A 286704-nucleotide genomic window follows, 5' to 3' on the forward strand; every position below is an offset into this window, starting at 1 on the left:
CCCCAGTTCCTCAGCCGTGCACATCACCTCTGGCGCCTGCTTTTTGATAGATTCACATAAACCTCTCCTCAAATGCAAAATACTTCCAACAACAGGGTTTAAATGACCAGGGCACCCCAGTTGCCACGGCTTAGTAATGTCCGTTTGAATGTATATATGGCTGCCAGTGCGGACTTGTACACACAGGTGTGTGTGCAACCCCTAAATTTACCCTGAACATTGCAGATGCTCATAAAAGGCTCATGGATGTGACCCTGGCAAGTAATCAATATGCTCTTTGAAAAATGTTTTTTTCAGCTGTAGATGCTCCCAAAGGTAAAAATCTCTAGTGCTTGGATGCCACGTGGGACTCAGGCTGCATTCCTCATTCCTTTGACTCCCCAAACCACAAGTACTTAAAGTCATGTCCTAAAGCCCACAGAATTTCCTCCCTGTCCCCTCCTAATTCCTGGTCCCCAACAACTGAGTGTAAAATGATACTTAGCTTGGTTGTGGCCAGGGCTCTCCGTGGGTGTCTCACACTGCAGCTCTTCCGTCAGGCTTGAGTTGCTCTTTTCTTCACAGAACTGACTGCTTCCATATACCTCACCATGATGCTGCCCCAACACATGATCTCAAACATTTTAACGAACTGTAGTGCCCCCCCCCCCCAGTCTCCCGCTGACCAGGGATTAGCAGGGGTGGGTCAGTGGAGGGAGCCTGCCAACCCGTGTGACTTTTTGGCTGGGGCACCCACGCTCTCGTAAACAGTTCCTCCCCACCGCTTAGCTTGATCCCTTTCCTCTCTCTGGGGCTTCTTGACCTCTCGTCAGCATTTCAGTGAAACGTGCAGCTCAGCTCCGTCCTGCAGCTCGAGCAGCCGCCCGTGCCGCTGCTGCCCCCAGCCTGTCCCCAGGAGGCCCTGGGTGAAGGCACGTGGGTGATTACACTACCACACTGACGGACTAGAAAGTCTTAGTGGATGCGTTCTGAGGAGGTGGTGGTGGGGGGAATCCAGATGCCAGTTGGCAGAGGAATCCTTTCTAATCTCCTTTTAGCAGCAGCCGCCGGGGAGGTTTTGGTTTACAAGCTGGAGCCTGGTCTCTGGTCAGTGTTCCTCATGAGCCCTGTGCTGGCTCCGCTGCCCATCCAATTGGAAGGCTTCCTTGCTGTTAAGGGGGGAAAAGGGGATGGGAGGATGGGGAGCTGCAGAGGGTTGAGCTAGAACACTAGCTTCATAATCATACGTGGCACTTGGAGCACGTCAGAACCGTCCACAGATTAACCCCGGCAAGCCCCTGAGACTGGTCTGCTTCGCTAGCCCTTCTTCACTGCTGCTCCTCGGTGGCGGCAGAGGGACCAAGCCGGGTGTCTGAAGGGTGCCTGGAGAGGAGCCAATACGAGAACGGGGCCGATTCCCAAGGTATCCAGTCAGTAAGAATGACCCAGGTAACCTGATGGCTACAATAATCCTTGAAGTCAAACAGACTTCAGTTCATTTCTTTTTCTCTCCAGACCTCAGTTTCCCTAGCCATATTTGAGAATTAGATTCATTTTCTTAATGCTAAAATTGCTTTTCTAGGGCTGCTTAACTGTAATTCAACAAGAAGATAAACTGCCTATATGGGGTTAATAATAGATTGAATATACTCCTGAGGCCAGGCTTACCAACACGCTTCGGGACACTCAGGCTGCCGGAAGGACCAGAAGCAGAGGGTAGTTCGCTACATGCTCTGTTACTAGCTGGCAAATTGAGGAAGACAATAGCAAAGAAAAAGTGGGGTCTTCACTGCCAACACTGAATACAATTCCCAACAGTTCCTTGTTGTTCCCGGGAACAAACAAAAGCTAATGCAAACAATCGCAGCACACTTTCTCTCTCTTTAACAAACATACACGGTCAGAAAGAGCAAAATTAAAAAAAAAAAAAAAAAGAGAGAGGAAAGAAAAAAAAGGAAAGTTCTTCCCTTCCATAGGGGAGAGACAATGCATGGCCATCTGTATAGTCCCCATTTCTCTCTGGCACGCGCTGTTATGCATGCAAGAGACCTAGATCTGAACTTGAGCACCTTGTTTTTCAGGCTATAGTGCACGGCCCAGCCCTGGGGAGAACACTGCTTCAGTAACTTTGGGGATGCACATTGATACTTTAGTAAGGAGTACAATCTTTGCAGACTAAATGAGTCTTTGTCCCGTGTTCTTTGGTTTGGATGGCCTCTAGCTATCTTACTGCACTTGCAAAAAACCAGTAGCACATTCCCATTACTGGTGTGTGAATTGGGATATGCTGCTTTGTGCTTCATCTTTCCATAATCAACAGACATGCAAGAAACAAGATGAACCACATCCAAAAGCAACAAAAGATACAAAAGTCAAACACACCTCTCCAGTTCTCTGGCAACATCTTACTATGTTTTTCTCTGTCTTATGATGTCTCATGTCTCTTTCTGTTGCTGTTACCAAATTTCCATTCTCCCCGGTCACAGATCCTTTTCTACTATGAAGCTTTCCTTACCTAAGGTGACTAAGGTGTTCTCATCACGGCAGACATACAAGAGATCTCCAGGCTCAGATCACTCTGTAAACAGAATCACTAAGGCCATCCTATTGCAGAAAAGGACCCAGTGCCAAAAACAACTTACGAAGTAGATGTCTTCAAGATGGTCCAGGGTCCAATGAAGGGAAGATTCAGTACCGCAGGATAAGCAGCATGCAGCTCTAAGGCCAGTTCCATTATGCGTAAAAGGCTCCTTACTCACTAAAGCACTTCTAGTGTCACTTTAGTGGGTTCCTTACCCACTAGAAGTCTTTTCTTAGCAAGTGAAACACAAAATCCATAATGGGTTGGCTTTGCTTAATATGTCATTGGAAGGCAACAAAATCAATCAAGAAAATAGAGTTTTCAGTACATGTGTAGCCAACAGTGTGATATCCACACCCTTGCGGAACTACAGTGATCTGCAGCTGTGCAGAATAATAGCTGCTTGTATGGACTGCCCATAACCTACATTAATTATGGTTTAGAACAGCAGCAGTGATTTGGAGATACTTTCAAATGGAAAATATGCCTTCTAATTCTTTTAAAATAACATTTTTTTTACATACACTAGACTAGATTGGTCAAAAGCTGTATGAAATTAATGGCCAACATGCACATTATAATGTTAATAATAAGAGCACTTCAGCTTTTAGATTAGCTTTACAAATATTTTCTTTCATATCCATCCTATTTTCCAGGGAAGTCATCTAAGCTCTGGTTCATTTTTCATAGGGCTCCAGAAGTGTCAGAAAGAAGCAACTAAGCTCAGAGTCTTTTGTCCTTTCTTGATGAGAGGCTCCAGGTGCCCTGTACAAATGCTAGATCCTTTATCATGCAACAAGTCAACACAGAAGAGATGAGACAGTTTTACCCTGAGGGAGAACTAAGAACATAGAAATGAACCTAGATACAGCATCAAGGAGAGAGACACTAAATCAAAATTGCCATATAATGGTTGTCATTTTCTTACTTCCTAAAATGTCAGTACTAGTTTTGAAATGCCATTTATGCCCATAGTTTCAAGAAAAAAATATGATACTGTATTTTTGATGTTACAGCATGTTTCCAGGAAGACCAAATTCAAAGATTATGGACCTCGGTTACTCAGCTGCTTTTAGAAAATTCTTACCTAGGGCTAAGTCGCACAGGGAAGATGGTATAGATGGTCTGAAATCATTCAACCGAGCAGCTGGGCCTTTTCCAGGACTGGGCTATGATTTCATGGAAAATTTGGAAAATACACTTAGGAATATGGACCTTTATATCTTGTAGAAAATAGAGGCTCTTTATAGCTGTGGTTTGTGGCAAAAAAAAAATTCCCATGTATTGCTGGTTTCCCACATCCTGCAGACTTCTTGAACAGCGTTCAGGCAGAAGCTCTGTCCCCCGCAGTACATGCTGGCACTGTTGAGTTGCACTGAGGAATACCAATCTTTCAAGCAGTACCTTCTGAAGACAAAGATAAATTTCTCCCTCTTTCAGGAGGGATAGTGGTCTTTATGTAGGATAATACTCTTCATCTCATTCTACTTAGCTGGCCAGGCAAGGTGATACTTCATTGCTGTGCACAAAGTCTGATGCAAGAAAGAGCTACATGCGGAGGTTACGCACGCTGCAGAAAGTGAAGGTGAATTACTTCCTTTTCTGATTCGTCAGCCCACAGACACTTCTCACTAGCTATGCAGATATTCTTTAATTACATACCAAAATGAGCATGAGGTATTACACTAATGTATCAGGCTCAGTGTATGTACATCATTTGATGCAAAAAAACCCCCTGGGTCTCACCAAACCAGAGACATTCCTTCCTGACATTTCTCAAGAAGGATTTTTCTTTTCCCCACCTGGAGGTATCATCCCCTTGGGAAAGCAGACAAAGTAAAGATATGCTGTGCAGCCAGGGGCAAATTTTACAGGACTTGTGCAATGCATATAGTGTAATGACTAGGGAATGTCTTGGTAACCATGTTGTGGGCCTTACTTGAGACAAGAATCTGTGGTCCTTCAAAGCACTTAAACTACTTGCAGGTGGACTAGATGCTCTGGAGAACTCCACTGTTCCCAAAGATTTTTTAAGAAACTCCACTTGTGTGGGAAAGCAGTAGCAGACATTCTGACTCACAAGTGACTTCAGAAGAGGTCTGGCTCACAGCAAGCTGCCTTACGTGACACAATTTGACATCCTCCCCATCAAAGGACACTTGCTACAGAAATCTCTAACTATACTTTAGGATCTGAAGGTCTCATTTGGTACTACTATGCTGAGTGCTATGTTATGCTAATCTGAAGAGTTGGAAACAATTGAATAGAACAAACAACAGAGGAACAAAAACAATAAAGGAGATGGCAATAAAGTCTCAGGGAAGCATGGTTTTGTGGCACTTACAATGTCTTCACAACACATTTTAAGCTATCTTTTATTTTACCTGCCCTCAGCCAAGCCACTTTGGCTACACTCAGAAGACCTAAGAAAACTTGCAGATCCACAATTTGACAGGAAAAGCCACCAATCCAGCATCATTTTTCCCCTCAATCTGAGCAAAAGATCATTCTTTCTATAGTGGAATGAGGAAGTGGTGACAGTCAAACATTTGGATTTGGTAGTAAATGCATTTTCCAAAGATCTCTTCATGACTTTTGACACGGTAGTACTGAAGACATGTGGATTAGATCAATAACATCAACATACTTTTTCTGAGGAGATCTTACGACTTTTGAACATAACTACACTGTAAGCTGTCTCCTCTTTCCTTGAGGAAAGGCGAATATGCTTTACCATTGCTGTAAGTATAGCAAAATGAGAGTTTCTACAATACTCTTGCAGGAACACCAGATTAAACAAACGTTCTGGGTTGTCTTAGCATTCTGGGTGAGTCTGTAGCATAGCCTGGAAAGCCAGTAGGCAAAAGGCCAAATACAATGCTGAAATTCCTTTCAGAGATGACATGCCACCTGTCCCAAACAAATGATGAAAATTTTAGTAATAAAAGGCACATTTTGAACTGCCCCTGAATTCTTAGCAATTGCATGAACATTTTTTTTTTTTTTTGGTAAGGCCAATTCAATTATTTGTCAGATAAAGAAGCCACCTCTTTTCAAAGAATATGAAAATTTTCAAGCTCATTGTCTGCACTGTAGACATGGACTTTTAGAGAAGAGGCCCAGCTAAGTATACTTTTTCCCCTAGGGAACCACTATGATTCACTGAATACCACTGGCTAAAAAATCACACCAAGGTCTCCACAGTCATCCGTGATTCTTTCCTTTAAATTGGAAACAGCAGTGAAAAATCTCTTTCAGTGAGGGCCAGTAAAATCCTTTTTTGGTAAGGTAGCAGGCAGGGCAGACTCCTCAGGCAGGCTTGGTGCTTCGTCACCTTTAGTTCAGCGGAGTTTGTCGTCTATGTTAGAACGGCACAGGGGCTATTTCAAAAAACCAGAATCCACCCATTTTGGAGAAGATGAGCTTGCATTTCCTCACTACTCATCTCTAAGGCAGTAGGGAAACCTGATCACATTCTTTGGAAAGGGACAGCAGGGTTCTAAAGTGGGAAGAAAACGTTTACCAGATACTGCAGTTCTTTGAGACGTACTGCGGACGTGCACATTCGCTCTGCTCGAGACTTGTGAAGACAGAGACAGCAGGAAGTAAATATATGTAGGAACAGGATAACTTGAGAGCTTCTTTCACATTTAAGTGATTAACCATCTACACACATTCACACTGTGGATGACTTTCAAACAGTAACCCATTTCCCCCCAAATCACAGCTGTCTGGATATAGATCTTTGTGTTGTTTATGCTCATAAAAGCTTCATTATTCTGAATGCCTCTGCTACGTAAGTACCAGTCCAGTTGAAGATGCACACAAGCTGCACGTAACAACGTGTCAGAAGTCAGCAACAGAGACTTTTCTAGAGAGTCTAACAACACAGACTGTATGGATTTCTCATTTTGACAGTTGCAGTACAGCCTATTGGAACAGCCAAAGCAAAACTGCTTTCCGTGACATGGCATGTTCCACCAGAACTCAAACTCAGACAACAGGACCATCTAGCCCACTCTTGTATCTGTCAGGGGTCAACAGCACATGCCTGACAGTCTAAGAATAGGAAAATATATGATGATACTTCTCCAGAATAGTCATCTGGCAATCTGAGTCTTAGAAATGTCCTGTGTGGTTTTGGTTTTAATATTTAATATCTTTTATTAGATTTCTTTTTTCATGAATTTGTCTACTTGACTTTTGAAACCACAAATTTTTTGTATCCACAACATCTTGTGACAAGGAGTTCTCCAGGTCAATCACATATTGTGAAAGAAATCACCCCTTTTTCTTGCTTTGAATCTGCTATCTGCTCATTTCATTTGATGCTCCTCCTCCTTTTAGTGGACAAAACAGTGTACAATAACTCTTTTCAGCTTCTCCCTTCCACTCTTCCTCATCTACCTCTTTCCAAATTTTATAGTTTCCACATGAAGAAAATTACGGATGTTGATCTTTCTGCTTTTGAAATAACCGATCTTAAGGACTATCTGACAGACCAGATTCTACAGAGATAAAGTAAGATCACCCTGATGCTTAGCATAGGCAAGGATGTCTCAGCCCCAGAAATGTAACGTTATAGAAAGAAGACAAGGAGGTCAGTCCCAGGTTTAAGTAAAACTCAGGAGCTGCTTTTGGGAGAAACTCAGGATAGATCTGTAGGAATAACGTGTCCAGAAAGAAAGTGTTTTGGATATAGCAAATAACCTGTCAAAGGTTCAGGCACTGGGCTCAGAACACTCATGAGCAGCTCATGAGGAAAAAGACCTTGACAGTTTGATCAACCTTAACAAAAGTAAGTCAGAGACCAGTTTGCTTTATTTTCCAGCAAATAGCCCAAGATGACTGGAACTGCTGTCTTAATAAAAGGGACAGGCTTGAAAGAATCCAGTCTGCTCTGTAAGCTCATTTGCAAGCTGATAATCCTGATCACAGATAAGGAAGAGAAATGGTCCAGTACTGCCAGCCATTCAGGACCATGCAGGAGGAGTCTATCCTTATTTTGGTATGAGGGAGAGGCACAGCACTGAGATTCCTACTAACACAGGTCTTAATACCAAAACTTCCTGTTACGCTGTGAACACTATAGATTAGACCACGAGCCAGCAATGTGCCCCTGTGGCCAAGAAGGCCAATGGTCTCCTGGGGTGCGTTAGGAAGGCTGTTGCCAGCAGGTCAACGGAGGCGATCCTGCCCCTCTACTCAGCCCTGGTGAGGCCTCATCTCGAGTACTGCGTCCAGTTCTGGGCTCCCCAGTACAAGAGAGACATGGAGCTACTGGAGAGAGTCTAGTGTAGGGCTACAAAGATGATCAGAGGGCTGGAGCACCTGCCCTGTGAGGAACGGCTGCGAGAGCTGGGCCTCTTCAGCCTGGGGAAGAGAAGACTGAGGGGGGAGCCTGTCAATGTGTACAAGTACCTGAAGGAAGGGTGTCAAGGGAACGGGGACAAACTCTTTTCAGTTGTCCTGTGTGACAGGATAAGAGGCAATGGGCAGAAATTGAAGCACAAGAAGTTCCGCCTGACCGTGAGGGGGAATTTCTTCTCTGAGAGAGTGACGGAGCCCTGGAACAGGTTGCCCCGAGAGGTTGTGCAGTCTCCTTCTCTGGAGATCTTCAAGGCCCGCCTGGATGCAACCCTGTCTAATATGCTCTAGGTGACCCTGCTGAGCAGGGAGGTTGGACTAGATGATCTCCAGAGGTCCCTTCCAACCTTACTGATTCTATGATTCTAGAGATATATACAGCAGCCTTCCAGACCTCAGAATGATGTCATATCCAATAGGCCATGCTTGTCCAAGAGAACAACTAGTCTTGAGGACAGAAATTTCATTATATCCCACTGGCATCCAAGACTAAGTAGTCTGTATGGTGTCACAGCAAGATCTCCCATTGATAGTCCACTGGGGAGAAGCACTCACACCAGCCATGAAGCTGTTTTAAAGTCCAAGGAGATGAACCACATAAAAGCAAAACTTGATGCGCCAAGTCAACTGTTTCCAGAGGGAAAGCAATCTCATACCCCTCCCTTAACTTGTATGTTGTGGTATGCTCATCAGCTGAGCATAATACCTTGGAATATGATACAAAACACTTGTATTCCTTACCTTAACATCCAGGACTCTGGTGTGCCTCTTACTCTTTTCAAGACTAAAAACCCTGATTCTCTGTCCCCTTAAACAGACTCTGTAACTTACAGGTGATGCAAACATCATGGAGCAGGACAGAAGAAGAGAACCCCTTGGTTATATTATCCAGTCTTAACACTGAAGTAGATGCTGAAAGACTGCAGGGGGGTTGTACCGGTAATTTCTTCTGATACAGTAAACAAAGGCACTTTTGACGAAACTCATTGATGAATACAGGGAAGTAAATGTCATAAAAACAATGAGAAACAAACTAATCCCCACTTGACAAGCAGGTATAAAATTGTATTACCCCGATATGCAACTATTTTAAGTCGAAAATGGTTTACTATTCTCCTTTCACCGCTGGTACTGTGGAAAGCCTTCTCTCTGAAACATGAGGGAAACGGTTCTATACTCCCTACTGAATCTCTTTACAGAAGCAAACTCTCTGAGACACATCACTGAGAAGGGACAGATATGAGAGTAGCAGAGCTGCAAAGAGACAAAATATGTATGTCATCTTCAGTTCAAAGTACATCCAGGAGGTACAAAGACACAGATGGACTCCAGGCTAAGTGAAGGGAGAAAGAAAAAACAGGAGATCAAGCTTGTAAGATTTGTTCCTGATTCTCTATTGCAGGTGCTCCCAAGATAATGGCAGTTGTGCTGAGAGGTGGGATCAGCAGATACTCAAGGCAACGGAATACCTGCCATTTACTTTGATGGTCTGGCTGCCCTAACATATTCAGGGCTGAAAAGAGCTCAAGATTGGGGTATTTGGCTTGAGGTAAAGGACAGTCTTAAAATCTTTGGGTTTTTTTTTTATTGGAAGCAAAAGAAATATTTTCCAGAACTAGAGAATGCAAGACTTTGCTGTTCTTGAAGCTGAAAAATACATTTCTTCAAAAGGAGGGTCTTAAACTGCAGTGTATACTTCTCTGAATGTTTCCAAACCTTAGAGGCAAGATGTCTGATACACTGCTACTTAGTCATCAAAGTTACAAATGTAGTGTTAGCTATATCTAACGCACAATCAAAGAAATTGAGAAAACATGCTGGATGTAACTGAGTAAAACACATTATCCCAGAATCAGTGGGTGGGAGACTGGCAAAGATAACAAAACAATTAATCTGTGTTCATACTAAGCCAGCAGTAGTTGGTAATTTGCCAAAGATGCAAAGAACACTGTTACTGCAAACAATCCTCTGAAGACCATCACCTTTCTTGAGCTAACTGTGCACTTAAATCCCTATCTTCCAAACCTCTATACAGTTTTCAGAGGTGGCTGTGACAACCTGAGTGAAAAAGCTAGAGAGCAAAAGTAGGGATGAGAGTTCTACAAGGAAGTACTTAATATCAAGGTAAGGCTGCATCAAGTGACAGTACAGGCCATATCCATAGCACAAATCTCAGAAGAATTAAGAGGCAGTGCCAAAGGGGTCAGAAGACATGAGACCTACCTGTCAGCGCTGAAGAAGATGACAAAGATGTTTTTTACGGACCATCTAATAGGTCTTCCCATGACAAAGAAAAGTCACTGCTATATGGAAGAAGCTGGTTCTATAGCTCCTTGATCCTGCACATGAAGCTCAGCAGAGTAAGGAGATCTTGGATCATCTGGGAGGAAGTAAGGAGGAGACTGATTACTTACTGAAGGTAAATCTTGTAAGGAAATAGCCCCTAAAATAGTTGTGGAATAAGAAGTTGGATGCTATAGACAATACCAAAGGTGGCAGAGTAGGCTATGGGAAAACATACCTGAGATCTTAATGGCCATAGCTGCTAAGGACCTGAATTTTGAAGAAGAATTTTAAAGTAATTAAAGAATTTTGAAGTAAGAACTTCTGCAGCTGAACTTTCACTAATGATGAGTCAATAACTTAATGGACCAGTAGAAATAGTAGAAGCATCTATCTCAGAGATCAATAGGTGAAATTTGATAATTATAAAAGACACAGGATTTGAAAATAAATTCACAAGCTGTCCTCCTACAAAAATCTTGGTCACTGATGATGAGGCACAGGCAGCAACCAAATGCTGTGGTGATTCTTGAAGGGAACAGCTGAAAATGTAAAGAAAGTGAACAAGATCATGACTGTCTAGGAACTGAAAGAGAAGCTGTTAAAATGTGAGAATGGAAACAGCTACATCAGAGAACTGGTTTTTGAACAATTGAAGTATTTGATTTCTGTCACATGTGTGAGTGGAACAGAAATAGCAACATGCACATTCTGTCCTATGAATTCATGCCTGGAGCATGAGGGAGAGTGAAGCTAATGGGGTATGAACATGATTTTTTCATCTTCTCACAATTTATCTGGTCTTGAATGACAGGAAGCATGCACACTCAAAGTGTGAACATGAACACAAACAATCATTGCAAGAGAAAACACTTTTCCCATCTGACATTGTTTCTTCTCATCAGCCATTGGGTTGATCATTATCTATTTGTCAACACATGAAAATCATCTCTTAGCACTGATTACATGGGGTAGAAATGACAGGAGAGCTGCAGAATAGGGAAACGGATCAAATAGACTGAATACAACCTCTGAGGGCTCTGATATAAACAATAGGAGTTTTTGTGCTCTTGAAAACACGATCTCTTATAATCATACTACTTGCTGTTCAACAAAGGAGAAGTTGGAAAATACTGTGAAAATCATGATTTTTTTTCCCCTTAACATGGCACCAAAAATGAGCCAAAGCTGAAGCTGCTTCCTGTACATTTTAAGGATGGGCGGATCTCTCCAAAACAATTTCCAGCTGCTGATGTTGTCTAACACAACAAATTAAGTTTCATAGCATTAGGCAAATTTTAACTGGAGTGCTTCTCCAAGCCACTATTACAACTGATAGGAGCCACCTGGGCTTTAGGGTTCAAGCCTGGGTCTGAAAACATCAGCCAATTTGAAAAAGTTCATAAAGCATAAACAAACAGAAATCAAAATACAAAAATAAGCCACACACAATATAAGCATCCAATTGTGAAACATAATGACAGATTTAACATCCTGTCCAATATAAAAGCAAATATTTTGGGGGTGTGAATTAATAACTGAAATTATAACCAAAACAAACAAATGAAATGACTTTATTCAAACCAAGCACTTCCACGGTTCTGTGCCAAAATTCAAGATGGCAACCAACAAGAATGTTTCTAGTCATACAGTCTAATATTTTTCTCTGCTGTTGGTTGCCACGTAATGAGAGCAGAGAATCTTTGCTGTTACAAGACTAATACAGACTGAAATGGCTGAGCAGATGAGGAGATTTATGTTCAAACTTGGACCTTGGGAAGAATAATACAGACAGCTTGAGGATCTCTGTCTTACAAAAAGATGTTACGGGCACTGTTCAGGAAGAGATGGAAAGAAGGAATCCCAAGGCTCAGCAGCAGAAGCTCTCAGAGGCAACCATTCACCTCAACTTGCAGCTCTATCACCTGCTTTCACAGATGTTCAGGTACTCTTCTCTTTTCACATCAGGTCCTCCTCATTACCTGGTTGTTTTGGGGAATATGGTGGTATGAGCAGTCACTGCTGCTTTCTCCTTTGCTCCACACTTGGAAGCAATGCCCTGGGTTCCTCACCTGGTGTTCAGTGTTAGTCCTTCACTGTGAGTAGAGGCTGGAAAAAAACACAAAGCAAAGCTTTTGAGTAATCACAAGGGAGCATACTGTGCAAAACACTGCTGCACTGGCCTGCATATCTCAGAACTAGCCACCAGCAGAAATCTGGTCTCCCTTTCACAGAACATCTCTCTATAGTAAGAAATGAGAGCACAGATCAGTATGACAGAGCTAATTTCATGAGCTACTGCCTGAAAAAGTAATCTTGGTATTCTTCTCAAGCCTAGAATACCACTTTCACTGTTTCCCAAACTCACTCATCATTCACATGCTCCTCTGGTAGCTCTGCATCTCTTTATCTTGTTTCAGTAGGCTTTTGTCTCTTTCCTTCTATGTCCATTACTCATTTGCTTACATAGGAACCCTTACCCCCTGACTCCACAAGATGCTGAGGACATCAGTACAGAAGAAATGAGGGTGTGAAAAGGATAAGGTATGTCAAAAGGTTGATCTTTGAAAGGCATGAACTGTGAATACAAAAAAGCTTTTTCCTCCCAGTATTAAACAGAGAGATTTTAATTCTACATATCACAGCATTTTCCTACTTAGGCACATTACAGAAAAAAGTTAATGTCGTCTTCACTTCTTTTACTGAGCAGTCCTTAGACATTCCTTTAAAAAGAAAAATCCAAAACACTTAGAAACGAACAAGTTTATTTTGGATAGTTTGCATTTTACGGCTAATCTACTAGGTAAAGCTTGTCCTGTATATTTAGCACATCAGCTTGCTCTTGCATGTGAGCGACAGTTGTTGAGAGCTCTGTTTATTAAAAATATTGCTAGGTTTTAAAAAATATGCTCTCCTTGAAAGCCCAGAGTAGAGCCAAACATCACAGAGCACAAAGGATCTGGAAAGATGTTTAGAAAGCAGGATTGCCAGCTGTGTCACTGCACAGAAAGCTTGGAACATGAATTAGGAACCAAACTGTCAACTATGTGCATTAAGATAGGATACCAGTCCAGAAACCTATCCCTTGGCAATCTGCTGATATTAAGGAAACAAAGGCACATGAGAAAGGCAGCCAACTTCAACCTCATCTTCCTGTTTTGAAGAGACTTTTGAGCCTTTCTTTTCCTACAGAAATGCACAGAACAGTTTGCCTTTTCTCACAGACTGAACTGAAATCACTTTGATGAGTTCCTCTTGTGTGGTTACTTGCAGACTCAACCAGAGAGGGTCATTCCTATGTCTGTATGTAAATATGTGGATTCTTACCATGAGTGCAGCTTGAGGCCATTGCTGCAATTCAACCTATTTCATAAATATTAATATATACAATTATGTGAAGTTTTATCATTTCAAAGCTAGAGGTGAATTGTCCATCTCTCCTTTCAAGAATCTCTGGTTGACTAAAGGGGACATAAAACCTAAGATTGTTTCTGATACCAGGCAACAAGTGTTTATTCTCTCTGGCAAAGACAGTCATAGCAGTGAATAATCACATACAACAGAATGAATCTCCTTTAATTTCTGCCTGCCAGGAGGTGTTAAAACATAAAATATCTGCTCGTATGTCTTTCCATATATTTACATACTATCATGTCATCCAAAACTGCACCTCAAAAAAATTAATATTTCTGTCCTTAGAACACGGGGAGGGGGAATAATTTTATTCTGATTCTGGTATGATTCTGAGTCAGAGCAATATCACAGGAACTGTGTAAAGAAATGTATGGGATATCAGCACAATAAAATTCAGTGCCATGTAGACTTTCCCAGCATAGATTTACACAGTTTAGGCTGGACACCAGCACCTAATCTACCCTGCTTCCAAATAGCAGGAATGAGACAGAGCAGAGCACCAGGCTGACTGACAGTACTGGGTCAGGGACCTGTGCTAATACTTTTTAGAGCCAGTATGGGCTGTTTCATCATACCCAGTGAATCTGTGGCTGAACTGAAAAACATGTTCAAATCTACTGAATCCAGTGTTAAAATCACAAATCTCCTTTCTCCATGAAAAGCTCTGATAATCTTAGATACTCAGATTTCTTATCCTAAATGAAATATCCTTAAAGAAATTCCCACTCCTAGATTGATGCCCAGCCTTCTCTTGATAATATACAGCACAACTAAGAAAGGTGATAAACGGATAGAGTTTATTTATATCCTTGGGTGAGGGACACTAGCAAGCCAAGACAGCTGACAACTAAGGGCCAGCCTTCCCTCTCCCATCTTCTGGGCACAATTTCAAGTTGGCTTGCTGGACTGCGCAGGCAAGGGAAAGCAGCAGTTCCAATTCATGAAATTCTACTTGGGAGGTGACAAAAACAGGACACATACAACTGCATTCATTTGGGTGAAGTCTCCTTGCATGAAAGGAGTGGTTAGCAGCCTCATTAGCAAATGGAGACATAGCTGAGCATAAGCCTCTCTGCTGTCCACATCACAGAGAAGGCATCAGGTGGGCTCCTCACCCCAACTGCTAATGTCCCTGTGTACTTAACAGTCTTCATTCTGATTTCTCCTATGCAGCTCCCTACTCCCTGGTTTGATGTAGCTGTGTCTTCTCTGGCTCTTCCCCACACACTGCATAACTCCAGACACTCTTTTTACCTTATTCACACACATTTTGGCTTCTATTTTTAGTTCCAATAAAACAATGCCAGATGAAAACAAAATTCATTTGGGTAGACAAAATCATCCTCTCTACAGGTAGCTTAATGCCAAGGGCCAGATGTGAGACAGAAAAACCCAAGGAACCTCTCCCAGTCTTTGCATACCTGATCTTGAATGACATTTCCAACAGAGCAAACAAATACAGGCAGTTCACCATCACCTAACTGCTGAGAACATGCAGAGCTCAGCTCCCAGTTAGGCAGAAACGCTAACTGCCTGAAGTCATTATTTATACCACTTAGGAGTTTTCTTTGAGTCTGTCACAAGTGAAGGCTCCTAAAATTCACGCTGGGGTCTAGTTCTTAAACAAGGAAGCCAATTTCTAGAGATTATCCTTTTCTTTCTCTCCTACTTTCCCAGTGTTCCTGAGACTTGGAATGTACTTTCAAGAGAATGAGACCAGTAACAATAGGAAAATGCTCCTTCCTTTCACATAAAAAAGGCAAAAGGCTGATTAAAAGCATGAGAAGCAGGCTGTTCTCACAAGTTACGGAATAAATATAATTTCTGATCATCAGAAGTGAACATGACCCTCAGTTCTAGCTGAGAGGGGATAGCTGAGTTTGACTTTATCTTGTTACTCCTGTCTGAGAAGGGGTCAGAACTCTGCTTTTGGAAAAGAGATTTATACTCTGCTGAGATTTAATGAGACTTCCCACAGTTTTCTGATAAGTGGATAAACTCAGACAAACATAAGCATGTCCTGCTGTTAAATTTAGAGATCCACCTTGATGGTGTCTGTATTCTAAGGTACTTGATAGAGATATCAATATCTGCTCACTGCTAGTCACACAGTCATGGTTCCCTCCTCCTCCAGAGTCCTGAGAAATGTGTTAAGGAGAAGGTGTTCCTTTCCCTCTCTTTTCTCTTCTGGTCCATCTGGTGCCACAGGTTTATCTGTCATTATCTGACCTGGGATAATTATCCATCAACAACTATACCAGGGACTTTTTTCCTCCTGTTTGGCCTCTTTATGGAACTGTAGATGATAGCAGGGGAGAGAGAGAGAAGTTCCTGGATGCTTCTGTGATACTTGAAAGAACAATGGTTTAGAAAGATAATTTTAAGAACAAACGTGAAACCAAATACCCTCCATCATAACCGATTCTTTGCCCTCCCTAAAAGGGATACACAACAGCAGGATTCACCCCATCTTTACCACATCAAGTACTCCTTTCCAAAGTATGATGAAATGGACTGATTGTATTTCTCAAAAACCCTTTCTCTGCAGGGAGACAGCACTACAAAGAGGGTAGAGAGATGCTGACAGACTGTTATTAGCACTGTGGCCAAAGGTTGTATGCAGGCTGAAAGGCTGCACTGGAAAGGTTTGATCCAGTGCTGCAGTTCAGACCACTGTTCCCTTTCAGCAACCCACAGATTGCTTCTCAGCCGGACAGGTGGTTCTGAAAGATTTATGGGGAAGAATCATTATTCTATTCCTGGATTAGGATAAACAATGAGGTGACATCAAAAGTTGCTCTTTCGTGTCATAAGATACTTTGCACTTGAGTAGCCGAAGTAGGCTGAGGTGGAGGTTACTCGAGGTGCTCATTTGAAGGTCACCTTTCAAAGCCAAGGCCACTTGTGCAGTCAATCACAGCAACGAGAGAAGATCAGGAGGGTGGCAAATGAAGGAGTCAAATTAACAGGATTCGTTAGGGAGGAGGCATACCAGCAGTGCACAGTGCGGTAACCCAAGAGATTTCTGCTTCCAGCTGCTCCTGAGGAAGGATTTGGACAGATACTGTCAGTGTGGGCAGATCAGCTGAAACTGTAGCCAAGGTTCCTCTAGGGAATGTGGTATCAACATAAAAATAAATACCCTGGTGCTCAACAACCTACTGCCTTCCCAGGCTGCAGAGGAGCCTGCAGAAGCTGAGGAAGCCTGGACAGGGTTGGGCAGCTGGGAATTCAACTGTACTGCAGCAAATGGCTGGGCGCCTGACACAGACCACGCATAGTGGCAGTGCTATGCATCCCACTGCTCCAAGAAAACCAAAAGACAATGGCTGATAAAAGAATCTCCAAACTCAGGGCATTTTCTGTGTTTAGATCTGACAAATAATATGAAGTGAGTGTAGGCATCATGTTTAAATATGTTTAAATGCCTGTTGGGTTTACATGGCTTCCCCCCCCACACCCCCGTTGTTGGTGCAGGGCAACTTTGACACTTGCACACTTGTATATCTGCAGAAAGAACTCTTAAAATTTCTTTCCTTGACTGTATATAAAAGAGGCTGTAATTCAAGAATAACACTCATGTAAGCAGAGGGTAGACAACAGTCAATCACAGCTTAACACCTCCAGCATTAACTATAATTTCAGGTTTCCAACAACAAGAGCTACATGGCCTTCTTACGAAGCACCATAAAATAATCCTGGATATAAAGAACTCTAGAAATACACAATCTACCTGTAGATTTCCTGTTACCTGAAAGTAAAGTGCACCTTTCTATCACTGATGTGCAGGAAGGCTCCATTCATTGCTCTATACCTGACAGCAGCTGCTTGCACATTCATCTTATCTGGACAGGGCATTCAGGCATGTCTCTTCACCTTATCCTAAAGAAGGAAATCACTAGAAAAACAGAAAACAGCAGCCTGCCTCCTATGTGCACGAGGTCAAAACAGTTTAGGCAGTTCAGGGTCCATTTCTAAGCTCTCACAGATGATGATACATTTCAGTTTCAGAGTCTCATACCTTCAGGATTTGCATTCAGGAAGATACGGGGGTCAAGTGAATGTCTAAAGTAAACAAACAACTGTGCATCATCCTATAACTAAGCTCAGATAAAGACCTGGGAATCACAGGGAATAAAATCAACTCCATACCTAGCTCAAGAAGTTTCCTTACTAGCTTCAGACTGAGTTTTGACCCTCGTCTTCCTTAAAAGTGCTGCCAAGAGAACAGCAATACATGGAATTAGTTTTGAGTTCATGCTTTAAGCCAGACCAGGCAGAGAACTAAGAATTTACATGAATTAGGAGCCTTCACTGCTCTCAGACACTGATAGCATATTACTAACTTTTACCTTCCCAGATGAATAACTCCAATGTTCTTTTCTGCCATCACACTTATTGGAAAAGCCATGTGGGCATTAGCAATATAAACAGCAGCACAACAAAACTGCATCACTGAGGATGAAAGGGTGAAAGTCCTGTTGAGTCTGGAGCCAGGCATCAGTCATGCACAGTTTTAATCATGATTCACAGTTGTCTGTAATTATGTAGGTTATTAGCACATTAGTTATATTTTTGCCATGGGAAAACAGAACCCTGGAGGCAGTCTTTGTTCTGGAGCCTTTAAAATAAAAAAAAGAAATAAAAATCTCCAAGACACTCAAGAAGTTGGCAGCAGAGGAAAGAGAGAAACACAACATAGATTTCATTCACAGTCGCTGTTACCCTTACAAATCAAATCAGCTGAGGTCATTACCTTGTGTATCCACTCCACAATTGCACGGAGGAGTTAACTACACTTTCAGACTTTTCCTGTGTCCAGGCTCTTGCTGCAGGCAAGAGTCCAGCTCAGAAACAGAAAAGCTACCTGGAACTACGCTGTTCTGTTTTCACAGAAGTGCCCTTTGTTCCTTCTTCTCCCTGAAACTTGCTTTTTGTTGGCATTTTCAGAAAAAGATGATGAATAATAAATATAATAAATATCTAAGTATGTGGTCTTCCAACTAGCTACAGAACTTCCTTAGTGTTTCTTGTCAGTTGTTCAAAAGCTAAATTCTGATGAAAAAAACAGACCTAGAACCTGACTTTCTTGGTTCAAGTTCTAGAACCTGGAACTTGACTTTCTTGAGAAAAGGAATACATGCATTATTCACACAATGCCACTACAAAGGAAAAACAAATAAAATAGCAAGATGCACCAAGTGTTTCCATATGCCTAGAACTCTTAACACAGAAAGTAAAAAAACTGACCAGCCCTTAGCTTCCTTCCTGAATCATCTGAGCTAGCCATATCAAACACAGAGCCTCATAAAGCCAGCCCAGAACTGAACAACCCACTGCAATACTTAGCTTAGCTGTTACTCAGCAAGCTGTAGTGAAGGAGACTTGGAAGAGAGAGAGGATTTCTCAATTCTCATCACCCATTTCACTAATACTAATTGAATTGTTACGTTCCATGAAGCAGAAAACAATCAGGGTAATACTCAGCGATCCTCGAAGTAGCTCAGGATAAAAAAGCAATGTGATAATGACTGTCCTATAGCTTATCTTTCAGAATGACAGACACTCAAGTACACCAGTGACTGTGAGTGCTCAATGTCAGTGAAAAATCAAATCAGAAGCATTTTGAATGCTCCCTACAGGTAGTAATTCTTAGTATTTTTTTCATACTTACAAGAGCTGAGAGGAAGCTGTCTGTTCAAACACGACACATAAACCCCAAGTGATAGCTTACAGGTTTAAATCTTTATATCTTCCTGTCTGTAGGTACTCCTGAGAATATCTGCCTTCCCACTTGCCTCTATATCCTAAGCTGCTTTGCAGAAATGCTTTTATTCTATGTCTTATTTCATCTCAAGAGATCTGTCCTCAAGAGCCTGAGCCCACTGCTCAACAGTATCTACAGCCTGTATTCTCTACAGTTGCAGGACCAGCCACCAGTGAACTGCCCTCTGAACAATCTGGTTAAACGTTTCCATACTGCCCAGCTCCCTTTTCCTTTGGGTATCACCCTCACTTTTGGTTATGTCATTTGTGACACCTTTATGCTTCCTGTCTGCAAAGCCCTAATATCTACTATTCCTCAGAGAGGCTGTTGGAGGAGATGAGAAGAAGAGTGCGCTAACAGCATGAGAAGTTACTATCCCCTTAAGCTGGCCCAGCCTATACTGTCTTTCTCTTTCTCTGCCCTGTGACTGTGTTAGCGGATCTGAAATAGCTGGATAAAGGTTTGGATCTGGCAAATATAATTTGACAGCCAACTTCCAAAGAAGCTGCAAAACAGAAAATATGGCTGTTTTTTATGGCATTATGCCCACCAGCCCAGACCAAACCCTAGGCACTACAGTATCCCACCGTTAAATGTTGGAAGCAGATAGATTTGCAAGACACTGCAAGCTGCTGAGTGAAATCTTGGTGCAACATCAGATTTTTTGCTATTAAACCTGTTTTGTTTAACAGGTATCACTTTTTTACCCAGCTGAAGGACTACAACGGCCAGCACTCATCCAAGAGCAGATTCTAGAGCACAAAATGATGAGAGATGAGGTGCAGCTCAAAAGACTCTATTGATACAGCTCCACACTGCCAGACATACAAACAGAACTTCCCAGTGGTTACTTTACTGGGCTCTCCCATTTCCAAAGTCACACAAAGGCCCAGTCCAACAGAGAGCAAAAGTAGACCTATAGTAGTCAAATGACTTCCTCATTCTCCCAAGATATTTTCTTCACAAAACCTGCCCGATACAATGGTATGAAATGGCAGTGCCAACTCTCATATTAATTGTCCCACAGGCTTCTATTAAATGAAGGGCTATTCAAGCTTCTCAGACATTTTTGAACATTTATTTGTGTTTTTATACAGAGGTTCTGCCTGGTTCCTCTTTTACCTCCATAGCTTTTCATGGCCTGCTACCTTCAAATTCTTGTAGTTTATTCTGTAATCTGCTTTATGAGTTGTGTCTCCAGTCTCTCTAGCTGGTATGTAGGACACTAAATACATGTGAAACAGTAACACCAAATAAGCTGTTGATGAGGGAAATCAGGGCCAATTATAAGCAATCAACAGAGAGAGTGAAGAAGAAAAACAGCTGTTCCTGCAGGAAGGACCAGAGTAGTCTCTGAGACACACAGACTGGGCACAGCATTCTCAGATGCATACCAGTGGCTTGGTGCAAAGCTGAAGAAAATGTCATTCCCCCCCCCCCCCCCATTTTCCAAGAACAAACATTGTTTTGCTCTACTTAGTCCAATCACTGCAATATTTAGTGCTATTCCTGGAGCTATATACATCTCCTAAGGACAAGGAAGCTCTGAGTGACCTACTCACCAGACCCTGCTTCTGTTAGCCTAGGCCTAGTCAAAGTAGGGCTCTATTTAAGCCCTACCACTCTCAGTAAAACATCAGGTTCAATGCCTTTTTTTCGAAGTCAGAGAGGGTATGTTTAGCCTGGTGCAGCTAGCACAATCCTACAGAAAAAAAACATGAGGCAAAATTCTCAGTCCTCACAGGATGCTAAGTACTCCTGGAGAGGGTGATTATCCTCATCTTTGTAGTTGTTATCAAGCCTGTATTTTTCTTGCAACTCTGGTTGTTGCTCTCTGTCATCAGTATTATCAACAGTCCTCACACATGCACAGAAACAGGGAAGGACAGAAAACTGCCTGCAGTTACCACAAACACATGTATGAACAACAGCACTCAGAGCAGAGACAGAGAAACCCCCATAGAGGTTAGGAGTTACAGGGTGGCAACTTGAGAGAGCTCTGAAAACTGTGAGAAAGAAGGCACACAAACATCTTCATGTAAGTCCACTCAGTAAACCAGGTGGTCATAGCTTGAGAACTACATTTTTACATTTACTGATAAACCTATGTGTAACCTGGCTTTACATACTGTACTAAAAACTCAGCTTAAGCTATACAGCAGACCAGAACTTTTGCCTCAACTGTACATATACTACAGTGTTGACATTATTTTGTTTATTTTGGTAGTCCCATTATACTCCACTTCTCCACTGTCACGTTCCAATGCGCTGTAGGGTCTTTTTTATTGGCTATGGCTATTCACCCTATAAAATCTCTGGTAGGATAGCTAGAGTTTTTGGCAGGTGGTAAAGTGTGGGAGGCAGTTTGGAATTGTACAATATGTGCATTAGCTGAATGTTTGTGCTAGAGGATCAGCAATAAAATCACTGACATTAATGCTGGAAATGTCATCTTTAAGTTTCAGAGCTAAATATCCAAGAGATGAATGGGGCAGTTTACCACTGTGCAAACTTTTGTTTCAGCCTGTGAAACCACAAGCAGAAATCACTGTATTAGTGATACTCAAGCCATATTTTCAGAGTTTTCACAACAAAATCAAAGATCAGAAACATAATTCTCTCAAAGTATTCTAGAGTGTAATTTGGCAATATATATTCCATTACAGCCTCACCACAAATTACCCTGGGCAATATACCACCCACGATTTGGGTTCATCAGCACTAGAATCTACTGCAAATAGTTCTGCATCAACGAAAAATGGATTGAGTCCTCATTTCCTGAGACCCTATCAGCAGAGAACCCTCTCTGCATAAAGTAATCACCAGGGAAGAACAATTTGATTCTATAGGTCTCAGTAATTTTCCTTTGAGAGCTTTTAGCTCTACTGATTGATTTCACTATGCAGCTGATTCACAAGTCTCAATTAAGTCTTTCTGAATTAAGGGGCTTTTCTGCAAGACCAAAGAAAAATGTAAAGAATGTCCTGGCCCTTTATTAAAGGCTAAACTCAAACTACAGAGCTTCTTTGAGCCAAAGCCCAGAGCAAAGTGGGGCCATTTTAGCCAAGTTTCTTCCCAGCCACAGTTTTAGGGATCTTTCTCTTCCAACTCTACAAAAGTCAGACATTGCTCCCTTGATTTTAGTCTTTTTACTCTCAGGAGGAATAAATTCCCTGCACAGCTGATCCCAGGCTGTTACCTAGAAACTACTACACGCAGGGTAGGCTGCTGTGTTTCTTCTTCTTGCTGAGAAGTTAGGTTTTTTTCCCTGTCAGTTCTCAAGAAAGATGAAAGCATCCCAGCATGCCCCCCATTCCCAGGCTTCAGGACTGGCACTCACCTGTGGATTTTGTGCCTGGCTCACAGGATGCAACACTGTTAAGGCTGTTCTGGAATCCATTTAGCTGCCTTTCAGTGGAGGTCACCCTGACAGGTAAAAGCAACAGATTAGACAGAGATGAGAGGGGAAATACCAAGGAAGAATAAAGGTCTTGAACAAAAAAAATGAGAGTTCAAGTTCACATAATCTCACTAGGACTGTAGCTATGAAGCTGTGTGATCATAGCTTGAAATGGGCACTGACAGCAAACAGCTCCAAGAACGCAGAGGGAGACGGAGGAGCACACAGCCACCAGCAAGACTCCAGTGCACCTAAAGCACTTAGTTGTTCCACATTGCTAGGAAGCTGATTTTGAAAGATAAAGGAGATGGGAAATTACAGTGGAGTGCCAAGGCACAACACAACTAGTAATGCTGTTAACACCTTATTCCAGTGGTGCAAAGCAAAATGATTAAGCAACCTAAAGAACAGAATTGCATGCGAGAGGGCTGGAAAAACATGCTATGTTCAAATGCAAACTTTGTACTTGCACTTTGTACCTTGTCTCAGAAGACAAAACTCATTGAGGAAAGATTTCTTACTTAGACACTGAGATCCACAGGAAGCCTTTAATCTCCAATAACCCTGTGCCAATCCTCAAGCAGATACTTCATGCAAATTCTCCTGCATTTAGCTCAACATTTGAAATACAGTAAAACTATACCCTGTGGAGTACAACTTCCTGTGTTATAGAGATTTATTACTAAAATGAGACTGTCTCTTCCTACGTAATAATGGGTTTATTCACAAGAGGAGTCAAAATGGGATATATTCTGTCCTTAAAATCTACAGAATTTATCCATTTATTTTGATTTGTCCTCTCCTTCTTTATCCCTCTTACTGCTCTTCCCTCCAGCCTAGCACTGTTCTGATCAGTCCAGACTTCTGCACTTAGCATTCCTGCCTCTCTGCCACAATCCTTATTCTTCCACTCATTCAACTCTGCTATGTTATACAGAGTTACTCACCACTCTTCCTCAGGAGACCACTGTAATCTTCAATCCCCAGATGAGGCCCTGATGACTAACAGACCCAGGCACACATGTGCAGTTTCTATAATATTGTCTGAAACCTTTTGCCTTCAAATTTCAAAGTCAGCAAGTTGCCAGTAGGCCAGGTGCTCCTGGCAGCTAAAAGGCCAGTGAGGGACTCTTGTATTTTCTCGCATTTGGATCTGAATGAAATCAGTTGGAGTCCAGATGGGAAGGGAGGGGAGGGGTTCTGAGATGACATTTGCAAAACATAGCCCCTTACTTCAGTGCAACCATAATTTGAAATGCTTTTGTCAAATGATGTGCTTTTTTCTATATGTATTGCCTCTTGGAGAGAATTTTGGATTTGCACTTATAGTTTCTTTTGCTGCTGATACTGCATGGTCCATCTGGGATTTCAGAATCCAGATGTACTCTTTATGCTTCTTACATAAAGATTACATGCTCATAATCAGTTTGCCTATGTTGTTAATGCTGTATGACTTAGGGTCAAATCCAGCTCATCTTTCTGTAGGTAAAATGCAAGATTAATGGTTCAAAATGTCTTCAGGAATACCATCAAGTACAACAAAAAGTTAACAAGGTACAGTGACACTTCTACCTGTAAGTTTGCTTTACCTTTAGAGAATCCCTTTCTTTCTACAGGCTTGTCTCCCTCTTTTTTGCCCACCCATACTTAATCTCGACTCTTGTAGTTTCAACTGTCACCTTCATACCGCTTATTCTTAGATCTTCCTCTGTGTCCTAGCTCTCTCACCACTCTAAGCTCACCCCTCACGTTCTCTCCGCTGTCCTAATGGAAGTTCCAGTGCCAGAACATATATGCTGCTTAAACTGAGTTAATCCCTTTCCACTTTCACCCTCCTTGGGTTGGCTGAAACCCCTTCGCTTTTCTCATTTCCCCGATTTTAATGTGACGTTTTTGCTTCCACTTCTCTAATGCAAACCATTGCTATGTTCTCCACTTCTTCCTCTTTTTACTCACAGAAGCAGCCTTTCCCCACTGTCCTCTCCACTTCAATATCTGCCATTGGCCTTTTTCTCTCTTAAACACAACCTCTCCTTGAAATTGGCAGACTTTCTTCACTTAGGCACTAAACCACCCCTAAGCTGCTCAACCTCAAACTGCAAATTTGGAGGATGCTCTTGTTTCACAGGTGACAGAGAAATCGTATTTTCCCGGCTAAATCTTGAGTACCTTTATTGTAACAACCTAGTTGTTTAGGATGTTACAATTAGGATGTTACAATGAGAGAATTATGTTTAGGATGCTATGAATTAATCTAGTGGGCCAGGAGGAACAGAACTGATGCTAACAAATTCAGATCACACAAAGCCTAGGTTTGACAAGAGGACAGCAACGGATGTGAAGAGCAGAGCCAGGGAGGCTGGTTCCTTTTTGTTGCTCTTGGACAGGCTGTCTCCGCATGTGTATGACTGAGGCTAGCCAGGAGCTAAGAGCTGCAAGCCTCATAAGCCCAACTGTGTCAGGGTGTTGAATCAAGCCACCTCTCAGATGCATTGCTATTGCTGCCAAAAACATCCAAGGGTCAGGCAGCCTGATTAACCCAGATGCTCAGGAGCTAAAAAAACAAGCCTGCGTCAGTACAGCAGTAGCAGAATGTGAAAGCGGTCCCATTAATAGTTGCGTGCTTTCTCTTCTGCTGTTCGTTCTCCTTACAGTGGGCCGTCAGCTTGTACATGTGATATGCTCAGCTCACTTAAGACACTTCATATGTGCCAGTGAATAACCATACATGGGGAAGACAGGATAAAAACCAGAGCCACAGCATTTTACAGAGCCCTCTCTGTGGTCATTCCTCTACTTTTGTCACATTTGCCAGGCTTGGCCAGCCTGTCCAAAACCAGCTGGATATTTCCATTTCTGTTTGCAGTCAGGACCTCACCCAACTAGGAGATGGACTTTCTGAACCTTGGAGAAACACATCACCTCTACCCTATTCCTGTAATAGTTACAATAGAGCAGAAATTTGGATCTTCTACTGCTGGTGTCATGCAAAGCAAATATACAAATGAAGAACAAGGTGGAAAGATTGTGTCATGGTATTGTGACTTCAAGGGAGTACTGAAAAGGCTTCCTGAATAGAGATGCTGGGAGTGACATTTACACCAAAGTTCAATACGTGAAATTATGCCATGCTGTACAATATTCCTGATAGTTCAAATGTACCAGTCTATTGCTGGAAAACTGAGTGTTCTTACTGGGCTCTCTTGCTTATAAAGGTAAGAATGACCTAAGTGCCTGTTTTTTCTGCTAGGTATTTTCTCTCTCTGTATATAGCAGTCTAGCATTGATGACTGATTTTTTTTTCTAAAATGTCTTCTTTGACTGACAGTTCTGTTCACAACCTGTCCAAGACCTTCCTCTGCTTGATGCTCTCAAAGTTCTTGACTTAGAGTAGTTCTCTAAAAAGTTACCATAGGAATGGTAGTGCAGAAATTTTTACTTATTGTGACTCAGTCATTCCTAAAAGAAGAAAGATTTTCTTTCTACCAGCTATACAAATGCACTCTGGGTTCTGACAGTAGAGCTAATATACATTTCTGCTTTTCATGCTGTCATCTGTAACATGAAAGTCCTGTACACCAAATGCTGCTTCTGGGGACATCTGCTTCATCCTTTGTCTTACAAATGCTATTTCTGTGACTTCTGTCTCAAAACTGTGCTTTTAGTTATCAACAGGTCTCTTCAGGAATAGAATGACGTGGTTCAGAAACCTGCCAATACTAGTGGCAACACACACAGTGGAAAGGACCCAATCTGACTCTTGAAAAGAAAGAAGAGTTTGTGGTGGTAGCTTTTCAAAAACTATCTTTTTATTTGTAATCTGAGCACATTTAATCAAAAATATGGAGCCCCACAAGACCATTTTATGGGGTCACATTTCTGAATACAGCTACATATTAAACCATTTCTCCCAGCTGCCATAGTCTTTTTCCAGATCTTAATGCAGGCCCCAGTTTTCCACACTGTTAGCTTAAGCAAGGAGTCTGCTTTGGACACAATCCATTATAAAGTCAACCTACCACCTTTTACAAGTTGAGAGTCTGAGAAAACGAGAGAGAACGGGAATAGAAAAGAAAAGACTGAATTGTCTAGCTGTTCCATTACTTTTTTTCCTTTATGTTCTAACCAGGGAAGTGTCCAAGTTACAAGATAGTTTTTGAATTAGTCAGTAATGTTCATCCTTAGCATCTCATTCTGTTTGTACTTCATTTTTCTCTTATTCTTTCCCTCTTCTGGAGGCCACGTGTGCTGGCTGGGAAAGAAATGATAATGCATGCAAGGAAGAGATAGGTCAAAAAGACAAAGTTGATTCTAGTTTGTCTTCAAAGTCCAGTCTCTGGAGGAATTCTACAAACAAGTTTGAAACGAAGATTTTTATTAAGATGTTCAACAACAGCCAGGAGGTGCAAAGAGCAGACAGAGAAATAAGTTCTGGCTTACAGGAATTTAAGGGAAAAAATAAGACAAAAGAGCTTTAACATCAGAATGAACAAAATGGGATTACTTTCAGTGAGTATAAGTCTTGTGGAAATAATATATAGCACTGAGACCTTCTTTGAGGAAAGAGGTCGGGAAAACAGCCAAAAAGAATTAGGGGTGAGTGTGGGTAGCAAATCAAAGATGACCTTACGGAGAAATGAAGCAGCCAAAAAGCCAAAATTATGTTAGATTTTATGCAGATGGATAGTTGCCATGTCATAACCTAAGGATACAGTAGTCCCACACTGGAAAATTACTATTCTGGGTGCCACAATGGAAACACTCTGACAAGCTGAAGAAAATATCGTAAATTCAGGAGACAATTAAAGACTTGGCAGGTGGAACTACTATCTGAGGTTAAAAAAACCTCAATAAGTCTAAGCAACACTAGGAATCTCCAAGAAGTAGAAGAATATTCAAAAGATGGAAACTATTTGCAAGCAAACTCTTTAGGGTGGTTCAGAAAGGAGGAACAAAGTACAACAGTATGAAACAAAGGATAAAATCAAATTGTACATCCGGAAAAACTTTCTAATAAGTTTGTTTAGACTCTCATGGTGGGATTTCTTCTACTGAAGTTTTTTAAAAGCAGACTATACACAGTAACAGAGAATACTCTGTATAGAATAACCAGGAAAGGTAAAGAACAAGCTGCAGCATGCAAGGCATCTTTTTTATCTCCATACTTCTTTGAGATGGAGGGTTCTCTCCATTCACTCTCCTCTGTTGATGCACCTCTGTTTTTTTCCTGACAACAACAGAAGGCTTAAATTAGACTGAGACACAGTAATGCACAACCATAGAGCAACGATCAGCTCTCAGTATGCTGGAAGAATAGCTGGGCACTGCCGTTTTCCATGTAAGTGAAAAAATGTTACTGCAAGATCCCATGAATGGCAAGAATGGGTTTGGAGCCTTGTGCTGGAGACTAAAAGGCAACTTGGAAAGTATTTCCGGAGTGGCTCCTTGCAGCCTTCAATACTTGGATTAGGTTTCTGAAATTCTGAAGGAATCTTTTGCTTTTTTTCCCCCTTCTGTGCATTTTTGGTGCTGAACTTTTTCCGGTTTTCCCACACTCCTGCCTGTCACAGAGCAGAAACCACAAAAATGCAGCAAAGTAAAGTCTGTCCAAGGAGCTGCAATTCCATCTCGCAAGGATAAACACTTCTTCTGCCAAGAAGTGAGCACAGCACACCGGCATCTTCAAATACACATCCCTACTGCCCAGAAGAGAAACCCACTGATATAGCTTGTCACCTGTACTAACATGAGCCACCCAGCATAAAAGAAATCAGATAGCAAATCCACCAGCATATACCTGTCAGACCTGATGCTCAAATCTGCGCTTGCTGAGTTGATGAAGTCTACTAACATCATTTGCTTTTTAAATAGTTTTGAGGGATGAATTTAATGTGCTATCTATTAAGATAATAAAAGTACAGGCAGGAAATATATGAGCTTCTCCAACACAGTTCTGCCCAACTCCTTAACTATGCCTTGCAGTTCCAGATTTGATCTTCACACACTGACTATGCCCATCTTCACAAGGTCTTTCCTCACTAATCTTTTATTAAGTCTCCTCTCTTTTAATCAAGGCGGGGGGGAATGCAGAGAACCTCACAGGAACCTGTTTTGAAAGCTTTACAACTCTTTTGGTCATAGAATATAAGGGAAGTAGCTATGAATGCCATTATTCCCCTTCAGTATTCAGAGATTAAACAAGGTTGATATATAAGGAAAAACCTGATAAAGGATTTAAATGATGGAATTGCTTTAGACTAAGAGGAGATAAACAGAGACATGAGGCAGCTACTACTGAAAGGTAAAAATAAGGAAAAAAAAATTGAACTCCTGTTCATATTCTCTTATAATGCACTGAAGAGAAGATACTCCAAGAAATGGAAAGAAAGCAAACTTAAAGTAAACAACATTTCATGAAGCACACTTGAGTGTTTTATTTTGTTTTTAAACAAAGCACACACCAAACCCATCTACCTTAGAATAGCAAAAACCATAACCAAAAGGTCAGTAACAGGTAATGAGGAAACCTATCGTTAAATTAGGCAGAATGTAAACACTTTAACTGAAATAAACACTTGTGCTGAAAGCATAAGCTGATCATTACATGTTGGGTTTATGGGGAAACTTGGCTTAAGTTTTTTTTTTTTTTTTCAGCTTCTTCTGACCTTCCAGATTCTAGTCCCCATCAAAGATTAAACATGGGGGGAGTGACTCAAGTGCCTAAACACACATGTCAAGGACCATACTGTATGCTGTCAGTTATTTAAGATATCTGCATGGGACGGGCAGATAAACACAGGACCTACAGGAGATTCGTGCTCATCTGAAGCAGCAGCTGGAGGCCAGGTGGAACAGCCCCAGGCATCTAAAATGGCACTAGCAACTTGTATTTAGGCAACTGAACCCCACTCTGGATCAAATACTCCTCTGATTCAACCTAGCAGTTCCTATGCCCTTACAAACATATGATGTTAAAGTCCTGCTTACCTTTGTGTTGCAAAACACGAAGCTTCACAATAGTGAACACCTACTGTAGTTTACCTCAGACAGGGTGTTCTGAGATTTCATCTTGGATAGCATACCCAGAAAGATCTACACCTCAGTCACAGGTAGACAGGTTCTTTTCCCAGATTCCTTTTGTGGGAGTTGAGTGTCAACTCTCTGTGGTGCACAGGGAGAGACAAGACTTACTTGGAAATCCTCTGTGTTGCAGCCTTTCTGGCCACTGCCTGCCTGTGGTTTGCTGGAGGCTTTGGAACTAGCTGAGAAGGCGTACTCTGGGATGGCATCACTTTGTGCAAACTGGCTGTCTTCTGGATACTGGAAGTGGCACTTGATGTCTTGCGGGCAGCAGAGCCAGCTGACATAGATACATGGCTGGTGCTGGATTGTGGGTGGTTGGCAAACAGAACCTGGCAAAAAAAGAAAACAAAAATACCATAGTGTTTCTCTGAATATTGTTGAGAGATCTGATGGAGTGGGTGACATTTTTGTAAGGGAGACTATCTGCCTGCTGAAGGAGACCCTCACATTCCCAAGCACAAATAAGAAGAGTTCAGTGGTCAAGTCAGTGAAGTAGTTTTAAAGTTGAGTTTTACACCCTTGCTCACTGGGAGTAGCTTCTAGGAAGGCAAACAAGCTCACTGCTGCCACAGACTGACACTGTTCCAGAGGAAAAAAGCAAGAGATCACCATGCCCAACCAGGTCATACAGTGGGTCCCATCTTCAGAGACACACAGCTTTTACTGCTTTTAGCCATTTTCTACATCTACTCTGCCAAGATATTCTTTGTGTGGGAGTTGGGATTGAGACCGAGTCAGGAAAGAAAAAGGTCACAGGCAGTGTCTTACAATGCCAGTTCCTCAGTCCAGCCGGCTAGGTGCTCAGAACATCGGGAGGCTCTAGGGTGCCCTCCCCGAACAAGGAATTTTAGGTTGGCAATGACAGAAAGGAAATCCCAGTAACATCACAGAACAAAAAACGTTTCTCTTCCTAAAGCAGAGGGGGGTAAGTATGCTGCAGATTTGATAAAGGAAATAAAACAAACTGCATGTTATGAGACACTAGGGAACGCAGCGATGGAGCTGGCAAGGGGGGCAGCGAGGAGTGCCTCCGTGTGAGCTCTGCAAAGCACTCAACTCTTTCCAGAGCGGACCGGCTCGGTCGGAGCTCTGCCTCGTCTTTCCTCAGAGTTAGTCGGATTCCCGGGGCAAAGAGGCAGCGCCATAGCCACGCGGTTTCAGGGCTGGAGAGCAGCGATGGCAGACGAGGGGAATAGCTGAGCACCCAGCAGTCACCTCAGACTGACCTCGGGAGCAGCGCGCTTCGCTGCGTTTGTCCCAGTCTCTCCTCTGGTGAAAAACACACAAAGCCACAGCGAGTGGGCTCCAGGCTCCACGGAAAACCGCAGTCGGAGGGCTGGCTGGGTGTCCGCACGAAGACAGGAAAGCCCCTCTCCCCCGCAATTCTCTGGCAGATGGCAGGGCCTGCGCGTGGGAAGCGCTGCTGGCAGGCAGAGCTCCAGGGAGAGCAGGAAGCGCCGGAGCCAACGCAGGCCTGCTCCTCAGCGCGCGCTCCCGCGCCCGGGCAAGAGCGCCGGCGCTCTCCAGCCCCATTAACCGCTCCCTCCCCTGACGCTCTACCTTGATCCCAGCTTTCAGATTTCGAATAACTACTGATATAAATGCCGTCTGGAATAAAGCAGGGAAAAAGACCCAAAACAGCCAAACTAAACTAAACAAAACTTGGTTTAGTCTGCTGCGCCTTAGAGCTTGACACGTCATGGGGTTATGATAAGCCTCCCAAGTCACTGCCCCCTTCTTATTCACAGGTCACACTTCACTGGGCCTTGTCTCACATTATGTATATTATTTCTTTTAAATTCTTTTTCTTGTTAATAAAATCACTATGATCTTGGAGTCTGCAAAGCATACAGTCTTGGTCCCTTCCCTCGACACACGTGGGCAAGAGGTCTGTCACCCCGAAAAATGGCAAACAGGGACTCCTGTAACAAAGTCCAATCAGCAAAAGCTGGGCTGAGACCTTCCTAAAGAAAGGTCATAGATGTTTTTCTTGGGGATAATGGACTTCCAAAAAGGCCTTTGTCTCCAGGCTGTGCTGAGATCCTGGCTGCCTTCCAGGCAAGGATGGGGAGACTGGAAGCTGACACGGACCATGGCTTCTGGATTCAGCTACAAAGCATACTGCCCTGCTGTGAACTCCAGGGGGACAGGACAGGAAACCAGGAGAAGCTACTGTGCAAATAAAAAGGGCAGCTGGGGAGAACAGAGCCTGACCACACAAAGGAAGGGTTGGGAAGAGATTTCAGGACGTCCAAGAAAGCCCTCATCACTCAGGACCCTGAAGGTCCAGGATCTAGGGAGAGCAGAAGCCTAAAGAAACCCTGACAGAGGCAGTTTTGGAGCAGTTAGCGCCCTACAACTACTAGTACTGCAAGCAAATAACTCGGAAATAATCTTGCCTGGCAGACTGAACTCAATGCTGCAGAGATGCGCTTCCCTGACAAGTTCTTAGAGGTACAAATCTGAAAAATACTTAGAACACTATAGGATTTTTTAAGCTAAAAATCATGTAAAATATCAGTGAGTTAGTTCTCTTGCATAATTCTCCTTGGAGGTAGGAACTTTTGGAGAAGGACAACATTAACCCTGTTTTGCAGGTAGAGAATCTTAGGCACTGACAGAGAAAGTGATCTTCCCCAAGCCAGAGACTGAGGCAATATAAAAACATAGGTTAAGAACTTAAAGAAGATCTTGACTCCCCATGTTCACCCTTAGCTCACACTTCTATTGCATCCACATCTACACGTGAACACCACGAAGTGCTTTCTGTACAAAACCAGTCATTATCAATTGGAAGCTCTCAACACATACAGCTTGTCATTAATGACAGTGCACATCTAAAAGTATTTGGACTGCTCATGATTAAAAGCAGGAAGGTACTACAAGTTTGAAGAAAAGCAGATATATTAGTGATCCTCAAAAACAGAAAGAATGTTCCTGGCACTTATGATCCCTGTATCTAACACCCATCCCTAGTACAGTAACAGAACAAATGTTGCAAGCAAAAATATGCTCACTCTGTGACCAGAGGAGCTAATGAAGCTCATTTCCTGTAAATCTGTCTTGGGGCTGAATCTTATAGTATCTAATATAAAGCATGTCCCAAATTATGCTTCCTTCATGGGTTTGGGGCATTCTTGTGTGGATTTTCTGCTGTCTAACTAGGGGTGGCCTCATACTGCAGCCTTTGCCTTAGTGGGAACAGTAGCTGAGTCCCCTTCCCATATCCATAGCTCTTTATTTTCATGATTTTGGTTTTTTTAAAAAAAAGCTTTGAGATTTCTATCCCATAGTTATCCAGTTTAAATCGGGTAACCAAGTTTGAAGATGATGAGACACACAGCAGCATATGGGAACTAACAGGCAGACACAGACAACGCGCAAACGTGTGCAGCCTGACCGCGCAGGTCCGTGCAGCTAGGCAGCCAGTTCCAAAGCACTAACACAGGAGACTGAGATGTTCATAAGCAATAAATAGTGTTGAGAATTTATTTTTTTTAAAAAAAGTTAGTAGAACAATAGCATTTTGGGTGACATTACAAAAATACAGATAATCAAAAGGTTTGGAAAACCTTTGGAGTCATATCAATTGTTTGGTGCAGATTCCTTCAAATACTCATCAATAAATTCAGTTAAATCAGTGTGGATGCAACAATCATTTGCATTAACTGCCACAGTGTTAGACTGTAGGAAGAAGATCATCTTGAGGTCACCAACACATTAAAAAAGGGAGAGTAAATTCCAGACTGTCCTGAAGCAGGTCGTCTTTAGTAAATTCTTCAAAACAGGGACTAAAATATACTAAAATAAATTGACTCAGTGCTCGTTCCTTTGTCTCGCTTTTGGTATGTGGTTTATCTTTTTAAACCGGGAGCTCTCGGAGGCAAGGATTGGGTCATGTCATTATACTGGAAGGATACTTACCACATCTGGGCGTTACCATAAGTCTAATAATAGTGACGGAATCAGAAACATGGGGACAAAGCTTCAGCTGGTATAAATCAGCACAGACTACTGCTTTCAGAACAGTTGTTCTACTTTACTTAGACTGAGACTTTGACTCATCAGGATCACAAGATTAAAATAGGAAAAATGGCAGTTAGCACATCTAGAGGGAAAACAATCTGAGGGAGAAGGCTGAAAAACAAGGATGAGAGACTGAAGGGTAAGAGAAGCTGCAAATCTGACAGCAGTCCAATATACAACAGCCCAGAAAACAGTTAATGATGTTTAAGACTACATTCAAAGAGGCCCTGTGTCCACAGGCAGGAATAACACAGTTCTAGGAATATTAGGCAGGAACTACTAGGAACCCAGTGTTCCTAGTCAGATCTGAATAAACTGCAGGGAATTCAGGAAAGATCCATACAAGTGAAAAGGAAAAAAAAAGTTTGCTGAATTTCACAAAATGAAATATTTAGTTCAGAGAACATACCATTTTCAAATGACTAAGAGAGAAGAATTATTTAGAATGAATTTAACCCAGTGTTTTGTAGCATAAAATCTATATAAACTTCTGATTGCAAATATGATCACAAGTGACCACACAACTCATTAACCAGATTTAGGTCTTGCTTAACATGATCTTTTTGATATAAGTAGGACTGACGGGGATCATTCCACTATACGACTGAACTGTTCTTGTTTGAATTTAGTTTATTCCCCATGTGAAATGTTTGGCATAAAACTCAAAACCCAGCAGGTGCTGGGCTAAGCAGACTGAACATGGCCACACAGAGTAGGAAGAACCTCCCTAACAGCTAATGGCATCTTTCCAGTACAGGAAACAATTAAAGAACAAACAACGATGGTATATTAACTGCCTTGCCAACTGCAGCAGTGATACTAACATCTAGGTCATAAAGGAAGTCTCCTTTAAACATTAAAAATACTGCTACAAACCTATTTTTCATGTCTTTTGGTTTGATTTTGTAATCCTTGTTCCTTGATTCTGTTGATAACAGATTTAAGCCTCTTGATTCCACTTTCAAACTCTACCCTTCTCTATTTTATCTCTTTTCTCAGGCCTTGTGCTATATTTGTTCCTTGGTCCTATCACTGTACAAAGCAGATCCAGGGAATGAAATACCTGTTCTGATACCGAAGATCCATTTCCACCAGACTACACCGCATGAACTGACATCCACAAAAAGTAAAGTGTTGGTTATTATTCTCCTTCCTCCACCTACATAGTATCTTTTGCTCTGTAAATTGTGAAATGCTTGGAGGAGGAATCATCATTCGTAAGTGTCTGCAAAGTGCTCAACCAAGAGTGGGCACTACCACAAATGAATATACAGTAAGCCCTCATGGTCACATACCTCCTCTGCATAGTAGGGGGAGTATTCCTATTACACAAATACTTGGCTAGGAACTTCTACCTATGTTTTCCAACACATCCAGCTCATCTCCAGCCTATCTAATTGGCTAACATACAGGCAGAAGTATTTGTCTTTGCTATTAATAATGGTACTTCTGTTATTTGTTCACATGCTATCCATATACAGACAACCAGTCCAGCTGTCACAAAGAAAAGGAAAGACAGCCATCTAATCCCATTGTATGGTCACACCATGATATCTTGATAAATGCATCTCAGCTACTGACAACTGACTAGTCTGCCTTCCAAGCCATAACAAGAACTTGGACAAACATGAAATATATGGCTTGGAGATATGCTGCACGCATTCCCAAAAGCAGAGATATTCTGACACTCTTTCAAGTGATAGATATTCCCCTTTGGGGGATACATTTCTTTGGTTTATGGAAGTAAGCTTTCACAATTACAAAGCATTTCATACAGTGGGTCAGTGTTAATCAGACAAACTGACCACACAGCGGGGAGGTAATTTTCTGACATTCATCCAATAACTTTGACAGGAGCCAAGACCAAAACTGCGGCTTCCCAAGCTCCAGAGCGCTGCTCTGGCCAAACAGCCCTTTAATTCTGGTTAAGGTCATTTGGGAAAAATCCAGGATCCACTAAAAACAGTGAATCCAAGTCCACGGAGCCCACACTGAAGTCAAACCCTTGTTCTCCTCTTATCATTCCTTCTCCTCAAAGCCAGGCCTTAATGACAGTATAGAATCTCCAAACTGTCCTCCTAGACTGTCTTCCCTTTGCAGGGCTTTAAGTGTTACAAGAAAGAGAGGTAATTTCCAGACAGATGCAGAAATTTTTGGGGCCTTGTGCAATACACTTTCTTAGAACAGAGTAACAACTGTTGACTGTGTCCTGATCAGCCTGTTAGTGCTACGATGTGCAAAATGTAATCCTTTTCACTGTGATGAGGGCTTCATATATAAGACCCAATTGAAGCTAAACTCTGAGTGCTCCCAGTTACATGCATCTTACTTCCAGGATATTAGAATGCTTTCCCCCATTTCTGGCATCCATGCCAAGCTGCTGGTGAAAAGACAGCAGGAAAAAAACATGATGCTGTATTAGAAAAGATCATGACAGTTAGCAATCTACAGAAGACAAGAAAGGGAAGGGAAGGTATGAGAAAAGGAAGATAGCAAAGGAGATGCACGGAGAAGGACTAAATTTGAGATTCTCAAGTTCTGCAGAGCATAGAATAAGAAACTCGCCTTCTCTTAGCTTCTCCTTTATTTCCAGCTGATAATCTGATGAAAGAAACTAGAAATACTTTCAATACTTTTCTGAGAAAATTTTATAAAATGAGTGGTCAGTGCCACTGGCACAAGGATGCTCTGTAACAGAAATGGAGATGAGCTAGGAAAACAGAAGGTGGGATGGGGACTTGAAGGTAACAGACAAGACAACAAAGTGGGAGCAGATCTCAATACAAGGAACAAAAGGGAGAGGCAATGGGAGATAGGTGGCTTAGGTGACACTGCACAGGAAATGTGGTAACGCCCTGCAGGTAGGAGAAATTAAACTGATAGTGGGGGAGAAAGGAGAAGGAAAAGAGGACGGATGGTGGCCAGCAGGAAAAGTTGTCATGGAAGCCACAAAACAGATAGTATGCAAGCAGCAGCAAGGAGAAGGCAGCTCCTGTGAAGGTTAGTCAAGGGGCTGAAGTGTGAAAGGCTCGCTAGCCGAAGGAAGCAATCAGTGAGCAAACTAGAGAGGGAACTGGGGATTGATGAGCGAAGATGAGCGTAATGCATGACAAGGAGGGGCAACAGAGGATCAATGCAATTGTGAATGGAAAGGGAGGTCCAGTCAGGTCCAAAGTCTGGTGGGAGAGGAAATGTCCAAGAGACGGTCATTTTATTAAGATGTGGTTTTCATTACAAAGTTCGACAGCGTCCATGTTCAGCAAAACTTCTTTAAACTTTTCTTCATTAGCGGCAACTTCAGAGACGCCTGAGCCCTACAGCATGGCAATGGCCTCAATACTGTAACTCTGACCTGCTTGGCTCAGAGGGAGAAGGGGAGGGAGAGTGGGAAGGGGGATGTTGAGGGGGTGAGTGGAGTTTTAACAAAGAATCACTTTAACAGAAACTCCTGAGTAATGGCTCTGCCCTAGGCCAAGAATAACATCAGCTCAATGTCAGCAATTAGAAGAGGACTCAGTCAGACTCCATGGCAGCTCCAGCCTCCTCACAGGCACAGTGTAGCTCATAGCCCTCTCCTGAGCTCATAAGCAGCCTCTACTGCCCACCCAGACCCGCTAGGATAGAGATGAAAGGAAGACCTCCTGCTCCTGCTCAGAGGGGCAGCAAACACACTGGAGGTGGGGGAACTTGGGGAAGGAAACCACATGGCTGAGTGAGGGCTTTGAGAAAGGCAGTGTGAGGAGGAAAGGTGGAAGTGCCTCTCCCTCAACACTCTTTTAAAAAAAGAATGGGGGCAATTTGACTATAAGTTGTTCTCACGGACCTTGACTAGTGACTCATCTGCTTCATAGGAGGGAAAGTGGGTGTTCAGACCTCTACGAGTTAGTTTTGCTTTTAATTTTATTGGAGTCTAGCCCTGCCAAACTGCCAAGCAATTAGGTCCTTGCTAGTGGAGATCAGTCTCTTCTGAGCAGAGATTTATTCATCTGAAGACCTCCCTTTAACAGGGAAGGCATTACCTGTTTAGCATTACTTGTTTGTCTCAGGTAATGCCTCAAGTTGGGTCACACTCAAACTCAAGTAAAAGCAGGATCATGCCACCCAGTGACAGGATTAGCTGATACAGAACAGGGAAGAACAGGAAGACAGTCATAAGGATGTCTGAGGCACTATAAAGGGACGCACCAGTATCAGCCCCAAATTAGTGCAGTAAAGCAAGCAGCAGCACGCCAGTAGGCAAATAGAAGAGGATGCTGACACAGTGAAAGAGGCCAATGGGAACCACAGAATCAAAACATTACCAAAATCACTTCATGTAATATTAGTTCTGTTGTCATAACCCACTGGAAGAGCTCCTTCCTCCACAAAAGCTGTGCCACGTACGCTGGCTCTGAGTTGGTCCTGTACATCTAAGACTCAGCACTGTTACTTCCCAGACAGCATTTTTCTTAGTTACCTGGTGCCGAATTTGACTTTGCTCCAACAGCTGTTGAGACTGAAGTTTCTGCTGCTGGAGTTGCCGCACAGCAAAATGGAGCTGATAGTTGGGATGTGCCAGCTGACTCCCTGTCATCTTGTTGTAAACACTGTTCTCCAACTCCCCTTCCCAGGAAAAATGATCACTCTCCGGAGCCCTGAGAAAAGAAGAGCCATCACATCTCCATCATTCTGCATACACAGACTCTTGCTTACAGGGCACCACTGCTTCCCAAATACATCCTACTACCTACCCAGGTTAAGAATTTGTATTAAGTGGTCTCTGCCAAACACAACACCTGCCATAGGTGCCATGTGCCACCTACGGCCTTGCTAAAGAACCTCTTGAATTCCAGACTGGGACTGTATTACCAGCCATAACCTCATACTTGAGGGAGAACAAAGGAAGAGAAAGGACAAGGAAAACTCAAGACTGAAGCATGTCAACAGCCGATTAACTCTGAAGAGAGGCAAAATTGCAATAGAAGAAGAGCTAAAAATTCCCATCTGTAGGGAGACAGGTATTTGTTTGGGTTCACAGAAATTTTATTAATACACTAACACAAGCTTTATACCAAGCATATACATGCTGCAGTGAGGGTGGAATAAAAGACAGACATGTAGTGTAACACTCACAGGGGGGACAAAGGGCTGGTAGGGTAAGGTTTGCAATTAGGGCAAATATTGGCTCCATACAGATACAGTTCAAAAGATCTGAGGGGACTGAACGCGGATTCATTTCTTTCATCATCTGAGTAATCTAATCCCATTTCAGACTAGCAAAAGCCTCCCACAAAGAGGCAGGAGTTCTTACAACACAGGCTTATATGGTGGTAGTTCAGCTGTGGCCTGCAACGTGATAAGTAGTACCAACAGGAGCTCACTGGCTTGCTTTGAAGTTTGTAAGCCTAGGCCAGAAGGCAGCGACAGCACACATCTACACAGGGCCTAGGGGCTTTGCAGAGAGCAGGTGGCAGACTGACAGGGCCACGAGGTGGCCTGAAGAGGCTACAATGGCCCAGCAACCCACACATCCTATACTCACAAAACAGGATGCCATATAGCCCACTGAATCCTGACACTCTGGCTAATAAAAACTTCAAGCCTCAGCACGTGGGCTTCCCAAGTCCTTTCTGAGATCTGTCATGATTCTCTCAGCTGCTCTTTCCAAGTATTTCCTTTGGGTTCCTCCTGCAGACTTTCCTTGTATTTCCTGTGCATGTTATAACTGCCTAGCATGTAAAAGACACATTGTGCTTCTGTTTTATGCCACGATGCAGAGTGTAGGTCATGTTTTTAGCAAGGGACTTACTCTAGTCTCCTCATTTCATGATCCTATCACAACTTACATCCTGGATACTTTGAAGGTGTCATGGCTTCCCCTGTGTGTTACTGCCTCCCCTGTAATCTTCACTATCACAGCAACTCCTTAAAACGTTCTAAAGGATGTTTGAAACAAGACCGGAAAACTCTCCCCCAGTGATGGCTGAATGCATCCCTTTCAAAGAAAACTGAGGACAAGGACTCTGAACACCAAAGGGTCCCTTTCCTCCTCAGGTTCTCAGTAACAGAGGAATAAAACAGCCCATCAGAAAAGGAGTTCAACGACCAACACCTCCACCTCCCTTCCTTGGGGACTCCTGCTTGGAGCACCACTACCACTTTATTGCCTATGAGGCAATAGTCATTTCTAGACTTCTCTGTGCAAGCGATGCCATTCATACTTCCACCGTACCCCTGTGCAAAGCTGGATAAATGACTTGCTCTCTGCTCCCTTACCAAGATTTTTATTGTTTCAATTCTTTCCCTTTCACCACTTCTTGGAAAACTGTGTAACATTGCAGGCAGTACTCAGGCCTGAAACCCAAGTTATATAGGTCTGAATCTGGCTACATTTTAACATCTCCTCTGTTTTCCAGGGTTCCTCAGTTCCCCCTCTCAAAACGCCTACAGTTTCTCTCCTCCTTTCTAAAACTCCCGTAGGTGCTCTTTTTCCTCTTGATTCTATCTAAAGATTCTATCTCAGGTATTTTCCCCTTTCTCTTTCCCTCTCCATCCTCAAACAAAATGAACATGGGAACCTCTACAGTGGTTACATTCATGATGTGCGTATTCTTTTAAGTTTCCCCACAGTAGTGGGGTCAAGGCAATCTACTGTTGTGGCTTTACTTGCAATTGCTGAGCTCTGCAATGGTATCACAAGGATGTGTGTGTGTTGCTGGCCTTCCAGCACTGTCCCTTACTGGGCACAGAATGCCACAAAAGGCATAACTTAGAAGAAGGACACAACAAGGCACAAGGAATCTTCAAAATGATCCCCAGCTGTCTCCTCTCCAGTCCCACCAGCTCACCACATGGGCTATGATCAAGTTGCTGTCATTCTGACCCTACCTCCATCCCAAGGGTAGTAACTGCCCCTTCCATTGCACAGATACTGATTCCATCATCCATCCAGATGTTAAAGCTCCCTAGACTTCTTTGCCAATGTGTGAAGCAGCTGCAGTCTCTGTAATCCTCCCAGTAAAGTCAGGTCGTGCTGACAGCTGAAAAGCGTACCGGACTGTGCTGGACTGCGATGCACCCTTTGGGAGACAGCTGGGGGGTCACGGCAGACCAGTATTTGAAACAAACATTATTTGAAAGTGTTTGACAGTATTTGAAACAAACAAACATCAACTGCAGCAGATATGAAGCTGAAGAGGAGCATTCAGGAGCTCTGTTAGCGTCACCTTAGCGCTGAGTAAATAGCCTGATTAATTCCTCATCAATACCACTAATGGATCATTATCTTCAATACTTCCATCTTGGACTAAACAACATTTTACTTGCTCATTTTCCATGAAATAACGTTTTCACACCAGCAATTTCTCAACTGAGAAAGATTTGATAAGGTCGTTCAAAATGTCCTTTAAGAAACTACGCCAACATAAGCCAAAGGGAATACTTTCTCATGGACTTAAAAACTAGTTAAAAGATGAGGAATAGAATAAATGCACAGTTTTCACAATGGAAGGAGATGACCAGTGGGGTCTCACATAGATCTGTGCTATGGTCTCTGCTGTTTAAACTATTTAAAAATGATTTGGAAAAAGAGAATGAACTTATTCAAGTTTTTGCTGATACCCAACTATGGAGAAGAGTAAAAACGAAAGTCACTATGAAGAAATGCAAAAAAACCTCACAGTACTGAATGATTAGACATTAAATTGGCACATTACATTCTATTTTAACAACTACAAAGTCATGTACGCAGAGAAACTCAATCCCTGGTCTTACACAGCAATGAGTTTTGAACTAGTTATTTCCCTTCAGGAAAGAGAGCTTATAGCTATAGCTGTAATAGATTTTTCTATGATGTTTCAGTAAACATCAGTAAAACAATCAAAAAACAAAGCAAGTGTTAGGAATTATTAGGAAAGGAATATGGAAAAAAATGAGAATGCTATTATGCTACCATATAAATTCAAATCACATCCATCTCATAGTTCTACTCCATGTGCCCCCTTGCATCTCAAAAAGCGTACAGTAAGACTAGAAAAAGTACAAAGAAATGCTGCACTGATGATCAAAGGTATGGAATAGCTTATATACTGAGGAATGATCAAATAAGTAAGGACTCTTCAGCTTGGAAAAGAGACAACTGAAAGAGAGGATGAAAAGTATCTATAAAATCATGAACTTCAGGGAAAGGGAGAATAGGGAACTGTCACTCAAGATACAAGAAGTAGACAAAACCAGATGAAATCACCAGGTGGGCAGGTTAAAGCAAACGAAATGAGGTACTTTTTCTCCTAACACACAATTAAACTGTGGATACCTTATTACCATGGAGAGCTAAGGATGCCAAAAATTTACAGGGGTTCAAAACTGATTAGACAAACTCATGGAAACAACAGCCACTAACACTATTCCCGTACAAAGAGATATCACCTCTCAGCCAGAACATCACTGAGCTACAGATTGCTGAGTATTAGGGAAATATCATCATCCCACAACATTATCTAATACTCTTCTCTCAGCATCTTCTATTGGCTACTGTCTGAGCAGGACATTGAACCAAACAGACCTCGGGCTGACCTAATGCAACCAGTACTGTTTATGCATCAGGGACCTGGAACTAAACTTGTCTCAGATCTGAGACAGAAGCTAGAGAAGAGTCAAGCAGTCTTTAGGGCATTCAGTGAAGTTACAAGATTAATTCTAGAAACTAACACTTGTTCTAACTCCAATGCACAAACTCTATCCTTTGATCCAAAAGAATGCTTGGGAAGCTCAAGATTGAGCGATCCGTTCTAAAACTTGAAAATCAAAGTGAAATGGAGGAGATGAAACTGATGCAAATGAAAACTCCACCAAAGTTGGTCCTGCTTATAGCCAAACTGGCTGTGTGTCATGGAGATGACACAGTGACTATAGTCTATAGAAGGGTGAGAGCCACTAACTGAATGGCAAAACTTTAGGATCATTTCCTTGATTCTCATTTCTTTTGCTTTGAGATAGTCAGCAAAGGATTTACTATTAGAGAAATACAAAAATTGGAGACTGATGACCCAAGTTTTTTAAGAATACATTGAAAGTGCTACCTTGATTCAGCGTTTGTTTACTTCAATGGGCTCTCAAATGCTTGCCTTTGATTTCTAACCTGCTTTAACTTACTTTTTCTGATTTAACTAATGTATGATCTCTAGCACAAAATAAGATATTTAGGACAAAATATCACCCAGTTAAATTTGGTTTAAACTATCTAGGAAAACACTCTGGAAACAATGTTATTAAATCTTCAGAAAAGACTATTTTTTTAAAAAAATTGGCTAATATTTTCTCCCAGTGTAGACAGTCTTGTATGCAATTTCCTGCAGTTCTAGCACTTATGCTCCTTCTCTGCATGTGAGGCAGCAGCACAACAGCCCTTTTTTTTCTAGTTAACGTATTTAAAACACTGTGGCTTGCCTGAGTATATTTTATTCTTAGGACCTGCAAAATCCTTCAGGTTTGAATACGCTTCTGTTAGCTTTCATAGGTTTTGCTTCCACATAGATGGAAAGCAATATAATTTCATTACACATGGATTTAACTTCTTACACTATAAGCATTAAATCCTTGACAACAGAAAACTTACATATTTGCAAGCCATAGAATCACTTTCCTAGGGAGATGTTTCATCCACAGTTTTGCCGTCACCATGTAGCATGCTGCCAAGCAGCTGATGTTACATCTAAGGCAAAGCTTGCCCAGGTACAAAAGAACTGGGCTTAGGGTCTGACACTTGATACATTGCTGCCAGCTACATGCTCCAGCTATCAGTATAATTACTATGCTCAGAAGGATATTTCATGGTGCAACTCCTATTCTCAGCCTCTAACTGTTAACTGATTTATCAAAGCATGACAGCACGTTTGGGGTCTTCCTGAAGCTAGCTCTTCTGCTGAAGGAATTTTACAATAAACTCAGCACTGTAAAGAAGGCTGGAAAAAGGTTGTAAAGGGATAATAGTTGCTTAATAGATGCTAGAACTTACATGGTAGAAAGACTATATAAACTGTGGAAAAAGCTTTGTCACCTTTTTAGACAAAGTCAAAAATCACCCGAAATGCCCCATGCCCCCAGTGGAAATGAGTGCTCATCAGAATAAGTACTCACAGACCTGCTTCTTTTCAATGAAGTATCATTGCTTGAATGCTACTGATTGCTTGTACATTTATTTGCTCACATGGACAGACCACAGATACAGGCACGGATGCATACATACACATGCACACACAAAACAAATTCCTGCCAGTGCCACCAGAAGAGACAGGGTTTCATTCTGTCAGCCAGGCTAGTTGTGAGCAATCTTCTCACAGCTCAGGGTTGTTCAGGATTATTTATGGGTTGCTTAGTTTAGAGACCTGGCCAGGATTCAGGTCTTTAGTATGTGCAGGAAATCTCAGCCTTGGCATTAAGGCCCATCCTTTGTAAGCAAGATTCCATCCTTCCAGCAGCTCTTAGGGCTACTCAGTACTTCTGGCAGGAAACCCACTGTGTTCCTTTCTTTGAACTGTAATTTTCATAAAGCCTGGGCCAGAATTCCCCCTTCCTCTTCACTGACAGCCTAAGAGTTCTCTGCTGCAAGTTTTTTTTTTGCATCACAGAAGGTACAGGTTTGCCTCCAAGAGCAATTCCAGCAGATCTCCATGCTTTTATTATCCCAACCCAGCCTAAAAGTGCTACAACACCACACACCAATCTTCATGTTCTCTGCTTCTGAATTCCCTTTCATGCTTTGGCTCTCTAAGAGGACCTCCTATCCAATTCATTAGCTCTCTTCTGATGTAAGCAGCCCTTATGCAGTCAACTCTCTACACGTGTGCTAGGAGCTAATATTAGTGGTCTGTTCACTGACTACAGAATAAAAGGCTGTAGGCAATCCAGCCTCTGTATGTAAAAGATGTGGTAATGAGCTCCTATGAAAAAGGAGAGAGCTGGTCTTCTGTGCCCACTTCAGAGGGATTCGAAGGGACTACTCAAGACTGCAGCTGTAGAGAATGGCTGAATGCCATCCTCTGAGAAACCTGTAGTTACTTAGAACCTTCTGATGCACAGTAAGTCCCTGCTGAAACTGGTAAGCCTGCACTTCTCCTAGCACCCACCATTCCAAAGCAGCTCATTCAAAGCATCTGACAAAGCAGATGTTTTGAAGCTACAACACAGTCATCTCTGGGATGAGGTATAGAGGACAACAAAGACAACAGGAGAGGACAGGGCAAATAAAAATCTTTACCCAACTGAAAATACATAGAAATAATCAGGGAGGAGCATAATGCAGGAATAAAAGGGATTCAGAATATAATTTTTCAATCCACATTTTGGATTTAAATTGGGTCTAAAATGGCCAATGTTCTCAAAAACAATTAACGATTTTTAAATACCACAAATACTACGTATAGGGCTTTCATTTATTCTTTGACTGAAGCCTTCTTCCAATGGCACAAGTGGGCACTTGTTTGACACTGACTCCCGTGGGCCAGGCAACAACAGCAATTCATGAAGCCTGCTGCTGTTCCCCATGTATCACCTACCAAGCGTGAACTTATGAAACATTTTGAAAAGTGCCTACATCCCACTGAACAGCAATGCAAACTAGGATCAAATTACTTAAGAAAATGGAGCTTAGGCATTCTTGAAAAATATTCTTCTATGTTTAACCCTGCTTAGTTTGTGAGAACTGATAGGATCACAGTGGGAGAAAGTATGGCTGGAGGTCTAGCAAACTGAAAAAAAAAATTATCCTTTCAGATGCAGAAACAAACTGACAATGAAAGCATTTTATAACCTTTCCCGTAAAGACTGGAGTTAAAGAGGAACAAGGGCCATTGCTGGCAACAAGGGAGCCAAAAGCATTTAGAAACCAGCGATCCCACCTTGCTGTGGAATGCAAGACAGTCTCAGGCCCACAGGGCATTCAGGTGATATGACAAGTCCAGGAAGCTTTCAGAATAAAGCTTTCGTGGGCACCGGATGCTAGAAAGTAGTTGGCATTAGAACTAATGATTCTGTCGAGTGTGGCAGCTCCCAGCATCCTGCTGACTTGTGTTCAGGCACTCAGAAAAACACAGAACATTTTCTTTGGCACACTTCATGCTGCTTCCATCCCTAACAATAGGCCCTAGATTCGGGCTGGCTATAGCGAAATGATAAACATAGTGGGATGCAACCCAGGACGCTGGGGGCCTGGCTAGAGTGCAGGACTGTCAGGCCTCTCACAGTGCCGCTTGCCTCAAGGCCTTTCTTTGTCTTTTCTCCCTCTTTTTCTCTCCTCAGCTTCAAAAGCAGTAAATTAAAGCTTGAAAAATAGAGCAACAGATCCTTGAGAATGGTTTCCTCCTGGCCTCTGCTGTTATCAGGAATGTCTAAGAAAGAGTGACTTTGGTGCAGTTTAGTCAGCAAGAGCCTGTATTTTAGCATGGTCTGCAGATCTTACTGCCGCAATATGCAAGTACCTAAAGCACTCAACAGCAGCTACGCTACAAAGGTAAGGAAAGTTAGCTTTCCAAAAACCAGGGAAGAACAAAGCACTTTTAATATTCCTAAATGAGGTGTGCCTGGGACTTTGGAGATCTTCCGAAGCTCAGGGAGCTGTCCAGAACTCTCAACAGCGCAGGTACGTAAAGACAGTAAAGAGGCAGGAAGCAGCTGGCCTACATAAAACTAGGATGCCATCACCTGGCTTGCAATCTGCTTTCAAGCTCTGCAAGAGAAGCCAAGGAAAAGCTTTTAAAGTTAATGAGCAGTTTGTCAAGGCTGCGTTGGCACAGCAAACGTGTGGAACTGCATTTTGGGTTCAAATCCAGTTCAAAGCGACAAATACAATCTCCCATGGTGAAGGTGTTGCAGAGGTGTAGGAGAGTTTCTGTTGCAGATCATCAATCAAACTTTCCCCTCTTAGTGATGACGCACAGCTGCAGGCCACTTGCAACAGTTTGAGTCTCAGTTCTTCAGCTTCCCACTATGCCAGTGGTTCAAGCTACTTTTACCTATACAACAGGTAAGAGAACAGTCAGCATCTTTGTGCCATTAGACAGCAGGAGATGTACAAGGCCCACGTGAAAAGCCTTGGGATTGAGTTGCATGTTGGTTTAGGGAAAGAACATGAAAGGATCTGCAGCTTTAACTACAACTGCCAGACACAGATCCATTCACAGGTTAACTGAAATAGCTACCAGAGGCACCATTCAAGCATCCCAGGACATTTTAATGTGCTTAATTAGTAGCAAATGTCAGGAGTCCCTCTCTGCTATTCTCACAATTCCCCCTTTCAACTGAAAGACTTGATGTTGTTACAAGAATTTTATTCAAAAATAAAGATGTGAGCAAAAGCATCCAAATCATCTCCTCATGGTGCAGGATAAGCACATGTTCTAGTGGTCAGAGCAGTCCATGCATTGCCAGCTGCACAACTCCAGAGGCAGGTACATGTTCAGTACCCAGAATTTTCCCTGAAACTCCCAACTAAACCTATTTTTTTCCTTCATTTTAACTGCCTGACCTTCCCTCTATTTTGAATCCAAACCTCCAGAGATCCTGAAGGGATCTCTGTCCCTTCAGAGCCTGGCCAACCTCAGTACACTTAACTACCCTCATTTTTTTTCCTTAACTCAGTCCCTTTAGACCTTTGACTACATATTCCTTTTCTCTGAATTTTCTCCAATTTATGAATATGGAGGGCTAGGAGTATGCCCAAAACTGAACACGTTATTCCAGATGTGGATGTACAACAGCTATATAGGGAGAGCCTATTGCCACCTTGCTTATCTACTTTATTCTACAAGTGCTTCTTTCTTTTTATTTTTTTTTTCTGGTATATGCTGTTATCTAATTTATTTCTTTCTCCCTGGCTTCTGTAAGCTATTCCTGCTTCTTTACCTGCCATCAAATACCTGGGTTTTGGAGCAAAAAGTGATTTTCTTACAACAACAGCAATATAGTCCCTATTCACCGCTATAGATCAGGAATTAAGTGCATTTCAGGTCCTGGGTCTCCATATCGAGGCAGAGCCATGAGTACAGCAGATTAGAAATGAGGCATCTCAAGATAGTGCAGCAGAGGACCAGTAGGCTGAGATTAGGTTTCCCCTACAGTGCTCCATAATCTACCTAAACTATTCCTGGACTTAGCTGGCATTATCAATCCCTTACTTTTAGGAGCATTAAGCCTGGCAGCCTTTGTAAATGAAATGAAATATTTACTCTTTAGTGGAGCCAATTTTTGTTGGGCCCCTAGTAGCATCCTTGGCTCCATGCCACTTACAAAATACTGTCAGCCTCTCTGATCTGGGAAATACTTGGCAGGTAAACTACATTGGTTTATTCTTCTTACACAGGGCAGCTTTGAAATTCACTTGTACAAAGACCAAATCAAGAAGAAAGCTAACAGCCAGCTGGCTAGAAAGTTCAATGCCTCCATCCTATTGCTGCTCATCAAGTCACTGGAGAAGCAGTGAAGGCAGCTGAACTTATCTCCTCCATGTGAACCACATTAACAAGATCACACAGCCTTTCCACCCCCAATTAGTGCAAACACAGGGGTGAGCTATACTGAATGGGACGTGGTTCAGGGCTCTGCAGAAACATTTTAATGGTTAGACATACATATGATAAGATTAATACAGATGAGAAAGAAGCCTGTTATCATTCCTTTTCTCTTAATGAAGCTTTGGGGAAGATTACCTACTTAAATCTGTCACGTATTTGCCTGAACTGCCCCCTCCCACCCCCACCACCTTGCCAATTTTAACGCATTAAATAGATGTGAAACTCAGACAGAACAGACTTGCTCTGCATGAAGCCACCTCACTGTACTGCCTAGTTTTGCTTTGATTAGGGTAAGTCATGTCAGGCTTAGATAACGTGCTAGCTAAGCCTCACCTTAAATTTGATCACTTCTTCTAGTCCACGTAGAGTCTCTCAGGTGAATGTACACACTCCACAGAATTTGAAGTACCAGGAACCTAGGCGCAACGTTGCACCCTTATGGAGATGGGAAAGCTCTTCTTTACTATATATGATCCACTGTAAAATCTTGTGATGGATCAAGCGGATCAACACAAAATGTGCCTTGTATTCAGTTTCTTCTAATTTTGCCCCTATCAGTGTAGATACGTCTATTGAAAATTGAACTGGAAAAGGCTGGTGAGCTCTATCTATTCACTGCCATACATTTATTAGTACTTTATCTAAGTAGAGTTCGTATTTTAGAGGTGGAGAGGAGCAGTATCACATGAAGATGAAAGTATAGGTGAGGCCTCATCTTGAGCACTGTGTCCAGGTCTGGGCTCCCCAGTACAAGAGAGACATGGAGCTACCAGAGAGAGTCCAGTGTAGGGCTACAAAGATGATCAGAGGGCTGGAGCACCTGCCCTCTGAGGAACGGCTGCGAGAGCTGGGCCTCTTCAGCCTGGGGAAGAGAAGACTGAGGGGGGGATCTTATCAATGTGTACAAGTACCTGAAGGGAGGGTGTCAAGGGGACGAGGACAAACTCTTTTCAGTTGCCCCGTGTGACAGGACAAGAGGCAAAGGGCAGAAATTGAAGCACAGGAAGTTCTGCCTGACCGTGAGGGGGAATTTCTCCCCTGTGAGAGTGACGGAGCACTGGAACAGGTTGCCCCGAGAGGTTGTGGAGTGTCTTTCGCTGGAGATATTCAAAGCCTGCCTGGATGCAACCCTGTCTGACATGCTCTAGGTGACCCTGCTGAGCAGGGAGGTTGGACTAGATGGTCTCCAGAGGCCCCTTCCAACCTTACTGATTCTATGATTCTATAACAAATAGACATCACTATCTGTTTAGAATATACTTTTGATTGGGCTTGTAATAAAAGTCACTGATCTGCCACCTTCCTGGAAATTCACACTCCTTACCGTTCTCCAGAGAGGTAGGGGTTAAGCCAGGACCAATAAGTTAGCCCTGCACCCTGTAATGCTGCCTTTGAAAAGCCGCTCACACAGTTTACAGGGAGAGAGTGAGAGTGCAGCTGCTGTCCCAGCCAACATTTGGTTCCTATTACAGTGAACAAATCTCCCCCTCCCCCTTTTCTTTTCTTTTTTCCCTTTTAATATAAAAAGTCCACCAAACACATTTTTTTCTCCTTAATATTTTCCATTAAGTTTCCTCCTGTGCAGGCCTTCCCAGAACGCTGTGCTCCTAACTATATGTGCTAAAGCAGCAATGGCAAGATCCCACTGAATAAAAGAATGGGGAATTAAGGGAGCAGCTCAGGGCCCTTTTTCAAATCTCAAGAGGCTAGTGAAAAGTTACATTTGGGCTAAATTGGTGAAATCTACAGCACTTGAAAAGAATAAAAAAGCAAACAAAAATCAGGCTGTTGACTTTGGTAGGGTTAGGATTCATGAGATCAGGGGAGTACTCAAAGCCTTCTGCTCCTCCTAAAAGCAGAAATACCCTGCAGAGCCAAATGCCTTTGCCACTATCAAGCCTCCCAAAAGACTCAGGACAAGACAGCATTACACCACAGGGTTTTAAGAGGCTTTAAGGACTCCTCCCTGCTTGTGCTGCCCAGGATTCCACCTGAGGTCCAAATGACTTTTTGGTTGTGCCATACGACAGTGAACTAGAGATGCTACATGCTTCTAATTTGGGGTGTTTTGTTGTCTAAATATTAAATATTAAGTACTCAGACAAATCTCTAAAGAACATGACAAGTCTCTAAACCGCAGTGAAGTTCATGAAAGCAATCAACTTTGCTTGACATCTTGCACACCTATCATCTTGTTACACAGTACATGGAGACTCTGCATGTCTAAAAGACACTCTGCTGAGTGTCTTTTGGAGAAGACTTGACAAATTTGACAGCGTAGATGGTCTGTTTATGAGGACAAAGCATGCTAAAGTGTACAGTTCCCTGACATCATGCCTATAAAGTCTGAGGCCAAGAATCATAGCCAGATAATAGAACTTCACAAAAGAAGCAACACGTCTACATTTATAATCTGAAAACCTAAAGGGAAGGCCCAGAAGCTGTTCTGTGCTTCAAGAGCAAAGATGTGCAAAATCATCTAATCAAGGCTTGTGGAATATCTCATCTGAGAGCTAGTTTAAGTTGGGCAACAGTGATATTAGAAAAGCACTCTGGTGAAAGAGTTGAAATAGTAGTATGTCACTAACAAGATGCAACTCTGGTACCATTCAGTAACACAGCTAAAGCTGTATAATATCTAGCTGCTGATCGGAGTGAAATAAGAGAAAAATATAAAACAAGAAGTCAAGGTCATTGTCCTTGCTGTAAAGTTGTGTGCTATTTCTCCCTCCATCACTGGCCACTCCTTTCCTTAGGGCTAATGGAAGATATTTTGCTTGAAGTGGTCATTTCAACCAAGGCAGCACAAACTCTAAGCAATGCTCTTTTCCAGCTAAATCTGACAGAACTTTTCCTAGTCTGTAGCGTTTCTTCTAAGAATTCCTCAGAGACATCCTATTTGCAGAAAGCTATTTTTCAGGAAAAAAAAAAAATCTGCCCTATGAAAACACAGGATTATTAAAAAAAAAATTGTAGTTCAGTACTAGTTAAGATTCGGCCCAAAAAATACCTTCAGAACTGAATAGTAGGCTCAATTTTGAGTAGCATATTTTCAATTTTTAATACTAAAAGAAAAAATGTTTTAGAAAAACCCATAGCCAAGACTGGAATAAAGGACCCACCTCCTTCCTGAAACTTTCCATGCACCTGTCTCCCTCTGTTGCCAGCGGCACCAGGAACTGATGATGACATACCAGGATTGGACTATAATGGACTGAAGGAAAGAATGGAAAGATTTTTATTTTTACAAAGCCTCACCTGAAAAAAGCAAGTTCTTCAAATACTGCCTGGTAAGAATCTCCCTATTTTCTGGTACTTTGTCGTCCAAGTCTTAATACCACAGAATTGCGCTCCCTTGCCAGAAGAGTACTCCAGTTTATGACAATTTTGGCTTTCTTGCTGCTCCTTTGTTTTAAGCTATGCAGAGAACAGTCCCCACTCCACTCCTCATGTTCCACAAATTCCAGTGTCCTACTGGCACCCATCTACCTTTTCATCTGCAGAAGAGGATAGAGCTCAACCTATAGCATTTTCAATAAGCCAACGTTTCAATAAGAAAAGCCATGGAGGGAGCATATGGAAGCTAATATTAATGGAAGTAAACTGCATTACCACATCTCCTTTGTGGCAAAGAATTGTTAAGAGAGTAAAGAAGTACCCAGCTGCCAACCTCCAGCTGCTACAGCAGTGAATCGCTGCTGATCCCACTTTCACAGAGACTTTATATGAGGCCTTGGACTAGCCTTGCATTTCTCCACGCCTCATGCCTCTGTGTCCTATGGGAAACATGATCTGGCCCCTCTAGTTCCAGCAAGGAGTTCTGGGGTTTCACGGCCATAAATCTCTGCCTACTGTCTGTGCTGTTACAGCCACATAAGATTAAAATTTTAATTATTTTGGGAGGGGCTGTAATGCAGAAGAGAGGAGGGCAAGCAGTACTTAGCAAGGCAAGGGAAACCAGAATGAACTAAGCTAATTGCTTTAATAGGCCAAAGCATGTGTAAGGTGCTTCACTGACATGTGGCATGAGGCACTATGACCCAAAAAGTGCAATGTAATAGGGCTGCTGCTAATGCCCACACTCTTGGTTTAATTACTTTCCTCTTATTTCCTTCTCTCCATCCTGGCATCCATAAAGAAGAATGCAACACATGAAGGCCGGGGGCAGAAGTGCTGCATAGGGCTGAGGCAACATACCTGGCAGCTGCTAAAACAAAACTTCAAAGTCTCGGCTCCCTTTGAAAACCCATCAGGCAAAAACCCCTCCTCCCCTTCAGCTTCTTTAGGAGCTGGTACACTTAACCACTTCAGTATGTTTGGCAATTCTACAGCCACTTCCAAAGCAGGAGGCAGAGCAGAAAATTGTGGGAGAACCCCTAGTCACTCAGTTATCTCGCTCTTTCCTCAACAAGCAGCAATGTGCACACTGACCAAGCAGGCCAGCTGATCAGACACAGTCAACACAGGATTTGTCATTACTTCTTTGAAACTACAGAAAAGGCCCAGGCTTACCTCAGTAAACTGGGTCAACAATACCATCCCTCAGGAAACTGCTAAATCTGATGACAAAGTCTTGTCATTGGAGGAAGGTGCATAAAATTTATCTTCAGGTAAGTACTTTATATAGTACAAAGTGCTGGCACACTCTAAAAGACAGTTCCCAGGCTTGTCTAGGATTCGTTGAAAGATGCCCCTCTGTCAGATCCCGTCTGCAAAAGATGCTCAAGTTGCACAACGTGTACTTGTATCACCTAGAGCTCGAAGTCTCTTATGCGAGATTTTTGCCTCAACATACAGCTGCAGGCCAGGAGGTGGAGACTGTTAAGCACTGGCACTTAGAAAAAAGGTTTTAGTTTGGCTCCCTTTGAATAAGCAAACACATTTGTGATGTTTCCTCCTCTAATGCAGGCAGAAGGATCTGTGACACAGTTGTGTCAGCTCAGTTGGTCAACCCAGGCCCATACTATTATACCTATTTTTTTCCCTCAGGGTTTGAGAATGACAGGGATCTAAAGACTGTGCTGTTCTCTTGGGGATGCAACTTCTTGCTTCCATAATGACTGGTTTCTGATAGGCATTCCATTTGCTTGTTTTTCTGGACTGTATTTGAGTGAATATTTCTAATGACTGTGGAAACCAAATGCCAAGAGCAGGTATCTTCAGAGGAAGTACAATAGCTTTCATAGGAATTTGTGATTAAATATGAAAAAAAATTATGCAATCCCATATTCCAATCCAACCCAATCCCTTTTTCTACAGCCAGAAGTGAATTATTTCCTACAGCATACAGGGAAAATTGTCTAATTAGTCAGAAGCTCCCAGACTCAGAAACACAGATGGGAATCATGGAATCAGTACCTCAGGAATTTCATCAAGTGATTGCATATAATGCTAAGCATGAGCACATCAAAGTTGCAGCTGCAGACGCTAAGCCCTTATAAGGGCAGATTAAAATATCCCAGCTGTTTAGTGAACAGCATCCTTTCAAGAGATCCTGCCTAGCACAGATAAGGCACAGCAGAAGAGGACAGTAACAACGGTGTCGAGTGACTGAACAAGATCTCTCCTCCGTTATACACCACTTCTTTGCACTGATGCCTTTCATGATGTTTAAGCAAATGTGCTAAACACAGCAGACTTTTCTCACAAAGGCCATAACCGGTGCTTTACTGCAGGCTCATTTTCTATGAAAAGACAAATAAGAGTACAAACACATCAGGTCCAGATGGCTCGACCTGAACACCGTAACATTTGCTAAGGGGCTAATGTAGGTGTTATATATCATGCTTATGGCTCTCTAGAGACTATTCAGAGTTGAAGACAGAAAGCAAACTCTCACTTGCATAAAGGTGAATAATGGACATTAGAAAAAGACAAAGTAATTCATAAGGGAAGGTGTTACCTAGTTTTGCTACCTAGCAATATACACCATAAAACTGGTTCCTTAACACCAGATTAAGATTTGGATGAACAAAATGCAAACAACGATTAATTTTGATTTTGTAGCTACAAGTGGAAAAATTCACAGTTTATGAAGTTACATGACATCAGGAATTCAGATAGCTTCAGAGACATGCAAACAACAACAACAAAAAGCAATATAGTTCTCCAACAGAAATACTCCTCAATAACACAGGCCTAAGGAAACCTATTCTCACATATTCAGGTTCTGCAATTCCCTAAAGGTCATTATATGTATAGAAAGAATTTGTTCTGTTCAAAAAGTATCAGTAAAGAAACTTCTGTAATACTTGAATCATATTCTGTCCAACATGCTTCCTAACAATCTAGAAATCTTTGCATAACTTTACTTTTCTTTACACAGCTTGTAGAGGATACTTTTCACATCTAAATCATTCAGGTTAGCATCAGTGGCAGAAAAATGGAATTTCACAAGCAAGTGAGCAGATTGATTTTGGTATTGTTTTTGAAAGTTAGTAGTTATGCAAAAACAGAATCCTGAACAGAAGGACAAATATTTAAAGTGACTCAAAACTGCTAAGACTACTGGACTGAAATTTCTTGAACTACACCAAAACAATACAATTATTAAAACTAGACTTTCAAAATTATTTTACTTATTAAAATTTTTAAATTTAAGTGTATATTTATGAAAAATAACGATTTGTGAACATTAATAGACAGCAGAGAAAAAAAGTTGTTGTTACTAGGGAGTACTAATGCAACTCATTCCACTTTAAATCACAGTTCCTTCTTGATGGCTTTCCATTTTGAAGAAAAATTAGTAAGTTTTCAATATTCAAAAACAAACTTTATGAAAGCCAGATGTTCCAAAGAATCTTAATGGGCAGCCTTTCATCGAAATTGTTCATAATGCATAAGCTCTAACTTTCTTGATTTTTGTAAGAAATTTTGAAAATGGAAGCCTACAGATCATAAGGAATCAAAATCTGACCCGCTTATAGAATACCTTGAAAGATACTATACACTGTTCTTTATTACAAAGAGATTCGTTTATCAGTGTACCTCACCTTAGAAGCAGCAAAATCTCCACAGAGAGAACACTTCTAGTGCTGTCTCTGAGAATTCAAGAGGTCATGTTTACCATATATATATACATATCATTTTTTCTGATAATTTTTTCACAATGAATGAGACTGTGTTCTTTTTGCTATATTGATTGCTTGTTGGAAAAGCCTTTAACTGCCAATCAAATTATCATCTGTCAAAAGGTATTTATGGAGAAGCCAAAATCTTCAGCCATGGAACAGTATGAACGAAATAACATTCCTAATAATATTCAGAAGGTCAGGTTAGGTAGCCACGTTGTTTTTTTATGGCATTGGGCATTGATGAATAAGTATCTTTCTAGGGTTTTTGACTTCTAATACTTTCATAACTAATTCTCAATTTCAAGTGAGAATTTCACTGAAGACTGCTTACAGTATAGTGACTTCTACTTCCCTGGACTATTTCCAAAAAGATCTGAAACTGTGGTGTTAGAAGTTGGAAGTAACTTGTTAGAAAGCGTTCTGTTCAACGTATTCCTGATCTCAATTCCACTAGCAAACACTTTGGATATAAGATTAAGATGATTCCTTGACAGGAAGGGCAGTAGAAGACCCCTACTGAGCCAGATACAATCTGAAATTCAAGCAAAGAAGCCATGCAACATCATGGATACCAGCAGCTGAAACATAAACCGTGTCTTTAGTAAGGCTCTCTCACTTCGAAATTCCTTCTACTGAGGGTTACTGTCTCAGGGTCAGTGTTCAGCAGACCTGGAGCAGCCAGGTTGCCTTGGCCTCTCCATGTCTGGTTTGCCGAGGACAGTGACTGGATGAGAAGTGTTAACAGAAGTTCAGTGAACGCAACCAGACAGTGTCTGGAAACTGTGGTACCTTTGACACACCATCCAGCTTCTTTTTAAAGGATATCCAGCTTTCAACTATTGTTAGAGTATGAACCCCTAGAAAAATCTGCTCCTGATACAGGACTTTGCATACACCAATATTCTATATAACCCTTACTTTATCCTGGTGTTACAGAGCCTACCTTTCACAATTCACTTAGGATCTTTGTAATTAGCACTGGTACTGGCCAATCCTCTAACCAGCTTTCCTGAGCTGCCGAAATGCTTTTGTGCTGTTACCCAAATCCTCTTACCCAGAGCGCTTGGTCAAACTCACTGACTGACAGTATCCAGTGTTGGACAAAGACTAAGAAAGTACTACTAATTACCAATGTTACTCATTATTATAATTCATACTACTCCCTTACAAAAAAAATAAAAAATAAAAAAGCTACTTTCTGGAGTGGAGTACTCTTTGCCCCATCTTCTTCAGATTACACAATATAGGTACGTTTCAAAAACCTATGAGCTAGTAAACAGGGTCTCCAAGCAAAGTTGTCACCGCATGCAAAGGGAAACTGAAATACTTCCTGACTTTTTAATGCTTTTCTTCTCTCCCCTTTTTTCAAAGGAGTTTTTTGTTAAATGCTGGAGCCCCGTGTGCCTCTCAAACAGCTGCTGATTGATACCTGCAGCCCAGGGGAGCCCTGGAGAATAACAGCCTGTCACGGAGCCAACAACACACAATTCTCAAACTCCTGTGTCAGCTGCAAACTCCCCAGTCTGAAAAGTGGGGAAATTAGGTGACAAAGCAGGATCCTCATAGAAAAGGCAGACTAACACTGCTAAGGATAGGAAAGGAGTTTCTACATGTTTTTTTTGAGAGGATTCCTGTTTATATCACAGGATTAAACACCAAACAGAGCAACACAAGCCAACCATGACCTTGGGCTGGAAGGAAAATGTGAATGAGCACTGGAGGTGGAAACGTCACTGTACAAGAGAAGGTTGCCCAAAACCAGAGCCTAACAAGAAAAAGGAAGCCCCCTTGGCTAACAGATCTCAAGATCCCTTTTGCTACCTCCTGCTCTGGCACACTTGGTCACTAAAATCCTTCACTCACCCGAGCTTGACTCCAGGTCCTTTGGCTGCTGACTGCAGAGAACTGTCCAGGCACTGCCCCGTATGTGGGCTGCCTTCTAGAAGGCCTTTCCACACGGACCTCAGGCTGCACCCTGCTCCTGACATCTGACAGGCTTACCTGTATAGCAAGCTAATCCTCACTCAACTGCCCTTCCGCAACTGTAAAACACCAATATTTCCAACACAGCTGTACACAACCTTTGTTTTCACCAGTAACCAAACTTCCTTTCTAACACTAAGACATCTATTCCTTCCCTCCAGGCAACTCCATCTGAAGGGAAAAGACACAGGGCAGACTTGGAAAGCTCCAAAATATTTACGACGAGTTCAGGTTCAGGACAGCCCTGGAGAGCCTGATGCAAATGAAGGAAAGGTTGCTAACCTGCCTTGTCCCTCACAAGCCTGGCTTACGGAGGAGCTTTCCGTTTTCACAAAAGCAGCTTTCTGTTGTGTGTCCGGTAGGGAGGATACAGAACATGCAACTCTGAGATCTGAAGTGCTTCACTGTGGCCCACAGGAATAGCACAGTTCAAAGATGGGCCCGTTCAATCCCTCTGTTCTTAGGCCAGATGGACCTGCCCTAAGCTCAAAGCCAGAAAGGACGCTCTTCTGGGAAGCTTCCCAGTGCCCTTCTCAGTTGCACAACAGTGAACTAATTCCAACAACTATGGCATGGTAGTATGGCTTTCACTCCTATTGCACTACCTGCAACGCTAAGCAATGGACAAAACTTGAGGTCCCTGTGTAAGGAAGAGCCAGAGATGGATAAAAATATTGCTAAAAAAATAAAAATAAAAAGGAAAAGGGAGAAACCAGACATTCGTGGGATTCCCTGACAGCTCCGTGCAGAAGGAAGGGCTGGGCTGGAAAAAACAGGGCCCCAGGTTCCTGCCAAGCTGTCTGAGGCCCGTCCTTTCCAAATAGCTCAAAGAAACAGCCAAGGCTCCCGTGTAACCCTTTCAGAGCTCCTCTAGAGAGAAAGGCTGCTCTGCATATTAACCCACAGAGCACTAGCCTGCTGGGCTCCCCTCATTGCTAGAGATCAGGGAGTAGCAGAGCTGACATCCCCCAGGAGTGCTACTGCAGAGCTGATGTCCCCCAGGAGTGCTACTGAAGTGAGAGCTATGGAGACATTAACCCTTCAAACACCACTGCAGAAAGCAAGTACTTTAATGCTGATTGGGAGGTTTAAATAAATGTAGAGAAAAAGGAGATCTGCTGGTCACTTTGCAATATGAAATATTCAGAACCTACACAGGATATTTCAGAGATCAAAGACCAGAGATGGCTGGGTGGGAGGTTATGAGTCAACTAGTGCAAGACACTAGAAGATTGCAACTTGCTCTATATTGAATTAGATTCTTATTAGAACAGAAAACAGCATGTGACTTCAGTCACAGCCAGCAAAATCCAGTGCTGGCGGCTGAAAGCCAGAAAAGAGAGTTCACTGGCGAGAAAGAAGTGAAAGAGGAATTATATCGGCATGGACTGCCCATACATTTTGCTGAGTTTTACATTAACTGTAATAACCAATAGAAAATATCTGCTTATCAAAGAAAACCTTGGTATTTAGCATGGCCAGAAACCAGCAAGGTATCAGGATACGAAAGTTGTGAGTTAAAAAATAAAGAATGATAGTGTCATATATATAAAATCAATGCCTTACTCCTACTTGGACTACTGTTTTCATTTCTTGTCATCTCTATAAAGACAGCCAGAGAATTTTTATAAGACTGGGAAGATTTCCGTATAGAACTTGAAAAGAATGGGACTCTTTAGCTTAGGAGAGGCAAATAAGAAAGGAGATGATAGATCCACACAGAATAAATAGTGCAGAAAGCAATAAATTGAGTTTTTCTATTTGACTTCATATAATAATAGAGCAGAGATTTTTGGTGAATTTGAAAAACAAACTATTAATAACAGAAAACTATAGCACAATACATATTTACTTGTGGAACTCACTGCCGCAGCTCGCAAATGAAGACTACAATCTTTCCAGAAAATAAAAATATTTATATGAGCAATGACAGCAGCCACAGCTACGTTATGAAGAACAAAGTAGGGTGAGAACAAGTCAGATGTTAACAGCTGGAGGGTGAAAGCAAGCTTCTCCTACAGACAGGGAATGTCACTGCTGTCCATCAAAAAGTTCTCTGCAAGTTCTCTGCGCTTTCATGGAAGATCTTGGCAGCAGTCACTCCAAAGCACAGGATAAGAGAACTAAACTGATCAGCAGTGCAATCCAGGATGGCAAATCCTACGTTTAGATTAGGGGAAGGTGAGTTTGTGGAAGCAGCTGAAATGAGGCAGCCCAAACCCATTGTCAGCATCGGCCTGGGGGCACGCACGAGCCCCGTCACCTCCCTGTCCCTGCCACTGCAGGCTGCGTGCTGGAACACGGGGGACGAGCGGCACATCTTCCCCGAAAGGAAGTCGCGCAGGCAGAGCCAGGTGCCGAGAGGGAAACCGGCCCCCCTCTCATTCCAGCGCTGTTCGCAACAGCCCCAGCCGCCCGAGCCCAGCAGACAAGCGCAAGGCAGGCAGCAGCTGCGGCCCCTTCGCCCCGGCAGGGCCAGCCGGGGGGCCCAGGCGGCAGCTCCCGAGCGGCTCGGCCGCGCTCGCGCACGTCGGCTCGTGCCCCGCTCTGCCCTGCTGCGAGGCCCCAGCTCTCGCCTCCGGCTCAGAGCCCTGCACTGGCTCCTCCGCTCTCCCCGCGCCCGGCCCAAACCCCCTTCGCCTCTGGAAAGGGTCCTGCGATTAATCTCACTTATTACCTCGGAAAAGTAACAGCGCAGCGGCTGCCAGCCAAGTCCGACTCAACAGCGTCTGGGGAGCCGGGGCTGCGGGGCCAGGCCTCAGACTGTCTGGGCAAGTCACGAGCTTTCCGCCTTTCCTCTCCCGGAGGCTCCAGGCGCAGCGAGCCAAGGCCTAGCTGTGGGAAGCAGGGATCCTTCAGGGCTGTGCCAACCCACGGTGCCGAGCCTCAGGGCGATTTCCGAGCAGCATGCGGAGTAATTGGACCTGCCATCACAAGTTTCTTCAATGCAACCAAAAAAAAAGCGTGTGTGTGTGTGTATAATACACACACACACACACACACACACACACACAGAGACACACATACAAGTCACATATTTAAGTTTAAGGGAGTAATTTTGCTTCCACAGTTAACAATTGTCATCACTGACCCTGGGAAACAGGTTAGAGAAAAAAGTACGAGGTTGGCAGGGAAAGGGGGGAGGCTGTTACACGCACAAATATGCATGAGGAGGGGAACAACATGCACAAACTAGAGACAGGATGAGCTGCAAGCACACACAGCTACCCAGGTAGCACTTCCATTCCTTACCCTCCCTCCTGAAATCTCCTCAGGACTGAAGTAATAGATCAAGCCCCAAAATTCAGGGCTCTCAGAAACACTGCTGCTCTCGGGCCACAGACCAGAATTCAAGTGCGACAGAGCTGCCGAGGAGAAGCTGGCAAGGGATCAGTGACAGAGAATCTCGGTACCCACCCTGAATTACGCCCCCAGTACAAATAAAGAAATTGAATTAACGTAGGTCCTAATATGACAGAGGCCTACAACTGGAACAAAATCCAAGGCGGCAGGAATTCTAATCTCACGTCTCTGTCCTAACATAAATAGCTACTCTGGCTGAAAGGGACTTTTCTTCACAAGTCTTCCAACGCAGCACGGGTCACTGCAGGCAGCAGACTAGGAAGGGGACAGTGAGCTGGGGTCTCTCCCCGCTGTTTCACAACTGAGAAGAATCAAAGGCAGCAGCACCAGAATGACCGATGCAAGATCTGCCTCAGGATCAAGACTCTTCTTTCTCACACCAAAGCGAGGATAGCACAGTCTGCTCCTGCGAGATATTAGGAGAAACACACCGAGACCAGGGAGAATAGACCTCAGGAAGGAGAAAGGGGACTGTGTGGTAATTATGAAGCCTGCAGAAAACACAGTATAACGCACACAGACTGAGCTGAAAATCCAACCTGCCCTCTAAGAGGGAAGGGGAAAAGGGAAAGGGGCAAGCAGCGCGAGGAGGAAGGAGCACGCGTGGCTATGCTAACTCGGGCTGGACTCCGCGCTGCTGGTCTGCGGCTCCTCTGGCACTTCTGCGCTGCCTAGCCAGGGAGGTGTTAAGGTCGACGCAGAGTTTGCTCAAACCAAACCAAAGGCCTGTTGTGCGGCCTCTGGGCTTGCTGCTCTCACCCTTCATTTCCTCCAAAGGCACCAGTGCAGCGTGGTCTCCTCAGTCTCCAAGACAGCCTGTGTCCAGCTGCTGTGCAAACACACAGGCTCTGGGCGCTCGGCAGGCAGGGCACAGGACAGCACAGGGGCAGCCTCTACATCATCAGGGACTGCAAGGAGCTTGAAACAAATAATTGTTTCCAAATTGTAGTTATTATTAACCCTTAAGATGCAGAACTGCAAGGCAGTACACATCACAAAGAAATATATTTATTCTTTTTAAAATTTGTGTTTAGCTGCCAAGATGACTAGGAATCCTCTCCTCCTTACTTGTAGCTGCAAAACAATCTGTAATTAGCTCTTTCCCATAGTCCCTACTGCAACCTCCATGCTAAGACCACCTTGATTTCAACATCCTCAGATGCAAAAAGCAAGACAGTCCCATCAACTGCTCCCTCTTTTATCATTGTGAGAATCACCCTGCACATAGCAGCTCTTGGCTATTATAGCATTATTCTTCTCATAACTCTTCAGAGCTTGTCTAGTTTTGGTCTAAGCACTTTGTTGGTATCCTATTTTAAATTCCACACCCCCAAAATTTGGGGGAAAAAAAAGATAAAGGAGGGGGGAAGACACTGGGGCCAGTTCCACCTTTCTTTATGTCATAAGTAACAAGCTGCTCATTTGACACAAAGAATCAAGGCTGGGGGGCCAAAATTAGCCTGTGATAGCTGTTTGGGAAAACTTTTTGCAAGACTCAAAGTTTCAGTGGAAATAGTGGAGAAACCACTTATACCAGCAGAGAACAAACACCCCAAGTCGCTCAATCTTCCACACTGCACAGGCCCAAAGGACATAAGCAGTATGATTAGAGTAGAGGTTCGCAAACTGCAGTACATGTACTCCCAGCAATAAATGAAATATTTCAAACTAGTATGTAGCAACAGCAGCTCCAAAATCTGTTTTTCGGAGTAAGGGAAAGTAAAGTCCTCTCTATAGCAAGTATTTGGCCAGAATCTTTGATTGCTGAATAAAGCAGCAGCTTCCATCTTCAGCTGTGGCAAGGGATCCACAGAAACCAGCCCTGCTCAGAAAGCAGGAACAATGTAAGGTCAAGTGTGAAAGAGAATGAAACAGGGATCCCAGCTTGCAGATGGAGAGAAGGTATAAGGTGTGCAGGAGTCAGCCTGGTAAATCCTAGTTTGCAGACACAAGGGAGGCATGAAGCAGTGGTAGGCACTAGGAAGAGGGGGCTTAGAAGAGGGTAAGGAAGGCCAGTGATCAACAAGGGGCTCCTGGTATGGGAGACTGCTAAAGCAGCATGAGACTGTCAGGGCTTAGTTTGAGAGGTGGGGTGTGCATGTGAGTGTAGTGTAACCGTTACTCTGTCTACAATTTTTAGGATACAAATAAATTTGTATTTGCTATTAGAACAGGCACAGGAAGCTAATGTTTGGGGAAGCACTGGATTTACTGCACACATATTGTTCGATTGACTTGTACGTGAGCAGTAAACACATGTAATGCACCCCAGAAGCACCCACTGTGTAAATGCTGTAACTATGCAGTGAAAGGGCACGAAGTCTGAAAACTTCAGAAAGCAACAGGCTTACCACGCACACACATTTCCAGACTTGAGGCATACAGTTTGTGGTTTCTGAAAGCCTGAGGTAACAAATACTTCAGTAGAATCTGCTACTTACCCACCTCACTCAAGTTTTTCAGGAAAGAAAAAGAAAAATCAAAATACAGTAATGAGAACCTGTTTAGAAACCTAGGCATATGGTACCTATGTGCATACAAGCCCAAGAACCCAGGAGCAGCTGCTGCTGTTACCACCACCAAGAGTGATATTGGATCAAATTAAACTTAGAAACCCCGAGATCAGAAAACTGTAAAAGTCTGTTTTTATACAACTCAACCAAGATTAGATAGACTGCCAACACAACATAATTTCTTGACGAACCTGAGCACCTTGGCTCAAATTCTGAGCTAAGAAATATTTCGTGCATGTCAATTAGTGAGAAAAGGAGAATCCCTTGTTTCTGACTGCAGTAGCCCTCCCAAGTTGACCGGTGTAACTTGGACTGTCATTCTACCTTCTGACTGATGACAGGGAAGCTTGCATGCCTGCCTGCCTCCCCCACCAACTTAAATAAATCTGTCAGAACAGCTAAGGAAAAACTATGCCAAGTACTCTGGAAGAGCTGTGTTGATCTTTATGTTAGAGAAAGATGTCACGAACAAAACAAGAAGCTAATAAAACAGAGGTCTCAAAAAACATAGATGATTTCCTTGTTGAATTTTTGCCAACACGCTGCCTATATGAGTTCCAAAAGATGAACCTGAGCAAGGACAGCTGTTGTTGAATCCCAGGTGCCCTCTGTAAACACAGAAATCTGTATTGATTAGAAAGACTTCTTTTTCATAGCTTTGGTCCAAACCTCGGAGATAAGTGACCTGCAGAGCCCTGAGAGTTCTGCTTTCCTTTTCAAACAACAAATGACACAGCAGCTGCAGACCCCAGAGCCAGAAGCTTCCTGGAAAGTCTACCATCCTCCCCATCACCGATTATGCAACTATTTGTCAACCAGCACTCAGAAGTTAGTTTAGGTTCTGAATCAACAAGTTATATCTAGGAGTCCTAAATACTTTGTTAGAAATCATGAAACCATGTTTAATACCTTCAAAGTAGAGTGTGAAAGGTTGACATCATGCCTGACAGTTAGAGCGATAAGCTGAGAGAGAATGGAAATAAGGCCCTGAAGCAGGACTGGAGATAAAGAAGGACGGAGCAGATTTGGTGTAGTAGCAATGAGTTAAGAAAGCCAATGAAGGAAGGGCTGGAGCAAATACAGCAACTGTGCTGCTGTAGTCAAAAGTGAGCCTATGTACAACTTGGAACATTTTGCCTCCTGTACAGCCCTGCAGGCTTCTCGTTCGGAGCACAGTGAAAGCCCAAACGACCACATGGGTGGGAACAAGAACAAAGATTATGGAAAGTTTCTAAAATAAAAGAAATGACAACAACAAAATCTCAACAGTGACAGCACCACAGACTTATAAAATATCGTTTTAACATACCCAGAACTGTTCTCTGTCTCTCAATTACAAACTCAAGATCTCCTTTGCCCTTCAGCCAACAGACTATTGATTTGGCACCTCTCCTCATACAGCCAAAGAAATCCAATAAAAGAAGGGAGAATTAACTTTTGTTCAGAAAGATTTACATAAATCAGTACTGGAAGAGTGGGAATTTAAGAGGTATAAGATTTGTCAGTAAGAATAACCTGAATCCTAAAGCTCAGAAGCATCAAAATGAGATCTTTTCAGACAAACCTCAGCAGCACTAAAATGGCTTACATTTACTACAGAGACACACAAAAGCTGTAAGGACTGAGTGTCAGAGGCAGATATTTGAACTGGATCAAAGAGTTAAAAAAAAAAAAAAAAAAAAAGTGAAAGCCAGATAAGAGACTCATTGACAAAACATTCCCATTCTTGCTGATTTCTACAACTGCTGGACCAGAACCTCAATGGAACAAAACAGGAAGTTTTTCTTCAAAGTCATTCAGCACTGAGCACAGGCTGAAGAGGGTTGACACCCATTAGATGACCCTCTATGAACTGCAGACCTCCAATGTAATAAACCAAGCAGTAAAGAGGGCATTTTCAATACAAGACAGACAGCTATCTCCACATACTACAACTCTGATATACCTAAAGAGATAATTCCAAAAGGAAAGTTTCAAGTCTTTCTTCAGAGAAATCCGTGAGAATGCTTCACAGACCAAGTTATCAAGCACTCTCTCAATCATTCCAAATGAAAAAAAAGGAATTAACTCTCAGTATTCTGGCTATCTGATATAAGCAGCCATGAAGACAAGAGAGACAATGTCCGAAGACAACTATTGCTGTCTCTTACTCGGAGACTAACAACAGAGCAACCCAAACACTGCCAACCACTGCAAGCTTTTGGCCCTCTAATCTGCAGAGTACATATTTTCAGTGCTGAAAGACCAAATGTGTCATGAAAGGTTTGAAGACTGAAACCTACACTAGCTGTGCCTAGATGCTTCCTATGTACTTTTGGATTCCTACACAAAATAAGAATTTCTACAGTCATTAATTATGTATACAATGCTAGATGAAACACAGCCCTGGAAGTGGTTCAGAGTGGAGCTCCAGGTATTAAAGGGTGGGTTGCAGATCTACAGGTAACACAGAACAGAAACAAATTCAAAGCAACATAACTACAGTGCCTTCTGTAGAGATCAGGAATAGAAAATTTTGAATGTGAATAGCCTCTTTCCTGCTAAGTCTGTGAATCCACCCAGGGGTGCAGGCAGAGTTGAGAAAGGAACAGCAGCTCTAGGACAGCCTGCACTCTGCTGCTCGCTCAGGCTGCGTAGGAGGGGAAGGCAGCTTACACCTGTTGGATAGGTTCTTTATTTGGATTAAGTAATAGCTCCCCTGGCTGGGCTCCAAGAGCAGAATCACCACCTCTCTCAATAACTCAAAATCCCAGAGGCAAACATTGTGCTGGAACAGAAACAGGCCAGGAATTCATTTCTCACATTCCTCTTCTTCAGGCAATAGGAAAAACAGTGACTGATGAAATAAGAACAATTTTACTTGAGCTTTCCAAATCCATCTCCAATCCTCCTATTGAAGGACCCCTTTGGGAAAGGATGACCACCCAGATCACATGGCTTCTGCACTGTGTGTCTACCTCTCTCACCTTCTTCCATTCAGACATGAACGACAAGAATCAGTATTTTCATTTATACAGTCCTGTCTAGCCCAAACTAGTGTATTGGAGAAACTCTGCTTCATTGTTTCCATTTTCAAAGGCAAAAATGAAGGCTCAGGCAAAGGAAGAAGTATTTTTTTACTGAAGCAACATAGGAAGTATTCGGATATTGAGCAGTTTCGGGCTAGTGTTCAGTCTAGTTTCTTGCAGCAGTCTCACCTGGTTCCTAGCTTCCAGGATCCAGAATCCTTCGGGCAAATATTGCTTCTATTTCAGTCCCAGGAAGAACAGTTCTACTGCATAATCACAGTCCCCTACTCAGAGTCCCACAAGTATATCACTCACGAATATACATTCCTATGTCCTAGTTGCTTTCAAAATTAATAAAGAGCATAAGGAAACCATTCAAAAGAGAAACTTTTAGAAAACTCTGCACAGTGTTGCTATATATTTGAACAATATAAACTTAATATTCAAAGAAAAAACATGAAAACTGGGCCTCAGCAGAGATTTTTGCAATATCAGGTATAGGTTTGCACTCTGTATATATGTCTTGGCACCAGAAAGAACTCAAACCAGATACAGGGATAAGAAGTGATCAGAAAAGTGAAACAGACATCTCCCTTTCATTCAACATGTCCATCCATTTCCTTACTGCATCCAGATCCTGGGAACATAGCTCTATTACACAGGACTAGTTTCTAGGGTAGTTCTGGGAAGAACTGGTACCAGGCACTTGGACACTATCTTCTGATCAAGAAGCTAAGTGCAGATTATGAATGAGCTCCTGAGCGCAATGAATTGCTTTCTTCACCTTCAAAAAGCTGTAGCAGCAATTTTAACTTACCTGACTGCTGAAGACACAGACCTTCTGTCACCTATGTGAGTGTCCGACTGAACAGCCCACAGTGGCCCTCTTCTGTTGAGCGTTGACCGATAGCTCGGGGGGGAGGCTGCGCTTCCCTTGCTTATAGCTCCACTTGCCAAGTTCAGGTTTGTTAACTACAGTGAGAAAGAAAAAAAAATAAAAGCTAAGAAAAGAGTAAAAAGTACACTGGATAGAGTACCTAATATCAGTCTAACAGTCTAGAGAAGGGAAATCTCAAGATGCAGAAAAATGTGCTAGTGCAACCAACAGTGCAGTAAGTTGTCACCTCTTCTGTGGGTTAGAACTAGAAGGCATCTAAGCATTAGGTGAAGTTCAGAAATCTTGACTTCAAATTTCAGGATTAACCTATAGTGATTACACACTGTTTCTCTTCCCACTTTCGCAGAAGTAACCCCTTCCGAATCACCCCTTCCCAATGCTATCCTTTCCCATTCCTGCTCCTTGTCTGTTTGCTGTTGTTCTCATCTAGTCAGTCCTAGATCCACTTTTCAGATCTCTTTCCCCTTATTTTGCATGTTCCAGTTTCATTCCTACAAATTTCCAGCACTGACTTCCTCACTGCCTCAAGCCCCTATCTCAGCCCCCCCCTGCTTCCATGTGAGTAGGTTACTTTTTTTCTTCAGTTCCTCCTCCGGTCGCTCACATACCCAATCCAAGTGGTTCCAGTTTGGTCCTCCTCCCTCCTGCTCCTTTTGCCAGCCTCTTTGTTCACCCAGTCCCAGAATCTGGGCTACTCATCAAGCCACATTGACCACTAGACTATTCCCTCTATTTCCGTCCTTTAGCTCTAATGTGCCCCTCCCAAATTACATCCATGTCCCAATTTTTGCCCCAGCGGTTCTTCACAGCTTGGCAGAATTCAATTCAAGCTAACCAGGCTCCCAAGACAGCACCGACCAGGTCCCTGAGAACACAGGACAGCACGTACTCAGTACTCTAGCCGTGCCAGTACAGGGAAATTCAGCTTTGTACCCTCCATGTGGAGGCAACTTTCAGGAAGCTGAGAAGCACTAACAGGTGCTACAAGATATATTTTACCCAGAGCTTTTCAAGTATTACTGTGCAGTCAAATTCGAATAAAATTTTAAATTTCAATTTGCTACTCCATAGTATGAGAGACCTGGAGCTTCAAAAGTTCTCTAGACATTTAACGTGCACAGAATATGTTTTAGTCAGCCTTGTAACGGCTCCAACAACTGTTTTGGCTGCAGCATTCTGAAAACTGTACGTTAAGCACAGAAAATATCAAAATGGATGAAGTTTCTGAACATTATCAGCAATTTAAAGAAAGGTCTTACAGTGCCACCTTAGCAACAGAGAGTGCTACCCACCTTAAATGGAACAAACATTAAGTATCATTTTGATGCCTCCGCCTCACCCTAAAATGCTACTGTCTTCTGTAGATTACATTATTTTAAAGTATATCTATTAGAGTAACAGAAAACCTTAAGTTTGGATCTAACTGTGGTAGGCACTATACAAATACCCGACAATGACAGTGTTTCCGGCTACAAAGAATTTATAGCCTGAAAGAAAGCAAAACAAGCACAGAGGCCAATACGGTAAATGCAGTGGGATGTATATAATTCTTAGCTTATCAGCAACAGTAATCACAATTTTGCTAAAGCAGTCACGTGCAAAAAGGAGTCTTGATCCAATTCACTCTCCTCTTCACGCTGATACCAAGGAGCATTTAGTCCCCTGGATTACCACCTCACCCCCAGTCTATTACCGCAGTACATTTTCCTCTCTAATACTGTAACCCTGTTTATTTGAAAGCTGTCTTTCTAAGAGAAGCAGGTGAGCAAATAGCTCAGCATGGGTAGTAGGGATATTTCACACATTCCACATAGACAGGTGTTTAAATTACAGCAGGATTAAATACAGGCAGTGGAGTCAAAGAGGGGAGAGAGCACCAGCAAGAGCGCAGGGTTGAGCAGCAGCCAGCCCACCCAGCCGGGCGTTACCGCTTGTGCTGCGCCGTGCTCCGAGACGGCTCAGCTGCTGCCACCAGCTCGCCGGGATGCTGCCTCGGAGGACTCCGCGGGCCCCCCAACGCATCTGCGCTCAGCAGAGTCGCTTCATTGCCCAGTCACTAGGCCTCCTGCGCACTTGATGAAACTCCATTCACCTCTTCATTCAGAGGTAAACGTTCAGCAAGAAATCAACGGTTACTTTGGCTTGAAAGAAGATAATGAAGAGCACCTAGTCCACAGCAGATACCAAAAGCTCTATAAAGGGTAACTTCCAGCTTCAGAAATGGGAATAAGAGAAAACAAATAAAGAGAACAAAAAAGATAGGCCAGTGGGGCCCAAAAAGGAAGGTGGTGATTACTGCAGAACTAAAAGTTTGTTTTCACACTGAATCAAATTTACATGGGTTCGAACCCTTCTGCCTGGTAAGATCCCTGTGGTTTTCATCAGCCTTTCTTCATGGAAGATCTTGCAATTATTTTTCTGGCATTGGCAGCGGTGGGAAACCTGCGCGTGTTGCACACGCGAGCGTCCCTATTCTCAGACCTCTTTCCTCAAGTCCTTATGTGCTCTGGGGAGCCTGTGTAAAAGCTAAGGGAAAGCAGCCGTCAGGACTGTACACGCAGCTGATCTCCCTCATGATAGAGTGATTCACGAAGTTGTCATAGTTTTGAAACTGTTGGGGACAGGAAAAATATCACTTAAGCTAAAAGTGATTTACATGTCAAGTAAAGAACACAGTAAGACTGTAAATCCCCAAACACTCTCACAGAACAGCCTGCTTGTTATATTTTTATTTTGTAAACTAACTGCAAGGCGGGGGGGGGGGGGGGGGAAGGACATTCAACAGCCATACTTGATAAAAATAGCCCTGTCTTATAAAACTTAACAGCACATACACATATTACTACGCTGAGGACAACTTACTGCACAACGCCCACTCTACTGGCTTTGGGGGTTTTAAGCATTATAAAGTAAGCTGACGTCTACAATCCACTTGTCTTCTTGACCGTAGAGATACATGAGCTTAGAAGAATTAAGTCTCTACGTTCTTGCTTTATTCAGAGGAATTTATTCCCAAATAAATTTAAGGCAACACAGAATGGTCCACAAAAGTGCAAGGTACAAAGACTGAGGCATTTTTGAGAGTTTCTTTTTGTTTGGTTGTTTTTATTCCCTTAAATCTGCCTCATAACTTAACAGGAAATATGAAATCTCCAAACATAAATAGGAAGAAAGAAAATTCCAGGACAAAGGCTGTTTCAGAATAATAGCATTCTATGAACAAAGAACCATTATACAGTACCTTTAAGAAATCACAAACAAGACTCAGAACAGGTGATTAATATCTTTCACGTTCCAGATCTACATTATGCTATCCTTTCAACACTGATTCCCACCTGTCATATTCATGAACTGAACTCTTTTTCTAGAATAACATCTTTTATTTTGCATTTTGATCTTTTCTAGTGGCTAAAACATCAGACATTTTGCTTTTTTCAAGGCAGTGTACATAAAAAAAAAAAAAAAAAAAAACAATAGTGCAGATCAGCCTTCAAGGATTCAGGAAAAGGTTCCCCCAAACTGGTCTGTTTCTCTTGCTAGTTTGCAGGAGTCGACCAGGGAAAATAGGGGCACATCACTTGAAGTTGTCTCACCGCCCCTCTTGGCATAGTGTGGGAAAATAACTTAAATTTTCATTAACAACAGATCCCAAGTTTCACTAGTCCACATGTTACAACACTGAACAAGCAATGCACTACAAAAATACCTACTTTACACTTATATGGCAATTTTAATATTTTTCTGCCAGAAGCCAGTCATGTCCTGTTGCCTATAGGCTATGTGTAGGGGGCCAGAGATCTAGAATCTAAAGACCCTTTCTCATACTTGGAGCCACACTTGCATCCTCTCCAGTTCACATGCCTCAGATTTCCATTTGGATCATTTTGATTGGTGAGGAGGAAGAGGGATCCAAGGGTCCAGACGTATTTCAGAAATCAAGCAGGACTAAGAGATGGGCGAAAAGAATGCAGTCATCATAGACCTACTTTATTGGCCAAAAACCCTTTTCTTCCAAAAAAAATTTCAATAACTTACAATGAAAAGTTTATAGTTTTAAACAATAGGAGAACTAATGCCACAAAATCTTTGGCATAAGGTACCCTACCACCAAGATTCTAAGGTACATATGAACATCAAGAGTTCATCAAGAAGCCTTTCCTTTAAAGAGAGATTTGGGCAAAGATAACTGTAAGGTATACAAAAAGCCATTGCTTCTCATCTTCATGACCAGACCAGAATATTTAATTTCTAGTGTCTCAGACAGGATAAAATGACACTACATCACAAGGAAACATCAAAGAAGGAAACATTCCACCAAAAAGAAGAACGTTCAAACATCTCATCATTTTTGAGACCTTCTCTTCTTTAGATTTACTTTTTCTGTGTGCTTCCAGGTTTACTCCTTCAAGACCCTTCAGTTAATCCCTAATTTTCCATTTTAATACTTACAGTTCACCCAGTAACACTATCTTTATCCAACAGCTCCTCAACCAAAATTTCTTCCACTTATTCCAAGATCTGGCTTGTGTGCAAACTGTACTTCCACCTGCCAAACCTTCCTCAGACAAATACACCCCTGAGGCTTCTGAGATTAGTGAAATATTTATATCCCCAGGAACAAAGGGGAGCAGCTAATGACTTGTATTTTGCTATATTCTTTAATTATGTTTCTCTTTCAGCATTCACAGATGACTATGTCTAGATGCTACAACAATATAAATATTCTTTTTTAATCTGTGCACTTCCCAGTCTTTGTGCTGTATTTTCTTGGCTTCACCACAGAGCTCCTATGTACATCTGTGATTTAGCCCAGGCCTGAATGACTTGATCTAACAGTGTCTCCACGGTCTTCCAGTACAACTGGAGCCAGTCAGTCTGCCTTGTATTGAGATGCTGGAATCCAGCAGGCCATCCCATTATGAGAAACATCATGGGATCTTAACTTGCCTCTTTCCTGAAGGGCAAACGAAACCCCAAACCACCAATCTCTAAGTAAATCCACAGTCCTTACGGTCTGAACAGTGGCACAAAATACATCTATTAAAGGCTCTTTGGAGAAACCACACAATACAAACATTTTTCCAGGGCCACCTTGTGCCCTAGCAAGCTGACCACATCTTATACTGAAACAGTTTCATTTTATGCACAGACTTGAGTTTGCAGAAATAATCAGCCAGAAGAAGGGAAGAACTGGGGCTACAGGCAGGGAAGTGTGAAATCTGTGTGTGTACCAAGGCTGATCTGGCCAAAGGCCTGTGACATTCCTTCTTTCCTCACTGAGCTTACCAGCTTACAGGATATACATATGCATACAGAGCACAAGTGTTCCCGTCTCCAGAAAACGTTCCAGACAAAGACCTGCCAGAGACATTCCTGGGAAACCTGACAAACTTGCAAATTCCTTTGTAGTGTCTCCAGCATATGCATCCATTTAACAATGAAAAAAGCCCCAAGTTAGTGCTGCTGTTCCCTTTTCCTTCTGAAAAAGTCAGGCTTTCATTTCAGCACTGTACCTCAAAACTTCCCAGGGGGAGTGATTTTGATAAGGCACAGTCCTGCCAAATGTTTGATGATCAGGGTGTAGTCTTTCCCATGAGCTAGCTGCTCAGCCTAGCCCATTTGGTGACTCTTTGCAGATTCGCAGAGGTTGCTGCACCACAACGAAAGCCTCTACTCCTTTCTCTTCAGAGCCTCAGAGCTGCAGGAGTGGCTCTATTCCTGCACTGCAGAAACCACATTGACATTTTCTCCTCCTACAGCCTCTGCTGAGACCAGTCATGCTATTGCTGATGCTTCAAATCAGCAGTATTAGAAGTAAATCCAACCCCAATATGAACAGCCTGGGGGCAAGGAGGAGAGGGGGCCCTGCAAAGAATAATGTAAAAGGAGGGGGGGGAAAGAAAAGAAAAAGAAAACCCTGCAGACTTCATCTCCTCACTTCTGCTCTCCTTTCTGGTTACAGAAAGAGATGCCTCCTTCCTCTACAGTTCTCTTCCTCTCTATCAATGGAAGGGTAAAGCCGAACAAACCACTACATAAGGGAAACAAATCAGATTAAGACGCAGATAAAGCAGGTTGAGTTAAAAAAGGGACTAATACTGAAGGGGAAAAAACACACACACATCACTCACCTCCATCAAACATCTACAAATATTGCTGCACTTTGTGTTTTGTGGTCTCTATGCAGCCACCATGCAGCTGCTCAGGTGTAGAACCAAAGAAGCTGATGACCACTGGGACCTGCACAGTGTGTTTTGGTACACTGACAGTTTTGTGGCACTTTTCCTTTACCGAGAGCAATGCAGGCAAAGATGTCAAGCTGTGCAGTTGAGACAGATGGGTAACTGAGGAGGAACAGTGCAGGTTCGAATTATTGCTATATCTTATGTCAAGCTGAAGCCCTTTATTTTGGGATTCCTGTGGCATACTACTCCCACAAGGTCACTCTGGGGCAGTGCAAACTGCTCATCCCCATTCTTCCTTGCTCCCTTCTCACTATCTTGAGGTTTAGAAAACTCATCTGCTTTCTGCTAATTTCCACTTTCTGTCCGAATGAAATACGTTGAATGAGAAAAGTGCCCCATCCTCCTAGGGATCTGTCAGCACGTTTGTAGGAATTCTGGCTGCTGGATCTTGGGCACTGGCTGGCTGCATAGTAGAGATGGAGACAGCTCGGTCTAGCCCTTGCCTGGGTGGTCTGATGTTATCCCTGTGATTAAACTCCCTGGCTAGAAGAATTGGAACTATTCCTAATGATAGCTGGGTCCTGAAATCTCACACACTCCCTCACAGAGAGGGGCAGAGCTTCCACCAAGCTTCCCCTCCTCCTCCTCCTCACAAAGCTAGCCAACTCAACACATTCTTCTGTTCACTAGCATTAATAACCACAAAGCACTACTAGCCTGGTAGATATCAACAGCAGCCCCCCCACATCAGTCAGTGATAGGGACCTCACACAGATCCAGCACTGCAGGAGAAAATCCTCTTTTTTACCTTACAGCATATTTCAAAGAAGCTATTTCAGAGAAATAGCATGCTATTCCCAAAGGAAAATTTACATGTATCCAGGATCTAGTCACCTAAATCTTGATCTGCACACATACTGTGCATTTTAATGTCCTCCCAGGAGGAAGTCTTGCAATACAAGCACATCTTTATGCTAAACACATGTTAAATAAAGACTTCAGAACTAATGCCTGGTAAGAAACACAGCAGGAGAAAACAAGTCTGAATTATTTTGGTCACAGTTTTCATCCATCCATCCACAAAGGCCAAACACAAACAGTAGCTACAGATGAAAAAAGAATCTTAATTCAGCTACTAGCACAGGATCTAATACAGATCCCCAACTACAGATCAAGGCAACAAAGTCCCTTTACAATGCGAGCACCTCACTGAACTGTATCTTCAGGCTGCATCTCCAAAATCACCTTTGAGGTATCTGCCTTGATTCTCAGGTAGTACCACTAGTGTCTCAGCCTCATGTTAGACAAGAAGTAACAATCTAAACAGAATGATCTAAAAACCAGAGTTTAGTAACATACTGACAATACTACAGGTGAAACCACTATACTCCACATCCTGACAAAGCAAGGAGCACCCTGCCTGTAAAAATAACTAGCCATCACCTGCATGCCATAACCAGGGAAATCACTGATTTTAGAAACTCACTGCCTTACAAATGTCTTAATAACCCTTTTATGCATATAGGAAATACTTACATTGTTTTATTACAGTCAGGCTAATAAAGAAATGGTCATATACGTGGGCACAGCAGCACAGCACACAGATTCCTCACTGTTAAATATGAAAGGTCAGTTCGGAGCAACGGCCCAGCAAACTCACGATCCGACCTGATGCACACTTTTCAGAAGAAAATGAAAGAAATCTTAGTTTCCAAGCAGTCAGCTGTGAAACATGTTATTTACAAAGAAAATTCATCTGTTACTTCTGTGAGTTAAAATCTATTACTTGCAAAATGCTTACTCTTTTATCTGAGGTAACTATGGTTGGTCTTACTGTCTACATAAATATCCAGGATATTTTTGAATCCTCTTAAGCTTTTGACCATAATGATATCTCACTGCGGGATGTTTCAGAAGATAAGTATATTCTGTGACAATAAACATTCACTTTTATCAGTTTTTAATCTGATGCCTTCCCACTAGATCCTCCCCTTCTGCTTATACCAAAAAGAAACAGAATCTACATTATTACCCTGTCATCCTGCATACTTCCTTCATGTCTCTATCCTCCCTAAACGATCTTAATATTTTCACTTCCTTGCTATAAATGCATCATGTCTTTAGTCACTGCAGTCACTCATCTGTGAATGTCATTTCTCCTGAACCCATTTCAGGAATGGCATCCAGAGCTTTTTCAAGAGAGGGCATTTAACCAATGCTTATATAAGTACATGCCATCTCCTATTCTGTTCCTTAAATATACTAATATTCTGTTTGTTCCCTTTACTACTTGAGTTAGAACAGGTGTTTCCACTGAGCTTTCCAAAACAAAACTCATTTTTTTCTTCTCTGAATGACTGCAATGAAAGTTTATTATTATAAGTAGTTAAAATTATTGCTTGTCACATAATCAGTTATTCGTAAACACTGAATTTCATCTGCCTTTGTGTTTCCTGTTGATAAAGTTGTTAAAAATTTTCTTAGTTTTTCCTCATAACAATCAACAAAAGAATATGGACATACTAGCAAGCTACCACGAAGCAGGCTAGAGTTCAGGTTTACAGCACTATGTCACTTCACAGCAGTTGAACATCTGGACACTTCTGGCACATATTAAACAGAAGGTAACAAGTTACCTCATGTTTACTACTGCACAAGCATGTGGTCACATGGATGAACACTAAAGAGTAGTATAAATTCACACCCTATATTACCTTGCATTTACTAGTTTTTTCATTTATACTTTTGATGATAACGTGCCACTCATTACTAACCTCCTCCTTTCAAATCTTTGGTTTCGCACTTCGAGTCATCTCTGTTCTGCATGTTCAGTTACCTGCTTGCTGCATTGAAAACTGGCCAGTTATTCCTTTTGCTTGCTCTCTGTCTGCTTTTTAAACTTATGACCAAACTTTACTTCTCACCCTAAAAATACCTGGCCTGCTTAACAGCCCTTGCTGAAAGTCTGTCAAAAGATTTTCTGAGAGTCTGAACAACAAGAACTAGTTCCACTAGATGCTATTTTGCTCAGTTCAAAGAACTCTAACAGATCAAGACAGGGATTTTTTTGGTCTTTAATACATTTATGTTGCTGAACAGGAATTTGATTTTGCTTTGTTTTCACAGATATGTATCTGACATCAGAGCAAGGCTTGTTGCTTTGCTTTAGAGAGAGCTTTTAAGGCCTTTACTACAGACAGGCACATTTGTTGCCTCTCTGTACTCTGTTATCCAGACCAACTTTACCATGACCCACCCCTTTTGCTAGAAGCTTTGTCACTTGACTGTTGCATTTCTTCTGAACTCTTAAATGAGTCCTCTCCAGCCACATAAGTCTCACTGAACATTTCTGCCTACCCTCTCTCTTCTTCGCATGGTAGCTCACCTTTACTACCTGAAAACAAATGCATCTGCTCTAAATCCACTACAATGAAAAACAACGCAAAACAAATTAAACGCCCTTAATACCTTTATTCTCAAAAACTTGTTTCCACAAGACCTAGACTATATACTCCAATATACTAATAAATTAATCTATCAATAGCAGAATTAAGTAGACCTGCGTCACTCACAAGCCTGTGCCCTACAGAAACCTCTCCTCCTCCACGTCCCCTAACTTACAAGCAGGAAGCAGCACTGTCGCACTGCACATGTTGCAGCAAGTCCTAAATTAAAAACCTCTTCACTGCTGATGAATATACATATCCCAACTGGCTAGGAAGCAGCCAGATTCTGTTGACCACTTGATTTTACCCTTCAACAGATGCACTTTTATGGACCTTATACTTTTATCCACTCAGTTTTCATGAAACTGATAAGAACATAATATCTTTAAAAACAAATTTACCCAAAGCTTGGGAGATTTGGACAGGGCTTCCTCCCCCTGCCACAACCTTCTGAGCTCAGATACCTCCTTATTACCCTACTCTGCCAGGAACATACCTGGCTAACGTTGGACCCTGGAAGGCACATCTTCCACGCAGATCTCTGGCATTGCTTGCTCACAAACTTATTGAGCAGTTAATTGCACAAACGCCCTGTTATTTATGGAAACCGAAGAGCACTGTAGTTGGATAGTGAGTACTGCAAAAATCAGGCAGTGGTTTAAAGATTTCTGATACGTACAGGTATAGAATTTGCATTCTTTATCATACCTTCAAAATCAGTTTATTATCAGACTTCATGTAAACACACAAAAAATGGTAATCCTGTGTTTTTAAGTAAATACAATGGACTAAAATTCCTCAAAAATAAAAAATAAAACTCATTATTAATTATTATACTTAACAATAAGGATTCTCCCTAGAAGCTTCAGTGTCTGTATTCGTTTGTAATGCTGAATATTCAGACTTAATAACCTAACTTGGGATCATCGTTCTTCAGCAAGTCTTCAAGGTTATAACTGTTATAACTATCCTGCATTTATTAATAAAGATAGTTACAAAGTTACCGCACAGCTGCTCCTTTTCTAGTCTAAGACGGAATACTCCTCTTCCTCCTTTCTACTCATCTCTCAGTCCTGCAGCTGGACAAGCAGGGCATCACATACAGAGGCAGGGGAGTAAGTAATGATTCTCAAGGGCTCTAGATTGATATTTATTGTATACCATTGTGAGGGCAGTCTTGGCTTCTCCTGTAACAAGCATGAAGATGCACTGTTGAAACTTTATATAATGTATCATGAAAAATATTTTTCAAAAATACAAAAATAATTAAAGGCAAAATGTTCTCACATACTTGTGCACACATTCATCTTCCATTAGGACTGTCTGAAGACCAAGTGTGGTACAAGACAATAATGAAAACACAAACCAGTAAGGCTTTACCTTTCTACTCCCCCCCCACACACACTTCTCAATTTATAAATGCTGTTTATTTTGAATATCACTCTGAAGATCCTGTCTTGAGGTTCAGAAGTTAACAGAGAGGACAAGACAGAAAGATGATGTGTCAGCAGCCAATGGGCTTAATTTATTAAACTGATTTAATATAGAAGGTAGAATATAAGAGTGTAAGAGAGAAAATGTGAAGCAGGTGCTTTGGGCATGAGTAGGAAACAGAGGAACAGCAGGGATTAGAGAGGAGAGGAGGTGGACTCTCAACCAGATTGGTAACACCATTCCAAGCACAGCTGTGGAGGAACATTCTTGGGAACCCCGGAGACCTAGGCTAACACACAGATAGCAAGAGAAATTCTCACAGGAACTGGAATGGAAAACAAGTTTCCCAGCTGCTCTTGGAAAGAGGTAATGTATTCAGAGTACCCAGGCCCCAAGACACAGCTGGGCACAACACAGAGAACCAAGACGAAGACAAAGGCATTCCGTTTATATGTAAGAAAGAAGTTGTTGCCCTTGGGAAAGAAACTACTTTTCTGGGATCTCTCCTGCTTTTGCACACATATCCAAACCAATAGTGCTGATCTTGCCATTAACAATAAATAAATCCAAATATCAAGTCCCTTTCATACCAGCCAGGTGATTTCAAACAAGGTATACTAGTACAAAGTTTCTGGAGAGACTTTAAACAATTCTACTGTTTGCATTGTTTAGGTAAGAGATAATCTCTTCCAGACATCATCTTTGTGCCAATTTATTTTAGAATGCTTTAAGAGAGCTACCACATTTCAGTGGCTAAACAGAGGAGTGAAAAGGGGTAAGCAACAATTCACTGATTAGAAGTGAATGGGAAAGTAATGCCCAATTTACCTAAACTATCTTACACCAAGGCCTATCTCCAACCCTCACTCACCTCCCAAACCCTCACAACTCCTACGCCAAAGCCACCAGTGTTTCTTAACACAGTCCTGGGACTCTCTCATCCTAAGAGTCCCTCTTCCTTTCAATCTAACCCAGTGCTCTAACTTCTCACTTCTCCAACTCTTTCCTAAATCCTCTCCCCTGTGCTCTTCTCTCTCTCTTCTGTTGCTATCTTCCCCAGTCCTATTTAGGACCAAATCCCTGTCTACCCACATCCATCACCATGCAGTGTTCACAAATAGCCCCACCAATACCTACTCTTCTGTAAACCCCCCTCCCCAAACTGCCAGCTTATTCTGTATCTTCCTCCTTTCCTTCTCTCCTTTTCATTCTATTCCCCCGCTTCAAATCCACATCCATACCAACCACGCAATCCCAGGCATCCTGTTCCAGATTGCTCAAATCCAAGATTTGCTCTGACTTGGCTCCTCTTGTTTTCTTTTAGAGTGACTGGCTGCCATATCATTATGGTTTTATTGGATATTGGTACTTCTTGTCCCCTTTATTGACATTATGCCCCTGCCTTCCAGATCTATAATCCCTGGTCCTTGCTGCAAGCCAGAATTTAAGAGATCTGGGCCAAAAAAAAAGTTGAGAATGAGATTTAGATGACAGAAAAGTAGAACACATCCAGGAAAAAAAAAAAAATGGTAGCCATGTGCTTTAGTTATGTTCCTTTGGGCCTTGCAGTTCTGTCTGACCCTTCCAAAATTTCCCTATTCCAGGTATGATTAAGATAATAGTATCAGCCTAGAAATTGCTGTGCACCACATCAGTACTGAAGAATCAGAATGTCTTGAAAGAACAGAAGCAAACTGTCCTTAACTAAACTAAATTTTAATACTGAGCAGGCTTCAGATTTCATCTCTCCAAAGGGATTATTGCTAAAACACGGCCTGGAGAATCATAGTAGAGAGCAGATGTCTAGAACTGAATAGATGCAGGCTCAGAAGAAAAAATCATTGTCAGATAGAGCCCAGGCTCTGAACTTTTCATTGCCTCATGAACCCCTTTATATATGGGTGTTTGTCATGATGCTGGAAGACCACTGACACAGAACCCAACCCATGTTTCTATACTTCCGTACAGATGCACAGACTGTTCTGTGTAGCCTTACGTCAAGGCCACTCAGGTAACATAACTACATTGCCTGCTAAGAACTGAGGTCTTCACTGTTTGCTTGTCGTGAAGAAGGGAATTAGCCAGCACCCTCATCTCCTTCTATACACTTCTCACCTTCTCTGTGAGCAGGTATCTTGGGAGAATCCAGAAGCAAAAAAAAAAAGTGCAAACTTACTTAGCATAACCAACACATTTCCAGAGCTACTGCTGCACTTCATAGCCACCTTCAGCCTTGAACACGTCGATACTGATTGACTGACTGGTGACTAAACAGACTTCAGCTTCTACTATTTAGAATTGCCAGAGTACACTCCTTTGTCACTCTGGGTACCTGTGCTCAGAACACAGCCCTCCCCAGGCAGGTCTTTGTGCAATCCTCTCTGCATCCCCTTTCTTTACTTTGTAATTTATCCAGCACCAACTAGCTGTGCTAGGAATAGGAAACTAAAAATCATCTAATAATTATAAATGGCAGCAAAAGGGCAAAATGAGAAATGAGTTGTTTTGGGCAGAAAGTTTATGAATTATTTTTATATATAAAAAATTCTGTTCTGAACAGACCAAAACGGAATACACACATTTTAATTTTTTTCCAAATACTTGTTTAGACACTAATTTTTTTATCCAAGGAGGCACTTTCTATGATATATTTAGCTTTCAAAAAAAAAAAAAAAAAAATCAGCATTTCCTGAGTGAAAATGTTTCACTACAAAATTTTGGAAATTTTGGACCAGTTATATTGACAAAGTTTACCTTAAAAAAAAAAAAAGAAAGAAAAAAGAAAGAGAGTGAGAGAGAGAATTTTGACTGTATTTAGAAAACCAGAATGACAATTCTGAATATTAGTGGTCAAGCAAACAAGCTTCTTCTGTTGTTCCCAAAACCACTTCAGATTTAGAAAGACCAAATTCTGTAGACATAAGCCTAGTCGGAAGGCTGTACTAGGGATGCTGGTCAGGCCTCAGCATCCCTAGTACATTCAGCACTCGTTCTCTGCTCAGTCTATCAACAAGAAGGTGCTTTGTTTTTGTGATATATTCTTTAGAGTTCAAGACCTGTCTGCAAAGACCAGAGTACCTGCACTAGAGTTAACTGGAGTTGTCAAGACTGGATTAAAATCTTAACCCAGATGTGGAAGGGTCTAGTAATCTATTCCATTTTTCATAGTCATAAAAGCACCCCATCTTTTGAAAAAGTCATTCCTTATAATACTGCCAATCATTTAACTAGATATTCAAAACCAAAATCCATGAAAATAAAATTGAAAGAAGCAAACAGGAGCAGATAAAACCCATTGTAACTATTAAACAAACTTCAGAAAACACAACAAAACATCACTGTTAAAGCAGAACTTCCCAAATGAAAGATTCGGAGCAAAGAAATGTGTTTGTCCCTAGTGAGTAAGGAGGGGGAAACTTAACTATCAAGGCAAAATGCTTATCCTGGAAAACCTCCAGCTGGCAGCTTAATTAACTGAGCAGTATCCAACTTGAACACCTTTGATGATCACAACTGTAGCATATTGTATAGAAATACATAACTACTTGTGAAGTCAGAACATAACTCGAGAAGAAATTTGACACTAACTGGTAATCCACCAGAAGCCAATGTAGAGCCAAGCCAACGTATACTGCCCCATTTAGCAAAAGGATTATCATATCCCTTGCTAGTAAAAACTTCATTATGTTTTTAAAATTTTATTGGAATATAGAATTTACATAAGAACTCATTCTGCAGACTCATTCCTAACACTGTGATAGCATATTGTAGGAATGAGGAAGTAAATCTCATGGAAACATAAATTCTGAGACTTCTTTTATTGTTTAATAAGACCAACACAGAATCATTTTCTACAATGTATTTTCTATTCTAATTCACTATAGTCAGTCTCACTGCCTCGTATAAAAATTTTACGGTGTTCCTATCTCACAGAAAATCAAAGTTCTGGTCAGTATAAAAACTTCAAATTAACAGTATAATAACAAATAACAAAATAACAAATCCATTTTCATGAGATTTTCCCTTTCCAGCACGTCTCGCACAAGCCCAATGCTGATACAGAAGCCTGTGCCAGACTGTTCTATTGTCACAAGGACTCAGGCTTTACTGTTTACATACCTGCTGCGTAAGGAGACTGATGTGGCTCGGTGGAGAATATTGACGAGTTGCCTGCTTTTCTGTCAGCTGCTGTAGTTCTGCTGCTACCATACTAGGGCTATAATGTTTGCCATGGCAAGAAGCATCTTCTGCATCTTTGTGCGTCCTGGCTGAGCCCACACGCTGTCCACTTGGACTGCGATGGCACAAACCTACCAAACAAACATTTGGATATGCTTGGTTAGCAGTGTATCGGACTCTGCAGTCAGTTTGCCAGTTCCAAATCCACATTCACCTTATCACAATGCATGTAATAGCACCCAATTCCAGGAGATTATTGGCTGGTTGTCACCTATGTTAAATCTACAGTGATTTTCCTTGAAAATAAGTGTATCCCTTTAAATAAGTTACTCAGTTGGGAAGTCAGATTTATTTTAATGCTAGCAAGTTTGTTGCTACGCATACAACAACCTTAGCGAACATCCAGTGACCCTGATACACAACCCAAAGAAAATGTATAGCACCATTTCAAAGAAAAACATTGCTTTATCAGGACTACAGCTGACAGTCAATGTCTACTTTTCAAAATTTTTCTAAAAGGTTTCAGTCTGCCTCCATAAACTTCTAATGACTACAGTTTCTCCTACTCTTTGGATACCTCATATTTTAAAAGTAGCATTGCTCAACTATGTTCTGTCTGAAAATAATAAATGAGAGATTTATAGGTCTTGTTTGTAAGATGTTCTGGTTCTGAAAGATCCTAGAGAAAGTTGTGCAATACCAATCCTTTAAATACAGCCCATTCAAATCTTTTCTTTTTTGGAGGTCCTGACAAACCTTGAAATAACATATAAGTACAGGGTTTTTTTTGTTTGTTGGTTGGTTTTTAAAAGAGGATTTATCTGGGTAAGAAACGATGAACAACAAACTGTACAAAGCTTAAGATGGGACTTGTGCTGACCAAAGCTACCTTAAAATCACTAACAACAAACAAGAGACCAATACAATCAAGCAAAGATATACAGTATCACTTCCCAGCTTTCAGAACAAGTTAAATTCCCTGTTCATCTGCTCAGTAAAATCCTGTTCATTTGCTCAATAAAGGGATACTTTGGCAAATCCAAGAGTTGCTTCCTATACTCCTCCTTTCTGTAAGAAAATTCAACATGAGTGGAACAGGACTCAATTCTGGAAATGTAAGATTTCCACCTATGCTGGAACAAATAGAGACTACACAAATCTCTGTATGGAACTAGCAGGTATCCTACTATGCACCCCAGAACACTCACCTGCTTTTGCAGAAGATGATCGGGACAATCTTTGGCTGTAGATCTGAGCAGCTCTCTGAAAAGATGAGAACGGGCTAACAGTGTAGTTACCAGAATGGCAATGATGTAACCCTGCAAGGCTAGAAGTCTCACTGGACACTGGGTTTGTGAAGACAGCAGAACTGTCAGGGACTGTGCTTTGGGTCTGAGAAGAAGGTGAGGAGGATGTGGACTGAATCAGTCTAGGACCAACCGGAGGAGCCAGCAATGAATGGCGACCAGGCATGTGTGGACTTTTAGAGGCTGCAGGCTGAGATGGTAACTGGGAGCTGGTATTTCTCTGGGTAGCAGCTTCAGGAACAGAGGAAGCACCAGCAGGGCCACAACGAGGTAATTTCACTTCAGCATCTAAGAAGGTGGATCCTTCTGGAGCTATACAAAGATAATGAGCACATTACACGAGAAAAGCCGCTTTTCAGGTCCTTTGCATAATAACAATACACCAAATACATTGCTATTCATACACTCACTGAAGCCCAAATGACCTCATCTACCAGCAAAGATAAGAGGTTCTACATGAGTAACACTCTTTCAAACCTTGACATATCTAGATCTTTCCCCACAAAGACAGGCTAACTTATACTCTTCACCCTACACTCTCTCTCTTTTAGATTTAAAAGAAAAAGCTGAGGAATCTTCCCCAAACTTGGGCCCCCTCAAATCTCTCAGTCTGTTTTTGTCCATAGGTTCCAATCTCACTATTTGTTTAAAACACCGTTAAAAACAGTATGTGCATTCATCTCTTTCTTGATAATGACTGAAGCTCTTTTACTTACAATTTGATTTAACTTCTTTGGCTTTGTAGCCTCTTACTGCTCCTTCTGCAGGCAAATCTGCAACTGAACTTCGGGCCTGATCACCTTTTATTTCTTTCGTCACTTCAGGACGCTCTGTAACAAAATCTGAGTTAGAAAGTACAACAATTCGAATCGTGATACCACTAGAATAGGACTCAACAGCCAATTTCTTACATATGCTAGCCCAAATTCATTCCACTTCACCCTAGGCAAAGCAACTACATACGCAGACACTTTTGTCTACATGTATGGAATCAGCAAAGAAAGAAGTGCAACCTCCAAAAATCTGAATCACATTCTTCAGGTGATGTTGTCTTTCCACAGATTAAAGTGAAAACTGGATTAGTCTGGGCAATATCATCTCAGAACTACCTGCAACACTTACCTCCTTGAGGCTGAATTTCTGAATGGTTACTGCTGTTGCTGGCTTTCGTGCCTCTAGAGTTTGTTCCGAGAAAGACACTTGCTGACTTATTTTTGTGGGTGTAAAATGTCAGCACTTCTTCCAGGTCACTCTCACTATAATAATGAAAGAAGAAAGGATTCTAAGCCATCATGTAATGATCAAAAAGGACAGAAGACAAGGAGGCTAAAGAGGGGAGCGGAGAAAAAGGCAAGGCCAGACAAGCTATTGTTTTGCTCAGTTCTGCAGGGTTAGAGTGGAAGGATTGTAGCACGCCTTAGTTAAACCTGAAATTCCCACCAAAACACCGTTCTCTTACGAAGTGTAAAATTCAAGGCATTCAGGAACTTTCCTAGGATTAAAAAAAAAAAGGAAGTGAAATCTCCAAATATATTTTGAGGAGCTTTGCTCAATAGGAGAAATTCAGTTCTCAGATAAACTAATAAGTCTTCCCAGGTGCTCTCCAGAACAAGCAACTGTCATGTTGATAAGAGATGTCAGCTCAGCTGCTACTTCACATTCATCATTAGTAGTTTCAATCCAATAGTAAGGGAGGAGTGGAAGGATGAAGGAAGAGCGTGTTTATTAGCAAACCACAGGACAAATAAGCACAGTCAATAAGTTTGAGGATCTCACAAAACTCGCATATGTTTCTCTTTACTATTTTCTTGACACGAAAAGGGGAATTTAACTGCCTCAATGTCCTCTACCTCTGTTGTTCCCCAAATCAGTATTAGTTAGCTGGCCATTCAGATCAGAGCTTGTGCAAGCTGTAATTCTTTTTTTGGGGATATGTATCTTCCTTTCCTTTTGTTCTATAGTATTGCATCAGCATTAGTGAGGATATGGCACAGTGTACACCAAAAGCAAGAAGGATAGTGCCAGTGACACCAAAACAGAACGTAACACAGGAATACAAATTTGCCCAGCAGGAGTTACAATCCTTCAAAATGTTCTCTGCATATCACACTTGTATTAGTCTTAGCCAACCTGAACTTTGTTGAAAGCAACATCCAAAGCTGATCCCACTAGTGTTTGGACCTTCAGAGCATGCTGCAAAGTTTACTTTCTCTCACAAGCACTGAGATCAGAGGTGAAGAGAACTGTAAGAGTGAAAAGCTGTTGGATGGAAAGGTGCTGTAAGCTTTTGTTTATCTTATTGGTCATGGATTACAGTGAATTTACTAGCCTAAATATATACTTTTACGTTGCACTGATGATGTTCAGAGACAATGGTTGTAGCACACAGCATGCATGTAAACACAATACATCTATGTTAAAACATTCTCTCATAATGTCAAAGTTAGAGAGTTCAACTGGACAACATTTATTCTCCATTCTCCAGCGCTGTGTTCACTGTGCTACAGAATAAGCACTCAAATTCGAAATATTTTCCCAGGCTCCCAATGACCAGCTCACTGATTTAAGCTTAAAGCACCAGAGTAAGGTAGTGTCAGATATCAGAGTTTCCAAACATACCTGATACTTCATAAAAAGCAGAGAGATCATCACGGGAAACTGTGTGATCATTGGCAGACTGCCTTTTGTTGCACTTTTTTCTCAGGCAAATGGCACAGTAAAAGTCTCCAGTCTGGCCTAAATTTCGCATTAGGCTACGATGGCCTGGTAGACAGTAGTATGGAAATAGTATGGAGTTCTGCCCCCAACAACCACTTAACCACTTTTTTTTTTTTTAAGGCATTTCTGGCAAACAGGCAAACAACCTGTCCTAGGAGGTAATGGTCATTTCAGTGTCCAGAGATGCCAGAGAATCAAGAACATATTGTGGGCCCAATGTAATCTGCAATTCTGTTGACAGAAGAAGTAGATGCTACAGTCTGCCAGGTATCTTGAGTCTTGTTTCTTTTCAGAGCCCTATTTATTCTAAATATCAAGTTTTTACTTAGAGTCTGTAAATCTCTTGCTGTAATGCCTTCATCAGTGTATTAGCAAAACCTATAATTCATTGTGTTCATGAGAACGTAGCATCAGAAGATTATGAAGCCTCCTTAATTTAGTTAAGGTTTACCAGCTATCACCCATTTCTCATCCATTTCTGATCAAACACTAAGGATGCTACGCAACCAGAGGAAAAGAAAGAGAAGTTTCATAACTAACTGAAAGAGAAGGAAGTATTGATTGTCTCAACTTTCCTAGAGAAGATGGAAGTGCATTAAAAAGGCAGGCAAAGTACCTGTTCAGAAATCAGCAGAGGTTCTTGCCAATATAGGTATGTCATACATGGGTTAAATTATGGAGTGTCATACAGAGTCAGCTTTCTACTCAAGAATCAGAGGCTTTGAGTTAAAAGGAGTAAGCTTTGTGCTCAAAAATTAGAGGTTTGAGGAAGTAATTCTGGTTCACTGAATAATTTCAAACCTCTTTACAGTCAGATGACTATAATACTGATGTTCATAAAATACACTATAGAACATGAAGGGGATTCACCTCATTTTCAGAATACATTTCATACCAGATTCTTGTAAGCTTTAGTCCAGACGGTATGCAATTGGAAAATGTTGCTTTTTCAATGTGAAATTAACAGTTTGCACTGAGCTTCCTTAACAAGCAGGATAAGAGGCTAGGATGAAGACTGAGTATACTTCACTTCCTTCCTCATCTCAGGAAGTATAATCTCAGAGCATCCATGAAGAGATACAGCAAGGACAGGATTTGTTTCTGAGAGCAGAAACTTTTTGTGGCAGAGCCATGCCACAAGGGCGCAAAGACATCTGAGCAGCAGTCCTGGTTTCATTCTCCTTCCAAAGTACTGCTGCACCAGCATCACAGGAAAGGAGACCATTAGTTCATGAGCATCAGCTTGGAATTTATAGAGATCAAAGAAACCACTGCTGTCTTCTGGATCTACTTAATGGTCAAAACATCTATTGTATGTCTTCCTCAAAGCACGAGATGCTAATACTAGAAGTGTTTGATTGCTGGAAGGGAAAAAAAAGAAAAGACAAGTTCTTTGCCCTCCAGCAACAGCAGAAGCAGATCTGAAGGTCAGACAGGTATCTAGTGGCACAATGCCATCCTTTTTAGCACTAGTTCTTTTATCAAAAGGAATAAAATCCATTCTTACCTTGCCCTCATAATAAAGTTCTGAAAACCTTCAGCATTCACTCCCTCTTCCACCTCCTCTTCCTGTTTCTTCTTTGATCGTTTCTGAACCATCTGCTCTGTTTCCTGTGAATAAGCAGTATTAGTAAGTGTGTCTATGCAGTTACTCTATGTTCTGTGGCACATTGACAGCTCAAGAGAACACAAAAAGCTACTCCATGGGATCTAGGAAAAAGAACATCTACTACAAAGAGCCAAATTGTAAGTGCAATTCAACTACGTGCAACAGAATAGGTAAAGACAGACAGCCCCAGAGATAACATGCCAAGTTTATACTAGATTCCTGACTACCCAACCTGACATAATTTATTAGAACTGACTTGCTGAAAAGCTTTCAAGGCTTGACAAATATGTGCTCCTTCAAATATACCCTTTTCTGAGACAGGAGAGAATGTGGAGGAGAAAAAAAGTACCATTCTTTATAGCCTTTACATCTCCTTTCCACTTTTGATGTTTTTGTCCCAAGTGCAGACTTCCCCCTAATAGTTTATATTTGAACCTCTCTGCCCAAAAGGGGATATTTGGGAGAAGAGAAGGACAAAAATAAAATTATTTTGGAGAAGCTCAATCAAGAAGGTCTGTAGAGGGCATTCTTATTTCCTGCTGTGAGCTAGGACTTCTCCCCTTGAATTAACTTCTCTTGTCATGCAGCAAATGCTGAGGGCTGGTCTACACACAAATAATACATTGCTTCAGTAACAGCAAAGAAAGTAAAAACGTACAACTTATAGCAAATATACATTTACACACTGGAATATATTAGAATAAACTGTGATAAACCTTTGCTGGTGTGAATGGGAGCAAGCTACGAGATAATATCTTTACATTTTTCCTAGCAGAACTTGTTGACCCTAGAAGTTGTATTCATACAACCATTTTTGTTAATTAAAAAACCCCATAGCCTCATCTGAAATACCAATAGAAAAGCCTGTTTGACCAGACTTAACCTCCATTTTATTGCTTCATACTACTAACTCCCAGCTTTGCCAAGGCTAGAGGGTCAGATACTTCTTGCAAAAGAGAACTTGGGGAGGGGGGGAGCCACGCTGGGACATGTCTCTACTCTTCACTATTTAAGCAGAACTTTTGGCAATGTGATCTGTTCTACTCAGTTTGTTGGAGATGGTGTTTCTTCCTCCGCACCATACAGAAGATATATAACAGCTAGTAGGAGTCCTCTACTAAATCTGTAGTCACAAGTCAGTGAAAGAAGTCTATATGTTGGAATCAAACATGAAAAAAACTTGAGCCTAACAGTCTCTCAATAGCTTAAAAGTGTATGTTCTAAACCTCAAGTGATCTGTTCTCACTTGTTCTAGCTAAGAAAATATGTTTATGTGCTGATTTATTACCAGTTATACAGCTTTATTTAGTGAATTTACTCGAGAGTTAGCAGAAAATCCTAATGTTTGAATACAATTTGAGAAGAAATTATATCCAAAGCAGCTGCGTTCTTCACTTACCACAGAGCTGTTCAAGTGTTTTGTGGTTACTCCTAACAGAGCAAGTCAGTGAGCATTAGGCATACAAAGCACTCCCTGGAACAGATTTGGTTCAATTCTGGCCTTGCTTTGACAGATCAAGTTACCACATGTCAATTCTGTCCACTGTAAATGGACATCCTCTCCTAACGCTAATGACCGGGAGCTTAGAGGCCTGCACGCACATGGATCCCTCTGAGAGCAGGATTCAAACTAGCCTTATCCTAACACTAAAGGAAGGACAGGGGGCAATGGAAAGGGTGAGCTGGTCTTGTAAAACAAGGATCAGCATGAAACCACTGCATTAAGAACATTATCTTCTATACCTAAAGAAGTAAAAATTATTAAACTAGGACTTAAACCTCCTTGTCACCAAGCATGCAGAATTCCATACCAGGGATGACCTGTATTTCCTCAGTATACCAAACAAATGGTAAAATACATATCTCCTATACTATATGTATGAAAACGATCATCTTTATAAAAGCATCATAAAAATAGGGAGAAATGGGAAAAGGCAATACAAAGCACTAGACCAAAGACAAGCCAAAGAAAAAACAAAGTTAAATCTCCCTTCCCTGAACGTTTCTTTTTATTGACATCCACAGCAACAATCAGATTTTTCATTTTCATTTTGACGCATATCAATAAAATGCATCTCTAAGTCTGCATTTGTTGATCAACACTTTGAGAAAGTTAAAGAAATTCGTATGCACAATTACTGGACTGCACAAATAATGTAGTAATACTGTTGTCTGTCTAATGATTTGAACAGACAGCTACCATGACCGGATGTGCAACTGCAAAGAAACTGTATAAATTACAGAGCAGATCCCGTAAATATAGGGATCTGCTGTTTCGACTATGACAACAGCCAGCAGCAGATACTCCAGAGGAAGATACCAGAAATCAAATCACCAGCAGCATTAGGGTAAGCTGCCTTGTGATAGTTTCTTACACAAGTTAGATGGAAAAATTTGAATTTAAACCAAATAGGTTTCCAAGGGGTCCTGAGTTTTAGGCAGCCTTGGTAATTTGATAGTTATCTATGTCTACGTGTCTTATGTCCAGCTCCTGACCCTTCATATGCAATAATGATGGTGGCTGCTGCTGCTAGAATCAAAGGAGTTGATCAGCACAGGTCATTGCTTTTTTGCAGAGTATAATATTGTATATAGAATACATACATATAACATATATATAATATTCTACTGTACACCAAAGTGCACTGTGGTGGCACTAAAAGCAGTGAAATCTGAAGGCACAGAAATGAACTAAGCAACTTAGTCCTCTGCCAAGAAGAATCCAGAAAGAAATCACTCACCTTGTTATAGCAGACTATGAACTCGCCCAGCTGGTGAGCCAGGATACGTCGACGATCATTTAGGCTTAGACGCCGGCTGGGAAGCAGCATCCTCAAGGACTGCTGAAGGTTGCTGGCTGCTCGCTTCAGAAAGCGTACCACAAGCTCCTGCGAGCAAGGGCGATGGAGTTTACAATGGACTAACAGCAAGATGTGGGGAGAACAGGGGTACAGCACCAGCTCATGACTAGCAAGAACTAAAAATACTATTCAGAGAAAATGAGCTGACAAATGGCAGGCAAAAACATTCTGTATGTGCATTTTTAACCCAGGCATACAAATCCAAGACAGAGGAGGAGGAGGATGACCTATCTTCTCTGAGAGGAGAAAATAGGGACAGAATTAGGACTACTTGAGGAACATACATCCAAAAAGCATGTGGCAAATGAAAGAAACAAAAAGACCAAGGAGCAATAACACAAAGTAATCTGTAAAACCATACCTTAGACAACATTTCCAAAAAACAATTCTGTGATGTGCTAGAAGAGGCCTGTGGTGAAGCATACTGACATAAAACCTCTCAGACCCATCACAGGGAAGGCAATCCTTGTCAGACAGCTCCACTGCAGTGACGAGGCCCCTTATCACTGTTCATGCACATTATAGCCACATTTCTCCACAGCAACAGATGACTACATCGATAGCCATATAATTCCAACCCCCGACCCAGCAGGCCCCATTTCTGTATGGCCTCTGCTAGGGGAAACGCATGGCGAGACACATCCTAAGGCAAAATGCATCCTGTGGGTGTTTCGAACCCCTTCTGTCTCCCCTCTGGATTTGCTTTTGGTTAGGAGCTCTGCTAATGCATAAATGAGCTGCCTCACAGCCAAACTATTAGATTTCACAGCTCGCCTCTCACTGCCATTACAGCAGGCTGGTTTGATCTGTTATTTTAAACATTATTTTTCACAGTGCAGCAGACAAAGTGACTCTCAAAAAGCCCATTTTAATTTTCCACTTGGAAAGAGTAGGGGTAACATTTTCCACTGAGTCGACTGATTATTCTTGACAAACAGTTTTATCTCTGAACTGCACTGGCTGTTTCCCTGCAACATGCATTCAGCAAGAATCCATCTGGGTCTGCAGAAAGCTCAAGAGCCTACAGACATTTTTCTCTCTCTCCTCACCCTCCCGCCCCCTTCCCCCGCCTGCCTCCAGCTCCTTCAGAAGGTTTGTAAGTGGATCTGGGTTTGCTGCACTCTGTAAAAGTTAGATACATCAAACACGAAAAGTTTAAAATATTGCCTAGAAAAGTCTGTAACACCCTTCAAGGAAAGAAAGAGGGGAAAAAAAAAAGCTAGCAAGTAACTTTCCCTCTTCGGTGCCTCTTACTTTTTTTCATCCATCTTGAAAGCAAGGAAGACACCTAAGCACAGATGTCTGCAAAGAGCAAAGCTGCACATTGGAGAAAAAGCTTAGCTGGGCACCTGCTCCCTGCTCCAGTTGAGTGGATGAATGCTTTGTTTAGTGTAATCACAGAAGAAACCAGATACTGGCAAATAATCTTAGAGAATCTTAGAGTAATTCAAAAGTAGGCAGGCTCAGAGCTGGGAGGCATAGGGAAGGAGAACCAGTGAAAGATATGAGTACTCAAGTGTCAAGCACACTCTAGTTTTTAAGAGCTGTCTATTCTACTTCTGCTCAGACATCAGTCAGTATTTCTACGCGGTCCATGTGTTAAAAATCCAGCACTGGCAACTGGACAAATATACAGTAGACAAGTATAATCTCAGAGACTTCACCTCTTTGAAGGATGGGAACTGACCTCAAAACTCTCTGGGCAGATTTCAGCTAGGCTTCTCAGGGCTAACACAAAGCTTCTTACCATTTGCTCATCCTCTTTGGCAGCCCAGGTAGCATTCTGGATCTCGTCACCAGCCTCCTTCATCAGTCGCAACTGAACATGCTGTAGGTAGGCAGAGAAAGCCCTGCGAGCCTGCACTTTGCTGTGGACCAAGAGAAGAACAGTCAGATATCCTCAGTGTAGCAATGGAAAGAGTTAAAGCAGTCAGGAGCTTACAGAATGAAGTACAGTCAGCAAGGACCACCTAGGTGCAAAAATGTTGAAGTTCAAGGGAAGCAGAATCCCTTCACCCAACCCGTATTTTCAAGGGGACCTTCATTTCACCAGGACAGGGCAGGAATTCCACTAGATACTGGATACCGCAGATGCTCTCTGAGTTCTAAGACCATCTCTAAAAACGGAGTACTCGCTCTCCTTGCCTTTTCACAGTCTTAACAACTCTCATCCAAAAGCCAATTGCCTGAACATCAGCGAAACTGTGTATTTTTAAACCCAGTCACAGGCTCTCTTGGGGCTCTGTCTTCACAAGCATTTTGAACACCACAACAACAGACCATAAAATAAATAAAGGGCTTGGTACCAGTGCCAGAGCTGCAACAAAGGCCCTGCGGTTCCCATTGGAAATGAAAGAATTAAATCTGTGAAAGTGAGCTCTTCCCCTGCTGGTCCAAGGACACAGGCCAGACTTCATTGAGCAAGGCACCACTGAAGAATGAAAGAACATCAACAAAATCTGCTGTACAGCTGGCTGAACACATTGGGAAGCCGAAAGCATAAACTGAGGAGAGGACTGGGAGGGACATGCTGATTCTCATCCCCTCACAATGGCCGTCACTTTAGCGTACACATCTGTTACAAGAGAAGTTCCTGAAAACTGCCTAATTCTGTCCATTGTCATCTTGGTCTAAATCCTTCTCTCCAGGTTCTGCTTTGCCCCTCTCCAGTCTTCCTCACACTCCCCCTCGGCTGGGCCCAGCCTTGCCCATCACGATTTTTTCCCCTCCTTTTTCCAAGGACATAGAAGCAGATGAGCTTCAGTATTGGTGACTGATTCCCTTTCTATCATAGGCAGTATCACAATCTCTTCTTTAAAATTATAAAGTTTCTTCTTAAAACAAACTAGATTTTTCAACCCATTACTTCTTTGAAATGCTATTCCAGAATTCATTGTCCTGACAGTTAAGAACCTTCTTTCACTACCCAGCCTAGCTTCACTCACGCCCAGTTTATATCAGCTTGCTCTTTCCCCAACATTTTCTTATATCTTAAATAATTTCAACCCTGATGCATCTCTCACCCTGAATGTATTATTAACAGCAATAGTATTCCTTCTTAGTTTTCATTTTGAGAGTGTGAACTATCCAGATCTTTTAGTCTCCTCTTAAAAAAAACACTGATCACCTGATGTGACTAGCAGCTTGTCTCCATTTCAGTTACAGTTCACCTTCTTTGAACATGGGTAATAGGAACTGTACATAATATCCCACATGAAATCTCATCAGAGATTTGTACAATGACAATAAAATTTCCACTGAAGTTAGGGAAGTATCTTAAATGATACACCCTAGATCACATTCATTACTTCCATTTATGCATGAGCTGGAGCTTCATAAACCTCTTGTGACTACCAAGTATACAAGCTGTTCCTTCTTTCAAGTCATCATCAGCCGGTGAACTTCCATGTGATATAATTTCTGATATAAGTTATTAGTTATTCAGTAGTACAAAGTGCAAGAGTGTGCTCTTAGTATCAGCCTAGTCATATTATTCCTACACTCAAGGTTATCCAATTCTTTCTATATGTATTACAATACTTTTCTCTAGTGACAACAACTCCCAAATCTTTTCCATCAGAAAATTTCCTTAGCACATTTGCACATTTTGTGTCACTCTAAGCTGACTATTAAAATCAGCCTCAGGCTGATTCCTGAGAAACTCCACCATATTTTCTTTATTTGTTCTGTTTCTAGATACTTATGTGGTCTCCATGACTGTAACAGCTCTCCACCTCCATGTAAAAGATTTCCTGAAATTTCATCAAAAAGTCAGTTCAGAAATTTAGACTTCCTGTTTTATATGCCAGCAAATTTCAGTAATACTTCTTTACTGTGTTATAAAAATCATACCAAATAGTGGCAATCATAAAGATCACTGCATCAACTTAGGACATATGCAGGAAGATCAGAATTTAAGTTAAAATAAAATGCATTATTTGTATTTATGCATCAGCTTGAATATTAGCTTCTGATGCTTCCAGAGGACCACACCAGGGCTAAAGAGAGGCTAGGCAAATGATGAGTTCACAAAAGACTCAGACTGACATCCACTCTACTTAGACAATCTTAGTGGTTCTGCTTTAAAGAGAAGAAATACAAGATAAAAATATCTGGCTTCATTCAATGTCTTCTAGTGAACTCTGGAACACAAAACAGTCCTTTTGATACCTGCAGGCTCCCTATCCTGACTGCTCGTCATCAAACTCACCCTCTCTTCCAATATGAGAGTAACGTCATAAGGAGAACATTCTGAATCCCAGCTAAGAACCAATACTCCATACACCAGGCTGCCATGTATCAGGGAAGTCTCTCTCCTGAGGGCTCTCTAGAACTGCCAGGTTTGTTCTAGGAGTAACTCAAACATCCTATAACCAAGAGTTTAAGATTGGTGCTGGTAGGACTTCAAGACCCTCATTATCAACATCAGCACATTAATACAATTCTTTGTCTGCATCTGACACTTCTTTGATTCCAAAATGGAAAACTGGAAAAGGTCTTTGAGGTAAATCGTAACACTGCCTCTCCTCTGGTGTGTGGAATTTGGAGCCCAGAGGCCATTAATGAGCGACCACATAACTTCTTTACTTTTAATTTTCCTGAGGATGGCATGGGGGGAACACTGTCCATCCCACTGTCACCTCTCCACCAATAGCACCCAATGTACAGAAGGCAGAGAAATTGCCTCATCGGGCCAGCTAGAGGTGGGAGAGAAGTCCTGCCATTTATAAGGGCTGACTGGGACAGGCCTGGTTTCTTTCAGATGAAAATTTCATTACTTCAGCTCCTCAGCCTGTTGACCCTGCAAGCAAAGGTTTCAACAGTGACAGATCAGATCGGGCTAAGCCCAGCACAATCCTGTTAAATGAGGTCACCACAAGCCTGACACACTTCTGGGGGGAATCCCAACAACACTGGGTGCTGAGCATGATTTTGCCAGGAACACCAGACAGATCTTGCGTTCTTGGCAGGAGTTAGTTCTATATATAGGTAGGTGAGCTCAGCATTGCTGTGTCTGTCCTGGAAACAGGTTTCAGAATCTTCCCATGTCACAACAGCAAATGCCTTAGCCAAAACAAGGCAGCAGAACAATCCCAAAATCCATTTGATACTTCATAAATCCTCCCAGAAACCAAACTAGGAAAGCAGCAGCAAGCGACTAGAATTATTTTCTCTACTTTTGGACATTTTTTGCACAAAATACAATAATCCAGAAGACAAAATCCTCCTAAACGGATATATATGCTCACCGTTTCTTTGCCCTTCCCCTCCATACACAGTCTTATTCCTCTTCTTTAAGGAAGGAATCACTCTTCCAAACACCTACTAGATCTCTGGTTGGTGACCTAGTGGGTCATACAATTTCCTCCAGTACCATTTCTTTTTTTTACAAGCAACCAAGCCATGCATCAAATCATATCCTGCTCCACCTTGTTGTTCGCAACAGAGGGCAACGAGATGTCTCAACAACTTATCACTCTCAAATGACTTTCTATCTCGCTTTTAGGAGGTGGTGACATCCTGCACACCAGACACTGTTGTTAAAGGTAAAAATTCCATCAGCAAAAATAAAAGCACAAAAATGAAAAAATACATTTTTATGATGAGGCAGCTCTCAGTTATCCCTTCTCAACTTTTCTTGGATGGTTTAGCATATGTTGATACACACTTCTGTGGAAACGCAGAGAATGAAATGACCAGTTTTAGCAGTCAGTAGCAGACACTTGCATTAAGACAGAGGGGTATTTTAGAAGCCTGAGTTGACCAAAGAACAGCTTAACGCATCAGATTAAATTGGTGTTCTTTAAACTACAGCTTATACTTTATACTGATCCAATAGGTCAGGTATTTGGGTAAACTCTAGGTCTTTGCTGCTATCTTCCTTTTGTGCCGACTAGATGCTAAGGCATCCCAAAAAAATCTGAGCCCATATCTCTAAGCTTTTACCATCTCCTCGTGCTCATATTCATAATGTGTCACTAAGTGTATATCCTCAGCATCCATATTTTAACCGACACTAGCTGCTAGACAAAACCCAAGGCAATATGCATAAATCTCTCACCTTAAGTTTCCATTCTCTTGAAGAATCTGCAACAAGTTAAACTGAGATTCTGGTTCTGTTTTTTCAAGAAACAGCTCTCCTCCATCTCCATTTTTCTCATCAAGTTTTTTTGGCATATTCTCTTGACAAGCAGCTTTTACCAGTTCAGAGAGCTCTGTCTTGCTTTTCACCTGTGTGTCCAAAAGAGAGCTAGCAGTTCCATCTAGTTCTTCATCTTCATCTACCTCCTCTTCCTCCTCGCCCTCTGTGTCTGACTTGAGGGACAGTTTTGTGGGTTTTGATGTCCCTAAAATAAAAGGGAAATTATTTGCGTTGGGTTAAAAAAAAACAAAAAAACCAACAAAACAACAAAAGGAGAGGAGGCGGGGAGGAGACTGTCCTGATATCCACACCTTTTGGTTTACTGTTACACTCTTTTCTGCTAGAAGGAGACAATATCATTATAGAATATCACCTTAAGTATCACTGCCTTTTATTATTCTTTCTGGCTTTCTGCTTATGTATCAAACAATTGAGAAGTTCATCCCCTCGATATCAGAAGACAGACAAAGGCTCTTATCTTCACTTTACAGAGGAAGAAACAAAGGAATTTTCCTATGCTGTACAAAAATATCTTCTGCAGACCTTTCGTTCATACATACATATACATATATATGTGTGTGTGTGTGTGTGTGTGCGCACACTCATCTTTCGTTTCTTGTGTCAGAAAAATCAAAGCTACGAAATCTAAACTTTCATATGCACTAATGCAATTCACACATTATTTTTTAACATACCGCCAAAAATCATATATCACACCATCTCTCCCAGAGTAGGCTGTATCAGGTAGCTGCTGGAAATAGATGAGTTAAGGCTTCAGGAACAGCCATTTGCAAGGAACATTCACCTCTGTATCCTTTTAAGTTTTTCCCACATCAGCAGAAAAAGAGTTCTCTCATTTCCGTGTCTTACAGTGACTGCTGTGTAGGAACTCCAGCATGGAAGCTCCCATGTATTTTGCTTTCTCTAAAAAGTTGGAGAGCTACAGGCACATACATACTGTTGACTTCTTCCACTCAAAAATGCAACTACAAGCTCATCTTCAAGAAAACACTGACTACGTTCAGTCATACATCTGAGAACACAGAAATGGTGGCAATGGAATTCCAAGCACATAAAAAGGCAAGAAGCCCAGAAGAGAAATGAAATTAATACTATTAACCCTTAACATGAAAGCTACTAATTTTCACCACTGAATCCCTTTAGGGATTACAACAGCCAGAGCTAACAACCCCATTCCCATAGACTTCAAATGAAAAAGTCCTTGCTTGCTTAACCAACTGATTGTCTGGAACTTCAGCCATGCACACCTGATGATCTTGTCCGTGCTGCTCGTGCCTTGCCATGACGTCGCCTGCGCTTCCGTAACTCCAGTGAAACGAGCTTCCTCTCATAAAAGAGAGCATTGGAGTCCACAGCTTCAAGCTTCATACCCAGCCTTCCATTAAGAACTGCTCTGGGAAGCATAATACAGAGACAATCTCAATCCCACATTTTACTTCTCTCTTTGATGATTTAAGAGGCCTACTAGATTTAATTTCTTCAAGAAACAGTTTTCCTGACATAGTGAAAAAATATTTACGATCAGTCTAACTTTCTTGCACATAAAGTCCACAAACGTTTGCAGGGAGACCCATTCAGAGACTTGCAAATACTTTAGAGAAGATCATCTCTCCAAGTCTCAAAACTCGTGTATCTGGCACCACGCTTTCATGCCTAAGTAGCTTCTATTCAATATGCAGTAGCTCCAGCTAAAATTAGCAAGCAAGCTTGAACTAGGCTCTAGGATTATATAAGAATGGAGAGAAGGGGGAAGGGTGTACGTGGACCTGAATCCAATCTTGACAACCATTAGCTTGATCTTACTGTTAGGTTAGAGGCAAGAATTTTATTGTAACTCAAGTGAAAAGTTACAACCTTCCTACAATTTCTGTCTAATGCAAAGGAGAAAGAAGTCCTGCCAGATTCCTTAAGGGAGACAAACGTAACTTTCTATCACTGCAGAAAGATCTAGTAAATGGCTCCTTACAGTGTAAGTAGGAATATCTACAAAAACTTTCTGTTGCTCCACTCACCTTTTGGATTTAGCACAGTGAATATGTGGGTATATGAAGCCCTAAAACCTGATGCATTATAGAATCTTTTAAGAGAGCTCACATATGAGGGTCACCAATATGATGGGAGTGTCAGAGTAGCAAGAGTAAGAGTAGCAGCTTTAAGAGAGCTTAAACTCTCCAAATGCTGGAATATTCTTCGTCCATAGCATTTACTTTATAGAAATGGTTATGAGGAGTAGGAGCAACACAATCCCTTTTAATTTCGATGGGTTTCCTGATAGAATAGGTGTTGACCCAGGATTTGTGATGTGTAAATCTAAATTCGGAGGAAATCCTACAAATACAAATTATTTATTTAAAAACCCATTTACTGGGGTCTCCCAGTGACCAAGTCTGTTTTCATCGTGCCCCTACAAAGGAAGAAAGGACAACAGCTTGCTTTCCATTGTGGATCACCAATAAGATTAAAAAGCCTCCATGTCTTTCACGTGTAAAATGAAAAGGCCAAATTCACAGTATCTCTTGTGAAGTCTATCTCAAAGGAGAACAAAATGGCTCCAAAAGAGGAACTCTGAGCAACAGTCCTATAATAGACGCTTGCATCCATCTGGCTTAAATTGGAGAATGTATCACTTGGAGCTAGCCGCTAGAAACATTCCTGAAATTATATGCTGAAAAATCTTACAGTGCTGTTGCAGGAAGAGCTTCCTTAAATAGTATGTCCTCCTCAGTCAGCAATTTTACCCTTACTGTACAGTTACTTTATCACAGAACTCTAATTTGGAGAAGAAAAACTGAGGTAGGGAGGTCTAAATACACAGCAAAAAATGCTACATACATCACAGTGAAAGTTCAATTACCAGTATGAACCATGATTTCCACCAAAGCACCATCTGGAGGTAAAGGCAGTGATAAACCTTTGGAGTAAATTTCAGTGCTTACTTAACAGGAGGAAAAGCTCTGATGTGACTATAAACTTGAAACCGAAGGTATGCAAGGACCTCGAACTCCAGACACACCTAGGTGCTTGGCAGCTTTTCATATCTATAGTCTCCTCTTCCCTACCAATGACTCCCATGCCTTTTGCCCTTTTTGCTCTTGGATTCAGAATTATAGCATACAAAAATGGGAGAAACATCCATAGTCACTGGCATACTAGAAAAGAGACATTCAACTATTTCTATCCTTGTAAACCATAAACAGGCGTTTATAACATTGGGTAAGTGAGGAATAAATCTTTTCCATTCTGTTTGTGTGCCTTGCCTCCCTCCCAAACCCAACAGCTTTCTACCTGTCCTGAAACAGACGTGTAGCCAGCATGTAGTTCATTGTTGTCTTGTGCTCTAAGAAAGATCTAGAAAAACAAAATACAAGATATATCAAGGTACAACTCAACACAGTGGAAGGCAGCATAATACAGAAGGAAGTCACCTATAAAAACTACATCCCAGAAGCAGTAGATTGAAACAACATGCTGTATCACAAAAGAAAAGAGGAAAGGAGAGCTATCACTTCTCAGCTAAAGTTCACATTGAAGCAAAAGACTAGGAGAAATATTATGGACCCAATGCAAATAAAAACAGCATAATACAGTATCATTCACAGGATGAGTCCTATATTGTGTTTATGGCCTAATGAGAGGCTACAAAGCATGTGCAGCTGCGGGAGGTCAAAGCAGATAGCAGAAATGGATAGTGTAAGGTGAATGCATTTTTATTCTGACAGAAAAGAAGCATCACGATCAGTGAAACAACATTTAATAGCCTTCTCTAAGGTGCAGTTAGGCAAGCTGTAGTTAAAAAGGATCAGGAAAAAGCATCCTCAACACTAAGAATAAACTGTAACCTTTAACAAACGTCTTGATACGCTCCTCTTTGATTGCTAATCTGGTAAATCTACATGGATCTACTACAGAATATCCTTCAACAGTGCAACACTGAGTCATCTTATTGGAGACTTATTATTACCCATAAAGATCCCATGTTAATGGAGTAGGGAATATTCGGATGAAACCTCCTCTCCGCTCATTCTCCTCCCTCACGCGACGAAGAACTTTTATCTAGGAACATAAAGAAGAGGAAAAAAAGCTAGCAAAATAGATACAATGGAAAATAAACCCTGGAACAACACCCGAGTTCCAGAGACTAAGGCATCTCCTGTGGCAGTCCTGGGAGTAAGCTGTGCACATACAATGTCCATAGGCAATTTCACCTTACACTTAAATTCTGAAAGTCTACCACTGCTTAGAGTGCATATGTATGCTTGGCACGACTGAGGGCAAGGATAGTACTAGCAATAAAATTTGCAAATTTTTGGAACAAAACTGGTAGTTTTCTAAACTGATTCTTTTGTCATGTTTTTTGTACACATAGACTTGTTCTTTGCTGAGCAAATATCGCCACATACTGCATGAAAACCAAGGTAAACACAAGACGTTTAACAGCCTACTTACCTCCTCCATGGAGAGACCTAGCACAGAGCTGCCTTGCCTTCCTGTTGCTTTTTCCTTGCCTGAGGGCATCAGGTTTTTCATTTCAGCATCATTGGCAGACAGAGGACGGGCGCGCTGTAGAGAGAGTGTGAATCCAGACTTTTCCCTTTTCCTCTCAACTTACCAAAAAAGAAAAAAGTAGTTACATTCAAATTCCAGCCCCTCTGCCCAGCAGAATCTACTCTCTAGGGTGCTGCAGCCAGAACACACACAACCCCCCTCCAACCATTGAAGAATCCACACTCCAGCGGGCACTAAGCACGAGGATGCACATTCTGAATTTTTAGCTCAGCAGGACTCACAACTTGGGCATCAACGCCAGTATTCATACCCCTAACCCCTTCAGGAAAAGCATAAAAAGATCCAAAGGGTTCTAGAGCCAGGATTTACACTCATAAGCCCCAAGTACAGTAGCATCCACACCTCAAGGGCACCAGAACCATTATTCTCTGTCCCAGTTGTATTGGCATACTAGAAAAACAGAACTGATGAGATAAAGTTGCAGGAAAAAAGTGAAAAATTCAATTCAACACCCATTATACTTATTTTTTTGTTACTCTGTTGCCAGATCACAATTGGCTACTTCTTGCACGGAACAGACAGATCTTGTATATGAAGATACATACCGCAAATCTGCACAAATGTGCAATTTTTAAAAAAAAAGAGAAAAGAAATAATTCGCAGAAAATCTCTCAAGATCATTCTTAATCTAATGCACTGTCCTGATCAACTGTAACAAATCACAGGAATTTAAAGCATCTCCAAATTAAAAGGATTATAAAATCTCAAGATCCCAACAAAACTAAAAACCTTGAACACACTCTCAAGAGCATTTTAACTGGGCATAGGCCCAAGTTCACATAAACTGCCTTTGTAGAAAGAGCATTAAAAGGGTTTGGCTGAGGTCTCCTGCCTTTATACAACATTCAAACATCCTGCTAGCACCACACTGAGCAAAGAATGTAATAGAGAACCTTCTCAATCTAGAAAGGAGATAAAAAACACAGTAGAAACCTTAAGTTGTGAAAACCTGGGGGTACATCCCATAGTGCTCAGATTCATAGGAAACTTAGGGCGAGTTCAGATTGTATCTTTATTTCTAAGGACTATTTGAATGGGAATTGAATTCCAGTCCAGAAATTGCAAGAAGCTATACAGAACCCACAGGTGAAACAACTGCAAGAGCAGCAGGGATTTTACTAGACTGGGCTACATAGCAGTGACTGACACAGGAAAATCCAAAGAGAAGACTGACATAGGAGGTGTCAGCTGAAACATTTTGTTAAGCCTAATGAAAACTGAGTCAGTAAAACAAAAGAAAACACGACAGTCTGGACAAGAGAGCAGGAGACACTAGCATTTTTAGAAAAATTATAAATGTTAGTAGTCAAGCAGGTTTGCTTGATGTTCTAAGATGCCCTTAAGTTGAAAGGCTTTTAGTTTTTCTTCATAAACTTCCCCCTATGTCAGAAGCACAATCCAACAACTTTGCTTTAACAACTTCCTCTAAAATCTCTTACTAGGTAACTTCTACTTAAAAACCATTTCCTGACACTACCATTAGCAGTCATGTGAGAACTGCTGCTCAAAGAGAATGTTATAGGAAATTTTTCATCTTACCAGGTAATCTCATTTTCTAATGAAAAACTTCAAAGAAATGATCTTTACTGTTTCAATACAAACAGAAAATACATGCCTATGTATTGGCAAACTGAGATCATGACCAGAGCAGCGCTGGCTCCCACTCAGGAACAAACCACTCTACTGTCAAAATGCTAGAGAAAAACTCCTATTTTACTGAACTTCCTGCACAAAAGAAACTTTCTTTAGTGTTTCCCTGCAGGATTCTCTCTTGTTGTAGCACAGAAATGTCTCCAGCTTCATGAAGTTCTGCTTCCTCTTTGACCCAGCTTATCTTTTAAAAGTATAGATAAATCCAATTACTTTGAGTCATCTCCAAATTCTGCGAACCGTTCTGGTTCCCACATCGTGATTCTCATTGCACTAATCATTGACAGCAGCCGACAGAAAGATTCCTCCTATTTTCCATGAAATCTCATTATTCAGTCAGGCTCTTTTCCAGACTTATCTTTTCTCTTAACCTCAGTTAAACTTATACAAAATGACATAAATGGCAGTCCATAAAATGAATTAAGCTCTCTAGATGATTCCATCTGTCCTACCTTCCTTCCTGCTGAGAAACTTCAAAAAATGGTAATCGCTATTATGCTAGCACATGAAGCCCAGAAGCAAAATGCTGTCTACTGTGTCCCCGCACAGCCAGGTGCTTATAATTGTAAGCTAACACCGATTTGTCCATCTAGCTTGCAAGGAAGGTAGCAGATCTGACATCTAGAGAAGCTGGATCAGTCTGGCTTATGTTAAAGGTATGCAGTTCTTTTTTTCCTTTAAGTCCTTTTCTCATCTTCTCCAATTACTGATCCAATTCACTCCTGAATTTTTCAAGCTTCCTTCAGATAACCGTTTTGCAGGCAGTAATTACTTCTCTTATTAGGTCACATGAATTGTGTCAACAGATTCACCTGTGCATACCCTGTAGTACACAGAAAAAATTTTCTCCTTCCTCCTTTTGATAAGTGACATTCCTCTCTACTTCTGCTTTCATCAATTCTTCCTTTACTTCTGCAACTTTCCTTTTCAATGACCTACCAGATCCTGAACACACACATTGTGCTGCCATTGTCTTCATCAGCTGATGAGTGTGTCAATTTTATCTTTAAAAATCTAAATCAAATTTCTTTAAAACGCAGTTCAAAAATACTGGCAGTCTTAAGAACCTCTGAGAGGTTCCACCCAGCTGATCTAGCCTCTCAGCACAATTTCTTTTTAAGCTACTTAAACTGATGCAAATGCTTTTCTATTCTTTTTTGCTACCACATGGAACATGTGGCATAGTTTTATATATTATATAGCATTATACATAATAACACCTGAAAATGGCATCCCTTACATTGGCAAAAGGAGCTGAATAAAGCCCAGTACTTACCAGTCTGGTGTTTGTTGGTCGGGGCTGCGCAGACACAGGACGCTACAAGAGACACAAATGGAATAAAAATCTTGTGTTCTTCAAGATACTATCATCCCTGCCTGAGCTCCAGAAAAGTGATAAGTGCCCTAAAGCAAAAGGGTATAACTAAAGTCCAGAGAACTAGGCAATAGCTTCTGTAGTCTCATTTCAGATCTTGCTCCATAGATTCTCCACAGGATTCTCCACATTCCAGCCACAGGACTAAACTTAAACTCTGATGTGCTCAGCAGCTCAGAATGCACCTGAACAATCACAATTTTTAAAATCATACAGAAAAAAAAAGCTCTGCAGCAAGATGAATGAACTCAACTATCAAGACCAAAATTCTTATTTTATATGACAAATATTTTCCTCTAAGTAACTCTTTATTAGCTATGTATTAAAGGGAACAGATGCTGCCAATCTGAATTATTCATAGAACGGAGGGGAACAATAGTAAAAATCCTGAAACTCCAAAAGCCATTTCATTTAAATATCTCAACAATAATCCAATTCTAGTGGAGAAATAAGATGTTATTATAACATTCAAATACAAATGTAGAAACAAACAGCAGAATGTCAAAAAGCAGCCTGTATTACTTCATAAGGATTCACTTGACATCAGGCCTATAAGCAAGACCAATTTAATGCCAAGGGTAGATTCAAAAGAAAACTATTGTCCTAAGAGCTTAGCTTCTTCTTGCCTTTGGTGGTAGTCAAGCTGCCTTCCTCCTCTCCAATGCCCAAGAGGAGCAAAGGGCATAAGAAAGGATCCTCAAGAGACCTACCTATCATTTCTAGCTGTACTACAGCCAAGTTCTTCTCTGCAGTTAGTATTTACAAAACAGTCTAAGGTCCATTTATTGCTTATGATTAGTTGAAAGCGCTCCAGCCCAAATCAACAGTAAGTTACAAACGAAGCAGCTAAACTGTTCATACCTCTAGAGGGTACTAATGATCTGAGAGTCAAACTGAAGAAAAGGCACAAGGAATTGGCAGTCCACTGGTGAAACTCAGCAACAGAGGTCACCATAACTATCTCATGACCAAGAGTGCTACTGTCAGGATGTCTTTCTCAGGAAGAGACTTTTCCACAGATTAAAGACGGCCTATGTGAACAATTAAAACTTAAGAGACCATGAAGGAGTTAAAAGAGGTTCAGAAGTACCCTTTGCAACTGAAAGTAGAAATAATTATCAAAGACTTGATACAACCTGAGATAAAATGCATTTAGCAAAGAGCAGGCCAAAAAAATATTGAACCATGGAAAAAGCTATATGCCTGTTTAATGTTTAACCACAGCTTTTTCATTTAGCTACTTAAAAAACAAACAAACAAAAAAAAACTTATCACATAGGTGATGGGGAGAAATGTCCCAAAAGGGTATCCTATCTCATATCACTGCTTTCTGATATGAAATTTTGCTTTTAAGCAAAATTAACCTACAGGTTAGAATGCTCCTTTAAATTCAGTGCTTCCCAACTGCTTGATTTTCTAAACTGTCTTCTACAAATGTTTTCAAAAAAAAAAAAGCATCAGGGTCTGATCTAACTGCTCTAAGACAGAAGATTATTCATTTTTTTTTCTAGAGTGGTGCCTGATTTATCCCATGTACCTTTTGCCTGTCACAGAGAGCACCCTAACAGTCACAGAGATCTGTATGAAATCCCAGCTATTAAACTGGGCTCAGGAGCTGTAGACTCAGACAGTGTATGAAATCCCAGCTATTAAACTGGGCTCAGGAGCTGTAGACTCAGACAGGTGTCTTAGGCACTCAAATGTCATCTTACCACCTATTCATATCTCTCACAGTGATTCCTGATTCCGAGTTTTACAAGCAGCGAAGTGTTAAAATTTGTATGAGTTTTCCATGTGCTAAAATGGACACTGTATTGGTGTTCTGTCACTGAACAAAAATTTCATTTCATTTCCTACTTGAGTTGAGCTACACACCATTGCCACATGTCACTCACAGGAGCATATGCATCACCTGTAGAGAGTTGGGATATATTCACTGGCAGTAAAAGGCTTGATTCAGGATACACTTCTTGCCTATTTTCCCTGTGAGAAATGTATTTGAAAATCCAAATGAAACAGGGGATCTCCCTGCCACTTGTGGATGCTCCACCATCACAAATATTTACGGGATTCGTCTGGTAGTCAGAAGGAGATAGAGGAACAACTGTCTTTAAACGTTACAGTGCTAAGAAAGTACTTTCTCAGCAGAAAAGGTAATGGACAGTCACAGTGAGCCACGTGAGGCCTCAGTCCAAGGAACCAAGAGAAAGGGAGAGATTCCAGGAGTAAAGCAGAAAGAAGGCTTAAATTTCAAATGCAAAAGCACTTTCTGCTTGGAAAGAGATCTCAAGCATATTCATAAAGCCATAGGGCTCTGGAAGCTTGTTGCCCACAACAAAATGAAATTGGCTGAAATGCCCACAACTCAGCTGCATCTACTGAGTCTCTTCTTTTGTAGTTACATCTAGAAGTCCAGAGAACCTCATTCATTCACTGGCTCTCTCACATTTGAGCCAAACTGGAAGAGAATGGCTTTCTTGCTTTCTTCTCAGTTCTGGCTTGTTGAAGACACTTACCTGATGCTTCTGGTATGGATTTCTCCTGACAGATTCAGATGAGTGATAAACTGCCCGGCTTGATCTCTGGCCTGGATCCTGGCATACAAAGCCTATGAGGATCAAGAGTCACATGAGAACTTTTAAAGACAGGCAAGCCCTGAAATATAAACCTAGAACTTCTGTTAATGATTTCAGCTTACATATGACCCTCCTGTCTCTGCCCAAGCCCCTAAAAGGGTGCCTTTCCTTTCTTTGTCTGACTTTTTTTAATCTCAAAGTTTGCACATTGCATTACATTTTTGGAATAAAATTAAAAATTGCTTCAAATACTAAATACTTAAATCAATAAGATCGGTTGATGAATAGCAATACATAAGTATATTCCCTTCCTTAAACAACTGAGCAGCGACTTGATGACAATTCTCTCTCTTTTAGGAAAAAAGGTAAGTTGCCCAAGTAACTGAACCAAGACATACTAGGAATGCCTAAAAGGTACAGTGTACTAGAAAGTCATGAAGCTTTCACCATCCTGACTCCACTTCTACAGAGCCTAGCTACAATCCACACAGTCTTACCAACCATTCACCCTAAAAAAAATGCAGAAATATCAATTCTGAGGACTAAGTGCTTGGAAGCTGCCTGTTTAAGAGAGTCATCTCTTTACAAGAAAAAAAGAGTAGTATCTTCAAATACCAAACTAGAGACCCTTCATATTACCTAAGCATCACAGAGAGGGATTATTTACAGGCTGAATTTAAAATGACCACATAAAACTTCTCCATGCTAAGTGCATCTACTCTCTTTAATCTGAATTCTCCTTTATTACACTAGAAATTACAATCTCATAACTTTGTATAGCTATCCAAGCACTGTCTAACATGCAGTTCAAACATACCTTTTGTTGGCTTTAAATGAGGTAAATATTCAAATATTCATGCAGCTCTCTGTTACACTCACCTACAAGGGTGAACATATCTGAGAGCATGCTGGCTTTGATCTTCAGATCCAAAGGAGCATCACTATCCCCACATGGAAAAAAGGACAAGAGGAATTACTTATCTAGTATAAAATGAGAGGATTGCATCAATATCCAGGATGCTTTCCAATGTATTTTCTTTGCATTAGTCGTTAACACAGGCATCACAGAACACCCAAGCACGTAAGGGACTTTCACACACACATGGTAAAAAACAGCAACAGATTAACCTATTTCTGTTTATAAACATGGTATCTACTGATTTTACCCATTTTCACAGCTTTACGCTTCTAATTCAACATGTGCAGCCTTGTTTTAATTCTGCTTGGCCAGAAACATTTTCGCTGAATACATCTATACTGCATTTCATGGAACGGAGGTTTCTGTCATATAATTATTAAAAACTACCGTTACCTATGTCTCTGCCACATAAAACCGTAAGTATTTGGGTTAGCTCTGATGGATGAGAACAAACGATAGGGGAAAGTGATAGATACAGAGAGATTAGATAGTGGGGACAGACAGGAAGCATACTTAATTCTATCCAGTGGGAACAACAACGAATAGAGTTAAGACCAGACAAGTAAAGTTTGTTTTCCTGACAGCTGAGAAACAAGTCATTTTCTACAGCAAAGTAAAAGATGCCAACAACTTGGGCAAAGAGACTGGCAATTATTAAAAAAAAAAAAATGGAGCAAAGGATACAAATGTGAGTTAGTTTTAAAGGTAAAGAATGCAAATAATTCACTATTTATGCATATGAGTGCAAACCAACAAACAAGGAAATTAAATGTCATGGAAATATTCTCATTGTACCTAAAAGCAAAACAGGTATTGTGGAAGCTTAGAGTGTGCATAGGAAGAATTTGTATGCAGAATAAAGAAAGAAAGACCAACAGAAGTGTCTGATACGATTATTCCATGAATATATGTATAATTTAAAACTGATTAATATTGCAATACCTTGGAGATATTACTCAGACACATTATTACAAATTGTATTATGCATCTACACTCTTGTAAAGTTAAACTGTAGTTCACAAAACACATGTCTGAACCCCTACAAAAAGAAATCCTGAAGTTTCATTAGAGTTCAAGGTCAGCATAAGGGCCAAGAGAACACTCACACCATGAGTTTTAGCTAGAGAAAGTACTAGACCAAGAATCTGAGCCCAAGCATGCATCTACGTACTCCAGTCAAGCATAATGCCTGAACAGTGTTTTGACTCTAAAATCTTACAGCATCTACTGGGCCAAGCAGACTGAAACCCAACACAATGGTCTGGAGAGTTTCAGAATTTGTCTATGATGGGAGATTATGAAGTGTAAACAACAATGACGGACTGTGGAGGCGAAATAATTAAAAAGAAAATGGAATCCCAACTGGGTCCTTCCAAAACATATTTCTGCAATGAGTCTGTTTATGGGAAAGGGAAAGGAAAGGACTATCCTCTCTGTCAGCTCTTAACAGTGGAACAGATACTCTGCAGGCCTCATGGACCTCATATCCTCCCAGGACCACAAGTTTCAAAAGACAATCATATCCAGCAACTGCTGCACTGAAGTCCCAGCCCTTCGCTCTTTTGAAACTGGGAATCACTTACCAGGCCAACGATGGGGATAGGTTCACTTCCAGCAGCCAGGGCTTGAGAGTGGCATCAATAAGGACATCAAAACCATACAGTTCTGAAAACACAGCAAACAGCACATTCAACTACAATACCTTTAAATGTCCAGGTAGCGTCCAACACAGGTCTCTATCGGGCCATTTCTATCTTATTTATGCAAAATCCAGTGAACTCTCTAGGAGTGAATAAATAACAACATTGCACAAGTGGGAAGTTCCACTCCCTCAGAAGCAAGGTTAAAAGGACTCTGTTTGCAGGGAAAAGAGGGAAGCAGAAAATGAGTCTTAGGAAAATATCATAAAGAAAAATAAATTCTGAAGGAGAAAGAAGGATCAAAGAAAAATAGAAAAACCAGATATTTCATCATGCACAAACTTCAGTTATGTCAGAATTCAGCTACCTCTGTTTCCTCATAGAAGTGACACAAGCACACTAGGTCCTCCTAATCTTTTCAGTGGATCCTAGAAACAACAGAATTTTATTCTCCTTTTGCTTTTTAATCCCTATTATTCATTGTTCCAGGTACATATCAACAGTATTCTGTCTTTCAACCATCAGCTTTATCCTTTTTATTCCTGATTTTTTTCTGCAAAATCTCCATAGAAGAGTCTTCTCCTCTGCAGCTCCCTCTACACAGACAACCTCCCATAACTCTTTATCTTATTGACAGTTTGCCACTTTGCAAGACATCACTTGACAAATATTTTTTCCTTAGCTTCTAAAATGTCTCTCACTCATAATATATTATGTCTGCTAGATGTATTGTGCTCTACACAGGTCAGATTGAAGCCAGCTTCCCATTCCAGGACCGATTTTATTGTTTCAATCCATATAACACTATTCTCTATTTTGGGATAGAGTTGCAAGAAGATGATGCTACACAAAGATTGTAAATAAGAAGTTGGCATTAATACAATTCCCTCTCTCAGCATTAAGAAACAAAGTTTGTGTTCATGAGCGCAACTTGTGCACATTTTTCAAAACTGGGTATTGGCAGAGAAGAAGGACTTCCATAGAATTAACCAGTTCCCTAGTGCCTGGAGTGAAGGCAGAAGAATTTCTTTGCCATGTTGCTTTCTTTAAATTCTGGCCACAGCATTTTGTCGCCTGCTTGACATTCATGCTGGCTCCAGAGACCTGGACTGCTTGACAAGATCTTCCTATGGAGACAGCTGTGTGAGAGCTCATGTAGCTGTTAATGAGCTGTGGGGGGGACTTGGAAGGGGAGGAAATGGCAGCAGAATTTGTAAGCGTTGCCTGCTCACTATTCTGAAGCCTGTAGCCAGACAGTGAGTGGGAAGGAAAACAGCAGAGTTAAGCAGTTGGTTCACTCCAAAGAAATGAGGCTGAATCTACATTTGGCTGTCTCGCTCCCCTGACTAAGAAGGCTGCAGTGGAAGAAAAAGGAGGAGGTGGAGATCTTGAGTGTAAACATTAGCAAAGCATTTTGAACAAGAGAAATCTCTGGTAACTTTAATAATAAACATGAGATTGTCTTTTGAAACGGTAAGTGAAGAGCTGTGACTCTCACTGCTTAGCAAACTCTGGTGGGCAGGCTGCTCATCCCCCAGGCAGAGAAGCAATGAGTGGGCCTGTGACCTCCCATCCCCAGGCAGGAAGCAGAGCATTTTGTTTTGACTAGCTGCTGTTTCTGCTGCTGGCCATTCCCTCCCTCTGCCCCTCGTAAGACCTTTGCTAATAATTTTGCTGCTCAGTCTCTCATCCCCTCCCTCCCACACTCTCCTCCCTTTCAATTCACTTGTTCTTTAAACCTCCCTCTTGCCCACCCCAGTAGTCCTAATTATTCACCAACTGTCCTCATTTACAAACACATATGGGAAACTTCTTGACACTGGATAGCCCTGTCCCCTGACCATGCTGCTGCTGCTAGACATTCCTTTCCTTTGCGTTTGTCTTGTTTATTAGGGCAGTAAGCTCTTTGGGATATCGCTTTTGACTCAATTCAGTTGCGAAACTCAGGCATCTAGTGCCATCTGCAATGCTCTAGGATCTCCTAGCTGGCCTCCACTGACATACCACCAGGACCCAGGTCTTCCATACATCCCAAGTCATATCCACTAGCCTGAGATAGATGTCTTTGCTACCCCAGGACATCTCAAGTGGTGTAAGATCCAAGTTCTGGCAACTGCATCAAGCCCTGCAGGTACCTATACAGGGCTTGGCCCAAAGGGGTTCTCAAGTCTGACTCGGGTACTGTAACACAAGTAGAAGCTTAATTGCTTATAGTTGAAACTATCCTAGAAATGTCTCCCTGACCCTTTCCACATTTGGAAAATGAACCATCTAGATTTACAAATGAAAGTGGAGCTTTGCAGGGGGAACACTTCAGTTTTTAAAATAAATAAATAAAAGTTCAAGTTTTTATGGAGGCAACACAAAGATGCACAATTACATGAGCATGGCAAAGATCAGAAGTGTATCTTCTACAATTACCACCTTCAGTAAGAATACCATTTCCCTCTGTATGGAGAGTAAAGAAACCTGAATGACTGGAACAGAAATGTGTTTTAGACTCTCTTCTCAAATGGTGCCAATGGTAGGTTTATGACAGCCCATCTCGCAACACTTACTATTAAGGAAAGAATGGAAGAAACTAAGACACCACGTTTTTGCAGTGCCTTTCCTTGCTCCCCTCTCCTTGCTACTACAATTCAAAGACGTGCTTCGTTCTTGCAGTTTGCCGAAGAGATTGAAATTATATCAGAAAGTACTGGCTGTTGCCAAGACTCAGCAAGAACAGCCACTTCCCTCTCACTCTTGTAGAAAAGTCATTGCTGACAGAGCTTCCCAGTCCTCCCAAGAGAAGTGCTAGCTTTAGGCTGAAGTCTAACAGCAATAGTTCAGCCATAGATTTTTTTTTTTCCAGTCATTATTTAAGCAATAAGACGAAGGCTTCAGACATGCTCTGAAGCTTTTTGTTTCTGGTAAACTACCACATATTACAAGTTTGAGTTACAGTCCCATCAAAGATGGCACTGACAATCCCTTTTGGTAAATTCTCTGTAAAACTAGCAGCTGAGTCACAAGCAATGGTCTGTATCACAAACAATGTTTTATGATTTCCTCATAGAATAAATAAGCTCAGAAAAACCAAAATGAAAGCTATAAGTCTCCACAGATATGTAGGTACATGAGGTGAGGGAGAAAGATAGCATGTTTCCTGACTTCATTACCCAAGGTTCTTTTGATTTCAAATTCCTGTATTAACAAGTTTCACTCCAAAACTCCAACAGCCTTAGCCCCAGCAAGTACAAGACATAACCATACACCAGTACTGTCCACTTCCATATTATTAGGTCCTTAATGTCACTGTGAGACCCAATAGCAGCACAAGATGTATTGGTAAGAAACCAATTTTGATACAGACTTTGGTAACACAAGTCCACTGATGCTGAGAAGTTAGCAGTGCCGGTTGTTTCTTTACTGCTGTTTATGGAATGGTTCATTTTTCCTAGATCTGCCCCAGTGCCCTGAGAAAACTTGTTAAAGAAACTGGTGCTATCAAGCTGAGAATAATTTTCTAAAGTAACTAAACCGCTTGAGGAGCGGCAGGGATGCTGACTCCTTTAGCTGAGCTCTGGGCACTAAATCAACACTCAATTAGGTACCATCCAGAGCTATGAAGTGATGGGTAGAGAAAACTGGGCAGGAATAAATATCTGCTTCTACAGAGGTTGTCACCGGAAGAGCTATCCCTCAAACTCTTCTCATGCCTAAGACTCAGCTGACATTTTCGTTCCATTTCGAAGATACATGTATATTATAAAACCTACACTGGCACATTATGATTATCTAGAGGACTGTCCAGAAATATACAGGGCTCCTGAATCTGAGGGTGGCCAGAGGACAGTAAGAACAACATTTTTCAGACTCGAAACAGCAACTTCATATGCTGTTTTTAAAGCAAAGCCTAGTAGTAAGGAAGAGGGAAAAAAAAAAAAAAAAAAAAAAAGAAGAAAGAAAATGGATTATCCTTTTCAAAAAGAGTAAATATATGGAATACCTATTCTGCTCTTCATGTGATCTATGAAACCAGGAAAAGAGATAGAATATGTGTATGCTATATGTATGGCTGACCCAAGAGTCTCCAGGCAGGTACTCATCTACATTCATGTGGAGTGAACCTGCAGATAAATTCTTGAAGAATCTTAATTTTTCATATTCTGTAAAATGCATTATAGAGCAGGACAGCACTGTTCAATGTTACGGAACGCTACCTTTCTTCCAGGCAGGACCACTGCTACTACTAGGAAAATGAAATGCTCACAAACAGTAGTAATGCAGATAGTTGAGGACTGGTGATTAGATACAAATTAAGACTTCTTTATAAGCATTTAGCCCCAGGTCAGCACCACACAAGATGTGCAATAGTTTATTGCTTGCTCTACATCATCTTGATGTAGATGTGATTAGAAGCATAAGCCTGACCAGTTCAGTCTTAGAACACATGAGCAGCTGAGTAAAACTTATTTCATAGACTCACAGAATTGGTAAGGCTGGAAGGGACCTCTGGAGATCATCTAGTCCAACCTCCCTGCTCAAGCAGGGTCACCTAGAGCATGGGAGACAGGGTTGCATCCAGGCGGGCCTTGAAGATCTCCAGAGAAGGAGACTCCACCACCTCTCTGGGCAACCTGTTCCAGGGCTCCGTCACTCTCACAGGGAAGAAATTCCCCCTCACGGTCAGGCGGAACTTCCTATGGTTCAATTTCTGCCCATTGCCTTTGGTCCTTTCACAAGGGACAACTGAAGAGAGTTTAGCCCCATCCCCTTGACACTCTCCATTCAGGTACTTACAGACAATTGATAAGATCTCATTTCCTTGGTGGGATCTAGAGGCGTGCAAATTATTCTGTCTTGCCCTCTTGAAGGCAAAAGGGCTTAACAGTTCTACTGCTGTGTTAACTTGTGCTGGGAATGAAACAGGGGACTTGCTCTACTGCTTCTTCAGGGTCATGTTTCAGTAAGTAGAGAAAACGGTGCCACACAGGGTCCTGGCACAAATGCTGCACCCGGTTGCCTTCATTCCATCCCCCACTAAACTACCCCAGGGAGATGGGGACTGTCTGCGAGCAGACCTCACTGCCTTTTCTAACCCACCCAGAAGTGCATACTCCAGCAAAGAGAACAATGCAGTCTTTAATAAGCTTGGGCATACATATCCCCATCCCACCTCCTGCTCACACTTAGTCACTTCTGCAAAGCCATGCACAGAGTGCACAAAATCCCCAGTAACCTTCAAAGTTAACCAGTGCTGCCAGAATCCTGCATCTTTTTAACTTCATAGAGACTCTGAAGAAGGCAGTATTCTCCTTCAGAGTCAAAAAAAACTAACAAGTTGATCACTATCCTCTGAGCACTTTTGTTCCCACACTAGTGTACCTTTGCTTCCTTGGGAATAACACTCATCGTAGTTCTTTTGCCCCTCAGAACAGATAACTGCATTTTTTCCTGTATTGCTCTGACCTCAGAAGATCAGCATTTTCCACATTGACTGGGGAAAGGGGTCCATACAGGAGCATCACCCCCACCTTTTAAATACAACCAGACTTTCCTCCTCTCTCCTTTACCCAGAGTGACCACATCCTACCTGTCTAGAAACATGACTGAATCATGGGCTGTGTTAGGCAGACTCAGGTAAGATAAGTCTTTGAAAGAAGTCTGCTACCAAAAGGAAAAGCCAAGGATGTGTCCAGAAATAGTACACAAGTGGACCAATGACCATCCCTGTGCAGACCTAAACCAACTTCCTAACTTGATTGAGAGCCAGAAGTATTAATTGAAGAACAATATAAATCAAAGGAATAAATACTTTTTCATCAGAAAGAACAGTGTTTTTTCCACTGTTATTTGGCTAGCTTGTTGTTTGTGGGTTTTTAAAAAGCAAAGGGGATGAGACAGTTGTCCCAGGATTATTACTAGGTTTGTACTCAAGTAATTATATTCTCTTCCATAAATTCTCCCTATAGTCTTAATTAGGACATTACATTTCTCTTCCTTTAAACTGAAAAAACAGCATAGAGAACACTTGGGAAAGGAACGGAGCACCACAGCAGGAGATCTAAACCATTACAGAAAGAAAAGTGGGCAGCCTGATCTAAACAAATAAGAACTTGTGATTTAATTTTTAGGAAAAAAAAAAAGTGGTAGTTGTGCTGGAGTCCTGCCCCTCCTACCCCCGAAGCATTATAAAGACGAGTAGAAAACACATGAAGTTAGTCATGTTGTTCTAGGACTTTCCAACTGAGACCTTCCTCTGTATATGAATCTGAGCTATAGGTTTCAGAACTCCGAGATTCTTTTTAAATGATCCATCTTCTCTGGGCATACATGCAGTTTCATTGTTCACAGGCCAGTAGAGGGGGGAGAAAAAACCCCAACAACAACAAAAGCAGGCTCTTGGGAGGCTCTACATGCTGCCTTGAAATCTTCACTCTATTTTCTCCCTGCACTCATTCACAGGAACAGTTATGAATTTAGCCATTTTGAACATTTCATGCTAGAAAAAAAAATGTCTGTTTTACAATAGGGTTAAAAGTGACAAGGCTAAAGAAGGTCAGAAAAAGACACAGGGATGAAGAATAAGCCATACAGGATGACAAGGGCAGCTTAAATCCTTGGGACAAGGACCACCACTTAATTGTGGGGGAAGGTGGCAGAAAGTAGAGAGCTCTGGGAATGCTTCTGGCTCCCAAGGGAAACAATGTGGCTCCTACTTAAGCTCTCTTTCCTGGGAAGCTCTTAATTCATGTTTACACTGAAACAAATGGAACAAAACAGTTTATTTGTGGGGGAGCATCTGAGAGGGTGGTTAGTACAGCCCTGGGGAGGCAGCAGGAAGTGGGATAACCTCAAAGCCAGGCCCAGCAGAAAACACATGAGGAACATTAGTTTCCACATAAGCAGCTCAGAAGAAACTAGAGACAAGCGGAGAGGAAAAGGGAGAAGCAAAACAGAAGTAGTTAAGGTTTGGGTATTTTTTGTATTTTTGTTTTGGTTTGGTCTGTAAAAATCCAGTTGTTAATATTCTTGGAATAGCTGCTAAACTGCTACTTCACTAGAAGCAATCATCTAACTTACAAATCCCCATCAATGCCAAGGTTCTCCAGCTCTGAAAGAAGGCATCAGAGTCGCTCAGGAGAAGCTAAGGCCAGACAGATTGCTAGCTTGTCAGATAATCAAATAACATCTTAGCCATTGCTCCTCCTTGGATTCTTCACTGTGTCTCATGACCCTGAGAATCCAGTGACGACAGCATTCATGTCAGCATGGGGAAAGCTGCAGGACTGTAAATACTCATGTGCAATGCAAGGACCACACAAGCAGATTTACCTGTCACAGTTTAAATATAAGTTCCCTCTCAATACCTAAAAACATGATAGCCTAGGCTAAGCTTGGTCACTGGTTTAAACACTGACTATTTGAGGCTAATTTATAGATTCATTTCCCCTACTCCAAGACTCCTACCTCGTGCATGTATTTGTGTGTATAGAGGGCAGCTAACAGCAGGAGGAGGCCGCTTTAGGGAAGGTTGGGAAGCAGCCACTGAAAAGCAGGAGAAGGTACACTGTGGTACCAGCCGCTGCTTTCTGGAGCTCTTCCCAGCCGCTGTTGCCAGTGAGTTCTCAAAACCCTTTGCCAGCACATTGTTTTGCATCCAGCTTCCATCAGGAACAGGCTTTTACGCCGCCATGTGGTATTCTCACATAAGCACAAGCCCAGAAGTATTACCACCACTGCAATTCCAGGCACTTTGTTGCACCATCCTCCCTAGTCCTCAGACAAAGGATACAGTAATTCAGCACTACACTGAGCCATCTAACCCAACAGTAAATATTAAATGCTTTGAAGGGATGTTTAAAATGGCTACCCTTTGCAAGTGCACCGGTGGGACTGTTACTTTAACTTTCCAGCACTCCCCCAGATCCCGTTTCATCATCCCCTTTTCTAGCATCAGACTCTGATGAATGACACTGGTACATGGGCAAAGGTGATTCAACCTGAAACCCCCGAACCTCAGAGAGGCCTACAGTGAGAGAAAGCAAAATCACACCTCCTTCCAAAAGGAAATCAAAATTTAGCTGTAGCATTGGAAAGTTGGAAGTTGCAAACAGCACTTAAGAGCTAATCAACAAAGATGCCCGCAGTTCCTTACCAAAGCAGTTGCCACGATGTGAAAGAAAAGTTTTACAGGCTGTGGCAATGACCAGCTCAGCAGAAAGTACAGTCTTGATAATCAGGTCCTCCACGTTGGCCATTAATGCTGCAAGGGGGAGGGGGAGAGAAAAAGTAGACTGAGAAGCAGTACAGAATATCTAGAAAAGCGTGAGTATACGCATATGGAAACATAGCCTTGTGAACCAAAGCACGTAAGAGCCTATGGATAACAAGCCATGATGTTTAAATGGAAATCCATGCAAGCAGGCATGTACACGCGTAAGTATTTTAGTGCAAAAATGCTCACAAGTGAGTATAATAAAAGTGAGTACATGTATAGTGCAAGTAGGCAGGCACATGTGGCAAGCACACCAGCACAAGTCAGCTGGAGTCCGATCACACCATCGGGAAGGATTAAACAGGAGTGCACTAGGAGATAAACCCTCAAACTACAGGGTACAAGCCAAAGTCATTGAGGTACAAAATAAGTTTTTCTTGTGGACTTTTATGAATTAACTGTTCTGTAATGTTGCACCTTCCTCTAAAGCAACTGTTTCCCAGCTATGATTTACAGATCATTTCAGAGTGATATGACTGGTGACAGGACCCAGGCCTGCAGGCACTCTGCAGTTGCAGCAAGGAAGCTCTCTCCAGCTCCTATGTAAGCCTGTAAACAGAGCTCAGAACAAAGAAGCAGAGCTGAGACAGGCAGCAAAAGGTAAGAAAAGATACACATTAGATGGAGACCTGAATCCTACACTGGGCTTGAGATGAGTCATGCAGTACAAAGAACAATACACTATTAGTTTCTATTCTCAATGGCAAATAATAGAGAAGTGAGAGAAGAGAATGAACAGACACTAGAGTCCTAGTCTACAAAGTTAGTAGAGGTGGTAGCACCCTCCCTTACCCTTAAAGGAAAAGCAAGCAAACACATCAAAAACTCCAACAAACCCGTGCAGACCCTTAGGAATCCCTGTCCCAAAGAACATTTAGTACAAACCACTTAACCAGGGAGTTCAGTTTAACCCTACAGTTACTACTTTTCAAGTTCTGAAGATGACATGCAGGGATTTGAACAAATGCTAAGGAAAATGCAAGCAAAGTCAGATGTGAACTTCTGTGCCAAGAGAGAACTAAGTGGAAGCATGAGCATGCCAGAGTGCACATAAACATCCCAGAGCACAAAAAACTTGCCAGCTCAGACAGGGCCAGCACTCTCCAGCCAGCATTCTGCTTCCCTATGACCAGAACTAGATGCATCAGAGAAAGGTGCAAGAAGCCTTGTAACAGTTTACAGTGAAACCATCTCACATTGCTCAACAATTTACTTAGTCATAAGAGTGTATATTGTACACTTCAGATTAGAAGGGAAAACAGTACCAAAAAACCAGTTGTGTACAACTGACTGAAAATGTATGGTGCAAGTGATTAGATAGCCATGCATGCACACAATGGGGAAAAGATCTACTTCCATTTGAAAGCCAGATTCAAACCCCTTCCTCCATCATCTAAGTGTTCCCTGGCAACACTCACAAGATGGGCATAGCTGCTATCAGTTAGTGTTACTGAGTGCTCAGTATCACAGGTAATTTATCCCTTAAGAAAGGTTATAACTTTGATTCTGCTCTGCAGATGCATTTACTCCAAGCAGACCCAGCAAAGGTGTGGAAGAGGGAGCTATTTTATATGAACACAGACTGAAGTGAAAACACTCAGCAAAAACCTGAGCCATGGAAAGATGACACCACATCCAAGAGTCATTCAAACTGGCACAGTTCTCCAGAGGTTGGTCACTCATCAGACTGAGCAGGCCATGGGAGCAGAAGAGGGAGGGAAGCTTTTAGAAGGGATGGGATGACCTTAAGAAACGGGAAATGTAGGTAAAATATTAAGAAACACACCCTGAGAAAGTCTCAGAATATAATTTGCAAAAGGGAAAGGGTAGGACTCATCTCTGGGGATACAGTATAAGTTCACAGTCCTAGTGAATTAGCTATAAGGAACAACATTTCCCTCCACCCTGTTCTGACGCTAAATGGAACTCACTATGGTTCTTCCCTGACTTTTCTTAACATTCTCACTGGGAGGATGGCTAAGATCCAACAAGGGAACAAAAGAACAAGATCTCTACTGACCTGCTGTGTCTCTCCCCTCTTGTTTTAAGTACCTCAGCATTGCACTCATGCTCCACTTGTTTCCATAATCCTCTACTTCAGGATCATCACAGCTAAAATAAACAAAACAAGCAAGTTCACACCACAGTCTATCTTGAGGACTGCCACCAACCTTGTATCAGCTCAGGTAAGTTGACCAATCCCCAGAAATCAGGTTCCATTTTCCAGTTAAGTACCTGACATAATCTCCACTCTTCTTGTTGACACTGTAGTTGGTCAGATGCATAAACTGGTTTTTAATGTTCTTGGATGCCTGGTCATACCTCACTGTTGCAAACCTACAAACAGGGATAAAGATTTATAGTGCTTCCTAAAAGCATGACATGCTTACTAAATATGTCCTGCTATACAGACCACTCAATTACAGCACCTAGAAAAAGGATGTACTCAATGAGATTTCATCAAATGCAACCTCCCCCCAACAAAACTACAGTTTATTCTGCAGGGCCGCATGCAGGTGCATATAGTCTTGTCTCTTGCGCCTTAGAGCAGAGAGAGTTCCATTTGATCTCCTGGGAGTTTTCACAACCTAACACTGTACACTACACTTCAGGCTAAAATATTTTTCCTGGCTGCTGAGATCTGCCAGGTAGGCTGTTTAGCTTTAGTCAGCATCACACTTAGCTTTAGTCCCTCCAATTTCACACCAGGACCTACTGCGAATGCACAAGATCCAGTGATTCTGAGAAACGTGCACATACAGAAAGATCAAGCTATATATGTATACCAGAGTCAATATTCCCTGAAGGGTCATATGAGCACAGTTTAGTTCTTCTATACTCCAAGAATGCTTTAAGAAAGATTAAGGGTTGAAACAGGTTTCTATCACAACCAGTAGCATCACTACTACAAGAACTACAACTGGCAATGCTCTTTCTCAAGAGACTCAAGAAACCAGGCACAATCTGCAGGTCAAATCAATTTGTCCAACAAGGTAGCAGCTCCTTCAGGAATGCTGCCATTCTTGGAGACCACTCATTCCTTCCATATCACATCAAAGATGTCATATAACTTATGTACAAGGAAAGGACTAAGGGACTTTAGGAAAGACAGCTATCAGTAGCAAGTCACTGCTACAGCTTGTCCAGCCCAAAGCCCACTGTTTGTCTGAACCTTGTTATAGCCACCAGTATCATAGTTAAATCAGCCTCTCTACAGAAATATCACCGGGGACTTCTTGATTAAAGGTATTACATGTACTGCAACCAATCACTTCATCACCACTGCCTTAGCCACACATTGCCATCAGATTTGTGTAGCCACATAGAGAGCTGAATCAAAAATTTGATCCAGATGAAAAATAACACATGATTTTGGTCTGTAAGGCATTAAGAGTTTTTCGTTGTTGTTGAGGAGGGGAGAGAGGAGCAGAGGAAGGGGAATGGGGAAGAAGGAAGACGGTGAAAAAAGCAGATCAGCTCCCTGATCCACACAGCTACAAACGGAAAGGTATAATTTGATCAGCACTTTTTTTAGTGGCTGCGTAGACTTAAGCTATCAGCACCCTCCTTCCTTAGCTACCCATCTTCAGTCTACCTGCACAACACTGGCACCAGAGTATCTGTCACTGCACAGCAAGCCTTTTCTTGCTGGGTTGTTTGTCAAATGAGATCATTTCACTGCATGGGTGCAGAAATGCTTGTGGTGGCACAATACAAGGGACAGCATGAGCCCATGAATGATCACAGGAATAAGGCATGGAATTGCACTGAAGCAATTTAAATTGCAATCCTGTCAAAAGCATACCTCTTTAGTAAGTTCAATGAATGCCAAAAGAATTTAAGCAGACATTGCTTCTAGGGCAGGGAAAGAACCTCCCGCAGCCAACTGCTAATTCAGTTTCCCATACAGTTCCTCCATTACTGCTGTATGGATCAGTTCCCTTCTGGTCAACACATACCCACGCCAGAAAGGGAAACGGACATGAGGATGGAACAGCAGCCAGGAAAGTGCAGGACTTTCAAATTACACCTGGTGCAAAAGTTACACTATAAATGTGCTGGTGCATGATCAGTCTTAGTCAGTCCAAGGATGCACTGCAGCTGAAAGCTCACCACCTGCTTAGTTGCACACCCCAGGCAGTCTCCTTGACCTGCTCCATAAATTGCACAACTACAGGTAATTAAAATCAGTTCACAGATCTGACAGAAAACCCACTTGCGCAAATATAGAAAAATAAAATTAACTTTCAATCAGCTGCAGACACACTCTCTTCTGGGCATGACAAAGGAGAGTGTTAGGATGCACAGTCAGGACAGAAAAAGGGCAGTACCTCCATTTTAGGAATAGATCATAAGTAACCTTTAAAACAAAACAAAACAAAACAAAAACAAAAACCACACAAACAAAAAACTCTCCACACATTAAGCAGACAATAATACTATTTTCAGCCACATCTGTAAAACTGTTATCCAGAAAAGAATGCATCATCAAGGTAAGTGTCATGTAATAATTATCTTGCATGCAATCAATTCCTGTTTCAACGTATATTTTAAACCTCACCAAATTTTGGAGAAAAATCTGTAAAACAAAGATCAAAGACAGAATCCAGGGTATCCTGTTGGCAGAACTACCTGTATGCCCAGTACTGACAACCGCAACTGCTGCTGTAACACTGCGTGTTCCTCTACAAAAAGCTCTTCTCCATTCTAACCATCCTCCTACAATAACACCTTAAGATGCCAATGTCTCAAATAAAAAAAGGAAAAAAAAAAAAAAAAGAAGAAAAGGATGAGAAAGGATAAAGGAGAAGTCAGGCACAGGGGAGACCCTGGCAAAAGGGAAAAAGTACCAGGCCTGTGGGGCAGAGTCAGCTGTAGGAGGAGGACAGTAGATTCAGTGAGTCCTCAAAGCAGGCAATGGGAGAAGAAAAATGGAGGAGCGAGAAAGGGAAAGGAATTTAGAAACACGACACAGGGAGCATCTGGCTGTGCAATGAATTTGACATCCAGAAAAGAATGCAACCTTCTCCCTTCACTTTAATAATAGCTATCCCTCTTCACCCTTTCCCTGTTATTTTCCATAATCGAATAAAGCTTGCAGGAGAAGCTAAACTATACAACATCTAATGACAAGTTACGCAAAACACATCCTTTCTTTAGAAATATCTGCCAAAATCTCATTTCTCAGTGAAACTGAAGCCCCTGCTGCCCTGGGAGCCCTTTAGAGAGCTCTCTTGCTCTCTCCCCGCCCAGAGCAATACCAGCAAGTCCCTGAAGATGCACACAAGATATATTTCTTCTTACATACAGAGGTGGGAGCAGAAAACAAACAGAAAACTCTTCACGATGCAACTTCCAAACCACAAAGGGTTTCTGCCAAAGGAGAAGCTAACTCTTGAATGGCAAGGTTAAAGGAATGGGGGGGGGGGGGGTGTGCAGGGAATAATAATAATCTTCCTCTGCCTCCACCCAGATTTTACACCAAATTTTTGTGATTGTTAACTACATGCAAAGTTAAAGCAGTTGGTAACAGAAAAGAGTCTGGATCCCCTTTCCACATATTTCCACAACTTAAAAATATTTGAATTTATTTTCAATTTAACTGTAAGTTTCCTGGATTTAACACTTCCGTTTTGAAAATAATGACAACAGCCCTGTATTGCGTTCTTAATTATGGCTTTTTGATCTTCACTTTAACAGTCGCTAATAAGCGGTATACTCAAAGCATTTGTTGATAGGATCCCAGTAACCAGATCCTCAAAGATACTCAGCCAAAAGAAAGTAGGAGTTTCAGAAAAGCATGGTTCCCTCAATACTTAGCAGAGCGTGATGATGTCCACCACACTTATCAACCTCTTATTTTTCTTAAATATGCACATACCAGCAACACGAAGATATCAACACCTGGCAGACCTAGTCAATACTTCTAATCAACAGCATTTCACCTTTCAAATACTTGCTTGCTTTTCCAGAGACCTTCCTCAGTCACTGGCTTTCAAAAAAAAAAAAAAATTTTTAAGCAACAGAATCACATTCCAGACAAATATATTCTCTAGGAGTTGGTTTGACCACCTTATTATCCTTATGCAGAGCACAAATCAGCAAATCCCATAGAGGAAATCCAAGTTATTTCTAGAGCCCCTATCAATAACCTCTACATGTTAGAATGATGACAGAACATAAATATAATGTTAGCAACAGCCTACACCCCTTGTTTTGTGTTTAGCAGTGGCTTAGGACAGTATTACTATCGCTGAGGTATCAGTTACAGTTAACTTTAGTGCTCAATACTTCTATAGCTTTTCATACTACACATCACTATCTTTCTTGCAATGTAGTAATGTAGTTTTGTAACTCTTGCAATGCAGTAACAATTCATCTACCACATTTGTTCCATCGAGGAAGCAGAACAAGTCACCAGCTATGGAACATCTTGTTTGAACAGAATCTTAGAATTTATTTTTAGAGACAGTGAGGTCCAAGGAAGAGTCTTTACAGTAAGAATGGAAAGTAGTAAACTTTCAATAATTGTTAAGATCATCTGGGTGTTAAATTGAGATTAGAATAAATTCTTGAGAACTCTTTCAGTCTAATAAAGGAGGATCATGTTTATGGCCACTCCATTAAGAAGTGTAAGACATCTTTTACTCATCCCAGGACAGACCATTTACCACCTAAAAGATAAGGACTAAGATCCTAAAAGCAATTTAATAACTATAGGGGAAGGTAGCACAGAAAGTAAAGGACAACCTGGTGTTCTCCCAGTAACACAAGCTACCATGAACACATGCCGCAGCATTCTGTACTAGCTAGTTTCCTAAGCACTAAAGGCTTCATGCCCAGGTATCTCATATTGCTATAATACAGCCAAGGAGTGACGAAGGCGCAAATAACTGAGGCCAGGTCATCACCCGCCAGGATAGGACAGTTTCCTAGCCAAAGCATTACTCGTGGACGCTGCTATGTGGGACCTTGCGATCAGCCAGGAATCCAATAGTATTCCTAAATTATAGGCTGGACTGTCCAAATGGAGAAGTGTATCTTCTGCCAAAGGAGACTATTCTATGGAGTAAGACTTCAAAATGCATCTTCTGCTCGCTAATACCACCTCCTTCTTGCTCTGCTTCAACCAATTCTGATTTTCCACTGTGAATCGATCCCATCCAAGTTCTAGGCTATTCTACAGGCTTTGAGATGGCAAGACCCAACATGCTTGACTCCAAACAGTATTGCTGGTGCTTAAGTCCAAGTGGTCCGAACAGCTCAACCACTGGATTCATAGTAGGTTTGAAAGATTTCTTTTTTCCTGAAGGACTACTCAATAATAAGACCTGGTAACAGGTGAAATTTTCCAGGATTAGTCAGATAGGAAGGATTTCTGCCACTTCAGCACATTCCTTTAAGCCCCTATCATCCAAAACAACAGTTCTTATTGTCAGCAACATCAAATACTATAGAGAAGCCAAGAAAGGAATGGGTATCTGTCCTGTATCAACCAACAGAAGGATATCAACTATGTTTTGGCTCACATTCAGATTCGCTCATTCCACAACACAGGTTCTAATCACAGTTTTCAATGCTGGCTTTTTCCAGTGTTGACAGAACTCTGTTCCACCACCTGACATTGGGCTTTAGGAGGGATAGGCAGGGAAGCAGGAGGAATTGTTCCCCATCATAGCATTAACCTGGGTCACTTCTGTGATACATATTACACAGAGATAGTATAGCTCACAATGGCAATCCTGTACCTTAATGTTACGTACTGTTTGTATTCACTCTGCATACTGAGCAAGCAATACAAATAGATATTCACTCTCATCATCTTATTGCTTCCCAGCCTTCACTGCACCTCTGCCATTCTTGTGGATCTTAAATACTCTCTTCTGAGCAATTCTGTCCTTCTAAAACTGTGCTAAGGAAAGGCATAAGTTAACAAAACTAAGGAAACCTGCTAGCAAAATGTGCAGGCCATTAGTGTCCAAAAATCTCCAGATAAAAATATCATAGGGAAATTTCTACCCCAAAACTACAGTTATGGAATAGGAAAGGTTAAACTGAGGTTGACTGTGCACTCTTCAGTTTCCATTCAAACTGCTGCCAGCAATTCAGCTTTTCAGGCAGAAATAGCAGTTCAATCAGATTGCAAACAGCCCTGACTCACTGCAGTTTACCTCTCCTCAGCAGAGCTGCAAGAAGAATAAGTGACCTTCATTTCTGAATTCAAAACCTAGAATAGAAAAACTACACTCTTGCATTCAACAGTTCTGACACATCTGCCTACACCTCAGCTGAAAGTCACAGTCACGTGCCAGCTTGAGCTGAAGGCAAAAATTAGTTTCCTTTCCCAGCAACTGCACACTGCTATGAAGCTCACCTTCAACAAGAGCAGATTTGCCTTCCCTCTGGCTGCACTCTCTGTTGGATCAGTGAGGGAGAAAGAGCAATCAAAGGCAAGCAGTAGGATAGCAGTGCTGGCAGCAGGTGGCCTGGCCAGCAGGAAGAGAAATCAAGGGAGAATTCCTTACTAATTCCTTCAGTCTCCAGAAGGACCCTCAGTCTCCTGGGTCTCCAGACACTCCAGGTAAATCACCCAGAGGCATCCCAGCTCTCCACCTGCCTGTCATGCTACAGACTTCCCTATTAAAAATCCTCTTTCGTATTTAGATACTGACAGGTTACTGCTCTCCCTCTCCAACCTGCAAGACTTCATTGCAAGTCTATAAACAAATTTAATTTTCACCTTCAGCGGCCCACCTACTCTGCCAGTAACATGCAGCACTTCCGCTTCGTGACCTAGCAATCTACAGCACATCACAGAACACACACTTTCCTCCAGAAATCCCCAAATCTACCACACCATGATGAACTGTGACTCACCCTTGACCCACACCCCCACACTGCCTTCACCCAAACAACCTAGCCTTGTACTATCACACATCCAGTCAGCACACTACCCGAGAGGCTCTGTACTGCTCTTTGCCTTATCCCCAGCACTGCTTCAGGAAATAAATTGACCACAAGGTGAAGTTTGTCATATGCAAGTTATTTTGCAAATACGTAAACTAGATCATTAAATATTTACATAAGATGTTACATGGTTTTGCACAGAACTTGGCAGCTCTGGAATGCTTATTTGTGACATCAAGCCAGAGCCTGGGAACGGAGGAGGAGAAAAGACCCTGGAGTGGGAAGAAGGAAAGAATAGTTAATCCCTTTTCTCTCAAACAAGTGCTACAGAAAAAGCACACATGACAGTCTTTTCCATGACTGCACACAGGGCTCCTGCCTAAATGTCCTGGAAATAACCACTGCAGTGTTTCTATAAGCACGCTCCGCACATTTTCTTCTTGGAATCTTTCTCAGCCCCTCTTCCCCTCTCCCTCCCTATGCATTAGGCTCTGGCCTCCCTGTTTGTCTACTGGCTGCCACTTTGTTTGGTGAACTGAGACCACATAGAAAGTTGTTTGCACCACTGAATTTTCTTTATGGTTCCCATGAACCGCTGCTAAAAATCAGGACCAAAAGAAACAAGATGCCTTGAGGGAACTGCTCATTGGACTAGGACCTTTACAGAAGAATGGACATTCAGGGTCTGGGGCCAACTGGGGACCCTGTTCCCTTACAGTACAAGACAAAAGAGAAAGCAAAACAATCTAGAGACCATCACAACCCCGTCCCCATCTCTGGCATCAGTACTCTTCATGACATTCACCTAATATGTTAGTTTGCAACCAAGTATGAATAGAAGCCAAAGTTTGTAAGGGAGTTACAAAACATTTAAGAAAGTTTTGGTGATATCTTAGTTATGGCAGAGTCTCTCTAACCAAAGCTAGACAGATTTATTCTAACAATTCAGTATTAAGTAACAAGATCCAGAAGCAAATTTACCAGGCATCTGCAGGGAAAGAAAATAAGACTCATTACAAAAAGATATAAAGACAAGTGAATTTGTGAGTTTCCAAGTTAGGCCCTGTCATTAATAGGCTTTTGAACCTCTTCCTTCTGTGGCTGGATTGTCATAGCGCTGTCACCAAGAGCTGTCCAGCTGCTCTGATTCTTCAGTACATAGATCCTGCTGCTAAGTCAAACAGTAGGGCTGCAGAAAGACCCATGAAGTCTACCTCTACTTTCTGGACCTAGCAGAGGCCACCCTCTGCTACCCAAGGAAGACTCCAGGAAGACTGCAAAAAAGTAACTTGAGAAGCATGAAAAAAGAAGAGGGGTCTAAAGAGGAGACAAAAAAGGAATTTGGTAACTAGTATTCAGCTACCTTTCCTTTAGAATTTCCTAAAGGACACCATCAAAGAGAGGGGTAGCTAACCGCACTTAATAGCGTATCGCCATTGTCCAGTAGTGTTCTAACCACATCACTGCAAGATGTTTCGGTCAAGGAGCCATTTTCCTATTTAAACTGCTCTTTCGACCAAAAGAGCTGTTTTGCTGAAGCTCAACAAGAACAGATTGTTTAAAGTGAAGCCCAAGTCTAAGGAGCTTAATGTAGGCCCATTTGTTATCCCCTAGACATGCTTCTAGATGCCTGTTCATGGGAATTGGAAAGATATAACTAAGGGCATCACTTTGTCATCACTTAGGACTATATTAGTCCTAAGTCCTACTGTAACTCATAGGCAGTAATGGCCTGAGGCTCATCCCCTCGATTTTACACAGTAAGAAAATTCAAAGTTTAAAAATTATAGGGAGAAAAAGAAAGCGAGAGAGAGAGAGAGAAAGATAGCCTAAAATGAGGCAACAAATGTCTGAATCGGGAGTAAATTTCTATCATAAATAAATAAATAGATAAACTTTCTCCAGAATGACTCAAACTCTGGTTATGTTAATAAAAGCAAGAAAGCAGTGGAAACTTCTGGCCTGATACACTACCTGCTGGTCCAAAGCCCAGTAGGGCTGTCTAGTGAAAAGCACTGCTCCACTGCTCCCTAGCTCCTGTGCAAGGTGATGTCTGGTCAAGTGGTCGTAGGTTGATCCCAGGCATCCACGCAGAAATGAATTACATTCCCTGAGAAGCAAAGGCCTGCCAGGCAGGGGTTACTGCGAGGGGGGACTGTGCTGCTGCAGCAGGCTTTGGCCTCAGCACAGCCTGTGAGGTAATGTGAATTCCTTGGCTCACAGCAAGCACCTGAATTCTTTGGAAACCACAAGAATCCAGCACAGAAAAGGTAAATATCCAGCAAAGTCAGTGCTAATTAGGAAGCAGGGCTACTGAAAGCAGGGGTGCCGCAGATCAGATGCTGAGCAAAGTGAGCTGGGGCATTTGAAGCCCAAGTGCCTGCTCCAGCATTACTGGAACTCTTGTGTCACTCCGGAAAGCCTCCCCTTCTCAGCCGCTGCTCCTCGGGCCCTTCACAGGAACGTTTGGTTTTCACTTGGTTCCTCTCCTTCCCCCTCCCCTTTTTTATTATTATTATTTTTTTAATTAATGTATTTCTCAATTTTGGTGTAAATCTGACTAAGAAGTTCCTGTTTGGCTAGGACCCTTCCAGCCATTTGGGTTCAGAAATAAGGCTACCTAAATCTGATAACTGAGTCAAAGAAAATCGGCTGTACAAAAATCTCCCCAAAATAAAGAGCCATTTCACCATGAACTCTCTCTCACCATGCATTACGTCTGCACCTAGAGAGAGACACACACACAGACAGAGAGATGAGGAGAAGTTCAAAACTGACAGCTTAAGCCATTCCTGGCCCCATTTCCTCTTCAGGTGCATTTGAAATGCAAGTCAGACGTGTTATTCTCTTACATGGATCCTCTTCCCAAAAAATAGCATAATCCACTCACTCAGTTGTCCAGAAGAGCAGCCTTCGGACTTCCACCTGTTTGTGTTCACGCAACAGTTTGCTGAGTACGGTAAATCACCTTTAAAAGCATTTCCTAAGGTCAGTTTGCAATTAGGATTGTAGCTTATTAACACTGATCCTCATATCTAGACTAGAATTTAAAAGCTATGTCAATAAATATATTCTAAATCACAAACTCTAGAAGTCACAAATAAATAAAACTGCATAGACTTAACATATGATTAGATGACTGAGTTCAGGCAAGCCTGGAAAAAACTAGTCAAGTCTGTTTCTCATTCTAGAGTATATGCCTTAAGCCAATCCGAAGCTATAGCTTTGATGCAAAGATTCCAGCTGAAGTTCTGCAGGTTGCAAATTGCAGATGACCATTCTAGATGATAGTTGTCCTTTCTGGTATTGAGTTACTAAATATTTCCCAGTTTATCAGATGTAAGGCAGAATGCTTTGTCTATCTCTATTTTTAAATGCATTAGAAAAATGTTAGCCACTAGAAATTTTAATTAAATGAACAGGGTTTTAATTCACCCAGTGCTGCACATAAAGCACAGCACTTAGGCACAGCTTCAGTCTTGTTTCAAGCCTGAAGGAAAAAGCAAAAACAGATCTCCAAATACCCCTAAACACATCCTCCAAATGAAATCAATTAGCAGTATTCCTTCTGGAGGTAGACAGGACCCAAAACAGGCAAATGGAAGTTTGATGCAGGCAAAACCACAAATGGAGTATTGTAAGGAAACACAAAAGTAGAGCGCATTTACTGATTCCATTCTTAGTAATTCTCTAGAAGTCTGCTACCTGCCTTTGCTAACCTAAGGCTCTGTCCTCATAAAATACAGTTTCTTCACAGAGGGAAGAGAGGGGGGGGAAGGGGTAGGCAGCTACAAAGAAACCTTCTCAGCATCAGCCCCTCCTAAGTTCCACTCAAAACTCTTCTGGGGGATAAAGAAATAAGCTGGTATTTATGGTCAACATCTTCCTCAAAAATTGCATTGAATAGACAACTTCAGCCAGGCAAACAAAACAGTTATTCAGGACTTCTAACACAGATCAAGCAGCAACACCTGAAGGCTCTGTTACTCACCTCAGGATAGACACCCTTCAGATCTCCTCCACCGCTGTCAAAGGAAATTTTTTCTACTCTCTTTCATATGAAAAGTGAAACACAGGTAACACTGGCTTGGATCCCTAATTCCTTTCTTCTCCTCAGCACTGAGGCCTCAAATTCCACTCTAGATCACGTCATGACAATTCTAGCTAATGCCAACAGAAACCAGGCCTAAGGACGTATCTAGTGAAACATCAGGTCACAAACGCGTGCAATATTAAGCCCCAACATTTTCAAGAAAATTATTACATCTAATGGCTTCTTGATAGCACTCCTTTTCTGGTAGAGGTCACCAACTTGACTGAAACAGTCAAGCTCTTCCTCTGTTTGGAATACTCAAAGCGTAACACCAGAGGGGAACTACACAAGGGAAGTCTCCCTCAGCCTTTAACAGCACACAGTTAAATGGAAGGACAAAGAGATAAACACAAAGCCAAAAAACAGTAGCTCCAGGATCCTTCCCTCTCTCCCAAATGTCTGAACTCACAAATCCAGGGCACGTGAAAAACCCAAATCGCTAAAATCAAAGACCACTAGTGCCATCTGGAGGCCACAAAGCAGAGCACCTCTCCCAAATTTTCTGTCATCTCTGCTCACACCCGAGAGCACTGTTCTCCAAAGAGGGCTGGCCAGCCCTCGCTACACAAATATACTAACTCTAGAGCCACCGAAGAAGGGAAAAGTTGAAGGGTCATTAAGGATATTGACCGTATAAATTCATACCTACCATTTGAAAACATTCAGTCACAACACTTGCCACAAGCCTTTAGCTGTGCTGGAAGGTACAGCTGAAGTTACTCAGTAAGGAGTCAAGCCCAGTAACAGAACTACAGTCACTCTCCAGAGTTAGGACCATCCTTTGACAAGAGATAACAGCTCAGTTATTCCCTCTACACCATTCCACATTTGTACACTAAGACCAGTATAGCTGACTACCACAGAGCAGCATGAAGACCTCTAGGGCTATGGTTAGTCTCCGTATACTAGCTACCTCTCACAAAGAGCTACAAGATGGGATGCAATTGGAAGGGAAGGATAACTATTTACTGCATCCATTATTGATTTTGGTGTCTTGGGTATATAGATTACATTTTTCAAGCAAGTGGACACCAAATGCTCTGGACTAGATTCCATTAGTTTAAACTATAATCAAAAGACACACAAGACTCTTCAGGAGTTTAGGATAGGAAGAAATTTCCCCTACCTGGCTAATCCTTCCTCATAGAGATAAATGACCAGTGGATCATAGGATGTAACCAGAACATACAGGCGCACATCAAATTTGAAATCTGAAATAGAGTTGTCAAGAGTCAGTGGTTGTAAATATGTTTCAGACATCATATCCAGTTGAGGGGAGAAAAATAAAGAAAAAAAGAAACAGCAGACCTTAAGGGCAGTAGGAGAAGTAAACAAACCTGTTGCTGACATAGAATGCCAGAAGCTTTCCCAGGTGAAAAGCTTCCTGATTTTAAGGAATTTTCTAGTCATGTTTTCATGCTACTAGAGGAAGACTGACCACTCAAATAATTAACTAAGTTCTTGCAAAGGCTGTAGAGATCCCATGTCCTAAAAACCAGAGTGAGAGAGAGAGAGAGAGAGAGAGAAGAAATTCCTCAGCACACTCACCATCTATGAGCAGGGGGTTGCTGATGTAACGAGAAACCAGGATGTTTTCTTCCAGGACAATCTGGCTTGGCTATAGGAGACAGAGAATCCAAGAGTGAGAAAAGCAAGTTTACAAAGAGTAACAAGATAGCTAGATCAAAGCTACCATCTTTCTAGCCTTTCTCTTCTAAAGCCATTCTACCCGACAACTGTGTCTGATGAAAAAAAAACCACTGGTCAATGACAACATAATTAAGATAACCAGAAGCCCAAGGAACGATTACATTTCCAGAAAAAAATGTCCACTGAATCTGCTCCTTAAAGTGGAATGCAGATATAATAGCCACAGAGCAATACTGCAAAATAAGCAAGAGAAAGAAAATCTGAGAAGCAACTGTTAGTCTGCTTGCTGCTCCAGTGTTTAACTAGACATATGGAGGAGGGTTTTATTAGAAGACATTCGAAGGAGTACATAACTACAGCAGGCGAGAAAGTCACGAGTGAAGATGACTCCTCAACTTATGATCTTTACAGCTAGAGCTAGTGCTGGTATACAACCATTCCCCCTACCTAAGTAAATACCTTCTAGTGAGGTTCAGCCAACAGCAGGGGTAACTATACCAGAAAGTATCTACCTCCGGAGCTCCAAATAGGAAGCTCGTGACAAATGCACATCTCAAAGTCATGGGACCTCTTTAAACAGCTTTTACTTTTTGTTGTATATAAGTCTCTCCTTGTAACCAGTTTCAATCCCTCATATTTGCAAAACAGTTCTTTGACTCTAGTTTGCAAAGGAGCCAAAAGAGGCATCATCCTGCCTTTATTTAATTTGTCTTTCAGCCATATCACCAGTGGCATAAGCAGGAATCCTAGGCCGCATATAGGATGCATATATACAACATGATTGAACAAACTCAACTTCCACTAGTATGTCACACAAAACTGACAGCCTGTTTAACTGGGAGAATTTTAATTCTTGAACTCTTTTGCAATGAGATCCTGTAAGATGCTCTCTTCACAGAAACATACTGAAGAAAATGAAATGTTTGAGCAAAGCTATCTGAAATATTTCTAAAGAGATATGCACAAAGGGAGACTGGTCCCAGAAAGGTCTTTTCCCCAGTTCATGGCCAACTGCCTACACTTAAGCCTGAGCTCGTTCCTCTCTTTCAAGCAAAGAAAGAGCTGAGTGCAGCTCTGGAAATACTTACCTCATACACTTGGCGAATTGCTCCCTTATTTTATGGGAAAGGATCCAGGTAGAGAACGGATGAGGCAGCATGACCCCTTCAGTGCAGGGGAGGCTAAAGTGGTTTGAGTGAGTGAAACTAAAATGACCCCCTAGTCAGTTCTGAAGCTGAGAATATTTACTGGAATCCCCTCATGTGTTCTGGCTCCTGCCCAAATGTATTTGTTACCTACGACAACCTAACTCCATGCAAAGTCTAAAAAAAGAGGGAAAAAAACAACACTAACCAGCAAATTAATTTCAAAGAGTCATCCTCATTACACCTCTGTAAAGGCACACTAGTGTGCAGATAATAAAACTCTATAGGATTGATATATGTCTTCCTGTGTCACATGTGACTTCATTTTAAATGCTCTTATTTCCAGGGGGCTGCAGTGAGACTGTTTGGGTTGCACAAGAAAAAATGACCAGAGAGTTCTCCCTTTCCCTCCTCAACAAGAGTAACAGAAAACACATTTAAAAATAAAAAATAAATAAAAATAATAAAAAAAAATGTACAACTTTCTGGGAATCTTCCCAAGGCCAGCCTACCATCAGTCACAAGAGAACATGAAGATGCACAGCTTCCAAAACTGTCTCAGGGAACATGAACTGGTTCCTTAGAAGCCAAGACTTGAAAGGAGTATATGTTGCAAAACAAGCACAGTAAATACAGAAATAGCTTGGTTCTTGGTTATGCAGTATAGAACAGGGCAGGCTTGGACATTTGCTCAGGAATGCTAAGGTATCAATCTGCTGCTGAAGTCCAGAGCAGTGCCAACATCTGGTTAGATGTTCTGTGCCACTTGTCTGGCAGCTGGCATGGTTTTGCAGACTGTATTACTCTAGAGCAGTCATTTTGCCAAACACTTACATTGTTGATCAGGTAGACACCTCGACCCCTGGAGGAGGCCACAGGCTTCACTATCCATGGGCCCCTGTCTTTAGAATATGTATCTGGTAAAAGAAAACAGCACAAATGTGAAACATCTTCCATTTTACTTATTTACAGAGCAGCAAGAATGTTGCCTACGTTAAAAGCTTTAGATAATTCCAGGAAAAGATTACAATCTCTGCTTTTTAATGTCCTTTTTTTCACTACTTGAGACTCACTGTAATTATTATGAGTCCTCCCTCAAGTCTCTTCTGCTGCACTGACAGATTCTTTTCTTTGTCCTACATTTTCTTTTGGCATTTCTCTTCAGTAGATGTTAATCAGGGTATTACGAAGCAGAGAACTTATGCAGGCAAGGAGTATACAGCAGAGCAGAAATGATATAAAGAAATGATGTAAGTCTCTTCCACTGTACTTTCAATTTCCTCCTATTCTGTTGCTTTAACCACTGGCACAAACAACAAGCTGAAATATTAAAAGCAATCCCCCCCTACACAGAGTTGTTTTGCTTTAGGCTGGGCATCATTAGCCAGTCACTTACTGCAGAACTCCTGGTACTCTGCTGGGAGGATAAAGGTCTGAGGTAAGATGTGGAACGTCTTGAATCCATGAGTCTGCTGCATACGACTGACATTTTTGTACAGTCTATCTTTTCTTGTCAGTTCATATGACCTGAAGTCCCCAAAAAAGAAACTGTGTCTATTTTTTTCCATGAAAAATACATTCCAGAAACCCACTGTTCTAGTTACCGAAGTACCTGTAACCCTGCTAGATGTCTCAAACCTAACCTGCAAAAACCACTTTTTTGTTTCACTATCCCTCTGCTCTAAGGCCCTATTAATATCCATCTTCATCAACAGTGCCTCTTGCTATTCCTACAAGGTTCCTATGGATATCTGAAAACAGACTGAAGCACAGCAAAAGTGTGTTATAACAGTGTTTGTAAACTTTAGCAGGTGACAGATGACTATCTCCGTAAGTAACAACACAGAGGTCTCAGATGCTTCACTTACACACCCAAGTAAAACACAAATATCTAGTATTTCAGCTAGGGACAAGCACTTCCACTCACGTGCCATCTTCCCCGAATCCCCCAAGACTGTTTTGAATGAAGACAGCACATGGTACATGCCCACTGCTTGGTGACTTTAAAGAATCACGCACACTTCTCTCTCTCTCTCCTCCCTCCCCCCCCCCTTATTTTTTTTAATAAGGGCTATCTACATTCAGATTTCTGCAAATCATGACAAAAACATTCAGCAAAACATGACATCCTGGCCTTACCTAGGGAAATGATTGACTTTCTGAATATCTGTAAGGGAACGCAGCAAATAGGGCTTCAAGTGTGATCCTGTCCACATGAGATTATAATCACTGCTATTGGGGTGCACCTGGAAAAATAAAACAAAACCAGAGAACTAATGAGAAGCACCACTGCTTTTCCTACAGATTGTGCCTTTACATCTACAGGTGTAGAGCAGGTGTAGGTGCAAACCAATTCTCATTTAAGAGAATCTCTTCTATCTCTTTCTAATATTAGCTCAATTACAGCCAGACTCCTGTCCTAAGCAACTGTATAGAGCTGCTGAGAAATAAGCATGTCATATTTTCTCATAGATACAGCTTGTGGATTTGCTCTTTTCATAGACTGTCCAAATCCAATTTATAAAGCATTCCAGATTTCTTCTAGAAACCTGGGAGATTGATTCCTTGAGTTTTGCCTTATTCAGAAGGCTTTCTGTCATAAACATAGATTTGTTAAACTGTCATTAGCTACAGATGGGATGTTGTTTAGAGCAAAATATATGCTAAAAGAGAAACATAAGACACTACAACAATGTTTCTAAGAGTTCACCCTAGCTGAGATGAAAATCCTTCAGAACTTCCCAAGGGTGGAGTTGAAGCTCTAAAGGCAAGATGAGAAACCATAACCTTTACTTTGATAGCTCTTTGCCCCAACTTTACAGACTTTAGTCTAAAACGTACTCTTTTAAAAGACCAAAATCATGATGAAGTATTCCCTGTCCAACTAGCAGAATATGTGAAAACTCAGAGGGTCTGCCAGAACTTCCTGATTCTAATGCTGCAGCATAAACAAATAAATGAACAAACAAAAAAAAAGATATTCAACCAAGCACATACGTGTTGGCTTGCCAACCTGTTAGTACTCTGAAGTTTGTTGCACTCACCTCATGAAATCCATGGGCAGTCAGAATGCTTCGGACCAGGCGACTGTCTGTTCTCACAATCTTATAGGATAAGTGATAACGTTCTGTTAAGAAAGCAAGGCAAGAGACACAACATTAGAGCCTGCACCCAGAAAAACAAAGTTATGCTTTGTTATACTACCAAAGAAGAGAACAGCACCACAATGCTCAGCACAGTATAACTGGACTTCATCCAGTGGAGTGCCCTGACAGTAATAGCATATAACAAGGCAAAGGGTGACAGAAAATGCCTAACCATCTCTGGGGGCATTAACTCATGACAGCATCACACTGACTTACACCAATCTTCAGATATCAGATTTCTGCTTCACTGAAATCTATGGAGTTATAATAAAACACACGACACCATAACAAATGTCTACTTTTTTTTTAATATCTCTTCATAACCTGCTTTATAACAGCCTAAACATAACCCCAGTTCTTTCTTTTCAATTCAAGATTGGTATTCCTAGCCAAGAGCAATCACGTCATATGCCCCTCATTAACATGACTAGTTAAAATGAGCACTTTTTAGACCTTGAAAGCCCAGAATAAAACACTACCATTTCTTTGTTCTCATCACATTCACCTGTACCAGTTTTCAAACAAATACCGGGGGGAGGGGGGGGGGTGGAAAATAGGAAAGTAAACAGGACAACTATTAAGTGGGGAGAAAAAAAAATCACTATCCACGTATAAAGTCGTGCAATCAAAAGAGGTAAGCACCACTGGAGGCATAAGAAATTAAAACTTGGGAGAGAGTAGCAAGATAAGAGCTCTGCTGTCATACAAAAGGATCGGTTAATCAAAAAAACAGTTCAGAGAAGATAGAAGCAAAAATCGTGAAGCTAGAATACAAAATCACTTGAAAAAGGCACTTCATTAACTGATTCAGACTAGGAAGAGAGATAAAAATCAGATGAGAACTCAGGAAAATGTTCTACCAATAAAAATGAGTCTCTGAGGAAAAGCACGAGAAGTATCATCATCTGGGACCAGACAAAGCCCTACCAGAAATTTAAGAAGTTGCACAATCCAGGAATGAACTAGTTAAACCACTTTATCTTCATTGCTTTTTCTCGGGAAAGAAATAGAAAATTAACACACTTCAGTTAGGACATAAGTTAGAATTACCATCAGCTTCTGCCACCATTCAAGTTCATTTCTAACTCAGGTCAAAAGCATCAGAAGTGTACACACACACAAACCATCTTCTCCACCCCTTACCCAAATGAGCCGCAAGCATTTCTGCTTGATTAAGCTATTAGAAATGAGAGCACCAGTTACCTAAGAAAGGGAGAAGCAAGAGAAGAAACAAGGTGTCAGCATCTTCACAAAAAGCAGCTGAGCGGATTTTAGCTTTTCCCCAACTCAGCACAACCAGAATGAGCTCCCAGCTGTGTACACCCATACGCACTAGCTCTCACAATCTGGAATGACCGTTTACAGATCTGCCTTAGTTACGGGCTCTCCTTTATCTGATGCTAGACAGCTTTGGTCTCCTGATCCCAATGCTGCCATAGCAGCAACACCTTTGCTTATGCACTTACTCTGAGTTGTGAGGCTGTTAGGTACAGAAATTTGTTATTAAAGCTTATTACTGTTTTTAGCACTGTGGGGCTGCCTGGTATTTTTCCTCATGAAACCCTCCAGAAACTCACTGGAGCGATTGATTTTAAGTTCTCTGCTACAGATTTGCACCTCATACCCTCAGACCAAGACTTGGCACATGGCTGCACTCACCTCCAATTAGACGGAGGTAGCTGTCATTGGTGAGAATGGCTTCAGCATGAAACACCAAGATGGGGATCCGCCTGCAGCCTCCAGTCCATTTGATGCATGGATGATCCCTGCAGTGGCAAGACAGTTAGCATAACCAGCAACTGAGCCTCGCGCACACACACAGCAGTTACTCACAATGACAATGCAGCAATTCCCCTACTTGTCCACGCTTGCCTATCTAACCTGTAGGCAGGATACACAGTGAAATGCAGGCTAGGCACTTTGGTACTGAGCTATTCAGGGAACTTCTCAGAGCTTCCTGTTTTTGCATTGGTCTCACCATTTTAAGTTGTATTTTTGTTTAATTTGTATTGATTTTATTGACTATAATTTGAGAAAAAATCCAATGAATTGGATTGGAACAGGTACTGTTCTCCGGATTCATTGCCTACAGGAAAACAAGATCTGCATTTCAGGATAGATCACAATTACCTGTATCCACATTCCCAGACCCTACAATGCAGATCCAATTCTAACTCAAGAACTGCAGATCAGAGCCTGCTGCCTAGTGGTAAGCCTGAACTCTGAAGTGAGCAAAGGGGCACTCATGCAGAGACTGTCAGACTAAAATGTACTTGGCTCAGCACAGAGGATGAATTTGTGCATTCTTCTTTTTAATTCATGCCAAATGCAGTGGGACACAAGCCCAGAATTCAACAGTGATGTCCCTAGTTAGCCACTTATGGTGGCTCTGAGTTCCAAGATACAGTGATCCATGTTGTCCAAAATAACAAGGCTACACTGCATATTGAAAACTATCACCTCCTCAGATAGATAAAACAAGGACACACCAAAAAATAAAAAATAAAAGCAATTATATAAAGCCCTGAGATGACAGAAAGCAAACCTGTCAAACTGCCTAAGCAAATAAAACTCAGGCTGCTTATTACTCACCACTCAAGGAAACGGAATTAACAAAAACTAAAGACAATGGGGTGGAGAGGCACATCTGTATCTATAAGGACAAGAAAAGACTGGCACAGAAGTACACAGAAACATTTGTTCATAAAGTAGCAACACCGTTGTCCGGCAAAGAGTTGGAGAAACTACAGAAGGTAATTCCAAAGACTTCCCGATTTTCTAACATATTCACTTGATGACGCTGAAGCAATAGGTCTGAGCAGGCAAGGCTGCAACAGATACAGGCTAGTTTGCTAAGCCTGTATTACTAAACTGTGATTCAATAAGTCTGTAGACAAATACATTTAAAATCCCAACTGCAGTCCCAGCACAAGCACTGTGGTCTGTTTGCAGGTATCAGGTAGAGGGCGATGGAAGCACTCACCACTGGTATCTACAGAGGAACATTCAAATTATAAAATGGACTATATGTAGCAGGAGGGGATAAACAGCCTGCTAACCTTCAATCTCACTTCAGAGCCACTCCAAAATGGTAATCAAGCGATACAACATAATTCCCCTGGATAGAGATCTACATGAAGAAATCATCAGAATGACTGTTTCCTTCCCTCTAAAATCAGAAGGGCAAAAATAAAAAAACAAATATGGAAAATAAGTGCCCAAGGCACCCTTTAGGCAAAAACAAATCAAACAAGCAATCTCCCCCCCAAAAAAAAAAATGAAAAGAAAACCCTCAGATTCCAGGGCAGTTCCTTAAACTCGGAGCAGCAACCTCACAAAGATCCCTTGTCCAGACCCTGTGACTTGCAGCCCAAACAAGATCTGTTCCCTGCAATCTCAACGAGTTCTGAACTGTGCTGTAACTCTTCCAGTTGCTGAGATTAGACACTGCATCAGTTTGAACGGCTGTGCCAACCCAATATTCAAAGATCACACTTTTGACCACAGAAAAATACTCAAAAAAAAAAAAGTGCATTAGTTCGCCTGCTTATCTGGTAGCGTGACTGTACAGGGAGAGGTACCGACGTACTCACAGTCCTACACTAACAACACAGGTACAGAGATAAGGTCCCAGCATCAGGTCAGGATTGCACAAGTAACCTGTGTGGAATCTTAGTTCTCTTAACCAAGCTGTTATCCACTATCCCCCATACAAATCAACTTCACAGCACTCCCATCTGATCCTACCACCTTCAGAAATCAACCATTTGGGTGTAATGAGTTGTTCAGCCCAGAAGTGCCCCAAGAAGATTCCAGCACTTACAGTGCAGGCCAGAGCCTTACATAAGTGAGAAATGAGCTGAGGCAACAGGAGGGGAGTTTACATTAAGCCTGCCCTGAGGATTTACAGTAAGGCTAGACAATCCTTCAGGTGACTGTCAGTCATAGCATGACCCTCGGTCCCTTGGTACAGACACACAGCTACAACGACATTCTGGCTGAAGGCAGCTCTGGGCCTATACGTCCATCAGATCCTGGCCAGCGTGAACCAGCAACTTGGTATGAAGCAACAGATAAGTTGAACCTCTAAAGAGCCTGAAGCACTGCTGTTGGCATCTGGGCACTCCGTCCCAGGAATCAGCCAGAGGAGAACAAACAGGCCATATCAAGCAGGTTCTGCTGAAACAGAAAAGGGATTCCACTCTGGGAAAAAGAAAGAGAATGAGTCCATCAGAAGCAAGGACAGAAGAAAACACCAAACTAAGAGGAGATAAACGTACACTAGCAACTAATAACTACTGCAGAGCTCTCATAAGACTGTTTTTTTTAAAGGGGGCATAAAACATTACACGAGGCCACTGTTGAGTAAAGCACATTTCTCCTCTCCACAGCCAAAGTAAAAGAATAAAACAATCTCCTTTATTTTCTTAAGCGTTATTAGGAAAGCATCCAACTGCAGAACAGAACAGCAGGAGATACAAGAAACTAAGGGTTTCAGAGTAGCCAGGAGCTGTATCCTCAGTTCCGAGGAATATGGTGGTCTACAGAAGTCTATGGAGGCTACAAAGGCGGGGAGCCTGCCTACAGGCCTGCGGCCCCTGCCACCACCCTCTCTTCAAAGCAAGCAGGACAACTGTCCTTTCAGATTAGTACAAATCCTGCAGGAAGCGACGGGAGACAGAAACTGTTGGGGGGGGGGTGTTTCGTTTTGTTTTTCTCCTACTTACTCCAGCCCCTCTTCAACCTCCCCCTCCTCCGAAGATGAGCAGGTCTCCTCCAGATCCCGAGCCATCCCAACCGGCATTTCCTCCGGGAGCTCTCATGCAGCCCAGTCCCGCGGCCTCAGAGATCCTTCCCGGCGGGCTCCAGGGAGCTGGCAAGAGCCGCCACCTGCGACAGGGACTGCAAGGGCGAGCGCCCGGTGAGCGGGACAGCCCGAGGGACCAGGCAGCCGACGTCCCCGCGGCCGCCGCCGCCTCGAGCCACCGCCTGCGCGCCGGGAGGCGGGGGGGGGGCGGTGCCCGCTGCCCGCTGCCCGCTGCCCGCTGCCCGCCGCCCGCCGCCGCCGCGAGGGCGCTTTGCGGCGGGCCCGGCCCGGCCCGGCCCGGCCGGGGGGGGGGGGGGGGGGGGCAGGGGCCCGGCCGCGCCGCGGCCGCTCGCGCCGCCCGTACCTGCTCCCTCATGGCCCCGGCGGCGCGGCGGGGCGCGGCGGGGCCGGGCCGGGCCGGGGGCGGGCGGACGCGGCGGCCCGGCAGCCGCAGCCCCTCCCGCCGCTTCCCCGTTACTACAACAACCGACGGGTAACGGCGCCGCCCCGCCCGCGCCCCCACTGCGCAGGCGCAGCGCGCAGGCGCCGGGCGGGGCGGGGCGGCGCAGCGCAACGCGCAGGCGCGGCGGCCGGCGCCCGGGGCGGGGCCACGCGGAGGGGCGGGGCCGCCGCCCGCCCGGCGAGGGATTCGATTGGAAGCGGCGGCCCGCGTGGCGCGTGAGCCGAGCTGCGCGGCCGCCCGCAGCCAATCGGAGCGCGGGGCGGGGCCGGGGGCGGGGCACCCCCCCCGCCCCCCGCCCCCCGCGCCGTGGCCGCGGCAGCCGCCCGCCCGCCCGCCGCGCCGCCGGGGAGGATGAGCCGGTTCCTGAGCGTGCTGCGCAGCTGGCTCCTGGTGGTGTCCGTCATCGCCGCCGGGAACACCCTGCAGAGCTTCCGCGACCACGGCTTCCTCTCCGAGAAGCTCTACACGGGCGCGCCGGGGCTCGGTAAGGCCCGCGGGCGCCGCGCAGGGCCCCGCGGCCGCGCCGCCGCCGCCGCCGCGCCTCACGCTCTGCCCGCTTCGCCCGCAGTGAACGGCCTCCAGGCTCGCACCTTCGGCGTCTGGACGCTGCTGTCGTCGGTGATCCGCTGCCTCTGCGCCGTGGACATCCGCAACAGGACGTGCGTAGGGCGGCGGGCGGCGGGAGCGGCCCTGAGCCCCCCGCGGGGCGCAGGGCCGCTCGCTCGGAGCTGCGCCACGGCTGCTGCCTCCGCGGAGGGTTTGGTGCCGCGGGGCTCCCGGAGGGCGGCAGAGCCCGGGCGGGGGGCGCTCCGGGTGCTGCAGCCTGGGGGCGGCCGGCGCTGCCCTCCTGCCCGCGCGCACCCCGAGCCCGAGCCCTGCCCCTGCGCTGCCCTCTCACGCCGCGCTCGGTCCGGGTGGCGGCCCGCAGAGCACCGCTGACCGGCCGAGCGGCCTCTGACAGGGAGCTGGATGTCGCCCCGGGCGCCTCTGTAAGGGGTGTCTGAAAAGCGCCGAGGAGCGCCTCTTGTGAGGGGGCAGAAGTCAGGCCCACTTCTTTTCTGCTCCGCCACGCCTGTGCCCCTGCTATGGGCTGTAGGATAACGTGTTCCTTTCTGTTCCCCAACAGCCTGTATTACATTACACTCTTCACCTTCTTCATGGCCCTCGTTCACTTCCTCTCTGAAGTCTTTATTTACCACACTGCAGCCTTGACGATTGGCGTCATGGCACCCCTCATGGTAGCAAGTAAGTAGAGCTACGCATTCCCCCAAAACTTGCCATGGAGTCATGAGCTGAGGGCTGGGGAGATGATGGTAGGAGGGGAAAGGTGGGAATGTCTCATCTCCTTTCCAGCATTTTTTGCACAGCTCATTCTGCACCTCTCTCACAGGTTTCTCCATCCTGGGGATGTTGATTGGGCTGCAGTACCTGGAGGTAGAAGCACAGTCACAAAACAAGAAGAAAAACTGAAGCTGAATGCCTTGTGTAGGTCAGTGTCGTCTCCTGTCTTCACTGCCAGACTCCCACTAACGCTTGACTGCAGCTTCACCAGAGCTCCTGTCCTACCGGCAGATCGCTGTTGGACTCTTTGTCAATCATTCATTACCATACGTTTTTCCTTGTCCAAGGAACATTTGAACTGACCAATGTCAAATGTCAAGTCCTAAGGGAGTGTGTGTCAGAGCTTGCTGGGGCATTTGGTGAGAGTGTCTTCCCTGAGGATAACAGGGAACGTCTCAAGCGTGCCCCCTGCGGTAAAGCCTTCTCTCCTGGTGCGCACGTGGGGGTGGTGTAGAGTGACCCAGAGTCCACTGAACACTTCTGCCGGGAAAGAGAGCATGTGCTGCCCCTGGCACTGTTGCATAACTTGCATGTGTGTGTTTCTCAGGGGCCATTTCTAATAAATGACAGAAAACTGCATGGCACCATGTCTGTCTTTTTGCTACACAACAGTGGGGAGAGCGTATACAAGTTGGGGGGAGGCATTTTCTGCTTCATGTTGAAACAAATCAATCATCTCTCCTCAGAGCAAACCCACCTTTCCCTGACTCCCTCCCACAAAGTGCCAGGTCTAACAGCTCACATCACACAAGCAAGAGAGTATGGTAGATCCCAATTCCCCAGCTTATTAGTGACAGCAAACTGCATGCATGTGTGAGCAGGGTCTGAGCTACCTTTGCAGATGCCTGTGACTATCAGATAAGAGGGAAAAGTAGGAACAGGCTGCAGCAACCTAGATGAAATAATATTCAAAGCAGATGGACAGGGCACAGAAGGTAGGAAGACACCAGCAGGATCTGCTGGCTGGGAAGCCTGTCAAATGAGGAAGAAGGCGGGGGGGAAGAGGGGGAAAGAACACAACAGTAGCATTGGGCAAAAAAAAATCATTCCCTTCTCTAAAACATTTCAGGATTAGAAAAACCCACATGCAGCCTGTTTAAACTATTTAATATGAGAAAGTTACATGTTTCACTCATACACTTGAAAAAAAATCTTTATTTAAAAAACATTTTAAGGCCCACCCCAGTGTTCTATCCCAAACTATCAAATATGGAAATTTAATTGTTTTAAATATCAGAAGTGTAATTTTACAAGAAAGGTTTTGTTAAAAATGGTATGTCCAAGAAAGCTATTTTCATCTACTTCAACATTTATTTTTTCAAAATTATTTGTGCACAATTGCATTATTTAAAGAGTATAAGGACACTTAATGTCTCCACTAGGGCAGTGACTGAAAAGGAAGGAGAAGGGATATAAAGTATTACTGTGATCAGGAAATAACAGCATACAGCAGGGAAGTGTCTGCAAGACACAGATGCTGGTAAGAGGGCTATTTTTCCTGTTGCCTGTCATAACATGGGAGGCTTTCACACTGGAGCAAATCTTCATTCCCGCCTGACCCAACCACCTCACTGTGGTACTGCAAAGCAATGCAATCCTGGTTGGCTATCCCAATATAGGGCTTCACAAAAGATTTTATGTGGTATTAAAACACGCCAAAAGGTACTTTATCATTAGTGGTCCTTAGCCCCAGGGAGCTGTGGTTTGACTCTTGCTGCTAGTGCGGTGCACTGGGCAGATTCAGGCTGTGGATTCAACATAAACCCCGGAGCTAGACCTTGCCTCTAGGCAGCATGAGAGCTGGAGTCCACCCAGGATGCATACTGTTTTCTCTCAATTACTCCTAATAGATAGGAACATCAGGGCAACCTAAATGAATTCTAAATAGAGGTTTATCCACATAGTGTTGCAACAGGGATGGCCATATACAGAAACTGGAGCTAGAAGCAGCAGATACACTGCTTTGCCCTGGCTGGAGATGTGTTGAGGCGCTACCGTCACCTCTGCTACGTGGAGAGCATCACAGGCACTGAGGCAGAGCAATCAATTCTTCACAGACAGATCACAACTCTTTGAAGGTTGCTCACAAAGCAAGCAGGGTCCAGCTTCTGCATTTAATATTACAGCTTCTCTGTGAGAGGAAACACAGGCCAGGTACAGGGCATCATCTTGCCTGCATGTGCTCAGAGCTAATCTGCAAATGCAGCCTTGCTTTTCTGAGCACATATGCTTCTTGCAAGCACAGACGAGTTGGTGAGGGGGGGAAAGGGTGGCTTTCCACAAGTTTTGCTTCAAGCAGTAAGGTCTCCAAAAGAGCAAGATGCAGAGGTGTAACTGAAGAGAGCAACTTTCTTCTTGTTTTGCTCTTTCCCACACTTTGCAAGGGGTTCACTGGGCTCCTGCCCTGAGGCTGCCCACTGCCATACTGCAGCCATGACAGGAGAATGGCTTAGGTGGCAAAGGTGGGAATGGGGAGGAGAGTGCATTTCCCAGCTCTGTGACCCCTCCCTTTTCACAGCTTTGTTTCTTCAAGGACTATGGAATCAGTACAGGCTTCAGGCATCGCTTTCTGCAAGTCAAAGAAAAGGAACGTAGTTAAGGCCCTGGATGGCCAGACCTGGGCTTCAGAGAGAACAGCTGGCCAGAGGATGGCTCATCCATGGCTTTCTGATAGTGTGCAAAAATCCTCGAAACAGAATCACCACCCTTAGGAGAGCTGAAGCCAAGAGTGCATCTGGCTCCCTCTTCCCTCTCTAGATCATTCTAGCACCCAGCCAAGGTGCTCTGGCACAGCAGGCAAAGCAATGATCCCACTTCCCTTAGGCTACTTGCTGTAGCCTTCAAGCCTTAGTTTACACACAGAAGCACAGGGGCTGTACAGGCCCAGGTAACACCCCCACAGCCAGCTCACTGGAGACATATCACTGCTGGGAGATAATCCTCCAAGTGGTAAAGCTGCAGGGGCAGTTCTCAGGGAACGGCAAGAAAGTGCGAACCAACCCTTCATGCCACGGGGAAGGACAGCATCTGTGCAAGCACCAGAGGAACGTGCATGATGTACACCCTCCAAATTTTCAGCTCAGGAACTAATTCCTCTCTGTCCTTAGCCTGGCATATCTAGGGCCCTCCTTAACACCCAAACAAGTTGCTGATACAGCTCACCTTCAAGTCTTCCCCTCTCCCCGTTCAGAGCTGACACCCTGTTCCCTACTCTTCCTTATCCCCAGTCGGGGCTTACAGCTGGGATAATTCCACACCCAAGGTGGTATAAACAAGGCCTTCAAGGTTCAGTACTTCCATGCCCAAAAGCCATAAGGAATGAAAGGCAAACATATGTGAGGCTTTTTCTGCATAAATCCTACAAAAGAATTAGCCTAATTACCAGAACCCTTCTACCTCCTACAACTTCCTCCCTTAAGGTGGGGCTGCAGAGGCATTTCCCAGAAGAAAAGCAACAAGGACCCAATTTGCTGCCCAGTTAACACAATGCCACCCTGACCCTGGGGCAGAATGAAATGCTACAGCACAGCAATCCCAGTCCAGCCTTTTCGTACAGCCGGGTCACCTCCTTTGCTGAGCCTTTCAAGGGTGGTCCATGATTAGACCTGACACTCCAGCTTCCCCATGGGAATTCAGATGCCTCTCTTCAAGTGCTAACTCTTCACATAGGGTGAGACACCCTAGTTGTCACTGATTGAAAAGGCAACATGCAGTCTCTTAAGGGCAAGTGTGGAGTCTCCCATAGCCTACGCTCTGTGTTAACTCACTGCGAGGCAAGACTGACATCCAAAGCAGGAGACAGAAGTGCATGGGAGAGACTCACATGCCCAAATCAAAGTCCAGGCAGCATGAAAGCAAGAGATACAAACCAGCTTCTCTGAGTAGCTTCTTACACAAACTGCAGCTGAAAAGGTTTTAGAGGTCAGCAGCAAAATCCCAAAGCAGAAGACTGAGATCAGGAGAGCTTCAGAGAAATGCCTGGAGGCAAAAGCCAGGAAATGCAAAGAAAAAGCTCCTGTCAGCAATGGGAAGGGGGGAAAACGAGGGTTGCATGAATTGGCGCTAGAGGTACGAGTAACAGAAAAGCTTCATTTAGGCTCTGTAAACTCCATCAGAACGCATCCCCAAAGCATGCTGGCAATTTTGAACAAGCCTCCAGAGTCTCAACCCCACTTCATTGTCCTCAGCTCTAGAGCTACAGGAACATAGGTTTGTAGGTGAAGCCCAGCGGGCTCGCTGATCTATCTTGGGAAAGAAAGGCTGCACTCACAGGCGAGGGCATGGAGATGGCCTGCCCATGGGTTTGGGACAGGAGGAGGAGACGGCTGCTTGCCCCACAATAAACACAGAAGGCTAGCAAGGAGACCTTGGGAATCAGGAGATGGAGTCTACTAAGCAAAACTGAAGTAGTTCTTTCATTGGCTACTGCCAGATCTACTTCCACTAAAGCTGGAGCACGCTACAGCTTGCAAAAGACTCCAGTAAGCTAGAGAGGTTGGGTAATTGCCCTAATGCCCTAGACTGCTTCTGAGTCACACTGTCCTTGGAATGAAAAGGCAACATGCTTTGGCGTATTCCACTGCGATCCATCAGATACATCTTTGTATCCAAACAAGCAGAAAAACATCAAAACATGAAAGTTATGACTCAGAATCAGGGCTAAGTCCTCCAGGGCATGGTTTGAGAACACAGCAGAACTGCAGACCTGCTTTAAACAAATCCAGAAGCACAGCCATGCTGAAGGAGGAGACTGACCATCCAAACCCGTCTGCACCCATTAGTGCTCAGCACTGCTGGTACAGTAACCCTCCAGACAAAAGTTTAATTTCATTGCAATGTAAAAACTGTCTGCTATCAAGCATAGTCTCTTGACACTAAAAAACGTTAAATTTATACCACCATAAGAAAGTGCTATAAGGTAATTAGAAGTCCTCTGAACACACGTTAATCAAGGTTGCAAGTTTCAGAGAAGCCTAAACCAAGCCCAGCTTGAACAAAGAGAGTCTTGCTGTCTCGGAATTCTGCACATGCAAACTCTACAGAATACTTTTTTATTTCTTAGAAAATCCATGTAAGCCTAAGCAATATTTGTCTGGAAATAGTTTTAAGATTTTTCATGAAAAATTCACTCCCAAGTCAAAGCAAAGCATGGAAAACTTCATAAGTAAAGATGCTTATTTCAAAATGCAAACTAACAATAAAGGAAGGTTTGCATGGATGCTGGAAACCAGGAGCAGATGAGTACAGGTTGTACACAGTATATAGCAGCAAATAATATATAGCATGAATCAACTGACACTGCTGGTAAACCTTAAGGCAGAATGCTGGATGGTTTCAGATGCACTTAAAACAAACGCAACCCACAAAAAGCTAGTATTATTTAAAAAAGGGCATTTGATCCAAGTGTTCTGAGGTACAGAACCTGACTGATAAGCTGTGAACGGATTGTTGGAACCATTACAGCTTTATTAGAGGACAAGGTATTCGTAGTGCCATTAGGCTAATCTAGCTCCCGCTACATGTTTAATTGCAACATCTGTTTAATTATAACTTTAAGCAGAGAAGGGCATTGATAAAATACAAACTGCCTGTGGACACAAGGCAGGTCCTGCGGGAAAAATGGAAAATACCCTGCAGTCTGAACACAGTCACCAAGAGCTCTGAAAGGTGGCTGCTTAGAGGCTGCCATTGCTGGACAGAGTCAAGGCTGGCAAATGCTGACTTTGGCACTGAGGTTACGGCTTTCATTCCTCTTCTCCCTAGACAGCCAAGAGTTCAGCCTGATGCTAGTCTTTCCATTTCATCACCAGGAGCCATTATTGGGTGAAAATGGAAGAATTTCCACTGTGAGAACTGGCAAATGTGTTTTTCCCCCTGTGGGGAAAAACACTGGAAAACCAGACTGTTCCACAGTCTTACTCTGTCCCAAAGCTATTCAATAGTTGAACATAGAGTTAAAAATTTTCCTACCAGATCCATTTCTGGACCAGAAAGAAGCATAACTTGCTACACCCATACTCTGGGTAATGGTCCCCCAGAAGGAACAATCACCCAACTGCCTAACTCTGCCATGGGTCTCCACTGAGTCAATTCACCACCATCAACAGGACTGTGCAGTCCATGGTGCAGCACTTCAGCAGGAAGGATGAGACCTGTGCACCTCTACAACTCTGCATTCTCCAGATCAAACGTGATTGAGTGTCAGTCTTCTTGCAGCAGGCACAGAGCTGCATACCCAACCCTCACAGTGTCTATTTTGCAGTTGAGATATCAATGATAACACTGGCAGTTGTACCAAACTAAGTCCTATACCACTTACAATGAAGGCAGTGACATAAGGTTCAGCCACCACACAAGTCCCAGTATATCCCAACAGGTTTGCCCAGTTTGTGCAACTACAGTTCCTCTGTTTCTGGTACCCAAACAACCCAGCACACCTACCCCTGCTAAAACTGCCACAGCCTGCAGCAGGGAGAAAGCTTCAGCAGTGCTCAGTCTAGAGTCACATCTTCCCTGCCCACCTACTGCTCCATATATACCAAAGCATGGCAGCTTTGCATTCCTGGCAGCACGCACTCCAATCTCAGCAGGATTAGGCTGTCCTTTCCAACAGACCCTCTCTGCCTTTGCCTGTTAGTCTTGTTTGCTGTAGCCCCTAAGTGATGCACGTTTGATGTACACCACAAAAAGCAGAGGGCAGAGTGGTTAACGTGACAGAGCAGCAAGCTAGGGCAAAAGGGCAGTGAGCAGTAAAGTATTACACATTAAGAAACATCTGAGAAATAACCAAGAGACATTGAGAATTACAGGTCAGCAAGTACAGAGTTTTATAATATTCAGGCATCCTTATGCCAAAAGGCACCAATCCAATGACTCTAGTGTTGCTAGAGGCTTTTAAACTTCCTTCATGTAATAGGCATGCACCGTAGCTGTCAAAGCCAGCTCTTCTACAGACCTCCACCATCACTTCCAGCTAAGAGTCTGGACTGCAGAAGTAACATCAGTGAAAGCCTGCACTTCATCTCCCCAACAGCCTACTGACAGTCCAGCTCTCCATCTGGTGCTCATCCATTAAGTTTGCATCAGATGGGGGCATCTTCAGTGTTCTTAAGAGCTGTCTCATTTTTCCTTTCCCCATCTCAGACCCATACCTCAGAAGGCCAAAAAACTCCCAGAACTCTGCAGCCAGCCATTGCTGTTGCCCCAGAAGTGCCATTGGCTTGGTGCCTGGGCCACCTGCGAGTGTTCAGACAAGCAGATTAGTGATTCTCCTACCTTTGTGCATGAGCTAGTGAGCAGGAATGGAAACTGATGGGTTAGAGTTACAAGCTACAGTCCATAATCCATGCTCTGACTGCTGCCTTGGAGTACTCTGCAACAACAGCCACAAGTCACGATCCCAAAGAAGATGGAGGCAAGTAGGGAAGGAAGTCAAGAGGGAAAAAAAGAAGAACAAGCAAAGGACATACTAGTTAAAAATCACTCAAGTAGGGCAGCCTGCCCTTCAGCAAAACTCCAGAACACAACGCGGTCAAAGCTCCCCAGAAAGGCAGCACACAATGCCTAAGCCCAGCTGACTGCTCCTCTGATTGAGGCAGAACACCAAATTCAGCCTAACTTCAGTCAGTGGAGGACAGAGGTCTGTAGATCTATCTTGAGAAATCACTCAGGTTAGCTCTGCCACCTGGAGGCCACACTGGGACTGGGAGAGGGGGAGCTGCCAGCGGAGTTTCTGCCTGCCTGCCTGCGACTCTACCTCACACAGGTCCCTTAGGTTCTCACCATAGTCATTTCTGGAGGACTTTAGGGTTACAGAAATGGTACCTGTAGATACTTTGCTCTGGTCTCAATGCCTTCTCTGGCATCCAGAAGCAAGCCCTTACAATGGTATTTTAGGCTAATAAAAAATGGTTTAAGCACAACCTTCCAAATCACCTGATGAGGGAAGTGTCTGACAAAGGGAAGGGACCTCACTACTACTTGGCATCATGTTTGCTGCCAAATGACCTTGAAATTTCCTCCTCCTTCCACAAATGTGTTTGGAATAACTTGCAGTGCCTCCAGCACCTCATTACCCTGCTGCTCAGTGTTTGCAGACAATAGCCTGGCCTCACAATTCATCCTCTGCTTTTGGCTTCATCACTGTTTAGCTAAGGATGCAGGCATATTATCACAACAAACTGCTCCTTACCCCACCCCATCTTAGCTAAGTTTATTCTAGTTAACTTCTCTACAGGAAAGTTCCGGTAGTATAATAAATAAATAAATACAGAAACAGGAATTCTGAATTACAATGGTGGGGGAACCCCTTTGCTCAAACTAGCTAAACTGGACAGTCCTTTTCTTCCCATCTGGCCTAGAATTATACATGCAAGAACCTCCCCGGGCAACATCAGTTCCTTCTACTTATCCTACTCTGTGCATTTGTACTAAGACAGTTCTGTCAAAATATGTAAAAATAAAAAAGGTGTATGCACTTTGTAATTGAGAAGTCCACCTTCTTGAGCAACCAGTCAGAGTAGGCTGCTTCCTGGACCTTCTGGTCTCTTTCCAGATCACAGAAGTTAAATTATCTGGAGGAAGGCAGCACTGTCTTCTGAAAAGAGCTGACTCGAGCTAGCATGGAATGCATATGCAGTGAGCATATGTACTTTGCTAGTCATGGTTGCTGATGGCTTCAGGAACATTGAGTGGACATCCTGGGGAAGGAGTCCAGAGCAGTGAGGAAACAATGCCAAAGCAAGCACCAGTTCCTTCCCTTTCTGCATAGAGGGAGCTTCTGAGGTTATCCACTGTGGTTAGTTCACTGGAGGCCTTCTCCCACCTGCAAACAGCTGTATTTACTGCATGGTACATCCCAGACTCTGGTATTAAACATGAACTTGCAGCCTTGTCTACAGCACTGTGCAAAGGGTGGAGAGGCAGGCTGCCCAAGCCCTCATTTGGGCTCTCTCACCTAGTTTCCTCCAGTCCTAGAGCCTGAACACCACTTTGCAGCTAAGGACAGGGAGTAAGAGAACAACCTACTTCCACAGGGGGGCTGTAAGAATGATCACCCAGCTCAAAACAAGTGCAAAGCATTTAAGGGCTCAGTGGTTATCAGGGGAAAGAGGTGAGCACAGCACTGACCCATACCTGTCTCTAGCCAGTAAGAACACATGCAAAGCCCTGTACACTCCCTGAGGGCCAAAACCTCAGGCACACTCAGTGAGACAGTAATCACAAGAAATCACAAGACTCCAATAGCTAGTGGAGCTGGGATTACAGCAACCTGTCTGAAAATGCCAGCAAGGAGCTTCCCCACAGGCAAAAAGTGGGATGAGAAGTGGTGAGATAACAGAATCACAACTACACTTGCAACTTAGAAAGGGTCATCCCCATTCCTAGAAAGGAGAGGTGTCGGGTGCCACTGTAAGCTAACAGCAGAAGTGGAAAAGGGATCAAAGGGGATTTACTCACTGCCTGTTCACTTTCCAAATTCGCCTGCTGTCTTCGGAGATCAGCCTTAATGAATACTGAGAGACAGAGGGAGGAAGAGAGATGTAAAGGCAATTAAGTCACTGTTCAGAGCCCAAATCATTTTCTACAAGACCCAAAAGGGCAGCAGAGGCCCTAGAGGAGACAAGGAACATAATAGGGTCAACAGGGGAAGCTACTCTCCCGACTGAGGAGAGCATTTCTGAAATATGCAGGACAGAGGCTCCTTATCTTAGCAGGTGGTAGACTCATCTTTGAGACCTCTGCCAGCAGCTGGGCAGGGAGCCTTGGATCTCTTCTTTTAACGCAGACCAGCTGCATAAAGAATCATAGCAGCATTGCTACACATTCTGCTATTTCCTGCAGGCACCACTACACACAGGAGCCCTTCAGCCCACATACCCAAGTGGAAAAGTCACAGTAGAGAAACACTGGGAAGTCTGCTTACCTGTCATGATGGTTCCCAGGAACAGGAAAGAACAAAGAAAGAGGTTTCCTGCCTTTGTCCCAAAGTGATCCATGATCTTTCCTTGGCTGATGGTGAAAGCAATACCAAAGATCTACAAAACAACAAAAGCAGCGTCAAGTTGTATTGCTATTATAAAGCAGCCTGAACAACTTCCCAGCTCTACCAAGGTATCAGAGCACACAGGTCAGCCAAGCTGTTGGTCTACCTAGGCTAAAGCTTGGTTACAAACACTTCCTTACACCTCCTTACAGCTGATGGGAAGACAAGTGAACCTGATTCATCTCTCACTGGAGGACAGGCAGGTGCTAGCTTGTTAGGAGCAGTGACGGAAAAGGCACGGGTGATCAGTACCCTGACAGATTTTTCCTAAGCAGAAGCAGAATGGGTGCCACTATAGGAACATCACTAGGCTTTTGAAAAGCCAAGTCCTAAGATGCTTAGATCTGAGGTACACGACAATAATCATGGACAAGAATGGGGGTCAGGAGTGGGAACTGTGACTTGATCTTTCTGCCTAAAGAGAGGTTCTGGAAGGTAAGGAAAGGGAAACAGTACACCTACCTGTGCTGAGACATTAAGGAGCCCTGATGATGTTCCTTCCGATTCTGGATATGTTAACTCTGCAGCAAACTCAAAACCCAGGGGAAGGTACCCTGTCATGAATAACCTGTAAAGAAAAACACAGAAAGGAAGCCTCATCAGCTGCTGGAAGGATGACTGAAGAGGCACAGGGCAGCCATATCCCTGTTACAGTGCCTCACTGACTGCACAGGATGTGTCTCCTAGCATTGCTGCAGCCCACAGCTGTCTGACTTCCCCATCCGGGCACTCCTACTCTCAAACAGTTGTGCCCAGAGCCTCGGGGCACAGAACCAGGCCAGCACTGAGCTGCCACTTGCCATGAGAACGAGGCACTGAAGGCAGCACCTCCCCGGGCAACTGTGAAGGACATCAATCCCCAACACAGCCAATTAGCCACCCAGACCCATGTGGTTTTCATTCCTCCCTGCTAGGATCTGTGGCATCCCAGTCCCACTTGTTTCTCAAATCCTTTCATTTGATTGCCTGAAGCATTTAAGGCAACTACAGTTGAGCAAGGCTACGCTTATGTCCCTGACTAATCAAACACATACAAGAGATGCAGAGAACACATAATTTTATCTTTATCCCAAGCAAGAGCCATGGACAGACCAAAACCCTCCCCGCTCTCTCCTGGGCCACGATTCCTGCCTCCTCCTCATCTCCCAGCAGACAATATGCAGCACAAAGCAGACCGCACATGAACTTACCCCAGCACGCCTGCAGTCACAAAGACCACCCAGAGGAGACCTAGACTCAGAGTGAAGGTGTAGACAACCATTCCCACCAGAGACATGATATAAACCACTAGCGTTGTTTGTCTGCAAGGCAAAGCACAATCCAGGGTTTATTTAGTGCAGTCCTCCTATTCCTTTTGTCCACAGCTCTCAGTACAGCTTGCAGCACACAGGAACAAGGAAGTTGCACAGCCCTCTAGCATCCTTATCAGACAGAGGAACTGCACTGACACAGAGCACAGAAAGGCCTGGACACAAAGCAGTGCAGCAGGAGATGCAAGAAGAGATGTGGATGCTCCTGTCTCCCTGCCTCTCAGGGGCATTCTGCTCACCCTGTGGGGTCAGAAGTGACATTGCACCTATAAGGAGGCCCCTATGAGGCAGCCAAGAAGCTCAGATCCTACCATGGGCTGACTGCTCCCTGGCTATGTATCGTCTCTCTCTTGTGAGTGGACAGAAAATAAGCCAGATGAAGAGTTCATTAACTTTAATGACTGTTCCTCCTGGCTAGGGTTCCTGGGCACCCTCTGCATTATAACCAGTTAAACACACTTATAAGTAAGTAGGGGCTGAAGTGGTTGAACACTCACAAGCAGGAAAGCAAAGGGAAGAGGGGACAGTGCAGTCACAGAACGGGAATACTGGGTGAAGAGGGGAACCGTGGCAGTCCTACAATGCACGGGTCAGCTGAGAGGGGCTGCACAGCCCCTCCAAGATTTGGAGGGAGCACATACAGAGGACAGACCCTCAGTGCCAGAGAGGACACCATCAGGTCAAAAGAACTCTGAAATACTGAGAAAAAGCAAGGATGCTGTTTGATGGACCTGTATTTTTCGACGATATCCAAAACAAGTGACACTGCCACTACTTCCTATGTTTAAGCTGCCCGCTTAGTGGAGAGGCGATCTAAAACGCAGGGTGCCCTCACAGCTCAGACCCACGAGCCACGGGGTGCCTGGTAGGATTAGTACTACCGTCAGCAGCAACTGAGCCGTGAGCTCTCCGCTGTGCGTGGGGGAGCAGACGAGCCCCTGCACCAGGAAGCACCCCAGGGAAGGCCCGGGGAACAGCCAGGCTGCAGCTCGGCTCCGCCGAGGAGCGCTGCTGGACTCGGCGCTGCGAGACAGCCGCAGCAGCCCACACCACCTTTACCGAAGCGACGGCAGTCGCCACCCCTGAGTGTATAACCAGGGACTCCTTCCCACATCCGAAGGGAACACGGCCCGTTCCAGGACAGAAGGTGGCGAGCAGCACATACTTGGGGAGGGAGGGAGGAAAGGTAAATCCTGTAACTGCCTGAAATTCCAACAGGATCTCGAAAGCAGAACAGCTACCGGACTTGAAAAAGACTCACTTTTTTATTTTGAGAGGAGCCTTCAAGGAACCAGTTATAGGTATATTCACAAGCTACTTGTTGCACTTCTTACAGTCTTAATCCATTAAAGAATGTGCTGGCATCAGTATATACAATTCTACTAAAGAAACAGAAAAATTTTACATCTGACTATCTTCACATTTAATTTTTGTTTTAGTATAAATACTAATTGTCAGAAATCCAGCCTCAAGTTGGTAACAGGCAACCAGTATTGTATTTGCAATAATTTTTTTCCAGTATACTGAATTACCATAGGCAGTATAAGCCTCTCTCTATTCCGTACCGGTTCCTCAGATGTCTCCCCCGAGTTCTCATTCCTCCCATCCCCTGGCACAGAACAGCTCTGGAGGAAAAGAGCTGACTGGGGAAGAAACTCAAGGTTCTCCTCTCCAGCTCCCTGGGCTGCACAGACCAAGTTTGAACTGGATGCTGCTTCCACAGAAAGGCATCACCAAACCACACAAATCAGTGCTAAAATACACGCTACACAGTACAGGCCTCCATGAAGCAGCTGTGATCCTGAAAAGCTTAGTTTCTGCCAGCGAGGACACTTGATACGTGTCTGGAGATAGGTATTTTTGTTTTCCCTCCAATCTCCTGTTAGTTTTGGTCTCAGTGCAGAGTTCTCAGGGTAGTCCCACAAAGTCTTGTCCCATTTCCTGGGTTTATGGTTCAAATATTTAAGGGAGTTTGCATCTGAATTACTCCACCTTCACAGCTGCCTACACTTGTGCCTTGGCTCCTCATCTTCAGGGCAAAGATGATAACTGAGTTAGTGACCAGATGTGGTCAGGACCTTACTTCACACTGAGGCCATGTCATTAGCCAAGTTGCAACAGAGAAGTTCCCAGAACATGCAATCTCCCACTGAGAACTAGAGCAAACTGGCTGACAAGCAGGCCACTCTTGCAGGTTAAAGCAAATGGTACTTTCCATTGGAATTGCAGGATTAGGTGGGGGGAAAAAAAATGGAGAGTGCTACTCTACCTTGCCATGCGTACCACATCTGCTGCGCATTAGCTTGCTCGAGGAGAAAGCAAACTTCCTCGCTGATCCACTTCGCTCAATCATTAGGTTCCAGTAAGACGAAACAAACTGATAGGCCCTTGTGAAAGAACACGAACTGCAGGCTTGAGCACTGCAGATACACTCCAGCGAGCGCTCTAAAGCAGGGCCTCTACCCGGGGCATGTACAGACAGCACTGGATGCAGCTTCTGCGGCATGAAACAGCCTCAAGCACACAGGTAGACTTCTGCTAAACCCGACTTTAGCTAGCACCTGCTCCTGTGAGAGTACCATTGATGACAAAAAAGATTTAGTGCCCAACTGTCCAAATAAGACCCCAAATTTTGCATTCAAGCAAAGGGTTTGACTAAGACGCAGGTACCTACTGGGGCATGGGTAGGATGAGGCAAGGAACTCCTGTGGGGGGAAAAACAAATGTGGAAGGGTGCTCCATACTCATTAGTCAGAGGACAGTGGTCCTAGGGACACCAGAGCATGGAAGAATGCCTGCTTTTGCTTCAAAGTCCTCTTATCATAACCATATAAATCTTACAGGAATAGAAAAACATGAAGGAGGAACAGATTCAGAGAGGGCATTTGCACAAAATCCTGGTGCTTTAGGCAACTTGTCAGGGCTGATAATTATAAGTCCTTGTTAGGTTATCGCTACTGGAACATGTACAGTCAGTCTCCCTGGAAGGGTACCGAGTGTGTAGAGTGCATGGTCGAAGTTACACATCCTGCTGTATCACCTTAGGACAACAGAGGTTAAACTATCTCTGTGCTCTAGGTCTGGGAAAGGAGCCCAGAGCACCAACGTGGAGGCAGCGCTACCAGGACACCAGCTGCCAAGTCTCTGCAGCAGAGCCAGAGGGAGATCTGTGAAGGAGCCAACACACTTGTCACTTGAGTGAACTTAAGCTGCCCTGACATTCATCTGCCCCCGGTCACATTCCCTACTCCTTTAAGAGGCAGATTAAAGAGCTTGCACAAAGGACTGTGAGAAAGGGACCTCGGAGAAGAAAGCCAGGCAGGGATAGCATCCGCAGGGAACAGGACTGAAATGGAGAGCACAACCCACGCTGTTCAGCCAACTCCAGAGGAAGCTCTAGAGCAAGGAACAGACAGGGCCAGGGCCGAGGCCAGGGCCAGGGCCAGCAGTGGCCCACAAGATCACTTGGGCAAGGAAAGGCAAAAAGGACAGGACCAGGCTCACAGGGAAGCAGAGCTGGGAAAACACTAGAGCCAAGCAACATCTGAAGGAAGAGGGTCTGAACAAAAAGCAACAAATGAAGAAGGGGGCGGGTGGGAGGCCACAGCCAGGTGCCACAGCTTTAGCTGCTCACTGGGATGTCACATGCAGCTCCAGCGCTCTCTGCTATATAGGCTGGGATGACAGACGGCCTTCGTGGGCTTTACCATTGAGGACAGCATGTTCCAGGCTGCACGAAACCCCGAATAAAAGCCTTGTCCCCACACTCCCATAAGGATCTCACTGTCGAAGACACTGAGGTTTTCGTGTTCTAGAAAAGGGAAGAATCGGAGAGGGCTAGTTTGGTCTTCACGCCCCACAGCCTTCTGCGGTCAGTATTCCGTCACCTTCCTTCTGTATGAAGGTCACAGAAGAGGACAACCTTGGTAAAGTGTTTATGAAAGAAGAGACACGGCAGAACAGAGTGAAAGCATACGCACCACACGGGGACTAGCTTGGAAAAGGCTGCAACAAGAAGGCCTAAAGCTCAGGCCAGGCCAGGCCGACAGCCTTCTTTTAGCATGAAAGGCCCAAGTGCCCCATTCTCCACCACCCACATTTTCCCTCCCTCTCCCAAATTTTAAATACACTTGGGGGCCATACACACTTAAGTTTAAAACAGCACTTAAGGTCCTGTGTCTGGCCAGTGGAGAGAGATGGGCATCTCGGATCTCTGAGTACAGAGACGACAGCAGAACGCAACTGTCTGGAAGCAGCTCGGCCCTTGGCCATCTGAACACTGCCCTTGAAAGCAAAGCGTATTCAAAGTGCTGATTAATCCAGTTCCTAGATCCCCGATTGCAGGCTGGACTCACCTATAAATACCAAGACACCCAATGCAAATCAGTAGCCTCCCGCTGTCACAACCTTTCCTCTCAGGCAGGAACTCAAAGATGTACAGTCAGTCTCATTTAACTTCACGTCAAAACTGTGTTGTTTTAAATAGATGGCTTGCTGTCAGCAAACCCTGCCACCAAAGGCAGCCCGAGTTCTGGGACAGCTCTCCCATCACGACACAGCCCATGTATTTGTACTGGCCAAATATGTACCTGTCAATTCCAAAGAGAACAGTGCAGCGGCTGCTGCAGGGATTTGTCTGCCAAATAAGTTGCAAGAATATGAGGCCATCTGATGCCCAAGCACAACAGATGGGGAAAACTTGACTTAGCACAGCCTCATCCTTTCAAGGAACTGCTGATGGGACAGTAAAAAAAGAAAAATCAAACATGCATACAGAGCTCTGCAATTCCTTGTTATTAACCTCCCCCTGCTCCCCTCAATCACAGCTGGATTCTGTTCATCAGCCTTTCTCTCTCTCTCTCCCCCCCCCTCTAAGCTGACTAAAAAAAGGACTTGATATCTTTTCTTTCTGATTTTCATGTGCTTACCATTACATCCCTGATACTATCTGTGTGATGAAGGGAAGGGGGAGGATACCTATCTAGAACATCTGGCATTCTGATAGTTTTTTAAATAGACTTTTAAATGAGACTAAATAAAGATTCTATAGCATTCAGAGAAATTTTGCTAGTTCCATAGAAAGTCACATCATGGGCTGCAATGGGGAAGAAATTCTTAGCAGAGTTTTTCCTCATATAAGGCTGTATCTAGCCCCAAATATCTCCTGGAGTATGTAGGGTAAATTCAATGGGTGGTATAACCCATTTCTGTACACTCAGCCAGCTCTTGTCTGAGCTGTCCATCTACTTGGTCCCTTCAAGCAAACAGGGGTCTTGGAACAAACCCAGGACTTTTTTTCCCCAGCGCTGCCAAGTTGCAAGTCCCAGCTTTGGCTAGTGAGCCACGGAGCTCTCGAGCCCCTGTGCTGCAGCCTAGCTCGACTCAGGGAGAGCCACGAAGACCACCTGCCCTAGCAGTGCCAGGCAAGGCCACCTTACCACTAGCCCCCAGGTCGGAAAGACACATGTCGCATTGCAGTTAGCTACTGCAGTTCAGAGCAGCTGTGTTTCCATTTCTCAGAGCTGCCAAAAGAGAAACACTCACCTGCATGCAACGATCTAGAAAGAGCAGCAAGCAACCTGCTGGTCTCTGTATCAGTCATCTGCTCCAGTTCCTCAGCTCCTCAGGAGCCCTCATCTACCATTCTGTCTCGTCAGAAAAGGCCACTTCCTCCCTTTTTATGATCTCTGTACTTGACAGCTAGGACCAGAGGTCTCTTCAGATGCTGCAAGCCCAGTTAGTCAGATTCACCTAAATACCCACAGTGAGATGGTGCTTCTCTGGCCCAAGCTAGCAGCTAGCTTGGGTAAAGGCAGAGGGGATTCCCAGGTGAAAAGCTTCTGGAAGGAAAGGACATTGAAGCTGCCCTCACACTTCAGACAAAGCTGCCAACACATCACTTGCTCCCGCTGTAAAGCCCTGCCTTCCCCGAGCTGCTCAGACAGCAGCACCATGCTCAAAGCCAGCGGGCAGAGTGAAAACCTGTTAATGCGGATCCCCCCGTAAGACAGCACAGGCACTCTCCATCCACCAGGACCCCCTACAAAGGTCTACTGGGCAAGGTCCCAGTTTTGTCAGGGAGATACGAGCCTGGGGGCTTGCAGAGCTGCAGGACCCCAGGGACCCTTAGTTGCCTCCTTGCAGGCAGCACAGTGTGCTGTCCAGATCTGCTTTGCCAACCTGCAATCTGCAAAGCCACATCACCCAGCCCCACCCTTTGCCTCTGCCCTGAATACACCACCACACACACTGAATGCCTCTGGGCACCAGATTCAATGGTGCTTTCATTAAGTAGGACAAAGATTCACAGAAGCTAGCTTGTAAGGGCAGAGAAATGGCCTAGTCTTGATCTTGCTTGTGCCAAGAACTCTCTCAGCCCTGACAAAGCAGCTGCTGGGCCACCCCTCCCCTCCTTACACTAGTGGCAGGCAAGGACCTAGCCAGGGCCACCCCAGGACACGACAACACACTGCTCTCATGGCCACCTTGATAAGAGAAGGTCACAACAGGAACAGTCACACCAGGAAGTCTGCCATGCTCTGTCTGCCAGGAAAAAAAGTGCCAATCCACTTGAGCAGCCCAGGCAAACCCTGTTACCTGCCAGCCAAGCCTCAGAGATCGCTCCTGGGCAGCCTATGCCTTCCCTGCTCAGACAGGCTGCTCCATCTCTTCTCTACCCCTCTCCAGGCCCCCCTCCTGAGATCCCATCTCAGCTGCCTCTAAGCAACCCCAGCCAGAATAGCTAAATTCATATCCATGTGACAGGGGGAGTCTGCATGCAAACACTCAAACTCTCATCCCAGGCCAATCCAAAAACCAGCCAAATAGGCAGCAGAAAGAGCCACACACACACACCTTGATGAGCGAACTCCACCAGTCCACAAACATGCCAGGAATAGGAAGCACCAGTAACGGACCTTGTATTGGCCTTGTGCAGACTAACACACCGTTCCAAGTTTCACATTAGACTATCTGGGTTCAGAATAACCTTTTTTTTTCCCTGCAAATCCCTCCCAGCAATTCATTCCCAGACAGCACAGTTGCATCTGCGCAGACTTGTTCCTCACACAGTACAGAGGCAGAGCATAGTCGCTGGGGGCAGAGAGGCAAGCAAGGGACTTACTTGTAGGTTTTGGTTCTATCCAACCAGATGCCGGAGATGAGGGCCCCAACCATGCCCGACAGTACAATGGTGAGTCCAATCCTGCCAGCATTCACCTCCTCCCCCTGTGATAAGACATACACACACACACACAAACACGCAGGAGCCAAGTCATAGCCAACAACAAGCAAAGTGCAGAGAACTCGGATGAGAAGAGACACCAAAGCTGCCTCCCCCCACATGTCTTCTCCCAGTAACATGCTAACCAAAACTAGAGTCTGCAAGGACCTTTTGGGCTAAATATGAGTCAATGCAGCATCCTATTCCAGCCTTCAAAGAATAGTGTGGCATTTTAACTGAGTCAGTCCAGGAGAAACGTGAACCCAATGTGAAAAGGCACTTCTGAGAGGAGTTAGCATAAATCCTACAAAACTTGCTGCCTGTGATCAAGATTTATATCAGATCTGCTAGGAAACACTGGACCAACTACAGGGTGGCATGGGAGCGAGCTCACTGGCACTCAGCCCCAGCAGCAAGCACTATAGAAGCTCAGCTGCAGTTGGATCCCACCCTCCTGCTACAAGAGTGCTAGTGTGGGCAGTCCCCAGGCGCAAACACCCCAGCAGGAATCACTGCCAGGGACAGGGCAGAGGCAACGTCTAGGATAATTTCTCAAAGGAAAACACTGTCTCTTCAGTTACAAAGGAGCTGTCTTTGCTCACAAGCTCTTGCATGGGATGCTACAGAGACCAAAGAAAACCAGTGCTCTCTAGCCAGCCAGCCAAGTTGTGCCAGAGCCAGCCGGAAGCACTGTAGCATCAGATTTCTCACAGATTCTCCTTTGGCAGCTGGCTCTGGACAACAGTGAGTAGAGGGCCCTGAGGGTCAGAGGCACTTACTGGGTAGTGGTGGATCACCATGCGGTTCAGCAGAGTGGACAGGGAGTAGAAGCACCCTGCATTCAAACCTATGGAGGGGACAAAAATGCAGCACATTCAGAGCCTGCTACTCTCCTGCTGAAGTAATAGTGAAAGGGTAAAAATGAAGCGAGATCTTTGGGAGCAGTGATCCCAAACAAGGCTGCAGAGTATCAGGACAGCCAGTCAGCCTGGCTGACCACAGCTTACTGGAATAAATACAGACCAAGGACAGCTAGATTTCAGCACACAGGAGGAAGCAGCCTGCAGTCTCAGGATTGTTCTAACCTGAAGCACTAGAGCAAAGGCTGTGCACATTTCTAGGACCAAAATGTTTCATAGGACCTACATGGGGTCTTAGCCCTTCCCTCACACAGCCAGATCCATCTTTAGAGATGCAGTTTTCTCCTCCACACCAGCCAAGAAAAAAAAAAAAAAAAAGGTTACAAAGCACCTGCCTCAGCATCACACCTCTAATAAGGGCCAGGGACTTAAATAACACCAGTCCCATTGACCTGGGAGGCTTTCTCCCAAAAAGAGCCTGACAGCACTCTCCCTCCTGACAGCCAGTAAAGAATGTCCTTCCAAGCCAAGAGACACCAGAAGGCAAGTAGGAGCACAGCTGATGGAGTACAGACAGCACTTCCACGAGGCACCTGGTGTGTGTGTCTGCATGGGAAATGTCTTGCCTTTTACAGGATATCACTGAAGCCTGAACAAAAAAATACCACACAACTGTGAAAGTAATTAGCTTTCTGAAAGGGAAGTTAGACTGACTGTTACAGGCCTCAGCCACCTGGTGAAGGTTTCTCAGTATCACCCAAGGTGAAAATGGAAACCGTTGGGGCGATACTGGTCAAACCCTTGTCGGACACTATTCCAGTGTATATGCAACTTTGGTTAAGTTTCTTCTTGAGAGGCACAAACAAGAAGAGTTTTGCTTATAATAGATGAGAACATCCACGAGAGGGCTAGAGCAGCAGCACTGCAATGGCTACCCTCTTCCCGTGGGTGATACTGAGAAACCATACCCAGGTGGATGAGGCCCGTAGCAGTCAGCTCAACTTTCTTCTCAGAAAGTCATTTACATTTGCAGTTGGTTTCCTCTTTAAGGCTTCAGTGATCCTGGGTGGGGAGGGAGATTTCACCACTGGCAGCCCATACATCTGCAGGCTCTGGAAGGAGGCATGTGCTTATTAAAAACTGGCTCAGATGCCTGAAATTCTACAGCCCAGCTGACATGTCAAGTTTCCACTTCCCACTTTTCCTCCTTCAAATTCAGCTAAAAGCAAAAACATGTCAGTACATGATACAGAAGTGCAGTCTAGCAGTCTAGCCTTGACAGAGGGAACAAAACCCTGAGCTCTAATCCCCGCTCAGAGAGAAGCCTCCTGTATGTCTGAAGCCCCGAGCAGTCCTGCACCTAGCCTATTCCTCCAGTGGGACAGGGGGCAGCCATTGCCTTAGACAGCTCAAAAACACTGCAAAAGGGAGCAAGATTGACAGCTGGAGGGGAGATCACACTTCCTTCACATGCCATCCCCAATAACACTAAGCGGAGCTTGCTCAACCGCCTCACGGCAATGTGCACAGAGCTACAGATGAAGAACTTAGGCAAGCGATTCCACAAGCCCATTGCCTACCGCAACAGTCCCTGGCCTGAAGGCATGTGCCAGGAGGGAACAAGAGAGGCTGATAAGCTGAGTAACACACTCTGCAGAGGAATCTGTGTCCTTTCCAAAAGCCACCCAGCAAGGCCTGGAACTCAAGCAGGGCCTGCAGCCTGAGAGGAGAGAGAACAACCCTCAGAAGCCTCGTAGGCTTGCAAGATTGCTCTTCCCAACAGTTCGCTACAGCAAGGCAGCCTAGAAGGCCCTAACTAGGCTTTGCCCCAACTCCATCTCTGGAGCACCCTGAAAGAGTAGAGACACTCCACAAACTGCAGTGCCAGGACGTGGGAAAGTGAGATAGTACATTCCTCTACCCACTACTGTTTCACCTCAAAGCTGGACATAAACATAGACCAGTCATCTGTGTTTCCCTGCTTCTCATCCAGCTAAGAAGACAGTTTTGTGGGGACAGCCAGACTCTGCTGTGGCAGCTGAGCCTGCTGTCAGCACGCCAGCTCCACAAAGGCTCTGTGCTGCATGCAATTTCCAGGAAAAACAAGGGCCCCTGCTCCCAAGCTGGGCAGAAAGAGATGCAGAGTTGGCAGCAGCACCTGGCACCAGAGTCAGACAAAATATTCTAAGAATCAACACAATGTGCCAGATTTGCATTTGTGAGGGCTAGCAAAAGTTATAGGCGTTTCATATGTCACAGTTGCTCAGTGAAATTTCCCCATGAATGACGGCCAGCTGTTTGAATGCCTGTAAAACAGGCAAGGGATGGGCACTGAGGATATGCCCATTTACCCATACAGATGGTAAAAACAGTACTAGTAGTTGGGAATAGGCTATCCAAGTGTCCAGCCTCACCTGATTCATTATTTAGTTACCACAGCGTGCTTGCAGTGTGCTGCCTAAGAAAATCTTCGAGACCTCCTCTATTGTGTCCCTTCCATTTTAGAGAGGCCAGAAAGGGGAAGATTACTGCCCATGGCTCCAAAACGAGCCCTTATTAAGGCTTGGGCTAGAACCCAGGTCTCCTGTAGCTAAGCATCTATTTCCTGCCTGTGGAACAGCTCATATTCCTCTTCCTCATGTTCATCATCCTCCGGAACAATAGTTCCTTATGGAGATCTCACTGTCCTGCCTCCTCCTCCTCACTGCTCCCTCATCTCACCAAATGCTGCCTCCTTGGAGCCCACTCACCACTCCCACTTCACCAGTCTTTCGGAGGCTTTACCACTTCTTCCCTGCTGCCTCTCTGTAGCAACATGTAGCTCCAGTACAGAGCCCAACTCCATAAATTCAGAGTTTATTAATAAATGCTTATTCTGTATCATGCCTCAGCTTTACTGAAGCAATGCCAGAAGCCTTAGGGAAAAGGCAGCATGAAGGTTTTCCTAAGAAACAGCTTGCTAACATTAACACAGACTCAGTGCCACCAATGTTTCCAGCACTGCAAGCCTTGTCACAGTAAGAGTTGGCAACTGTTGGCAATACCATTTTACCTTAGAAGACTGCAGACCTTTTCTGACCTGGCCTTATTTGAGGGCCTCCACTCTCTCTACAGCCAAGGAAAATGAACTAGCAGCAGTTTTTCCCCTCTCTGCTGCTGACACTCACTCCACTAATAAAAAAGCTAAGAGGAACTGCAGATATCTTTATGTTAGCTGGGGAGGATGATTCAGTTGCACACGTGTCTGCAGATTTCTTCAGTCTTGGTCAACATAGCTTTCAACTTGAGTAGGAAAAGCTGTCCCCATTATAAAGCTAGACTAGAGAGGGAAAAAAAAAAAAAAAAAAAAAGGTCTCATTGCTTTGTTCCCTGAGCGTCAGTCACCATCTTTGCTGCCAGAGGCCTGAAAAGTCAAGCTGGAGACTGACATGAGGCTGGCACAAAGAGGAGCAGAATAAACACACAGACTAAAAAGAAGAGGGGCTGAATTATCAGTTGCTAAATAGCTTTTCCAGAACCCTCTGCAACTGCCAGAAAGGACTTATCCCAGGGAGATCAGATTTTAAATACGCTCTTCATACTGAGAGCTCTCTTTTCTGCTCCAGGACTTGCTTACCCCTATGACAATTAATGTCTGCCCCTTTCTTTATCCTGACTCATAAGCACGAAAAGAGCAGATGACAAGGTCCAACTGTCTGCCTCTGACAATTTCTTTTTCTATCTCCACTTTCCAGCACCTAATGCCCTTTGAGAAAAAAAAAAAAAAAAAAAAAAAAAAAAACAGCAACTGTAATGCAAAACAGCAGAGTTTGAGGGTGATCCAAGAGGGTCACCATTCCTAGGACACTAATGCACTGTGAAGGGATTTTGATAATTCTGAAGACCATTAGCACCCTCAGCAGGTACAAAGCCATGATCTCACTTTTTCCAACCTCACTACTCACCCACATGCTTCTTCAGGCAAGCCGCTGGCAGAATGGCAGAACTTCAGAACTTCAGCCACTATTTCTCCTGAGGAGCTTCCACAGCAAGCACATAGGAAGTAGGGACAGAACTCCCTGCAGACTATCTGGCTACAGTGCAGCCTATTTGGGGCATAGGCAGCAAAGGTTTTCCCTGTCTCAGCTAAAGAAAAAAAAAGCTTAAAAACATTTCTCTGTGTGACGATTAAGAATCAGGAACTGATCCAACACATCACACTGCCCTCAGAGATGCAGACCAAGACTGTTGAAGAAAGAAGCAAGCAGCAAACCCAGCTGGTCTCAAATCCTCCCTTCCATTTGCCATGGGGATTATCAAAGAAGACAATGCAGTTTGTGTACCTACGCACACATCACCTCCACTGGGATGCCTGGCATCACACACTTCTCTTGAGAAGTTTAACATCTTTTGTTCCATCTTCCAACAGCACAGTGAATTGCACTCAGACACAGGTCTATATCTTTCTTAGATAAGAACTTTGATTAGTCCATTGCAACTTTACCAGCTTACTAAAAAAGATACAACAAGCGGAGGAAATCCCTGGAAGAGAAAATGGTTAGAAGCTGGGAGAATAATACGCAGTGCATATGCCCTGTATACGCATATGCCCTGTATACGCTTGCCCTGTTTTTGTTCTTCCCTAGGCATTTACTTATGGCCAGTGCTGGATTGATTACTGGGCTAGAAGGACCCCTGGTCTGTGGCAGCACAGCCTATCTTATGTTTCCCTGGAACAACTCAGGCCAGTTACCATACTGGCACAGCACAGAAAGCGAGGGAGAAGCTAAGCATGTCTGGCCATGATCACTGCATAGAGGAACGGCTGGACCTTACCGTAAGTGACCACAAGCAGCATAAAGTTGATATTGCGGAGCAGGCGGAGGATTGATTGCACATAGGAATACTCCTCCGGCGGTCTTGACTGGATCAAGGCCTGAGCTCGGCTTGGAGGGTGTGGAGGCTTCTCTCTAAAGACTGGAAACACACAGAACAGACCTTTGTGACAGTGCACCAGGGAGCCTGGGCACACCTGGAGCGGAACCATGCGAGAGACTATGCTAGTAGGACCAAGTGTATAAAACACCACCATTCTTAAACTTTAATCTCGGTGCACAAACATACCCAGGAGCAGGAGAGAACAGGGTCCCTCCAGCAATAACTGGGAAAGCATCTTGCCTTCAATTAGCATTTTGTGTCGTCAGTTTCTGGTAGCAGCACAAGCGTTTGCAAGACTAATAATGCTTTGATCTGTATGAAAATGGACTATCAGTTGCAGTGTCTGGAGATATTAACGGGAATGTGAAAAGCAAGCAGACAAAGGTGGCCCAGTGCCCTCCAGTGCCCAGTGCTTAGAGAGCACTGACCTATGCCAGCTTTTATTTCAGACCTGGCTCTTCCCAGTCTGGCCAAGCTCTCTGCTGTCTCTAATTAGCATTACAGTACCATTCAGGAATCCCAATAACAGGTGATGCTGCTGCACTAGATACTAGACAGCCACTCTTGTACCTCATCTATTCCCTGCCTCAGAATCTTTAAAAGTTTCCATCTGACTCAGCCACCAGATGATATGAACAAGCTAGCAAGAGGCCTATGAAAAAAATTAGAGTTGAGTAGACTGGCCCTGCCCTCTGGTGAGTATACCAGTCTGTCATGCCAAAGATCTGGCTTCCACTTCATGTGCTGAGTGGCAGAATCACATCTCTAGTATCCTACTACTGCCCATAATGCTTTCTTCTCTTCACTCTGAACTGTTTTCCTTTTTCTTTCTCCTGGGAACAGTATGTTCCTGTGATGCCATATAACCTGCCTCCTTTTCTTTACCTTTAAGAGCTAATCAGCCCAAAGCATGACCCAAGAACCAGCACCCTGTTTGCAGGCAAGAAGTCTATGACCCTGGAAAGGTTTCCAAGGCTAGCTTTCAAAGGATTTGCTCATGTCAGTTTTACATCAGCAAAGGATACTACAAAAGATTTGGTAAGCTCACTCACCACTCTGCATCCCTCATACATGTGCCTTTCATTAAGGGCTGGGAGCAGCAAAATGCAGTCTTACACAACATAAACAGCTGTGTGCTGGGACACATCCCCAGATGATTTCCCCTGGCCCATTCCCTAGCACAAAGGCCCCTCACACACAGGCTGACGTTCTCGGCTCCACTTAGTTTCATACGTATGCTTCCACTTCCTTACCTATGACAACTAGGATGAAGAGGGCGGTTGCCACACCTGCTGTCATGAAGAACATGATGCTGATGTGGTAGGCCAGTTTCTCCTCATCTTCCACGTTGGGAACCAGAACTGGAGGGACCAGAAAGCCCAGAGCAATGCCAAGCTGAGCAGGAGAGAAAGGGGACAAACACAGAGACATGAGTTGGAGAACTGCAACCACCTCAGAACTCTGCCCCTTGATGCAACCCCAACTCACACAGTAAGAGCTCATCTGAGCCTACTCCAAGTTCAATCTCCTTAACATCCCAATAAGTTAGAGATAAAAGCCAAATACCCATCACTAGTAGGCTGTAAGAGCTGACAATTGCCAGGATATTCAAGGCAAAGTTTTATAACAGGCTTGAGGAAAATTAACATTTGCTTCCTGCAAAGTGGAGGTCTTGCTTCCTCTGCCCTTCCACTTGCACGTTCTTGTCTATACGCACATCTCAGTGCTGATTTTGCATCTGCTCTGGTGCTGGTCTGATCAATTGGTAATCTGATTTGGCTCATTAAAAAATGGTAGAAAAAGAAACCAGGAAAATAACAACACACTTTCTTGCTAGGTTGATGAGTTGAACTGATTTACCTACCAGACAGACGAGTGTAAGGCCTGGCATAAAGACTGCCTGCTCCCAAGCTGGGAGGAGTGGCTGATACACCTTAGGGCTGTGCTGCCATTCAGAGAGACCTGGACAGGCTGGAGAGCTGGGTGGAGAGGAACCTCAGGAAGTTCAACAAGGGCAAGCGCAGAGTCCTGCACCTAGGGAGAAATAACCCTAGGCACCAGTACAAGCTGGGGGCAGCACACTTGCTTTAGTGAGTACATTAGAGCTCTTCATAGCAACTTTTCCAGAAGAACAGGGTGCTGCAGCAATACAGGCTTTGCCACACTGACAAGTGGGACAAACAGTGGCACAGACCTTCAGCGCCATCCTCAAAGGAGGGGGGGGAAATAAAAAAAATGGCTGCTTTGATGCTTAGGAGCACATTTCTCCTTTCATAAAGTTGGAGTGTACTCTGTGCATTTGAGAGTACTCTAAAGAGAGGAGGAGGCCTACAAAAGCCATGTTTTTCTCTGTGTTTTACTATTTGCAGCTGTGGTGCAATCACCATTTAGCTTCCAAGCAGTATATCTACCTGCTCCTCTGGCCTTTCTCAGCACTTCCAGCCCTCTAGGAATCAGAGAAAGAGCCATACTGGAGCTCAGCTGTTGCTTGTCTCAGAGCTGGTGATTTTTTGAGAATGCTTATAATTCAAAAAGAGCTATCCACTAGACCCGGAGATCCTATTTAGCTTATAAACAAGTAGCCTTTAAACTTTTCTGGCCATCTCTTCTGGTGTCAGACAGTACCTTCCATGGGGACACTGGGATAGCAACAGACATCAGTGTTGAGCTTATTCTCAGCACTAGAACATCACAGAAACCCATTGGAAATAGTCACCAGGAGATTATAGATCTTCCATGCCAGTTCAGGGCACTTACAGGAATGAGAATAACATTCAGGCATAGAGTGACAGACAAATGAAGACAAACAAGTCGTGCTGTCCCCTGCAGTAAGTCAGGGATTGGAGGAGGTTAAGAGGAAACTTCAGAGACCACTGTGTCCCATAACCGTTCACTAGCAAGGTTTCTCAAGCCTTCCTGATGTCCACAGAGCACCACAGATGCAGGACTGAACTTGCCAGAGCCCGGCTTTGTTCTGACATGGCCTATCACCAACCCCCCACTACATCGTGGGAGTTACCTCCTTCTCATCCGCACTGCCTGCTCGCCTGAAAGACTCACCTTCTTCCAGCAAGCACAACGATCAGTTTGCTTAAAGGCTTTATGCTCTGATCTTCATTAATTTACAACACCTCCTAATTCTCCGCACAACAGAAATAAGCCTGTAGCTTCACAGAAAAGGCAACTACAGCAAACCCAGATGCTCACAGGGAACATACCTACAGGGCAAAAGCCTATTTGTCTCTGTAGTAAGCTCATCTTGGCTGGCTTGTGGGAAAAGTTGGCCTTGTTGCTCCAGTTTGCCTGCTCAGCCCAGGACATGGCCACACGAGGCTTCGTAGCATTGCCAAAGGTTCCAAGCTTTGAGGAAAACCTTCTCAACATTGCTCCTTCCTGTTCAGGGGAAGAGTCCAACCAGGCCTTACATATCAAGGGCAATCAGGTTCCATCCACCCTTTCCCAAACAAGGGCTATAAACCCCTTCCTGGAAATTGTTCCTTTGTCTTATCACGGTTTTATTCTTAGAGAAACACTGGAGGGAGAAGGTAAATTTGCTGCCTGTAGCCTCTGGCTGTATACAATGTTATGGTAAAAAAACGCTTCTCAGCTTAAACTCAGCCCAGTACCTGAGATGTTATATCCTGCCCACAAACTAATCTCCTGCCACTGCTAGAGATCCAGCTGGATGCACTGAAAGCCTCCCAACTTGTACTTTGTTTCCAAAAAAATAATAAGTTTAGGGTTGTTTTGGTTTCAATGCCTTACCACTTATCTGGGAACCAGTCAAATCAGAAAGACAGCACTTAAACACGAAGAGCAGCGTACCTGCAGCTGGGGAGCCAACACTAACGCACAGCGCCCAACCTGCCAGACCCTGCTCCAGACTTGTCTGCAGCTCCCACTCATCCTGAATGTCAGAGGTGCCATATCTTCCACTCTCCACTGAGTGAATTGGACTCTCTTGGCATCTCAGTAAATACTAGCCATGACAGCCAACTCCAGATCTCATCCAGCCTAAGATAAGTATTGAATGCTCTCAAATGAAGGGAAGTAAACAGGAAATTTTATTGATTTGAATTTTATTTGTACAGATTGAAGAAAGTAATTCAGCAGAGGTTCATAGAGTATTCAGAGCCCTCACACAGAAGATCAGGGACTGGACTCCTGCACTGGTGCTTCTGGGCTTTCTGCTGTGGTTTTATGAGTACAGATAAACACATTTTAGTCCCTGTAATCACATGCTATTCGTACAAGTTGCTGAACCACAGCAAAACAAGTACAGGAAAGGAGGAGGGACCCATGCTCTAGTTCGATCTCTGCCAAGGGGTTTCCCTGGGACCACAGTCAAGACGACCTCCTTTCAAGTCTCTCTAGTTTTCCCTATTTGAGAAAGGATAGATCTAATGCACCTAGCAGCAAGGGTACTGAGAATCTATTTTGCAAGTCAGTCAGAAATCCTTTTCTGGGAAGTTCTATAGTTACTATCTATCTAAAGGGATAGAGATTTACTCAGCTCTCTTAAACACTCGTGTTGTCTTTTCAAAAGACCAGTACATTCTTTCTAACCATAAAAGAATATTTTGTACTCACTATTTCCCCTTCACACACACACACACACACACCCCAAAAAAAGGGAAACACTTTTATCCATTAGGGGAAAAAATCCCAGCAATAGGAGCCACATTTTGTATCTAAGGGCAACTGAAGTTAGCAGTCCTAGGAGGATGAAGTCCCTTGACCTGACTAAAACCAAAGACTTTCTGGGAAATAGTCACAGATCTTGGATTATCCTCAGTATTTTCAGCAGCTAAGACAAGCTCTTGACTACATGATGAGCATTACACAGCAGATGTGTTACCTCTCCTCAGGAGATTTTTAGCTTGGTTCTCAGCACACCACTGACCAGATCACCATCACCCCAACAGACAACAGTGTGGCTGGATATTTGGAAAGTTTAAAGGTTTCTTGGACAATGGAAAAATAACTTTTCTCCCTCCTCTACACCTCCCACATAAGGGCTGGGAAAATAAGGCAAAGTAAAAAGAAAACTTGCTCTGCAACTATCTGTGCTATCCTCCATACATCAGTCATCAGGGTTCATATTGCAGTCCTTTTCACCAGCATACAGATTAGCATTTCCAGTCTTCATACAGGCAGGAAGATCTCCAAGACCTCTATAAGCAGACTTTAGTTCCCCAAACTCAGCACATAATTCAGCCTATGATATCATAGCATATCTGCCCACACATGAAACTCAACATTGTCCTGATCTCCAAAAATCTCTCCTCCTCAGGAACCAGTGCTGCACTTAATTTGAAGAATGCTTTGGGGGAATTTTTAGAGAGTACCAAGGAAGTCAACATCTACACCAGAGTGCACTGATCAGACTGGGCTGAAGTTAAACAAAGGATAGAATGTATTTCCTACCTGAATTTTGTCAAAGAGCAGTCCCTACAATGACATCAGATTCAAGTGTAAACAAGAACAGACAACAAAACCAAGAGCAAATGGCTAATATGCTGGTATAAATACATATGCAGTCTTGAAATGGAAAAATTGAAACATCTGATTTAAGTTTAGCTATTTATATACTAGGAGTCTGCTGAAGGAAGATAAGCAGCACATCAGCACAAAAATTGTACATGCATTGATTGACAGAGGAGTGAGTCTCTAACTTAAAGAAAAGTAAGAGTAAGCAACAGGAATACAGAAGCTCAAAAAATTCCTTAAGTAAGCGAGAATAATTGACAGGAAGACCACTAAACCAGAAAAGCCAGGTGAAATGTATTAAAAAAAAATGCAGCAAGGTGGGGAGACGCTGCAAAGGCAGAAAAACAATAGTGAGAAGCTTCAACAATGCCCTTGCAGGCTAAATAAACATCGTGATGGACATGAGGCAGAGACTGCATATTTAGATTCCATAAATACTCCTTTCTGCAGAGAATCTGTAAGAAGAGGTATAATTCTTGACTGAGGCTTACAGCAGTACTGTATGACTATGATCAATACTACAGAATGGTTCTGCACTGCACTCAAATACAGCTTCCTTGCAGCAGAAAAAAAACAAACAAAAAAACCCTTTTTTTTTAGTGTATTTAACTCTCAAGAAGGAACTACCTGAAAAGAAGGAAGCTTGTTAAAAGGATATTAGAAAAGAAAAGCTGAAGAAATTGTGTATAAATGGGTGTGGAGGGCAGATGTACAGACACACAACGGAGGGCACCGGGACCTGCCTTGCTCTCCGCTTGTCAGCCAAGCAGGTTCTTAATGCAAGTGGCATTAAGACTGCATAAAGATTCTGCATCAGAAGCTCCAAATAAGTGTAGAGAGTGCTACCAGAAGTTTTTAGAACATGAAAAGAACACTACAGTTAAAAAGCAAAAATAAGGAGACTGCTAGAAGTAAAAAAAAAAAAAAAAAAAAAAAACACTCAAGAACTGGATATTATTCTTTCAAGCAAGGAAAAGAGAAGACAGTGTAGATAGACATACCATGATAAAGTAAAACCATAATCAGGCCAAAAAAGGGCTGAGGAACAACTTTACATATGAGGTCAAAGCTCTTACAACACAGCATAATCAGTAGGCCAAGCTGGCAGAAACTGTTAACAATAAAAAGAATGATTTTTGCATGTGCATAAACCTAATACAAGGGGCTTTTCAGACACTATGATCTCCACAGAATCTCAGGAAGTTCCCAGACTAAGATTTCTGAGAGGCAGGAGGTGCACTCTCTTCTTACCATCTTTCCCTTAGCACCTGTCACTGACCACTGACTGGCTCAGTGGCTGTCAGACAAATTTGTCCTGACCCAGTCCAGATGCTCCTATGTTCTGATGCATTGTACCTTACCAAAGAAATGTCTTTTGGAAAAAAATCAAGGGTTTCAACAGCTCCCAGAGAGCAAAGAAAGCTCATCTCATTTATCAGTGCACCCCTGCAGTTACTCTACCTTTCAACTCCCTAAAAGAGTTATTTTTAACAAAGCCAAAACTCATTTTGATCTGGAAATGCGTTTCACACAGAACATACCACTACGATCCCAGACGAGCCTGGAGAAGAGGAAATAGGAGCATCTAAATACTCCCTGCAGATCTCTTTGAGGAATGTTTGTTTATCAAATTCAATGTTCTAATGTGTGAATAAAAACAATTCTTTAGTTATGCCAAGGACTTACCTCCTGACACGCTACACTACACCACTCACATCCTGCAAAACCAGAAGTCCTTTAGAGTCATATCAACTCATTTTTCTCTAGAGCACTCCTCTACCTCCCACTGAGCAGGTTCTAACAGCGCCTTCTCCAGTGCCCCAGAAAGTAACAGAGGAGGAAATACTCGTTTAACTGCTGGGAAGAGGCCGTACCAATCTTGAGCCATTTGCTTACAGAGAACACTACCTTCAACTCCCCACATCAGTGCCACCAAGGAACTGGAGATGAGGTATCCTCTGGACAACCAGAGACACCACCATACCCTGGAAGAAAATAATTGATAATTTAATTATCTTAACAAATTAGTCCTACCATTCACACTGACTTCCTTGCAAGAATTATAATTTTTTGCCAGGTATGTCCAAGCCTGAAGAGCTTCACATTTTCAAGATGTCCCTCTCCAGATAGAAGAGTAGAAATTTTTTTCTGATTTCTTTTTAATCACAGGCAATTCCAGTGCAAGTGGCTTCAAATACAAAGACTTTAAAGCAAGTCCTATCAGACTCCCACTAGAACGATGAGAATTTACCTGACAATATTACCCCCCCAGACGCAAAGGTTTTCAGTGAAAACACCAACAGAGCAAACCTTCACACTGCAGATGTTTTTCCAGTAACCACCATCTCAGATAACCACCACAACTTATCAAATTAACAGGCTGTCTCTCCAAAAAGCTTACATACAAAAAGCCCAAGGCAAGAACGGCAACATCCGGGCCATTCGGTACCAGATGAAAACAGACCAGGGTGACACGTAGTAGTTCACGTTAGCTATCCACCAGCACAAACCAGTGCAAAGATGCGGAATGTAACTTGCAGTGGCAAAACGGCATGTATTTGACAAATAGGTGGAGGGGGAAGTTGCAGTTGGCCAGATCTGAATAACGCACCTCTTGCTGTAGCAGGCTAGTCCTTATCAAGGAGGGCTCCTTTCTGCTACGTGACGCATACGAAGGGGGGGAACTTTGAATCAAGCCCAAAACACACACATATCACAATGTGTGGAGCAGGTAGCACCACCTTCTCACGTCCTACGACTCCTACCACACACCAGCTTCCCAGTTCTTTCCTATCAGCATAGGTCCCAGCTGTTTTTCTGTGCAAGGGGCTACAGTAGAACTGCCGCTTCCCAGCTGAAGAAATGTGCAACACAAAAGCTGCCAGGTCCTACCCAGTGTATTTCCATATGCATTGCTCTCCAGAACATGATTCTTCCGCACCGCTGACAGCCATACTAAAATCCATAAAAGCCTGCTGAAAACCAGATAGTCAGAAAGTTAACACACTAACATGTTTGCAAACCACAGCTTAGTCATCTTCCTTGGAGTGGTTTAGGAAGCAGGAAGGACCTAGGGGGTTCTTAGCTTCTATTTATGAGAGGAAAAATTGTAATCCTGACCTTGTAAAGAGACAAGCTAGGGCTTGGGGTTTTCTTTCTCTTCCACTGATGCTGGAGATAATACATTTCTTCAACTGCAGTTCCACAGTCACAGGTTTTCCATAAGTAAACTCCGTTCCCCATCACACTTCTGCTTTTGTGGCATCATCTGCTTGTACTGTTTAATATGATGCAATGCCATATGACGAAGAGTGCTGCTCTGTGCAAGTCATCCAGCGCCCCTCAGCCCTGAATGCACCTTCCCCCAGTTTTCTGGGGAAGAAATGCAAGACAGCAAAAAGAAGACAAGAAATAAAGACAGTAACGCGGAAGAGGGGGTCCAGTTCCAACAGCTACCTCAGCAGCTGCAGGAGTCCTTAGTGGGGAAATAATCCCTTGGTCAAGGGCCTAATACAGTAACAAAACACTGTCACTCCCTTAGGATCCCACAGGGCAAGTGCTGAGGGTCCCATATGGCAGCCCCACCCAGCAAAAACATTGCAGTCATTCATTTAGCTCCCATGCCACTTCCACAGAAGCCAGCTGTTCCTGCGAGGGAGAAGGGCGAGCTGCCTTTGGCGTGTGGCTGGGAAGGGAGCGTTAGATGAAACGGGTAAAAAAAAGTTCATTTCAGGTTCCAGTGTCCATTTATAGAAACTTGCGCATTCCTGTGAAAGCCACGTTGCTATCTGGTCGGCACACCCTCCTGCGTTGACCAGCATCCAGGGCCTCGGGGAGCTGGCCACGGAGCCCGGAGCACGCCTTGCGATCCAAGTGCTCTGGACCGCCCTGCCCCTGCCCTCCCCGCAGGCAGGGAGAGGGAGAGTGCCGCTTTAACCACTTTCACTACCAGCTGGAGAGTGCCGCTTTAACCACTTTCACTGCCAGCTCCTCTCAGTTCTTTGGTAAAATCTCCTCTAACAGCTAAAACCCTGGGAAACACAAGCCCAGGTTATGCAGGGAAGCAAGGCTGACCATCACCCGTCCTCATTTCTAACAGGGACTGGATCTCGTCTGAAGAGAAGGGGAGACCCTAAGCTGAGACAAAACAGCCAAAGAGATCTGGAAGTCTCCTTGAAGAGAGGAATCCCACAGGACAAGCTCCATTTCCGCAACGCTTGGACTATCAGATTCTGCCATATCTGAAGGTCAAGCAGTACAGAACAGAGTCAGCAGTGAGGCATCAAACAGCTGCACACGCACAGCGTAATTTTGACCTGCCAGCACGGAGGCAGCTGCACACATTCAGATGTTGCAAACCTGATTTTTCACAAATGACCACCACACCTACAAGAGCATTTCCCTGAACTTCAATCACAGCCCATCATTCTGTCTCTCCACTTCAAAAACCATCAGCTAATCACTGCTAGACCAGCACTCCCAACAGTCTCCAGATAGCACCTAGAAGTTCTGCCTCAGGCTGCCTCTGCTGCGGAAGCCCTGAATTACTCCAGGCACGGCAGGAGCAGCCCAGCTGCAGCAGAACGAGGACAGGCCCCCGAAGCTCAGCAAGCTGCCCCGTTATTCTCCTCACAGAGATGAGCAAGAAGCTGAAGCGTTCTGAAGCTGAAGTATCAACACCTTCAACTGCTAAAATCACAGCAGAAAGATGCTCCCACAGCCCTACTGCTGCACCTTTACTCCATCAGCTGCTTGTTTCCTTTTCGTCAGAACGGCAAGAGCCAGACGCGGGGTCTACTGCAATCAAGAAATCAGGTGGCAAAGCAATACAAAGTCACAGGAACACAAACGCTCGTCCAGTGCCCCAGCACAACAGTTACACACCTCTCCGTGCTGACGATGCAACTTGTTTATCAGGCGACAGCGGGGAGGCGCAGCAACAAGACGTGCTCCCCAGACAGACAGGCACGAACAAGCCTGGCTCCAGCACAACGGTCCAGCACGCGCCACGGGAGCTGAAGCAGAGAGCCAAGGAATTCGGACACCAGGCTGAAGCTTACAAATTTCAAAAAGCCTCGTGAATTTAACCCATTAACTAAATATCTCCATCATCACATTAGTTCCACCATCTTACCGCACTGTGCTGGTTCACCCTCAATGACAAACAAACATGTATTTTCAGAAAGGGAGCAAAGCCTGCTGCCCTAGGGAGCCCACATTCCTGACAACACTCAGATCTCAGGGCAATGTTTCTTTCCACTGCAGGCCTCTGCTTCTACATGCTACCAGGAAAAAACGAGGGGACAGCCTTCCCCTTTGATATAGAAATATTAAAGCCCATTTGCTGCAACCCGCTAGGTTAGAACCACCACCCCAAAAATTGCACCTACTGATAAATCAACACACTGAAACAGAAGTTGCACAGCCCTGATGCAAACTGCTCTGTCCCACCTACCTTTGGCACAAGGCTTAACGTAGCTCTCCAGCAGTAAATTCCTCCATGAGCAACACTGTTGATATCTTAACAGATGTAGTGCCACCAATAGCAGGATTTCTGAAGTACATCAGCCAAATTCCCCAGAAATTCAAATACATCTGAAGGACATTAGTCAACTCTGCAAAACACTATTTCCTTACCTTGGAACTTCAACCTCTGGAAATGGTACTGCATAGGTTTTTCCTGATATTTCAAGTGAATGAAATGCTAGTAATGTTTTAATAACATTAAAATTTTAATATTAAAGTATCTACTTGCAAGTGAACCACATTCTATATCCTATCCATACTTGCCCTTGCAGGGACATGGAAAAGGAATGGAACAATCACTGCATTTTCCTGTTAAAACAAGGAAACATAAAATGGAATGAAAACGAACAGTAGATGAGCAAGGGAATGTGACAGTCTCCTCTGCAGGTGTCCAAACTCTTCACTTCCAGAAACTCCCCAGCACTTATTCAAGAGCTGTCAGTCTAACTGCTCTGCTGGCTTCAGATACCACAGCTAACGTAACATGACCAGAATAAAGCGAGGAGAATCTGACATTCTCTACTGGGATTTTTAAGATATTTAACACCTCACCTAGCCCGACTGATTCAATGATTTACTCTTCAGGGCTAACTTTGAACCTGAAGGGTACTATCACACAGCAAGCACTAGTGGCATCCAGAGCAGTCATCACTCCAACAGGCACAGCAGCACTCCAGCAGACATTAACCAGCTCTCTGGACAACACTGCCCATGGCTACAGGGTGCCTAGCAGCATGAAGAGGGCAGATATGTCACACAGACAAGCGGTGGCCCTCCTCTGCTCTTCCATGTAACAGGTTGTATTTCCTACCAGATACAGACATCAGCGCTTGGCAATCTGCAATATCCATGATAGGATTTTCCACCTGGAGAGGCTGTAAGTCAGACTGTAACTAAGCAGCATGGCTAGGGAGCGGGGAAAAAAAAATCAAACTGTTGTACAGGAATAAGTGTAGGGAATAATTTGCCATAACGGCATACTGCAATTACAAAACCACTATATTATGCACTCTTGAAAATATAGACTTCTAAATACAGAGTCAGGAAAAAAAAGAAAGCCTCTGTTTCTTCCCCCTACTCAACACCACTGCTAAACAAAGCAGCTATTTTTCATGCATACTTCATGAACTTTAATTGTGCACCTCAAGACTATTGATTGAGAGAAAGAAATGAATAGGTCCTTTCCTATGGAGTATGTCCTGCCTTCAGTCTTTGACATTTCTGACTTCTCTGACCCTCCAGAAACAGTCTGGATTTACAAAACAAGGTAGATACTGAACTGAGGTCTTATTGCCATGTCACTTCATGTCATGTTCACCCAGAGCAACGTGGGGAACAAAAAGTTTAGCCAAAGTTTGCCTTTCACAACTGTTAGACTAACACACTCCTTTCAGGACGATTAGCATGGCACACACACAGGCAGCACAGGCTAAAAAATACATTGTTTGATTTCTTAGGCACACTGTTGAGTAACTCCACCTGAATACATTAAGAAAAAAAAAAAGAAGAAGAAGAATTTGACAGCAAAATGCTCAGTTACTTATTTACTCCTAAATCAGCAGGGTGCTCATGTCAAGTTAAATGCCTCCTGATCTAAAGCTCTAAAGATTCATTTAAAACACATAAAAAACAGCTCACTAGCTTGGGAGGTAAGAGTGGAAAGTTTAGATTCACTCAGTGAAAAATAAGTATGTCTTATCTTTCCAAAAGATTAACATCAGTCTGCCTTACTCCTTAACACCGTTCCACAAGCTTCAAGTCCTCAATAACATCTCCGAGCATTCATTTCTTGCTCCAGCAGTACCTAAATAAGTACACGAGTCCAGAGTGAGGGGAAAGAGGACCTCTGACCATCTGCACACTAAGTTATCTGCAAGGAATAATGGTTCTTTAGAAGCTGCCTGAACTGCAAGCCACTCAAACCCAAAAGGCACCCACAGGCTGACGGTCCAGGGCAGTTGTTTAGCCAAGTAAATGGGGTCTTGCAAGCAGTGAGGGGCACAGGTCCAGCCCTGCAGCTAGTGCCAAGGTCTCCTTCCCCGTCCTTCGGTGTTAACGTCAGAGCCACGCTCACTTCCCTTCACCGTGCTGCACTGCTCTCAGTCTATCTACTTCGCACCAAGCTGCACCAGTATTGCTCTATCATCTGCTTCACGCAACAGGGATCATCAGTACAAGGGTCAAGAAGCAATTTCCCTGATCCTTTCAAAGGCAGCAGAAGAAAAAATCTCCTCCAAGTGCTACCTGGCTACAAGAAAAGAACATTACAGCTTGAACGAACCTGGGTCACTGGCCTCGCTGCCCTGCCTTGACGTAAGGGTGCCCAGGGAGCTTACCCTGCCCTTGCTTGATGGAAGATTTGCCTCCTTTCAAAGCAACTGCTTGTGAGAACTCCGTATCTTATTTTAAAGACGTAGAAAAGTGCTAAAGTCCCTTTTCCCCAGGCCCAGTCACAAGTGCTTTTTTCAGGTGTCAGGAGGAGAACATCATGCCGTCAAACCCAGACGCAGCTGCAGGTCTGGGGCGTGCAAGACACTCGGCCTCCAGTGTGTTCCTCACCACCACGCCTTCCCCTCCGGCCACCCATTTGCACCAGCGTCATACCCTGGGGCCAGACGTGCGACTGGGAAGGCGCCGGAGGAGATAAAGCCCGAAGCCAGGACCGTACCCAAAGCCATCCTCCTTCCAAGTCCGTAGACCTGGGTCCTGCTCACCCTGCGTGTCCCGGCCACCTCGCAGCCGAACCCGGGCCACATCCCTCCTCCTTCGGGTCCCGGCTGCATCTCCCTCGGGGCACTGGGCAGGGACACTGTTCAGTGCCGCTCCTGCCCCCAGGCCGCGTCCCTCCGCCCCCTCGGCGGCCCCGGCCTCCGCCGGCCACCCGAGCCGGGCGCTACCTGGTTCCCGAAGACGGCGACGGAGCAGGCGGTGGAGACCTCGCGGGAGCCGAACCAGACGGAGGCGATGCGCGAGGGCATGCCCAGGATGAAGACCTGCGCCACGGAGCAGACGACCTGCCCCAGGACGGTGACGGGGAAGAGCTGCGGCCTCAGGCTGCCCAGCTTCACCCAGGCGCCCAGGGCGTTGAGGGCCGAGCCGGCGAGGGCGATGGGGCGCAGGCCGCGCCGGTCCAGCAGCCAGGCGACGGGGAAGAGCAGGGGGATGTAGGTGAGCATGTAGCTCATGGAGAGCCAGTCGATGGCGAAGGTGCTCACGCCGTAGAAGCGCGTGAAGACGTTGTTGATGCTGCTGTACTGGATCCACTGGAAGGCGTTGCACAGCGAGTAGCTGCTGAAGAGCAGCACGACGGCCCAGCGCCGCCGCGACGGCCGCACCTCGGCGGCCGCCGCCACGCGCTCGCCGGGCGCCTCCTGCTGCACCATGCCGGCCGCGCGGGACGGGACGGGACGGCGCGGGACGGGACGGCCCGGCTCGGCCACGCCGCCGCCGCCGCCGCGCACCTGGCCGGGACGCGCCGCCGGCCGCCCCCGCCGAGCTGACCGGCCGCCGCGGGGCGGCGAGGCCCCGCCCCCGGGCCGCCGGCCCCGCCCCCGACCACGCCCCTGACCACAACCCCCAGGGCGCCGACCACGCCCCCGTGTCGTCGGCCCCGCCCCTGACCACGCCCCCCCTTGCCCCGGCCCCGCCCCCGAGCCGCCGCGGGGGCGGGAAGGGCGTCGCGGGCGGGAGGCGTCGCCGCGCGGGCCCTGAGGCGGCGCCGCCCGCCCCGCCCCGCGCGTCCCCCCGAGCCCGCGGCGGCAGAGCCCCCCCGGGCCGGGCCGGGCCGCGAGTGAGGGCGCTCGCGGGCGCCGGCTTCCTTTTCCCGTCGGAGCCGGCTAACAGCGCTCCCGCGTGGCACCGCCACGAGGGAAACGCGCAGCGAGGGGGATCGAAGCGCTCGGGTGACCGAGGCAGAGCGGCCGAGGCGACGCTCGCTCGCGTCGCCGCAGGGACCTCGCGGTTACGGAGCTCGTTTTCTTGCTCGTCTGTTCCGTGGCTGCCGCGACCTGTCGCTCCCTGGTAGCCGCAGCGTGGGATCCATAGTTCACCTAACGGACACCGCGTTATCTGGGCCGCGGAGGCACTGTTCATCGCAGGCTTTATAGCGCGGGCTGGGTTGGTGCTGGCACTCAGCCCTCGCGCAGCGCCTGACAGCCTGCTCAAAGTCCGCTCGGCGAGGTGGGTGCGGCGGGCGGCCCCGGGGGCGACGTCACCTCGGCCGCGCGAGCGACCAGCGCCGGGCGCCGCGTATCCACCCGCCTGCCGCCAGGCCTGGGATCGGAGACACGGCCATGGCGCCTCTACGTTCCTATTCCCATGCAAGCAAAAAAAGCTTAGGAGAAATTATTCCACAGAGAGAAAATGTCACCTTAAGTGGTTCTTGCTGCACGTCCTCGCAGAACTCAATTCTTGTTGCCCGCCTGGGGTTTTTCCCCACATAATTTAGGCTCCTTCTTCCATGCTTGGAGTTCTCCTGGTGGAGTGGCCAAACAGCTCAGCCGGAGAAAAGCAAAACCAGTGCCCCCTTCCCAGCACAGCCTGCTGAAAGCACCTCAGGGCTGAGCCGCAGCCTTTTCTACTGTGCTGCTGATCACCGGCCCGAAGGTTTGCAGGGACCGTCAGACCTCACCTGGGGAGCTCGTTATGCTGATACAGCGTAACAGTAACGAAGCCCCGTAAATAACAACCAAGACAGAAAAACACAGAAGCAAGGGCTGGAAAAAAATGTTTTCAGTTTGATTTCTTATTCAGTTGGCATCCAAAGTTACTTCAAATGTTAAACTGAGACAGCAGAAAGAACAGAGGAATTTGTTCTAATAAATTTATACTTTACATTTCATCGAAGCATTTATCAAAAATGCAAACGCAAATGAGTAATGGTGGTGCAGAGGACACAGGTAAAATGGCATAGGAAAAGAACTGTCATGGTCCAACAGCTAGTCTATGAGAATTCTTAGGATATGCCAGCAAAATAGTAGAGAAAAATAGCTTTTGATACATCAGATCTGAAAAGGTCTTGACACGATTATAAAGGAAATGAAGTTACCCAGAGGTAAGCACTGTCACTGATTAAAGAGTAGTTGAAAAACAAAGTTGAAAAACGAGAGGGCACAAGAAAAAGTGGAAAGAGTGTAAAGGGAGAAAATAAGGAGCTGAGATACTGTCTTAAATTAGGAAAACATGGAGAACAGATAATTTTTACATGTAGCTAAGAGAAAAATGAAGCACATATATATAGAAAAATCTTTAGATATGTAAGAGGAGTAAAAGCACATTTTGGGTCCTCTTTCTCCTGCCAACCCTATTCCAAAGTGGAGTCAGAAACAACCTATCAGCTTGAGCTGCTTGCTCGTCCAGCCTCCAGCTCCTAAACATCTCCCTAAACTCCTCAGTCTTACCAACAAAAAGTCCATAGCAAACCAGTGCATCGCCTTTTGTTCACACTGAGCCGATGCCTCAGTGCAATCAGAGAAGTCAATCAGTAAACCAAGAATGACTAAAATAAAGACCCTATTGAAAATGACAGCTGAAAGCAGAGGAATGAAAGTAGCACTCAGACTCTGGTGACAAGTCTGTCAAGTGAGTGTTAAAAAAGCACCCTCGAATCCTCAAGCATTACTGAATGCCAAACTCAATTAGTCAGGTATTTTTCATATATTAGGCGTACATTTCCCAGAACTCTGCTCTGATTTCAGGATTGTTTTATTTTGTTTCTGGCTGTATGAACTTTCAGTCTTCCCTTCATATTATTCAATATTTTCGGGACAAAAATGAAACCCTTTGCATTTCTTCTTCTCTCCATTGCTGCATCAGTTTCTGCTCAAACAAACCTCCATCCCTAAGGCAATACAGCAGCTGCCTTTGGATTTCCCCCATCACAGCATCTTTACATAAGAAGTTCTCAGTCCCAGAAAGTTATTTTTATCTCAGAACAACCCCATGGAGTGGATTTTAAAGCTAGAGAGAAATCTCCTTTACATGGAGATTGTCACAAGTGCTAAAAAGGTTACAGAATTCTTTAGCCGAAGTATCTGCAAGTGCTGAAGGTGCTACATCAGAGGTGCAGCTAGATCCCAGGTTAAATGTAATAGAGCCTAGCAGCTTCTCAGCCTTCCCTAGCAGGCTCAAGAAAAGCTAGCTTCTGCCCCCCTTGGACTATACTCTGCTCTTACGATCTACATGCAGTTTGTCACATCTAATGACTGAAGAATATGCCTTGCTACAAGATCCGTCTTCTCAAAGGCTACCCAATAAATACAGCCTCTAAAGATGATGCTGGTAACGATAATCCAGCTTCCTGGTTTCTAGCAGGTGACAACAGCCTCAAGGGCAAATGATGGCGGTAATGAAAGGGCAGATGAAACTGGCCTTGCAAGTGTGAGGAAGGCACATTAGAAAATTACCCTGAAAAGAGTAATTCCTGGATCCCTTTTCCCTTCCACGCTGGATCAGAGTTCTAAGGAGCAGGTTGCCAAAAGGGAAAGGTTGCTAGGGGAAAAGTGGCTACCCAGGAACGTACTGGATTTAGGAGGATTAAAACTCAAAATGCTCTGAGCATACAGTTCCTACAGAGACTGTTCAGGGGAAGTTCCTTCTAAATGGTGAGGGTCTAAGCCTACAGGACCAAAGGACATACCTTACTCTCAGACTCACAGCACAGTGATCTGTGCCTCTAAATCTCAGCATAGCACTCGAAAGATCTAGCTGGTGAAGCTCACAGGTGGCTCTGTCACATTTTGACTGATCAGATTGGGGGCTAGAAGAGATCTCAGGTCTCTTCCAAAAAAACCTTTCATAACAGACATTGCAAGGAAGTTTACAAGATCCCTGTCAGTGGAGGCTGTAAAGGGTAAGTTAGACATTACATTTCAGTGTCTTTATCAGTACAAAGGAAAAAGAGAGAAGGTGGAGCTGCACATCAGTGTGGGCGGATAAAGATAGGCACCGAGGAATAGCACGGAAGGCAATTTAGCCCCCAGTCCTTAGACACCTTAGACAGAGAGGCATCTGCTGAGACTCATTTTGTTGAGCAGTCCCACCAGGACTCCAGAACAGTATACAGGGAGAGGGTCATTCAATTTTTACTTTACATTTATCAAGTTCAGCACCTAAACTGCTATAGTGGAGGGCTCTAGAAACCAGGTATTTCTATCATTAGACTAAATGGCAAGACTCAGAAACCTGGCAGGACCACTCGCATCCGCTGGGTATTCCCAGCTGCCCCCCCCGGATGCGATACGGCGGCCGGCTGCCCGCGGCGCGGGGGGCCGGGGCGCGGGGCAAAGCGGCGGCGTTCCCTGCGGAGCAGGGGAGGAAGCTGCGAGCCCTCTGCCGGCACCCACAGCCTCCTACACCCAGGGCCGTCGGGAGGCAGCAGGCCCCCGTGTACAGTTTGCAAAAGCCGTGGATTAGTTTATAACTATAGCGTAGATGCACAATTATTTTCATACCCAAAACCCTTATGAATCATCCCTGTTTTTTCTGGGTAAATCCCTGTTTATTTTCTGGGTAAATACCTGGAGACATGCATATGGATCATTACTACAGTAATGCGCAGCTACTTTGGCAACAGTGCAGCATACAAGCTCTGCAACATTCAGAATTATGCAAAAACGACCTTCCTCAATATAAAGTATGAAGGCTTAGTTCTACAACAACTCTGGAAAGACTGCAGACCTCAGTACCACCTAAGCTGTCCAGGTGATAATTTTGAGCACCAAATCTAGCCTCTTCAAAATTTAAGACCTTTCAAAAGCATAATTCTAGTTTCAACTAAAGGAAGAGAAATAACATCTTGCTCCTCTTCAGCATATCTCATCTGCTCTCAGAAAATTCCACTGGGGACACATCATTTGCCTCCGTTTTACAGAGGAAACTGTGGCGTCGGGAGTTAGCGTGGTTTGCCTGTGGCTCTGCCAGAGGCAGAGCTGTTGTCCCCGTCTGGTTGTCTCACGCCACATGACCTTGTCTGCACTGGCTTGCCCCAAAGCAACATGAACTACCATATCTTTTCAGATCTAATCTGAAATCCATTTAAAACCAGGCTTTAGCACACCCATGGCTTTAATGTAACCCTGTCCAGTTCAGGTGTGATGTTTGGGTGGATGAATCATATAAGCCTGAATTGCAAAGACACATAGGACTGCATGACTGAAGTGCTAGTATTCTGTCAGCTTATAGCTGCCTTCTTACAGCAAGAAAAAGGCATAAAATTGGAGCAAGTGTGCAATGTGGAAGTGCGCTTAGACCCATGGTTCCTCAGATGTGCCGGTTGTTGGTTAGCTCACGCTGCTTGAGGCACAGGGCAGTTACAGTACCTCTGCATGGCACGCACACATCTGCACACAGATATCAACTTGCTCTGCCCCGTGCTCTGATCTGGCCGGATGACAACCATCTCTAATCCAAAAGCTGAGGAACTGTGGTTAGCATGCTGCACTGCTTCAGCTTTTAAACCCAACTCTCCAATTTTGCTTGCAAAAAGCTTTGAAGATGCACGTAGTTGTGAAGACATACATGCATAGCCTTTATCTGCTCTGGCACTGGAGTGCAACCACCTTAATCTGCTGTGCACCAGACATGCGTATGGATCATGAAGAGCTCTTTGCTCAGCTCAGAATAAAAGAAGTGAGAAAAAGAGCCAGCTAGACTCAAACCTCAGCCACAGTCTAGATTTACATCCCCAATCCAGATCAGGGTCATAGATTAACCCCAAATACCAAAAGCTCAAAGTATATAAGCCCTTCTTACTCAGCATCCTCCAGCCTTGATCTCAGTGAGTCATAGCAGCTCATGCCAATGACACAAATGAGTTTTTCATCTTCTAATGCTGCAGCTGGTATTAATTAATAACTAAAGAGTGCTAGAAATGTGCATTGATAATTAGTAACTCTGGCATGTTCCTCTTCTTCCTCTATACTCTCTTTTCAGCAAAAAGAAAACCAAGTACAAATACTAGGGACCAGGATACTGTATGATCATTGTGGTGAGGAGAGAAAAGATTCATCATTAGGTCTTAGGAAAGAGAAAAGAATTGGTACAGGAGTTGGGAGGAACATGCATTCACTCTGCAGTGAATGTTTCTGAAGCAGTAAGATTCTCAGCACCTAGAGTCTGCAATAAGAGCTATGAGAAAATGGTATACTTAGGTGATAACCTTAACACACTCGTAACCCTGCTCTGGTGAGAAATGAAAACATATCCCCTATCATTTAGTTTGGTAGGTTTCTGATTAATATAAATAACTTTTTGTTTATCTACAAATGTTGCTGCCCTACTCTCAAATCCATTCAAGATATTGTTAATAAATGAAAGGCAGCCAGGCACACAGCTGAACCAGCATGCAGACAAAGGAAGCACAGTGCTATTTACTGGGAGAATGCCTCACTCTTTCACGTCATGTTTGGCTTTTTCTCTTCTCCCCAGCTTTTGATATATAAAAATGCTGTGCCTCTCAGCAGTAACTCCTGATCTTCTTTAGTCTCGGCCTGCAAGATTAGCAGCTCTACAGCATTCTTGTATGATGCTACTGTCAACGAAAATGCAGAAAAGAAAAACTGCTTAATACCAATGTAGTATTAAGAAGCAGGCATTCCTTTAATAGGCGCTGGGGGCGTACTGGGTGGAAATATCTCCTATGCCCCCACTACAATCATTTTAAAAAGCAGCCCTCTTTTATATATGAGCCTCTTTTATATATATAAACCTCTTTTGCAGGTTTGGTGCAATATGAAGGACATGATTCTTTTGCTGATGCGGGCTGGCAGCAGTAGCAGAAGTGACTTCTGAGGCAGGATTTGTGGAAGTCTATGAATACTTTGGAGCCACAGCAAAGTGGACCAGAGAGCTGCCTAGTCTGACCTTTGCCAAATGGAAGAAATGCACCTCTTCCTCTCCTCTGGCTACACGTGTACTGTGCTTGGGTAGTACCCCTTCTTTACCCCCAAGAGAGAAATTCGCAGTTGAATCAATTTAGAGGCAGGATGTCAGAGTGATGACAGCTGGGATCATAGCAGCTGTATACAGGATAAATGTACCTTCCCATGAGATGACAACTGGCACTATTTCTCCCCACCTTGGCAGCTGGCGCTTTGGGAGCTTGCAGCTGACCTGAGGAGAGGAATGCAGGAAGAGAGTATCAGGCATAAAGATTAGCCTGGGCTTCCCATCTGGGGAGATATGTTAAGCTTAAGTCAGCACTGAATGCCATATCTTCATTCATCTTACTGTAGAAAAAGCCCTGAAATGCTGATACTGAGAACTTGAAAAGTGCTGAGTGTGTGCTTTTAGGGGGATGGAAACCAGAAAATTATGGCATCCTCCATATTTTGTGACTTGCTTCCCTTCCGCACAGAGGTGTCTTGATGTCACATGCATAGGAGACGATGAGATTTGGTGAAGGCCTTAAAGGATAAGGTAACTCCTGTGTCCCCCAGTTCCCTATATTCTCTGACTATATCAACAAATATTTGCCACATCTCTGTATTGTCTTACTGCAGAGAAGGCACCAGCTGTGTAAATTTGGAGACAACATTCACCAAGGCTTCAAGAGCACCAGGGAAGCCCAGTGCCATCTTCCACCTGCCCTCACTGCTCTCCTAGGCTCAAACTGTCTTGGTTTCGGGTGGGTTAGCCAAGGGTATTTCCACAGTGGAGCCTTAGGGACAAGGCTACTGGGCAGAAATCCAGTCCAAGCACTTCTACAAGGGCTCTCCTGGGTATCTAATCAGTGAAATCCACCATTCTCCCCTCATATATGTAATATATTACAGAGAGTCAGTAAATGCAATTATGATTAGTTAGGACTTCAGCCAGGTCTATGGTTCTTTTTTAAGCATGGGAGTAGAGGGATAGTGTAGTGGCTATCACATCTGCTTTACATGCTGAAGATCCTGGTTCAAGCCCCAGTGGAACCAGCACCAGGAAATCTTTGGGAGGTTGGACTAGATGATCTCCAGAGGTCCCTTACAACCTTACTGATTCTGTCAGTTCTGTTACTGTGACTCTCTCCTGTGCTCAGTCCCTTCTACGATCAGCAGAGCACTGTCCACATGAGGCTCTGCTAGCACTGAAGGAACGGGAGGTGCTGGGGGATGCTGAGCTGAGCTCCCCACACCCTTCAGCGTTGGTGGAAACCTGCCAGAATCACAGAGCAGACCCAGCCCCTGGCCCAAAATACCGAATACTCAGGCCAAAGGCAACCACAGCTCTGTGTTTATGGTTGGGCCTGTACATCCTCTTTGGGCAGTGATTACACCCTTACCCGACCCTGGCCTTCACTCACACTCATTTTGATCCTCGCAGTCCTTTCCACAGTGCCTAGTAACAGCCAGGCTGTTCTTTTAAGACAGCTCTGCCATAGTGGAGTGCAAAAAGAAAAGTTTTTCAAAACTGAGGACAGCTGATGCCAGGAGAGCTCTGCTTTTGCCAGTAGAGGCCAGCACAAACGCAGTATTTCAGCAAGCATGTGCTTACTGGAAAGAGCAATCTTAAAACTTTCTACCCATCCTTCTTTCACTTAGAAATAGGGTCTCTGCACACTGTGAGCCTTCATCCTTTCTTTGCTGCTTTGAAAAACCTCTTAAATACAGGACTATATAGTGCACTGGAAAGGCACTGACACTAGGCCATCAAAACAGGGAAAGCTGCCACAGGCCCAGCCAGCACCCGACTTCACCTGTGTGCCCAGAACCCCTTTCCCGTGGACCAGCAAGCAGCAGACTGCTCCCTGGGGACGGGCGTGGAGAATACTCACACAGCCCTTTAGAAATGCAAGGTGCCACTGAAATGACATGCAAAAGGGTTTCTGCTGTGGATGGGAGACACAACGGAAGATGACTGCTGTGGCCACTGCCCGGCCCTTTGCCCTTTTTGAGCTAGCTGACAGTTCATCAGCTGACAACAGGGAGGGCCTGAAAGCTATTTGTGTGAGAAGAGAGGACAGGAGCCTAGGAAGGGGAAGCAAGACACAGCACAGGTAAAGATGGGAAGGAATCTCTTCACAGAGCCTGAACAAGCACCTGGCGCAGCTCTACAAATAGCCTCAGGAAAGGACCTTTAGCTGAGCTCTGGCTGGTGGACCTGAGCAGAGATGTTTCTGTGCTAAGGCCAGTCTCCCAGGGAAACCATTCTTCCTAACAAAGCAAGACACCTAACGATCACCAGAAACAACTGAGAGGATAAAAACCACTTGAGCCGTGCAGATCATCTTCTGTAGTCAGGTTTTTGAGGGCAAAAGACAAGTCAGACCGGAAGACATGTCCTTTAGCATCAACGTCTGTCTAGCGTTAGGCCAAAACGGCTGAGCACAATGCTGCTTGGAGGTCTTCCAGCTCACAGACAGCCATGTGTCTAGGGCAAGCACCCTAGATGATGATGCCAGGACTATTGTTTAGGTTCTGGAGAGGATGTTGTTGCAAATCTGTCTTCCAGTCTCACCACTTACCACTTATTTTCGTTCTGAGTTGCAGTAGCAAGTCTGAGACGTTACCAGTGGTAGTCTAGCAATTCTGTGGGCCATCAGGCAGAACCCCACCCAACCTGCAGGATCTCAGACTTTGATAGATTTGCAACAGAAGTATTGGCTTTGTATCTGTATGGGCACAGGCAATACATGTGTGTCAGGGTAGGCCCTTCTCCTAATCAAGGTTAATTGCAGTTAAAACCAATTTTAAAGCCACATGAAAACACTAAGGCTGGCAGGAAGGATGGAGATTCCCCAGTAGTATAGTAGAAACTGTGTTTAAAATCAACACAGGCTTTGTTAGGGCTCTGTTGCCTCCTCTGGTGAAGAAAGTGAGCCTACGGTGCTCTGCACAGCAGGCCCCAAGTGAGGTACAGTAGCTCTTTTCTCTGATTCCTTGTGACCCACTAAGCTTAGGGGCATCAGAGCCTAGGGAAGAGTGAGTGAAGAAAATGGGAGCAAACCCACCCAAAGCTGTAGGAGCAGAAGTAGATTTTCTAACAGCAAAACCAAGCCAAGTCCCGTAGAGCTGCTGATAGTTGTCTCTCCCAGACTTAAAGGGAGAAATCATAGAGAAATACAGTCTGCGAAGGGCCTTTGTAGCCTGGATGGCTCAAAGCACGGCCTGTGCAGGGGAGTAGCAGCTCTGGTTGTTCCATGAATGGATGGACGCTTAATGCGAGATTTAGGAGTGAGGGTGTTGTAGATAACAAGGATAGTATAAGACATACTGAAATTGCTCCCACTGATCTGTTTTTTTTTTGTTTGTTTGTTTTTTTTTTTTTTGGACATGGTTAGAATCTTTTTGCTGCCTGAAGGTGTATTCTGCTTCTTCAATATAACAGAAAACCCAGCTGCCCTGTTAGAGTAACCACCATCCTCACCTGTGTGAGCATCTCTTTCAGGGGGTTGTAGAGCGGTACAGTCTAGGGCATGATCACTGAGGGTGGGAATTGCTTTGTAGGGTGGCAACACCCAGGCTCACATGCTGGCAACCAGGTGTCTCAGGCCATGGTGCTCCCCATGCCAGCACATCAGCAGGAGGCAGGAGGTCCCAGGCATCTTCAACAGCCTATAGCAGGAACAATCCCAGCGCCTGCTAGACCCATCTGGGAAGTGCTCTCTGAAGGACAGGTGTGTTCGGTTGTCACCCTGCTCACTTGGGCAAGCTAGACAGAGCAGATGCGCACGGCACAGCACATTACAGACTTTCCCTAACTGCTCCTGAGGGCTGTGAAGGTGGGACGGCTGGCTGATTGGGGCGTTAGCTATAGAGACCATCCATAAGGGCAGGACTGTATTACCGTTAGGTCAGACCCCACAGAATTAATCCACCCTACACAGACATCCACGCTGCACTGGTTGTCACGTTAGAGGCTCCACCAGCCCACCAAGGCCAGCACAGGAGGTGACAGGGTAGGCGCTGTGCCTACATGCGGGCGAGGGGAGCACGCTGTCGTCAGAGGAGAGGCCGGGGAGTCAGCAGGAGTGAGAGCTGCGATACCGTCTGGCAACCCAGACTCATGAGCCGGGGCCAGCCTCGCAGCAAGGAGGATCCCATCTCCCCCAGCGACCCCACCACCCCACAAACCGATCCCCACGCGCACGAGCCCCGCTTCAGTGCAGGCTGCAGCGGCTGCCCCGGGTTGGACGCCAGCCCGTCTAGGGCTGCCCCAGAACACCACGCTCTCCCCCGCGGCTGCCGGCGATCCTGCTGCAGCACACGGGGCCTTAGGAGCGGCTCGACACGTTTTGGAAACAGAGGGTAAGCATTTTTGTTCTTTATTTTACAAAAATAAACCAGTTTTGCCCTGGTACTCTACGGCCCCCGGAATTCCCTGCCGCCCTGCTCCCTTTCCTCTCGCCGGAGCGCCCGCTGTTGCGCTCCCAGGCAGGCTGCCCCTCTGGCACACACTCCTGCAACGCCCAGCGCAAGCTCCAGGGGAGGCGGCTGGTGCCCTCCGGCGAATGTCTCCGCTCTGCCAGGACCCAAGCTGGAAACCGCCCCAGGGTGCCCTCCCGGTGGCTCTGCCGGGTCTGCGCAGGGGACGAGTCTTAGACAAGTCACTCGGAGCGTGCACTGTGAGAAGGGGTGTCTGTCTGTCCCTCTCCCGTGGGTGAAAGAGCGAGCCCCGCGCGGTGGCCGTGGCCGCCCGCCGAGCCCGCGGGCTCTGTGTCCGGCGGCGGCTCAGTGCTGGAAGCGTGGGGAGCTGATGTGGGGCTGGTGGAAGGAGTGCGTGGCGTAGAGCACCTCCGGGGGCGGCGGAGCCGCCGCGGTCAGGATGGAGCAGAGCGGCTCGTGGGAGCTCAGCATCGAGGTGAAGTGCTTCATCTCCTCCGTCAGCTGCTTGATCTCCCGGCGCAGAGCCGCGTTCTGCCTCTCCAGGTCTTCGCTCTCCTGTGGAGACAAAACCACAGGGCCGCCCTGAGCACGGAGCCACCGGGGTGAGCGGGGCAGGCGGGCGCGGGGCGGCACGGCGCGGGGGAGCGGGAGCCCCGGGGTGCCGCTGGCGCCCGGCTGCATCGAGCTGTTTGCGCTCGGGACGTAAGCGCGGCGAGCCCGCGCGTCCCCGGCACGGGGCACGGCGAGCCCGCGCGTCCCCGGCACGGGGTACGGTAACCTGCGCATCCCCGGCACGGGGCCCGGCAAGCCTGCGCATCCCCCGGCACGGGGCACGGTAACCTGTGCGTCCCCGGCACGGGGCACGGCGAGCCTGCGCGTCCCCGGCACGGGGCACGGTAACCTGCGCATCCTCGGCACGGGGCACGGTAACCTGTGCGTCCCCGGCACAGGGCACGGCGAGCCTACGCGTCCCCGGCACGGGGCCCGGCGAGCCTGCGCGTCCCCGGCACGAGGCACGGCGAGCGCCCAGCCCCGCCGGGAGGTCGCTGCTGCCGCGGGCGCGGGGCGAGCGGCAGCGGAAGGGCGCCCGGGGGCGGGGGTCGCTCCTCGCGGCCCCGCAGAGTTTCCAGAATGACATGTTTCCGGTAAAATCGGCGCGGAGCCTGGGCAAACCGCCCTCCCCCCGCCGGCAGGCCGGCCGGCGGGGCGGCGCGGCGGGGCTCGGGGGCCTCCGCGCCCGCTGGCCCCGGCGCCGCTTACGAGAAGTGACTGCGGCGGTGGCCGCCCAGGCTTTCTCGGCTGCTCTCACGCACCCGCGCCCGCCGGGGGGGAGGGCGCGCTGCATAACCGCCGTCTTCAGCCAGAAAACCACCTGCCGCAGCAAACCTGTCATTGCCCTGGAAAGAAAAGACTCACTGCTTCCTGCCAGCAGCCGGGGAAACCAGCCACACCGCGCGAGCGCGGAGGGGGAGACGCTTGAGTCAGAAGAAAAGAGAAACCGAGGCCTCAGAAGAACAGAATTATTACTGTTATTAATAATAACAACAACAAAGGGATTAACAACGATGCCGAGTCTTGTCTCAAAGATCCCGAGCACATCACGGTCTTCCCTACCTCCACCGCTACCGAAACGCAGCTGGGAGCACCCCGGCGCCGGGCACCCGCTGCCGGCGGCCCGGGGCAGGACCGACGCGCAGCATCCGCAGGCAGACGCCGGGAGTCCAGGCCAGACGGCCAAAGCGAGACGCAGCGGTCAGCGCCCAGAGATCCTGAAACCGCCTCCTCCGCCTGCTCTCCTGGCCGTGGGGCTGTGCCCCCCGGCACCCGCCGCTGCAGAGCAGAGCTGCCACCCCTCTGCCGCCCGGAGGTGCCCGCTCTCCGCGGCTGCGGCACCTTGCCCAGCCACTGTTTACAGCAGCTATCGCACGAGGACCTCGCAAAGGAAATTAGCATCGCTCAGACGTGGCATGACCAACATTTGGAAAACATGACCAACATTTATCTCAGGAGCTGATCGGAATCACCAGGGGGCTGGGAAATCCCAAGCTCCTGGTGACTCATTCCCCTCAAGATAAAAGCCACAATGTCCTGGGGCAGATGGACCTGCTGGGTCCTTTCCTACCACCAGTAGCCCAAGCAGAGCCCCACTCCTTGAGCAGAACCAGATCAGAGAGAGATGTGGCCCCCAGTGCTGAGCCAACCTGAGCACTCAGGGAACGAACCCGAGAGCAGTGGAGGGTCACTGTGAACAAGAGACTGAAAAAAACTTAGCAAAAATTCAACATCCATCCTCTAGTTATCGCTGTCTCTTCCTCTGGCTGTCTCCCTGGCTGCGAGCATCCTCTCTTCATCCTGTAAGACTGAGCTTAGCCATGCTCCTCCTGTCCTGTGTTCGTTAGACACTGGGCAGGCAAGATGTCTGGTATCGCGGTGAGCGGAGCAGCAGGAACCACCTAAGTGTTTTATGGTCTGCCCTAAGTAGAGCTGCCCATTTCTTCTTGGTGCACAGCTAGCAAGGATTTTCCTGGGAGACGATCGGAGCTCGTATCCACCTCGAGGATTGTCTTGGAGAAAGCACCAGCCCCAAGGAGAGGGTGTCCTACTTCATCCCTCTCACACAGTCACCCAGAGCCACTGCTGCTGACAGCCCTAAACCAATCAGCCTACTGCCAAGTCAGCCCAAGAAGGATCATTAGCTACTGATAAAAGAGTAAAATCTCTGTCTTACACAGCTCTAAGCAAAGAGTGGGGGCACTCAGTAGGAAGGAAGGTTCAGAGCCAGCTTCTCAAGAATTCTTCCCAGAAATGGGGATTTAGGGGAGATGAAGAACACTAAGTCAAAGGATAGTTTCTAAATAGTTTCCACTTTTCAAAGGGTAGCCAACCCAGCACAGGGACACAGAGGTCTCTGCCTACGGCAGGCTGCACGTTCGCCTTCCAGCTCACCACTTACCCATGGCATTTCACTTACCAAAACGCAAAATGGCAAAGGAGCCCAGCCCCTCTTCTCTGACACTGCCCGCAAAATGCTGCCCAAGTACATACAACCAGAAGTGACCATTCCTCCCAAAGAGCTAAAACCTAGTTCTTCATGCCAGGCAGAGCTGCATGGGTAGCCTGCCCACAGTGCCACTGGAGGGGAATGGGACAGCAGGGCTGAAACCAACAGAGGGAAAATCCGTGCTACACAACAGGAAAAGCTTCCAGATACTGTACAGTGTTAGATATAGAAAGGGATTCAAGCTCTACCCTGGGATATTTAAAATACTAGAAAATGAATCGTGTTTAGGTATCCATACTGTGTAGAGTCCCAGGGAATCAATTCTGCGTTGCACAGTCATCCGCAGCAGTGAGTACAAGGTGCCATCATCTCAGAAAGGTAGCATCATGCGCTGGTGTGTGAGTGATGGCACGAAGGACAAAAGCAGGGAGAGTCAGCCCATGTGCGTCTGTGTGTTCAAAGAGCTTCTGACCCAGCTGGCCAGAAGAGGTTATGTTGGAGTAAGACATAAAGTCTTGTTATGAATTCAAAAGTGTCTGCAAAACTAAGGGCTTCAGTGGCCATTGTCATTTCTGATGGATGGTGACAGTAGGACCCCCCAGGTATGAACCCTGGCAGCAGATCTGTGTGTGCCAGAGGAGGGGACATCCCATGGGCGATGAAGGTGGCAGGTACCAGTGACACTGATCAAGCCTTGAGATGAAGCCTATGACGTGTGGCAGCTAAAGCAAAGGATTTCTCTGCGGACCTGCTGAAGGGGAAGTGTCTTTGGGCATCTGAATGGACAAACCCTGCCCTTGCCTGGGTTGTGTGCTTTGGCTGCTGCTGGCGCTAACTTTTACATCCTGCCCTGGTCCCTGCTTTTCCCGTCCTGCCTAAACTGAGCACCTCTGCTCTGAGTCCCCAGAGTAAAAGCACGTTCCTCCCAAGTGAGCCTCAGCACTGAGGATGGAGAAAGGATGGGAGTGCTCACCAAGTGCAGCGTGTCTGCTTTCTGTGTCTGCCTCAGGCGGCTCTTCTGGGCAGCGATGCGGTTCTTCTCCCGCCTCTGGACTTTTCTCATGTCATCAGAAGAGTCCTAGAGAAACACGAAGCATGGAAATGACAGGGTGTCCCCTTGCTCCCCTTGCACCTGCTGTGCACGGGTGAGGGACTGGGAGAGGTGGGAAAGGGAGACAGCAGAGCAGCCCCGAAGGAACATCCTTCAAGCACAGGGCATGAGACACAGCTCCTGAGCATCAGGGTAAAGCCCTATGCCAGGAAGGTTGATGCTCTTAGCATCCCTGTTGCCAGAAGGAGCAGATCTGATACCTTCATCATCCTGGCACAGCAGGAAAGAGATAAATCTCCCTTTACTAAGATACAGATGTGAGATATGTCTTGAGGGACCAAGATAAGACTGTATCCCAAACAGACAATTTAAATAACTTGTACAGTGAAACTTTTTCTTCCCCATCTCTCTGCTGAGATATGACACCACAGGCATTCCAGCTTCTTGCTGGACCATCTTTCTGGACAGTCAGCCTCTTTTCCTCCCTTTCATTCCTGTAGGTATGGTGTCATCCCCTCCACCACCCTTCTTCTTTGCTTGTTGCAGACCATTACAGTGCAATGTGCGCCCTTAAGACACTGCTAGACAGACTCAGTGCTCTTGTTTTTCCCCCACATCTCAGTTGCTCCAGCTCTCTCATCTCTATGCTTGCTCTTTTCTGGTGTTCCTCAGTAGCAGCATCTAGCTCTACCACGCTGACTGCAAAACTCTTAAGCCTTTTGGGCAGAGAGGTGCACACTTCTCCTTGCTCCAGGTCACGAGCCTCATGCAGCAGCAGATCCCTGCTCAGATCTGGTCCTTCTGCTGCCTTCTGACAGTTAAAACCGTCATTCAGACTCTTTCATCTTCTATTTTCACATTGTCACTGTCTCTTTTGTGGACTCCCTAACATTCACACCACTGCTCCCCCACAGGACTATGAAACTCAGCCACAGAAGTTATCTTCCCAGCCCATCAGTCTGTCCACATCCTCTCTCCCCACACACCCCGCCCAAGAGCTTTTCTTTCCTTTGAACCTAACCGTTTTATCCTTCCCTTCAGTGCCTTGCAAATCTCACAGCTTTGGCAGCTCCCAAGTCTTGCAGCAAATCTGATCCTCATCCTTCAGCAGCTTCTCTGCTTAATCCCCCTCTGCGCCCGGATGCCTCCCTATCCCAGGTCAGAAGCCCTGATCGGCTGCCCTGATTGTCCGTGAGATTTCTGGGCAAAGTCTCAGATACTTGCTTGTGTTTCCAGCTCTAGGCAGAGAGCAAATGATAACTATAATAAAGCTTAGCCAGAGAAGGAGGTGGAAATACCCTGAGCAAAAGACCTACCACTAAGGCACTCTATGCAACAACAGGAAAACTCTGTCCAGCGCTACTCTGAGATGAAAAGCTTCTGAGGCTGAACAGAGAAAGGGCAGACCAAAAGTGGCAAGGCCTTTCCTGGTCCCCAAGTGGTGTCCGAGGCAGCAGGAAGCCCTCAGGGCCCCCCGGGCCCTTCAGGTCTGTGGAGAGGAGGTGAGTGTTCAGGCTCTTCACAAAGCACCTCCTGCATCGTGGCTTCCTGGCTGCTGGCTGACGGGTGGACATCATGGCCCACCATGCCCAGGGTCCCAGGTGTCCCTGGCACGGCCCCAGCTAACATGCTTCACTTCTCCTCCTGCCTTCTGCACGGCAGCCGCGGCTCCCGCCCCGGGCTCACCGCTCGGCTCCGCATCACTCTCCCCCCGCAGCCGTTCCTAGAAAGCCCCGCCGTAGCACGCTGCGAACACGCCAGCGAAGGATGCCAGTCTCTTACCCTTCCTGCCGAGCACACGGGCCCCTGGCCACCCGTGAAGGACGGCGGGGAGCGGGAGGGCTGCGGAGGGATCCCCCTTACCTGCTTGCTGGGAGGGGGGGACTGGCTGAAGCTGCTGGAGTCGCTGCTGTCGGAGCTGTGGGGCATGGCTCTGTCTGCCTCCCCGTGGCCTCTTTGGCTTCCTTTACACTCTTGAAGCGCTTGGTTTTTTTCTGGTTTTCCTTTCTTTCTCCCTTGCCCTTCCGTGTCTCCCCTGAGGTGCTCCTTTGCCTCCCTGCGCTCGTCCTTCCCCGTGGCTCGTTGTCCTTCTTCCCGCTCTCGCTGACACTTTCTCTGCCTCTCCTCTCCGAGCCTCTGCACCTTCCCTTTAGGTCTCGGCCTCCTGTGGTTTCTCAGAACCTACGGGATGGAAGCTGAAAGTCACGTGGCCGGAAACTCTAAGGCGAAGAAGAGTTACAGAAGAAGAAAAAAGAAGAGAGAGAGAGAAAAAAAGCACATCTGGGAAAAACGAGCTTCAAAATAGCCTGAAAAACCCCCGAAAAACACCTTCAGGCGTTTTGAAAAACAGCGATACGGGTTTCCTCTGAGACAAACAGCAGAGATGTAAAGGAAGAAAAGCCCCAGCTCTGGCGGTGAAACTTGGACCCTCAAAGGAGGGCAGAGCGGAGGAGGTGGTGCTGGGAGCCCCAGAAATTCCAGCCGCAGGAGGAGCAGAGCCGCACGCGGCACCAGCAATGCGCGGGCAGGGCGGTCCAGTGCCAGGCAGCCTTTGCTGCCCGAGCCTGGCCAGGGAAATTCCCAGGCAGCCTCCCACACACGTGCAACCCACCCACCTCCATCCCACCACCCTCAACACCACTGTTGCAGGTCCTGGGGACGAGGCCAGCACCTTTGGCAAGTGCCACGCAGAAGCTGTTTGTGCAAATGGCTCGTGTACGCACTCTGAAGCACCAAGCTCACCTAAGAAGAAAGACTTAGGATCACAGGGAGGACAGGTTTTGGTAGAAGCCATATTTTCTATAGGACAAAGCTCTTTTTAACTCTTTGAACCGTGAATCAATACCTCACCACTGGGCCGTAGGGGAAATAGTATCATCCCCGGTACCCAGAAAACACTGTAAAGTGATAATGGTGCTACAGACCCAGAAGGAAACCGAGACCTATTTGTCCCTCCACACCATGGCAAGAGTTCAGCTTTACCGCTGGGGAACTGAGGCTGTCGCCATGGGTCCAGGCTCCCTGTCTGCTCTCTCCAGCCCCTTCTCAGCACAGCTGGTACTAGGGGACACGGCAGCAGCGCAGGGGACAGGAATATTGTGGCACGCTGGGGCAATCCTGCTGTTCTCCCTCTGCCGGTGCTCGTCTTGACTAACGGCCCCCAGGCAGCAGTGAAGAGGAGCTGTTTTCCGTCTGTTGTTTCTCCCCCAGTCTATGCCTACTGGGACTATTTCCATCCTCAGTATGGGCCTCGGTACACCTGAAACAGCCCCTGGGACAGCAGTGCCCCAGGAGTGCCCTCTGGGACCTCACACTAGAGGGTCTGGAGGTGACTGTGCGGGGGCCAAGGGGCTGCCAAAAAGCATGGGCAGTTTGCCTTCTCATCTGCTCATGACACCAGAACCGAGGGAAGAACCGTGCCCACACACCAACGGGGCAGTGCTCACACCATAGCTTGGCTTCATCCTGCCTCTTCCTCCTCTCATGTGCCATGTTCAATTATCCCATGTTCAACTATCTTTTCTCATATATCTTCACCTCAGTTGCTTACTTTGTTCTTTTTCTGGGTTGTTGCTCCCAGCTCATCCGTGACTCCAGGCTGTGTGCACTCTCACCATCTCTGCCAGCACATCACAGCATCACAGAATCACAGAAGGGCTGAGGTTGGCAGGGACCTCTGGAGATCACCTAGTCCAACCCCCCCTGCTCAAGCAGGGTCGCCTACAGCATGTTAGACAGGGTTGCATCCAGGTGGGTTTTGGAGATCTCTGGAGAAGGAGACTCCACAGCCTCTCTGGGCAACCTGGTCCAGTGCTCTGGACCGTGGTACGGCAAGAAACTCCCAGCAGCAAGGGGATGAGACGCAGTCAGCCACTGAAGCAAAAGTTTGGGGAGTTTTGTGTGTGCCGCCTTATTGCAGTACAAACATACAAGCTGAGGTGATCGTGGCTGGCGCTCGGTGCAGACTTGTGTGGGCATTCCTGGTGTTTCTTCCCAGCTTTGCCACTCAGAGGGACAACACAGGAACAAACAAGGCCAGAAGAGCGAGGCACGTGCAGCTACCGGCCTGCCGGCTCGGCGAGCTGCCTGGCCTCGTTCTAGCAGCGTAGCCGTTGGCGTTTGTGTATGCCCATCCACTTCCCTTTCCAGAGGGGTCCTGCGGCGCCGGTGCAGTACCTTTGGCTGCTCTCTGAGCGTTTGCAGAGCCTTGACGGGCTCTGTTTCCAGAGCGTGCTGCAGGGAAACGCTGGGAGCCTCCGCAGACGAGGGAGCGCAGCCCACGCTCTCACGTGTGGCTCCTGGGGCTTGCTTGCTCAGCACGAGACGTCCTGAGGGAGCCCGGTCCCTGGAAGCACTGCCGCGAAGGCCGCCAGGGCTCTTCGGCACACGTCTGGCTCCACGAACAGAGCAGCCGAAGCGCCGGGGGCGAGCGGGCTCCGGAGGACTCGCCCGCGGCGCCGCAGGAAGCCGTGTCAGCGCGGAGCGGTGAAGTCGGGCCTCCCCAGCCGCAGGCTAGCAGCCGAACCATCGAACCATCCCCTCGCTCGCTGTATCACCACACTTCCTCTGAACTCTTCGACCCCACGCAGCGCTTCCTTTCCAGGAAGCGGCGGCTGGATTCCCGCCGTCCCGGAGAAGCCCACGCTCTCGCGCGGCACGCAGAGCTCGGGCAGCCCACGCCGCGGGCGCGAGCAGCCCCGCGGACCCTTGCCGGCAGCTCCGCGAGGCGCTGCTGCTCAGGGTGGGACGGAGACAGCTCCCTTCTCGGGGAGAAATGCCAGCGCTCCGTTTTAGGGCGAACGAGCGGAACTCGTGCCTTGCGTGCCGAAGCCCAGCAGCCCAAGGGAGGCATGGAGCGCTTCCGCAGGACGCGGGGAAGCTCCCTGTTGAGGCACCAGCTGGTCCAGGCCGTACGAACCTGGCCAGGACCTTGCCATGGGCAAAACTGACCCACTGAGTCACCACAGAGCAGTCCTGAGCCACGCCGGGCTGCGCTCGTGGTGCCCCTTTGGGGCAGGCCGAAACATCTGGGGAACGAGCACGAGCGCAGGAGGGCGTTCAGACGCTCGCCCGTGTCTCTCGGGCTGGAGACCGAGGCCGAGAAAGGCTGTACCGCGGGGCAGCTCCGAGCTGCCCGCGTCCGGCGCCGCGCAACCCGGGACCTGCGAACAGCGCCCCGACCTCCCGCCTGGGATCGCTCGGCTCTCTCGAGCTCGGCCGCGGCAGCGGCGAGGTCCTCAGCAGGGGCGCCGGCGAACTCGCTGCACGCGTGAGGGGCGCAGAGCTGGGGCGTTTCTCCGGGGTCCTCAGGGGCGGGATGAGGCTCAGCAGTCCTGCGCCGGCCCGTCCTGAGCAGCACGGGCACTCCAGGAGGGAGCCCCGTGCCCCGGCGCCTCCAGCCGGCGCTCGGCCAGGCCGGCTGCGGGGAGGGGGGGGCCGGGAGGCCGCGGTCGGAGCGATCCCGGCTGCCGAGACGGGGTCCGAAAGCAGCCCGACAGAGTCCGGCGAGAGCAGACGCCAGCGGCGGCTCGTGAGACGCGCGTGCACGAGGTGGGGACCAAGCGGCCAGGCAGGGAAGCGCCGGGGCCGCGCCGAACCGACGTGCCGTGCCGGCAAACGCGGAGCGGCTGCGGTGGGGCCAGGCGTCGCCCGGGCGTGCTGGAGCCGGGGGCGAGAGGACAGCCGCCCTGCGCTGCCTCTGCTGGGTCCCAGCAGCGAGCGGTGCGGAGGAAAGCGACACAGAGGGTGAATCTGCCAAACCTCGTGCTGGGAGGAGAGAGAGAAGAACCCGGGCATGTCTAGCCTGCGACAGCGAAGTGCTGGGGGCGGCGGGGCGGGGGCAGAAGGCGCACTCCTCGATCTGCCGTAATGGAAAGAGTGGTCGACCGTCCTCCGCGCGCCCCGCGCGGGCTAGGAGCTGCCGACCCTGGACCGCCACAAGGGAGGCCCAGGTCAGAGCTCTGAAACCCACCTCAAGAAGTTACCGACTTCAACCTCCTGTAAACCACCGAGGTTGTTTCTGCTTCACGTGTACCATTTTATGCAAATAATTTCTTACGCTGTTTGGATGGGCGCAGCAATTTGCACGTCATCCCCCACGCGAGTGCCGAGGGCTCCTGTGTGGGACTGGGTGCTGGTAAGAGTCGGTAAGCGAACGGCGGCATGAGCGAGGTCTGTGCTCTGTGCTGGAGCAGCTCCTGCCCCGGCCCGTCCTGCCCACGCGCCTCTGCGCTGTCCGCCCGGGTGACGGGGCGGCCCGCGTCCATCGCCTCCGGCACACCGTCTCTGCTGAGCTAGTGCGAAGCACGGCAGGGAGGCTGCGGCGGGGGAGCTCCCACTGCGCCCCGCCAAATTCATCCCACCCAACGCGCGGCAAAACCTGCCACGAGCGCCGGCGGGCCGTAGTGGGCAGCCTGCCGATGCGCAGGAGACGCCAGCTCGCGCACCGACCCTGTGACAAGCGACAGGGGCCACGCCGAGCGCCGAGCAGCCCGGAAAGCCCAGAGCCGGCGGCGGCGAGCGTGCCGCCTTCGCCCCCCGCGGCCTGCTGCGCGCTGCATCGCGCCGGCCTCCCGGCCCCCGGCCCGCTGCCCTGCGCCGAGACCCCGCCTTGGCCACACCGTGACCCGTCGCCTGCCCAGTGTCTGCGCGAGTGCTCCGCTAGTACTAACGAACTTGTTCTTGCAGCCACCTTTCCAGTGGGGGGGGGAGTTATCCCCGTTTAACACGGCAGAAACAAGAGACAAAGGGGGATTTAGGTTGTGAGTATTCATTGATCTGGGACAAACAGTTTGAACCAACTAGGATCAAAATTTTCAGCCTTTTTAGCTCTGTAGCACTTGGTTGAAGCAAACCCCAGCTCCTGATGCCTGTAACTGCAGCTGCAAGCTCTTAACACTTCTGCAAACGAGCCCCAGCAAATGCGGAACACGGGGCGGCTCTGAGAGCGTCTGCTTATGCAGCTCACGGAGCAGCTTCGAGGCAGGGCAGGACCGATCCGGCCCTCCGGGGAGGTGCGAAGTGTCCTGCCCAAGGAACTGCCCTTCCTCATGCTGCAGCCGTTGAGGACAAGGCGTTGCACTGGCAGACGGGGTGTTTCCCAGGCGCCTCGCAAAGCGGGCCGCCCCGCTGAGCGGATCGCGGTCTCCTCCGGCAGAGGTGCCACCTGCGTGCTGAAGAGGTGGTAATCAAGACACATGCACAAGGCAGCTGACATAGATTGTCCAGCCAAACCCATCGCTGCCAATTTCTAAGCCTTTGGTACATGTCTTTGCAATTCAATGATTCTTCTAACATCATTACTGTGCTTTTTATGTGTTATTGTCTGTGTTTTAAAAGAAACAAACTACGGAAAGGAAAGCCCCAACCTGCTTGCGTTCAGAGCAGGACACGGAGCTCCGGGTCGCTGGTCCGGCTGGCCCCGTGGCCGGTGAGTCCCCGGGGCGCAGCCAACCTGGCCTGGTCAGCGCGTCCCAGCCGAGGGGGTGTCTCAGTGGCAGCCAGGAGGTTTTCAGGATCTGATCCCCAACAGATACGACAGTCTCAAGGCACAAGTATCAGAGCCCAGACTATTGATGGGGTGAACCACAATTTCCTCCTCCTCTCCAGAGCTGGATAGAATCAGTTGCGCGGGCAATTAGTTGAGCAACATCTAATTGCTTCCTAGCAAGGACTTTGCAGCTCACGAGCAAGCACTCGGATTACTCTTCCAGGCGGTGAGAAGAGCCTTTGGTCAGCGCCTCCCAAAGGCCGGTGAAGTACTGAGAAGTCGAGACTTTCCCCGTTGGTGTCGCGGGCCCTGTCTGGCCCTTGGGATCTGGCCAGGAGCTACCGGAGCACCCAGCCTCGCTGGGTACCGCCACTCCGGTGGCACCGAGCGGGCTTCGCCCCCCAGACACCCCCCCGGCAAGACCGGGTGTCTGTGCTTCCGCTGCCTCGGGCTGAGCCCCCCGGCCGAACTACCCAAGCGCGTGGACGGGGGCTGCGCAGGGGTGCAGATGTTGTCTGACGGTTTGACTCATCTCGGTGGCAGTCTCGTTCAGCGCTGGTGGGGAAGGCCCAGAGAGGAAGGGCAGCGACCCGTTTAACCAGAGTGGCTGATCCGCCCAGGGGCACACCTACCGGTGCTGGTCAGGGCCGGTGCACGGCCCGGCGTGCGCGCTCGCCGGCCGCACGCGCGCGTGACCGGGCAGCCCTGCCGCCGGGCACCGTGCTCCCACCCCGGGCTCGGGCTGCTGCTACCGGGGATCCGCGTCGACCAAAGGGCAGAAGCGTCACGCACGGGGGTGGCCACGGCCTGGGCGGGAGCAGCCGGCGTCCGCGGGGCACAACTGCTCGCAGCCGTGCCCCGGCGCGCGAGCGCGGTACTCCACTCCTGAGTTAATACGTGGCTCCTAAACGCGGGGCTTGGCCGGGCTGCTCCGAGCCCATCCGGAGGGAAAGGGCCCTTCAGCAGCGCCCCGGGAGGCGGGAAGCCCTGCCGAGCGCCGGGCGCAGCCGGCGCAGGGCACGTTCTCGCGGCCGGGCCCCAGACGCTCACCGGCGGGGCCCGGGGCGAGTGCGGCTCTGCCCGCGCCCCGCGGTGCTGCCGGGGCTCTCGCCGCCCGCCTCCCCTAGACGGGGCGTTGCGACGGCGGCGCCCTGGCCGGCGCTCGGAGCGTCCCTGGCCGCTGTGCGACGCCGGCCCCGCCGAGGCGCCGTGCCCAGCGGCGCAGCCCGGCACGCGGCTCCGGGACGAGCGAGCCGCCCTGCCGCTCCTCCGAGCGCGGCGCGGCGCTGCCACGCAGCGTCCGGCTCGGCCCTGGCCCTGCACCGCTCCTGCCGCGGCGGCGGGAGCCGAGGGACCCGCGCCGCCCCGCTCGGCGCCGGCCCCAGCCCGCGTGCGCGTCTCCGGCCTGCGGGACGGAGCCGCCGGATGAACCGGGCCGCGCGGCTGGCGGGAGGCCTCCCCCGAGGGACGGGGACGTCTCGTCCTCGGGAACCGGCCGCGTAACGGCAGCAGGGCAGAGCCCGGCTCCCCCTCCATCGCAGAATCCGGCAGCCCCTGGGCCGAGCGGGCTCACCGGCGCCGCAAGGCAGCCTGAGCAAGGGCCTCCTCTTGCAAGCTCCTCGGGCCGCCCGAGCTCAGCACCGTCGCGCGAGGAGCCGAGCAGCTGCCGCTCCACCCCAGCCCCACAAAGCCTCCAAGGCATCTGGGCCCGCAGCGACGCTGCCCCGGTCCCCCGAGGGCTCCTGACCTTTCCACTCCAAGCAGGCTTCCAGCAAATCCAGCCAGTGCTGCTGGAATCGGGTCTACGGCAAAGCGGCCGCAGGAACTGCAGCGTCAGGAGTCAGGACTTCCCCTGCCAGCGCCGCAGATGACAACTCAGCAAGTTCATTCTGCAGAAACCAGATAACATCAGCGCAGGGTGGTGGTTACCGGCGAAAGAGCCCGTTCCTGAAGCTTCATCTGCGACACGGCAGGCTGCAGCGAAACCTCGCCGTCAGACAGGCCCCGGCCTGGCCTGGGCGCGGACCCCGCTGCGAGCGGCTGCTCCCCGGCCTTCCCCGCGCCCCGCCGCGCCGCGCGCCCGCCTGGCCCCGGCCCCGGCCCCGGCAGCCGCAGCCGGGGAAGCCCGCCGGCAGCCACCGCCGGGCGGTTTGGCCTTGCAGCTGCTTCTGGAGCGGAGCGGGGCGCGAGCGGGCACCGCGGGGCTGCCCTCGGGCACCCACGGCCGGAGCGGGGCCGCGGGCAGCGGGGCCGGGCTCGTCCTGGCCGGGGCGCCCGGGGCGTCAAACCGCCCGGAGGGTCTCGGCGGGGGGGGGGGGGGCGCTGCGGGGCCCCGCGACCGCCCACGGGCCTGGCTGGGCCCGGCGCCGGGGGGGGGGAGCTGGGGGCTTCGGGGGGTCCCGGGGCCTGGAGGGGGGGCCCGGGCCCGGGCGGGGGGCGGCGGCGTCGGGGCGCCCCGAGCTCGCGCCGCCGGAGCCGCCGCCGGAGCTGCCGGGCGGCCCGCGGCGACCCCTGGCGGCCGCGGCGGCACCGCGCACCGGGCACCGGCACCGGGCACCGGCACCGCGCGCTGGGCACCGCGCACCGCGCACCGGCACCGGCACCGGGCACCGGCACCGGCACCGCGCGCTGGCACCGGGCACCGCGCACCGGGCACCGGGCACCGGCACCGCACACCGCGCACCGGGCACCGCGCACCGCGCACCAGGCACCGCGCACTGCGCACCGGGCACCGGCACCGGCACCGGGCACCGCGCACCAGGCACCGCGCACTGCGCACCGGGCACCGGCACCGCGCGCTGGGCACCGGGCACCGCGCACCGGGCACCGGGCACCGGCACCGCACACCGCGCACCGGGCACCGCACACCGGGCACCGGGCACCGCGCACCAGGCACCGCGCACTGCGCACCGGGCACCGGCACCGCGCACCGCGCGCTGGGCACTGGGCACCGGGCACCGCGTGCTGGGCACTGGGCACCGCGCACCGCGCACCAGGCACCGCGCGCCAGGCACCACACACCGGGCACCACGCACTGGGCACCGGGCACCGCGCACCGGGCACTGGGCACCACGCACCGCGCACCGGGCACCAGCACCGCGCACTGCGCACCGGGCACCCTGCACCACGCGCCCGCCACCAGGCACCGCACACCGCGCGCCGGGCACCGGCACCACGTGCCAGGCACCGTGGTCCGGGCACCACGCACTGGGCACCATGCACCGCGCACCAGGCACTGCGTGCCAGGCACCACGCACTGCGCACTGCGTGCCAGGCACTGCACGCTGGGCACCGCACGCCGGGCACCGGGCACCAGGCACCGCACGCCGGGTACTGTGCACCGCGCACTGGGCACTGCACACTGCATGCCGGGCACGGCACACTGGGCACCAGGCACCAGGTATCAGCAACCGGGCACCAGGCATTGGGCACTGGGCACCGGGCAGCAGGGCACCGGGCAGCAGGCACCCTGCACCACGCACGGGGCAGTGGGCAGCAGGCACCGGGCACCGCGTACTGTGCACCGGGCAGCAGCTGCAGCGTGGCGCCCAGGTCCGGGGACCCGGGAGCACCCCGGGGCTCCCCGCAGGGTCTAGGGCAGGGCGCCGGGGAAGCCCAGGCGACGGACCAAGTGGGGCAAGGGAGCAAGTGAGTTGGGAGAGACGCCGAAAAAGGGAGGGCTAAAGGGAACGAAGCAGGTGGCAGCTCAGCGCCCTTCCCTGGCCCCGTGCTTGGGCACCGCAGCGTAGCCCAGGCGCCTTCAAACCCGGCTCCGAGCAGCCCCGGTGCCGAGGGGACGGTGCGTCAGCGCGGGCTGAGCGCACGGGGCTGCAGGCCGCGGGCGCTGCCAGCGACGGGGCCTGCGGCGGAGCTGGGGCCACCTGCCAGGGGGCCGCCTCGAGCGGCTACTGCGGGAGCAGTATATATATATGTATATATTATATATAATTTTTTATATATATATATGTATAGTGTATATATATAATATAAATATATATAATTTTATATATATATTCATATACATATATATATATATGTATGTATGTGTGTGTGTGTGTGTGTATATATATATATATGTATATATAAATTTTTCCCAGCAGACTTCCAACCTGACAAGCCGGAGAGGCAGGGCAGGATCAGGCCATCCAGGCTGCTCCCGGTCACGCGAGCGCTGTGCAGCTACATGGGAGCTCATAAAAGGAGCTTTCCGCCCGTGCTGGGCCGCGTGTCCGTCTGCACACGCGCGTGCACACTCCTGCCGCGGTGGGTGCTCACGGCATCGCTGCTGGCTGGCGCTGGGGACAAGCAGCCGCTTGCTGGCACCCGCCGCGCTGGCGGCTCCCACGCCGAGGCCCGTCCCGGGAGAGGCTGGGCGCCGCGCAGGTGGGGGATGCCCGAGGAGCCTGGCCGACCTTTGAAGCGCGTCCCTCGTGTTTTCCAAGTAAATCCCCGTTACCGGCGCTCGCACAAATAGCGCAGGGCACGCAGGTGGGCGGACGGTGCCGCAGGTACGGGGCTGCTGCTCGTGGGGGCCGGGAGCAGCAGGCCGGCCTGGGGCAGCGCGGGGCCGAGGGGCGCTGGCTCCTCCGAGGGGCAGTCACGCCGGGGGACCGGGTGCTTCCCCTGGGCGGAGCACGGGAAAAGGGCCAAAGAGCCGTGGACGGTCAGGCTGCGCCGCTGCGGAGCCGAGCAGGGCTGCCACGCGCGGAGGCTGCTCCCGCCTCGCCTCGCCGCGGGACGCTGCCTGGCCCAGGAGATGCCACCGGGGCTCGCCAAGGGGTGCGGGGGCGCCCGGCAGGGCCGCCCACCCGGGCAGTATCGAAGGGGCAGGAGAACCAAAGCAAGGGCTGACGGGAGGAAGGCGAGCGCGTGGGGGGAGGCTGGGGATGCCTGGGGAGGGGCAGCCCCATACCCCAGCTCCCCCGCACGGACGGAGACCTGCTGCTGCCAGCGAGAAGCACCAAGTATCCTATCGCTTAGCGGGGACCAGGAGGGCTTTCAGCCCCGGGCGTGCACAGCTGGAGCCTCTTCAGCGCCTCACCGGAGGTCCGAATCTTCTGTGCTAACTTAGCGGGTCAAAGCCTGACCGAGCTCCCTGAAAAGGAAATACCCCGAAGCGAGTGGCCGTTACTGAGTGCAGCTGAAGGCTGTCCAGAGGACAAGCAGGGAACTGGGCAAAGCCTTGCTCTGGCACTGCCAGGGCCCCGGCAGATCCCCGGCCGCAGTTACGCTAGCGTTACTCCAGCGCCGGCTTCTCACCAGCCTCCCGCGGCCTTTGCGAGCTGCTTTTAGGCACTTGGTTCCAAGGGGGATCTCAGGTGCCTCTTCGGAGGCGGCTGTTGGCACAGCAGGAGGTCTGGGGCTGTGCAGCCACGTGCCCGGGGCCGCTGGCTGCTGCCCGCGGCGGCGCGAGGGCGCAGGGCTGGGAGCCCCGGCGGGCAGAGGGGTGCCGCGCAGGCGGCACGGCTGGGCACGCGGCGCGAGGCGGGACAGCCCGGCCCCACCGCGCGCCGTGGGGACAGCTGCTGAGCACCCGGCTGGCTGGGAGGGGGAGAGAGGCGGGATGCCCACGGCCGCACCACGTGAGGTCGGACAGGGAGCTGCCACCGACCCGCAAAGAGACAACGGGCGGCTGCAGGGACCTGCAGGGTTGTTGCCATGTGCAGTCTGCAGGGGAAATAGTCCTGGAGAGAGAAAACAGGCCTGGAAAGTGCTCTGCACCCTCTCAGCAGAGCATGGTGAGAGGGATCACGTTCCTCAGCGGTATCAAGATAGGCTACTGCCAGCAGCCGAAAAGCGGGTCAGCTCTGAGCCACCGCCGCAGGGTCTGGGTGGAAGGAAACACACGGGGGAAGAGGTGGGAGCTAGCCAGGACACTGCTCTCCTCCACCAGCTTCGTGTCCGATACCCTCCCCGCACATCCCTCTGAAAGGCCTCAGGTGACAAGATGTCCCATGGCAGAGGCTTTGCCTGTAACAGATCCAACGTATTTCACACTAGATAAGGGAGCTGGAAGCATTTCTGGGAGGCTCCAAGGATAGAAGTTATAGGAAAGGATGGGAAATCCAGGAAGAACATATGGGAGAGGAAAGTGGCTAGCGTCAGACAGCCCTGCAGGCTGCGGAGGGAGTGGAAAAAACGCCTGCAGTTTATACCCATGCACTAGAGAAGCAGCCGTGCTCAGAGAAGACTTCCTCCCACTCAACCACATTCAGGTCAAGCTTGTCTTCTCCCCAGCAGCACCACCTCGCCACTCCTGGCTGCAGCATGCACCTGTACCACGTGCTGAACACGTTTGCCTCACAGTCTGTGTCAAAGCAGCCCCATCCACGCTCGCAACAGGTAGGACGCAGGGTAGAAGATGACCAGATTCACCACTGCTCCTCTGAGATAACACATCTCACACCACTTCCAATGGTGTCCCATGTGCGAGACAGTCCTCACATGTCCAGGCATTCACTGGAGACTAGGTGACACTTTCCAGCTGCACTGGGATCTCTAAGACTCAGGAACACAACCCTACAGTGACGGGGCTTGGTTATATCTACGTATATACAGAGATAACGGACACTCACTCTTTCGATCCCAGCAGCCCCTTCGGTCCTAGCACCTGCCCCACATCTCATGATCTTCTCCCCCTTCACACCACTGTGTTCAGCACTGAGCCGAGCCTGGGAAAAGGGTTAGCAGGTTTCCCAGCGCCTCCATCAGAGGCAGGGCAGGCCCCCAGCACCGACCCAGAGGAACTGCCCTCCACCCGTCTGTGAAGGTGTGACCACCACCAAGACACTGCGCCAGCTCCCCCCCATCTCTTCTCTCCTCTGAAAGGAGTTCAAGCCACTGTGCTCATGCGGCACAGCAAACAAGAAGGCAAGATAAGGACGAGAAGGTCTCCCTGTCTCCCACCTCTGCATTTCCAGCCTGCGAGCCGTGCCCTGCCTGCCCTATTACATACAGCACCTACAAGTACCTTCCACTTAACTGCGGTCAGAGCTGCCTCCGCGCTAGTAACAGAACCATCAGAACAGCTCTGGGACCAGCTCCTCATCAGCCAGAAACTCACCTGGCGCAGTCGGACAACCAGCAGCTGCTCCCACCACGCAGAGCTCCAGCCAGAGCCGCCGCAGCCCGACCCAGACAGAGCACAGGAGGTCGGGGTACGTAAAGGTAACATTTACTGCGAGATACAGAACTGAGTATTATGAAGGACATACATGGATGGAGACGGCAGCAGCACCACTGTGGAGGGCTCCGTGGACCCCCTTCCCAGCATGCTGGGGGGAAGAGCCGGGCGCTACCGGACAAGTAACACAATGGAGATTACTGTGGCATATGCATTTGTAACAAACAGACCATCATAACATACATTTCTATGGGATCACATCTAGTGATTATATAAATCCATATAGAGATCGCTGTATAAAAACTTTGTAAAAAATATTTTTAAAAAGTGTAAAAATGTGCATTTAAAAGCACGGCCGACAAGGACAGCTGGGCTGTAAACATTATACTGAGAGTGTGCTTGTGGGGGGCGCCTGCGCCACCGTGCCACGACAGGCCTGCCCACCAGACGGGCTTGTGTCAAGTGTTTGCGGTTCTTCGTTTCAGGTTTCCATGCGGAGTGTGCGCCAGGAGCAGTGGCAGCATCTGGGGATGGCTCCAGCACACTGCCGAGGCGGGAGGCACCATGGTCACCATGTGGTCTCTGCTCTGCTGCCCCACGTGCAGGCCCTGCTCCCAGCCGGAAGCGTACAGTGAGCTGTAGGAAAGAGGGTGAAGTGGGAGCTTCCTCCCATTCCTCCTCCTCACAGGACATGCTGCAGCAGTGTGGGTTCCCGGGGCCTCAAGCAGGCTGAAGGGCCATGATGAGGTATCACAAAGAGGTTGCCCTCACCAGAGCCGCTAGCCATACTCCTGGGTTCAGCCTCAGAGTAGATGATTGACATGTTGCTGATCTTCTCTGTCCCCATATTTGTTTGGTCTATAATTCCCAAGGAAGCCCACTGGGTCCTGGCTGCACCAGGCCTCGGTGCAAAGTTCTTCATACAGTACATGTGTTAGAGACCCTGGAAGACCCCGCGCCACTGTCTCCTCCTCCTGGCCCAGAGCCACCTTCATTTCTTCTCTAGCTGTTCCAGCAACGGGTTAGCTTCACTCTCGGGCGTCTTGATGCTGTCTGTCCGCACAATGCAGGTTGGACGGTGCCGGTTCAGCATCAGGATCAGCTGCTGCCTCTCTTGTTTCAGCTCTTCTATCTGGGCCTTCAGCTCTGCATTCATGAGCTCCAGACGCTCAGACTCCTAGCAGGGCCAGAAACACAACAACATGGACTTTACTCTCACCAGACAACATGCAAGGAGAAACAATTTGGAAAACCAGCCCCTCTGCTCAGCACTGTTCCTTAGCCCTTGCACCATAGGAGCAGCCTGAAGATCTGCCATGACATCAAGTTCTTCCAGGCATATCACACCTGGTCCCGTTACCTTGTGTTACCTAGTGTCAGCACTAGAAATATCCGGCCAGCCATCTGCTAAGACAGGACTCTCTGCTGCACAGCATTTAACGCTCTCCCTAGCTGCTTTCCAGGGGCTGAAAGGAGTGTTTGAAAAATGAACCTGCATTTTTCATCTTGCAAGGTTCACTCAGCCCTGTCTGCATAGAACGGCCCTTGTGAAACAGCTCCTTGTCCCTAGCTGTATCACTTGCCCATGTCCCACCACCCCTTTCAGCAACGCTGGCAAGGTGGGTGCTAGGGGTGTTTTTCTGCCCTGGGCTCAGAGCAGGAGCTTGTCTGGGGTCTGGGCAGGGAAACTCCAGGAATCTGGGCAGGGAGCCAGCTTGCTGCCACTGCATGTTTTGTGCCACAAGCCCATGGGTGTTCCTGCTGCTGCGCTGCAGCAGGGATGCGCTCTCCCCCAAGCCCAGAGATCTCCTCCAGCCCCTCTAGGTCTCCGTCCCCTGTGTCACGGCCACAGGAATGCCCAGGAGCTCTGGCTGGGCACACAAGGCCACCATCTTCACCAGCAGGATTAAAGTGGGGGCAATGGGCCTGGGTCTTCCCAGATGAGGGCACAGGAGCTAAGGGAGGCAGAGGGTCAGCTCAGGAGGAAACATTCCCTGTAAGTGACCACAGGGCCTATGGAGTTGTCCATGCTGAAGTCCCCAGTGTGCCCTGGGGACAGGGCAGGATACCTACCCGCTGCAGGAACTCTGTCCTTTCCTTCTTCTTGTTACGACATCGTGCCGCTGCTACTTTGTTTTTCTCCCGGCGTCTTTTCCTTCTCTCCTCTTCCTCGTCCAGCTGCAACAAGACAGAGGCCCAGAGCAGAGCTGTCAGATGTGGGACTCGGGGAAGAGGCGGTGAGCATGCACCGGGCAAGGGGAAGGGTAGCAGCCATCTACACGCAGCCCTGCTGGCGCCCCAGTGGTCAGGGAGGCTGGCATGCTGCACAAATGACGTGGTCTGATCCTCACCAGGAGCCAGGTGTGCTGCTGCCACAGCCCCTAACTCCACTCTGTGGGGACACAAGGAGGTGACCAGAGCAGTACTTGCAGCCACAGCATGGCACTGGCCACAGCAGCCCTCAGGAGGCAGGGGGCAGGACAGGCAAGGGTGGCATCTGCTGTAGTGTCCCCTCCCCAGGAAGGGGTAAGAACAAGGGGGAAGAGAGCCCCACGCACCCAGGATCCCTCAGCAACAGACAGGCACCACTGGCCACAGACAGCTACAGGCAGAGCTTACAGCGAGCACAGAGCCATTGAGAGCGTCAGCCAGAGACACCCGGAAGAGCCCCCGAGCTGGTTTTGGTGGCTTCCCCACTTGCAAGTCTTTGCAGTACTTGGTTGTCTGCCTGTGTCTTTCACACTGGCCAGGTCATGGCAAAGGGCTGTAAGGCGGGGACAGGTCCTGTGTCCCTTACAGCAGGGCAGGACGTGGTAACAACTCGGTTGCTCTGTGCTGTCTTACTCAAACCGCACAGACCAGGCCATAAGCCCCATGGTTTGGAAACCCATAATCAAAGTATTTAGGGGTATTACTACACAGCCTGTGTAAAAGGTCTACAGCACGTTTACATCTGAGATCCCAATCCAGCTCCTTTTAAGAAAATATGAGTGCTAGAGAGACCTGTGAATTCAACATTCAAGTTAGACTTTGCAGTGAGGCTGCAGGGCAAAAAGGTTCCAAGTGCCCTGAGGCCTCAGAATCAATATTCATCCATATTCAACCCAGGTCTCCAATCCAAGCTCCAAGAGGTCACACTGAACTGCCTGTTTCCTTTTCCTTCATACACCTTTTCAAATGCAGTTGCAGCAACATTTGCTTCACGATCACTTCCACAGTTCGTTTGCCTAACAGTCACTGACAAGGCAGTTGTGTCCTTCCTTTCCTATTTCTCTGAGGCAATGTGGTCAAGGGACTCATCTCCTAGAGGAGCCTCTTACAGCACACATCATCTGAACTGCCTCAAGTGATGTGTTGCTCTAGCACCTAGGACCTCAAAAGGAAAGTCAGAAATTTTAAATGTCAAGGACACAAAGCTGGGGGTCACCAGACTATCCTAGACACATAGGCACCACATCTTGGTGCCTCTAGGAAACCAAAACTAAAAGCTCCATCACCCACAGCGAATTGTGCAAGCTGCTAAATTTCACTGAGTCCAGATCCCACTAATCAAAACATCTCAGTGTTATGTGCAAGGACAGGATGAAACATAGACTGGGCAGATTTAAGGTGAAGGGGTGCCTTAGCTGAGCATGTCTAATGTGCTCACCTAACGGCTTTAGAGGACAATGCCTAAGTTTTATAGCCCGAGTAGGTTTTGCATCCTCTCTACTTCACTTCTCAAGCATCATACCAAGGTTGCTATTTTACTTGGGAGTAAAATACAGAGCTATGTCAGCCCAAGGTGCCCACAGGCTTCACACAATGTCAGGCTGCATCCATTCCTCCGTCAAGGCAGCACAGGGGATATAGCACCAATATATGAGGCACTGCATTTGGGAGAACCAGGGTTGGAATTGCAGTGATGCCCTGAGATCCAGCTAGAAGCCGCCAGCTTTTACTACATCCATGTAACTCAGATGTTGCTGGTACTACCAGAAGTGAACAGGAAGGCTCTAACTCCATGCTCTGCTGGCTTCTTTCCTTCAGGCCTCCTGGAAAAGTCCATATGCTACCCATGAAGACTCAGAAACTCTGCACAGATTCGTGAAGAGCTGCAAGAGAAGGTGGGCTTCAGGGCAGTCACAGGTTTCCTCCGCAGGCTTACTGGTCACTCCTCTACCCCTTAGATAATCCTTGAATTAAAGGCCAAGAAGCTATTAGGAAAAGGATGCAGAAAAGGGGAGTACGTGCTCAATGATTTCCTGCAAAGCAGATCCCTAGATGTACCAGGAGCTGGAAGCAAGAAGAACAAATGCACCAGCCTTGTCTCTCTGGGAACTGACTGACACATTTCCATGCCCTGTTGCTCCATTTCACCTAAATGGAAAAATAAATGACCCTTCCTTGTCCCCATCTCAGAAATCAGTAAAAAAGCTTCCCCCCACACACACTCCACAGAGGGCCTGGCAAACGCCATATTACACAGGGTCCACAGCTGCTTGAGGAGGGTGGCTCAGTCCAAAATCCTGGCTCTGCCTTTTTTCTCCACAGCTCCTGTGACCTCCAGATCTCATTTTCTGCTTCTGTTTCTGTTCAGAAAGATGATATGGTCCTGGTGTCGGAGGCTGGGACTTGCTCAGACTACAGGCACAAGAGATGGCAATGATCTATCAGCCCATAGCATGTTTCAGCAGCTGAGCTCCAGGAGAGCCCACTGGGGAGAAGGTTTTGGGTTGTTTCCTGAACTGCTTCAGTCAGCAACTGTCAGGAACAGAGGAACTACATCACCCTAAGGGCCAGGATTGCCACCTCTGTCCCTGAGATAACATCCTGCACTGGTTTTGACTAGAGAGAAGCCTGGCAGCACCCATTTGCAGCTACCCCAAGGGGGCAGTCCACTCAGGAGAGCTCTCTACAGTCCTACAGAGTTGCTGGGGCCCAGCCTCATGCTCAGCACCTACTGCACCTTCCACATATTGCATGGTCACACACCCCCGCCAGGAGATGTTTCCCCTGCCAGTACAGTGGTAAAAGCTGCCCGTTCCTCTGGCAGGGAGCAGCTGAAGCTATGTGATTCTTGCACCTCCTGTTAATGACATCCAAGGCCCGGTCCAGAGAGGAGCGTGGCGGGACAGTACCCAGCATCCCTGGGCTCCAGCACCCCAGGACAGGAAAGAGGCTGCCAGCCACATTGCAACACTATGCATGGGCCCCTGCCTGGCTGCTCCTGGAACAAGCAGCTCTCTCCCTGTGCCAGGGCAGCTCCATTTGCCGTCCTCAACTCCTCCGCTTCACAGGCCATGCAGGGAAGGAACAGGCTGCAGGGAGGGCAGCCATCCGGAGGCCAGTCGGAGCCTGCCAGTGGATTTCCCCTTTTATTTCCTCCACATGGTGTCTTAATGACTGGCTCGGAGCACACTCAGCATTTTCAGCATGGTGCACAGCCGCCCTGTCCCTGTTATCAGGGCCTAATGAGACCACACCCCCATGCCCAGAGGTACTGAGCGCGAGCAGCAGCTGCAGGGCCATCCTCAGACCCGTCTGAAGCTCCCCAGGAGAGGCTGCGTCCTGGAAGATGGCACAGAGCCTACAGACAGGCTCCCTACCTCTTCCCCAGTGCATGAAGCTATGTGATTCTTGCACCTCCTGTTAATGACATCCAACGCTTTCAGCCACGCAGCTACGGAACTGCACAGCTCCACCCTCCTGCCGCTATCACGCTTTTTACTGCACTCTCATCCACCGGCCAGAGCCACCACCTCTCCCCAGCCCCCAGCGCCAGGCCCAGCCAGCCAGCATATCCCTGGCCAGCTGCAACATTTCCCTGGAATTTGCAATTCAAGTTGCCACAAAAGCAGCACACCAAAAGGTCAGAACAGAACTTAGCTTCAGCTGATAACTCAGCTGCTCTGCTGATAGAGGGAGCAGAGCCTTCAGCACCCCAAGGCCCTTCTGATGGTCTCCCCCAAGCTTCCTAGCTTCAGCTCCTATCATTAGAGAGCTGCCAAACCCTACCCTAGGTGAGCTCCACATAGCTCTGTGCTGTATAAAGAGCTAACCTGACATCATCTTGGATACAGAGATCCAGTGAAAGGTCGTCAGCTAGACTCCAGCCTACTGTTTCTCCCAGCAGGAATCTACCACAAGGGACAGGGGAAAGGAACAGGCATCCTCTCTGAAGGTGACTTGGGTGCTGCTAAGCTTTTACCATAGGACTTGAGGCCAAACCAAGCATCATCACCTGCTCAGGCCCTGGGCTGTTCCGTTGTACTGCCGTTTGCCCCCTTCAGCTGATCACCTCATGGGTCACTTCACATCATGCAAGCATCTCCAGACATCTCCGTCACTGTCATCTCTGGACAAAGCACAACAGCCTGTCTTCATGTTGGACTGCCCAAAATATTCTCACGCAGGAACAAATGGACTGCTTATTGGACCTGCTGACAGAAGCTGCTCACTGATCCGGGGCCTCCAGATTGATGGGCACAGGAGATGCAAACTCTCAACACCTCATACTGCAAGGTTTGAGGATAGACTACCAAAGCATGAGACAACCACAAAAGGAAAATGCTGTGCAAATGTCTCAAGAGTCCCCGTAGTTTAATTCTGATGTGATAGTTCGTAGTACTGAGCAAAAGCTACCCACCTTTCCCTTTCCAGGAGCCCTGAGATGAAGGCAGTGCCCTTCCCCAGCAGGCCAGGGAAAACTCAGTAAAAGCTAAGTCACTGCCTGCTGCTAAGCGCTGCTCACCAGCATACCTCATCCCAGCGGAAAGGGCAATGTCAACACCAGTAGCACCAGAGCTCCTTTTCACCGGAGATGGGATGAAAGCCTCATGCAAGCTCTCTGACAGGATGCACAGTTCCTCCTCTGGGGTACCTGCCTCAGCCTACGGAAAGGCTGGCTGAGTCAGACCCTGCTCCACAAACCAGGTTCCCATTTAGCTGGTTACCGAAGGCTGCAAGGAACCAACCAGACCTGGGACATGAAGGCCTGCACTCCCAATCCATGCCACGGGGGCAGAAATTCAGCCATAAAATGCAGGGCAGAGAGAGGAGCAGGAAGATGAGGCTAGTGGTTCAGCTGCCAACACACACGCACATCACCAACGAAGCAGCACACGCACAGGCAGAGACTGGCATACGCAGAGGGATGTGCGGCAGGGCATGTGCGGCAGGGAGCATGTGGGTAACAGCTCTCTATCTCCTGCTCTCTCTGCAAGGCTGTCTGCAGCCCTCAGGACTCACCTCACTTTTCACAGGCTGGGGTCTCTTCCCAAGCTTCACCTCCAGGAAGTGGAGTGGTGAGATCATCGCCCCGATGTTGCGGATGTCAGCGTACTTCAGCTCCTCTGCCGTCAAGGCCGTGCCAGGCAGTCCCGTCAAGGGGCCGAGCCCAGGCAGCGCACCAGCCGTCAGGGACGGGTCGGGAATCTGCCCTGGCATCATAGCAGGAGAAACAGCTCCGCAGGCTAGAGGGAAACAAGAGACACAGCCCGTTGTAACCCAGCTGCAGGGTCTCACAACATAGCACAAGCCAAGTGTATTCCACGATCTAACATCTAACCAAGGTGTGAACAAGGGAGAGCTCCTTCCCACCATACCACAAGGCACGTCCCGTACTCGGTCACAGACAAGTCTCGTAGAGCCACTGCAAAAGTGAGAAACACCTAGTACCCCAGGAGGAGCCAAGCCCACTCCTCCATTCCAAACTTCACTCCTCCAGGGTGCAATTTGAACCCCAGGGAATATGTGGGAAACTTTACCCTCAGGCAGCCTGTGCAAGACCACCCAGGACACCACTGTCCTGCAAGGAGGGTAAGGTGCTGTCCAGAGCTGTTTCTTAGCTCTCATTCTCCATCACCAGAGTAACTGCCCAACACACATCCTGCTGGGACTCCTGAGGGGACAGAGAAACCACACTCCACTGCAGAGTCCTCTCCCAGTGTCTCACATGCAGGAACAACCTGGGCTAGGATGAAGAGGAGCAAGGGATTAGACCTGCTCACGCTCCAATGGGTTATGCTGGTGCGATAGGGAACTCAGCACTCAGCAGGCGTTCTGCAAATCCCGCCTATGAACTATCAAGGATGACGACGAGAGGCAAGTATTACTGTGCCAGTCAGGCAGAGACATCCTCAGTGGGGACAACCAAGGTGAGGACTATGTAGAACCTGGGTGACAGAAACCAAAATACTAATCCTACCAGGAAGGACAGGCTGCCGGCCAGGAAGGACAGGCTGCCGGCCTGCAGATCAGGAAGGGAAGATACTCAAGAGGCAAAGCACCAGGAAAAGAGGAGTTGACTACAAAGATTTTCAGGATGAACAGTCCTGTGGACTACTGTTTCTGACACCTTTCTCTGCAGTGCTGCAGTGCTGCAGTGCAGATCAATGTTCACTCTTAAATGAATTTTGATTAATGTGTAGGTACTAGGCAGGAAAAAAGTGGTATTAAGAGGACCATAATATGCCTCAGGCTGGATATGTTCTGAGCAGGCTCAGCCTGCTGGTCAGGGCTGGGACAAAAAGCCTTCAAGGACCAAGGGCAATACTAAGAAAAGCTGCTGAAAGACAAACCTGCCACAGGACAAACACCTCCCAGCTCAAACACGAGGAACAACGGCTGCAGGGGAGGGGAACCGAGCAAGGTGCACAAGGCTGCTTCTGCCCAGGAAAGAAAGCACGGCTTGGGTAAGACTAAGAACGGGACAAGCGTTGGCAGATCACTTTTGGGCATCCGAAAGGGAGTAAGTACATCTCCGTTTGCCTAACAGGCCCAGGATGCTCACAAGTGACCCGCTTACAACACGCAGAGGCAACTTCTGTCCGCACAGCAACCATTTTCCCCCTCAGCACAACTCCGTGCTCTGCCCGGCAGCCGGCACTCCGGAGCCTGCACCCACTGCGCGCCCAAGGCAAAGAGGCACCCCGGGGCCGGGGTGTCCTGCACCCAGAGAGCCGCGAGGGAAGAAAACCAGGCCAACCGGAGATCTCACCGAGCAGCTCCCGCACCCGCTAGAGCTGCTCGCACCGCAGGAGCCGGCGGGCAAGGGCGCGCAGAGCCCAGCCAGGCCCGTCGGTGGCGGCCTGCACTAACCTCCCGGGGGGCCCGCCGCGCTGACTGCCAGGGCAGGGAGGCACGGGCAGCGGGGACGGTCTGCGCGCGCCCGGCTCCCTCCCAAAGCCTCCGCTGAGCCACTGGGCGAGCGGGTAACGGGCGACGCAGACCTCTGCTCCACGCAGAGGCACAGACAGGCTGCTGAGCCAGCTGCCACGGTCGCCCAGGGCTAACTGTCCCGGGGCAGCACACCTACAGCCTTGGCAGGCTGCAAACAGGTAAAACCTGTTTTTTCAGGGCTGAAGGCTAATTATGAGAGGCAGAGATTTAACTGGCATTGGCATATGTCTTCACCGAGGAGATTTGGTGCATTTGTTACTGCAAGGCAACAGGAGATGAGCAGAGGCAGGGAAAATGCCAATCACACAGGTTAAGCAAGACCAGGGAAGCTTATGAGGACTCCCGAGGTCGCAGCAGGGTGATACGTGAGCCGTGCAGATACTGCTGACACGGGACCCGCGTCAGAGAGTGCCTCTGGGCTACGGTAAGCTGTGAGCTGCCGTGTGCTCCAACCTGCCACCGAAGAGATCCAGCCGCCGACGCAAGCTTGCTCAGACAGCTGCAGCCACCAGCGCAACTGCAGAAAGGACACGGAAAGCAAATGCAGCGAGACCGCTGCTGCAAGCGGGCGGCGTGCTGCGAACAGGAAGCGCGCGCTCTGCCGGCCATCGGTCATCGCTCGGGGAGAGCGGAGCAGAAAGGGGAGGGTAAGGCAGCGCTGGTATGCGGGGGGGAGGTGATCTGCACAAGGGCCGTGCAGCCCGGGCAGGAGAAGACCGGAAGAAAGGAGAGAGGGGAACAGCTAAAGAACAGTGACGCTACCCGATGCAATGGACTCCTATCATTTGGGGAGAAAATCCAAGCCATCCATTCTCCCATTCATCCCGCTCCCTAAACCAACACGCTGTAATTCCACGTTAGGAACCGGCAAGGTTGTACACTGTCAGGAGACACCCCCCAGCAGAGCCCTAAGCAGCATGCTGCTTCCTTCCCGCCCCTTTAGGCTTAGAGATGGCCGAGACGCTTCCCTCTTCCAGACACCAGGCACTGTCCTACCCTGGGCAGTGCTCTGGACGGGAAAACGCAACCACGTGTTCGGGGGCTGTGCCTTGCGCCTTACCACCTTCCTCAAACTGCCCCTTCTTCAGCAGGGGAGCACCGGCGAGAGCAAGGGGCAGGTCACCTGAGACACTCTTCCCAGGACACACCACCACAGAATCGAGTTCAGTTTACCATTCTGGGATAGCTACACGCATTTAGGAGCTAGACATTTCCTAGCCGCCGTTGCTGAGGTGGTGCAATGTGCTGGGGAAGAAGCACACTGAGAGCAGCACAGCCCAGGCCAGTTCCCACCACCTCCTCGCAGGGAACCCCAGAGCGGTGCGTACCCCAACTTCAGCGCTTCAAACTCAGGATGGGGCAGGGTGGGACGGTAGCAGAAGCCCATGAACATCCCTTCAGTCTTCCCTCGGGCAAATATTGTGAGAGCTGCTGTGGCACGTGCCGACTTGGGGCCGTGATCCGTCCTTTCACATGTTTCACTCTGGGAACCAACCTGAGCCTAGAGCTGGATGCTTAAATCCTGTTCTGGACTTGGGGGCCCTCATTTTAATTCTCTTACAGATGCAGCTTAGGACACACACTCGGGACCCGACAGCTAGGTTCTCAGCTACACAGTCCATGCTCACTATAATTTATGAAATAAAGGTAAAAATACTAAATCTGTTTTCCTGACAGTGAAACAACCAGGTCACCCAGTGCCTGGTGGTCACCGAGTGCTCCAGAGCCTGGGCAGCTCCATAGGAATGCCGGCTAAAGATTTATTGAAATGGACTCCTGCCCATCATCTGTTTTTCTCTGGCCCACCTTTTCAGTCTTCCTCTTTCAGCTGGTGGCTTAAAATGCCTTGAAATAGCCTTTGTACCACAGCACGATACAAGGCACGGTTCAGAGTAGAGGAACTGGCCTAATACCTGTTATGATCTAACAGGGATCATAAAAAACTTGGGATCCTAGATCCAGCGACTGCACTGACAAAGTCCAGATCACACAGGCATCAATGCAGACTGAATCTGAAGGTATCCAAACCAAATAATCAAAGAGCTCCTACCTGGAGGAAAAAAAGAAGCTGCGTATCAGCAGAACAGAGAACCAGGTGGGAACAGCGGAAAGGACTTCTCAAAGTGAGCCACTACTTAGGGATCAGGAAGCTCAGGAACACAACGAGAACTGCCAAGAGTCAAGCTGAGCTGGACCTTAGAGGGGAATTTAAAACCATTCCCAGGAAGCTTATAGCCACAGAAATAAAAATGGAGCCAGGAGAGATGTCACCCCACTCTACACACCAGCTAATCCCGCACAGTCCCTGGTGCCAGTCTGTCGTCGCTCACTGCTGATCAGAGGGAGTCTCTCATTCAGCTCCTTTTGCTCCTTCCACCTGTAGCGGAGGCTTTTGCTTCACCTCAGCAAAAGTCCCAGATACTTCCACCTTCTGTTCCGGATAACTCTGGAAGTAAGAAGCTCTTGTACTTGGATCATGTCACAAGTGCCAAGCTATGTAATTCTATTTAATACCTTGGTCTTTAAATTCAAGAGGCAATTATTTTGGAGGACATTAACCTGTCTGCCTATAGCTCTCGCATAGCTCTACCATGCAAACACGGTTGTGCAGAAGTAACTGTTAAGTTCAAGACCTGAGTGTGATCTTGCCAGTTCATAATTCCTTTCTGGATATTCCTTTGCCATGTTTGTTACTGCAACGGAACATGAACCAACCCACCTGTATTCCTTCACTTTCTAGCACAGTGTTTTAGCTGGGAGTTGCTGGGGTTCTTTCACAGTATTTTTCTCCATGCTAGGAAGCCTTTCAATGTCTCCTCACATGAGCTGAGAAAAGTTATAGCTTCTATAAAACCTAGCTTTCTGGTGTCCTACTGTTGAACCACACAATTCCTGCATTGTCAGCTATGCTTTTTCACACAGAAAAGCCAACAGCGAAGCAAAGCAGCTAGAAGAAAGAGAATGTGTAGTCTTACATCTGACACTGGTACCTGTGTGACGCCAGCTGCAGCTACACATTCGGCACTGATGTTATTCATTATTTTGTGCCACAACAGCTCAAGGTGCTCCAGAGTGAATTACGAGATAGAGGAGGCTTTCTTAAAACTTCTGTTCAAGGATGAGCAGCTTGTGTCATTCAGCTTTCTTAAGCAACTAACCTTACAGCAAAAAATCTGCTCAACACATGATTTCCTGGGTCAAAATTCACCTTGTATTTCCTCAGCTTTGCCTCCGTACTGCCCTTCTGCTGGTTAAAGCACTGTAACAAGACTTGACCTTTTGCTAAAATGTCTGTAATCCCTCCTAACTACGGCACTTGCTTCGGAATCTTTGCTTTAAGTATTGCTGGGCTTTTTGGTCTTGGTCATCCATTCTGTTGACAAGTTCAGTTACTTCATCAGCACTCTCATCCCCAAAAGCTGACAGAAGTAGAGCTTCTTTTTCTCAACTTGTTTTTGCTGCATTTTTCACGAGTGCTCCAGTGCTTTGTCCCCTCTTATGTCTTTATGGTCCAGAGTTTGTGACCACGGCCAAATTCTTAAACACGGTGCCCAGTACTCACTGGTTTTCTCCTATTGCTGGAGTTCTCCTCTGTAGCCAGCTAACTAGTAGGAAGATGCTTTACAGAGCTGTCACTGTCCTTGCATCTGCTCAGCTCTCTCAGCAACACTACCCCTGCATTTTCTCCTACTCTTTCTCTTACTGCTCAAATCTTTATTTGGTTTTCTTCCATACTGATATTTTACTGCTGCTTTTTCTGGGGACTTTGTATTTCTGAAGGAGCTGATGTTTGCAGAGCAATTATGGCATAAGTCTAACATGCGTAGGCATAATCCTCATAACCTAGTGTCCCCGGGGGCTTGTGTTCTGGTTGCTAGCCTATATTCACACCCTTCCTGCCACCTCTTCAGTACTATTCTTATCCATCAACTAAAACTGGAATGCCAATCCATGCTGAAGTGAAATTCATACTCCAGTGCAAAAAGTGCGTTAGTTTGTATCCACTGCTCCCCCAGGACCATTCTCTGCATCCTCACTCAAAGAAGCCATTTGCTTCTTTGTAAACCAGACGCGGCTGCTGCTCCATCAATAGCATTCCTGTACAGAGGGACCACATCATGTCAGAGTGAGATCACACAGTCCCCCTTCACTGTAGTTCAAATTTCTGCTAGTGTTTTATTTGTGCTGTCAGCTTTCTTGGTGGGCCTGAAAGTAGCTTGCAATCTTATTTTTAATTTTGCTGCCTATAAACCATGGTTTCCTTCCAACGTGAGCTCTTTCACAGCTCTGACATATGCAATGGTTCATCCAAGTACCCTTGCAACGCCCAGAGAGCTGGCCCAGCACCCGATGTTGCCAGCTGGGAGATTCCAACACTTTGCTAATACCAGTGAGTTTCTCCTCTGCCCACAGTAAGTGCTGAGATGAGGCAAAGTCTGTCCTACCAGTCCTTCGCCACTCTGCCTGCAGGAACTGAGGCCACACTTGCCGGTTATTCCAGGCTCCATCTTGGGGTCTGCCACTCCTCATTAGTTGCTATGTATATATCAGAGGACTGCCAAAGTCTGCAAGCCACCACACAAGTTATGTCTGATCTCTTCATCAGTATGTGTGTTATCACTTAATGTAGAATTGCCATTTGTATGCGTTGTCTTGGAGCCCCTAAGTCATAGCAACTGGCCCTTCATCTGCTCCTGTCCAAAAAGCAGTGACTCTGCTTTACAGATCAGAACAAATGCTACAATCTATGCAAAGCAACTTTCTGATCCCTTAGAATTTTATGGCTTTGTCATTTTTTTAATTTAAGCTCCTGGCTACCAAGTTTGCTCAGTTTGTATGTTTTACATTACATCTTCCCAGTCCCCTCGCACTGGCAGAAGGATGATTTATACAAAAGTCCTTTCCTGACATGCCCAACTTCGCATGCCTCAGGAATGTAACTTCCTAAACTAAGACAGGACATTTGCCCGTCGTTTGTTCTGAAGCAGAGAGTCACTTGCTTCTTTCTGTCTTTTCTGGCTCTGGAGACTGCAGAGGGCTGTGGGTCACTGGACTCTATGGACCTTCAGTCACTTCAAGGTCCAGCCCTCAGCGGATGCCACGATAAGCACTATGAAGTTGAGGCCAGAAAGCAAAAAGCGCATATTCCTGGTGCAACAGATATTAAACCATGCAATTACAGTTTATCTCTATTGTCTAAAATGTGACACACTTCCATTCCCAGGCCCCTGCTCTCTATTTGGTTTATTATAGATGCAGCTGATGCATCTAGTTTCAAACAGTGGTTTATAGCAAGTCATCCTGTTTCTATCTAGCTTCTCATGATCCAATTTTAAAAGCAGTAACTTTCAGAGCCATGGAAGAATGCGTATCACTGACCAAAGGCCACACTGATCGCTGTCAGAGTTACTTACCAACCACCAGAACCCGGCAGTATCCAAGTCCCGTGGCTGTAACCTGTCCTTTCAGATACCCACAGAGTAGTGCTGGCAAACATGAACTTCAGTAACACCCACCATGCATTTATTCATTAATCTGCTGAACCTATTAATATGGAGGAATCCAACACCTGCAGTGCACCGAAGAGCTGTACTGACACCCACTGGGATAAAACGGCATGCTGCCTCTTTACCAAGGACATAGCATCACTTGGGGGAATCTCCCCAGATGCCGTTTAACACTTCCTCTGAGGGACTCGATCGCAGCACAGCCTATGAGGTGTGCTGAACTGCAGCACGCCAGGCTCCGTGTGCCAGTCATTGCACTATCACGCTACCACCGCACTCTGCTTCCATCCTGATGGAGGGAGACACCTCCTGCAGCCAGACCCTGGGTTTGCAGAGCCAAAGAAGCATCTGTGCCCTTCCCACAGACACCCTCAGCTGCTCTTGCTGTCCTTCTCCCACAGACAACCCCACATGGTGGAAGAGGAAGAGCAGGGTTTATGAACACCCTTGCACACCGTGTCCCATGCTGAGCTCCAGCAAGTGGAGTGTGGGGCCACAATGCTACGGATAGGAAGCAGCTGGGAAGGACAGTCCCTCAGGAGGCAGAAGTCCAAACCTACTTCTTGAGTGGAAGCAGCCTGGCTAAGCCCTAAACATCTAGTCTCATACAGATGGCAAGAAGAAGGCAAGCCATTCACAGAGAGAAGGCTGTGAAACCCTTCCTGAAAGCCAGAGCCTCCCTGTCTCCCTCTCCTGTATCAGAAGCACACATCTCCCTACACTTCACCTGGTCCCTACACCACCCCACCCACATGACACTTTATTCTTCCCATCACTATTGAACAGACACATGGGGCCACCAGGCTGCACCTCCAGGGAGTGACCCCACATCCTTCAGTCCTTCAAACAGGAACAGTCTGACACCAAGCCATCTGCTGGGCCTCCGCTGAAGCCCTCCAGTCACAGAGTCACAGGGACACCTATTCTACAGATATCATCTGATACCATCTCACCAGGGGGAGCCAGCCTTCCCAGCCCTGCAAATCTATTGCTCCATTTCTCTCCTTTCCCCTCAGCTCAGGCCTCTTAACTTCATCACTGCCTTCAAGTCTGTGTGCTCAACTTCTAGAAATAACCTCTTCTTTGCCATTACTGAAGCAGTCAGCTCAAGTGCTTCTTTTCCCCCGACACTTTTCCCCTTACCCTCTCAGATTAGTAATGAGCTTCAGCTCAGCATCACACTACCCCCACCACTGCAATGCAGTGATTGACTCGTAAGCAACCTGCAACAGCTGGTTTTGTACAGCACCTAGCACACAAAGGCTCCTCACGGCTATTGCAGCAGAGATTACAATTAACCAACTGTTTATGGAGTGCAATGTGGCAGACATTTAATACTGCTGTGCCGTGCACCGAACAGCAGCCTAGAGCAGGAAGGTAAAAGCTATCCTACTTCTGACTGAAACAGTTCAAAGGGGGAAACGGTCTGAGTTCAGCTGCAGCTCAAACACTGAGGTTAACAACTGACTTCTTAAAGTCCCCTGGGACCTTTCATGGCCGCACTGTGGTCAGGGCTGGAATCTTCTTCAAGAGGACAGCCCTCCTGCAGCACAGAGCTCACCAACCCCAGGGGCCAAGCACAGACTCCAGGACAAGAATGTCCCCTGCAAACTCCCCAAAATTATCCCCTGCATTCCAGGGACATCCACAAAAGCCTCTAATCCCTATTGAGCTCTGGCTAGTTTGCAGTAGTCCTGCTACGCTGAGACACCTCTACGGATCTTCAGCTCCCTGGCTGCACGTGAAATACCCTGCAATATCTGGATCAACGCTCCGGACGCTCCAGGCAGCCAGGCAATCCTTCCAGGCAGCCCGAGCCAGACACCACCATGTTTGCCATGCACCCTCCTTGCCGCACCGGCGCTGAAGGACACGTGCAGGCTGGCACAGAGTCAGCGTCACACACCATGGCTCTCCCTCCCTTTCTCTCGTGGAGCTGAGACCAGGTGATCCACAGGGCACAGCTTACTGCAGTGGAAAGAGTCTCTGAGCAGCTTCACGCTCAAGACACCGAGTGCTGCCAAGTGCCTGGCCCAGGCAATGCAGCTGAAGTACCAAATTCAGCGCAGGGGAGATCACTGAGCAAGTGCTCAGTGCTGTCTGCTCAGAAACAGCCCGGTTAGATGCTGCTCAGCTGGAGATGGCAGGGGCAGGAGGTGGGAGGGTGTACCTACTGTCCCTTGGAGAGGGCCACAGCTTGGAGCTGTGGATCCTGTCAGGAGGGAAACACTCAGCCATGAAGAGGAGGGAGAAGCATCCACATGTGCCCCAGTGAGGGGACACAGGCAGCAACCTGTACTTCAGCTCTCAGCAAATCTTGTTAAATCCGAAAGAACCAGGAAAACCTGAGACAGCCAATCACTGCCTGACACAGGGACAACTTGGACGGCAGCTCCTGCACTCACCCACTCATCCCCCAGATGGGCTTTTTTCCCCCCTTTTTTTTTAAATCATTGGGATTCAGACTAAGAACCTGAACTCCCACAACTGGTATTCCCAGACGTCCCCATGGAAGCACTGACTAGCAGATAACCGGTGCAGGCTCTGGCAGCAGCCTCCACATAGAGATTTTCATGCAAGCTTCAAGAAACAAGCTAAAAATTCCTGGTCTGAGCTGCTGAAGCATTTGTTTCTGCTGAGCTCTTGGAGTCCAAACACACACACACGCGCACACACACAGTTTGGCAGCGGTTGTGTTCCAGGGCTGGTAACACAAGCCATGAAGCAGGCTGCCAAGACAAGCAACAGAACGCGCCAGGCCCCGTTTCATTGGCCACCATACGCTGCATATGGCCCTGGAACCAGCCAGCGCAGAGCTCTCGCCCGCCTCGACGGCACAGCAGACCCTGTGTTTTCAAATGCACCTCCACAGGGCCTTCGCCAAAGGGAAATGGAAACACAACGCGACTCGTGCCCCCCCCCCCCCCCGGCATTTCTCCCTTTCCCCCGATTTGCTCCCAACCCCGTCTCCCCGCCGCGGAAGAAGGCAGTGCCTCCCCGCGCAGCCGGGCGCACGAACGCAGCTCGCACGGCACCGCCCGGCCGGCGGCCCGGCGCGGCGCGGCTCGGCCCGGCGCGGCGCGGCTCGGCCCGGCGCGGCGCGGCCCCGCGCGCCGGCGAGTCCCGCGGGCCCCTCCCGCCGCTCCCGCCGCGCAGGTGAGGCGGCGCCGGGCCGGGCCCCGCGCTCGCAGCCGCGGGCCGGGGCGCTCGGCCGCGCCGCCGCCGCCCGGCTGCTCCGCGCCGCTCCGCTCCGCGCCGCGCCCGCACCCACCGTGCACGGGCAGCTCCGGGGCGGCCGCGGGGCCCGGCGCGGCGCGGCCGCGGGCTGCGCTCGGCCCCGCCGCCGCCGCCGGGCGCCGCCGGGCTCCGCCGCCGCGGTGCGCGCCTCCCGCGGGCTGTGGCGGGCGGCGGGGCGCGTTGCATCAGCCCCGGTTATATAGCGGCGGCGGCGGCGGGGCGGGCTGCGGAATGCGGAACGGGCCGCGCTGCCAGCGCCACACGTCAGGGAGGGCGGGCGAGCAGGGCGGGCAGCGCCGCGCCGCGCCGCGCCGGGGGGCAGCGGCCGCCGCACCCGCACCCTGCACCCGCAGCCAGCACCGGCACGCTGCACCAGCACCCTGCACCCGCACACTACACCCTGCACCCGCACCAGCACGCTGCACCCTGCACCCGCACCCTGCACCCGCACCCTGCACCGGCACACGCAGCCAGCATCAGCACGCTGCACCAGCACTCGCACCCCGCACCCTGCACCAGCACCCTGCACCCGCAGCCAGCACCCTGCACCGGCACGCTGCACCCTGCACCAGCACCCGCAGCCACCACTGACACCCTGCACCAGCACCTGCACCCTGCACCGGCACCAGCACCCTGCACCCGCACCCTGCACCCACACCCTGCACCTGCACTGGCACCCTGCACCCAAACCCCTGCACTGGCACCCACACCCTGCATCAGCACCCGCACCCCTGCACCCGCATCCAGCACTGGCACCCTGCACCAGCACTGGCAATCTGCATCCACACCTCTGCACCTGCACCCCACACCTGTACCTGCACTGCACCCCTGCACCCACATCTGCAACCGGCACCTGCACCCGCACCAGCACCGGCATCTGTCCCCTGCACCCACACCCTGCACCCTGCTCCGCCCCACCAGGCACCCAAACCCAGCACCTGCACCCCTGCACCACCTCACTGGGCACCCAGCACCCCACACATGGCACCTCTGCACTGCTTCACCCCCTCAGCCCACCCCTCTGCACTGCCCAGCACCCTCACAGCCCCGCACGCCCGCAGCTCCCCAGCCAGCACTCTGCGCCCCGCCTCACCTGGCACCCTCACCCAGCACGCTGCGTCCTGGCCCCTCACACCTCCGCCACCCGCACCCTCCCGGGCAGCCGCAAGGGCCTCCAGGCGCCCGCGGCTGCCCCCACCGGCGCGGGGGCTGCGGGCCGCGGTGTGGCCGGCCGCGCAGCCGGGAGGCAGAGCCCGGGGCTCGCCCTGCCCACCTCCCCGAGCACCCCGGCACGTCTCGTCCGACCTGCTGCGAGGCGCAGGCTCGCTCGCGCTGCCCCACGCTCCAGCAGCGAGCTGTCACGCAGACACGAGGGAACGCTCAGGGGACGCGGGACAGGGCCCTCCTGGTAACTTATCTGCATGAATTTGAACTCCATGCTTCCTCTTTTTCTCCGGCACTGGCCCTCTCCCACCTGCATCTACCAAACTCTTCTGGGAAGCGAAGCTCTGCACAGGACCTGCTGCACGCACGGGATGCTCTGGTGCTGCTGCTCCTAAAGCAACTCCCTCCATTTCAGGGCAGGATTACTCTGCTTTGGAACCAAAAAGCACTACAGTCGTTAGGGAAGTCACCCCACCGGGCTGCACTACCCGATTTGTTCTGCCCGAGCCGCTGCACAAATGAAATGGGCAAAGAGATGAGACCCACCTCCCAGACACGAGGAACCGCAGGGAGGCTGCAACCACCAGCAGGTTCTTCTGAGACCTCTTGTGTGCCCCGGGGCCCCATGGCAAGGTCACCATGGACTGGAGAAGTCCTGTACCACTACTGCCAGCTCTCTGCCCAATCCTTCCCATGTCCTTCCCAACTGCACAGCCAAACGGAGACAGACACCATCCGTCCCACCCTGTTTTCCTTCTCATACCTTGTTTCTTTTAATCATTCACAATTTCCATTCCTTTTCACCACCGATTCATGCTTTTTGTCACTGACAATTTCCCCGTTGCCAGCCCCATCTTCTTCTCCATCTGCATCTCAGGTAAGAAGAGAGAACAAGGTGGGCAGCTTGGAGTGGGCAGGGGCAGGGAACCAGAAGCAGTCTGTTCAGTGAGACATGCTCCCACAGGGAACAGCCGCGCTCCTCACGCTGTTGGTCTGTCACCTTTCTGCTCTCCGTGAGACAGAGTATTTCCTATGCATTTCCGCACAGAATCCCCAAATTTCATTAATCTTGCCACTTTGTCACAGGGAAAGGGAAAAAGGCAAGTTGAGAGAAGTTTTTCCCATATACGCTCCTCCACCTTCCCACATCAGATAGGACACTTTTTAAGCGCCTCAAGCTGGAAGGATCCCAGTGTGGGTGACAAACTATCACTCGCCAGTGATCTGCAGGCAAGTTGCCTTCAGGGTAGATCATGGCAGCTCCCTGGCAGAACCCGTATCCTGAGGGAAGGGAGAGGGAAAATCACGGGAATTTCAGAGGAGGCTGATGACCTGCCTGAGCAATGTCCGACATGCTGCTCCCTCTGCCCCTCTCCAGCAGCCCTTCTCCTGCCCCAGGGAAGGGGGAAAGGGAGCCCTGGAGTGAAGGGCTGGAAGGAAGGGTTGTTCCCTTTCCTCCACCCCTTTCCCATTTTCCCCTTTCCAGTGTTCCCCTTTTCCAGGGTCAGTGCAGAGAGGCCCCACTGCAATGTGCACACCTACAGCCCAGGCCTCCAGTGCTCCTCTTCATCTGCTCTTCTCCTCCCTCCCCCAGCTCCCTGGGGAGCCCCGTGTACCTGGGGGTCTCACCCCAACCAGGAGCAGAGCTCCTGGCCTCCAAGCGGCCAGCGCCGGCTGGAGCCGAGCAGTCCCTGCCCTGCCCACGGCACCCAGGCCCGGGAGAAGGGCTTCCCTCCCCGCCGGGGCGCTTCCCGGGGCCAGCGCAGCGGCAGGAAGGCAGGGGAGCCTCCTCTTCAGCCCTCCACTCCTCAGCCTGTACTCGTCAGCCCACATTGCCTTTCCCCTCACAGGTCCCGGGGCAGCAGAGGCGCCTTTCTTATGATAATCCTACTCCTAACCGGAGAACTTAACCATTTCAGAGCTAGTTTCAGCCAAGCGTCCTTCTCCAGGACAGTGCTTACGCACGCGTTTGAAGGGACAAACTTGCATCATTCTTTCTCAAATTGGGAGCTCTCATCTCACAGGGGAATTTTCCTGGTTCTTGCAGGCGCCTGTGCCTGAACAGTTCTTTTCCCAGGCTGGGTTTTGCCTCATGTAAACACAAAACATGTTTACTTTTGAGATACAGTTTCATTTGAGCTAGAGACAGTGTAAGAGTTCACTTAGAATTTGTGGCTTCAGTGGGTAAAAGTGAACAGAAAAGCCACCAGGACACCCTGCTCGCTGAAGGAGGCCGAGCGGCCCGGCGCGCGCAGCTGGCCCTGCCGGGCCGGCCAGTCTTGCCGCTGCTGCGGGAGCGTGTGCTGGCAGGGACAAACCAACCAAGCGGGAACGGCGGCATCCGCAACGGAGACAGGAGAGGCCGCGGAACGAGCAGAGGTCCTGCTGCACAAAATACAAAAAGCTGCCAATACCTCACTGGCTGGAAGATGCTTTTCTTCTCAAGCAAAATGAATGATCTGTGTATTTTTGCTCAAAATAAAGTGCGCAGAAGGTGAAGGCTTGTGGGTGTGAGAACACAGCCCCAGAGTGCAACACAGGGGGCAAAGATTTATCAGGAACGGACTGAATTGTAGCATAAGACAGAGCTGCACCACACGGGAATTCTACTGCAGAGTTGTTCTCAGTCCTTGGAAAAAAAGTCTTTGCTTTCTGCCTTCAACACGGCAGCCAGCTGTCAGCACGTGTTCCTCGGCCCTCCCCGCGTCTCTGAAACATGCAGGAGCTGTAAGCTGTGCTCAGGCCTAGGCCAGGACACCACGGGACTGTACTGCAGCAACCCTTGTCCTTCTCACCCCTCTCTTCTTGACTGTTTGCCACCTTCGGTTGCTGTCTCACGTCAGGACTGGGCGCTCCCTGGAGCAGGCCCATGTCCTCTAACAGCGGGCAGGGGAAGCAGAGCCAGCACTGATCAGTTCGGACAAGTTTCTCAGCATCACGGTCCCATCCACGGCACAGTGACAAGAGCCGGAGTGCTGACAAGGCTCCTGATGGTCCCTGGCATTTAATGTGTCAGGTCCTCCAAGCTCAGCAATGATAGCCCTTGCTTACACTCCAGGCTCTCCTGATGCCACCATCAATGGAGATAACAGCACCGGATCATTCTTGGCCAAGAAAGCCAAGACTCAGACCTAAATCTCATCATGACATCTCTGAGCATAGTTTTAATGCATTACAATAATCATTATTCTAGGTCTAATCGGGATGTTACCAGTCCGGTGTCATCCCCTTTCTATAACCTCTTCAGGGCTGACTAGTGCAGTAATACGCACGTGGAACATGCCTGGACAGACGTAAACCCACACTCACCTCCCCCATGTGGATTCCCTTTCTTTTTGCCTCTCTGCAGGGCGGACGGGGTTAATGATTTCCCTCCCACCCACTCTGGCTCAGTGAGCTGCACTGTGGCTCTGTTTAACTCAGATTCCTCAGACTGGCTCCTTGCTCCCACTAATCATCTAACATTTTCTACATTAAGCAGTGCTTTCCATCTGTCACCCGTCCACCTAAAACACCCAAATCCTCAGGAATTTGGTTTCCTTGTTCCTGACTCTTTGCTTTGCCTTCACTGTTAGTATTATCTGCAAACCTGATGGTCAACATTGAAAACCCTCCTCTGAAGGATGCAGGACTTCAAAATTCAGCTGAACTCCCTAAGCCAGAGAACAGTATCTACCTACAGCAGGAAAGACAGCTTCAACCTGCAGGGGAGGGTGGTGTTGATCAGAGCCAAGAGGTGACTGCCCTTTGGCCACTTCTGGCTACACATGGTATCAGCCCCACCAGCCACCATTCAGTTCTGAATTAGCTGTTCCCTTTAACTCTCACTACCTGATTTCTAGTTCGATTTAAAAAGTTACTTCCAATCATTTTGCAGAACTGGGCTGAGGAATGACGACGCAACTCGCACAAGCAACAGGAGCAACAGAAGGAGTGAGAGGCCAATAAATTCCCCCAGGTCACTGCTGGGAAGTCCTGGAGGCAAATAGCTGGGGCTGGGCTGGTGGCAGTCAGTGCTGGGCCCAGAGCAGTCACAGCCATGATGGTTGAACTGACAGCACCCTACTGGACACCAGACTATGGGCTCATTGAGCCCCAGGCTGCTTATTTATAAGAACAGGACTGTTTAAGGACTGGAGCTGAAAAAAGCTGCCCAAGAGCTTGTCCCTGACAGCACAAGATCCTTAAGGGAAACTATCTTTTTTTTGGACAGTTACAGAACAACCTCTCTAGAGAGGAATTTCCTTTTTATCTTTGTCAGTTAGGCATTGGCTTAGACTTTGACTATAGTCTCCCCTAAAAAAAGTTACAGTCCTACCTAATTCCTATTCTTTTCTCATTTATCTTCTCTGTAAACTGAAATGTTGCATTCATTGCAATCTCTGTTCACATAGAAGCATTTTCATCCTTTTAGTAACTTTCATTAACTGCTTGTATCTCCTGTATCTTTTCCAGCAAGGGTAATGAGACACATACACAGTATTCCAGAGGAAGACGCATCCCAGACTGACTGAGTGGCGTTACAATATTCTCTGGATTAGTTTCCATCCTAGTACAGAACCATCTCTGCACAGCCCCCAGGCATGAACTGCTCCAAGCTTTCATGGCCTCACTGAGAAATTCCTTTGAAAGACCCTGCTCATGACCTGCTGAAAATTCACATTCTGCAATATTTCCTACAACAGCAATACACTCCATAACCTCCAGCAGATCAGAGGAGCACGATTTTCCTTTGCAGAGGAAAATAAGCTGCAGATTTAACCCTGCAATTTTGCCGACCGGATGGGTGTGCAACGGGGACCTGCAGATCCTTAATGACCATTCCAGCAATTTACCTGGCATCGAAATAAGACCTGTGTCTGCAATTCCTTGGCCCACATTTTGCTCACTCTGCCCTCCCCTATTTCTGTGCACAGCTGCTATTTTTTTTTTAATCAGTTACTCTGCTCCTGAGGTATTAGTGTCCAGTTGTTGTTCTCTAACACATCATTTCCTCTCGTAAGTTCTCACTGCCTGAGGGTGCATCATCTTTATCAGCTGAACTGCACTATTAGGGAGTTTATCTTTTCTTCTTTACAGTACAGGAATCGTTTAGTTTCTCTGTAGTCCCCTAACCTTCCTCAGCCGCTCTACCTTCTTCCTTGTCCACAGAAAACCTGTCAGGCCTCCTCCAGGCTTCCCACTCTCAACAGACTTGGAGAAAGTCTTTTACTTTTTCTGGGTCTACGCACTTCACATTCTCTCTTACCCACCAAATTCCCATCTTACATTTTCCCTGCTGCAGTCTGTGCTCCTACTGGCTGCTCTAGCACTGGATGTTCATTTTCTGAAGGATGTATCTTTGCCTTGAATAACCTCTCATGCCTTATGTCTTAGGCAGATGGGAGGGGGGTTCCTTGTCTTCCTCTGCATATTGCTGTCTACTGCAATAGTGTTATTAGTAAAATAGTCAATGAAAAGCTCTGCTTGATATTTATTCAAAATTCTTTCTTTCCCCAATGGCCTCTATGCTCCTTCTCCATTTCATCCTTCACTGCAACTTCCCCACCACACTCCCCTGCACACTTTGCTTTCTCACTCTCCTTTCTTTGTCCCTCCCCTTGCACTCCCTCCTTCCTTCACTGCCTCCCTCTTTCCCTCCCTCTCCTTGGCTCAGTATTTGAAATCCCTGCCCATAGCGACGAAAGGAAAAACAACAACACAACACTCGAGCCTGAGGAGGCCAGAGCACAGGATTCCTTCTGAGAAAACTCAGAAACCAGGGAAAAGATGGAAAGCAAACAGTGAGACCAGGAAAAAGACTGGAGAGAGCAAGGATACTTCAGTGAGGGGGGGATGAGCTGGTATCTCAGGGAAACCTGGTGGGGTCTGAGACAAAGGGAGACGCAATCACAGGTCCAACTCAAACACAGCAGAGAAAGTTCTGCTCTCAAGGGGAAGGAGGTGTGTCAGGAAGCCCAGCTTCCATGAAAGAGCCCCAGTGCACAGTTATGCAAGGCACAGAGGTATCTGCACAGAAGGGGAGAAAAGAAAAAGCAGTGACCTGCTCTAGGGAGAAGATGGGCCAATGCCTTGGGCAACAAGAGGAAATCTCTGCAACAGAGGGAGAAGAGCTCAACTTTGCAGGGGTGACAGGGGAAACCTTCACACCGAAAGGGAGGAGCATTTGTACCCCAGAAAGCACATGGGAAATTCTGGGCCTGGGAATAAAGGGTTAATACCCCACAGGAGGGCCCTGGGGAATCCACTGTAAATAGGTGTGGTTTTTTTGCAACTCCAAGAGGCATTTTCTCTCTGTACCAGTCTGGACAGGTGAGAAATCGGAAGAAGCTGGAGCCTGTGCTTCCCACTGACACAAAGCAGTGCTGTTAGCACAGGTCTTGCTATTTGTTTGCACACTCCAGCCTGGCTGCTTAACTCTCTTGCACCCGATGCCAGGAATCTCTGGCACTCAGCGTGGTGGTCCCCCAGGTACAAGCACCTGCCTGTTAATGGAAAATCACAGATTAATGGTGCAGCAGCACAAGCAGCTTCAGTCAGATACTCATTGCAAAAAGGATAAATTCAGTGATAAGCAGAAGAGCAACATAATATACGTGCAGGAATGGCAACCCTCTTTCTCCTCCTGCCACCTTTATCTCACAGATCTGTGCCTTTCCTCACCTCCTACTCCAGTCCTGCACCTGTACCTCCTTCCTTGCCCCACAATCAGCATCCCCTTTCTCTAGGATATGCCTTGCCCTCCCCATGCTACATCTTCACCCCAAACTACAGGAATTTTGCCCTTTTCCACAAACCAACCTCCTTGCTCACCTATGAGCAGCCCTGGCTGCAGCCTGCCTGCTTCTAGGCAAAGATTACCAAGAATTAAAATGTTCAATAGCCTCTCATCTGTTTCCCATTTTTAATTCAGAACATTTGAACCGTGAGGACGATTTTCCCATCTTCAAACTAATTTTAAACACAGATTGCCAGCTCCTGGATAGGTAGGACTGGAAGGCATGCTGGATCACTGAATGCAGCCACAAGCTCTAATAACATCACTTATACAAACTCCTTCACAAATTGACCGGGCTCTACCTTGAAAGCATTTTGGGTTTTGCTGTCGCTGTTCCCACTAGAAGGCTGTTCAAGGATCTTACTGCTCTGAAAGGAAGAAACATCCTGTTAATCTCCAGACTAAATTTACTCATTTCCATTTGCTCTGGCAATGAAAGACATCATCCAGGCAGCAAAGCGCTGGGTAGAACATAAGCCTCAGAACAGAATTCAAACAAATCAGATTGAATCACACAGAATAAAGCTGAGGAATGAAAACAGAACCATTTTCAGAGCAATTAATCTCGGGCTTGGAATAGCTGATTCCCCCAGGCATTTTGGAGCCTCTGGGCTCCAAAGCCCTATTGAGCCCACATCTCTCTGGCACCTCATTTGCTTACTAGAACCCACGACCCCTCCTCCGCACCCCAGTATCAAAAGCTCTTCCGGAAACTGCTTCCAGGAAAAAATATTTGCATGACGATGTAGCTTCCACCCAGTTTCCCCAGTCCTACCTAGCACAGCTGTCGCCAAACTGTAGCAGAGCTTCAGCCTGGGAGAGTTGCAGGGAAAGACAATGCAGCGTCTGCAGAGGCTGCAAGAGACGTATTGTCCAAAGTTCAACATATAAAGCAGTAAAATGAGCTTGCAGAGGGCTGAAAGCCTTTGAAGAGATCTACAGAGCCCTGAGAAACAAAAATTGCAGGTGTTAAACCTTCCTCTTCCAACCACTCGCAGATACTGCTGAAGTCAGAAAAAAGAAAGATTTTTATTTTAGGCTTTTGGTCAAGATCCGTTTACAAGAAACCAAAATAGTGACGCTAGACCCAGAGGCACGTCATATCCCAGCAGAAACATGGCTTCCCCACTGACACTGGTAGATACAGCCGGGCCACAGATATTTGTACTGAATCATAGATTCCTGTCATCCAACTGTGGATGAGGATAATGGGAAATACAACGGAAGAGATGGGGGAAACCATCTGCTCCTCGTGCTTGATTGCACTGTGAAACTGTAGGCTCTGTTTGGGATAAAACAGCACGTATTTCCAAGGCAACAAATTGCAGTGTCATAAACAACAGAGGACCAGGAGATGCTTGCAGGTTGGAAGCTGCGAGAAAGAATGTCCTTCGTAAACGCACAGGCAGATGGAGCAAAGACAAGGCAGGCACCCAAGCTGCTGGAAAGGGCACCAGTTTTGCTGGTGTCACTGTTCAAGACCTTTTCCCTGCTTCTCTTGCATACAGAAGCACTCTTGTCAGAAGACTCCTAACCAAAATGACCTCATGGCCCATCTGGGTATTGTCACAGCCACAGACGGACAAAGCTGCCTTCCAGCCTTGTAGGTGTTTTTATCTACAACCTGTCTGAACGAACAGCCACAACTACTCTATGGTTGGGGAAGCCACAGGCAAAGGAGAACACCTATATAAAGGCCTTTCTACTCCTCATGCACCTTCAACTTCTATTTAGCAAAGTCTTATGGCCCAGAAGAGCCACACTGGCCACAGGGAAGTCACACTGATTTCACTCAGCCCTGTCCATTAGCAAGAAATGGGCCAGTTCATTCATGACCACGTGAGCTATAGAGACTGGACATCTGGAGTGGGTAAATTGTTTCTCTGGCAGTCTCCCCATATCCCTGCTGAGGCCACCAGGCCATAGTTTTGAACATATCCCTGCCTTAAGCTTTGTCATTTACCACGGGCATCTGTAGCAGTATCATTCACCAGGCCTGAAGTCATGAGCTCCTCCCTGAGGGCAGTGGTCTCTCAGATGGGCCTCCCAAAGCTCAGATATTTTGACTGATGCTTTTGAAAGGAAAATGATCAGTAGGCAGGCAGCTGTCTGAAACCCAGCTCGAGCACAAAGGGTATGAGAGCCCCAGATGTTAGCTATATGCCTGGAGGTCCACTGACAGCTCACATACTCCATCCTGCTCAGAGGACTACTCCATCACCCCAGTGCCTGTGCCTGAGAGAGGTATCATTACTGGCGCTAGTTGCAGAGCCCTTTCCCAGTGTCAAGAGCTGTAAGCAGTTGTGGCTGAGTCGTAGCAGAGGAGGAGCGGGGACAGGAAACTGTATTCTACTACTCCTGCATGTGGTGAGTGCTCAAACCCAAGCAGAGGATCGTAAAGCTGGCTCTAAGGGCCTGACACTAAGAAGAAAGGGCTGGAAAACTACTGGCTACCAGACAGACATGAGCTACCAGGAGAATACATTATATTGGCATGACTTGCTGCAGGACTGTCCTGCACTTTCCTGTCATCTCCCTTTCCAATGTGACCACCTTTATGGAGCGTAGCCCATGGCAGAGAAAGCAAAATGAAGCTGGACCTGGGGAATACAAAGGCTGACAAAAGCTAGAGAAATAAGACTGCAGACAAAAATGAAGCCTTCTTTAGAGAAGGAATGAGGCTGAGCAGGAGAAATAGGAGTGATAGGCATAAGAGACACTGATTTGGGTAAGTCACTGACTACTAGAGAGATAAGGCCCTGGAGAAGAGCAAGACCAGTTCAGGAGAAAGAGATAAAGAGGAGGGGAGCTGGGCTGTTTATCAGGATAGCATATGTTCTCTGAGAGGCAGATAGACCAGAGAGATAAGCATGCTGAACTTCATAGGCCTGAGATGAAGGGTGCAAAGAAGAGAAGGGAAGTTAGTGGGTAAAGAGAGAGAAGCCAAAGCAGGAAGAAGAAATAGGAGTGGGACTCCAATAACAGACAGCAGAAGCTGTAATCACAGGAAATAGGAGCCACAGGGATTTTGACAGCTTATGTGTCTGTTTAAAGTGCAGACTTGGAATCCGAAGTACTTAAGTACATTGCTCTCTGTGCATCCATCTGCAGAATAGGGCTACCTAAAACGCCAGGGGGCTTGAGGATTGGTGCACGTCTCCCATACGGCACTACTGCCACAGCTCTCAAGATGCTGACAGCCTCTGTCCTCCAAATACTCCTGCGACCCTCGTTCCTAGCATACAATAAAGGCGCTCGCATGGTGGGACGAGTTCCTCTCCTATACAGCAAAGGGTAGAACATTCAACACAAAGCCAAAGAAAGCCGTTCTGGGAAAAGGGCAGGATCAGAAGTAACAACAGGGTAAGGAAGCTGCCCTAGGAGGGTTTTAAAGACCTGCAAGGGAAAAGAGGTTCACATGTACGAATGGGCGTGGGAGAAATTCCAGGAAGCGTCAGAGCAAGATGAAGCAGGGTAAGGGGCAAAGGCTCCAACGCTGACCCGCTGAGGCAGTACAAGCAACCAGAAGAAGCCAGAGGATGAGAAAGGAAAGTGCAAGGCTTGCTACTGCCCACAGAGAAGGGAAGGCGGCTGGCCAGGGAGAAGGTGCAATTGCTCGCTGGCAACTTTACTGAAGGCTTCTCTGAAAACGTCATTAGCAGCAGAGTCGCAGAATAAGAACAGTTAATGAACTACATGACAGATACCAAGGTAGAACCAGGATGGGGCAAGCAAAAGGTCCCACTCCATGAGTTTTCAGTGGGGCACACTACAACTCCCCAGCAGTTTGACAGCGGAAGAGTCTAACAGTCTGAGCGGCAGAGGAGAGAAGCAGAATGTCACCCCTCTAGACACTTCAGCGATCTGCCTGCTGTGGAGTTAACGGACTGCCAGTGGGGCCTGCGTGAGCCAACGCTGTTGTACAAGCTGGACTGGACATTCCAGGAACTGAGGGAAACCACAAGCTTTTGTGACGTGGACAGAACGCGTGTGGAAGGGACCAGTGCACACGAACGTCTGGGCTCGCTCCAGCTGACTGACATCAACCAATTTCCCAAGAGACCGGGGCAGATAAGCTCCATTTGAGTGGATTCTCCACTGCCAAAGGTACATGAGGAATCACGAAATCAATTTTAGCCCAGGTCAGCAAGGAGAAATAATTAGCCCCATATGGGTTCTTTCCTTGAGAAATGTGGTACCTGCATTTTAGTGCATTACAGATTTCTGCCTTTCCTTTCCCTGTTTCATTCTTCTGTACAAACATCTTCATCCACGCATTCTCTGACTCCATCAGGGCTTCCTATTAACAGCCACTTTAAAAAAGGAAGTCTTCCTTTGGTGCACAGTCAGCCCTGTGTCACTGCCAGCTTGGATCTGACTCCTGACAAAATCCAGCCTGGGATGTGGTTAAACGCTGCACAACTGGGTAACACAGCACACAGAGTCTCAGCACCACCAAAGAGCCAACAGAGAGCATACCCTCAGGTGCATGAGGGGTTAACTCCAAGAAAATGCTTCTGCTGCTTAAACCAAAATGGTTCTTTTTTTTTTTTTTTTTTTTTTTTTGTTGAGGAGTTCATGAAAAGGGGAAAAAAGCTGCTATTTGTTTTGCCCCTGCTGGAGCCATGAAGGGAGCTCTGCAGAGTGGACAGTACAGTCACTGTGGTATCGCAGCAGTGAGGGAGCTGAACCAGGAGCTGCGAGGTGAAGGTCCCTGTTTAACAGCTTTCCGTTTGTTTACCGAAAAAATATTGTTCCATCATAAAAATTCCCAAAATAGTTTGCGTCTTGACAGACTGACTGGCAGCTGCCCAGCTCTGCAGGATTCTGCTAAATGAAAGGAAATAAAAAGAGCTAATCTGGTACCCAGGGCCCAGCGCCTGCAGCTTGGGAATCCGCAGAGTCCCAGGGTCCAGCTCCACGTCAGCGGCGGGGTGGGGTGGAGAGCCCTCAGGTTGAGGGGCCAGGCTTACTGGTGGCACAAGCTTTTCCACGGGTGCTGAGCAGGCTGATGAGGAAGGCAGCCCTCGCCTTGCCATAGGTGACCAGCTTCTGCTTTGTTTTCGTATCAAGGCTTTTCACCTCCACACAGCTCTGTAAAGCTTTACCTTGACAAGACTAGCTGCTGCTCTCTCCAAGGGCCTCGCTTCTGGGGAGCTGTAAATGGCTCTTTTAGGGAAACTGTCCACAAAGGCATTGCTCTGGTCCAGTGCAAGTCCTGGCCAGGTAACATGTTGCTTGTGGCTGAGAAGATCTTACCACATCAATCCACAATCACCACAGATCACAGCAATGGTGATCTTATGACATGTAAATGGGAAAGTATCAAACACCACACAGCACCAAAGGCAAAAGGAGTTGTTCTTTCTGGGAAGAGCAAAAGGCTACTGTGAAGTCCTGCAGGCCGACAGAGCGACCAGGGGACCATGCACCCTGTGACTCAGCACAAAGAAACAGCAAACCCGGATTAGGTCATGCAGAAATAGCAGCCTCTGGAAAGAACCTATCCTCGCCAGATCACACATGTCGCCCCAGCCAGAGTTAACTTCTCCATGCCCTTCTTGGCTCTCAGGGCAGGCCTGCTCAGGGAGAGACAGGGGAAATCTGCACTCCAGACCACTCCCAGCACCAGTCTCCTGTTTTGATTCTCCATTCGTTCTTCGGACGTTTTAATACTAGACTTCAACATCAGGACGTGGCTGGCTGTAGCCATGGAGCTGAGGAGGGTAAAGGGATGATCATGTCCCCATCAAGAGTCCTGTAAAGTTGGGATGGCTGGTACTGTGGGAAGGGTCAGGGTCTGAGGAGCAATGGGAGGTGGGGAGGTGGAGGTTCCTCTGCCTGAGACAGCATCAGCTTGCTCTCTTCCTGGGGAGATTTCTGAACAGCATTACACAAGCTCGGCACTCACAGGTGAGAGCTATTTTAGTACAGATCAGTTCAGGGCTACCCACGCTCACTTAGTTTCGGTACCCCTGTGACTAAAGAGAGGTGCACTGCAGCACACAGGGGCCTGGTGGTGATGTGGCAGCTGGTCAGGTCTCAGCCAGGCCATCCAGTAGTAGGAAAAAGTGACAGGTGACATAGCCAGTGGATTTCAAGTGAGGTTTTTTTACTGCATGCAGTATGCACGCTGCTGTTGGAGCTCCCTTCACCCATCTGTAGCAACTGGGAAAGAAGCTGACTTTCAGTTTTCCACTGCAGGTACATTGCCATTGCAGGCTTGCTCTGTCCGTGTTGGCCCATTCTTCTTGGCACAGGTGGTACATGATCCCTTTCCATGCGCTGAGCTGGCTCTGCGCAAGCTGTGTGGGTTCTTATGATGGAAAGCTAGCCCAAGCTAGCACTTGGTACTGCTTCTCTCCCTTCAGTCTCAGGGACACTAGAAGATGAACTGTTCACAGCATGAGGAAGAAGGGAGTCTTTAGCTGAGGAAGAGCCATGGAGGAGGAGTTAGAACATGCATACCAGGGCAAACTGGAAGCATTGCTGAACCTCCTGAACGAGCCACACTAAGTTTGCAGCCATCAGACAGCAGAGCCAGGCCAGGCCAGGCCCACCCAGAGCTTCCCAGCTGGATCTTCTGCACCCTGCTAAGCAAGGGTGCTCTGTTCCTCCTGCCCAAGCTAGGGGAAAAGCCTGCCACCCCATCCAACCCTGAGCCCACACTTCACCCTTTCTCTTCTGTCCCTGGCACTCTCAGGCTCTGCACAGGAGTTTAGCAAGTACCTAGCAGAGGCATGCTGGGGTCTGGTTGCCGAAGGGGGTAGGAGGGCTACGAGGAAGAAAGTGTCTGAATTAATTCAGCATCTTTTGGGATGACTATGGGTGATGCTGTTGCTACTCTGTTGAAATGCTGTTTTCTTCTAGTTCATTTTCATTTTGTGTTTCCTTCCTTGAAGACTATGAGGTAACTCCTTGTGTGGCTATGACTGCACTCCCACAAACCTGTTTCAGGATAAATGTAATGTGACTTCCATCACCAGCTCCTTTTCTTGCCTTTCTTCCTTGTGTTTCTCTGTCTCACATTTATGGGATTAAGTGCCATTTGGCCTAGCATTTCTGTGACCAGGGGTTCCGGTAAGGCAACGGTCGCCTCCATCCTGCCTGTGCTGTGCTCCCAGGCCCTGAGTCACGTACTTCCTCTTTCACTGGTTGGGCAGGTGATGTACAAGATTGGCTCAATTCTCCCAACACCCTCTCAGTCATATTTTCCCTTTTATCTTATGACTATCATTTAGGAGATAAATCATCAACACACCAAATGGCCAAGGACACACAGCAACAGTGTTCCCCTTTCACATTTTAACCCTTCAGCGCTACTACAGCCTACATCAAACAAGACCAAGGTTTTAGGTTTGCAAAGAAGACAGAATGCTGCCACCTTGCTCCAGCTGAATTAAATGGAAGACTCATCACTTAGCAAGCCAAAGCCCCAAAACACTAAAAAAAGCCCTCACCGTAACCCCATCTTTCTCACTGACATGTAAATAGGAGATTGCTCCTAGTGTCCTTCCAAGAAACCAGCTGCAGAGTAACTCTCAGACTCAGCCCTGGTGCTCATCCAGGCTCATCAACCCAACTGTTTCTCTCAACTACAGTCTTGGTCTCCCTTCAGCCATAGTATCTAGGGTCTTTGCCATACCCAGAGGAGCTGCTTCTCACATACTCCTGGACCCGATTCCCCATTCCTTGCTCCAGTCTTTGGCTAGGATCACATTACACACGCACACTTGCTTTCCTGCATTCTTTTCTGGGAGAGCTTCCCACTCCAAACACACTCTTTTAGCAACACACAGATAAACCCAGCACCTATCACCAGAGGAAAGGCAAGAGGAGCATCTTCTAACATGGGAGTTAAATACAGCTGTGCAAGAGGCTCTCATTGCTGTACCACATTCCTCCTCCTCCTCCAAATAAAAAGACTCAGAGAAGGGGCCCAAGAATCAAAATTACCTCTTCTCCAAAACTTTCAGTGAAACAAACTCTAAATACAGGTCTTAAGGCTCATGGGAGTCACCAGAACTCTCAAGTTCTCCCTGCCAGTATCAGAAACCCACCAAGTCCCACCCCGTTCATTCCCCTGCCTTATGCATTTGGTTGTTATTGGAGAACTCTAGTGCTTTATCAAGCCTTATTTTACATAATTTGTTATCATTACATGGCAAGTAATCAGAGTTGTTATTACTTACTGCTGTTCCCATCTTGCCAGATACAGGACTCCCACCCCCTCCCCAGGGAGGCACAGTCCACTTCTAGGAAGTACTTTCCTGACGTTGTCTAAATTCTCCCCTTTGTTAATGTAATTCCCATCTTCTTGCAGATGTTTGGAGACAATAACCCCTTCCCCACCTTTGTCATCACTTGGCTAACCTGGTCAGCACTACGCTCAACCTATCTCCCTAGTTTCTCAACAGCTCCCACTACCCTCAATTCAGATTACGATACTCAGTGAATTCACTAGAGAATGACTTTCACCTTCCTCCTCACAGAGGAAAATCACAATGGCCTTTCTTGAAAATCACAACGCAAGGCGAACCCAGTGCCTAACTTGTTCCTCACCCCTGCCCTCTGGGCTGCACTCCAAAAAGCAGTGAAAGATTCTGGAAAATCAATTCCATCTCTTGATCTTTGTTTTCTTAAAAGTAGCACCATGCTTGCTACCAAGCTGCTGCTCACAAGCATAATCAAATCATTAGTCTTTTTCTCCCTCATTTTTTCAGCCAGAGTCTGCAAATACGTGTTCATGCTGAAAGAGGTGAGTCCAGGACATGAGGTTTCATGAAAGCTGTATGGACCATGATCTGCCTCCCCCTTCCCCAAATTGCCTGTGAACTTGGCTTTTTTTGCAAGCACAAGAATGGGAGCTCCACACATTATCCACCACAGACAGCAGGAGAAGACCAGCCTGCACTCCTGAGTGCTGGAGAAGGGGGAAAGCAGGACTGAGTTGGCAGTGAATAACCAGCTAAAAGAGAAAGCTCTCCCTGTCAGAGCAGCTTAACAGGCTCCGCTTTCACACGCCAGCCCTGTCAATCCACAGGTCTCGCTGCATGAAGCTCTGGGGGGAAATATTTCACACACGTGTTCTCCACATTTTGGTTTGAGAAAAATCATGAAGATAATTGCCTAGTTCAAGCAGTCACTGGTTGACATCACTCTTCTCGCTCCTCGTGCAGCACAGGGTATGGCTCACTTAATTCACATGAACTGGCTCCAACTTGGGGCCTCTCCTCCTGCCCTGCCCCATGACAGTGGATAGACCATCTTAAAAGCGCAGAGCTAAGAGCAATTAAACACCCTCTGCCCCCATCAGTCACTTCCCACCTTCAGAAAAGAGGTGCTTTTTGAGCAGAGGGGCTGTGCTGTGCTGACCACAGCCACAAAGAATGAAGAAGATCTTGTAGCCAAGCACACCTTTGCTGCAGACTTGGAAAAGGCTCAGAGAGGAGATAGTGGCCATACAGGGCAGCAGGGGGTACAACGAGCTACAGAGAGCAGCCAAAAAAAAGAGAAATAGCATGGGAGAGCTCTTGCAGAACTTAATCCCTTTGTGGATGCTCTGTGCCAGCACTGGAAGCACCATTGCTTGTTTATCTCTTCTGGAAGCAGATTAAGCAAAACTGCAGGATGGTATGCAGAGTTCAGTGTCCCTGCAGGGAGCTAGTGCAGAAGAGCCACTGCTCTTGCACCTTTTGCTCTCAGTTTTCAGTTCTGCATGCAGCAGCAAGGAGAAGAAAGAGGAGGAAGAAAATTCCTCTTTTGAGGCCTGGCTTTGAGTGAAAGCCATTTTCACGCAGAGTGGTGGGGATGAGAAGAGAGTGCACTAACTTCTCTCATTTACAGGACCTGGAAAGGACTTGTGAACGTTTCCTTTCCTGCATTCTGCCGTTAACAGTTCTGCAGGGTGATATCATCGGGGCCTTTTCCAAACTCAGACCGTCTCAGACATTACAACACCAGGTTTTGGCTGCCTGTGCGTATCACCAGCTATATCCACTCCCTGCAACACCCCTGGGGGGATTAGCGAACCTCCCACTGCCGGACTCACCAGAGCTCTGCTCAGCATCTCAGCAGCCATGAACCCCTGTGACCTCATCCCTGGATACACTACCTGCACCTATTCCACTGCCCTCAAAAAGCAGCTCAGCTAAAAATAGACCCTAGCTGCTCCAAAGAACCTAATGTTCTGAGCCCCACTGTCTTTCAGGCCAAGAAAGCAAGTGGCTCAAGATGCCAGGCACCAGGATGACAAAGGAGGGGTATGAAGTGGAGAGATGGAGGAGGAGAGCGGATTCCCTTGAAGAACTTCTCCAAACAAGCCATGGTCAGTGAACAGGTCTGTTTCCCTGATGCTGCAGACCAAGCACTGGGGAAAGTAACAGTCCCCAGTGAAAACCTGCTCTCAGTGACACCACCGTTACAAGCTTGAGAAAGGACAGCTGCTCTCTCTAGTCCCCAGCAGTTATGTGCTCACATTCTGCATTCCAGCAAGCTCATCTCTGTTGCACAGATCTTGCTAGCTGCAGCAGGGGAGGGCTGTAGCTCTCCTCTCTGGACAGTGGGGGCACACATCCAAACTAGCACTGTGCCAGTGCGAGGAGAAAACATCTCCACTAACATTAATGAATTTACTCCAGAGTGTTAGGCCAAGTAAGAGCAGAATCAGACTACTTTGATATGCTGGAGATTAGCAACCACAGATTTACCTACCGATACAACACATTAAAAACAAGGTGGCAGCAAGGGTTTTAGTTTTGATCTGTCCAAGAATCACAAAGAAGCATCAATTACTTTAAAAGCGCCTGAGTTGGCTTCCTCACAACAGTGGGAGTTTCATTTAGCATTAAGCAGTGTGTCAGCAATGCACTAAGACCTTCTTCTGTAGAGAGCAAAAGGCAAAAGAAAAATAAACAGGCAAATGCCTGGGCTGTTCCACTGACCAGCCCAGATGTCAGATTTGCTTCTAATAATGCCAATGCTTTGACCTGCTTCCCTGCCTGCAGTCATGTCTGGGAAGGTGCAAGGAGCCTGTGGAGATGCAGATAGCACATGCTCAAAGCACGTGATGATCCCCTAGCAGGTTGTCACGACAGACTGGGAGTTGTCCTCTGCAGACATGTTCTATCAGTATAAAACCTCCCAGGGCTCTCAGCCTGCTCCAGGCAGCCTCATCCACTCCCCCTTGTGCTTAAGGACCACAGAACAGCAACACTTTCCTCTGTTTACCGTAAGAAGATGTTGCCTAGATGCTTCTTGGATGGAAACTCTCTGCAACTTTGCTCTCTAGCAACCTTGGTCAAGGTTCCCCAGAGCTTTTTCCAGCCCACTAGATAGTTTAGTTGCTCCAAAACAGGACTGGTTTGGTAGAAGTCCAGTATTTGATCCAATGGCTCAGCTACACTCCTGCTAGGATGCTGCCCTCAGTATCACCACTCAGCCTGTTTAGCAAGGACTCCACTGATGAGAAAGACAAAGCACATGCCAGTGGTTACTGGTTTTACCAAAGCAAACAAACCACAAAGGTCCACAGCTGGCAGCCTTTAGTCAGGAACAGATCTGCTCCTAAGGCTTTGCTATGCCAATGCACTGGCAGCTTTCTGCTGCTATTGTTTCCCCTCTCGAGAGGGATTTACTTTGGTACTGACAAGGATATTGCAATGACCTGTCTTTTTCCCTCCTCCCTCTGAGGGCACTTTCATTTCTCTCTCCCCTGACTCTGCATAGGCCAGAGAGCCTATTTCCCTCCAGTGATTAATTCCTTTTAGCCCTTTAAAGCACTGACAACAAACAAAAAGATTTTGTCACAGCTGATTTTTGTCCCTTCCTTGATTCACTGCATCACATAAAGTGGCTCCAAGTACTTCCCCTTGGGAACATGGATAAAAACCAGCCTTTGTCCTTACAGATGGAACCCAGAAAAGGACATGGTGGGTAAGGACAAGAAAGTTACCTGACACCAATATACAGCACTGGTAAAAGCATAATTTTCCTGCCTTAGAAAGCGATGTTGACCACTGGGAAAGGATGGAGAAAGGAGTCTCCAGCAGCTGACAGCTGCAATATTTGCTCCATAATGAGCTCCATCTCTTTAGCCTCTTGAATAGAAGAAAGTACCTTTATCCCTCTGTAATCCTGGAGTAAACATGGGACACTTGGAAAGTCTTTAATCTCCTGAAGAAAGGAAGAACGGGAATCACAGCCGGATGCTGCAGCCAGGCAATTTCAGATTAGAAATAAAACACTGTTCTGTAGAGTGCAGCTGATTAGCCAGTAAAGTGGTAGATTCCTCGCCTCGATTCTGCACTGAGACTGGTGAACTTTCCAAAAGCTCTACTGGCAAGCACATATGATAGGGTGTGGGACAGGCTAAGCACACGAAATGAGGAGCCAGGCTTACACAAGAGGTGAGGCTGGATGATTGCTTGTCAAACCCTGGAGCCCATGAATTACCGGAGCTCTTGCTTTGCCTGTGGCATTTCTGTAAACCTGCCGCAGTTTCTTGGTGCTGGTTCAATGCTGGCACATATCCTGGAAGCACACCTTCTCTGAGCTGTTCGTCATTCTAGGTCTCCTGGAGATTAAATTTGCTCCTCTGCCTCTGGCAAGAGAGTTCCAGTTTTCCTCATAAAACCTTGCAGAAGCAGGAGGTATGGTGATCAGAGGAAGTGGCTGCACTCTTGAGCCACAGGCAAAGGTTGTGCGCTCTTATTCAAACAGAGCAGAGGACAGCTGGTCAAGGTGACTCTGGAATCCCAGGACATGCAGACAACCCTGCAACCTAGTCCAGATGGGAAGTGCTGCAGTGAGGCACAGATGAAAAAGGACTACCTAGGGTGGGCAGTTAGTCCTGAAGATGCACTGGAATCAGTTGTACAGCAGGCAATTGCCTTAAAAAAAAACAAAGCTTCAGCCCTTTCAGAGTTTTGTGGTAAAATACACCATACAGCAAAAATCACGGCTCCTGCTTGGGTGTGAGGCTGTCTGGGCCATGAAACCTCAGGCTGTGGACCCATGAGCTTTCTGCATAGACAATACCCACAGAAAAGTTTTTCTGCTAGGGAGAAACCTGTCAAGAACCAACAGTGGCCCTCAGTAGCACGGCCCCTCCACCTCCCACCTTTCTGTTTTGTTCCCCACAGAGAACTAGAGCTGGCAGAAGCAGCCTCATGTACCTCTACTTGAGCACCAAGACCAGTCCTCATGATCTGCCATGGTCAAACTGCTCCAAAGTATTCCCTAGCACACGAGATTAGAAAGACTTAATCCACTGTTCATGCTCACTCCCCAGCAGAGAGGCTCTAGGCACTTTGTTAACTAGCTCATAGTTTAGAGAGCAGGTACATAAGGGTCAAGAGGAGTAGGGAGCAGAGTGTGCAGAGCTTCATGACTCAATGCACCTTCTAATCAGTTCACAAAGGTCCAGGCTGGCACTGACAGCAAATGACCAGACAGCAAAAACTGTATCAATCACTGCTCTCTTGTATAGGCAGCTCCACCTGCCATGCAGCACCACCCCTAGTTTTGTGACCCCACACACCTGAGGCAAGGGGACAGCAAATATAGACTACCCAGGAGGTCCCAAGACAAGAAGCTGTGCCACCCTGGGAACCTGCCAAAACTGGTGGGCTGCATCTAACTCCCAGAAAGTCCATCATGATGGAGACAGTGTTTTCAAGTGTGGTTACAGAGGAATTTAGGATGCCACCAAACATGTTAGCCTCATACTCAATGAGTGAAGCTACAGAGGTATATCTAAGCCTTGGCTCATAAGCACAGAATGCCTAGATTTCTTTCAGAATTAAAAGGCACAACCCAGTAGAGATAAGAATCTTGGAACAGAAAAATACAACCAGTGAGCCATATTCAATGTTTATGTCCTTTACTTCTCCCACACTTCATTCATCCTGGCTTTCCCTCCACACCTCTTCCTGTACTTTTTTTTATGAAACTTCTACCAGGCAAGAAACATCACTTGCTGTGGCTAGTTCAGATGTACACATATGCTGGCTGTCGTACAATGTTGTACGCCATGTGTACCTGGCATAGGCAGCTGGTGGCTGCCACAAAGGGTCCATACCAGCTTCATTCTCCATGTCTCTCCTGGGGCAAGGTCTCAAGTTGGGCCTGCTCCTCTATCCACCTGTCGACCATCACGAAACTTGTAGAAATGTAGCGATCTTGGAAATTTCTACTCTTCTCTTAAATTTGACTGAAACTGTCCAGCATGTTCAGAAATTACCCCACGGTAAAGAGCACACTTACATAAGCTTTGTCACCTCAGGAAACTAGCCAGAAGCAACTGAGAGGCCCCTAAACTGTATTCACAGCCCTACAGGCACCTTGCTGCAACAGGACATGGTGAGGAGACACCTTGTATGTGTTGAGCAAAGGCAGTTGCTTGCCAGCAGTACTGTGCTGCCTTCCCAGTTCGCCTGTAAATTGTAACTGATGAGAAATAAACTGCTTATTAAGCAGTGAGCTCCAGGTTTGTCTGTTTTTGTTGATGGTGGCTGTCAGTCCTCACTGAGATGATTAACGGCTTGACACTATTTTCTGTGCTCTTCTGTCTGTCTCCAGCCAGAGTGGTCGGTATCCTTGGCTCTCAGCCAAGGCGCAGGGTGAGTGTCTCTCACTTGTTTATAGTAGGGCTAGTGGATGTTTAAATGAGGGTGGTGATGGGAATCTTGGGAATTTCACGGCATACACAACTGCAATCACAATCCTCCCTGCAGCTGACAAGCTCCATGCAGGGCAGAGTATAGGAAATTCTTCATCTAAACACAAACCCATTGACTAACTACTTTTGGAAGTGAAGGCACACTCAGGGATCATGCTTACTGCCAAGCAAATCCAAAAATCGTCATCATTCATGGCCTGATCTCTTAAGGGCAAGAGTCCAAACCAAGAGGAAACATTGTGCATGCAGCTGCATGCCTACCTAGCAGAGGCAGCTACCATGATTGCCTGCACAAAAAAATGGTTTCATACAAAAACAAGAAAGTTTGTAGCACAGGCTCTACGGCAAAAACTCTTTGTAAAAGCAGGTCCCTGCAGAACCATGCAGATTTGGTGGTGCTGTTGTCAGAGCACGGACCCAGCTTCAGAACAAAAAATTCCCCAGTCTTTCTTTTACTAAGGAAGCACTACAGATTACTAAAGCTGAAAGAATTTGTTTAGATTCATGCTGTCTTTCACTGTGACTGTTTACCTTTTTTCGGCACTTCATTCAGCTCAGACAACGGTGGCAAGCTAATCAGTTTCACATTTATCCATAATTTTAAGCCCATCTCTTTTGCAGGATTTCATGGCTGCAATGCCAAGGTTCTAAGCATGGCAAAAAAGGTGCATTTGTTTAAGAGTAAAGTCTTCTCTCAATCATCAAATGATTACAGTAAGTTTGATATTATATAAAGCCTAAATTGGGCATACAAAGCTAGCCTGACCATGTTTCCTTCAGAAAAAAGTACAACTGCAGGCTTAGCTGAAAACCATGTAAGCAGGGAAGCTCCTTCTCAGAAAGAATGAACTTTGATGCTTTCCAAAATTATTTCTAATGCTTTATTTCCCAAAGGCCAATGGTGTACTTGATGCTTGGAAGAGCACCAGATGCCAGGACACACCACCACCGATCTTATCTATGGTTCCAGTTCAAGATCAGGGACTCTGAATATGTCCATTAAGTCCTAGCTGCTAATGATCCTGTTCTAGTAAAAGCATTCTGATATCTTAAGGGACACTCTCGAACACAGACGTGTGGGAAAAACCTGCACAAACAAATCACTAGTGCACTGGAGAGCCTGAGGCTCCTATTTGCATGGGAATCCTGCTGACAGTGCAGCTGAGTGCTGACTTTTGTGGGTGCACACCGAATTTGGCCCTGACAAGAAAGGGGTGAGCAGCACAGACTTAGAGCAGGCCAATGGCCTAAAGTATTACACCTGAGCATTGCTCCAGCAGGCAAAGGTGGCCACTACCTCTGTATCAAAGCGAACCAGGACAATACAAGTGACAGCAGCAAACAGTGAGAGCACTGAGTTGAATTTCTGCTCTCACTCTTCCTTGCCCTATACCCAAGATTGCCTCAGCCTTCTAAAAGAGGCTGAGGCTGTCTTCCTCAGAATTTATAGTAAATGCATTCAAGACGACTAGGACCAAACAGGCAGCAAAAAAAAAAAAAAAAATAAAATAAATAAAAAATCAGCTTTGTGTGCTCTTAAACCTCTCAGGTGTTCTTCTGCACACAAGTATTTGAAAGAGGCTGGACTGCTCATTTCCCAGGGATTCAGCAGCAAGCACAGCAGGCCCAGGCCTATCACTGGCTATGAGCACCCAGCAGAGCTGCAACTAACAACAGGCAGAAGCTGGAGCAGGCTGGAGCAGCACGCAAACTCCGCTCTGCATGCTCCCCACATCATTACCACCACCATCACTGGCAGGAGCAGCAGCCACAGCAGCTGGGTGCTGAGCCCTCTCTCACCTGCCAGTGGCTCACATTCATCTCACCAGGGACCTACTGTTTCTGGGGAAAGTCCCGGCGCAGAGCTGTGACCACAGTCCAGTTATCACATGCCACTTCCCCATTACCATTCATCATCAACCCTCCAAGTGCTGAACTGAACTAGGTTTAACCCAAGTAATTCCACAGCTGAATAACATCCTTAGCTACCTGCTCCTCCCTGGACCCACACCAACTCTGTTTATTTCCCATAAAAAACAGTGTCACACCTCCCCGACCCTCCTGCAATTACCCTGCACCAATTCCATTTCCTCTTCTCTCTGCTTCCTTCACACACCCCATCTCAGCTCTCACATCTACTCACCAGTAACCTTTACTGACTGACGGTACTGTTACTATCAGGGCCAACTTTTTGATGAATAAAAGCCTATCAAGTGACCAAAGACCCTGCACTGCATACATACAAAATCCAGGGAGCCAGCAATTGCTGGTCTCATCACACATCCTGACAGTTGATCTCCGCATGGGCACCAGCCACCTGCCTGAGTGTCTCTGACAGCAGCTACAGCTTCACTGCATAGCTGGAGCTGCAGTGTCAGGCAAAGTCACTCAGCTCAACAAATTACACACAGCAGCAATAGGGCTGACAGGTCTTCTTACCAACCAACAGCACAGCATTAGGGTGAGGAGCAGAACAGGGAGATGGAGCTGGGTAATCTGTAATAGCTCAGAGCAGGAATAAGTTGGACACAAGCTTTACCCTCAGTGTGACAGCACTGAGAATCTGCTGAATCTCCAGGAAAAAAGGCTCCTGCTCATTTGCCTGAAAACCCCCAAATCTTCCCCTTCTGCTGAAGGCTAGAATAAAGAAGAACAAGAAAGTGGGTTCCCTATAGCAAACAGCAAGAAATAAAATTCCCCCAGAAGAAGAGCAGCATTTTCCACACTGGTGGCTGTCTCATCATGGAAAGATGTCTGAGATATTTCATTAGTCACTGCCTACAACTTGCATCCTCAAACATGTCTTAAAACAAAAATGTAATGAGACAAGGAATCTCTGTACCTTCTCATACATGTGGAAATAACTGGAGTGGCAATTTAGATGCCAGGCAAAGAAATTTCTGTGCATCTTTTATGGGCCAAATTCTGACTTCTTCCCAAGTACCCGAACCACCATTTTCATCTGCAAACAGCTCCACCAGAACAGAGGCCAGGTCTAGAACCGGACTACTGAGAAAGCCCAAAAGACATTTTTCAAAACAGAAGCTTTACTAGTAAGCCCAAATCCTGTACATTGTCCTATGAGTGTCTGCTGGAGCTTCTCTCACAAGTCTGAGGCAGCCCAGGTTAAACAATCCACATGCTGAAAGTCAGGTTGGACGTGAATGCCCAAGTCTTGCCCACTGTCCCCCAAAAGGGGGCTGTAAGTCTTAACTGGCAGGAACAGGAGAGACCACTGGGAGGAGCCAGAAGAATGGAGAAAGCAGGAGGGATGGAGGAAGACATTGCAAGGCCTAAAACATTTTTCCCATATACGGCTGGTATTTTATTAAAACGTTAAGAATCAGCAAGGTACAGGACACATTCCCCTTCCAAATCTGTCCCTAGCATGCACATAAATCATCAATATGTATGTGAGCATAAAAAAATAGTACTGAAAAAGGCTCAATAGTCTTTTTGAATTCCAACAAAGGATAAAAAAAATAGTGCCAGGATGTCCGAAGTTCCCTGGGTCCTGTTGTTCTCATCTGTCATGGACTCATCTCTAAAATCAAGCAATAAAACTGGACACATAGTGTCAGTTCTGGAGACGATTACATGTGAGGGCGCTGTCCTGGAAAAGGCTCTCCAGAGACAGCCAGGCCTATCAGAGCAGCCAGAAACAGAGTCCGAACGCCGATCCAGCCCTTCTGTTCCAGACTTTTACCCAAGGTTGATAACTACTCTATGGCCAAGAGAAGCGCAAGCAAATAAGTCAAACCTTGTTCTTGGCAACCCACAGACCTAGCAGGCAAGCAGTCAGTGGGGTGAAGCCTGTTGGGAGACCCTGTTTGCCAATGCAGACAGGGCTGGACTCAGGATGACACGGGGGGAGCAAGACCCTGCTTTCTACAGCAGGCTCATCCATCCATCCTGGCAGTTAATCCATGATCCTGCATGGATGTCCCTCTTCATGACGGGTATAAGCAAAACTTCTCTAGAGCTGAGCTGGGCCAGAACCCACTAATGGGGGCTGACAGGAGGCATCTGCCACCCCTTGCATTTTTGCCCGGATAAAGTGAGTGCAGTGGACCAGGAGCAGCCGGCTTTATCCACCCAGGGAGCCACAGGCCAGTGTCCCTGTGACTGCAGGGCGCTTTCAGCTGCAGGAACGCTAACACGAGCCCATGCCACATCGTCACCCAGAATCCCCCTGAGCTATCAGACAGTGCTACCTGACATAGACTTAATCTGCCTCTGCCTTTAGGCCTGGCAGAAGTGAGCTGCAGTGGGATGCTGCCCAGTCCCCCCAGCACCCTGCTGGCTGCTGGGGACCAGGCTCATACGGCTGCACCATCTACCGGTCACATCTTGTCACCACGCCACCAGGGACCCACAATGTTAGAAACTCACACCTTCCTCACCATCTGCATCCCTAGAAATCAGTGATACCACTTTAATAGTAAACTGCACTAAACTGGGGCTGAGGAAATCTAATTTCAGACACCACAAGCGTAAACACACCCTGGACACAGAAGAGGCAACAGAACTGCTGATGTTGCTAACTTCCCATTCCCTCAAGTTAATCCCCTCCATGTTCCTTCCTCCCGCACTGCTCCTGCGCCGGGAGCTCTCTCACGAGCAGGCAGCTTTGCTGCTGCCTAAATCTCCCTTCTACAAAAGCAGCTCTCTCCAGCTCTATCAGACCAAAAGCACTGCTTCCTTCTGACAACTGCTGCAGGATCTAGCTTCTGTGACCAATCCTCATCACACAGTGCTCCTGGAGCACAAAACCAGTGTGACTTGCTTAACCACAAGGGCCAAAGCTCACTTACAGTGCAAACATCCTGCTATTGGACCGAGTGCACCTATTCCGGTACAACAGCCTTCATAAGCACAAAGACTGCAGCTCCACTCAGGTACCTACAACGCCTTGAGTGCTCTGCAAACTCAGAACACGAACAAGGTGCTTACAGAAAGGAAACGGAGCTAACATTCCTGAAAGGGTAAGGGAAATGGTGATGAACCTCTTCCCTTGTAGGTTAACACACAGCACTTGATCAGCTCCAACTTTTTGGGGTAGTGGAGGCCCAGCACAGCTATATAGCTCTCCACAGAGCTGACAAGCCACGGTCCCTGCAGGGCAACATACTGTGATACATTATCAGTTTTAATGCAAACAGTAGATTTGCCTTTTTCTTCACCCCCATTCTCCCACAGGGCAGCACTTCATTCCCAGATCCAGCTAGCTGGAGAAAGTCAGTTATCTGGAAACGACTGGTTGTGGTTTCAGGCTATGGTAGATGGCACTTGCTTGTAATCCCTTCCCTCCCTCTCTCCAGTAATACTCCTCCTCCCTCCAGTTACCAGCACAAACACAGCAGTGCTCCCTTCTGCCCGCCCCTCTCTCCTCCCTCCAGGCTACTCCTTTAGAGAATTGGCTCCACAGCTGGATTGTAAAATAATCCAGCTGTTCCTATGACAACGTGCTGGCAGCAAGCAGAGATGACGCCAGCACAGTGTTGGCCCACTCGCTACCAACACCCAACTCTGTTTTGGTTTGGGATGCATTTGTTTTTCTATGTGGGCAGCTCTGCCGAGTACATTTCTGAAGGCCGGAGGGGCAGGAGGAGCCACAGTCTCAGAGAAGCCAAGAAAGTTGCTGGCTCTGTGATTTGCCCTACGTTTTTTGCCCCAGCTTCATCTGATCTGAGCATAAAACCCCTCCAGGAGTCTCGCAGCTGCACACAATATTTGCAAGACTTGATACAGACCCTGAGTTGAAAGGTATAGTGCAAGACTTTGCATGTAAGGTTTCCCTAGGAGGGGAAAAAAAAAGAAAAAAAAAAGCCTTGGGTAGAATTGAGAGTGGCTGTACAGACTTGACTTTAACATCTCTCCTATCAGCAGAAAGACTCCAGTGTAGAGGGAAAGGAGGAAGCAAAGGAATTCTTGCTCCTTGTGAAGCATCAGCCAAACACCTGACTGGACTCATCCAGCCTTTCCAGCCTTGATAGAAGCTAACTCACGTACAGGGGGATTTAGACAGAGGCGATCAGTACGAGCAGAAGGACTTACTGGCAGGCTCAGGAAGCACTTCTCACTGCAGGCCCTGAGAAGCAAAGGGGAGTGGGATTCCCCAAAATGTACTATGTTCCCTCCTTAGCCACATCCATCTTCCTAGTCCCCTCTGTCCCAATTCCAAATTGGCACACAACTAAACTGCTTCAACAGACTCCGAAGGAGGTTCCCTCAGGTACTGCTCCTATTAGGCCTCCTAAGCAAAGCCTGTCCCTTCTGAGCCCTTGAGATCACTCACTGGACCAGCTACATCTCTATGACTCCAACAGCAGGCTTTCCAAATGGAAAGGCAGGAGTATGTTTGATACCCCTCAGGGGAGGAATATCGTTTACCTGCGACTAACACCCTTTGCTCACAAGTCAGCACACCAAAATGCCACTGCTCTCAGCATGAACAAAATGAGAGACAGTGTCTGTTACTGCCTGTACATTTTAGTGTATCTATCTCCATTTTCGTTCTGAGGGTCTCGAGAACAGGCTGTGGCATAGGAATTAAGCAGGGCTCCATAGCTGAGCATTTGCTAACATTCTTTCCTTTCAAACCCCAGTAATTAACCATCATTACGAAGCCCAACAATGACTATGCCTATTGCACAGCAGACTGCAGTAAGCAGGACTCCCACTGCTCTGCTTTCAGTGCACTGAATGCTAGCAGACAGGGGTCAAGAAAGATGGTCCACAGCGAGAAAAGAAAATCAAGAAATTAGGTATGTTATTTTGAAAAGGATCTCCATGGGCATCCAGCATCAGCCATTCTGGAGCCAGGACACAAATGGCCCATTAACGCAAGGCTGTACAACAAAGGGGATATATCTCAGACTATGCAGGCTTGGTTCTCTGATCTGATGTGACAAGTAGCTGACATACCAGACTGTCAAGTACAATGGAAGTCAAGAGACCAGATTAGTTTAAACCAATAGATGCTTCTTTGATGAGAACAGAGGAAGAGAAAAAACAACCAGAGGCATGACTGTTTATGGAAATGCCTTAGCAATTACAGACCTGGCAAAGCACTGTGGCACCTGTCACACCATGGATAATTTGGGTTCCGACAGACCTGAACACATTAAGGGAGTTACCCTCCTAAAACTGCACCTGGCACAACTATAACACTGTGTTTTTGGGTGCATCACCCACTCAGCTCTCCACAGCCATTTCCAAGTGGTTGACAGAATCACAGAATGGTTGAGGTTGGAAAGGACCTTTAGAGATCATCTGTTCCAACTCCCCTGTGTACATCTCCAAAAGGCTTAAGGACAAGAGACTTCATGAGAAGGAAATTCAGTTAGACTGCAGAGCGGATGCACTGCAAGGCCAAGAACTCTGCGGGCAAGTCTGGCCCTTATCAACCACCTGTCCTTTCTACAAAAACCCTAACTGTCCATCTGCACCCTTGTTATGCTGGGGGGGATCTGTGGAAAAACAGGTGAGAGTGCAGAGAACTGGTCAAGTATAGTGCCACAGAGAACTGGAACAGGATCAGATGAGTGACCTGGGTAGAAATTTTGCAGAAAGGGCTGGAGGGGCTCCCCAGGGCAGTTGGCTGTTCAGACTGTGGGGCTGGAGGATCAGCTCTTTGGACTTGACTGAGCCAGTCGCTTACCTTGACTTTGGTGGGGCTTTGTACAACATCTCCCATAGTAGCCTTACAGGCAAATTAATGAGATAGGAACCAAGTAAGTGAATAATAAGGTAGAAAGGTGGAGAACTGGCAGGATTACCAAGTTCAAAGTGTTCTGATCAGCAGTACAAAATCCAAACAACAACCAGGTTCGAGTGGCACCTCTCAGCACCCAGCTCTGGGGCCAATACTCCATAACGTCCTGGATGATGTGGTAAAATGCACTCCCAGAAAGTTCACACTTTAAACCAAGCAACAGGCAGTGGTTGATCCGGTAGAAAGAAGGGCTACTACTCACAGGGACCCCAACAGGCTAGATGAACTTCCTTGGGTTCCTGTCAGTTCCTTTAAGCAAAGCAAATTGCAAAGCCCTGCCCCTGGGATGGAAAAACTCCCCCATGCAACAGTACAGGCTGGGTGACAACTGGCTGAGGAGCTGTTTTGCAGAAAATTTATTTGGAACTTGAAAATGCAATGGAGAAATACTGACTCTTTAGTGCATGTCCTTAGGATCCTCATTTTTCACTCAAGTGTAGTCAAACACTGGACCAAGTTGTCCGGAAAGGCTATGAAATCTCTATTCCCAGAGATACTCAAAACCCGACTGCACAACAACAGCACGAGCAACCCGTCCTGGTTGGACCTGCCCTGAGCGAGGCTGGCGGGACAGACCGACCTGTAGGTAGTCTCCAGTAGTCCCTTCCTACCTAGACTATTGTAGGATTCAATATCCTTCTAGATCTACTTACTTACACTTTTCTCCCCCAGTGCTCCACTTCCTGGAGTCCAGCAGGGTGCACTGAAAGGTGAGGAATGAAGCGGCCCTCAGGCTTACACACTGGACCAGCCGCACTCCTGTAGGGCTGCAAAAACATACTGAGACCTCCCAGACCTGCAATTCAGCAGCCTACAGAGCAGCCTACAGAGCAGGACAGGGACCTGACCAGCCAGTGGCAGGCAGAGGGCGTGCGAGACGCTCTTACCGGCTGGGAGTGGAGGCAGCGGGCGAGCGCCACCAGCAAAGGCAGCAGACAGCGGTGGAGCTCCCCGGCCTACTGCACCGGCACGGCGGGGCGCTTCTGCTGGCCCACAGTCCACAAACCACATCCCCAGCAGCTCCTGAGACTGGCTTGATATCGCAGCTTTAAGTGTGGCATGTTGCTGGTTGCTTCAAGAGTTTGAGGCTACAAGGTTCACATTATCCAACTCTCCTCCTTGATCTTGAGATCTAAACACCTACCTAAAAAAAAAAAAAAAAAAAAAAGTTTTTACATAACCACATTGCTCCAGGCACTGGGGCTTTAAGAAATATATGTAACATTACAGGATTGGTGATGAAATCACAAAAAAGTAGCATCAAGATTCTTCCACTGATATAGGACCTGGAGGGAACAGCTGTAACTTAGCAGGTGTGGGTAGCCACGTACCATTTTACTGGGCACCATTGCTACAGCTTAGCATTATGCTGCACATTCACTATGAAACCAATCTCTATGGCCCCAAAGGCATTTACACACTTCTCTCCATCAGCTGCAGAAAAAAACTATAGCATATTGGTTTATATAGAGAGGTAAGTACAGAAAAATCAGACATGGGAGAAAAAAAAAATCACCAGTGAATGGATGCTTCTTGGGATCCCAGGAAAGAACTGGGTTTAGGGGAGGCAAAACCTAAAACTGCTGTCTAAGGCACCTGACTTGTGTGCTGATGAAAACAGCAGCGGCAGTTCCAGGCATTCCCATGCCAGTCCCACCACCCTGCTTTCCTGGCCAGGCTTAACACACCCGTTGGCAGGGGCGGTGAAAGGAATGGGAACACCAGCTGTTCTCACTTGCTATCTGGGAACTTTGCAAAAGCCCCTTTCCTCAGTGGCTTGCTAGCTAACAGAACTGGGAGCTGCGGTGGCTACAGCACAGGCTCCTTTCTACCACCTGAGACAGAGCTAGCAACCCTCTTTATTCAGCAAAGATTTAAAGCAAACATTAAACTGCTACAGTTAGATCTGCTGGAGCCTGTCATTCACACATTTTAGAGATACTCATACAGAGATGATTTGTACATCTGGAATAAATCCTTGTCACAAACCACAAACCTTGTCACTGGCCTGTTTCCACACAGGCTGCCACTGCTATTCCTGAACCCTTTTTCACCCAGCTGATCCTACTGATCACAGGCTCAGTTAATCACGTAAGTTGGAAGAGGTCTCTGGAGGCCACATAGCCCAACCCTTCTCAAAGTAGGGCCAGTTAGAGCAGGCTGCTCAAGAACCTTGTCCAGCTGAGTTCTGAATACCTCCAAGGTTGGAGGTTCCTCAGCCTCTCTGGGTAAGTGTTTGATCCACCCCCATGTCAAAAAAATACAATTTTAAGGGACCCACTCTGAAGAGTCAGTGTTCCCAAACTGAATTTAGGCAAATCACTTATGTCCTCAAGATGTTCTTCCACAAGCATCTGTGCAGCTCTGTCAGCTACAAGATCTGCCTCTTCCCTTGCTCTGGCACTAGCATTTGACTGACCCTGCAGTAATTTTGGTCAGGGACTCAGACCAGCTGGAGTTTAACAGTCCCAAATAAATACATTTTTGTGCTAGTTTAGCTTCCTGAACCAATTCACTGAAGGGTCAGACAAGTACCATTGCACAAGCCAGAAAGGAAACAGAATCACATGGACAAGAGTAAAGGAGATAGCAGACCCACAGGAGCATCAATGTAGACTGGTTTAAACTATCCTAAAACTGCAGTGTCAATGCTTCAATTATCTGCCTGTTAATATGGGAATCACACTCTTCACAGACTTCACAGGGTTCTGGGGACAGCTAACTGAGCTAGTTCGAAGCCTTGGGTTCTACCTTCAAGGCACTCAGAGGCCTTTGCCCAGCACATTTAAAAAGCAAGCACACATGCACACAAATTTGAAGATAAACACTACAGTCAACAACTCTAGCCCTCCTGCAAGAGAGGACTCTGCAATAATGTAATGCTTACTTGTGCAAGAGAATTTTCTAGGGACCTGTCCAAATTTGCAGAATGGACTTCCTAGGAATTAAAGACTGACACAACACTCACTACCTGCACCTCCAGAACGCAAGGCATGCTTCTTTCACCTGTAATAGAAATACACTGAAACCTAAAACACACTGAGTAGAGGAGAGAGGAGCGAACCACATATGCACATATTAGTCACATTTGAGGTTAATGGGAAAGTACTTAGTTGCTATACTAAAAAAAGCTCATTGTAAAACACAAAATAGAACAGAACACTTTAATTATCAGAGCCCAGAAGGAGCTCCAAGATCCTCAGGTAGAAATCATTATTTAATAAATACTTTGTCCTCATAAACACAGGTAATTATTTAAGTGCATGATGTTTTTTAAAAGGAAATACAAACCTTTGGTTAAGAGTCAGAGCTGGTCTTTACCACATTCCATGTCTGATCACCTGCAGGGCACAATCTGTCATCTAACATCCAGTAATTAAGCTATATTTATGACAAGATTGGAAGCTGTGAGGTCACTCCTTGTGCAACTACACATGCCTAAAATTAGCTATGGTAATCATTCTCACATGCATGCATATAACAGTTCGGCCTTTAGCAGCAGCAATGTCTGATGATAGAATAGCCAGTGAGAATGCAGCACAGGGAGGAAAAAAGAATGACAGAGTGGTCATAAGTTTATACTATTTTGGAGAAAAGATTTTGTTGAGTTTTAATTGCATGGTGTTATACTGAATTCTGTATTCTACAAATGGGATTAGTTGGCACTAATTGCAAACATATGGCCACTGCAAATTCCTGAATTGTCTTATTCCTATCAACTCTCTATTAGAAATCAGCAAATAAGCTGCATATATTTCTTTTTTTTGTGAAAACATCTGTACAATAAAATGGTTCTCAAATTACAGGTTATGAAAATCACAAAAAAATTAAAACGTAACCACTCTGAAGCGCTAAGCCCTCTTGCCAAAGACAACTTATGTTCACATTGTACTATCGATTTGTTCATCGAGAAGCCAAGTGTTAATCCTGTTCTGGTGTAGCAAGCAAGGGTCTTGTGCTCCTGTAGTACCCTTGCACAGCAGGGACTAAAGCCGCAATAAAAGGCGTTTCACTAGGAAGGCAGTTACAAATTCACATCTTGACCAAATGATATCGGACAAAGAGGAGCCAGAAGGCATGCTCAGTGAAGCACTTGCCTTCAGTAACGTTCCTAGACACTCAGCAGTATAGACAGGAAAGTTTCCTCAAACAAACGTTCCTATTCAGGAACATACCGTCTGGAGCTGCTAGCTTGTATAACTATCACTCCACAGCTCTAGAAGCTGTGGAAACCACCCCATCAGCTCACCCTCCCCATCAATTCAGCAAACAGACTGAAACAAAGATCTTGAAGACAAAGGATGAAGTAGAGCAACGTGTTCTCTTGTATGTTTTTACACCGTATCTGTTTCCCAGTATGGGTTCCTAACTAATTTTACTAAAATAAACTAGTTTTTACATTTCCCTTAAATCCTACACAATGTTTAGGATGATTATTTGGGGGTGGTTCACCAAACAGCACACATTGCAATTCATTTTGGAGCACTGAATACCCTACACAAACCTAGGGCAGTGAGATATGTCCTCCTCTAAGCTGTCACAGCTTGTTTACAGGGCGGTGACACAGGCAGCATCTACAGTACTAGATGAAGCAGGGCCAGGAACTGTCTTCTGGTGGAAAGGCCATGGGGTGTGCTCACCAAATCCCCTTGCACTTGGCCCAGCATCACCTCTGAACCACATGTGGTGCCCCTGCAGCCTGAAGGTAGAGATTTATTTCAAACCCCTTGCATGGAAGATGTGAGAGCTGTGCCATAGGCCAGAGGAGTATGTTTACAGCACGAAACTAAAGGTACATAGAATCACAGAATCAGTAAGGTTGGAAGGGACCTCTGGAGATCATCTAGTCCAACCCCCCTGCTCAAACGGGGTCACCTAGAGCACGTCAGACAGGGTTGCGCGCAGGCAGGCTTTGAACATGTCATACGCCTTGCCACAGAGGCTTGTCTGGCAGCATGAGATCTGCAAGGATATTGCTGGACGACCCCACAGAGTGGAAGGAGTCCAACTTTAGGCAGTCTTGCCTACGCTGCTCGGTGGGGCACGCACTGCTCCCTGAACCACGCCTAAGCACTGTCTTGGGGACTGCTAGCAGGCTCAGATCAAAACTGTTTCAGGGACCCCGTCTACCGTGTAATAGAGCACCATGGAAGATCAGCAGTCCAGTGCTCAGGCTAATCAGGCTTGTGGCTCCCAGTTAGCCAGAACTTGCTAATAACAGCAGCAGGAAAAAATGCGGGAGGAGGAGGAGGATATGAAACTCCTGTGAATTTGTCAAAACTATAAACAGCTGAGTTCTCTGGAAGTCTGCATGGAATCCTTATCTGCTCCAAAACCCTGTTCTTGGCTTTGCACTCAACTCTTATGTAATGACAGCCAATTACCTTGGTTCATCTTCTTTTGTGTCCTCAAGGTTAGTGACACATCATCACTAGGTTACGTTACTGGTTTAATTGAATTGCCATACCACATGCTCAAATGCTGTAACAGTGCTTGTCCTTCTCTCTACAGCTCGTTACTGGCAACTGTCATTTCTCCTACAATTAGTTTAAATGCTTCAGAGCAGGACCTGCATCTTTCTCACGCTGAAGCACCCAGAATACTTCAAAGTAGTGTCCAGATAATGTTTTAGTTAAAAACCCTGATTACCTGGTAATATATGAATCTTGTACATTATAGACTATATGCTTTAGGACTGACACTGCTACTGTATTTTACGGCCTCTGTGATACTGTTACTCATTTTAAACAAATACTTAGTTTTGCAAACAAAAACAGAAGAAAAATACTGTATTACGAGGTTGTTTCATTTCCCTTATTCCCCAGCACGGGAAAATTCAAGATGGCAATTTAAAAAGAGCTAAATCCTTACCAAATGAAAGATGTGATGCCATTAGAATTAGAATGACTCCTTTGAAGTTGCAGCTGTTATCTTTGGCCAATAGAATCAAGTTACAAAACATCTGTATAAAAACAAAGTTCAAATACAGTCAGTAAAGAGAAGCTGAAAAGCTGTTACTCTGCAGACTAGATGCAGAGGGAAAAAAAATACAGAACAAGAGCTCCATAATTGGAAACAACAGAGATGCTTTGTCCATGTGTTAGTTATGACCTTCTTTTGTTTTCCCATGATATCCTGTTGATATAATATCCAGGTTCCTTGTGGATATCCGCTGTTTCCCTGCCAGAAAAATTAACGGTTTTTTTTCAGTTTCACTTCAGCATCTCCACAAGTCACAGCACACCTAGTATGTCTGGGAAGCTTGCAGGAAGTAGCGTCAAACAACAACCTTATCAGCAAAGATCTGAACAGAAGAGAAGTATGGACATGAGATCACATCTCAGGGCAATTTAAACAAATTTCAAATACTATCTCAATAAGGAACCACAGAGTAAGAGCAAAACTTTAGCTAAATACCTATGGAAGAACATAAGAACAGTCACACACGATCAAACACCAAGTCCCTTTTACCACTTTCCTGTCTTTTGGCAGTGGCTGGTACAACCACCTAGGGCAGGCTGTAGGAACAAGGTAAGCCTGCTGCGCTACTTCCCCAGAGTATTCCCCCAGGCTCTACAAATGTACAGCATCAGGACCCCCTGAGCCAAAGCGGATCTCTGGGGATTTAACAGACCTCAAGAGCGTTCTCTAGCATTTGTTTTCTGAACTTCTCTTGAGTTCAAGGAAGCTTCTGATACCCACAAAATCACAGAAGAGGCTTTCCACAGGTCAGCCACATCACGCAATGAGCAGCTTCCCTTCGTCTGTTTTTAAGCCCATCCTTTCCCGAGTTTCATTTGGTGCCCATCATTCTTACACTGAAAGTAATCTCCCCTCACTCTTCAGCCTTCACTAAGCCTGAAGAGTCCTAGCTAATTTAACTATTTCTCATACAGAAGCTGATCCACAACTTCGAACAGCTACTTGTTTTTTTGTACCTTGCAGCGCTTTCCCTCCTTCTGAGGTTAAGATCAGCACTGTACAGAGTATTCAGAGGCACATCATGGATTCACACCACAGCATAATGATGTTCACTGCTTTGGTCTCCAGTTCCTTCATTGGCTTATTTACCACTACAAGGCCAAGGCCTTCACCTGAGATTTTCACAGAACTGTTATTATGTCAAGATCTTGTTCCTAAGTGACAAACCAGCCTATAGCCTCTTCTGTGTATGTAAAGTTCAGACTGGTTTTCTCTTATTTGAAACACTTTACATTTATCTACACTGAATTTCAACATCCACTCACTCTGTAAAGTCTTACTGAAGTTCCTCTCAGTCACCCCATTACTCACTGCCTTTCCCAGACTCCAATACAGATCCTCGTAAAAATTCACACATTGACTCTTCCCATGCATTTTTTGTTCTACCTTATAGCTTCCTGTCTTTCAGCCTAGTGTCATCACCCACACGAAAACTTCTCGTCTTACTCTGTGGCACTTAGCTTCTGAAGAAGCTTTTGGTGACAAACTGCTGAATGCTCTTTGGAAACCAAAGCAGACTACACAGACCGAGTCTCTCTTCCCCACGTGCTTGCGGACTGCTCGCAGGACCCTAACAACCTGTGTAGCTGGACTTCTCTTTAGAAAAAAGACTGTGGGTTCTCCCAGTACATCACTTTCCTCTGTGTCCCCTAGATCTCTTTTCAAAAGTATTCACTAACTTGCCTGGTCAAGATATCGGTCAATAGCTTGCAAGAACTTCTCCAGCCATTTTTTTTTTGATTGACATCTTAACTGCTTTCCTGCTCTCTCCTATCAAAGCACTACTCAAGCGAGACGCCACACGTGACCACTGGTAACTTTAAACTGCGACCTCCCTTGGGACTCTTGGGTATCATCTGGTCCTGCCAGTTCAGAGCTGTCAGTCTGATCCGTTTCTTCCACAACCTCTCCTGCGGACACTTCGGCTCGAGCCACCCCCTCCGCACAACCCCCCACGGAGCAGCACGCAGCCGCGAGAGCGGTGCCGAGCTCCCCCGCCGCGACCGCACAGCGGCACGCTCACGCCGCCTCTCCTCTAGAGCCGCGTCTTCTCCGCGCAGCCTCCTTCACCTCGACCGCCCACCGGCTCCGATGGCTTTCTGGCCGGCGCCCTGTTCTACTCCAGCCGTAGGCAGAGTTACCGGCGAAACCACCACAGCGGAGCGACGCGAGAGGCGGCCAGAGCACGTGCTCGGGGCCTCCACGGCCCCTCAGCAGCCACGGCAACGCCTGCGGCGAGGCCCTCGGCTTCCCGGGGGCGACTCTGCGCTGCCAGCGCAGCACGTTAACCCCCAAAACAACCCGCCCCCCCCAAGCGTGCCGCCCCGGTCCCCGCGGGGGCGAGCGCGGACCGACGCGCCGCGGCAGGCTCGCGCCGCCTTCGCCCTCCCGGTGCCGGAACCGCCGCTCCCCCGAGCGGCTGCCGGGGACGTTCCCGAGCGCGGACCGAGGGCGCGAGGCCTCGCGGGGGCCGCCCCGGGGCGCCTCGCCTGCAGCGCGGCCCCTCGCCCCTCGCGCGCAGCCCCGCCCGCCCCGCTCCCCTCAGGGCCCGCGCCGCGGCCGCACGCGGCCGGCGGCCCCGCCCCCTTCCAGAACCTTCCCGCGGCCGCCGCAAGGAACCGCCGCCGCCGCCGCTTTCCCATATATGGTCGCGGCCGGAAGCGCTTGCGTCATGGCGCTGGCCCGTGGCGTCTCCGCGGGGAGCGGAGCGGAACGTCACGTCGCGTCGCTGACGTGCCGCGCCCCTGGGCGCCCCGGCAACCAAACAGTAAACAGCGGGGCGGGGCCGGGGGCGGGGCCGGCGGTTGGAGGGGCGGGGCCGGCGGTTGGAGGGGCGGGGCCGGCGGTTGGAGGGGCGGGGCCGGCGGTTGGAGGGGCGGGGCCGGCGGTTGGAGGGGCGGGGCCGGCGGCCCGCGCAGGCGCGGCGCGGCCTGAGGCGGCGGCGGGGAGCGGCGGCCGGGCCGGGCCGGGCCGGGCCGAGCCCGGGCGCCCGCGGCGCTGCCGCTGTCGCGGGGCGGCCCCGGTGCACCGGGCGGCGCTGGTCCCGCTCGGAGCCCCGCGCGCCGGCGCTGGCGCTGCCCCGCGCCGCCCTCCCCAGGGCCCGGTTCCGCCGGCCCGAGGGCGCCTCGCCCCGGAGCCGCCGGGCCCGAGGGGGCGGTGACCCGCGTCCAGCGCGTCCCGGGCTCCGCGTCGTCGCTGCCGCAGCCCGGGGCCGGCGGCCGCGGCCGGAGGGAGCAGCCTGCGCTGGCCGGCGGGGCGGGACTGGCCTGTCCCGGGCGCGCCAGCCCCGGCACAGACTCCGCGTCCGGTTGTCGCGATGCTGAGAGGTGCTGGGCCGCCGCCGCCCCGCCGGCGCGCAGGGGGCTTGCTCGGCGCCTCGGCAGCCTGAAGGCCGCTGCCGGTTGCTGACCCTCTGCTGGGCGTCGGGGCTCGGGGCGGCGCGCGCGGGCGTGCTTGAGGCCTCCGGATTCCCCAGCCGTGAACTAACCCGCGGCCTCTCGGCGGAAGGCACGCTGCGATTCCCGATTTACTGACTTCACCCGGTTACTTGTGAGCATGCACCGCGCTTTCTTGGAGCTGCACCTACATGACTGCCTGAGGGTCATTGCTGCTGGGCCGGGGCGTTGCCCTTGTAGACTAGAGCGGTGATGCAAAAGGAGCTGCTTCTAAGTGGGTGGCACCTCGGTAGCGGCGGGAGTCAGCGCTGAGGAGCTGGCTCATTCTTTTTCAGTTGTCAGAGCTGCCTCCAGTTTAGTGTTGAAAGACGGGAAGCTGCATGGGTAACACTTGCTTTTGCACAGGGCAGGCCCTGTTGTTGAGCAAGCTGTGAAGCTGCAATACACACTACAGAGATGAGCTATATCCTGTGCGTGCTCTGACTGGGGAAGGGGTGAAGAAAGCAGAGCTTGCTCCAGTGACCGGGAAGCCTGGGGTTACACCAACCTGACCCCGAGCGCCAGAGATGCCTCCAGCCTGCACGGATTTCCCGAGAGCGCAGGGTCAAGGTGACCTCCCGCTGGAGTCATGTGCCAGTGCAGGATTTTTGTGGCACCTGGAGAAAGAGGTTCCCAAGAGCTGGCGTGGCAGCGCTGGAGGCTGGCCGGGAGCCCTTGCTGCTCCCTTCAGCTCTGCAGAAGGGCACCCTGCCCCATCCCAGTGAGGCAGGCCGGGGCAGGGGGCACGCGTTCCAGCGCCCGAGCGGCAGGAACGACAGCAGGCGCTTTGTCAGCAGCCCTTTAAACGCCCCTGCGGGAGGAGAGGCCACGCTGCAGCAGGGAGCCCGGGCAGGGAGCCCACCTGCTCCAGGACTCAGCCTGTGTTCGTTCCCAGGGCTAGGAGATGCTGGGCGAGGAAAGGGCACGCGCTTTGCCATGTACCCCTAGCGAGGGAGCGAGAAGAAAGTGGGTGAGCACACGTCTGCCCTTCACCCCCTTCCAGCCTCGTCAGCACTGCCAGGGCGCCAGACCCAGCCCAGGGCGAGTCTCCAGGCCTCCGCATCCAGGAGGGAGCGGACAAATGCCAGGGCAGACCTGGGCCTGGCACCAGCCTCGCTGATTCAGAGGCAGGAGCACTCCTGCCCTGCTTATCTGCCTTCAGGCAAGGCCGCGAGGTTGTGGAGGAAAGGCCAGAGCAGGTGAAACGCAGAGGTGCAGGGAAGGACACAGGGCCCAGGGCGGAGAGGGGATCACCCTGGCGCCTGTCCCAGGGGCCACCCCCTTCAGAGGGGTGGCAGACCCATACCCAAGGGTGTCCCCACCCTGCCACAGGCAGCTACTGCCAGGCCCCAGCTTGCAGCACTGGCACTCAGCCACATTACGCAGAAGGGAACTGCTTTGGGGTCATAAGGAAGTGATGCAAAAGGCAACACAAGGACAGCTCCAGCATTCAACTTAAATGCTTTTATTGACAATGTCTCTGAACAATAATAAGCAAACAATGCTTAAGTCTCATTCAAATTCACTTTCCACATGTCAAAAGACCTCAAGGTAGAAAAAAATAAAATAAAAATATAAATATCTGAGAATCCATCTTAATAAATAAATTAAAAACACAATAAAAACGTTTTCATGGAAAACTTATGTCAGAACATTCAGACCACCTCAACAATGCATGATCAGTAAAGTTACAATGAACATCAACGTAGAACTACAGTACATGGATATAGCTATTTATCTACCTACTAGAAAATAAAGTAGAGTCTCTTTCCCCCCCCCCCCACATAAGATGGGTCATTGCTAAGTCAGAACACGATATTGCCAGGAACACAGTAGTTATTGTTAATCAGCTGCACTAGATACGAGTTGGAGATACCCAGCACCAGGTTAAATTCCAATAATTTAAAACCAAGAGATTAATTAGTTAATGCTAGTGATACTAAGGAGGGGAGGGAGTCACCAACCCAGCTGTGTGGGACATGCTACAGACTACCAGCTCTCGTGGATGGGCTGTTGGGGACAAGACAAACTCCATGCGATTTGCTACATCTCTGGAAGAGGTACGAGGCCTCAGCGCGGGCGCTCTGCCAGCCCGGGGCGCCAGGCCGGCAGAGAGGTGGCCCTCCCCAGGCCGGGGGACCCGTGGGGCACCGTGGCGAGTCTGTGGGGGCGCACGGGCAGGGCAGGGGGCCCGGCGGGTCAGTCAGTACAGGGGGCTCGGGCCCTCACAAGGCCAGCAGGGTCGGGGAGCTGAGAGAGTCGGACGAGGGCTCGTTGCTGCTGCTGCCCTTCCGGTGCGCGGCGGCACAGCTGGGGAAGGCGTCCGCCTCCGGGTAGGTGAAGACGAAGGTGGAGGTGTAGCTGCTGGGGCAGGGGGTGCAGGTCACCACCGGGGTGCAGAGGGGCTCCAGCTCCCCGCTGCTCCCGGCACCCAGCGGCTCCCAGTCTGACGCGTAGAAGGAGGAGGCCCCAGGCAGGTCCATGTCAGGCACCGAGCGGGAGGCCTCCCGCGGCCCTGAGGTGAAGAGCAGCTCATCAAAGGGCTCAGCCTTGAGCTCCAGCCCGCCACTGCTGCCCTCCTTCGACGGTGTGGCCGGCGGGGCCTCGGCCAGCAGCGGCAGGGCAAAGGCCGCCTCCTCGGCGGCGGGGGGGCTGGGGGCTCCCAAGTCCAGCGCAGCAGCGGCCGCCAGCTCCTCGGAGAAGCGCAGCTCCTCGGGCATCTTGCAGGCAGGTCGGTGGGCTGCCAGGATGAACTCCAGCTTCTCCTTCTCCTTCAGCAGGTTGGCTATCTCTGCCTGCAGCGCAGATTTCTCCTCCTCCAGCTGGTCTGTCTCCTGGGGAGAGAGCGGGCCATGAGCCAGGGCCGCCTCGCTCCCCGGTGCCCCGGCCGAGAGGCTTCCATCCCCGGGGCGCCCGCAGCTCCGGGCAGCACTTACCGCCTGCAGCGTGTCCGTGAGCTCCCGCCGCCGGTTGCGGCACTTGGCCGCTGCCATCTTGTTCCTCTCCCGGCGGATCCTCCTTTTCTCCTCCTCCTCCGGAGACAGCTGCGGGCAGAGAGAGGCTGCTGAGTCGCGCTGGCAGCCGGTGCCGGCAAGGGCAGCCCCCAGCCCGGACCCCTGCCCGGCCCGGATCCCTCCCCCTCCTCCCCCCGGCCCGCACCCCCCCCGGCCCGCACCCCCGCTCACCTGCTCCACTTTGCCCCTGCGGCCGATGCTCTGCCCGCGGGCTCCGGGCGCCTTGAGCGCCGCCGGGCGGGGGTAGGCGCCGGCGGGCGCCGCGACGCCGTAGGGATGGCCGCGGCTCTGCGAGGGGGCCACCGAGGAGATGAGGGTGGGCTGCACCAGCCACTGCAGGTCGGGGCTGGTGGAGATGGCCGTCACGGTGGGCACGAAGCTGGCGCTGGACACGGCCAGGTCGGCGCAGAAGTCCTGCGGGCCGGGGGCAGAGGGGGGCCGTGAGCGGGGCGGGCGGCGGCGCCGCCATCGCCCGGCTCCACTCGAGGAGCCGCGGTTATAAATATCTCTGACGTCCGCGCTGACGCAGACGCCGCTCCGGAGTCTCCTCAATGAACTCGCGTTTTTATCAATGAAGCCGCTTTACACACCCGCTGCGGAGCGCAGCCCGGGCCGCGGCTCCCCGCCCGCCGCGCCGCCGCCCGCCCCGCCGCCGCCGCGGCCCCGGAGCCGCCCGCAGCCTCTACCGCGCCGCCTGCTCCCGGTCCGGTCCCACCCCGCGTCCGCCTGTCCGTCCGCCCCCCACCCCCCATGCCCCGCGCTGCCCCGGAGGAGAGCGCGGCCAGCAGCCCGGCCCTCACCTGCGGGGGGACGGGCGAGCCCATGCTGGAGAAGGAGTCCGCCGGGGACGGGTAGTAGGTGAGGCTGTCCCCGGCCGGAGAAGCGCTGCTGCAGCGGGAGGAAGGCGCCTCGTAGTCCCCGGTGAAGCCCTGGTACATCATGTCGGCTCGGCGGGTGCACGCCCGGGGCCGTGGGAGCGGAGCGTCCTCGGGTGGGAAGCGGGGAGGGAAGGAAGGGGCGAGCTGGGGAAGGCCGGCTGCGCCCGTCCGTGCCGCCGCGTCGCTCGGGCTCCGGCCGCGCCGTTCGACTCGCTCTGCGCTGAGTGCCGCGCCGCGCCGCGCCGCCCTTTTATACCCTCCCGCCGTGTGGAATGGCCGACGTCACTGCGGGACGCACCACCCGCGCCCGCGGGGGGGCCGCCGGCCCCGCGCCGCCCCGCCCCGCGCCCTCCCCTCCCGCCTCGCCCCCACCGCCCCCCGCGGGGGGGGAGCCGCGCCGCGCTGCGGGGAGGAGGGGGGGGCGGCGGCCAGGCGGCGCGGCAGGGGGAGGGGAGGGGCGGCGCGGCGGCCCCCGCCCCCCCCCGCGCGCGCGGCGTGGTACCGCCCGCGCGGCGTGGTACCGGCTCGGGAACCCGCTGACGCAGATATCCTTATATGGGATACATCCTGTGCGGGGGGCGTGACTGACGGGAACCGCTCCGGGCTGCGGCCAAGGGCGGCGGGCGGCGGGCGGCGGGCGGGCCGGGACCCCGGCACCCCCCGCCCCCTCCCCCCGGCCGCGCACCCCGCGCCCCGCAGCGGCTCCGCGCCGGGCCGAGCGCCCCGAGCGCCCTTACTCCTCCGAGGAACACGCACGTACTCTGCATCGCAAAGAAATCCCGTGGCTGGCACCCAGCGAGTTCTGTCTAGGGCTCGGCACTGGAATATTACAGGCTACACACGTGGAAAATCTAACCTACTCCATTTCCTGCAGTGAGGAAAATGTTACGCTCCTGGGGCATTATTTACTTTTCTAATGTTTTTGCAGAGTAGGAGCCGAGAGAGAGAGGATAACGACACAAGGCGCTGGAAAGTTCACAGGGAGCCCGGGGGGCCGCAGGGGCAGACGCAGCCCCCCCCCAGCAGGGCCGGGAGAGCCTGGGGGGCCGCAGGGGGAGACGCAGCCCCCCCCCCCCCGGCACGGCCGGGAGAGCCTGGGGGCGCGAGCGGGCAGCAGGCCACTGGGAAACCACCAGCGAGGCTTGTCCTTTCCCCCACTTCAGGGTTTGTTTTGATGCCGGTTGCAGCGAAGCCCGGAGACACCCACCCACGACGGGGATGTCAGGCAGCCCTGGCTCAGGTCAGGCAAAGCTGGGAGCCAGACCGCAGACTCTCCTTGCACGGGAGCCAAGAGATCGCGGCTATAGATAGTAACAGGGAAGCTGCAGCAGCGAGCGTGTTTACAGCAACAAACAGAGCCTGCAGCGCAGTCTCCAAGCAGGAGCGTCACCCAGCCAGGCTGGGATCCTGCTGGCAGCCTCTCCCGCTGTTTGAGCTCATGGGCTAAATGCAGTGCCTGATGCTGCTGCTGCTGCTGCTGCTGCTGCTGTTGCTGCGCGAGCAACCGCCGTTCTTAGAGATCTGGGCCACGGGGGCGGGAGAACTGGGCCAGCTGCTATTTCTGCGCTGCCCGTCAGAGCAGAGGGGACAGCCAAGGACTGCTGCGGCGCACGGCCGCGCCGGCACCTCCCGCCAGCTCTGCGCCCACCCGCCCCGGCTGGCCCAGGGCTCCGGCCTCGCCGGGCGGTCGCGCAGCCCCGGCCCGGGAGGGCGCCCGCCGCTGGCTGCCCCTCAGAGCCCAGCGTTCAGGAGAGCCGCCGGCACCATCCGGAGCTGCGGACGCTTGCCGGGCAGCATCCCTGAGCCCTGCTTCCGCCCGCGCACGGCCCCGGTCCCCCCGCCAAAGTGCACCGCAAGGAAACTTCTGGAAGCCGGGGGGGACCTGCATCGCCAAGAGCCCAAAATATTTTGGTGGCGCTGATGCAAGCCGTCTGCTGCCGTCTCCGCGAGCAACCGCGTGCACTGTTTGCACCAAGCGGAAAGTGCACAGGCACGGCGCGTTTCTAGCATGTGCCGACGGAGGCGAGGAAACAGAGGAACCCAAAACACATGACGTGGGCTTGTTGTTTGCTCCGAATGCAGGGCGCTCACGGTTTTACCACAATGCTGTGAAAAAAAAGGAGGAAGTGAGCGGTACCGCAGGGACAAAACACAGCCAGAGCGTCACCCTCCTGCCCAGGTGACGGGGCTGCCCTGCTCCAGCACCACAGCCCCACGCAGGCTCTGCACCGGCTCCGCCGGCGGCAACAGCGGGACACAAGTGCCACGTGCCAGCTGAGTGTCACAGCGCTGACAGCATGCGAGTGGGGTGCTGGGGCCCGGCCGCGGCCCCACTCCCGGAGCCAAGCTCGCGCCGTGCTCAGGCTTGGACAGGCGCCGGAGAGGAGCCCGCCGCGCGGTGGGACACGGCCACGCGGCCGCGGCGCGCAGGGGTAATTCCTCGCTCTCGGTCGCCGCTCTGCACCGGGAGCCCCCCCGGCTGGCACAGCCGCCGGGCAGCGAGCGGCTCCCGCGGCGCGCCCGGCTGCAGAGCAAACCTGCAGCCAAGTGTGACCGGCCAGCGGCAGGCGCAGCAGCGCGGGGCGCCAGGCACGTCCGACACACGGCGAGCGGCGGCACCGCGGGGCCTCGCGGTCACGCAGCCGCAGCCAGCAGCCGCCAGCGGCGCCTCCCGGGCGCCCGGCCGTCGCTGCCCGCGGCCCCAGGCACTCGTGCCCGCGGCGCCGCGCACTGCGCGGGGACGGGCGTCCCCAAGGGGCGTTTGGTAAGCCAGGGCAGCGCGGGCACAGCGCCGCCGGCCCCCGCGCCCGCCGGCCCCGCCGGCCGGGCAGAGGCAGCCCTCAGAGGGCGGCCCGGGGCCGGGGCCAGGCTTGGCCGGGCCTCCCGCGGGAGCGAGCCCCGGGCACCCGGGGCTCCCTCCGCGGCACTCGGGCAGGCAAACGGGGAGGGAGCTCAGCGTCGTTCAGCGCTCTGGCGCTAGCTGCACACGAGGCGCCCGGCCCGGCCCGGCCCGGCCCGGCCCGGCCCGCAGCGCCCGCTCTGCCGCCAGCGGGCGGGGCCGCGGCGCAGGCCCCGCCCCTCGCCCCTCCCGGCCAATCCCCGCGCTGTTGCTGGGGCCGGGCCGACCGCCTGACGTTGCCCGGGAGACGGCGGAACGTTGAAAACACACAAACCTGTTGACGTCGGTGCGTGGTCTCCATAGGAACGGGTCGGCAACGTCATCGGCCTCCCCCTCCCTCTTCTCCCCGTCGGAGCTCGCGGGCGACGCAGGCGGCGGCGTCAGCCGCGGCGGGAGGGGCGGGGCGCGGTCGCCATGGCAGCGGGGAGGGCGCGGCCCGGTCGCCATGGCGGCGGGAGCGGCTGTTGTTTGTTTGGGAGGCGGCGGCGGCGGCGCGGCGGCGGCGGCGGGGGACACCGGCCCGGCCCCGGCCCCGGCCCCGGCCCCGGCCCGGCCCGGCCCCGCTGCGCCGCCCGCCCGCCCGCCGCGGCTGGGCCGGGAGCCCGGCGGGGGCGCGTAGCCGTGCGCGGCAGGGCGGCCGCCCCGCCGGTGAGCGCCTGGCCGCTGCCCGACGCGCCGCGGCGGCGAGGGGCGAACTGGCCGAGCCTTAAAAATACTCCAGCGGAAAAGAGCGCTTGTTCCTAACCCCGGCCAGCTCCGCAACGCAGCCCCGCGGGCGGCTGGAGGGGCAGCGCGGGGCCGGGGGTGGGCGGCGCTCCGCAGCGCCTGTGCCAAGCGCGCGTCCAGGAAAACCTCAGAAATGTGGCACCGAAACGGAAGAAAATGGGAAGCTATAAATATTCCAGAGTTTTCTGCTCTGCCACAAGCCCGGTCTCCCAGGCGGCAGGGGCCGGCTCTGCCCGTGGCGCCGGAGCGGGAGCCGGCGCGAGCGCCAGGGCCCCGGCGCGGCCGAGCTGCCCGCGCTGGCCCTGCTGCACGGGGCGCCGCGCCGGGAGGGAGCGAGGCAGGGAGAGGACCCCCGCAGCCGGGCAGGTGGTGGGTGGCGCGGGCCTGGGGCTTCCCTGCGACCCGGAGCGCTGCGTTAGCACCGCTGGTTGCACAAGTGGTGCCGGCAGATGGGAGAGGAGAGGAGGGAACCTCGGGGCTGCCTGCGCCTCAGGGTGGGAACTCCCTGTGCCTGCTCCTGCCTCGATCTGCTGAGGCCAGCAAACTGGAAACGGGCTGTCGCCCTGCCCTCGCCAGCAGCCAAGCTGCTGTCACCCGGATTAGCTTTGCATCAGCTCTGTTTGATTTGGCAGGCGAAGGGCGGCAGGTTCGGCCGGCGCTGTTTTACGAGGGCTGGTTCCTGTCCCACACCCCTCGCCCGTGAACACAGCGCGCATTTAGGATGCCCTTGCTCGCCGCCCCGGGCAGGAAGGGCTGGGGTTGAAATGGGCGTTTGCGGCTCCAGGCCGAGCCCCGAGCGTCTGCCCCGGGCAAGGCGGCCGGGGAAGCCGGGGCGGCGCGGCAGGGCCGCGGGACGTGTCCCGCGCGGCGCGGTTTGCGTTCGCGGCGCGGGGAGCAGCGGACGGAGCCGGGGCTTCGGGCGGCTCCGCGCTTCCCTCCCGCGCGGGTCCGCTGCGGCGGCGGCAGCCCCTGCCCGTCCTGGCTGGGCGCAGCACTTGGCTGTGCCGCGGGAGCCGCTCTCCTGCGCTACCTCAGCAGAAAACCCTTAGCCGCTTCCTGCCGCGCTCATGCTCTGCCGGTCCGGCGAGGTGAAATGGCTCAGAGCAAAGTCGGGAGAGCTCAGTGCAGGGGAGGGTCGGTGCAAGGCGCTGGGGGAGGCGAAGCGGCCGGGCCGGGCCGTGCAGGCGGCCCGCGGCTGCGGTGCCGGCAGCCGCCCGCGGCCGGAGCAGCCCAACAGCGTGTAAAGCCGCTGGTGCGCGTCGGGGAGGCGCCGCACGTCGGCAGCTCCGGAGCTGCCGCGCGTGATGTGGCTCTGGAGCCGCCTGGTGAACCGTCCTCGGAGAAGCCTGACCCTGGAAAAAGAAAAGGCGACGACTTCTCTGCCGGAACAACTCCTCAGTCCGGTTCTCGGAGCTGCCGCGTGCACCGTTGTGCTCGCACAGGAGACAGGATGGGAACGCGCGCTGAGGAGCAGGGGTTGCTGCGACTGCCGGAGCCGGCCCTGGCACCAAGAACATGTAGCCGTGGCCGCGCAGAAGGCCCCGAGTTCGCGGGGCGCCCGCTCTGCGGAGCCTGTGCGCAGCCGGGGGCTCCCTGCTGCGTCGCCTCGCTAGCAGAGGGCTAGTGAGGGCTGGATGCGAGCCCAGCGGGGGCTCGCCGTGCTCCCCCCGGCCCCGCGGCAGGACGTGAACGCGTTTGCACGTTAAACAGAGAGCTGACGGGGCTTTAACCGTTCCAGCTGGTTTCCAGTCTATTCCACTTCCACTCCCTGCAGCGTCCCAGTTTGCGCGATTCTTGGTCGCCCTCGCGGCACTGGCGGTTCTGGCAGTTTTGGTGGCCTCTGACTCCCCCACGACGCTCGCAGCTCGGCGCGGCCGTGGCGGGGGGCTGCATACCGGCAGCGCTTCCCCGCGGCTGCTCAGCGGGGTCGCGCACCGCACCGGCCGGCGCTCCCGCAGCCGCGGACCCGCGGCGCTGCCTGCTCGGATCCTCTCCCTCTGCGCGGCCCGAACCCGCCCACTACATCCGCGGCCGGCTGCCTGCTCTGCATCGCGGGCCGGGATGCGCTCGGGCGCTCCGCACCGATTTTTGTCCGCCTGCAGCGCGGGCCGGAGCGAGCGGCTCGCTGGCGGCGGGCCTGTTGTGAAACAGCGCGGCTTCCTGCGGCGCGGCAGCCCTCGCCGGCGAGCCGGCGCCGGCCGCGCGCGGCGCCTCCAGCACTGACATCCCTCCTTGCTTCTCACCGACGTGCACGTGTGCACGCTCCGGCACGCACACCCCTTCCCTCCTCTGCCGTCTCTTGCGTCTGGTGGTTTCCCGGGGGCGAGGACCTGCCCCGAGGAGCCCGCGGCTCAGTCAGCGGGGGGGGGAAGACGGCTTGGCGGGGAGCCGCCGTCCGCGGCGTGCAGGGAGGGGGTGCGAGGCGGGGGCGGCAGCGGGACGCGGGCCGAGAGGGCCGGGTCCCCCGGCGGTGGCGGCGGCGGCGGGGGGCAGCCCCGGCCCACCGGCCCTGGCCGCCGTCGCGCCTCCCAGGCCGCCCGGCCTCTCCCGCGTCCCGCCGGCCGGCAGGGCCCCGCGGCGGGGGCTGGCTGGGGAGGGCCCGAGCATCGCCGCCGAGCTCGCGGCGCGGCGCGGGAAGCGGGAGGGAAGGAGAGCGCTTCCCAGAGCGCCCGCGTCGGCCCCGCCGTCCGGCAGCGACCCTGCGGGAAGCGGGTGCCCCGGCGGGCCGGCGCGCGGGGGCTCACCGCAGCCGCGCCGAGCGGGGCGCAGGGCAGCGGGGGCTTTGCGGGACCTGGGGAGGGGGCAGCAGAGCCGCCGGAGGAGGGGAGGAGGAGGGCGCGCAGAGGGCTGGTTCTGCCGGGAAGGGCGTCACCTGGTTTCCCTCAGTTGGCGGCTGGGGAGCCTGAGGTGAGGCAACGGGATCGAGGCGGAGGCCAGGCCCGGAGCCAGGGAAGGGCGCCAGCCGCCGCTAAGGGGCCGCCCGCGGCTCCCCCCGACGCGCCCGGAGCGCTGGCGCTTCGAAACGCGTCCCAGCCGCAGCGTGCTGCGCGCGCAGGACACGGGGGCGGCCGCGGGCCGCCCGGGCGCTTCCAGGCTCTGCGGGAGGGAGTCCCGGCCCCGCCGCCGCCGCCGCCTCGAGACGCCCACGCGGGCCCCGCTGCCGCCGGCCGCGCGGAGCCCGCGGGCAGGACGGGGCGCGGGCGGGCACGAGCCCCTCGGCGCGCCCCGACGTGCCCGCGGGAGCGAGCCGCGGCCGGCGCCTCGCCGCGGCGGAGGAGGCGCGGCGGCTCCCGAGCGGCGCAGGTCGCGGCCGGATGCTTTATATAACCCAGAGCCACGGAGAAAACCAAAATAGCTGCCTCCCTGCTGCTCAGTTCAGTCTCCTCCATCAAACACGGATAAAATTAGAGCGGGCGGTGACGTTCGCCGACGTCTGCGCAGGGACTCCAGGGGGAGCGGGGAGCCGGCGGCGGCGGCGGCGCGGGCCGCCCGGGCGTCCGCGCGGGCCTGGGCGCGGGGCCGCCTTGCTGCCCCCGGCCGTCCGGCGGGCGGACCCGCGCCGCGGCGCGAGCTTCTGCGCGGGCTCCCGAGCGGGTCCGCCCCCGGCAGCCCCCGCCGCCGGGCGGCCGGGCGCACGGGGGGGCCCCGCGGCGCCGGCCGGCCCCGCCGCCGCCGAAGCCTGCCCAGAAGCGGTGCGTGAGACTCTCCTCCGGACACTGGGGGGTTTCACTGTTTGGTTACCGGTGCGAGCAGGGGAGGGGGCCGGGAGTGCAGGTGCGCCCCGGCCCGAGCCTCGGGCACAGCCCTTCACGCGCCGCTGCCTCGGTGCCCCAGCCGCTTCTTCGGGGCTAACGCTCTCCACCCTCGTTCAGCCGGCAGCGTAAGGATTTGTGAAGGTGAATGAGCTGATATTCGCCGAGCATTTGGAAGATGACAAGACCCCTGGAGAAAATATCTACGTTAATTATTATTTATGGTGGAGAAGCAACTTAAAAAAAAAGGAAGGAAGTTGTAAAGTCGCCTTCCCAGTGTGAGCGGCAGGTGCCCACTCACGGAGGTAATTTATGCCGCGTCCCCTGGCGCTCTGCCTTCCTCCCCCTCCGCCGCGCTGGATACCCCTGCTCTTGGAGAGGCGCCTCGGCTCCGGGCGGCTCCTCTCGGCAGCAGTGGAGGTAGAGACAGCAGCACAGCAAGAAGCAAGCTGGGCAGCCACAGCAGCAGCTCCTCGCGCTGGGCTCGGAAAAAGGCCCGCACAGAGGGAAAGCAATCTGTTCGTCAGCCCCATGGTTCCTGGGGCTGAACGGCTCAACCGGGAAGAGGGAGAAACAGCCAGAGGAGAGGCAGGCTGTTGGAGGCCCCAGGGTCCCGCCGGGAAGTCCTGCCCTGAGCCTGCCCAGCCTGGGAGCTGGTCACATTTTCTTGGGGACATTCACTGCTAAGTACCCGGCTCTGCCTGTTATCTTATCTCGCTGATTGCTGGCGTTTCTCAGGAATTGCTCTGGAATTCGAATATCAAACAGTGTGATGCGGAAAAATCCACGTGTCCCTGTGCCTTCTGTTATCTTTCTCCCCTTTGGCCCGTACAAGGCTGAGGGACGCGTGGGCACGCACACGCGCCCTCGAGCACCTGAAGTCCCGTGTGTTGCTCTTGCTCTTGGGTGTTCTCAGCCGCATTTCAAAAGTGGCGATTGGGAATCAAAGGACTTTACGTGATCGTATACCAAAATCCAGCTGTTGTGGGTTGGCACAGAAGTCTGTGCGAACGCCACGGGCACCGAGCAGCCCTCGCGCAGCTGCGGTGGCTGTGGGGGCAGCTGCGAGCGGCCCCAGCCCGGCGCGGCTGGCAGTGCTCAGCACGGGCTTCCCCGGGCTGCCAGGTCCCTTCTAGTCCCTGGAGTCACTGCAGTCTTTTAGCATTAAAAATCTAAGTAAAGAGAATACGGAGGCGAAAGGAAGCGGCTGGGCACTGAAGCTAGTTCCCCACAACTACATGCGGTCACGCTCAGATTGCTCCACACAGTTCCCTGGTGACCATCCATGAAGACTTAAGAGACACCAAAGGCAGGCGAGGTGGCCGTGAGCCGGCTGCTGGGAAAGAGCAAAGAAGGAAGAGAGGGTAGCGCAGCTGGAGGCATGGAGTAGGGGGTCCGTGGTGCCTCCAGCCACAGGCCCTGTGCACCCACACCTGGTCCGTGCCGGGTCCTGCACACCAACTCCTAAGGGACGGAAGAATAACGCTTGAACAGAGAGCATTAGAGATTCTTGGTATGGACGAGCACCGTGATACAGGCTGGGGCGCCCCGGGACGGCTCAGGGGACTCTCTTGTACTGGAGGGATCTGGGCTGGGCTCAGCCGTGGTGTGGAGAGCAGGACTAATTTGCAGTCCCTCCCCTGCCACTTGTCAGAGGATTTAATGACTGGGATTTCCCTGTAGTTGTCCTCGAGGATCACAGTTCACTTTGCAAGCTCTTGCCCAGGGTCAGACAAGGAGCTTTTCTCAGGCTGTTTGAGTCTCTTTAGAATATCTCAGCCATAAAAATTCTTTCCTGTGAGCAGTGGCAAGGACTAGCCTGGCACCAGTGTGGTCTGCAAAAGATACTTCCCACGAGAGCATCTTTTTCCTCCAACCCTCAGCTCATTGCTCTTTCATAACTGTTCTGAAGCTGAAAATAACCTGTCCTGGCAGTTGGTGTTACTTGCATAAAGAGGAAGCTGAGGCCCCCAATGAGGTCAAAGGGAAGAGCACCCTGTCTAGACTGACATCCCTGGGGATTTCAGCCTCAGCCTCTTGGAAAGCCCCCGAGTCCAGAATTGCTATGGTGAGTCAGAGCCACTTGCACAAAGCCGGCACCAAGCGAAATTCTGTAGCTATCCCACCACTCTGACTGCTCTCCTGTGCCCTGCTGCCGTTGGGAAGGCTTCTGGGGAGGTGGTCTCATCCCCCCTGCAAGGCAAAGGAAATTTCCACTTTGCTCCTACCACTTCATCCGTGTCAGCTCTACCTAGTCCTGCTGCAAGGCTGATGAGAACCTGCAACTGCACATCCTGTCCATCTTCACTGCCTTGTTTTCCCTCCCTCCAGCTAAACGGCCTTTCTTGCGATGCTCACTAGGCGTGCTGTCTACTTGCATTCCTTCTGCATAAAACATTGTGCACGATGGTCAACTACATCTTTTATACTTGCTAAGCCTGATGCACCGAGAGGGCTTGCAAGGCCCTTTGGTATGATGCTTATGAGTGACTTAAACATCACGTGGCCACCAGTGAGAAAGGGAGTATTCCTGATACTCCTTCTTTTGTTTTTGGGGTGCATCCTGCACACAAGTCCAGCCTGGCAGCTCAGTTTGTCCTGGCAGGAGGAACTCAGGAATGGAGAAGTTGCCCATCTGCACGGGGTGGCCATGGAGACTGTGGTCTGGGTGAGCCATCCTGCCCCGGAGAAGTCTTGTCTTATAAGTTATTAATATTCCTGTTGCCACGTGCCATGCTGACTAGCTTCCAGGGATAAGTGCTCTCCTCATGTGCCTGTGGAGAGAAGGGACTTCCCAGGCCTAATTCAGCGCTTCCCATTCCTGCTTTCTTACACACCAATCTCTGCCGAGGATATGAATATGTCCTGCTGATTCAGTGTTCATCCAGCCAACTTCCCCTTTTCACAAGGGGAAATATTTATAATCTAGCACTCAAACCACCATGCAACACAGCTGGTGGAAGCCATCCAATAACCATCCCACCTAACAGCCTTCTTTGCTGCCAAGCCTCCTCCCCAGTGTTGGTGACTTGAGTAGCTCCCCTGTTTTTGATATGTACCAGGTATTTTTAAACCATTGGTGAGATGCTGCCTACTTTTATGAGTTGTATAGAGAAGTGTTCTTCATGTAACATTCATGTTCTTCAAATAACGGCAAGGCTGTTCTGCGTAGGAGAAGATTATGTCAGTCTGGATGGATTCATTAAGGGTTGTCTTCAGTTGAGAACATGAATTGGTGCTGTCCATTGCATCTCATTTGTCCGTAGCAGGATGGTATCTTTGAAATCAGTAGTATCCCTGTGCATAGATGCCCTCTGTTCATTATTGCCAGATGATATGAGGATATTATTGTTCAGAAACAAGTGGTGGCTCCAGTAGTAGGCTGAGCTGAATTTTGTGTTTAAAATAGGGATCCAAGCTCTTTCCTACCTTGGTGCCTCCTTCCCAGTATTCTTGCACTCACTTGCTAAGAAGGAAAGTTCTGGGAACAGACAGATACAAATGTCAAATAGCTGAGAAGTTAAAAATAATTAAAATTAGCTTTGAAGAAATACAGTCTCTAGTGACAAACCTCTTTGACTTTTAATTATCACTATAATAGAATAAAACAAAGACTTCAAGCTTCCAACACAATAAAAACTTACTGTTATCATGTGCAAAGCCTACAGAAAAATACTTAGTTTTAATTTCTGGGCATTTTTCTCATTACTTTTAACATGTACAAGTTTCTTGGGATTGCTGCACTGAGAATTCAGCTCAGTTTCCTTTAAAAAATGCAGCCAAAGTCACAAGTGGTCTTAATTGGGGATCACATGGAAAGAGTTACTGTTAACACGCTCACACTTAAACCTTCCTCATACCCGCTCGTGTATTTCTCTCCGTTGCTCCGAGCTTTGCTGTCTCCTCACGGCATGGACAGCCACCTTCCTTGTGGGCTGATTTGGCAGCCCTTCCATCAGGAACAACTGGAGGGCACATTTTGTGACAGATAAGCTTTCAGTTATGAAAGACTGAAACTGATGTCAGAAAATACCTTTCAGGCGTTGGGCAACGAGACTGGGGAAGACATTACTGGGGAAGACATTCAAGTCAAGAATTCAGCAGTATTAACAAGCATTGAAATTTATATGGCCAGTAAGAACATCCAAATTTTAAAATGTCAATATATATTTTAAAAATGATAGTAGGTCATCTTCCAAGGTACTCTGGCCAGCTCTAACTTTCAAGGATTTGGACCTGGCGCTGGAGTAAAAATGTCCTGTCTTTCTGCTGTGGGCTTTTCCTTTCTCCTATCTTGTGTCCGTCACTAGCCATTAGTGGACAATGGAGTAGCTGGCTGGCAGGTCCGTTCCTGGGCCACAGCTGGACCCAGGAGCTGGTAGGGACGAGGTGAGGAAGGATTCCTCCTTATCTGCAGGGAGGTGTACATTGCATGGCCGCTCGCCTCTTAATTAAAATGCTGTTCATTATGTATTTACTTTACCTCTTTATTTCAGTTATTTCACGGGTGAGGAGACTGCTCCGTCAGACTTGTGCAGAGCAACAGTACATAATGTAATTGCTGATTAAACCTTATTTTCAGCATAAATTGAGTTTGAAGAAAGCTACAGTGGGCTTCACCTCACCAGTTTTAGAAGTCTGCTCTAGGGTAAGATGACCTTCTCCCTAGAATAGTACCATTCTCTCCATTGCTTGGAAAGGGAATCTAGTCCCCTTGCCCCCCAGCTCAGACATGGAGATGTACATTTGATCAGACAAATCTCAGCTACAGTTTTTTAAAGAAAAAATAACTGCATACCACAAATTTTCAAACAAATTCTCCTTTGTGTTGTCTTTAGACTGCACGGAATTTGATAACTGAGATAAAAATAATGATCTGACTTTACGTTCAAGAGTTTGCCTGTTAAAACATGACAATATCCAAACACACAATTTTTCTATACTTGTGGCTCAGGTGACAAAATTGCACACAATGTTTTGTAGAGCTTCTTCTTTAGTCTATGTAAACAGCAATTTCGTACCTCCCTGAGCAGTGGCATGTGCACTGCAGAGGTTAAAGGAGGACATTATACAGTCTAGGGGGCTAAAGCAAGGTAAAAAGCTGGCTGCCTCTTGCAGGAGGTGGAATTTTCTAGGTAGACTCTTTATTGGCTTTCTCTAGAGAAGTTAATCCCAACAGAGATGCAGAAAAGGCCACCAGGCCTCTGCCAGGCTGGTGGGCTCATGCGTTACCCACGGCTGCGGTAATCAGAGAGATGGGGCTGTGGAACCGAATGCCGGATGTGCGAAGGCAATAGGCTCCCCTTGAACTTCACAAGGGCAGAGGGCCACTGTTCCTCGGAAGTGGAGTGGGAGATTTCCTCCAAGAGCAAGGAAGGAGCTTGCACTGCAACCATTGCTTGAAAACTGAAAAACCTAGCTAGCATCAGGCAGAGAACTGGGAACAAATGAGAGAACTCACTTCCTCAAAGTGGTTTATGTGTGATTGAATCTGTGCTATCTTTGATGAAGGATGTTTCATTTCCCTAAATTAACTAAGGCTTGAGATTAAATCCCATACGTTCAATTTCAAGCAAAGCGAGTTCACATTTCTGCGGGATTTTAAGCCCACAACTCCCAATTGTTTACAGACTTGGGTAGAAATAAC

At 47.6% G+C, this 286704-nt stretch overlaps 6 protein-coding genes across 15 annotated transcripts; 1 reads left to right on the forward strand and 5 right to left on the reverse strand.

The window, feature by feature from the left end:
- Window positions 1-11768: 11768 nt before the first annotated feature.
- On the reverse strand, window positions 11769-142309 carry TTLL5 (tubulin tyrosine ligase like 5). 3 transcript variants are annotated; one of them, XM_062577517.1, is made up of 34 exons: window positions 142288-142309; window positions 141844-142018; window positions 138776-138882; window positions 137015-137097; window positions 136110-136216; window positions 135367-135497; window positions 134805-134887; window positions 132724-132793; window positions 132302-132386; window positions 120411-120512; window positions 120196-120287; window positions 118056-118163; window positions 109856-109937; window positions 108233-108294; window positions 107294-107385; window positions 104679-104720; window positions 101633-101746; window positions 101148-101239; window positions 100472-100534; window positions 98434-98579; window positions 97085-97370; window positions 92771-92891; window positions 90904-91050; window positions 88061-88164; window positions 84958-85091; window positions 84552-84665; window positions 83969-84147; window positions 83737-83791; window positions 82469-82659; window positions 67204-67358; window positions 38357-38534; window positions 29983-30203; window positions 22732-22817; window positions 11769-12319 (listed from the first exon to the last, which is right to left on the reverse strand). In XM_062577517.1, exons 2-34 carry the CDS (start codon window positions 141918-141920, stop codon window positions 12279-12281), a joined length of 3750 nt encoding a protein of 1249 aa, XP_062433501.1. In that variant the 5' UTR covers window positions 141921-142018; window positions 142288-142309; the 3' UTR covers window positions 11769-12278. The 3 variants fall into 3 exon arrangements, with proteins under 3 accessions (XP_062433501.1, XP_062433498.1, XP_062433499.1); XM_062577514.1 differs by having other exon boundaries at window positions 11769-12192; window positions 12283-12319; window positions 83737-84147; XM_062577515.1 differs by lacking the exon at window positions 11769-12319 and adding an exon at window positions 27957-28018 and having other exon boundaries at window positions 22734-22817; window positions 83737-84147.
- Window positions 142310-142691: 382 nt separating this feature from the next.
- On the forward strand, window positions 142692-153661 carry ERG28 (ergosterol biosynthesis 28 homolog). 5 transcript variants are annotated; one of them, XM_062576302.1, is made up of 5 exons: window positions 142692-142870; window positions 142955-143045; window positions 143513-143631; window positions 143777-143875; window positions 153571-153661. In XM_062576302.1, the coding sequence occupies exons 1-4, from the start codon at window positions 142738-142740 to the stop codon at window positions 143854-143856; spliced, it is 423 nt and encodes a 140-aa protein (XP_062432286.1). In that variant the 5' UTR covers window positions 142692-142737; the 3' UTR covers window positions 143857-143875; window positions 153571-153661. The 5 variants fall into 5 exon arrangements, with proteins under 5 accessions (XP_062432286.1, XP_062432287.1, XP_062432289.1 ...); XM_062576303.1 differs by lacking the exon at window positions 153571-153661 and adding an exon at window positions 150871-152218; XM_062576305.1 differs by lacking the exon at window positions 153571-153661 and adding an exon at window positions 150644-150860.
- Window positions 144824-182373, reverse strand: FLVCR2 (FLVCR choline and putative heme transporter 2). Its single transcript, XM_062576300.1, has 10 exons — window positions 181995-182373; window positions 169335-169476; window positions 167980-168120; window positions 163084-163151; window positions 162206-162309; window positions 154963-155073; window positions 154235-154340; window positions 153653-153764; window positions 153187-153242; window positions 144824-146296 (listed from the first exon to the last, which is right to left on the reverse strand). Exons 1-10 carry the CDS (start codon window positions 182280-182282, stop codon window positions 146240-146242), a joined length of 1185 nt encoding a protein of 394 aa, XP_062432284.1. The 5' UTR covers window positions 182283-182373; the 3' UTR covers window positions 144824-146239.
- Window positions 182374-193681: 11308 nt separating this feature from the next.
- On the reverse strand, window positions 193682-199550 carry BATF (basic leucine zipper ATF-like transcription factor). The gene is made up of 3 exons (XM_062577618.1): window positions 199319-199550; window positions 197378-197482; window positions 193682-193958 (listed from the first exon to the last, which is right to left on the reverse strand). The coding sequence occupies exons 1-3, from the start codon at window positions 199382-199384 to the stop codon at window positions 193749-193751; spliced, it is 381 nt and encodes a 126-aa protein (XP_062433602.1). The 5' UTR covers window positions 199385-199550; the 3' UTR covers window positions 193682-193748.
- A 12552-nt stretch (window positions 199551-212102) lies between these two features.
- JDP2 (Jun dimerization protein 2) lies at window positions 212103-263742 on the reverse strand. 4 transcript variants are annotated; one of them, XM_062577894.1, is made up of 5 exons: window positions 263664-263742; window positions 261260-261516; window positions 219298-219521; window positions 214141-214245; window positions 212103-213244 (listed from the first exon to the last, which is right to left on the reverse strand). In XM_062577894.1, the coding sequence occupies exons 2-5, from the start codon at window positions 261381-261383 to the stop codon at window positions 213059-213061; spliced, it is 639 nt and encodes a 212-aa protein (XP_062433878.1). In that variant the 5' UTR covers window positions 261384-261516; window positions 263664-263742; the 3' UTR covers window positions 212103-213058. The 4 variants fall into 4 exon arrangements, with proteins under 4 accessions (XP_062433878.1, XP_062433880.1, XP_062433879.1 ...); XM_062577896.1 differs by lacking the exon at window positions 261260-261516 and having other exon boundaries at window positions 263664-263678; XM_062577895.1 differs by lacking the exons at window positions 261260-261516; window positions 263664-263742 and adding an exon at window positions 230008-230054.
- Window positions 263743-271230: 7488 nt separating this feature from the next.
- Window positions 271231-273916, reverse strand: FOS (Fos proto-oncogene, AP-1 transcription factor subunit). Its single transcript, XM_062577122.1, has 4 exons — window positions 273603-273916; window positions 272974-273216; window positions 272725-272832; window positions 271231-272622 (listed from the first exon to the last, which is right to left on the reverse strand). Exons 1-4 carry the CDS (start codon window positions 273741-273743, stop codon window positions 272014-272016), a joined length of 1101 nt encoding a protein of 366 aa, XP_062433106.1. The 5' UTR covers window positions 273744-273916; the 3' UTR covers window positions 271231-272013.
- Between the last annotated feature and the right edge of the window lie 12788 nt (window positions 273917-286704).

This window comes from Rhea pennata, chromosome 5 (assembly GCF_028389875.1).
Source record: "Rhea pennata isolate bPtePen1 chromosome 5, bPtePen1.pri, whole genome shotgun sequence".
Taxonomy (NCBI): Eukaryota; Metazoa; Chordata; class Aves; order Rheiformes; family Rheidae; genus Rhea; species Rhea pennata.

What these genes read in the sequence shown, in the direction of transcription:
- ERG28 (XM_062576302.1), top strand. Translation starts at nt 142,738, where the DNA reads ATGAGCCGGTTCCTGAGCGTGCTGCGCAGCTGGCTCCTGGTGGTGTCC. An exon ending in CACGGGCGCGCCGGGGCTCG is followed by an intron (nt 142,871 to 142,954) that starts GTAAGGCCCGCG and finishes CTTCGCCCGCAG; the next exon opens with TGAACGGCCTCCAGGCTCGC. An exon ending in GTGGACATCCGCAACAGGAC is followed by an intron (nt 143,046 to 143,512) that starts GTGCGTAGGGCG and finishes GTTCCCCAACAG; the next exon opens with CCTGTATTACATTACACTCT.
- FLVCR2 (XM_062576300.1), bottom strand. Translation starts at nt 182,282, where the DNA reads ATGAGCTACATGCTCACCTACATCCCCCTGCTCTTCCCCGTCGCCTGG. An exon ending in GTGACTGCAGGCGTGCTGGG is followed by an intron (nt 154,341 to 154,962) that starts GTAAGTTCATGT and finishes TTTTCTTTACAG; the next exon opens with GTTATTCATGACAGGGTACC. An exon ending in ATTTGGAAAGTGAACAGGCA is followed by an intron (nt 146,297 to 153,186) that starts GTGAGTAAATCC and finishes TTTGACTTGCAG; the next exon opens with AAAGCGATGCCTGAAGCCTG.
- FOS (XM_062577122.1), bottom strand. Translation starts at nt 273,743, where the DNA reads ATGATGTACCAGGGCTTCACCGGGGACTACGAGGCGCCTTCCTCCCGC. An exon ending in GCAGGGGCAAAGTGGAGCAG is followed by an intron (nt 272,833 to 272,973) that starts GTGAGCGGGGGT and finishes CTCTGCCCGCAG; the next exon opens with CTGTCTCCGGAGGAGGAGGA. An exon ending in TCACGGACACGCTGCAGGCG is followed by an intron (nt 272,623 to 272,724) that starts GTAAGTGCTGCC and finishes CTCTCTCCCCAG; the next exon opens with GAGACAGACCAGCTGGAGGA.
- JDP2 (XM_062577893.1), bottom strand. Translation starts at nt 219,903, where the DNA reads ATGAGAGCTAAGAAACAGCTCTGGACAGCACCTTACCCTCCTTGCAGG. An exon ending in CCCAGCCTGTGAAAAGTGAG is followed by an intron (nt 214,246 to 219,297) that starts GTGAGTCCTGAG and finishes GTCTTGTTGCAG; the next exon opens with CTGGACGAGGAAGAGGAGAG. An exon ending in GGACAGAGTTCCTGCAGCGG is followed by an intron (nt 213,245 to 214,140) that starts GTAGGTATCCTG and finishes TGGCCCTGCTAG; the next exon opens with GAGTCTGAGCGTCTGGAGCT.
- BATF (XM_062577618.1), bottom strand. Translation starts at nt 199,384, where the DNA reads ATGCCCCACAGCTCCGACAGCAGCGACTCCAGCAGCTTCAGCCAGTCC. An exon ending in CCCCCCCTCCCAGCAAGCAG is followed by an intron (nt 197,483 to 199,318) that starts GTAAGGGGGATC and finishes GTGTTTCTCTAG; the next exon opens with GACTCTTCTGATGACATGAG. An exon ending in AAGCAGACACGCTGCACTTG is followed by an intron (nt 193,959 to 197,377) that starts GTGAGCACTCCC and finishes TTGTCTCCACAG; the next exon opens with GAGAGCGAAGACCTGGAGAG.
- TTLL5 (XM_062577514.1), bottom strand. Translation starts at nt 141,920, where the DNA reads ATGCCGGTTGGGATGGCTCGGGATCTGGAGGAGACCTGCTCATCTTCG. An exon ending in CTGCCCATGGATTTCATGAG is followed by an intron (nt 136,217 to 137,014) that starts GTGAGTGCAACA and finishes TTATTTTTCCAG; the next exon opens with GTGCACCCCAATAGCAGTGA. An exon ending in CTATCCCCATCGTTGGCCTG is followed by an intron (nt 108,295 to 109,855) that starts GTAAGTGATTCC and finishes ATGTGGGGATAG; the next exon opens with TGATGCTCCTTTGGATCTGA.